Here is a 272,076-nt window from a genome sequence, read left to right on the forward strand (position 1 = left end):
TTAATTTGATATTTCATTCTTAATATTTCCAAACCCTTTCACTACAAAACTTTTGTTAAAAATTATTTTTATATGAAAAACATTAACATCTCTTCTTGATGCATAGACCTTGGCTAAAGAGGTCTACACAACTGAAAAAACTGAAAAGGATGATAAGGGGGAGGGTGAGCTCAAATTTTATTGATCAAGGTCGGCAGGGGAGGGTGCTTCCCATCGTTTTAATGTGTTGCCAGTGGCTGATTGGTAGGAGTTGTTTCCTGCCAATTTTATTTCACACAAGAACATGTGACCACACTCAAGTTACATCATGACCTTGAACACAATGAGCCCACTTGTCCCAGGTGAGTAGGTAATGCAAGGTTCTCCTGGCTGACCTTTAATCTACCACATACAAGTGCCAGTGATTCCCTTGGGGGAGAGGAGTATGGGGTGACATTGAATATAAATAACCCAGGTGTGTAACGTGACATCAGAAGTTCTTATCAGTCACCTTGAGATAAGGTTCTTATCATAGCTTGTAACAGCCCTTGATAACTTCTGATGTCCTCTGTGACAACTAGTAATGTTGACGCTGTTTGAAAGAAATATTTCTCTTCTAAATTGCCCATGATGAAACAGTGTTTAGTCAGAAAACTTCCTGGAAGATTAAAACTCTCTGTCACACTGGGACCATTGGCTCACAGCTTCATTTCCACCAGTTGCTGTCTCCTACCCTCTGAATTTTACAGAGGTTCTCGTACACAACTTCCTGTTTAAACCAGTGCAACCTCATTCAGTGGTGACCGACTTCTTTACTTAACCATCTTCATCTCCCTCCATTCAACTATGATTAACAAAATTGTTTAATGTCATGTTGAATTTTGAACTCCAGCATTTTTAAGTAGCACAAGATAACTATCTCTAAAATAGTACTACATATCTAACACCAATTGAAATTCCTGCCCTTATGGACTTCTTCGATGTTTTTACACCAGTTTTAACTTTATTTTAATTGGCCTTTCTCACCATCTAGGACTTTCCCACGAGAAATGTGGTAATGCTGCATAGGGAGATAGAAGGGCTGAGTTTGATGGGGGTGGTGAGGGGGTGAAACGAGAGGTGAGAAGGAAGGGGTGATACTGAGTGGCGACCTTTAGTGGGGAGAGTGTGTGAGCTCTAGGGCTGCCCTTGGGAAGGAGAGAGAGGGCTGACGTTGCGGCAGAAAGGGGGGGGGGGGAGGGGTAGAGTTGAGCTGCCCTAGGAATCGTTGTATCCCACTACTTGCTCCCAGCATGTATAGCCACTAGGGACTGCTTGGGATGAGGTGGAAACCAAGTGTTGACTGGTAACTGCCACCAAAAAGCCCTTATTACTGGCGCTGTTGTATACGAATGTGTCATAGCGTTCATCGACTCTGTCTTTTTTCACTCAAATGATAAGCTGCGGTTTTCACGCAGTTCTTGCACGAAACCTGACTGACAGGCTATATACACAGTACTTTAGGGGGTAACAAGAAACTCCGTCTTTATGGCAGCTGCGAATTTCTCTATAGTATTAATTATTAATGCCATTTCCTCTACACGTTTACTTGAGGTAAACGTGTTCATTTTGCGACTTCCTTTTCCTTATAATTTCCCGAATCTGTTTAACCTGGTCGAAAAAGTCTGGAAATCAGTAATGTTCATCTCACTTGGAATTCAAAGCGACCAGTGTCCTAGGTCTCACACGATAACGGCGCATTGGCTCTCGCGAGTTTTTTTTCACCCTTTTGCGAGTTTCATTTTGGAGCATATTCCGTGCTTCTTGTAAATCTTTTTTTTTCAGTTTATATAGTTCATGTTCAGATTTTACGAAACGAAACCGGCTTTGCACACTGCTTATACAGGGTGAATCGCCTGAAACTTACACCGCAAATATGTATCAGTGGCTTACTGATTCCACAGCCTTATATCTTTCTTCAGGGACCCCAGTGCAAATTAGGACCAAAAATTTAAAAAAAATGGCTTTTAGTTGCAAAAACGTTGCAATCGTCGTAGCAAAATCTGGAAAAATGGGAGAGAGCAACTTTCAATATTACATCCGATACGTCTTCTTACCACATTGCAGAAAATAATTCATTGTTTTTATTAGACTCTTGTCGTGGATATACCAATACCTCTGTCTTTAGGAGGACGACGAAAAGACTATGAATATAATTTATATTCCACCTGGAACTAATAGTGTGATTTAGCCTAGCGATAAAGAAATTTTTATACAGTGTGACATATTTTTAGAAAATAGTCAGAAAATATAATTTGGGATAGCTGTTTGACATTTCAGGTTTATCAGCGGACCGGTGCTTTTAATCTTCAGACATTTGTCCATTGTCAGTTTATGTCAGCACGTTTTATGAATTTTATCAAGCATGCCTGAAATGCAGCATAACATGCAGAACAAATGCGACGAACATTTCTCCCTTAGTCCCAATTTTGTCTAAATAAAACTAGTAATTACTGCGAAGTGCCTGAATGTATTGATTTTTCTTTTATGAGTTGTGTTTGGTGTAAGGAAAATGTTTGTTTTGCCATACGGAAGACACTGCACATTTTTGTGACGACTGCAAGTAATAAAGAAGGGACTGTTTCATTAATAGTAAAATATACATTATTTAAAAATTATCTTGAGAATTGTGCTAAGGGAATTTATTCCATATTGCATGTCTACAAATTAAAGTACCGATTGATGGAAGTCCTCTGTAATGATACATCATACATTGCCTTCATTTTCTTTCCTCTACTAGTCACTTGCGTAACAAGTATATCTACAACCGTTTAGCTGTTGATATGATCTGCAAGTTATTCAAACAATTAATGATTTGACGCATTTTTGGTGTGGCTTACAGTGCTTAAAATTCGCTTGTGAGCACTTTCAATTTCGCGCCACGCGGCGCTGTGTTCTCTTGTCACGGCTGCGTTTAATTATTCGCAGATTCACGCGCACAACAAGAAGGGTTGTACAAACCGCTTTTATAAGAGGCTCTTCGTGTTGCAAATATGCGTAATTTTACTATTTTTTAAGCACTTGCAGTGTGCCTCAGCAGCTAAAATTTTGACAGTACATTTCTTTCGGTTGTTACAGTAGATACACCAAATATCTGCTTATAATAAGTAACCTTTATTTTCATTTACGTCAGTCTGTTTCTGCTTAATCGCCATTTTCAAGTACGTCTACATTGATATGTCGTCCATATTGCGTCGTTAGTTGACTGTTGTGTAACTGTCACTGTTTTAACAAGATCGTAAATGTTGTTAAGATGTTGAAATTAAATATTTATTACCATGTGACAGCAGTTTGACAGTTTCACTATTACGACGCTATGTGTTTAGGCAAACATATAGCGTCGTAATAGTGGAACTGTCAAACTACTTAGTAGTAATTAACATTTACTTTCAGCATCTTAACAACATTTACGATCTTGTTAAAGCAGTGACAATTGCACAACGGTCTACTAACGACGCAATATGGACGTCACATCAATGTAGACGTGCTTGAAAATGGCGATTAAGCCGAAACAGACTGTCGTAAATGAAAATTAAGATTACTTATTATAAGCAGCTATTTGTGTATCTACTGTAACAATCATGTCGTTATCAGACACATTACGCTGCTGGCCCTAAAGAAGAAAAATTTCTTTCGGTGTATTCTTCCCATGCGAAGGATTTAGATGTCAGATGGGACCATTCCCTTGTCAATATCCATTTACATGCCAGGCTGGAAGCGAGCACTTCACATATTTAAGCTGTATTTGTATCAAAATTTAAGAATATATCTTCGCGCCGTCATCTCTTTTCACAGAAGCACGCACATCTTGCCCACCTCTCCCTCTCCTCCCATCCCTACACTTCGTCGTATGATCATAGCTGGATAACATTAATCAAAAAGTTAACTTCGCTAATTCTTAATCTGTTACTAGAAAAGTTAACTTCGTTAAACGTTAAAGAGTTTCCTTACAGGAGATTTATCGGGAGTTAACCGTTAATTGTTAGCTCGTAATAGTAAAATTTATGTTGTGGTTGTAGTGAAATGACAAGTGAATCAAACGCATTACGTTGGTTAAATAAAAATGTTTTGGTTGGGGATGTTTGGGTAGGAGATCGAAGATAAATAAAAAAACGGTTTAATCATTTAATTGTTTAGTTTCATAATCATTTAGTTACCAGTGTTAAATCACGACAGAATCAAAATACAGGTGAATCACATAGTATCTGACATAAGATGCATATTTCCCTTCGTACACATTAATATGTTAAAGGATTTTCACACGAGAGTGAGGCTCGTTTAGGAGACTAAGTGTTTTGGCCCACAGAAAATCCGATTTCATGATTTAGTTTCCACAACCAATCCAGTAACAAAAAGTAATATTTAACGTGAACTCAGTAAACAAATAAACAGCCGACACCTTGTTGTTCTCTCTCGCACTCGATTGTTTAGATCGATCGAGCGCACCCCCGCGTAGCCACATACCTACAAGAACCGAACTTTTCAGGAAATGACTTCCGTGGGCGGCTCGTGTTCATTTTTGTCATTAATAGTAGGTATCAAATCAACGACCAACGGAGTGAGAGAAGTTGACGGTAGTTAAAGAGTCCATCAAACTTTCCTAGCCGGCCGTGGTGGCCGTGCGGTTCTAGGCGCCGCAGTCCGGAACCGCGGGACTGTTACGGTCGCAGGTTCCAGTCCTGCCTCGGGCATGGATGTGTGTGATGTCCTTAGGTTAGTTAGGTTTAAGTAGTTCTAAGTTCTAGGGGACTGATGACCTAAGATGTTAAGTCCCATAGTGCTCAGAGCCATTTTGAACCAATCTTTCCTAAAATTAATTTGAAAGTTAATCCGTTGCTCGAAAAGTTAATTACGTTAATTAACGATTTATGATTAACGTTCTGGTGCCCTGCTATGCGTATTATCATGCAGTAGACTGGTGCAACTATGACTCTAACAACGTGTGTGTATTATACTGAGAAATAAGAACTGCTCTAACCTCATTCTGAGACACCGACTTGTACAGAGAGAATTGTCACAATGGTCAATATATTGCATTCGTAAACCGGAGAAGAATATTTCAAACCAGTATGCACCTGCGCCGTGTTTAGTTTTCTATAGTTCCTTTAATTTACCTCAGGCTACTGTCAGAATGGTTTATTCAACAAGGGATCGCATAATTCTTGCTAAGTCCTTGTCTTGCTGAGCTAGCGTTCCGACATCTAGTTGCATGGACAGAGATATTTAACCTACCCTTCATACGCTATCGGAAATTTCTGCAACTATTCTCATCACACTAAAAGTAGTAGAAGAGTTTTCTAATTTGGACAGCGAAGCAACTGACGACGAACGAAGTAGAGAAGGAAGAGTTTGAATGTGGTGCTACAAGAGAATGCTGAAGATTACGTGGTTAGAACAAATAACTAAGGAGGATGCGGCTTGTAGTAGTTATATAGCTATGAAGAAGCTTTCGAGAGCTGCAGCAAAACAGTCTACGCACAGAAGACCACAACATCATTCTGGTCACACCGCAAGCAATGGTCTGTGAACAATGAGGATTAACACTGCTTCTCCCGGTATCGGAGGGACTGGAAAAAGAGCAAGAGAATGGGCAATTCACCGTATTTGTTTAACTGACTTCAACTACAGACGTATAGAGTGGGGATACGTCTGGCAGTGAAGATAGGGGCTCTGCTCGTTTTTAGTGTGTATGCTGCCCCGGTGATTGGTAAAACTGCCAGCCAAACTCAGATACCATTGTCATTTCAAACGATGATGTGGATATCTACAGCACTGTGTGAAAAATGTCGTAGCTGATGTCAGGAAGATATACGCTGTGGTGACGAAAGTCATGGGATACCTCGTAATAATGTGTCGGACCTTCTTTTGCAGTAGCTCGACATGGCATAGCCGGCCGGTGTGGCCGAGCGGTTCTCGGCGCTGCAGTCTGGAACCGCGTGACCGTTACTGTCGCAGGTTCGAATCCTGTCTCGGGCATGGATGTGTGTGATGTCCTTAGGTTAGTTAGGTTTAAGTAGTCGTAAGTTCTAGGGGACTGATGACCTCAGATGTTAAGTCCTATAGTGCTCAGAGCCATTTGAACCATTTTTCGACATGGCATGAACTCAACAAGTCTCCGGTGGAAATATTCAGCCATCCTGTCTCTAGAGCCATCCACAATTGTGAAAGTGTTGCCGCTGCTGGATTTTGTGCTCAAAATGACTTCTCGATTATGTCCCACAGATGTTCGGCGGGATTGATGTCAGGCGATATGGGTAGCCAAATCATTCGCTCGATTGCCCAGAATGTTCTGACATGGCGCATTTTCATCCGTAAAAATTCCATCGTTTAATAGTGAATCATTCGTGGCAAATGGTCTCCAAGTAGCCGAACGTAACCATTTCAAGTGAATGATCAGTTCAGTTGAACCAGAGAACTCAGTCCATTCCGTGTAAACTCAGCCCATATCATTATGGAGCCACCACTAGCTTGCACAGTGCCTTGTTAACAAATTTGGCCCAAGGCTTCGTGGGGTCTGCACCACACTCTAACCCTACCATCAGCTCTTACAAACTGAAATGGGACTGATCTCACTAAGCCACTGTTTTCTGACGTCTAGGGTCCAAACTATATGTTCACAAGCCCAGGAGAGGTACTGCAGTCAATATCATACGGTTAGCAAAGGCACTCGCGTCGGTCGTCTGCTGCTATAGCCCATTAACTCCAAATTTTGCCTCATTGTCCCTTCGGGTACGTTCGTCGTACGTTCCACATTGATTCCTGCTGTTATTTCAGGCCGTGTTGCTTGTCCTTTGACTGCCTGGTGGCCTACATTCAGCGGCAGGAGCAAACACATGACGTCATCAAGCCCCACCGCACCGTGCTCCACCACTCCACGCTTCTACCGTCCCCCCTTCCCTGCCTCTATAACCACTCCCTTTCTCAGTCATGTCACTTCCCGTCGCCCTCCCCTTCCTAATCGATGCCCCTTGCTTGAAAATAGACTACACTACTGGCCATAAAAATTGCTACACCACGAAAATGACGTGCTACAGACGCGAAATTTAACCGACAGGAAGAAGATGCTGTGATATGCAAATGATTAGTTTTTACGAGCATTCATACAAGGTTGGCGCCGGTGGCGACACCTACAACATGCTGACATGAGGAAAGTTTCTAACCGATTTCTCATACACAAACAGCAGTTGACCAGCGTTGCCTGGTGAAACGTTGTTGTGATGCCTCGTGTAAGGAGGAGAAACGCGTACCATCACTTTTCCGACTTTGATAAAGGTCGGATTGTAGCCTATCGCGATTGCGGTTTATCGTATCGCAACATTGCTGCTCGCGTTGGTAGAGTTCCAATGACTGTTGGCAGAATATGGAATCGGTGGGCTCAGGAGAGTAATGCGGAACGCCGTGCTGGATCCCAACGGCCTCGTATCACTAGCAGCCAAGATGGCAGGCATCTTATCCGTATGGCTGTAACGGATCGTGCAGCCACGTCTCGATCCCTGAGTCAACAGATGGGGACGTTTGCAAGACAACAACCATCTGCACGAACAGTTCGATGCCGTTTGCAGCAGCATGGACTATCAGCTCGGAGATCATGGCTGCGATTACCCTTGGCTGTGCATCACAGACAGTAGCGCCTGCGATGGTGTTACTCAACGACGAACCTGGGTGCACGAATGGCAAAACGTCATTTTTTCGGATGAATCCAGGTTCTGTTTACAGCATCATGTTGGTCGCATCCGTATTTGGCGACATCGCGGTGAACGCACATTGGAAGCGTGTATTTGTCATCGTCATACTGGCGTATAACCTGCCGTGATTGTATGGGGTGCCATTGGTTACACGTCTCGGTCACCTCTTGTTCACACTGACGGCACTTTGAACAATGGACGTTACATTTCAGATGTGTTGCGATCTGTGGCTCTACCCTTCATACGATCCCTGCAAAACCCTACATTTCAGCAGGATAATGCACGACCGCACATTTCAGGTCCTGTAAAGGCCTTTCTGGATACATAAAATGTTGGAGTGCTGCCCTGGCCAGCACATTCTCCAGATCTCTCACCAATTGAAAACATCTGGTCAATGGTGGCCGAGCAACTGGCTAGTCACAATATGCCAGTCACTACTCTTGATGAACTGTGGTATCGTGTTGAAGCTGCAGGGGCAGCTGTACGTGTACACGCCATCCAAGCTCTGTTTGACTCAATGCCCAGGCGTATCAAGGCCGTTATTACGGCCAGAGGTGGTTGTTCTGGGTACTGATTTCTCAGGATCTATGCACCCATATTGCGTGAAAATGTAATCACATGTCAGTTCTAGTATAATATATTTGTCCAATGAATATCCGTTTACCATCTGCATTTCTTCTTGGTGTAGCAATTTTAATGTCCAGTAGTGTAATCAGAGACTTTCTAAGCCAGTAGTGCTATACATTTCTTAGCTCTCACAGTAAGAATTCAGTAGTTAACTGCCATATCAGCTCGTCCAATCACATTTTTCAACTCCTTCATAAGCCACAAGTCTTGTATGTAAAGACCAGTCAGAGATCATCTGAACTAACACACACATTTAGCCCAGCCACAACTCAGTATTTTACTACCAAATCAGCTCATCCAATCATGTTTCTCAACTCCTTCTTAAGTCTCACTCGTTTCTTGGAAATAAGCCAATCAGATACCTTCCTCCAATAAGGCTGGCAAAGCATAAGCCAATTCTCATCCAGTAGAATAGAAAATCGCATAACGTATGCATGGTGTTGGAGATTTTCGCGTCACAGCCAATGTTAGTTCGTTTTCCGTACCCCGTGGGCCTAAAATGGTGAAACAGTACACTATGAGTAATTTTAAAGGATATTATGGGGTTTTTTGCTAGATTTTCTATTTTAGATGTACGTATTGGAAGCAGCATGTTGTTAAACACATGCGTGATGACGTGGGTATCGCAAATAGATGCAAACATAATGGACTAATTGGCTTCATTTGGTGGTTTTACGTTTTTGAGAAAAGAAGATTTGACATTATGATTATCTCCATAACCAAATCAACAATTTTTTAATTAATTGTATTTGGAAGTGTGTCTCAGATATTTGTAAGCCAAATGTGAGACAGTTTTTTACAGCCTATATACTATCATTTTTAAGTATTAAGTCACTGTATTACAAGTAAAACTCCCCCAATTTTGATGGTACTGTTGTTTGCAATGTGAGAGCGGTGTCAGTTATTGCAAATGATGTTCAAGAAACGGTGAGTGCTAAAATTGAACTTTAATCACCTAACGTTTTAGAAGTACTTCTGTAATGGTTCATTTCATCAGTCACAATTTCAGAGGAGAAGAAGCTAACACATCACGTTCTAGAAAAACATAACAGACATTGTTGACTGATTAATATAGCTTTTTATTAGTTTCGATTTTTGGTCTAGTTTAAGTCATGGTCCACTCACAGTTCAGAAACGAACATTCATCACCTGACTTTTTTAGAAGCTTTTTCAATAACTATTCACTTCACATACCATCTTTTCAGAGGAGAAAATGATAATACTTCACGCTCTACAAAAGAAAAATTTTAATTGGCGTTGTTTTCTGATAAGCGTGGGATGTTATTCCTCTTTTCTCGGTTTCTATTTTGGGGCCCTAAAAATGTGTTGGCAATTGCAATTGCATAATGTATACACGAAGTAGGAAACATTTGCATCGTTGGAAATTACAGTTCTTTTTCGGTACCCTGGGGGCTTAAGTCAGTGAAAAATTATACTACGAATATTTCCTTTGTATGCTGTTCTGCAGCTTCAAAAAATTATATGAAACACATACAGTCGTAATAACAATCTACCAGCTTTGGTGTAATGGTGACGTATGAAACGCAGACGGTGGTGGACTATTATTACTTCAGTATGCATGCCATATAATTATACTATGATAAGTCTGAGAGGATATTGGCTTATTTTGCTAGATATTCAGTCTTCAATATAGCTTTTGTGAGCATTATGTACCCAAACAAATGCGTCTTAAATTTGTAGGCGTCTCAAAGGTGTCGTAATTTTATTTCGTATTTCAACACTTCGAGAGAAAAAATATATGAAGTTACAGCTATTTCCACAGCTAAACTAATAACCCACCTCCGTTTAGCTGTATTTCAAAGTGAGTCTTAGGTATTCGTGAGTAAAATATGAAACGGTTCGCTTATTAACTATGTACTACAGTTTTGCGCTGTTAATATTCCAAGTAAAATGTGCTGAATTTTAGTGACAGTGTTGTCTGTGATGTGGGGCCAGCATCTGTTATTGCAAGTGATGTTCAAGGAACGGATGGTACAACAAAACGAACTTTACTCAGCTGTACCGAAAATGCGGAGGCGAATGTCACGCCTCGTCGGTGATAATTGTTTTCATACCACACAAGGATTGCTGCTGTCAATGAATGCAGATCCATCTCAACCAGTTCCCGAGCGAAAATCTGGAAGGGAGCTGCACACAGTTTTTGTTTCCAGTCAAATACCTCACAAAATACAATTGCTCACAGAGGCACTTGAAGCTGGACTTGTCCAATGGGCCAAAGAACACAGTAACTGTTTGCCAGGAGCTGACTGGATGCATGTATAGTTCGTCCGACGATTTGCGATGTTCCCGCTTCTCAAATAATGCAAGACGGCTGTCCAATGAGGCGCTAAGCGCGCAGCGTCTGGAGGATATACATCAGACCGGTTGTGCTTTAGCGATGTTTGGCGTGTATTTTTCGTATCATGACTTGAGCGCACCCACTCAGGTTACCAAGAATATGGACGAGGATGTTCATTTTACTATTCTTGGTAGCCAAAAGTTAATCTTTCTTCTACATCTTCATACTGAGTATGCTGTGGACACTTCCATCATCTAAGATGGCAACAGCCGTGTTCACAGGACTGCACGTATACGTTTCTAGTTTGACGAATACTCAGCCACCTTGTTCACCTCAGATGGCCCGCTAAATCACTCAGTCTTAATCACATACAAAATATCTGGAACTACACTTTCCGGTCACATTAATGTGAGCACCTGTCAAAAGCCTGAATAACCAACTTCTGTAGCGTGGACCACTGCGCGACGTGCAGGAAGAGTCATCGAGGTTCTGGAGGTACCGACAGGGATGTGGAGCCGTGCTGACTCCAGTGCTGTGGACAACTGCTCCAGTTTTCTCTGTTGAGGGTCCATGGCGCGTACAGTCTGATCGAGGTGATCCCACAGTTTCTCGACTGGGTTTTAATCCGGGGAGTTTGGCGGACACGGGAGTACAGTGACTCATCCTGATACGCTTCGAACCACGCGTGTACACTGCAAGCCGTATGACACATTGGAATGACCTGCTGGTTGATAACGTCAAGCTGAGGGAAAAGGAAACTGCATGTGGGGAGTGGAAATGGTGTTATCCATTGTGCCTTCCAGAATGACAAGATCACCCATGGAATGCGACGAAAACTATCCACAGATCATAACGCTACCTCCTCCAGCCTGGACTCTACCCAGGAGTGTTGAAAATTGTTTGCTTTCAGGCTCAAAATGGTTCAAATGGCTCTGAGCACTATGGGACTTAACATCTTAGGTCATCAGTCCCCTAGAACTTAGAACTACTTAAACCTAACTAACCTAAGGACATCACACACATCCATGCCCGAGGCAGGATTCGAACCTGCGACCGTGCTTTCAGGCGTTTCACGCAGTACATGCCAAGAGCCACCTGTCAGATGGATCATAAAACATTATTCAGCTGAAAAGGCCACCTCCTGACACTCAGTGGACGCCCACTTGTGGTATTGGCGTGCTAATTCCAGCCTTCGTCGCCGATGAGCAGCAATCAGCATGGTAACATGAACCAGGCACCTGCTGTGAAGGCACATTCGCAGCAACGTTCGCTGAATAGTTGTTGAGGAGACACTGCTGGCAATATCTTTGTTGATCTGGCTGGTCAGTTGCTCAACAGTTGCACGTCTACTGGTGCCGATTTTGTACAGCACCATTTTGCCACACGCAGTGTACTTTATCCAAGGTCGCATGCGAACAGTTTACAACCTTAGCCGTTTCGGATATGCTTCCATCTTTGTCCGAAATTGGATGATCGTCCCCTTTGGGCAGCAAATAAATCACTCCATTTCCATATTAAGAGAACGACGGCACTGTTTTTCGCGTCTTCCTGACACGCGTTATTTACCCATCACGTGCTAATGCTGCCACCTACCTTCTGTGAGCGGTTATTGCACGTTGACGTCGAACATAGGCAGTTATATTAATGTTACTGGACCACGTATTAGGAACGGAGGGTAAAACATAGCAGTTAAAATTCATTAATTTGGTAACTCTAATCAGCTGGATGTCGCAAACTTGAAGAAATCGGAATTCTCTTCCACGTCGCACTGAGGGCATTATCGAGTCTAAAGACGGTGTTACACGGTATTAGCGTCATGTTCCTATCTTTCCTAGCTTCACAAATGAGAGTGGGGGAAAATACGCTGACAGATAAAAATCGCCACACCAGGACGGATTTGTGCGATATAAACGAAAGGTGGTAGGCGTGTTTCTAACTCTGGTAGATGGTGTCTATTCAAATTTCGCGCCAGTCGCATAAGAGTGGCGCTAGTAGCGCCATTATGAGGATGCAAACCAGGTTTATTTCCAATACACTTTGTTACGGTAGTGAGCGTTAATTACTTTGGAAATTGGGCGTGTGAGTTGATGTTAGTCAAGGATGCATTTAAGGCGGCAAAGACGTCAGTATCAACACCTCACTGAGTTCGAACGAGGTCGTGTAATAGCGTTGCGAGAAGCTGGTTGTTCCTTCTGCGATACTGCAGAAAGACTTGGCAGGATTGTAGCCAGTGTACATGATTGCTGGCAACGGTGGTCACGAGAACGTAAGGTCGCAACAAGACCGGCTCCGGACGGCCAAGTGGCACTACCGAGAGCGAAAGCAGTCTAGTTCAGCTTATGACTCTGTTGCAATGTACTGCGTCTGCCGCAGCAGTTTGAGGAGCAGCTGTCACCGCAGTGACACAACTAACTGCTACCGATCGGTTACTTAAAGGACAGCTCCGAGACAGACGCCCTGTAGCGTGCATTCCAATGATCCCAAAACACCTCCATTTGCAGCTTTAGTGGTGTCAAACGAGGGCTCATTGGAGGGCAGGGTGGAGGTTTGTTATGTTTCCTGGTAAAACCTGGTTCTGCCTCGGCGCCAGTGATGGGCGTGTGTTGGTTAGGAGGCCAGTTGAGGGCCTGCAACCCAACTGTCTGCGTGTTAGACACACTGGACCCACACCTGGAGTTATGGTCTGGGGTGCGATTTCGTATGTCAACAGGAGCACTCTCGTAGTTACCGCAATGATCACCACGAATGCAAATTTGTACGTCAATCTGGTGATTCGACCTGTTGTGCTGCCATTCATGAATAGCATTCCAAGGGCTGTTTTCCAACACAATTTCTCTTGCCCACATACTGCCGTTGTAACCCAACATGCTCCACAAAGCGTCGACATGTTGCCTTGGCATTCTCGATCAACAGATGTGTCTCCAGTCGATCACATATTGGACATCTTCGAACGACAACTGCTGCGTCATCCACAAACAGCATTAATCGTCCCTGTATTGACTGACAAACTGCAAAAGGCATGGAACTCCACAATAAAAACTGACATCGGGCATGTGGACAACACAATACATGCACGTTTGCATGCTTGCATTCAACATTCTGAAGGTTTCTCCGGTTATTAATGTACCAGTCTTCCACATTTGCAATGGTTCACATCGCACTTAACATTAATCTGTGACCTTACAGTGTTAATCATTTAAATATGTCACGTAGCAAATGTATTCCAGAAATTTCGTTACTGTACATTAATTATTTTTTCGTGTTGTGATTCTTTTCCGACAGTTTATTTGCTACCTGTATCAACAAAGTGAAATAATCTGCCGACAGTGTTTGGATATTTTTTGGTGAATTGCAGCCCAAGAAATGCTGAATTACATGTTTTGTTTCACGTATGATGGAAACGTTTTCTCTTAGACAGAAACAAAAGCAAACATAATTAAAAAATTTAAACTCTCCTAGTACCACTATTGATTGAATTGTGAAGTGTAATTGTTACTGCTTTTAAAATCATCAGTTTACTGTGTGTTTAGTGTCTCCTTGGTAAGTCTCTATTTTAGGTGCGTTGCGTGATTAAGCCCCGCAAGACCTGCAACATATCACCTTACCAGTTCCACCAGGTGCGAGAACATTCTACCTACTACAGACAAATATATTGCTAACATGGGCCGCGACCCCAGGCCTGTACTAACACAGACCTAACAATTAGCATAACACATTCGCAAAATCTCAGAAGTTGCTGGCTTAAAGTCGTTTCCGATCGAGACTTCTGTGGTATGAATAAATGTCTTGTGTAATGATTATTGATTTTGAATACATAATTAAATTGGCCCTGCGGGATTAGCCGAGCGGTCTAACGCGCTGCAGTCATGGACTGTACGGCTGGTCCCGGTGGAGGTTCGAGTCCTCCCTCGGGCATGGGTGTGTGTGTTTGTCCTTAGGGTAATTTTGGTTAAGTATTGTGTAAGCTTAGGGACTGACGACCTTAGCAGTTAAGTCCCATAAGATTTCACACACATTTGAACACAGTTATATTAACTAGACGTGATTTATTCCTGATCAGAAATCCTTTCAGGGCATGTCATGCCTTTCCCTCCTGGGTTTGCGAAATTTAATCAACAATGTATAATACGGGTAATTAAAGCATAGGAAGCCTTCAAGACATGAAATGACGTAAATACTTTAATTTAATTTCTATTGCTTGAGTTTTGTTATTAGTTGTTTGCGTGAGGCCGTATTTTCCCTTAAATGTGAGCCCTTGTAGAAACTCGAACTATGCGTCGCGCACGGGTGTACGAGAGAAACGGTTTCAAGCGTTGGGAAACCTCAGTGTCTGGCAGTTTTATGCGTCCTAGCACCCTGCATAAGTTCTGAAAATGAACACGGTTAGTGTGGCCGTAGAATGTAACACCTCTCGGCAGTGTCGACTGTTTTCTTTCGGGTCCGAGGTTATAAACAGCGCCCAAGCCTAGCAGCCAGTCTCTCTTGCTTTTACAGGCCAGATGCGTCTTTCGCATGTAGTACTGTTCGGCGTTCACACTGCATGGACCTACAGTTTGTCACCATATTGCAGTAGTTTACATGAGCGCCTAAGGCCTCAGAAGATCAGTAAAGGGTGCCAGTTCTGTCGACCAAAACAGTTTACAATTTGATTCCTCGCTATTAGATACGAGGGCCTGCGAGTTTTATGGGAAATTCTTAAAGATTTAAAAAAAATAAAACCAACGTTATTAATATTCTACATCTTTATCCTTCATCTTTACGTATTTGCAGCCCTCTGCCGCTAGAGGACTCCAATTCTAGCATGTAATATGATGTTGTGTAACGTAGCTATGTCAGTGCGTGAGAAACAGCGTGCTGTAATGGAGTTTCGAATTCGAAGGGTTTGTCCACACATAAAACACGCTCTCCTCCTGCATGACAATACCGCACCACACCCGAACGCTCTGACATCTGCAACCATCCGACGTCTTGGGTTTACTGTCATGAATCATCCTTCATCCTCCATAAGTCCCCACTTTGCCCCATCCGATTTTCATGTTTCCAAAACTTAAATAACACCTTCTAGGTCTTCCCTTTCATAGTGATGAAGCAACGCAAGCAGCGATGAGGTTGTGGCTCCGTCAATAAAGTCAAACATTCCACAGTGACAGTGTCAACAAATTGGTCTCTCGCTGCAAAGAATGTGTTCGTCGTCGGGGTGACTATGCTGAGAAATAAATATGTAGACATGAGGAAGATGTAGAATGTTAACAACGTTTGTTTTATTTAAAAAGTTTTATGAGTTTTCACATAAAAAGTTCGATGGCATTTCTGTTCAGCATGCCCTCATACATCGGAATTAAGATGGTAGCTCACAGTTACGAGGTGCATTCAAGTTCTAATGCCTCCGATTTTTTTTCTCCGGACTGGAAAGAGATAGAAACACGCGCATTGTTTTAAAATGAGGCCGCGTTCATTGTCAATACGTCCCAGAGATGGCAGCACCGTACGGCAGATGGAATTTTACCGACAGCGGCGAGATTGAGAACTGTTTTAAATACTTAAAATGGCGACGTTTTCCTTACTTGAACAGCGTGCAATCATTCGTTTTCTGAATTTGCGTGGTGTGAAACCAATTGAAATTGATCGACAGTTGAAGGAGCCATGTGGTGATGGAGTTATGGATGTGTCGAAGGTGCGTTCGTGGGTGCGACAGTTTAATGAAGGCAGAACATCGTGTGACAACAAACCGAAACAACCTCAGGCTCGCACAAGCCGGTCTGACGACATGATCGAGAAAGTGGAGTGAATTGTTTTGGGGGATCGCCGAATGATTGTTGAACAGATCGCCTCCAGAGTTGGCATTTCTGTGGGTTCTGTGCACACAATCCTGCATGACAACCTGAAAATGCGAAAAGTGTCATCCAGGTGGGTGCGACGAATGCAGACGGACGACCACATGGCTGCCCGTGTGGCATGTTGCCAAGCTATGTTGACGCGCAACGACAGCATGAATGGGACTTTCTTTTCGTCGGTTGTGATAATGGATAAGACGTGGATGCCATTTTTCAATCCAGAAACAAAGCGCCAATCAGCTCAATGGAAGCACACAGATTCACCGCCACCAAAAAAATTTCGGGTAACCGCCAGTGCTGAAAAAATGATGGTGTCCATGTTCTGGGACAGCGAGGGCGTAATCCTTACCCATTGCGTTCCAAAGGGCACTACGGTAACAGGTGCATCCTACGAAAATTCCTTCCTGCACTGCAACAAAAACGTCTGGGAAGGGCTGCGCGTGTGCTGTTTCACCAAGACAACGCACCCGCACATAGAGCTAACGTTTCGCAACAGTTTCTTCGTGATAACAACTTTGAAGTGATTCCTCATGTTTCCTACTCACCTGACCTGGCTCCTAGTCACTTTTGGCTATTTCCAACAATGACAGACACTCTCCGTGGCCGCACATTCACCAGCCGTGCTGCTATTGCCTCAGTGATTTTCCAGTGGTCAAAACAGACTCCTAAAGAAGCCTTCGCCGCTGCCATGGAATCATGGCGTCAGTGTTGTGAAAAATGTGTACGTCTTCAGGGCGATTACGTCGAGATGTAACGCCAGTTTCATCGATTTCGGGCGAGTAGTTAATTAGAAAACAAATCGGAGGCGTTAGAACTTGAATGCACCTCGTATTACGGCATCTAAACACAGACGCCTCTAAGCCGCCGCTACGACAATCTTCACGAGACAGACTCTCATTCGCTCATCCATTAATTTGTCGTCTTTGATTTCTATATTTCTGTGACTTCCAAGACACCTTGTACGTGGTTTTCCCTTATTGACTTAGAGCTGTCTGCCGGTCTTTTCATCAATGATTATTTATATTAAAAGCACTTTTCCACTCATTTCAGTACTTTCTAATTTATTAAATGTGGAAGCCTTTTTGTATGTGTATGTATGGGTCTCTACGAGACAGTATACCTATTTACTTGAGTCTGTAGTCGACAGTAGTATAGCTACAAGTTTTCTGGCACACTTCTCACGTGACTAGTGCTGAGAGGAGTCATGCCCGCTCTGACATCATAATCAAGATGGCAAAATCCAAGTTGTTGGTGGTGGGAAATTAAAAAACGCAAGACGGCAGAACTACCTCACTAGCGCAAGCAGCCATTATGGCGCCATGTTTAAAATTATCCAAACGATCTGAATCATTTGTGAATAATTTGTAAAGCTATTGATAACACTGGTGTCGCTTACTTCCACGTACTTCCACACCTAAGAATCTTTATTATTTATCAAAATACATAACCTTTACCTAAATTCCGTAAATTGATGCATGTTCAAAGGTATTCAAACAATATTGCTACCATGCTCAAAAGTGTCTGAATTTTTAATCGAAAATATGAAAAGTGTATAACTTAAAGTGTTTATATGTCTGTATTATTTATCAAAAATACGTATGTACAGAAAAAAAATTGTCGAGCACAAATGTGTCTTGTAACATGTAAACCTGTTTTATACCCGTACATTAAACAATTACTGCTAAAATAACTTACAGGTTAAGCTGCAGTTAGCAACGAGCGGAGTTGGATGTTTGTACCACACTTGGTGCAAGACACAGTGATCGCCAGAATTAAATATTTACATTATTAAAATGTCATGTATTATGTATATTAAAAGACACGTACACTACTGCTTGTCTAACTTACAGGTTAAGGAGTACATGGCAATGAGCAAACTACGATCACTCTACCACACTTGGTGCAAGGTAAAGTCGAGTCCCAAATTAAACATTTCCACATCTAAATTGTTTGCATTATTGTTCCACAAAACACATGTGAGGTAAAATAATATGTCAGCTACTGGAAGAGTGTAGTTATTGTGTAACTTACATTTTAAGGCACATTTGTTGCCTAAAACATGAATGGGGACTCTCAAATTAAGCGCAACAATGCTATTTTAACGACTATATTGTTCTATGACAACACAAAACACATGTGGCTAAAATAATATGCTAAGCGGGTAATACACTAATAGTTGATACTTCCTCTTAGACCCAAATGAGGCTATGTACAAAAGCGAACCTCACAAAGCACCATTTTACAGGGGAAGGGGAAAGATGATGCAACAAGAAAAATATAACTAACGTTATTAATTGGCTAATATAACTTTTGATCTTCGGCATACCTGTTTTTATGTTCTAGTAGCATGTTTATTCACCAGCGTCACATTTTCCGGCACTTCAGCTCAACAAAATATGCTGATAATTGTATGTTTTGGCGAGATCTTTGACGTGTCTCATCACTTAAACTGCATATTTTCGTAATACGCAAGCACAACTTCAGAATATGCCAAATACGAAATATAAATACCAGCACTGTATTATTTATCCGCTACGGTCGCAGCTTCGAATCCTGCCTCGGGCATGGATGTGTGTAAAGTCCTTAGGTTTAAGTAGTTCTAAGTTCTAGCGGACTGATGACCTCAGAAGTTAAGTCCCATAGTGCTCAGAGCCATTTATTATTTATCAAAATAAATGATGGCTGCATTAGTTGTTATGTCAACCATATCACTGATCAGACGTTGTTCGAGAAGGGTTGACGCTTCTTACGTACCTCAAATGTTCTTATATACTTCAAGTACTGTCATTACTACTTTATATCTCGGCATTGGCTCTTATCATCTGGGTAGGGTTTAGTCCGTTATTCATTGTGGATTTCCTTATAGCTGTTCGTTGAGCTTAAAACAAACAAAAAGTTAAGTAAATCATGAATGTTCTACCTTTTTTTTTTAAAACCAGTATCCTCTGCGTGAGTTCTTCTGATGGTAGGGGTTTACATTTCTCCTTAACTGTACTTTCTGGATTGCCACGGATCCCTTGTCTTCTTGCACTGGTTGTGGGATCTCTTCATAATATCCTCACTCATGATCGCTTCATCCAGCTTCTCTGAAAAACCATGAATATTAGCCGCAAGCTCTGAAATTGCTCCATTTCTATGACTTAATCATATATCTGCTCTGGCAGGCAATTATACCTGCCCCACAATTAGCACAGTGCTTCATTTGCGACTGGCACTTAAAACACCTCAAGACTCGTTAACTCATAAGCAGGGTTAGGATTTTAACGTATGGATCTTTTTTCTTAGGCTAAATTAAAGCTGTTTGTAAAGATATCACACAGTGAAAATTTGTTTCTAGTTGTGAAAAGAAGCATTTTTTCATGCACTTTTTTCCTTTTTGTTTTTGGAATCTTTATTCCTTTTCCCCCAACCATACCCATAATCCTCCATTCCCCCTTTTTTTCTTTGAAGTTTCATTCCAATCTATTCTATAAAATTTCTAATCGGTATAAAATATTTAACTTTCAATTAATGTCTCCTCAGCTTGCTGTGTAAGTGCGAATACTAAGCCTACCTCTTTCAGTGAATGCGACGCGGCAGTTGAAAGCACACCTGCAACAATGGAAAATAATGGTGTGTTCGACAAAACCTCTTTCTCTCGCTTTATCGCTACAAAGTAGCTCGCAGTAATGGAGCTGACACTGAGTATTCTACCCCACCAGAATCAGTAGCCTGCTGTTCATGAATGCGAGTTTGTTACTGTGAGAAACGCCATCTGTTCACGTGTAGGCGGAGGTTGGTTACGCAGAGACGGCACGAACCACAGCTACGTAGTTCCGAGAACTGAGACTGGGTTCTACTCGAAGCTACTAGAAACCGCTGAGACTGCAGTTGCAGCATTAATGAGAACATCCTAGTAATTGTAGCGGTGTTATAAAAGAGAGTGTGGACAGCAAGTGATCGAATGGGCGCAAGAGTGTTGTGTGACAGTAAGACTGAGTTAGCAAGTTAACTGCTGTTAACTACACTCCTGGAAATGGAAAAAAGAACGCATTGACACCGGTGTGTCAGACCCACCATACTTGCTCCGGACACTGCGAGAGGGCTGTACAAGCAATGATCACACGCACGGCACAGCGGACACACCAGGAACCGCGGTGTTGGCCGTCGAATGGCGCTAGCTGCGCAGCATTTGTGCACCGCCGCCGTCAGTGTCAGCCAGTTTGCCGTGGCATACGGAGCTCCATCGCAGTCTTTAACACTGGTAGCATGCCGCGACAGCGTGGACGTGAACCGTATGTGCAGTTGACGGACTTTGAGCGAGGGCGTATAGTGGGCATGCGGGAGGCCGGGTGGACGTACCCCCGAATTGCTCAACACGTGGGGCGTGAGGTCTCCACAGTACATCGATGTTGTCGCCAGTGGTCGGCGGAAGGTGCACGTGCCCGTCGACCTGGGACCGGACCGCAGCGACGCACGGATGCACGCCAAGACCGTAGGATCCTACGCAGTGCCGTAGGGGACCGCACCGCCACTTCCCAGCAAATTAGGGACACTGTTGCTCCTGGGGTATCGGCGAGGACCATTCGCAACCGTCTCCATGAAGCTGGGCTACGGTCCCGCACACCGTTAGGCCGTCTTCCGCTCATGCCCCAACATCGTGCAGCCCGCCTCCAGTGGTGTCGCGACAGGCGTGAATGGAGGGACGAATGGAGACGTGTCGTCTTCAGCGATGAGAATCGCTTCTGCCTTGGTGCCAATGATGGTCGTATGCGTGTTTGGCGCCGTGCAGGTGAGCGCCACAATCAGGACTGCATACGACCGAGGCACACAGGGCCAACACCCGGCATCATGGTGTGGGGAGCGATCTCCTACACTGGCCGTACACCACTGGTGATCGTCGAGGGGACACTGAATAGCGCACGGTACATCCAAACCGTCATCGAACCCATCGTTCTACCATTCCTAGACCGGCAAGGGAACTTGCTGTTCCAACAGGACAATGCACGTCCGCATGTATCCCGTGCCACCCAACGTGCTCTAGAAGGTGTAAGTCAACTACCCTGGCCAGCAAGATCTCCGGATCTGTCCCCATTGAGCATGTTTGGGACTGGATGAAGCGTCGTCTCACGCGGTCTGCACGTCCAGCACGAACGCTGGTCCAACTGAGGCGCCAGGTGGAAATGGCATGGAAAGCCGTTCCACAGGACTACATCCAGCATCTCTACGATCGTCTCCATGGGAGAATAGCAGCCTGCATTGCTGCGAAAGGTGGATATACACTGTACTAGTGCCGACATTGTGCATGCTCTGTTGCCTGTGTCTATGTGCCTGTGGTTCTGTCACTGTGATCATGTGATGTATCTGACCCCAGGAATGTGTCAATAAATTTTCCCCTTCCTGGGACAATGAATTCACGGTGTTCTTATTTCAATTTCCAGGAGTGTATTTGTTACATGACTAAACGAGTGTACTAATACATTTTACCGCGCCAAAGGTGTCCAGCTTCAGTTTTATTGTTCTGGTTCAGGAATTCAAAAAAGATTTCATAGACACTGATGGAACTGTCATGCGATTTACTATTGGCGATTCAAGAATTATGTTAGATGAAAAACACCAGCGGGATCGCATCAGGCAACACATTTCCACCTCTAAGAATCAAATAAATAAGACTCTTCAAGCAAACAAATCGTAGCAACTCCTATTACGAAATGCGTTTCATCAGAGTTCTTCAAAAAGCCAAAATTTGAAGGAATGAAACATTGATTTGTGTGCAACTTTTACACAAGAAGGAATTCCACTCGATAAGGTGAACCATCCAGTCTTCAAGGATTTTCTTGATAAATACTCAAAGACGTGAATACGCGATGAGAGTACTTTAAGAAAAACTTCATGGATCCTGCTTACCAAGAAACCACACAAAGAATCAAGGAGAAAGTGTCTGATTGCAATGTGGTAATCATTGGGCATGAAACCATAGACTCAATGGAACAATATAGTTTGAACATTTTATGTTCAAAAATGGTTCAAATGGCTCTGAGCAATATGGGACTTAACTTCTGAGGTCATCAGTCACCTAGAACCTAGAACTACTTAAACCTAACTAACCTAAGGACATCACACACGTCCATGCCCAAGGCAGGATTCAAACCTGCGACCGTAGCGGTCGCTCGGTTCCAGACTTTAGTGCCTAGAACCGCTCGGTCACCCCGGCCGGCGAACATTTTATGTTTTCTCTTAGATAGGGAGAAAGTTAGGCCCATGTTGTTGAAAATGTATGAGCTGCAGAAAGCCTGTGCCAGTACAGTAATTAATCAATTATGGACCTCTGCCAAAAACTCTGGCCTACTGGTACTGGGTTCGAAAAACTGCCCCTTGTCGCTACGCACAAGGTTCCATACATGGTTTCAGCTGTCAACCAATCGAAACCTTTATTTTCTAAGCTGAAGCATGTGACACGCTTGGTTCATGCCTTTCACAGGGTTTCTGAATCCATAAGGAACGAATGCCACATCGCAAATCAGTTGATCTCTGCCCTGAAGAAGATTCTACTGAAAGCTCCGAGTCGTGTTGTTGCCTACAGAGAAACCACTGGCCTGCGAGTTCCAGATTTTTCAGTCATTACTTGTTGGAGATCTTGGATTTGCTGTGCTCCTGAGGATTTTGACAAAATTAGAGATTTTGTGCTTTCCTTGGGTCCAGCCGACGCAGGTGCAATTTACAAGGAACAGAAATTTCTGTTACCGGAGAAAATACGTAATTTGCAGAGAGAAATATATTGTGTCCATAGTGACGATTAGAAGAACAAAGTCTGGTAAAGGATGAACAATGGGGTTTTTTTCCTTCCCTGAGGGAGCCATTAGACAAACTTGAGTCTAGCCTTCAGAGGAATCCAGACGTTGAGGAACTCGCCACATCTGTAGAAGTGTCATTCCGAGTGAATACAAGGTTTGCCCCACAGGTTCCTGTGGATGTTGAAAGAAGCTTTGGCACCTGCAATGACATTTTATCTCCTAATAGAAACTGAGGTACTTTTAAAAATGTAGGGGTGCTAAATGTTTTGAAGTACAACAGCTTCATGGTTTTTACTTCTTTTAATGAGTGATAATTTGATGTAGCCTACCTGCCTGCAATTCATTTAAATGAATAGCGGAAAGAGAAGCCGTTGAATTAGTTGAATAAACGAGCACGTTTTGTCCCTTATTTGTCTTATTTGAGCACTTTTTCTCTTCCTTTTTTATCTGAAATTTGCACATAACAGTCTTAACCCTGCTCATGAGAAACTCATTATAAAAATCTTACTTCGCATCCATAATCCTATTTCATATTTGTGGCTCAGTAATCCTTCTCTTGACTTCAGCAAAACCTTCTCTTTTTGGCTTGATCATTCTATTTCGAACGATGAAAACAGAGGGAAGCTCCCACCCTCCACAACTCTTCTCAAATACTAGGACTAGAAATACCCAGATTATTACTTCACATAATTAAAAAACGTCATGAATACAGACTTACTGAATCAATTAAAGACAAACAATGAATAGAAATTAATCATTGATATGCTGTGGATGTTACAGCTAGACTGGGCACCAATCGTCCAGATTCTTGTTCAAAAATTTACTGCCTGGCCCTTGTAAGGTTTGATATGTGATGCACACCATGAGATCTGCTCGTGTGCAATGTTTCCATCTCGACCACATTTGGGTGGATAGCTCTGATTACTCGAAATGGCCCCTATTATATATTTAAAAATTTATTGCAGGAGAACTTGTGTTATCTCAACATACGATATGACTTGCCTAAAACTTTCTTTCCGACTTCCAAGAGCGTGACACGGAGTGTGCCTTTTTGACTGTCCTTACACTTCTGTGCCAATCGCTGTATTAGTTCAGTTGCAAGGCGGAAAATTTCTGATTACCTGTTCCTTTCAATGGTTAGAAAACAAATTACCTGATAAAGCAATGTATTTCTTTACCATTCATCATAATCCTAAGAATTTGGTAAGCAGCAATTACATTACCTTCTTCTTCTCCTAATATCATATCCCCAGTTTCTACAACGCTTATAAATAAAGACATGAGCACCCTTTTACTACCTACATCATTGTCTGGTCTCCTTATTTCCACTCATGTTTGTGAATGACTTTTCCCTCCTTCACTCAGGGTATTTTACATGGATTCACAGTCCACACCTCCACAGTTCCTTACAGTGAGTCATGATTTGAAACTCTGTCACTTCTACCAAAATCGCGCATATCACTGAATTGATTCCGAGAAGATTAGTGGCCTCTCTGGGAATTATGACCCCACCTGTTATTGTTCTGACCCGAGTGGTGTCTAGATTGCCACTCTGGCTGCTCTTCAGTGTAGTGATTCCAAGGTGGATCATTCCTCACTTGTTGTGCAGGTTCCCACACTTCTGTATTGTGGTCATACTCCAGCTCTTGTGACGAACAAAATGTTCAAATGTATGTGAATTCCTAGCCGACCAACTTCTGAGGTCATCGGTCCCTAGACCTACACATTACTTAAACTAACTTATGCTAAGAACAACACACACACCCATGCCCGAGGGAGGACTCGAACTTCCGGCGGGAGTGGCCACTCAATCCTTGACATGGCGCCACTAACCACACGGCCATTCCACGCAGCTGTAACCAACATTGTAAAGCATTCATGTCATTCATATTTCTCCCGACTACGATGATTTCTCGCTATAGTTGGTGTGGAAGCTTGGTTAGACATATTGTTCTTAATTTCACCTTGCCAGATGGTGTATCAGGGTATGGTTTCATCCGATCATCTCTTTAAAAAACAAAATTGGGTTCCTGTAGTTCGAGTCATTGTAAGTCTCCATCATTAAAATACATGCACAGATCAGCCGAAACCTTATGACCACTGCCCACCGTGAGGTTGGATGTTGCCTGATGACGCTGTGGGCACGTGACGCGCTATGAAAAGTATATATGTGCAGCAGAGACGCATGGGGTCTGCCTAGCGAAGATATGGGTTGCAAATGGGAAAATCCACTCAGATAAGCGACTTTGTCAAAGGAGAGATTATTATTACACAAAGCCTGTTAACAAGTGTCTTGGAAACGGTGAAGCTGATCGAATGTTCACGTGCTACTATCGTGGACATCTACAGAAACAGATAGAAGGACAGTGAAACTATTACTTGGCGCTAAATGGTTGGACGTCCACGATTCTTCACAGGATTGTCTCCTCTGTAAAGTAGGGTAGATGGTGAACTGTGGCAACTCTGCCGAAAGAGCAAAATGGCGGTGCATGCACAAGTATTTCGGAGCAAACCGTTCATCGTACATTGTTGAACATGGAGCTCCGCAGCCGACCACTGCTACGTGTTCACATCTTGACCCAGCGACATCGTCAATTACGATTGCAGTGGGCACAGGACCATCGGAATTCGACCGTAAATCAATGGAAACGTATCGGCGCTTTGGGTGAATCATATTTTTGCTACACTAGGTCGATGGTTGTCTCCCCAAACGTCCTTCGAGGTGAAACTTGCAGCGCGCCACGGATACAGGCTGGGGCCCTATTCTGTGTCTTTCCGCCATTTTGCCGATCTGTTCGGTACGCTTTCGAAAGAGAGCCTCAGCATTATCCTGTAAACATTTCTGAAGTGATGCCGAACGGTCTTAACGAACTGAAACGCTGTTGTCAGTTCTCCTCGCGCCAACCAATCAAAATCACTTTGCCTCAGATCTTCGCATGCACACTGCAGTGCCACAGCGGCACGAACTCGAAGCCGCTAGCAGCCGATACAGGTATGTCGTTCTTCACAGTACCTAAAAGTGTGCCTAGAGTACATAACACTGTTCAAATTTCGCCGACCATGTGCTTCCATGAATGCATGATAACGATAGAATATTGACTCTCTTCTGGAAACTGTCGTAAATGTCACATTATGGCCATTTTATACTCATTCACTTCGACGCCTTGTTTTGGATTTTACGTTTCGGAATATGAGTCAGCAATCAAGTGTAGTACCACACTGTACAAACACATCTATAGCGACACACCAAAATTACGTCATTTTTTCTGTTTTCCGTCGTTTCTTAGTTGCTTCAAAATTCAAGGAGGTACATTCCGTCTATGCAACTAATTGAAGGCAATTTGTTTATTGCTATATGCGTTTCCCTTCCTTTATTTTTGACGATGCTTCACAAATAAAAGAAGCGAAACGTGTATGGGAATAAACTGCCTTCAATTAGTTGCCTAGACAGAACACACCTCCACAAATCAGAAAAATTGCTTAAGAGAGTGTCAAAGAATTAGAAGATGCCTGGAATGTGGTTGTAACTCGCTCCTAGAGATCAAAATGATGAAGTAGCCTACTTCACTAAATGACACAACGATTTGGTTCATAAAAACAAAATTTAAAAAATCGCCTTTTCAAGAGTATGTGGCGAGTGCAGCTATAGAAGTACGTTACAGTTTATAACAGTATTGGTACAAAGCTATATCTGGCACAAAGTACCGTTATCCTAGATGGCGGTGATGACTTCATCCAAGATGGCGACTGTGACGTTTTCTGATGACGTCATCCAAGATGGTGGATTTTGGCAGGAAGTTTGAATTTTGGCGGAAAGATAGATCAATTGGGCTACCTCCACTAACCGAACCCCCTCCCCCAGAAAATGGTGGGAAGTTCAAATTCCATCAGGACAACGCAACACACCTAAGAAAATGGCGGGAAGATAGGTCACATGGGCTATCTCTACTAACCTAAGAAAATGGTGGGAAAGAAAGGGCAGTTGGGCTACCTCCACTAATCTAAGCCATCCAACCGCCACCTCTTCCTAGGGATTGGATGTGAGAGGGCTCGACCTGTGCTGGACATAAGTCTTAATTTTGCATGACTGTTTATTTAAACAATATGATGCAGTACAGCCATCCACTGTGTTCACCACGAGGTCCAAAGTCCAACTGACCTAGTACACAGTACGGCCACCAGAGGGCACTGTCGTCTGCTTCGTGATGTCAGCTGATGACACAAGTACTGTTATCCAAGATGTTGGGAAACAGTGTGTTTGCCATGAGGTGAGGGCCTAGTACACAGTACCACCACCAGAGTGCACTGACATCCCTCACATCTGTTTGACCGCTTTCTCTCTCAAGCGATTCTAACAGAACACGTCTGACATGTATAGCCCACATGCACGCACATACTGACATCACAGCGTCTAGCCTGCATGTGCATACTGACACCACAAATTGTGTTGTAGAAATCTGCTCATGATTCTAATGGAACAGGTGCGACATGTAGCTGATGCATCGCACACATAACAAAGTTCTCAAGTCACATCACTATGTAAAAATAAGATCCAAGTCGAACTCTCAGAAATTCTATAGTGTCCCACAAGTATTTAACATTCGCTTTCTTGATGTTTCCATCCAAAAATTCCTGCCCTAGCATAACCTATTTACCAAAATAGCCCAGAATTTCATCTTTTCTGCTGTACACCATTCCTAAATACTAAAAAAAAAATCAGCATTTTATCGTCTCAAGACTTTCTAAATGATTTGCTTCAGCGTTTACGAAGCTAAGCTAAATCTAACAAACACTAGTCTTAATACCAGCAACCTAGAATTACACGTATATAGCATTGACGTTCGAAAACCACTAAGCTCAGAGACTTTGAGAGAGATGCAATAACTCCTTGATGAAGAATATATCTAATTGCAGTTTCCTCAGCTGAGTTTGTAATATACACATAATGACTTCAGATTTAAAGGCTAAATTCAATATCACCCAGTGTGAATTCCAAATAGCATCTTCACTCATATTATGAATTCTTCCATCAATGTATTCAAATTTGTATTGCAAATACAACGAGAACAAAACTACATCTATTTATCATGATGGGAAATGCTTACTGCATTCACTCTCGAGTACATAGCTTGTAAGTGCCCTCAAAGACAGTAGTTATTCGACTCCGATATTCTGATATATTCCAGAACACACAGTTTCTAAGAATATTTGCCCACTCTTAACGCCTGGGGTGAATAAGGGAGAGACACCGGCATTCCCAGTATATTAATAGATTGCAGGGAAAGCCACATGCCATGAAAGTAGTTCACATTCCTTATCTCGCATCTGACAGTTCGTAAACCACCATATTCTGTAAGAAAGAAAATGACTATAACACTCGGAGATTCAGTGTTAACTACGAACTCGGATGAAATATTATTCAATTAAGGAAATTCTGTATGAATTAACCAAGTACTTAATTCTAATCCGGTTTTAATGATATGCGGTAACTGAATGTATCATTTAGAGATTCAGTAATCAAATGAGAAGTTCGAGGTTTTCCCTCTGGGATCACGGTCGTCATTCATTCATGACGTAGCACCTCCCACCCCCAACCATAGAATGCAGTGATCCTATTAGCTACTGCATCAGTGACGTTATTCGACGTCATAGAAGCTATACAAGTCCAGCCACAACCGAACTCACCATCGTTCTGTTCCTGTGCTTCTCTGAGTTTCTCCGAGTTCCACAGCTTGTTCCTCCGAGTTCTAGAGCTTGTTCCTCCGAGTTCCATGGCTTGTACTTCTCTCAAGATGGAGTGTACCAGCAGCAGTAGCGACAGCAGCAGCAGCAGCGGCAAGCGCCTCCAAGGAGATGAAGATCAATTACCCGGTAAGTAATTTTTTCTGCGTTCAAATATCCATTTGGGTCACAGTCCACGGACTGTTGTGTCGTTTAATGGATTGTGTCTGTGTTGTTTACAATGTCCTTGTGCCAAATGTTATCTGTGTTCAAATATGTGTTTGCTATAGAAATTTTGTTCCATATAGGATATTATAGTCACTCTTTTCCATCTTTGTAGAATTCATCCCTCTCATGCTGGTGGAGCTGGTCCATCAGCTAGAAGTTGAGAAGGTTGAAACACAGTGCGAATGTCAGTAAATTTCTAAAATGTAGTTGTCAGATAAAATAATTTCGTGTAATATATAATGGTGTTCTAAGTGCCTACATTCAGTTGTCTGAGACACTTTATTTTTTCTTTTCTTTCTAGGTGATTCTATGGATAGGGAGGAAGCTGCTGAGGGTGTGAAGCATTCAGACGAAGGTGGGGGTGAAATCCCTGATTGGGTTCATCAGATGGCAGCCACCATGGAGGAAGAACCTGAAAGCCGCAGCCGTTTGCCCTTTTAGATGAAGCGGATGAGATACCGGAGTGGGTGGGAGACCTGAGTTCCTCAAGGTATGGAGCCAGAGTGGAGAAGGTAAATATTTTGGAACATTATCATTACAACAAATAATTACCATCATTTATTGTTATTATTTGTTTTTTTTAAATCTAGAACATTAAAATTTTTTTTGTATGTTACAGGGGCATCACAGAAAGTACAGCGGATATCTAGAATTATATTTGCGGGGCCGGGAATTGGTCACACTATGCAGACACACACAGTGAGAGGTGGCAGCTGTGGTTCTAGCACCTGCCAGCGTACCGCCACAAACCCTCTGGTGTCCAAGGACAACTCAGCTGACAGAAGAAGAAGGCCATCTGTCTGCCACCTCTCAGGTCGGCAATGGGAACACCAGACCCCAGGAACCATAACCACAGCCTGGTTGTTCCCACTGACCATCACCACCTCTGCCTCCTCAGACAGTTCATCCCCCCCCCCCCCCCCCGTCCACAAAAGGTATATGTACCTTGGCGCATATCCTTCCCTGCAGCAGATGCACCCTCACCAGCTGCATCATCAATGGGGTGGACTCCTAGCTGTAGCAGTAGTTGTAGTAATATTGATTATTCTATGGCTAGCAGTAGTGCTCTCCCCCATCCTAATGATAGTGAAGAATATCGGAATAATGGTACAATGACCACTCTAGAATACTCAGCAGTTACTAGGGCTTTTGAGAGACGTATCTCATTCACAAGGATTGAGAATCCAGGAGGGAGGTATCGCGACCCTGTCAGGTAGTGTTTAAGCTTCACCTACCACTAGCCTTCCAGTAAAAGTAGTTTGAATTCCATGAGATCTTTTTTTTAGTATGGCTGTTTGGGTTGGGCGCTTTGGAGCCACCCAACTGATTGTTATTATTATTATTAAAGTATTTCAGCTCTCTGTGGTGGAAAATGTCTAGAGCCACCAATTTTAAAAATATTTAGAGCTGCTCAGTCAAGCTGGAACCATCCAATTAAATGTTGTTATTAAAGTATTTGATGGGAAATGTCTAGTTCAAACATACAGGGCTATTACAAATGATTGAAGCGATTTCATAAATTCACTGTAGCTCCATTCATTGACATATGGTCACGACACACTACTGATACGTAGAAAAACTCATTAAGTTTTGTTCGGCTGAAGCCGCACTTCAGGTTTCTGCCGCCAGAGCGCTCGAGAGAGCAGTGAGACAAAATGGTGACAGGAGCCGAGAAAGCGTATGTCGTGGTTGAAATGCACTCACATCAGTCAGTCATAACAGTGCAACGACACTTCAGGACGAAGTTCAACAAAGATCCACCAACTGCTAACTCCATTCGGCGATGGTATGCGCAGTTTAAAGCTTCTGGATGCCTCTATAAGGGGAAATCAACGGGTCGGCCTGCAGTGAGCGAAGAAACGGTTGAACGCGTGCGGGCAAGTTTCACGCGTAGCCCGCGGAAGTCGACGAATAAAGCAAGCAGGGAGCTAAACGTACCACAGCCGACGGTTTGGAAAATCTTACGGAAAAGGCTAAAGCAGAAGCCTTACCGTTTACAAATGCTACAAGTCCTGACACCCGATGACAAAGTCAAACGCTTTGAATTTTCGGCGCGGTTGCAACAGCTCATGGAAGAGGATGCGTTCAGTGCGAAACTTATTTTCAGTGATGAAGCAACATTTTTTCTTAATGGTGAAGTGAACAGACACAATGTGCGAATCTGGGCGGTAGTGAATTCTCACGCATTCTTGCAGCAAATTCGCAATTCACCAAAAGTTAACGTGTTTTGTGCAATCTCACGGTTTAAAGCATCAACGATGCTTTCGAACTCATTGATGGGGACATGCTGCGCCGAGTGTGGGAGGAACTTGATCATCGGCTTGATGTCTGCCGAATCACTAAAGGGGCACATATTGAACATTTGTGAAGGCCTAAAAATACTTTTTGAGTTTTTGTATGTGTGTGCAAAGCATTATGAAAATATCTCAAATAATAAAGTTATTGCAGAGCTGTGAAATCGCTTCAATCATTTGTAATAACCCTGTATATATATATATATATATATATATATATATATATATATATATATATATATATATATATATAGAACTTGTCTCGTTAAGTTGGAGCCACCCAACTAATTAAATATTTCACAGAAAACGTCTAGTTCAAAAAAAATATTTAGAGCTATCTAGTTAACCTACCCCCATGAACCATGGACCTTGCCGTTGGTGGAGAGGCTTGCGTGCATCAGTGATACAGATGGACGTACTGTAGGTGCAACTACAATGGAGGGGTATCTGTTGAGAGGCCAGACAAATGAGTGGTTCCCGAAGAGGGGCAGCAGCCTTTTCAGTAGTTGCAGGGGCAACAGTCTGGATGATTGACTGATCTCGCCTTGCAACACTAACCAAAACGGCCTTGCTGTGCTGGTACTGCAAACGGCTGAAAGCAAGGGGAAACTACAGCTGTAATTTTTCCCGAGGGCATGCAGCTTTACTGTATGGTTAAATGATGATGGCGTCCTCTTGGGTAAAATACTCCGGAGGTAAAATAGTCCCCCATTTGGATCTCCGGGCGGGGACTACTCAGGAGGACGTCGTTATCAGGAGAAAGAAAACTGGCGTTCTACGGATCGGAGCGTGGAATGTCCGATCCCTTAATCGGGCAGGTAGGTTAGAAAATTTAAAAAGGGAAATGGATAGGTTGAAGTTAGATATAGTGGGAGTTAGTGAAGTTCGGTGGCAGGAGGAACAAGACTTTTGGTCAGGTGAATACAGGGTTATAAATACAAAATCAAATAGGGGTAATGCAGGAGTAGGTTTAATAATGAATAAAAAAATAGGAGTATGGGTAAGCTACTACCAACAGCATAGTGAATGCATTATTGTGGCCAAGATAGACACGAAGCCCATGCCTACTACAGTAGTACAAGTTTGTATGCCAACTAACTCTGCAGATGATGAAGAAATTGATGAAATGTATGATGAGATAAAAGAAATTATTCAGGTAGTGAAGGGAGACGAAAATTTAACAGCCATGTGTGACTGGAATTCGAGAGTAGGAAAAGGGATAGAAGGAAACATAGTGGGTGAATATGGATTGGGGGAGAGAAATGAAAGAGGAAGCCGTCTGGTAGAATTTTGCACAGAGCATAACTTAATCATAGCTAACACTTGGTTCAAGAATCATAAAAGAAGGTTGTATACATGGAAGAATCCTGGAGATACTAGAAGGTATCAGATAGATTATATAATGGTAAGACAGAGATTTAGGAACCAGGTTTTAAATTGTAAGACATTTCCAGGGGCAGATGTGGACTCTGACCACAATCTGTTGGTTATGAACTATAGATTAAAACTGAAGAAACTGCAAAAAGGTGGGAATTTAAGGAGATGGGACCTGGATAAACTGACTAAACCAGAGGTTTTACAGTATTTCAGGGAGAGCATAAGGGAACAATTGACAGGAATGGGGGAAACAAATACAGTAGAAGAAGAATGGGTGGCTCTGAGGGATGAAGTAGTGAAGACAGCAGAGGTTCAAGTAGGTAAAAAGACGAGGGCTAGTAGAAATCCTTGGGTAACAGAAGAAATATTGGATTTAATTGATGAAAGGAGAAAATATAAAAATGCAGTAAATGAAGCAGGCAAAAAGGAATACAAACGTCTCAAAAATGAGATCGACAGGAAGTGCAAAATGGCTAAGCAGTGATGGCTAGAGGACAAGTGTAAGGATGCAGAGGCTTATCTCATTAGGGGTAAGATAGATACTGCCTACAGGAAAATTAAAGAGACCTTTGGAGATAAGAGAACCACTTGTATGAACATCAGGAGCTCAGATGGAAACCCAGTTCTAAGCAAAGAAGGGAAAGCAGAAAGGTGGAAGGAGTATATAGAGGGTCTATACAAGGGCGATGTACTTGAGGGCAATGTTATGGAAATGGACGAGGATGTAGATGAAGATGAAATGGGAGATACGACACTGCGTGAAGAGCCTGACAGAGCACTGAAAGACCTGAGTCGAAACAAGGCCCCGGGAGTAGACAACATTCCATTGGAACTACTGATGGCCTTGGGAGAGCCAGTCCTGACAAAACTCTACCATCTGGTGAGCAAGATGTATGAGACAAACGAAATACCCTCAGACTTCAAGAAGAATATAATAATTCCAATCCCAAAGGAAGCAGGTGTTGACAGATGTGAAAATTACCGAATTATCAGTTTAATAAGTCACGGCTGCAAAATACTAACGCGAATTCTTTACAGACGAATGGAAAAACTGGTAGAAGCCGACCTCGGCGAAGATCAGTTTGGATTCCGCAGAAGTGTTTGAACACGCGAGGCAATACTGACCCTACGACTTATTTTAGAAAATAGAATAAGGAAAGGCAAACCTCAATTTCTAGCATTTGTAGACTTAGAGAAAGCTTTTGACAGTGTTGACTGGAATACTCTCTTTCAAATTCTAAAGGTGGCAGGGGTAAAATACCGGGAGCGAAAGGCTATTTACAATTTGTACAGAAACCAGATGGCAGTTATAAGAGTCGAGGGGCATGAAAGGGAAGCAGATGTTGGGAAGGGAGTGAGACAGGGTTGTAGCCTGTCCCTGATGTTATTTAATCTGTATATTGAACAAGCAGTAAAGGAAACAAAAGAAAATTTCGGTGTAGGTATTAAAGTCCATGGAGAAGAAATAAAAACTTTGAGGTTCGCCGATGACATTGTAATTCTGTCAGAGACAGCAAAGGAGTTGGAAGTGCAGTTGAACGGAATGGACAGTGTCTTGAAAGGAGGATATAAGATGAACGTCAACAAAAGCAGAATGAGGATAATGGAATGTAGTCGAATGAAGTCGGATGACGCGGCGGGAATTAGATTAGGAAATGAGACACTTAAAGTAGTAAAGGAGTTTTGCTATTTGGGGAGCAAAGTAACTAATGATGGTCGAAGTAGAGAGGATATAAAATGTAGACTGGCAATGGCAAGGAAAGCGTTTCTGAAGATGAGAAATTTGTTAACATCGAGTATAGATTTAAGTGTCAGGAAGTCGTTTCTGAAAGTATTTGTGTGGAGTGTAGCCATGTGTGGAAGTGAAACATGGACGATAAATAGTTTGGACAAGAAGAGAATAGAAGCTTTCGAAATGTGGTGCTACAGAAGAATGCTGAAGATTAGATGGGTGGATCACATAACTAATGAGGAGGTATTGAACAGAATTGGGGAGAAGTTTGTGGCACAACTTGACAAGAAGAAGGGACCGACCGGTTGGTAGGACATGTTCTGAGGCATCAAGGGATCACAAATTTAGCATTGGAGGGCAGTGTGGAGGGTAAAAAGCGTAGAGGGAGACCAAGAGATGAATACACTAAGCAGATTCAGAAGGATGTAGGTTGCAGTAAGTATTGGGAGATGAAGAAGCTTGCACAGGATAGAGTAGCATGGAGAGCTGCATCAAACCAGTCTCAGGACTGAAGACAACAACAACAACAACAACATCTAGTTAAGAAGGATAACGTCAATTCACAGAGCAGCTCGTTTCAATATAGTCTGTTTGCGTGGAATTTTATTGCTAATAGTATTTGCGTGTAAGTTAGTCTATACCTCTGCTTTAGTTTTAAGTATGGCTCTATAAGGAAAAAAACAGTCCCTTGGAGGAATCTCCAACATGTGTTGGATTCTAATAATAAGTTAAAAGTATCTCTGTGTTGAACCACATCAAGAGCTGAAATGTATCTCAAGAACTGCACATCACAAACTAAATTGTAATCTCAAGAACTGAATCGAATTGAATAAACGAAAAAGAAAATTGTTATTGTAAATTCACTGCTGTTATTTATCATAATATTTATTTATTTATTTTTCTAAAACATATCTGTGAACATTCTGCAGTCGCATCTGCATTGTACGTGCATGTGTACAAGACGTAGCGCCGTTAACACACAATTTCAGAGAATTCACTGCAGGCAAGGGCACAGGAATGCGGAAGCCTACCTACTAATAGCACAGGTGCTGCTAGTCCCTTGTTGGGTGTGATAAGTAGGTCACACACTTCCAGTGGACTGCAGGTATAGATGGAAACAGGTATAGTATCATGGTTAAACTTACATGCTAAGGACGTAGGTGTCAAAAAAACTATACACGGATTGTTAGGAATAAATTATTTATTTTCATTAATCCAACTTAAAAGTAATTTTACATTTTCATAAGCAGATACAGCAAAACTTTTTTGATACATGTTCTTGAGTCGATGGAGAGAAGGACACCCATAAAATTCCAGGTCTTGAATAGCAGCAAATTTAAAGATTCTACACATCCATGAGATCTCCTTCCCCTTCACGTAGATGATGGTATCCGTCTGATCGAATAATTTATTCACAGTCACCATATCTTTATAACATATGACAGGATCATCCCAGTGATTTCCATGGTAGAAATGTGTTAACCACTTCGCAGTCTTCCATGTCTTAGCACACCTCACATACTTGAAAGACCTTGGTGATGCAATATTTGCTGAGAATGTTTCTATTATTCCAGCATCTTGTGTGTACGCTACAAATGCAACATCTTTAAATTCGAACTGTCTACTCTAACCATAATAGAAACCCTGAGATCTGCAATGATGTTCACACCTTGAGACACCATTGTGAATTGCTCTAGGTATGGTGCAGTACCTATTCATTTATACAGCTCGTTACACAACACTGGTGAGCAGGCAGTAGTTGATCAAATGGTCATGTAGAACTAGAGCATACGTGGCAGTGTGTTCTAGGAAATTTGTCGATGATTCAAATTCAATTCGCATATCTATAGGTCCAGACTTAATTATCTCGTTCCGTTTCGAGCAGTCTATTACGATGATCTGTGAAAGCTCCTTGAACTTACGCGGACTGAGGAGACACCCTCCTCCCTCTCCTTCGGCAATTGCATAGTAAGAAGCACGCAACCTTGCATACCTGTCATACGCTACACTGTATACATTTTGATTCCACTGCAGCTGTAAATTGTCATATGGGTAGAATTCCGAACTGAGGTAGACTTTGGCATTAGTTAACTTGCAGTTGTCGAACACGGTGGAATCGTTTGCTATATTACCTCTTGTATTAGTCTGAAACGCAAGTATGATGAATCTAGGTGTCTCTAGGTGGGAGGAGGTTTTAATAGCCCATGTTTGTCTACTCGCAGTCGGTAACACTGGGTACTCGAAAACCTCCCACGAGCGAAATGTCAGAGACAGAAATGTACCTGAATGCAGGACTTTTAAAAGCTTCAAACGCTCCTCGTCTTATACACAGATGTGAGGCATTTTCCATATTATCTTGCTGATTGTGATCATATTCTCCTCTTGAGCTCTTTGAATGTATGAGTTACTGTCCGTTGCACGCCGCACCAGAATGAATTCCTGTTTAGCGTTCATAATAATCTGTCTCATGTCCTCAAAGTATCCCATAAGCATTTTTAGAGGTATGCATGCAGTAAATCGCTTTTACTCAGCAAGCGTTCTATCCTCTGGATCGTCTATGAACCATCCCACATTTTCTAAACTATTCAAATCTGCAGCTGATGCAGAGACGTATATTTTAAGGGTTGATGTTTTCCTTTTTTTTAACAGAGTGCAGTAAAGAATTGTTCACATTAAGTAAAAGTGCTTTCCATCGTAGAATGAATGGCCTATTGGAGGCGTTGGGGGCCTAGTCTGTCTCAGGTCGCCGTTGCATTTGCGCCCCCTAACCATTAGGGGTGGCTGTGTCACAATACTTTAGAGGAACAAGTTGACTATACACGCTATTGTGTTGGAGTAGGAGTCTCAAGAGTGTAGTGGCCAGATTGTGCAACGCCGAGTGCTGTGGACTATCTGGACTGTTCTCCAAGTGGGAGGGGTTTTGCTGGTAAATTTCCCATTTTTGTTGTCTAGGACCGTCGCCCCAAGGCATGCCGTGTATCACGAGTAACCGCCAAGGGCTGAGTGCGACAATCGGCGCAAAGGGTGTCGCAGCGGTGTTGCGTCTGCCGTGGGTGGTCGTTGTTATACTGGCATATTTCCCTTCAGTGCTAAGCGACCCGCCTCAAGGCAGGCCATGCATCGTGAGCGACTGGGGAGGGTAGTGCAACGCCTGATACTTCCAGCGGCCTTAGAGGGGTGGTAGCGTGGCCGCGAGACACTCTGTGAAGCATCTGGCCATTTGAAGAAGCATGTGTCCTCCCTATAGGTGGATGGAGGGAAACAGGGGAGAGGGGTGGAGGGAGGGGCGAGGGCCTCGGTTTTCGGCAGTTTGTGATTGTACATCAAGGAGAACTAATGTTCAGATACCACCGCCTTTTCACTTTTTTAGGACGACGATTTTCCCCAGTACATGTGATGACCTGTTCATTACAAGTGCTGGTTTATTCACGACAATTTCGAAGTGTAATGAGAATTGTGACGCATTTTTCTCCATCCGTTGTAACAGCGTGTACGTGCTTCGATTACCTGGCCTGTAGAATTGTTTTTGATTATGTGTCTGTAGCGAACAGTGATAGATACTGTGTGCTTACAGGTAATACACTTTTTCAACTCCTCTCTGTCCAACACCAGCACCTTGTCAGATGAATGTATTTCCTGCCAAAGAGAATAAAGATGGTATCTTACACCATTGCCTTTTTCCTGCCAGATTGTAGGTGTAGAGTAGACTTTTGAGTAATACTGCGAAACTTTTACCCAGTGGGATAGCACCAGTTGTATGGCATCATCAGTTTTTGAGTTGTATTGCGATTTCATGCCATCCTTGTGTAGCGCTGTGCATATAGTTGTGTAATAAGGCCAGATAATTGTGATTAATTACGTAATTAGGACCGATCTTTGCGTAGTTTCTCGACCAAAATCAATAAAGTACGCTAACCTAACCATCCTGTGCCGCATCTGGACAGTTTCCATGTGTTGAGGGGTGCGCTTGGGCTTTCCATCCAGTAGAATCAGGGCTCGAGTCCCGGAAGGGACACCGCCATTTTTAATTTCCCGTCAGTTCCAAGATCCATCCTATGGTGATATAATTGTGTTAGGGGGGGGGGGTGCACTTGAGCTTTCTGTCCAGCAGGACCAATGTTCGAGCCCCAGAAAGGGAACTGCTAATTTTATTTTCCCGCCAATTCCCTGTTTGGGGGTGGAGTGGGATGTCAGCACAGCCCTGGGACAAAGAAATTCGAAATACCCACCCATAGGTTAGGACGGTGGGGGGGGGGGGGGGGGGGCAGGCTGAGAAAAACACGTATTGTCCTCTGGGGATGGGTTTGGTCGGGGGCGGTGGTGGTCGTGTGCAGGGGTCATTAATTGATCATTGTAATTAATTTACATATTAAAAGTGCCCTCAAAAGCCCATCTCATTACTACTTATATTGTGTTCGAACATTATGAATCACCTCAAAGAGAACGGTATACTGAAGCGCAGCCAACACGGATTTAGAAAACATCGTTGTTGTGAAATACAGCTAGCGCTTTACTCACACGAGGTGTTGAGTGCTATTGACAAGGTTCAAAATGGCTCTGAGCACTATGGGACTTAACTTAGGAGGTCATCAGTCCCCTAGAACTTAGAACTACTTAAACCTAACTAACCTAAGGACATCACACACATCCATGCCCGAGGCAGGATTCGAACCTGCGATCGTAGCGGTCGCGCGATTCCAGTCTGTAGCGCCTAGAACCGCTCGGCCTCCCCGGCCGGCAATAACAGACGCTTTTTCACAAGTCAACACGTCACCGCAGAGCTAGCGAACAGGGATATATTGACAAGGATTTTCAAATTGATCCCGTATTTCTAGATTTCCAAAAGGCATTTGGCACTGTACCACACAAACGGCTTGTAACGAAATTGCTTGCTTATGGCATATCGTCTCAGTTATGTGACTGGATATATGATTTCCTGTAAGAGAAGTCATAGAGCAGAAGTGATTTCTGGCGCTCCACAAGGTAGTGTTATAGGCGCTCTGCTGTTCCTCATCTTTATGAACAATTTAGGAGGCAATTGAGTAGCCATCGTTGGTTGTTTGCAGCTGATGCTGTCATTTATAGTCTAGTAAACTCATCAGAACGATAGCGAAACGATTTAGAAAAGATATCTAAGTGATACGAAAACTGTAAATTGACCTTAAATAATGAAAAGTGTGAGGTCACCCACATGAGTGCTATAAGGAATCCATTAAACTTCGGTTGCACGATAAATCAGTCTAATCTAAAGGCTGTAAATTCAACTAAATACCTAGGAATCACAATTACGAATAATTTAAACTGGAAAGAATACACAGAAAATGTTGTGGTGAAGGCAAACCAAAGACTGCATTTTATTGACAGAACACTTAGAAAATGTAACATATCTACTAAAGAGGCAGTCCGTCCTCTTTTGGAGTACTGCTGCGCGATCTGGTATCCTTACGAGATAGGATTTACGGAGTACATCGAGAAAGTTCAAAGAAGAGCAGCACGTTTTGTATTATCGCGAAATAGATGAGAGAGCGTCACGGACATGATACACGATTTGGGATGGACACCATTAAAACAAAGGCGTTCTTCGTTGCGCCGGAATCCTCTCACGAAATTTCAGTCACCAACTTTCTCCTTCGAATGCTAAAACATTTTATTGACGCCGAGCCACATAGGGAGAAACGATCATCAAAATAAAAAAGGGAAATCAGAGCTCGCACGGGAAGATATAGGCGTCGGTTTTCTCTGGGTGCTGGTCAAGAGAGGAGTAATAGAGAATTATTGTAAAGGTGGGTCGATTAACCCTCTGCCAGGCACTTAAGTGGGATTTGCAGAGTATCCATGTAGATGTCGATGTAGATGTAGATGTTGGAGGTCGTCCGCGAATCTGGTGGAGAGACAGGACCTTAGTGACTCTGGAAGGTGCAGATCCAACAACCAGCACTGAAGATGCCAGAGACAGAAGTGAAAGAGGACTCGTGGACTTGGTGTGTTAACCATTTCATTATGATTTATGTATGTCTTGTATTTGTATATTTTTATCTTCTGCCATGGGCCTTAATGGCCTGTGTATATGCAATAAATGATGATGATGATTATTTAGGCATTGTTATTGTTTACAAAGCACCATAGAGGTGTAGAGGAAGCTGAGAGGAACCATTTGATACAGGACACTTGTTGTCTATGAAGTCGGGACGCTACCTCAAACTGGCCGACAAAAACTGCTCCAGTTATAGTTCTTTGCGCGTCGCGTGAGATTTCCGATACTCTCGCTCTCTCTGCAAGCAAACTATTAGTCCTAGAGAAAAAATGGATAGGACTTTTTATATTAAATACAATGTAGTTTGATTCTGTACTGCGACCCGTTTCCGTCGGAGGGTGCGGTTTTAGAGTTATTCGAGAAATGTTATGTGAAATGTGATGTATTTCGGAAACCGTTCGGAACAGCGCGTATGTTCATACTAATTTTTTTTGGTTCAGAATCACTAATACTGTCAGCCCTTAAAGCAGGTAACTTTCCTCCTGTAGAACATGTGAGGTAAGTGGTTCACCTAGTGACCGCCGAGCTCACGAGGTTGGAGGCGCTTCTGTGTTCCGGTTTACGACGCCGGAGACCGAGAGGAAATACAGAAGAGACGCGCCCACCTCAGGGGGCCGGACAGTCAGCGTCGAAATTGAGTGAGGCCCGGAAAAGGAAGAAGTTAGAGGGGGCGGGGGGCGCGCAGCGGTCGTAAACGTGGTTACTGCTTGGAGTAGCCGGGCTCAGCCCCAAATGAAATGAGTCGCCCACAGGAGCCCGTCTCTTACCACAGGCTGTCATCTGGAAATTCGGGTCACATCGAACGGATACTAGCTGCTCCAGTAAATACTTCAGAAGGCGGTCGCTCACATAATTCCGAGTCTAAAGTCAGATTAACGAGTGTGTGACATTAAAAGGACTTTTAGATACTGGTGTCTCTAGTTAACATAATTCTCTTCGTTTGTTTATGATGTTGGCTAGTTGCTTTCCGAATGTGTTTATATCTCCTTTAATTTTTTTTCTTTTTCTTCGTTATTTACCCTCTGAAGAATTGTAAGGTTAGCTCACTCCTGGCTATTAAAATTACGACCGCAGGAAGAAAAGCAAATACCGCAGTTTTAGTTATTCTGCGTATTCAGTGTGGGAGGATGAAGGTATGACTAATTTTGAAGGTGTTTGGGCGTATACTGGATGAGAAAATTAAGTATACACAGCTGCCACCACCGGCAAAAAATTTGGAAATTTGTGGTACGTTCCTATAGGACCAAACTGCTGAGGTCATTGGTCCCTAGGCTTACACACTACTTAACCTAACTTCAACTGACTTACGCAAAGGACAACACACACACCCATGCCCGAGGGAGGACTCGAACCGCCGACGGGGGGAGCCACACGAACCGTGGCAAGACGCCGCTGACCACGCGGCTACACCACACAACCCACTGGCAGAAATAACGGTCCTAGTCCAGATGGTCAATGAGTCGTGCTGAGTTTGGATGATCGATAAGGGTACGTCATTCCATGCTTCTTCTACTGTGCGCCAGGATGCCAGTTTCTCAGACATTAATGACAACATGTACTCTGTGTGTGAGAGTCTTGGAGAACGAGATCGATCTTTGGAAAAAACATTTGACAGTCGTCAACAGAAACCAAAACATTGCTTTAAAACAAGCGTTCTGTGCATAGTGTTGTGGGATGGCGAAAAAAACCGCAAATTGGCGTTCATAAGAAGAAGAACAACACCAAAAATGCAACAGGAGCGTAATATGTAGGAAATTGTCCACGCAACCTGTAAGTACAGTCCAAAACATTACTACTTAATAGGAAATACCAACCACCAGAACTGTTTATAACCTATAGGCACAATGACAAAAATGTAAATAAAATAGCTAACATATGTACATATTCCAGGCCACTGATGATGCCTTGCAGAAAATAAAGGCGAAACGCGTATGGCACTAAAATTGTGTTTTATTCAGTTGCTGTCAGACGGTCCATAAGTAAAAATTATTAATATACCGTAATATTGTGCGCAACTGAGGAGGACAGGACTATAAAACTTGAAACCCTTACCAATAATCACCAATCAACCCAAGATTCTGAACATAACATTACTAATTCTACGCTGGAACATCGGCCAATTGAAGATGTTACACAACCTGAATTTGACGACGGATGGGAGGTTTCGTTGTCACGCATGCCAGCGTACCTACTCGGAACTACAGGGGCAGTCTCGAAATAAGTGCTTCGTCTCCAATACTAAATTCATTCGATACAAATATAACCAAGCCACGGTGTGTAATAACCATACCAGGTTTATTCTTAACATTAATGGTCACTGGTCGCTAACGTATGTCGCTTACGTATGTGTCCCCTGTCGGAGCCTCCACCACCTTGAACAGCCCCCTGTTGACATGTAAGGTCCATGGATTCCATATCCGTACACGTACATCCGCTCGATACAATTTGAAACAAGACTCGTCCGACAAGACAACATGCTGTAGAACTGGACCGCGACCAGTCGGTCGCGGAGCGTGTGTTCTCTTCGCGCAGGGGCCACTGCTGTCGCTTGTCGTCCTGGAGAGGGGTCGGTCAACGTGCGATTGGCTGACGTCTTCTCACAGCCATTTCTTCTCTATCGTTCCCGACTGGTGCGCCGGCGCTTGACTTTACGCCGTAATACAAGGTGCCACATTGGCAATAGTTGTTCAAAATGGCATGACATCGTCGAACGAAGTCCTGCCGTACCCATTCGAACAACCTCACTGGTTTTCGAACGAAGGCAGAGGCAGTGACAGTTTTCGCCAGGTGATGCTCTTCAGTATAGACAAGTGTGGACTACACAAGACTGTTTACATGACACCATAAGAAGAAAGTAAATGGGCTCAGATCAGGGGAACGATCTGACCACTAAACGGTACCGCCCACTCCCCCTTTTCCTCCCCCTTCTTTCTAGGGAACGTCCATAGTAGGTGTCGATGAGCAAAGTACGCTAAATGAGCTGGGGCGCCATCATGTTGGAACTATACTTGTGCAAGAGCATGGAGTGCCATAACTTCCAACAACGTGGGGAATATGTCTCTCTGAACCATAGTGAACATTCTGCAGCTAAGTGGAGAGAAAGTCGATACAAGCCCTAAACCAAGTCACGTCAGCATACAAATTTACTGTAGATACGTTTCAACTGATACTCACTGCTGTTACGTGGTGAATCTCAACTTGTGGGACGTAAGCATTTCGACGATTGAGCATTCTGTCTCTGGCGAAACAGACTTCATCCGAGAAAAGTACGTCTGCATGGAAGTGAGGACCGAACGTACAATGCTCTAAAACCCATTGGCTTATACAAAGAACAAGATAAACTGTCAGCAGAAAATAAAACTTGTAATTTCGGTGAATGGTAGTGGTGTAGCTACAGTTCTAGATTTACTTTCCGGAAGTTACTGCGCACAACACCCACTTGACGTACAACTGTTCGAATGTTGATGAAAAGCTCCTCACCTCCGCGGCCAAGTACTGTCTCTTCTGAGTAGGGAGTCCATACATTTCGCTGCTTTCCTAGGTCATTGGAATGTGGTGCCACTTGCTCTGACTCCATAAACCGTTGGAACAGACTCGGAAACATGTGACTCAGAGTTCTCCAACTCTGGTGCATGATATAATGCAACTGTTCAACTTCCCTAGAGTTTCCATTAGCTTGTCTGTACCCGATAATCGAGTCTGCTAACTCCTTAATTTGGTAAAACTACATTCTACTAAGGTTGGTAAAGTTTACACTTCATCTTGTTAATACAAATTGCATGCTTACAGATCTATACACGAAAAACATAACTTATCACTGTACATATCCCATCACATGTAACACATTAGTGGAGTTCCCACACCCTGCTCTTTATTAGGGTGACTCTTATACTTTTTCTAATTTTGGTAATATCTTTTGGAATACTCCACACTTTGGTTCGACTACACGTAAAAATGAGCTATGTGAAATATGGGCTCAGCAGGACAAATAGAAAACATGCCCCTGGGCAGTGTAAATTGGAAAAATCACGGAAATAAGAAAACCATCTTCTTTTTCTTTCTTCTTCTGCTTTAGCGTTTGTACCGCAATGCAGCGGTGTCCACCCTTATGGTTTTCTGTCTCTACTTGGGATGATCTTGTCCTTGGTCAGCATGGATACGCACTATCATGACGTCTAAATGGAGGGTATCTGTCCAACGCTGTGTCGCTCTCCCAATAGGTCATGTACCACTGACTTTAAACAAAACCCACCTTTTTGCTGTTGTTTCTAAATCTGGCTGAAGCACGTGTCCATACCATTGTAGACGGCTTTTCCCCAACTTCCTAACCATACGACCATTCCAGATCGCCTGCACATTTCATTATTGCTCACTTAATCACGAAATATGAAGCCAGAAGTCCACCGATGCATTTTGGTTTCCATACACAAGTCATTTCTCTGCTTCTTTCGTTGTGGACCAACATTCTGTACCGTTAAAGGCAACTGGGTGAATTTCAGAACGGTTCATTTTCGACTTAAAACAATCCAGGCCGGCCGCGGTGGTCTAGCGGTTCTGGCGCTGCAGCCCGGAACCGCGGGACTGCTACGGTCGCAGGTTCGAATCCTGCCTCGGGCTTGGGTGTGTGTGATGTCCTTAGGTTAGTTAGGTTTAAGTAGTTCTAAGTTCTAGGGGATTTATGACCTAAGATGTTGAGTCCCATAGTACTCAGAGCCAAAACAATCCAGGATCTTCTTTCACAAAGCACACCACTTATTGTGCGCCATTGAAGGGATGCACTGCTAACGCGATTTGTGATTTAGGGAAGTAGTGAGCAGTTCGCAGTGATCTTTGAGCCAAGGTATTTAAAAATGTTTGTCTATGGGCAGATCTATACCGTCGATATTGATGGTGTCTGTATTACTTGCATCTCTTGATAGGTATTCAGTCTTCTTTGTACTGAGACGTAGTCTGGACTGCTCAAGACGGTTCTTCCATGACTGGACTTACCACTTAAGGTCGCTGATGACTTCAGCAGCCAACAGATCATCAGCAGAATACAGCAGTGTCCAAGGAGATAATTTCAGAAGATCTCTGGTGGCCGTGTCTGTCATTATGATTAAGAGAGGAGGAGAAAAAGCAGATACATTACATACGCCTACAGAAATACGAAAGTCGTCTGATACCCCAGCCACAGGAAGTGCTTGTCTTTTAGGATTGTTGTGGAGCAACCGGACTCATTCAATTAGTTCTTCAGGTACTTCTCAGTGGAAAGCGAAATGAAGACGCTTAGACTCTCATTGTGTTTCTCAATAACAAAACGAGTTACATGGTTTACATCAGTGGTGCCATAGCCTTTCACAAAACTACACTGATTGCTGATAATGTTGACGACATTGTGTGTTCTACTGTCTGTGATGTGCTCTAACATCTTCATTGTATGTGATACGAGGCATACAGGATGATATTTGGAATCTTCAGTCAGTCTCCCGTTCTGCATACAAATTGGGACAGTAGTGTTCAACGTCTGCTCAGGAGGTATCTTCTTCTCTTTAATGATCTTATTGAGAAAACCTGTCAGCCATTCAGCAGTCCCATTGCCTTGATTTCCACAGTTTAGCTTGGCAAACTCTCTCATTACCTAATGTGGACAGGAGTTTCCTTGAGTCTCCTTAACTGCATGCATTCTCATTTCACAGATCACTCTGTTCGACTGAAGCGACAGGTCAGAGAGTTAGAGAGAGGGCGGGCCGAACAGAGCGGAGCCATACCTTTCTACTGTACGACCCAACCGGTACCAACGCACTCGTCTTTCACTTTCGATGGAAAGCAGCATTTGCAGCAAGTACAACTAATTCGTCTTCAGTTCATTTACAGGAAAAAATTAATTTCCTCGGGTGCGGCTCGCATGAAATTATTAGATGCAAACAGTCACGTGTCAAATAAACGTTAATGATTTTCTTTCACAATTTGTGGATATTAAAATTAACTGTGGCTCATGCTGCCACTCAGTATGTCCGAGAATGGATGATTTATTGGTACAAAAAATCATATTTAGTCACAGGAGCTTAGAAATTGCGTATCAGAGTTACAAGCTATGCACAAACAATAAAAGCGGCTTCATAAACGTACTGGAATGGCATAGGAGGTTCGTGCTTCATGAGCGAAGAGAAAAATGCTTTGTTGCTTTTGATTTAACCCATGCTAATGATTTCAATATTATTACTATTGAAGAAGATAAGCAATTTTTGATAGAGCAACACGTGGCTTTGCAAGAACTTAAAACTCATATTTGGTACCTGTCTCCTTAATCTATCACCTTGTCTACTAATTTGCCTTCTGAATCAAAAATAAAAACTATCTATGCACTGACTAGTGGACAGACGAACACATTAAATCAGTTCATGCAGGAGTCTATCAAATCTTAGAAACGCTCAGTAAGGGTGCTAAATAGTTTGTTTCTCATAAAACAACGCTATTTTTCTACCAGTTTTGAAAAGTGACGAATTCCTGAAGCAGATCCTTCATTTTGGCATGAAATGAAGAGTTCATAAGCGTTCTAGGCAACTGATAACTATTAATGATTCGACTGAAAGTGTTGTCAACTCATGGGGTATTAAAATAAGTTATCTGCAAAGAACGAGAAACAGAAGCAATATTTGGTTCAGCTTTTATCTGAATACTTTCATAAGTTTCCAGGTTACGAAGATAAAGACTTTATCAAGTAATAGATATTCAAACAGTATGGCGTGATTTTCACATCAAAAATGGTTGAAATGGCTCTGAGGTCATCAGTCCCCTAGAACTTAGAACAACTTAAACCTAACTAACCTGAGGACATCACACACACCCATGCCCGAAGCAGGATTCGAACCTGCGACCGTAGCAGTCTCGCGGTTCCGGTCTGAAGCGCCTAGAACCGCTCGGCCACCGCGGCCGGCCTTTTCACATCATATTAGGTGTTTATAATTAAAGTGTAGTTACTCACGGAAGTCCAAGCTGGGCTGTAAGTATCGTATGACAGCTTAACATAGTAGATATGCTAATGCGTTTATGCGGAAACTATTTACACTGGGGAAAAAATTGGTACTAATTTTGGCCACCAGCTGCAAACCTGGGACTGTACATCTCCTCATCGTCTCCAGTGCTCATATTGAACAAACAGTGTAAGTGGCGGTTAATAATAAAATCAGCATTATGCCTTTCTCACTCGTTATTTATTATTTACAACTGCTTTTCTACAATAAACTTTTAGATAAGAAATTATTGAGATATTTTAAAGTAAGGGGCGAGAGGCACTCTATCCTCTTGTCTATTAAACTCAGATTTGACGCAAATCATTTTTCGGTCAATAGAACTGTGGTCGGGGTTGGGTGTTACTACAGAGAAAAATAAGAGCCAGCGTAGTCTATATGTTGGTCGGTTGTCCTACTGTGCAATGTCAGCAACAACGTACACAATAAAGCAATTTATTACACCGCGCGAACAACGATGTGGGCATGAAGGTGAAGAGGGTACAGTACAACACTCCGGCTTTGGAGGTTCCAGGTTCAGTCCCAGAGAGGAGTGGGAATTTTTCCTCTTTCCAGCCCTTCACTCATCCTCCTATCAAACGAGTAGCGGGCATCTTCCCCGAAGGTAAGAGGCTGATGGGGCGACGGACCCGCCACTCTCGCCCACGAAGTGCCGTACCGAAGGTAGTTTGCGCTCTGCCTGCAGTCATCCTAGTTGCCTCCTCGCGGATTTTAGCCACGGACTTTACCTTTGCATTTTACAAACAACGACTGTTCGTAAGCGCAGGCCTACGCAGCTATTGTCACATTCAATAAAATTCTTCTGGGTATGTGACCACATTGTCAATGTGTAAAATTCTCCTAGGCTTAGTTCACTGCTGCAAATGGGATCTTTCAGGATTTTTTTGGAAAAAAGTGAACGGCTTTTACAACAGTGGTCATAACGTCGGAGAATTTCATACATTGACAACGCGCTCACATACCCAAAAGAATTTTACTGACTGCAACGGCGCTTTGGTTGACGTAATCCACTGGCAGAGTTATTCCACAACACATTTGGCTTCATACGAGGGCTATCCACAAAGTACATTACGTTTTCGTTTGTGTCCGTTAGGGGCGGGGCTACAGCAGCCATTTTGGTGTCATGGTATTCCGCCGCTCAGTCGGCATCCTGCCGTGCTAGTGAGAGGTTCGTTCTGTACTCCGTTGAGTTACTGTGACAGTTTGAAATGTCAGCGTTAATTGAATCTGCCGTGAAGTATGAAGTGCGTGCTGTAATAAGGTTTCTGACTGCAAAAAACTGTACACCGACAGAAATCTATCGGCAGCTTTGTGAAGTGTATGGGGACAACATAATCACTGAAGGTGGAGTGCGCCAATGGGTCATAAAATTTAAAAATGGCCGAACTAACGTTCACGACGAAGAGCGAAGTGGAAGACCCAGCATAGTGACTGCCGAACTTGTCGAAAAAGTCGATGCCGCGGTCCGTGAAAACAGTAATTTCACAATAACGGAACTCTCTATGAGTTTTCCACAAATTTCACGAAGTTTGTTGCACGAAATCATTACCGAAAAGCTTGGTTACCACAAGTTTTGTGCAAGATGGATACCAAAAATCTTGACAGAGATTCACAAAAATCAGCGAGTGGCTGAAGCGTTAACGTTTTTGGACGCTTACGAGAAAGATGGCGACTCATTTGACGATCGCATCGTTACTGGTGACGAAACATGGGTTAAGCATGTGAACTGCGAGACAAAATTGCAGTCAATGCAGTGGGGGCACACAAATTCCCCACAAAAACCCAAGAAATGCATGCAGACAATGTCGGCAAAGAAGGTGATGGCGACTGTCTTTGGGACAGAACAGGGGCGATTTTTGTGGATTTCCTGGAAAGAGGCACTACTATAAAATATCAAAGGTATTGCCAAACTCTGCACAACCTCAGAAGAGCAATACAAAACAAGCACAGTGGAAAGTTGGGCTCAAAGATCTTGCTGGTTCACGACAACGCCCGGGCCCACACGGCAAATGCCACTCGCGAAGTTCTCGAATCTTTTAAGTGGGAGTTGTTTCCTCATCCGCCGTACAGTCCCGACCTGGCACCGAGCGACTTCCACTTATTCCCAGCAATGAAGAAGTGGTTGGCTATGCAGCGTTTTGATGACGACGCACAGCTTCAAGAAGAGGTAACCACGTGGTTTTAGGCGCAGGCGGCCGAATTTTACGACGAAGGAATTTCCAAGCTCGTCCATCGCTACGATAAGTGCCTTAATTTAAATGGTAACTATGTAGAAAAGTAGTATTTAAGTGTGGCTTTCATCTGCATATAATAAAAAAATTTCCAATACTTTATTTATTTTTAATTCCAAAACGTAATGTACTTTGTGGATAGCCCTCGTAACTTTCAACTCCCTCGTTTTCCGAGCAGCCTTTCTTACCTCAAGTTACCAAATTTGACCGTCTCTATCATCACATAAATTCTATTTTCTTATCACCAAAATGGCCTGTATACCTTAAAAGAAACATATGAGTCTACCGCTTCCGAAGCGGCTTACTACAGGGTGCGGCATTTAAATCCGGACAAATTTCAATCTGAATTTCCCGCCGTATCGTATTCCGCCGGGGGTCGTTCTTAAAAGTCATAGGCATCTAGTAAACATTCAGAACCTCAAAATGGCCGAGATGTTACGGACCAGTGCGGAGTACAATCGAAGAGCAGCGATTATCGAAAGTCTTCGCGCTAGTCGTTCTTACACTGAAATAGTTCATTTCTTCGAGTACCCGAGATCAACTTTTTACGATATTATGGCCAAAATAATGCTTAGGAGAAATCTGGGGGAGGTTCTGCTAACCCGGCGAGGAAACTTCATTCAAAGGAACACGTGTCAAGAACTGTGGCAGTCATCGAAAAGGCGTAGGCGCTGATTTCGGAGGGCCCGGGGCAATTACTGAGGAAATCGACTTTAGTATTGAAAGTCAGCAAGCAAACAATGCGGGAGATGGCAGAGGAGGACCTCATACTAGCCATTTAGCCCAAAAGTGGCTCTCGGATAACATTGATATGTTCTAGTCAAAGGAGTTCTGGTCCCCAAATAGCCCGGATTAAAATGCCCTTGATGTCTGGAGCATAGTCGAAAGAGTTATCAATAAGACGAGGCACCCTAATGTCGCAGCTCTATGCATCGCTATCGAAGCAGCATTCGCGAATATGGACAGCGCAGTTTTAAAGAGTGCGTGCGATTGTTAGAGGACAAGATTGGAGACGGTTGTTGCGGCTGAAGGGGGTTACATCCTAGTAATGTTGCTCTTGAAAGATACCACTACTTATATGTGAAAGGATTTCCGTTTTCATTTGTTTTTTGTTTTAATAAATTTGCTTTTTTTTTTAAAAAAAAAGTTTCGTTTCTCCGGATTTAAGCGCCGCACCCTGCATACTATTAGTGGTTAGTTCTTCATTCAACTGGGCTTCTCGTCGGTTTAGTTTGACCGCAGTTTGACGTAACTATTCTAGAGCTAGTTCTATATTAACAAGAAGAACACGCCAAGGGCCACACGCAGATTTTCCAGAAACTTCCCTTAGTGGAAGAGGGCTCAAAATAAGCGAACACGTGTCTCGGCGAATCCATAGGTACTCGACGGTTTCTGAGAAAACGATGTTCAGTTTTCGAGATACTTTTCCAGGTATTTTATGTGCCTTTCACAGGTGACATCCTCAGACGAAATGGTGGCGCAGTTGTTAGCGTCGCAGTTTCTTAATTTTGCGTCCCATGCTCGCAACCAGATTATTACTTCTGTTTTTGTTTTACATTTATGTACCCATGTCTATAGAAGATTACTACAAGAATGTTTTCTCGTTTATATTGCTATAATGTTGACCTTATTCGTCTATTAATTGTATGCCATATGAATGAATTTAAAAAAAGAGTGAGAAAAGTATTTGACATTGTTTTCGTTGAAATTCCTGTAGTGTATCTTGATTTATAATAAACAGCAACCGCCAGTTTTCGGAAAAGTGAGCCATTATGCATGGTTCACGGCGCAACTATTGTTAACGCACGAAATATTCACCAGTGTTAACGACGTTTTTTTCCCGTGTGCGATTCATACGAAGGAATGTCACTGTGACAAATAGCCTTCGTACGATGCTCATGGTGTTCGGAATATCTGTGTTTCACATGTTTCTACGGTCGGTATCATTCAAGGGAATGCACCAAATCTTCCTGAAAAATAAAGTACGAATAAAATACAAGAATTAATATGAGAATTAAATATCAGTATATAATAATGTAAACAGATTGTAAGCCCTGAAAATACCATACACACATATATATTATGTAATAAACGTCTAACACTTATTGAGAAATACAGTTGTAATTTTACGATTAATATATCGCCGCTGCCATCCCTTAATTCGAAAAGAAACGTTCGTGTAGGAGCTTTCTATGGGCATTGGTAGAGAAATGAAAACAATAAAACTAAAATAAAAATAATAATCGAGTTTCGAACACGAGGTGCAAAATTAGAAAGTCGCGGCGCTAACCACTGAGCCCCTATTTCCTCTGATCAGAGCGAGCGTTAAATGTCAGATAAATTACACCGAAAATTCTTCGAAAACTTTGACTGTCGTTTTCTCAGAGACGGTTGAGTATCTACGGATAAGCCGAGACACGTTTTCACTTATTTTGACACCTCTTACACTGAGTGAAACCAGGCGATGACACTTGCAGTGTTCTCCTCGTAAGCCACCAATTACGTTTACGCCTTGTACAGGCAGCTGCGATGGGAGCGTCATCTCCCACGCAAGAGAAAAATGAATCCAGGGACAGTTCTGTACATTTGATGCTCCTTTGATGGTGTCGTGGCGGTGCGCATAACGCTAGGCGTCGACGCAAATGCTGATCAGCTATGCACTGAAGGCTGTGTTCTCCATATCGCTGACAGCGCTCAGCACCCTTGGCAAGTGGTTCTGTGGTTGGACAGACTAGCAGTTAGCGAGCAGATAGAGAAGGGTTTGGACACGATTTTCTAAGTGGAGACTCAGTGTTGGTAGGAAGTGCATTGTAAAGTGAGGATGGATATAGTTGGTAATGTTTAGGTAGTGGAATTATGACAAATATATAATTGAAACTTCCTGGCAGATTAAAACTGTGTGCCCGACCGAGACTCGAACTCGGGACCTTTGCTTTTTGCGGGCAAGTGCTGCTTTTCAAAATACGAATATTGCAGGTGCAAACGCACTGACGAAAAACAGAATGGAACATGTTTCAGTCACTATTCCATTGTTATTGCAATTAATTCAAAAATTTTATCAAACAGAGAAAGGCAAAGGTCCCGAGTTCGAGTCTCAGTCGGGCACACAGTTTTAATCTGCCAGGAAGTTTCACATCAGTGCACACTCCGCTGCAGAGTGAAAATCTCATTCTGGAACTATATAATTTCTGGAACTAGATGTCACATGAATAAGGTAAAATCCTCCAAATACATTGTTCACTCTTCAACAAAATCTTTCTTTTGCTAGCCGTATGCCTCCTAGTAGTTAGGGTCTATAGTACTTAGAATCTTATATTTAGCTGGCTGTAGTAGCTGCTTGCTGTAATTGCTGTAGTATGTGTTATGAAGATTTTCTATAATGTAAGTGACATATGAAAAAGTATGGGTTGTTGTTAGGATTTCCTGAAATTCGGTGCAATTCTTCTCTATTAATTATTTGAAGCCATGTTGTCACTGTATAGCAGTCAGATTGCATTGAGCTTGTATATTGTGGGTAATAAATAAATAGGTTATGTCTGAGTTGTCTTCGACAGGCAAAATCCTGTAAGTCAGTGTTTTAAATAATAAAAATAAGTAAAGACTCAGTAGTTTCACCTAGTAAAGAGACCAGGAGTTTCACTCAGTAGTTTCACTTGGCGACCCTGCCAGGATACTTCACTTGAATCTTCTGATTTTCTTGTATTTTGAATAATTAGCACATGATTAGAAACTACTTATTGTCTACTGATAGTGTGTAATGGTATGTATGGAATTTCCTTTGTAGTTGTAGTTTTTTATTTTTGTACTGTATTGCCATGAGCAAAGTAGTTGTCACATGCATGTGGATTTACACTAAGTATCTCACAGTCACTTTTGTGACTAATTAGATATTGATTATTTTCAGTGCTATTTAAGTGGTTCTTCCCATTTTTGCTTTTCAAAACTTTTTGTGTTATTGTGTAAAATAAAGTGATAATCATGGTGGGTGAAAAGCATAAAACTAGGCTGCAAAGCAAATTGAGAAATGACAGAGACGACAAGTGTTGCTTGTTAGCACCACCTAGTAATGAGTCGACAAATTTGCAATAGAATAATTTGGTAGTAGTGCATAGGGACATGGGCCAGAGAGTACATAACGTGGTAGAAACTGAAATAATCAGTGAACAGGGAACTATAGTCGATCGATCCGTCTGTAACAGTTCGCCTCAGGAATGTGAAATAACAGAACAAAGTCTTGCAAATACCGTAGATTCAGGTTTTGCATCAATACACTTTTTCAATTAAGTCAGGACACACACTCTGCTTTTCAAAATACGAATATTGCAGGTGCAAACGCACTGACGAAATACACAATGGAACATGTTTCAGTCACTAATCCATTGTTATTGCAATTAATTCAAAAATTTTATCAAACAGAGAAACAAACACAGCAACAAATGGGGCAAAACCAGAAACAAAAACAGCGACAGCTTCAAAAGTTAGACACAATTGAACAAACACGTAAAGATTTCCAGAATGAGATTTTCACTCTGTAGTGGAGTGTGCGCTGATATGAAACTTCCTGGCAGATTAAAACTGTGTGCCGGGCCGAGAGTCGAACTCGGGACCTTTGCCTTTCGCGGCCAAGTGCGGTAAAGATTTAACCGCTGAGATACGCAAAATCGAATCGAAATATCAAAAAATTCCTGAAGACGTAAAAACCCAACTTGGTGAACATTTTCAGTCTATGTTTTCGCGGCATGGAGACACATTACACAACCATGAAGCAGCAATAAAAGAACTGCAGATCATTGTACACGAAAATCACGACACCTTGCAGGCTAAAATTGACACTGTTGCATCTACCGATATGGTCATGCATCTTGAAAAAAATCAGGAAAACTTAAAGGACACAGTAGATACACAAATGGACAATCTAAAACTTGGTTCAGCAAAACACACTGAGGAAATCAGCACATTGTCGGAAAAAGTAGCCGAACTTTCGCATCAGTTAACAAATTTATCTACGAAGGTAACTGATGATTTGAATGATAAAAGACCGGTAGCCTTTACTGACACAGAGGAGTACTAGGAAATAAGGAAATTTAAACAGAGTCAGAAACAAATTAATACGTAACACAAAAGAGGAATACAGGAAGTACAAGATCAGTTGGCACAGGCGATACAAGAACTACATATTGCAGAGGATACTCGCACCCGACAGGGGAAGAGGGATTTTGAAATACGGAAAAGTCACACAGTAATAACACATGGTATTCCGGAGATTTTGAAAGGAGTCGACAGGGTCCACCGAACCTTGAGATGGAACCGCCGACACGACGTAACAGTGACCGATTTGCGACTCAGTGACACATTGACTTTGACTATGAGCTCTTCATCACAAGGCGTAAATTTAAATCATTCTAAAATTCTAGTAATTAAATACATCCACAAGCTTGGCTTCATCAATTTTCTCATTGTTTTCCTCCTAATTGGTCATTAGAGTACAGATTAGAATTTGTGTGTGGCTATATAGAAAATGAACCAGATGTAAGAATGCGATCGGGTATTCGTGATTGTAACAATTAAGTAGATTTTTAACATGCCCTCCTTTCTGCATATTGATCTCAGGCTACTCAAGATCGAGTAAAACACCGTATTACAATGATGAAGCATTTCGAACAGTCTGAATTTTCCAGCCCTGTAAAATATTTTGAAGATATGTTACACAAGAATCACTATTTGTCAAACCTGTGCAAACCCTCGGAACTTAGTCGCATTTGCTTAGTTAAATTGCCTGAACACTTAAGACATTATTTTGGCTGGACGTTGTAAAGATGATATCGATGCTTTTCAGGGAGTTTTGTAAGAATTGGAAATCGACACGGACAATCGCATGATGCGAAAACTGGAAAACAACAACAATTACAGGCCACATACATCACAATTTCGTGATAACAGATATAATAACCATACACGACAAGTCTACTATTATAACTCAAATCGTGACCAAAATAGACACCACCCGTATGACAACCATTGGCAGAGTAACAATAATTACAGAGAAAGATCACATATCCGTGGTAATGAGTATGACAGAGACAACCGTAGCAATAGACAATATGGGAACCAGAATAATTATAATCAAGGGAGACAAAATGACTTCGGATGCAACATTCCACCACGTAATTACGATTCTGGGTGAAATTCTCCATCACTTATTCGACAAGAAAGAGATTACAGAAATTACCAACAAGACGACAGACGTTATAGTCATGGCAACAGACCTGAATTTAATCAGAACTGGCGTGATTCAAATAGGGCAGGACCCTCTCGACAAGCTGAAATTATAGAAATTAGACCTCCAAATCCCAGCAAAGATGCGCGATAGCAGAGAGATAATAGACAGTGACTCCCACCACAGGCAAAAAAATAGCTCTGAGCACTATGCGACTTAACTTCTGAGGTCATCAGTCGCCCAGAACTTAGAACTATTTAAACCTAACTAACCTAAGGACATCACACACATCCATGCCCGAGGCAGGATTCGAACCTGCGACCGTAGTGGGCGCTCCGTTCGTTGTATCTGCTCTGGGCGGACGTCAAAAGACACCCGTTTTAGTTCGTTGTTGATCCATTAACTCAGTTTTTTTTATCACAGAGGACAGCTAGCCCTCTGTCCAGAACCGCACGGCCACTCCGGCCGGCTCATCACAGGCAGCCACGAAACGTACTTATGAAGCTAACGACGTAGCTGCCATGACTATCAGTTACCTGGAAATAGATGATATTAGGGACATTTTACTCCAGGAACATGACATGAAACAGAACAATGCTGCATATCCTGTAATTCACATCACAACAAATGACAAAATTTACGGCAGTACTTGACTCCGTCAGTCCTGTTTCGGTAATTAGTGAAACAGCTTTCAGTAAATGCAACAAATCGAACGATTGCCCCACACTTCCTTTACGTAACATTAAATTACAAGGTGCAATTTTTGGAAAAAGTGTAGATGTACGCCAACAAACTAACTTCCATTTCTTTTGTCAAAGTCACAGATTTATTATGAACTTTCTTATTGTTCCATTATTGTCGACAAAGATTATATTAGGTGTAGATTTTTTGAATGAGTATAAAGCAATTTTAAACTTTCATGACGCTGAAATAAGTTTAGAAAAAGAAGGTAGGTCAATAGCTTTGAAATTTGAAGATTGGCTTTCAAACAATGACCAGGAAATCAATCGGGTATACCTTTTGTCAGATCATAGTTTGGAACTTTCAACGGAATATGACACTAATAATCACTTTGCAAGTACTGACAGGGATGATATTGATGACGTATTGGATACTAACGTTTTAATTCAGAAAAAATTCAAACAATTGAGAAATGTAATGACACTGATAGGCAGGACCATTTTGACATTTTACAAGCACATTTCACAGTTTTTACTCACAAAACAGGAACAATTAAAGGATTTCAATACAAATTTCGTGTTCGTGATCATACAAAATTTTGCCTCAGATCATACGTAATTCTGGCACATTATAGGGACCGTGTTAGAACGGAAATACAATCTATGCTTCATGAGGGCGTTATTGAACCAGCGGTCAGCTCATACAATAATCCATTACATGTTGTTGAGAACAAAAACGGATCGAACAGAATTGTCTTAGATTCCAGACAAATAAATACCATAATCATTCCTAAAACAGACAGGCTGCAAACGTTGGAAGAACTTCTTCAAAATTTCAATGGCGTAAAAGTGTTGTCTTCTATTGATCTCAGATCTAGCTTGTATCAAATTCTACTTCATCCAGAATTCTTTGTTTCGGCGTTTGTTATCAATTTCGGTAACTTCCTTTTGGTTTGAACATTTCTTCGGCAGCATTCATTCGTGGGATAAATTCCATATTACCTGAGTTCTTAAAACGACACATCACTTCGTACGTGGACGATATTTTAATAGCAGAAGCCTCTTGGGATAAACATAATCTTATCCTCAACAGTTTGTTACGTATTTTTGCCGAATCTGGAATTACAGTTAACTTGGAAAAATCTGAATTCGGTAGGACAAAGGTGAAGTTTCTGGGTCACATTATTTCTTCTGAGGGCATTCAGCCGGATCCTGAAAAGTTGGAAGTAATCAGAGCCATTCCTGTTCCAACCACAAAAAGACAAGGTCGCAGTTTTCTATGTCTCGTGAATTTCAGCCGTCGTTTCCTGAAGATGCATGTTCTGGGAACTCCAAATCTTTGTTCTCTCACTGGGCTAAAAGACTATTTGGAACTGGGACGAACAGGCACAGTTGGAATTTGATTGTTTGAAGGAAGCGCTACTTAACGCGCCAATCTTAGCTCACCCAGATCTGTCACAAGATTTCTGTCTTAGTACGGATTCTTCTAAAGTTGGTCTTGCTTCCCATTTATTTCAAGAAGCAATAGAAAATGACATTACTGTTCAGAAAACCATCGCTTTTGCTAGCCGCGTGCTGACAAAATCTGAGAAAAATTATTGAACTGGAAGCTGTAGCTAGCGTTTCGGCATTTGACAATTTTCCTTTCTTTCTTTCTGGCAAACGTGTAAAGCTTTATAGTGACCATCGAGCATGGCAATTTCTTATGTCTTCAGAATTAAATCATGACAGATTGAAACGTTGGACATTGTTTCAGCAAGAATTCAACTTCACAATAATCTACATTCCTGGCACAGAAAACATAGTTGCGGACGCACTGTCACGTGCACCGGTTGGCCTTGAGAAAAAGCAACACAGAAGCTAACCTTTAGAAAAATTTCAATATTCTTTACATTCAAAAAGCAGCCTTTGAAAACTTCGTCACTATATCTTTAAAGGACATTGCTCATGAGGATGACAAGGATCCGATTTGGAAAGATATTTGAAGTAAATGGCATGAAAAGACACACACGCAGATTCGTCGTTATTATCTGGTTAGAAATAATATACTCTTTGAACGTTGCACTGTTGATGACAAGCTGTACGTACTTTGTATTCCTGACGATTTTGTTAATAAGTTCATCTGGTACAATCATTTCAGCTACGCACATTTTGGTCCACGAAAATGTTATCATGTTCTTCGGACAACTTGTTATTTTAACAACATGGAAAAGAGAATTAGGAGAGTTTTTCTATTTGCAACGTTTGTCAAAAAGCTAAACCGTCTACCATCTCACATAATGCTCCATTGTTTACTATTATTCCTACTAGATTAAAAGAATGAGCTGCTGTTGATCTCCTGGGAACCCTTGGATGGATTTTCGTACTTTCTGGTCGCTGTTGAACTTACTTCAAAATTTGTTTCTTTCACACCGTTACGCAAAGCCTCTGGACGTTCTGTGTTCAACGGGTTTGTTAAAAATTTCTTACGTGAAGTTGGACACTTTGATAAGGTCATTTCAGATAGCGGACCACAGAGTCACATCTACTATTTGGTCACGCATGCTTCGGAATCGTAAAATCAAACCGGTTTTTATTTCATTGTACTCTCCACATTGTAACCCATCTGAACGCATTATGAAAGAAATTAATAAGCTTTGCAAACTTATTGTCACAGGAAGCTATTGATACTGGGACAGATACTTACACTTTTTTCAAAACGTTCTGAATGAAATGCCTCATGACTCCACTGCTTTACCACCTGTTCTTGTACTGAAGAATGAGGAACCAACGAACAGAATCAGAAAGTTTACCTTTTCCGAGTACACGTCAACTTCGACATAAAGACGTAATTGATTCGGCTATTAAAAATATAAATTCTGCTGCAGACAAAAGGAGAAAACTACACGGTAAGACAAATGCAAAGAAAGTACACAGTGGTCACAAACTTCTCATTAAAGCCCATTCATTTTCAGATAAGAAGAAACATTTGAGTCACAAATTCTGTGATTTACATTGAACCTTACAGGATTTGACGTATACCGCATGACAATTGCGTTGAAATTGAAACTCTGCGTACTAAGAAAAGTAAACGATTGCACCACGTTTCTCATGTACAACCGTTTACTGAGAAATAATTTGCTTTCTGACTTAGTCTTTGCTGTAAAATTTTTTTCTCTTCGAGTTACTCTTACACACTGTCACATTTAGAAACTGTTAGCATGCAGTGATGTTTTGATGTTAACTATCTAGTCATGAGCCTATGGAACATACAGGGTGTTTCAAAAATGACCGGTATATTTGAAACGGCAATAAAAACTAAACGAGCAGCGATAGAAATACACCGTTTGTTGCAATATGCTTGGGACAACAGTACATTTTCAGGCGGACAAACTTTCGAAATTACTGTAGTTACAATTTTCAACAACAGATGACGCTGTAAGTGATGTGAACGATATAGAACATAACGCAGTCTGTGGGTGCGCCATTCTGTACGTCGTCTTTCTGCTGTAAGCGTGTGCTGTTCACAACGTGCAAGTGTGCTGTAGACAACATGGTTTATTCCTTAGAACAGAGGATTTTTCTGGTGTTGGAATTCCACCGCCTAGAACACAGTGTTGTTGCAACAAGACGAAGTTTTCAACGGAGGTTTAATGCAACCAAAGGACCGAAAAGCGATACAATAAAGGATCTGTTTGAAAAATTTCAACGGACTGGGAACGTGACGGATGAACGTGCTGGAAAGGTAGGGCGACCGCGTACGGCAACCACAGAGGGCAACGCGCAGCTAGTGCAGCAGGTGATCCAACAGCGGCCTCGGGTTTCCGTTCGCCATGTTGCAGCTGCGGTCCAAATGACGCCAACGTCCACGTATCGTCTCATGCGCCAGAGTTTACACCTCTATCCATACAAAATTCAAACGCGGCAACCCCTCAGCGCCGCTACCATTGCTGCACGAGAGACATTCGCTAACGATATAGTGCACAGGATTGATGACGGCGATATGCATGTGGGAAGCATTTGGTTTACTGACGAAGCTTATTTTTACCTGGACGGCTTCGTCAATAAACAGAACTGGCGCATATGGGGAACCGAAAAGCCCCATGTTGCAGTCCCATCGTCCCTGCATCCTCAAAAAGTACTGGTCTGGGCCGTCATTTCTTCCAAAGGAATCATTGGCCCATTTTTCAGATCCGAAACGATTACTGCATCACGCTATTTGGACATTCTTCGTGAATTTGTGGCGGTACAAACTGCCTTAGACGACACTGCGAACACCTCGTGGTTTATGCAAAATGGTGCCCGGCCACATCGCACGGCCGACGTCTTTAATTTCCTGAATGAATATTTCGATGATCGTGTGATTGCTTTGGGCTATCCGAAACATACAGGAGGCGGCGTGGATTGGCCTCCCTATTAGCCAGACATGAACCCCTGTGACTTCTTTCTGTGGGGACACTTGAAAGACCAGGTGTACCGCCAGAATCCAGAAACAATTGAACAGCTGAAGCTGTACATCTCATCTGCATGTGAAGCCATTCCGCCAGACACGTTGTCAAAGGTTTTAGGTAATTTCATTCAGAGACTACGCCATATTATTGCTACGCATGGCGGATATGTGGAAAATATCGTACTATAGAGTTTCCCAGACCGCAGCGCCATCTGTTGTTGAAAATTGTAACTACTGTAATTTCGAAAGTTTGTCTGCCTGAAAATGTACTGTTGTCCCAAGCATATTGCAACAAACGGTGTATTTCTATCGCTGCTCGTTTAGTTTTTATTGCCGTTTCAAATATACCGGTCATTTTTGAAACACCCTGTATTAAGACAGTAATTTTTCGAGTTCACTTTTGTAGGGAACAGACGACAAAGCCTTATTGTGTGTATATTTTCGCCTGTTAATTGCACGAATATGTCACGACTATAAGGCTCACATTCTTGGAATGTGGTTTTACTGCAACATTCTGGTTTACTTGAAAAATATTTTTTATTTAAAGTGCTTTCTGAGAGGTTACAGATGAAACAGTATTTGGTTTGTTAGACAGATACACGATTATATTATGACGCTACTTATGAGTGACACAATGTTTTTATTGCTTTTACGACATATCTGTTTTATGTCTGCACAGTCGCACATCAATACGTTGCAGTACAGTACTTTCAAGGTCACGACAATGAACATAATAACTACAACATTTACAGCCATAGCACTTTACATTTGTACATGACAAGGTAAGTACATTTACTTTTGGAGAACTTTGCTTATGAACGACGATAACTACGACACTTGGCACATTTTTACTGTTAAGCAATGACAGAAATTTTCTTACAGTAAGAAGTACAGTTTGACGCTATATGACATGCATTTGAGAGATTACTTTTTGTACTAGAAACATTATTAGAAATATTTTTGAACTTCTGTGATATAGAGAAGGCTTTCTGTGATACATTTCATTCTGCAGTTCTAATCTGTAAGATCTGAGGTATAATTACAATATCCCTCATGGGGGTAAGCCTATTCTGTGCACCATGCTTGTGGCAAGCGCAAGGAGCTCTAGCTAATATGGTATTTGCTTATACTGTTTTATATATCGGTACCATATTTCTCGAACACAGAATTACTCAGCTATCTGGTCATTTTACAGAGAGAAATAAACATTTTTTACTACGTCTCCGACATATGTCTAGATAGTTACACAGTAGAATTATTTTGCATTTGTGAAATTGTACTTTGTATTTTGTGAACTGTTCACATATACTTTAGGAACCATTGTGATACTGTGAGAGCTTTGAGTGATGTATGTTGTATGTGACCTTGACGTAATGCTCTGCTCTGCTGGGCTGCGCGCTAGCTTCCTTGGCATATACCTATTGTTGTGTTACCTGTTAACTTTACTGGTACCGCTCCAGCCGTTTTTAAGCTCGCCGCACTCTGCAAGCACTCGCATAAATGTAGAAAAGAGAGGCTGTTTACCTCGCTCTTAATATTTCTTTGCAGAACACACCACAAACACGACATACACTATTACTTGTAATTATATGATTACACTTTGGAGTTTGTACTTTGTGCTACTTACTGAAATGCTCATGAATTCATGAGAAATATTCTTACATTTACGCACCTAATTAAGACAGGTGTCTCTCTATGAGGGTTTAGAGAATTTCTACTGACTTTTGAAATGCCACATGGCTGTTGAATGATATTTTTATGTTTCGCTTTGTACATATTTGCTCATTTTATTTGATATCCGGTTTCTAACCGTGCGGCAGCATTGGTTTTATAAAATAAAATTCAATACACTTTCTGTCAACATATCCATTAAATAATAATTTTATATTCACGTCTTTAAAAAAACACTTGGAAAGGAAAGAACAACAACAAGGAGAAGGGACTATAATCCGTTCATCATAAGAATAAACCTGATGTAAACATTGCACTATCTACCCTTCTTCATTTGCTGGAACCTCGTTGGATTTCCGTTTCATTTGGGACTGAAGCCAAGATGTCTCGAGTAATGTCAAAGACGATAATAAGGGTACGTTTTGTGCTGTGTGTTACGCGCACATCGACTTGGCGATAATAAGGGACAACAGCTTTACCGCTGCATTTAACTTAGACGGCACTGGCCGGTCAGCTGGTACAGCTGCCTGCAGTGATGTGGCCAGCTGCAGTTCACACGTAAAAAGAGACGAGCAGAGGAGCAATGCGGCTTGGAATATCATTTAATTTTTAAGCAGAATTAAATAATATACTGCAGATCTCCCACAATACGCTCCTTAGATGACTAGGTGAAAACCGCAACACGTTATCGTTTTTAGCTAACATACTGTTGTAATTAAAAACAAATGAAAATTCCTGACTTAACCACAGAGTAATTTTTCTGCATAAGCTATGTGTAACGTAAGAGAGTATTGAAGGATTTCACCGTATATTTAAACACTGAAGCCACTAATGGTATTAATTACACCGAGCGAGGTGGCGCAGTGGTTAGCACACTGGACTCGCATTCGGGAGGACGACGGTTCAATCCCGTCTCCGGCCATCCTGATTTAGGTTTTCCGTGATTTCCCTAAATCGCTTCAGTCAAATGCCGGGATGGTTCCTTTGAAAGGGCACGGCCGATTTCCTTCCCCATCCTTCCCTCACCCGAGCTTGTGCTCCGTCTCTAATGACCTACCGAGCGAGGTGGCGCAGTGGTTAGCACACTGGACTCGCGTTCGGGAGGACGACGGTTCAATCCCGTCTCCGGCCATCCTGATTTAGGTTTTCCGTAAATTTCCCTAAATCGCTTCAGGCAAATGCCGGGATGGTTCCTTTGAAAGGGCACGGCCGATTTCCTTCCCCATCCCTCCCTCACCCGAGCTTGCGCTCCGTCTCTAATGACCTCGTTGTCGACGGGACGTTAAACACTAATCTCCTCCTCCTCCTCTAATGACCTCGTTGTCGACGGGACGTTAAACACTAATCTCCTCCTCCTCCTATTACTTACAGTCAGTCGTCTGGTAATCTCTTAGCTCCTTCCTTATCCGAATCTGAGAAATACATTTCAATTCTGGAAGTGTCACATGCTACGTTGGTAACGAGCCTAACCACAACTGAATCCACAAAGCCAACCAGGTGCACCATCTCCTCTTCTTCTTTTATGACGAGCCGTCCTATATCCCTCCAGCGTTCGGCAGTGACATGTGAGAAAGCTGCGTGCGTTAGTTCCAGTACGTCTGGCAGCTTCAGTCTTGTTACTTCTCTTGCCAAATCCCGCAGCTTGGATCCAGATCAGTTTTGTTGGTTTCATATTGTAATGGTACAGTGCCAAATGTAAAAATGTGGAATTATTGTGAGGTGCTTGATGCTGTAAAAATGATTTTTTTCGTGTTTCTACGATACTTATCTACCTCTGTGGTATAAAACGCTGAACATAGTCCAAATAAAGAGGATTTGGTGTTTCAGTTTTTCCTTTAAACATTAAATTGTTATATTTTTCTTAATTTAAACAACTTTTGTGAACAGTATTGCACAAAACATAGATAATTAAGAATTTGTATTTGGAATGGAAACAGGAATTTCACGTCCAATATGTTATTAGAAACAAGAAGACATGCATTATTTATAAAAAATGATGATGAGTTTCATAATTACGAGATGTAGGTATCTCAAAGTGAACGAGAAAAAAAATGATACTGTAGAGATTTGGACCAACACACGAAACATTAAGAACAGCCTATTTCTCTGCACTTTTTTTACCGTGTTCCACGTGTGTGTTTCACTACGGAACAGAAAGCAGACTCAGCCATTTTTGTACTGTGCATTAACAGTGCAACAATCAGGCCACAACGCTGCAGAGGCTGTGACTGTACACGATTTTTGAAATAAAAGCTACGTATAGCTGAAGCGTGATTAAGAAAGACGTTGTAGCTGTTAATACACTTGAATATCTTAAAAGTTTCATTTAACATAACTTATTAATAATATATCTAATACATAAGTAGGACCTCTTTCAAGAACGTAACAACACCAGTGTACGTGAGCTACAATCATCGCGTTTGTGTTAGTTTACATCAGGTTTATTCTTATGCTGAACGGATTATAGTAACAGGACCTGCATACATAATTTTCTTTTCAAGAACATGGTAATTTTTTGGTAGAATAAGTTGTTGTGGTGCACCACTTTAGTGTTAAGATGTGGCATAAAATCATCGCATTTCACATGGAAGATAGTAAAGATCTTGTTCGTTATGCTGGCGCTTTGGATAGTTTTGATGATCACAGATGCACACATGCTATTGTAAGCTTACGCCTATATTTCCCTTATCTGCACTGCTGTCTTCACTGTAACATTTTTTCAGCTTGTGCTTCGTCATGTTTAGGTATAAGTTATTGCATTTGCTGCTGCTATTTGTCAGGCAATGTCCTACTGAACTTTACTTTGTATTACTGTGATAAGCCAGTTTTACCATTGATTTATTTTTCTTGTTTGCTGCATATTGCCTTATATTAGTTGTCATGTTGCATTTGCTTTGCTAATTTAGATATATTGCTACTTGATTTGCCAATTTGCATTTTTGTCATTGTTGTTGGTGTTAATTTTTTTTGTGCTGCTGCATTGCCTCGTTCTCTATTTATGAATCTGAGCTCAGCAGATTTAAGTTAACTTAAGGGGGGGGGGGGGGTTATTCTATATAAGAAAATGAGTTATGATGAATTGGGAAGAAATGCATTGAGAAGCTATAACGAAAAGGACTGGCCAAAAAGTATTGTATAATGAGGAACAATTATTTTGAAAGATGAAATGAATAGATATAACTAGGGTATAGTGACAACAGGTTTAGGTGGCATTATCTTGAAAACGAATGATGATGTAAGAAAAATATGGAAGTATAAGCCCTAGTTGAAGGTATAAATACAGACAGATAGGATTTTTTGTGGAAACAAATGTTGAGGTAAGAGAGGTCTGCGAGAATTAATTGAAGTTTTAGTTGAAAATGAAGTAGTTTTGGTTGAAAGTAAAGCAGGTATTAGCTTGAAGTATATTAGAAAAAAAATTGAAAAATGAAACAGAGGTATAAAATGTTCACCACAAGTACTGCAGTATCAAATGTTACACTTACACTTTGACACATTAACACTTGAAAACAGATCCGGTCCTTTCCTTTGTGTTATCCCGCTATGTTTATGTGCGCCCTTGTGTCTCTGTGTTCCTCCTATCTCTTTGTGTTTACCTGATAAGATAAATTTGGTAGAATTTTTTTTCCTTCTAATACTAGGCTGCATTCGTTATGATGAGGAATACTGTTATCCTAAATCTAATCTCTGTTTTTGTACCCTGTTCTTTACGTTAGGAAGATGTTCACACATTATATATTCTGTTAAGCTTCTACTGATATTCTCATTTTTCATTTATTTACTTATGTCATAATTCCTGTAATACTCGTATATATGTTTTTATTGTTTTTGTAAATCCTGTATTACTACAAATGTTATTTGTATTATCATGTTCATTACTATAATGATGTTTTCTTTATATTTTTAGTTGTATTCCCATGCTGTTAAATTGTAATTGTATAGACGCCAGTTCTTTAAGTTAGATAAATAGTAAGGATTCATTTTGTTGCATACATTTGTCTGTTGGTCGTGCTATATGGATCAAAACTCAGAGATTTTGCGACTGTGTTAGTGCATGGATGTGTGTTGATGATTCAGCAAGGGACTGGTTAAAAGCACTGCTGATTGTAAAGACATTGCAAAAAAACGTTACTTGTGAGTGCACAAGTAGTGGCTCAGGGCTCCCACACAGTCGCAATGGATGGCTGCTGGCCGTCTCTACAAGGACTACAGTGGGTCTGCACCTTTGGTGGCCCACTACTATCATACTTTCTACAAGGACTACAATGGGTCTACTCTGTGGTGACCCATAAATTCTACCAATATTCTTCAAGCAAAATGAGATTTTCACTCTGCAGCGGAGAGTGCGCTGATATGAAACTTCCTGGCAGATTAAAACTGTGTGCCCGACCGAGACTCGAACTCGGGACCTTTGCCTTTCGCGGGCAAGTGCTCTACCATCTGAGCTACCGAAGCACGACTCACGCCCGGTCCTCACAGCTTTACTTCTGCCAGTATCTCGTCTCCTACCTTCCAAACTTTACAGAAGCTCTCGCAGGAGAGCTTCTGTAAAGTTTGAAAGGTAGGAGACGAGATACTGGCAGAAGTAAAGCTGTGAGGACCGGGCGTGAGTCGTGCTTCGGTAGCTCAGATGGTAGAGCACTTGCCCGCGAAAGGCAAAGGTCCCGAGTTCGAGTCTCGGTCGGGCACACAGTTTAATCTTCCAGGAAGTTTCAATATTCTTCAAGACTTACGAGGGGATCTTCTGGGAGGTGCAACGAGTTATGAGCTCCCACTTCGACTTCTTATAGTGTGGGTAGGCAACTATCACACCCTAAAATTGTAGGTGCCAATACGGCCTCGTTTTTGAAATATTGCCTGTTAAAGCTTGGGCAGCTCTTTATATACAGAGAAGTTTCACTGTTGTGGCAAGTGAGCGAATAGCCGAGGGAAAGTCCGCAGCCCGTGCCGGCGCGGTAGCACAGCGTGTTCGGTCAGTGGGCTGCTCGCCCTCTGTAATAAAAACAAAACTGATTGAAGGAATCAACGATCAACTTAAACGGATGTCTTGTGACGTCCGCCCAGGCCAAATGCAACAATCAATACTAAACGAAATGAAAAAAAAGTGGCAAGCGAGCGAGGCTCCCGTCCAGGTGACGCTTGTTCGAGACCCGTCTATGGTGCTTTTGTTTCTTGTTTTTGTTTTTTCAAATTCTTGTTTTAATTTATAATTACTCATGAAAATTTTACAAGGAACTGATTAAAAAGTATTACAAGTCTCTATAAATCAAAATTACAAATTGAATGTCAAATTTTGTTTCAATCTTTTGCGTTTTTTTTTATTTTACCAGGAAAACAGTAATTAAAACGTTGGCATACATAAACTTGCCTATGTACCTGAAAACTGAGACAAGTTGTTAAAATATTTCTTCGAAAATTGTCATAAGCCCGTCATACAAATGTTGGGACAGGATCCTAGAAAATTTTATACCTGTAAGATCGTTGACGCTTCGTCGCGCCTAATCCTGTTGATGGTCTGCGACCGTTGGCGTTCCCCTATTTGTTCCTGCCGTTCCACGAATAAAGGGACTCTACTGCCTGTGTGCGTGAGTAGCGTATAAACGTTTCTCGTCGGTTTAAAGCTTGGCTTTGAAGTGTGCAGACGTTTATCCTTTAAAATGGAGCAAAGTGCAAGTTGTTCACGAGTTGTCAGTGGGTGCAATTTTGACAGTATTGAACATTTGGTGGAAGACCAAGGAGGTCTTTTGTGGGCTCCACCTAAAAATGAAGAACTGCAGGAGTTAACAGACGCACTGCATTGTTTACGGCAGTTACTAATCAAAAACAAATGTATACTGGAATCAGTGAGCTCCAACATCAGCGAACGATCTTCATTAATCGGCAGAGAAATGTTCAAAAGATTTTTAGACATGTACGGGACTATGACAGTCACGGACCAAGAAGTGTTATTTTCTGACAATGAAGAGGTTGCGAGTCCTTCCGAAGCAGGCCACGACGAAAGTGACGCATGGAAAATACGATAAATAGAAATAACACCTATTTCTTCGGATTATAATGAAGAAGATGATGGAGATGAGCGAACCCGAATCCCATATGCAGTGAAAGTCAAGGCCGTGGAGATGGCACAACTTCATCCAATGTGGTCATTGAAAACGTTACAAAAACATTCAACGAGATTATGGAAAAGCAAAACCCAGTTGTCAAAGTGGAGATTCCTAATCGCAGTAGGAGGGACGCGAAATGATAAACTGGAACTAATCAATTCGTATGTTTACCACCGGTTTATCGAGGCGAGAGACCAGAGGGCAGGCCTCGTAACAACACGGATGCTACCTCCAACAGTGGACAATGGCTGCTGCTTTTCAATTTCTGGATGGAAATGCTGACTTCAGAACTTCGGAATCTTGGGTTCGTCGCTTCAAATCGATGCATCGGATATCTCAACGTCATGTAACAAAATATGTCAGCGAGAAAGGCAAGACAACTTTGGACGAGTTTCTGGAAATAGCTACGAAATATCAGCAGCAAGCAAGCAATATAATCATAATTGAACCCTGATTTTATCATAAATACAGATCAAACAGGATATGAATATAAAATAAGCAGCAGGCGCACTTTGTCCCACAAAGGTGAAAAAGTCACAGAAATTGACGCACTCATATACTGCGCAATATGCAATCATATTGTCTGGAAAACTGCTGCCCAAAGTATTTGTCTGCCCACAAGAAGGGACTGGAACGTTCGGCCTCCGAGTCCGAGAAGACGTCGACGGATATATGGAGAAACACCAGAATGTTCACATCACATCGGCAAAGTCCGGAAAACTGCATAAACAAACGTACGAAGAGTTTTTGAATAAAGTAATTCAACCATACGTGGAAAATAATCATTTCCCCTACATCGTTGACTCGTGAGGTGGGCAAACCTCCACGTACATGCATCAAATGAAATTCAACGATGAAGATGGCCTACCAACTTGTACTCTGTCAGTGATACCACCGCGACGTACACCGTTTTGTCAGCCATGCAATGTATATTTTTATCGCCAAGTAAAGAATTACATTCACCACTTCCAAAACGCTCCGTCCCTATTGCAACACAACGTAGAAATCACATCCAGGGAGGACATGGTAAAAATCCATTCGCTGGTACATGACCAACTGCAGGCTCCGATATATAAAAATATGATAAGGTACGTGAATAAAGCATTATTTTCAATTTTCTGATAGCTTGCTTGAATTTTCAGATATACTACAAGTTCATCGTTAATATTGTTACAGATATACCTGGCGTGCCGCGAAGCTAGATCCATCGCAAAAAGAAGCATTCCATAATGTCAATGCAGTGGCGTTTCCTTCGGACTTGAGAAAATACAGATGCGATTGCGACGAATATGAATGTGCATTCGTACTATGTTCGTGGTGTTCAAAGTACAAATGTTTTTATTGTTTTTATAACAAGTATCATCCGTCGGAATGTACTCGTCAAAATATAGGAAATATCGATTAACTTTCCATTAAATGAAACATATTTTTAATCCCTCAGTCGTTGGTATATTTTTTAATATTCCGTATCCCAACGGAACAAAATTAAAAATACAACCAAAAAAATTGAACAATAATAAAATATTTCAAGACATTACATTACAGTTAATTTCCTGTTAAAATAAAAAAAGCGCAAAAGATTGAAACAAAATGTGATATAGAATTTGTAATTTTGATTTATAGAGGCTTGTAATTCTTTTTAATCAATTCCTTGCGGAATTTTCATGATTAATTATAAATTAAACCAGGCATTTGAAAAAAAGGAAACAAAAGTAGCATAGACGAGTTTCGAACCAGGATCACCTGGACAGGAGCCTCGCTCGCTTGCCACTCGGCTACTAGCTGACTTGCCACAATAATGAAACATTTCTGTATATAAAGAGCTGCCCAAACTTTAAAAGGCAATATTTCAAAAACTTGGCCGCATTGGCACCTACAATGTTAGGGTGTGATAGTTGCCTACCCACACTATAAGCAGGCGAAGAGGGAGCTCATAACTCGATGCACCTCCCAGAAGGTCCCCTCGTTAGACTGATACTGCTGTGGGTCTGCTCTGTTGTGGCCCATTACAATACCAACTGAAATCTTCATGTCAAGAGTCAGCACTGTGTTTCCGTGGGGAGGGCAACACTACTTCTTCAAGACTGCACCGTTGTCCACTACTTACTTGTGCATTTCCATATACTGCTCAGCCTTTGTGCGTAAAACTGGCATAGACTTCTCTTATGATGAATTATTAGGACTATCTTTAGGGACTGTGAGGAGAATTTTTACTTTATTGGCCAACAGCATATTACGTAACATTTGTGTGCATCTGATCTATTTGATACTGTTAACACAAAAAACTTTAACAACTTAGTCTTGGCCGCTGCCCAAAACATTTTGTAAAATTTTTGGAGGATAGCAGTAGGGTTATGTAAGTAGCCTGTTTGTATGTTGGCAGCTCTGTAGACTGTATTAATATCGCTGGTCAAAGCTCTGCGCCCTCAGCAACAGATTCTGTGGTTAAACGGACTAGTAGTTAGTGAGCGGATAGAGAAGGGTTTGGACATGATTTTCTTACTGGAGTCTCAGTGTTGGTAGGACATACATTGTAAAATGAGGGTGGATGTAGTTGGTAATGTTTGGGTAGTGGAATTATTGACAACTATTTAATTTTTGGAACTGGATGTCACGTGAATAAGGTAAAATGTTCTAAATACATTGTTTGCTCTTCAACAAAATCTTTCTTTTGCTAACCATATGCCTCCTAGTAGTTGGAGTCTGCAGTAGTTAGAATCCTTTATTTAGCAGTCTGTAGTTGCTGCTTGCTGTAATTGCTGTAGATTGTGTTATGAAGATTTTCTATGAGGTAAGTGACTTATGAAAAAATATGGGTTATTGTTAGGATTTCTTGAAATTCTGTACTATTCTTTTGTGTTAATTATTTGAAGCCATGTTGTCACTATATAGCAGTCAGATTGCGTTCGGCTTGTTAATTGTGGGTAATAAATAAATAGGTTATGTTTGAGTTGCCTTCGACAGGCAAATTCTTGTAGGTCAGTGTTTTAAATGATAAAAATAAGTAAAGACTCAGTAATTTCACCTAGTAAAGAGACCAGTAGTTTCACTCAGTCAGTACTTTCACGCTCTAATTTCACGCATTACCGTCACTTGCCACTGCTCCAAATATCTCAGAGCGAGGTTATTCACTGCATAAATTTTGTAGAAGATCGTATCGGATTATTTGCCTATCGTATTCCATAATTCTATACTCTTTACCACATCTTGTACTGAGCGGTCCAGGATGACGTTCACATCTACATTATGATACACTTTGGACCATTGTCCACCGCGACGTTGCATGCCGCCTGGTGGCGTTGCAGCAAGTCACGCGGTAACAAAAGGATGGAAGCAAAGCAGTCACGGACAGGGGATGAGATAAGCGACTTTAAGAAAGGGCAGACTATTACTATGCAGAGCCTGTGAACGACTACCCCAAAAACGGAGAAGCCGGTCCAAAGTTCACATGCTACTGTCGTGAGCGTCTACAGAAACAGGTAGAAGGACGGAGAAAATATCACTAGACGCTAAATGGTTGGACGTCGACGACTCTTCAGAGAACGTGGTTCGGAGGGTTTTCTGCTCGGTAAAGTAGGATAGATAGTGGTCTGTGGCATCTCTGCCGAAAGAGCATGCACAAGTGTTTCGGAGCACACTGTTCATCCCACATTATTGAACTTGGAGCTCCGCAGCAGACCGCCCCTACGTGCTCACATCTTGACCCAACGATATCGTCAGTTACGATTGAAGTGAGCACAGAACCATCTGGATTCGACCGCCGATCAATGGAAACGTATCGGCTCTTCGGGTGGATCACATTTTTGCTACAGTAAATCGATGGTCGTCTCCACAAAAAGCGTCATCGAGGTGAAGGGCGGTTGAAACGTGCAGCGCGCCACGGACGCAGGCTGGTGGGGGCAGTGTTATGCTATGGGAAACATTCTCCTGGGACCTGTGGTAGTTATCAAAGACCCGCTCACAGCTGCGACCCTCCTGCTTCCGTCCACGCTTGATGTCTTTCCAGACGGCGATGTGTCTTTTCAGCAGTATAATTGCTCGTGTCTCGGAGTGAGAATTGCGCTACAGTGGTTCGAGGAACGTAGTAGGGAACACACGTTGAGGCCTCAGCGACGAGATTCGCTTGATCTAAATCGTGTCTACCCATCTTAGTCGCTATCGGACGCCACCACCGCGTACGCAAATCAGCGGTAATGCCACATGCCTCCACAAACCTAGCAACAAAATGGCTCCCGGGTTCGATTCCCGGCGGGGTCAGGGATTTTCTCTGCCTCGTGATGACTGGGTGTTGTGTGCTGTCCTTAGGTTAGTTAGGTTTAAGTAGTTCTAAGTTCTAGGGGACTGATGACCATATATGTTAAGTCCCACAGTGCTCAGAGCCATTTGAACCATTTTTGAACAAAATGTCGGATCCTTGAAATGCAGAATTAGTCGTATATTTCGCTCCAAAGACAGACAAAGAAGCTATTAAGCAGGTGACTAATCAGTGTATATTAATGAGTGCCACGGCCTGCACCTTTCCAAATGCCTCTTTCTTTGCGCTGCAACTGCTGTAAGTGAATTGAGTACAGGCAGTGCTCAGTTAGAAAGTAAACTATGAGTTGAGAAAACACATTCCTAACTACTCCCTAATATTAGGGGAGACGGTGTGTATCTTGTAGTCCTTTTCTATAGTGTCTCATGCATGTTGCGAGATTTCCATCTTCCAGAGACGTCATTATTTGTAACTGACTCTTCTTTACTGTATCTCCTGTGATCGGCTAGTAACCAACAACTAGATCCTTGAAAGTGATTTCACATTAGTGAATATTCGAGAGAAACAAAACGGCGTAAAACGGTTCTAACAGCTCCAGTAAGCCTTACAGACTTGGCCCTCTACTCACCCTATCCCGCATACCACATTATGAGCACCCGGATACTGAATGCACGGCTTGTATACGCTGTGAAAATATCTCTGTGCCATAATCGCATAGAGCATTTACTTGCAGTCTGTCGCCAATGGAAGTATCTCTTAATTTTATCGTTGGATTCTGGGTTAGTGAAGCAAAGACCACCGCTAGCACATCGACGCTCATTTTCTTTTGAACTTGACATGTTGTTCTCTTCCATCTGCAGAAGGGAGATTTTATTTGGCTGTCAAAGAACGACAAAATTATCCTACAGATACTCAGTTATGTTGAAATAAGATTTCATTAAACCTCTCGATTAGCCTTTGTTTTATGAACAGGTGCTCCCTCATTTTTAGAACGAAAAGAGCCAATCTGAAACTGTTTTATCAAAGTCCATGACGTGACTGTCCTAAACAGCTTTAGGATTTCAAGTGATACAAAGCTAGTAAGAAACTCAGCAGTCAGGAAGGTAAAACTGTAGATAGTGATAATATATTTTGCAGCAGAAAGTCATCAAATAACACATTATACATCATGTTCAGCATACGTTATGTAGGCTAATAAGTTATGTAGGCTAATAAGTTATGTAGGCTAATTTTGCGACTGCAATAAAAGTCTTATTATGATCAAGCGCGTTTCGTTTAATTTCGAAGCATTTTCAGCGGTCGCTGTAATGGTATGGTTTTTCTTACAATTTTGTGTGTTAGATCATGAACAATTCTCATGCTTTAACTTTCTATAATATACAGTATTAATTTATTATCATTACTCACGGTTTCTTTGTCTCTTACATCATTCTTAACGTTCTTCTACACATACGTGTTAGACTTTTGGACACAGCACGTTCACTGACACGAAATATATTTACATTTCTATGTTCTGCAGGTTCACTGCCGTCTCACCAATTCGTGTACTTTGTTTTGATATTCCTGGAGGCGCTCGTCTTTTGTTTTGTTTTCGTGGTAGTTAAAATGGTTCTAATGGCTCTGAGCACTATGGGACTCAGCATCTTAGGTCATAAGTCCCCTAGAACCTAGAACTACTTAAACCTAACTAACCTAAGGACATCACACACACCCATGCCCGAGGCAGGATTCGAACCTGCGACCGTAGCAGTCCCGCGGTTCCGGACTGCAGCGCCAGAACCGCTAGACCACCGCGGCCGGCTTTGGTGGTAGTGAAAGCGACTGTTATTGCTCTGCTTATGGGTTTATATTTTTGGACTGGTGTGTGTGTGTGTGTGTGTGTGTGTGTGTGTGTGTGTGTGTACGTACTTCTAATGGTCTTAAGTAGACATTTGTTACAGTCACAGAAGGTGGTATCAACCTATACAAGATGGTTAGAAACAGTCTGAAAAGCTTGCAGGGATGTTGCAGGGTAGAGTGTGCTGAGAAATAAATTTGATACGATACGCCGTTTTCGACTTCATTACCAATGAAGATATCCAATTCGGCCTTTGCGTGGAAATTCAAGTGGCCCGACAGATGCAAATAGTGTCAGATGTTCTCACAGAGTAGGTGATAGCGCACGATTCTCCTGAGCCTTTGGCTCAGATACGATCCTTATTACCGTCCCACGTCCAATTTTGTATCGCTATGTTCTTCTGTTTTAGGGAACCAAACGAAGTACACTTTTGGCGACGTCGTCTCTCGCAGGCCGCTTGAATTTTTGGTTGCAATGGCCTGATTGGCTAACTTCAATGCTAATTAACTCGGAAAAGGCTCAATGTATTCAATTTTTTCTTAACAGATATTTTCCAGCATAACCTACCTTGCAACCTGTCTCCACGTACACGTACACCGTAATTACTCTACCACGCAAACATAAGGGGTTACACTCGTCTGGTATCAGACGTTCCCGGGGGGTGTCCACTGGGGACCGAACTGCACAATAACCCTGGGTTCGGTGTGGGGCGGCAGCGGGGTAGGTGGACTGCTGTGGCCTGTTGTGGGGTTGTGTACCACTGAGGGCTACGGCGGGACGAAGCATCTCCATCGTTTCTAGGTCCCCGGTTTAAATGCACAATACAATACACAATATCCTACAACACCCTTACAAGCTGTTTCTGACTACCCTGTATATACACTCCTGGAAATTGAAATAAGAACACCGTGAATTCATTGTCCCAGGAAGGGGAAAGTTTATTGACACATTCCTGGGGTCAGATACATCACATGATCACACTGACAGAACCACAGGCACATAGACACAGGCAACAGAGCATGCACAATGTCGGCACTAGTACAGTGTATATCCACCTTTCGCAGCAATGCAGGCTGCTGTTCTCCCATGGAGACGATCGTAGAGATGCTGGATGTAGTCCTGTGGAACGGCTTGCCATGCCATTTCCACCTGGCGCCTCAGTTGGACCAGCGTTCGTGCTGGACATGCAGACCGCGTGAGACGACGCTTCATCCAGTCCCAAACATGCTCAATGGGGGACAGATCCGGAGATCTTGCTGGCCAGGGTAGTTGACTTACACCTTCTAGTGCACGTTGGGTGGCACGGGATACATGCGGACGTGCAGTGTCCTGTTGGAACAGCAAGTTCCCTTGCCGGTCTAGGAATGGTAGAACGATGGGTTCGATGACGGTTTGGATGTACCGTGCACTATTCAGTGTCCCCTCGACGATCACCAGTGGTGTACGGCCAGTGTAGGAGATCGCTCCCCACACCATGATGCCGGGTGTTGGCCCTGTGTGCCTCGGTCGTATGCAGTCCTGATTGTGGCGCTCACCTGCACGGCGCCAAACACGCATACGACCATCATTGGCACCAAGGCAGAAGCGACTCTCATCGCTGAAGACGACACGTCTCCATTCGTCCCTCCATTCACGCCTGTCGCGACACCACTGGAGGCGGGCTGCACGATGTTGGGGCGTGAGCGGAAGACGGCCTAACGGTGTGCGGGACCGTAGCCCAGCTTCATGGAGACGGTTGCGAATGGTCCTCGCCGATACCCCAGGAGCAACAGTGTCCCTAATTTGCTGGGAAGTGGCGGTGCGGTCCCCTACGGCACTGCGTAGGATCCTACGGTCTTGGCGTGCATCCGTGCGTCGCTGCGATCCGGTCCCAGGTCGACGGGCACGTGCACCTTCCGCCGACCACTGGCGACAACATCGATGTACTGTGGAGACCTCACGCCCCACGTGTTGAGCAATTCGGCGGTACGTCCACCCGGCCTCCCGCATGCCCACTAGACGCCCTCGCTCAAAGTCCGTCAACTGCACATACGGTTCACGTCCACGCTGTCGCGGCATGCTACCAGTGTTAAAGACTGCGATGGAGCTCCGTATGCCACGGCAAACTGGCTGACACTGACGGCGGTGGTGCACAAATGCTGCGCAGCTAGCGCCATTCGACGGCCAACACCGCGGTTCCTGGTGTGTCCGCTGTGCCGTGCGTGTGATCATTGCTTGTACAGCCCTCTCGCAGTGTCCGGAGCAAGTATGGTGGGTCTGACACACCGGTGTCATTGTGTTCTTTTTTCCATTTCCAGGAGTGTATATTGTATAACTGCAGCTGGGGGAAAAGAGGCGTAAAACAAAGAAGACAATATACATAAGATCAGAATCTCATAAAATAAAGATTGTATCTACAGAGACGAAAAGGGTAACTATTTAACTAGGGCACTTAGGCAAACAGCAAAAGATGTTACAGACGTGAAACAGGTAGATGAAGGAAACATGCCGGCTGGGGTGACTGAGCGGTCCTAGGCGCTACAGTCTGGAACCGCCCGACCGCTACGGTTGCAGGTTCGAATCCTGCCTCGGGCATGGGTGTGTGTGATGTCCTTAGGTTAGTTAGGTTTAAGTAGTTCTAAGTTCTAGGGGACTGATGACCACAGAAGTTAAGTCCCATAGTGCTCAGAACCATTTGAACCATTTTTTTGAAGGAAACATCTGAAACATAACAACCAAACTATCAAAGAGAAGGCGAAAGTCTGAAGCAAACTATAATAGGAACTTGACAGAGTATGCTGAACTAAACAGTATCTGGGAAGGTCTCCTAGATGATGTGAGAAGGTATAATGAAAATTTGGTACGGGAAACATTCGAAAACTACAGGAGAATGAAAAAATAATAATACAGAAATGTCAGATGGCCTGGAATACTTCCAGTGTCACCATCTGTGTAACAGTAGACACTGAAGCTGCAGTCTCCCTATCAAGGTTCCAAACACAAGCCAATGATTTACTGGAGCAATATCACTACATTAGTTTAGTTATTAGATTCTATCCGGGTATAATACGATTGCTCTCTTCCTCCACGAATAGTCGTATTGTTCTGCCCTTGGCACACATTAGCTATTTGCTGCGACGGTAAGGGTTATATGGAGATGTGCATGTGGTGTGGATGACGAAATAAAATACAATCTCTCCCATCAACTCGCCGAAAATCAAACTGTTCATAAGCTCTATACCAGCCAGGAGCTCCTATGTGCTACTGCACGAAAAGATTTACAAACACATTACACAGCACAAACACTTCGTAAATGTAGTGGACTTGCAGGTTTGGCTGCGTTTCGTCTATGGTGCGCCAACTTACATTCGTCGCAATGTACCCCATGTTCCACAAAAGACAGGATTTATTACGCAAAACCCACGTATCCACAACAGTATTTTTAAAGTTTCACAAATCCGAGTTCATTTCCAATGAGAACATATAAAAATCGAAAGTTACAGTTCACAGTAAATTAATTTCAGAGCCTGACCGTGTGTCTTAATATCTTGGAGGCGGCTGACTAGACCACGACTAATTGCATGAGTTATCTTTAGAAAACCATTAAAGTTCCACACTATTTAAAACTATAAATTCCACAATGGCTACACACTGAAATCTTAAGTGCGGCTTGTATCACACGCACCCTGAAAAATAACGAGTCCATCAGATACCGAAAAATTTGTTTGTCCCAATGTAGGAATTCTAAATAAATGGCACATGCAAACTATCTGCTATTTCACTTTTCGTCACATGAAACTTTCTCCTAATACGGAATAATACAGCCTGACCGCCTCCAACGGCGTCCCATCCTCGTAGACCCCCACCAAAATGCCGTTGTTCACCCAAGAAACCTCATTAAAGTACCACTGAGGTCAGTGCAATCACTGAACATGAATAATTGCTGGTATTCTTAATTTTAACATTTTATTCACTTATGATACATCAAGTCACACAGAAATTTTCCAAGATATATTATACTGTTATCATTTTCTTTTATCTGCTATAATTTATTGATAAGTAATAATTTCTACGGTTTTCCTCCATTTTCGGATTTGTAAGTGTAAATATTAACACTCAACTTGAATTATAGGTTAAATAATATACATCGAACGTTTATATTTATGCTGCTACTACTTTTAATGTTTCTTTATATATTTGGTAAGAAAATCTGATTTTAATTGTGCGAAATCCACTTTTCGGCGTCTCATTCGAATAATTTCAGTAAATTTACTATCACAGTCCGATAGAGTTCTACGGGATGTATCCGTAGACACTTTGTTTGTTACAATTGTATATATTGTTGCCGCGATTTTCATTTTTCAGTACGGGAACCATTTACAACATTTACCTTACAATAACTTATAAACTAATGCGGATATCGAAGGCGCGTCTTCACACGCGTAATAGCCCATTGTTTCCGCTTCGGTGACACACATAGTTCAATGTCAATTAATTTGGGGTAAGCTTTCATTTTGCACTGGAAGCGAAAAGTGGCCATAGAAACAAGCAGCGATGTGCTGCCTAATGGACGGGTTTTCTCGGTCACACGGTCGCCTTAGCAGCCGATGGAAGTCCAGAGATAACCCCATCTGTGAAGAATAGAGTGAAACTGGCCCTCCACGTGCTCCTGTCAAGCTGATTTTAGCTGTCACCACGAATATGAACCGACCTTAGCAGCCGCCTGTGCGCCCGCGGTCGCGTGTTTGTACATCAATAAAGTCTCTCTTCTCTTTACAATAGCCTGTCTGTCGTGTTACAATTGCACATTGTATTCTGGACGCCACCCAAAAAAGAAAAGAACGACTATTGTGTTCAGGAACCTAAATTTTGCTCCATCCCTCAGTGCCTCGTACACAGGTGCCCTCTCTGCTAATGGCGTTTCATGAATTTTACAAAAATTGTTAAAATGACTCTGAGCACTATGGGACGTTACATCTGAGGTCAACAGTTCCCTAGAACTTAGAACTGCTTTAACCTAACTAACCTAAGGACATCACACACATCCATGCCCGAGGCAGGATTCGAACCTGCGACCGTAGCGGTCGCGCGGTTCCAGACTGAAGCGCCTTTAACAGCTTGGCCACTGCGGCCGGCCGTGAATTTTACACTCCAGATGAATGTGATCAGGTCGTTCCATAGGCTGCGCCAATATTCTGGCTGTAGAACGTAACACAGCAAATAGTCGTGAAGCTCAGTAGGTAATTACTACCATTTGTAATGTCTCCCTGACGTCTGAAGACAAAGAATATGTTTGGAATCCAGTGGCTGAGTAGTCATATCACTGTCGCCAAGATCCGAAGGCCACTCAGTAAATAATGCGCCACAATTTTTTTTCTCAGAACAAGTTCATTATTAACAGTTAGAATTTGATACCAATATCAGTCAATATTTCTTTTATATACAGGGTGAGTCACCTAACATTACCGCTGGATATATTTCGTAAACCACATCAAATGCTGACGAATCGATTCCACAGACCGAACGTGAGGAGAGGGGCTAGTGTAATTGTTTAATACAAACCATAAAAAAATGCACGGAAGTATGTTTTTTAACACAAATCTACGTTTTTTTAAATGGAACCCCGTTAGTTTTGTTAGCACATCTGAACATATAAACAAATACGTAATCAGTGCCGTTTGTTGCATTGTAAAGTGTTAATTACATCCGGAGATATTGTAACCTAAAGTTGACGCTTGAGTACCATTCCTCCGCTGTTCGATCGTGTGTATCGGAGAGCACCGAATTACGTAGGGATCCAAAGCGAACGGTGATGGACCTTAGGTACAGAAGAGACTGGAACAGCACATTACGTCCACATGCTACCATATTTTTCTTGGTCTTTTTTAGTGCCGCACATGTACATTACCATGAGGGGTGAGGTACACGTACACACGTGGTTTCCGTTTTCAATTACGGAGTGGAATAGAGTGTGTCCCGACATGTCAGGTCAATAGATGTTCAATGTGGTGGTCATCATTTGCTGCACACAACTGCAATCTCTGGCGTAATGAATGTCGTACACGCCGCAGTACATCTGGTGTAATGTCGCCGCAGGCTGCCACTATACGTTGTTTCATATCCTCTGGGGTTGTAGGCACATCACCGTACACATTCTCCTTCAACGTACCCTACAGAAAGAAGTCCAGAGGTGTAAGATCAGGAGAACGGGCTGGCCAATTTCTGCGTCCTCCACGTCCTATGAAACGCCCGTCGAACATCCTGTCAAGGGTCAGCCTAGTGTTATTTGCGGAATGTGCAGGTGCAGCATCATGCTGATACCATATACGTCGACGCGTTTCCAATGGGACATTTTCGAGCACCGTTGGCAGATCATTCTGTAGAAACGCGATGTATGTTGCAGCTGTTTGGGCCCCTGCAATGAAGTGAGGACCAATGAGGTGGTCGCCAATGATTCCGCACCATACATTTACAGTCCACGGTCGCTGTCGCTCTACCTGTCTGAGCCAGCGAGGATTGTCCACGGACCAGTAATGCATGTTCCGTAGATTCACTGTCCCGTGGTTTGTGAAACCCGCTTCATCGGTAAACGGGTAGAACTGCAACGCATTCTCTGTTAATGCCCATTGACAGAATTGCACTCGATGATTAAAGTCATCACCATGTAATTGCTGATGTAGCGACACATGAAACGGGTGAAAGCGGTGACGATGCAGTATGCGCATGACACTACTTTGACTCAGTCCACCGGCTCTCGCAATGTCCCGTGTACTCATGTGTGGGTTCATGGCAACAGCAGCTAACACACCAACTGCACCCGCTTCTCCTGTGACCGGTCTGTTACGGACCCGTTTGCGTGCTACGACCATACCTGTTGCATACAGTTGGCGGTAGATGTTTTGCAGTGTGCGTCACGTTGGATGCTCTCTGTCCGGGTACCGTTCTGCATACACCCTGCAGGCTTCAGCTGCATTTCGTCGACACTCGCCATAGATGAGTATCATCTCCGCCTTTTCAGAGTTTGAATACACCATGGTCACAGTTCCTACAACACTACACTATCACAGACGTCTGGTAACACGGTGTACTACAGTTGGTCTGCGTGCAGAGACGAATGCAGAATAACAATAGCAGCAAGCGCTACAAGCGGACACTGCGACAGCTAGACCAACCACAACAGTGCACCACAGCCACACTCGCAAACACGGTCGTCATCGTAAACATGTCCCTGCAGATGCTGCTCGCCGACCGTGGCCCGTGTTTGTTACAACACGCAACTGAACGTCGGAGGTTTCAAGCGTCAGTATCTCCGGATGTAATTAACATTTTACAATGCAACAAACGGCACTGATTACGTATTTGTTTATATGTTCAGATGTGCTAACAAAACTAACGGGGTTCCATTTAAAAAAACGTAGGTTTGTGTTAAAAAACAACTTCCGTGCATTTTTGTATGGTTTTTATTAAACAATTACACTAGCCCCTATCCTCACATTCGGTCTGTGGAATCGGTTCGACAGCATTTGATGTGGTTCACGAAATATATCCAGCGGTAACGTTAGGTGACTCACCCTATATACTATTTTTACACGTTTTTTTTTTTTTGAGCTTTTCCTCATTACAGAGGCTTATCTCCAACATAATAATTTACTTGGAAAATACAATACAAACAATAAACGTTCTTAAACTATACTCTCAAAATATTTCTCCAGGTGTTTCGATCTTGCGTGTCCTCTTCCTCTGCGCCCATTCTCCTCATTGTGTGCTGTACATTTTGGAGCCAGGTGGTCACAGGTCGTCCTCTTCTTCTTCTCCCCTCCGGTTCCCACTCCAGTATCAGTTTTGGTATTCTGGCTTCCTCCATTCGTCGTACATGCCCGTACCACTGTAATTTCTTCCTATCCATTACGTCATATATTCTTTCTTTTATTTCCATTCTCCTTATTACTTCGGTGTTCCTTATCTTTTCTTTCCTGGAGATTCTTGCCGATCTTCTCCAAAAGTCCAACTCTAGAGCTTGTAATTTTTTAATGTGCTTCATGTTAATTGTCCAGGTCTCCGTTCCATACAGAACTACACTCTCTAATATGGATTTGTATATTAATTTTTTAGTTCTGCTCATTTTTACACGTACTCGTTCAAATTCCACAGCATCATGCCAGCGGTGCATAAGAGTATGTATGTACAAACTTTTGTCCTGTATTCATGTACATCCTTTCACTGCATGAATATGCTCTCATCCTCTTCAAGGTGTATCCCATGTCTAAAATCATTAAGTGACCCAAACAGATGGAGGTCCGAAAGTGCCAAGTGTGGGCTGCAGGTTGGATGGGGGAATGTTATCCAACCCAATTTGACAATGTGTTCCTGGATTCTAAGATTTGTGTGCAGGCATGCATTGTCATGTTGTGGCAAGATTTCTTTTGTATTCTTGTGAGATCGAAAGCGTCACAAACAGTCTTGAGTTTGTTCAGTCTTCACATACAAGGTGTGATTGGAAAGTTTTAAGAATAGTTCCGCTACTGCTTACTGGTTTGGCGGGCATGTACGCAGAGGGTGGGGAGTGAGTCATTGCCTTGTCCTTGAATGCCCTTTCACAGGAAACTGTGTTTCCTTCATTCAGTTCGTTGTGGTAGATGGTTGAGTGCGGACCCGTTAGGGCTTCCTGCTGGATTCTGTGTGAGTGAAAATAGACGTAAAAACGGAGCAACGAGTTTGTGTGAAATTTTGTTATAAAACCAGGAAATCAACTCCTAAGACTTAAGATCTATTAAAAGCAGATTTTGGAGATAATTGTATGAGCCAGTCAAATGTTTTTGTCTGGTTCAACAGATTTAAAAATGGCTGCGAATCATTTGTAGATGAAGCACGGTCTGGCCGTTCTTCTACCTCAAAAACGAATGAAAATGTTGTGAAAGTTAACAACTTAATGCGCTCTGATTGTAGACTTACAATTAGGGAGATGGCTCATGAACTTAATTTAAGTTTCTATGCAGTTCAGTCAATTTTAACTGAAGATCTGAGGATGCGTCGAATGTCCGCTAAATTCATTCCAAAAGTGTTGTCATGTGACCAGAGACAATACTGAGGACTAAAAATGATCCAGATTTTTTAAACAGGATAATTATAGATGTCGAATCGTGGGTATATGGATACGATCCCGAAACCAAAGTGTAGTCTTCACAGTGGAAGACTCCAGGTTCACCACGACCGAAAAAAGCACGGCAAAGTCGGTCGAAGGTAAAAACAATGTTGGTGACTTTTTTCGATTCTGCCAGTATTGTGCATCATGAATTTACCCCTGGAGGACAAACAACTAATCAGGAATACTGCAAATGTGCCCTTGAACGTTTGTGCGAAAAGGTGCAGAAGAAAAGGCCTGCATTGTGGAAAGACAGGAGTTGGATGCTACACCATTACAGTGCTCCAGCTCATCGTGCCTTCTCCATCGTTGAATTTTTGACCAAATTCAAAATTCCTGTACTTCCACAACCACCATATTCCCCTGATTTGGCCCCTGTGGACTTCTGCTTGTTTCCTAATTCGAAATTTTCAGTGAAAGAGAAGCGATTTGACTCGGTCGGAGACATGTAGGCAAATACAGAGAGCACCCTTACACACTTCAGGAAAAAAAAATTTCAGGAATGTTTCCCAAAGTGGAAACACCGTTGGCGTCGGTGCGTTTAGCCAGAGGGGGATTATTTTGAAGGAGATGCATCACAGTAGCATGTAAGTACCACCACTGTACAATTACAGGCCCATTCTTAAAACTTTCCAATCACACCTCGTATGCTTCTGAACTGGTGGTTGATCTTTTTGACAAGACATCCACAAGAATGACACCATCACTGTCCCAAAATACTATCCTCCTGACTTTGCCAGCAAAAGCGAGCTGCATTGAATTTCTTCTTTTTTGGTGATTGGGGATGCTGGCAGTCCTGTAACTGCCTTTTTGTTTCAGGGTGAAAACGATGCAGCCAAATTCTGTCACATTTGATGATCTGTGACAGAAAAGTCTCTTCATTGGTTTCAAACTGCTCCAACAGTTCAGATGAAATGTCTTTTCCTTGACTCTTGCAGCCTGTTGTGAGAATTGATGGGGCCCATCTTGTGTACACTTTGAATATCTAAGAGTCTCGATGAACTATGTAGGAAAAGATATATTGATACTTACTGTAAAGATACCGTGCCAAGTTGAAGACAGGCACAATTAAAAGACACTTACATGTAAGCCTTCACCCTCAGCCTTCATCAGAAAAAGAGACACACACACCATTCATTCATACAAGCAAGCACACCTCACACACACATAACTGCCAGCTCTGGCAGCTCGGGCCAGAATGCAACTGTCACATGGGATGGAAGGGGGGAGGGGGGTTGTCAGTGTATGTGCTGGGGAAAGGAATGTTTCCCAAAGTGGAAACACCGTTGGCGTCAGTGCGTTTAGCCAGAGTGGGATTATTTTGAAGGAGATGCATCACAGTAGCATGTAAGTACCACCACTGTACAATTACAGGCCCATTCTTAAAACTTTCCAATCACACCTCGTATGCTTCTGAACTGGTGGTTGATCCACAAGAATGACACCATCACTGTCCCAAAATACTATCCTCCTGACTTTGCCAGCAAAAGCACTGCAGGCACTAGAATGCCAACAGCCACAGCGTCAGGAGGTTATAGAGCGGGGAGGTGGAGAAAACAGAGCAAAAAAGAAGAGAAGTGGGGAAAGATGGGCTGGTGCATTGGCAGAAGGTGGTAAAGAAACAGTGTGGCAGATGAGAAGGGGGAGAAGATGATAGGACAGAAGGTGAGAAACTGTTGGGTGGAGAGTGTAGGGACAGTATGTTACCTTAGGTTGAGGCTGTGATAGTTGCATTTTGGCCACGCTGCTAGAACGAAGGCCACAGCCGAAAGCTTATGTGTAAATGTCTTTTAATTCTGCCTGTCTGCAACTTAGCGTATTATCTTTACAGTAAGTAGCAGTCTATCTTTTCCTATGTTGTTCATATTCTTACCTGGATTTCCATTGTTTAAGAGTCTCAGTCATCAGACATGTACTTCTAATGCTGGCTGATAGCTGTAGAGACAATTGTCGACTTGTGATGCGCTAGTCTGCATGAATAATGGCATCCGCACAATTCACCATGTCAGAAGCAGTGGCTGTGACACGGTGTCCTGAACGTGGCTGACCTTGGATCTCAGTTTCTCTAATTCTTGATGCTTTAATGTTCTTTACCCATCGCCCAACCAAACTATCAAATCCATCAATACTATAAACAGCATACCAACGGTTTATAGATGTTCACTCTGCTACCGCGCGCCTCGGAATTTGAATCCCCGCCAGACGTCATGGACGTCGAAGGCCCCTAAAGGTCTCTGCACAATCGCACTCGTGAGCTGTGGTGGCGCGCGCCTCCTGGCCCGCACTTAGCGTGAGGGCGCCACAGTAGAACACGTGGTTCCAGCGGCCAATAGCGGCGTCCCCGATAGAGTACTTAAGCACCTGCCTCTCGCTCAGCCAGCATTCGAGCGTTGGATTCCCCCACTTGACCTTGGATCATCGAGGACTCGCACTGCCTGGGCTACTCTCGGGGTGTATCTTCGACGTGGAAGAGCCCCAACCGTGCCTGTCGCGTTGTTGCCCGTCTGCAGGCCGTCACTGCTGCCCGCCGCCGCCGCCGCCGCCGCCGCCGTCCTCTGGTCGCCGTCGCCCGGTGCTTGCCGCCGCCGCCGCCTGGTCGCCGTCTCTCAGTGCTCGCCGCTCCTTCTGCCGCCGCTGCCGCCTGGTCGCCGCTTCTTCTGCCGCCGCCGCCGCTGTCGCCGTCTTTTGGTGCTCGCCGCTTCTTCTGCCGCCGTCTCTCGGTGCTCGCCGCTTCTGCCGCCGCCGCTGCCGGCGTCTCTCGGTGTTCGCTTCCACCTGCAATCATGGACGCCCCAACTACCACCATAATCTACACCTCCCCTTCACCTGCCCCCACTGTACCGTCATGGAGTGCTTCCTCTGCGATTAACCCATCTCATCCACCTCCCCTACTCACAGTCTCCTCCCCATCTATCTCCTCTCCATCGCTATATCCCCACCTGTTCGTCACTCCTGCTCCTACCCCTGCTACTGCACCTGCTGCTGCTCCTGCCTCTGTCCCTGCTCCCAGCACCCTCCCGCTCCTGTCGCCCGCCGAGACGACTTTCCCCCTCTCCCTCCTGCGACTACCGCTGCTTCCTCTGCCAGAGTCTCCGCCCGCCGCGCCACAGTCGCCGCCACAGAGCGCCCTACCCTCTCATCCGGTGCTATTGCCTCACAGGAGGGCCCGGCCTCCCACCACCTCCCCATCCATCCAGTCCCTCATCCCTCCTCCCAGGCAACACCCGCCAAAAAATCTTCCAAATGGCCCAGTGGCGACCTCTCCTCTACTCCCTCATCCAAAAAGCCACTGCCCACCCCACATCCCGCTGAGCCCACTATGGATACCACCCCACCTCCCTCCTCTCCAGCCCCCTCCCTGTATACCTTTGTCCTAGCCAACCCTGATCCCAAATTCCTGGATGCCCGCACCGTCACCTTTGAAATCCGGAAGTACATTCCCAGTGCACCCATCACCCAACTTATCCCTCGCGGAGACTCTGTTCTCATCAAGTCTCCCTCTCCATCCTTCAATACTGATCTCCTCCGGTGCCTTCCCCACATCACCTTTTGGCCCCACGCATCCCTCACCCTATTCCTTACATCCTCCTCTCCTCGTCAGCCCCAACCGCCTCGTCGGCCGCCAACCCTCACTGTCGTCATCACAAAACTCAGCTTTGTGGTCACGGAGGCTGAGGTGTTGGCGGAACTGAATGCCCACCCCGCCCTGGAAGTCCGCTCTGCCCGCTGTATTTACAACTCCTCTGGCCCTACTTTCCTCATGCGTATATTTACAGCGTCCGCCTCCTCCATCGACCACCTCCTCACGCAGGGAGCCCTGATTTTCAACCGCCGCCACCCTGCTGACCCATCCCGTTTCCCTCCTCAATCCTACCGCTGCCAGCGTTGTCTTCTGTACAATGACCACCTCACCCAAAACTGCAAGAACCCACCCACCTGCCCCCATTGTAAAGCCTCCCACTTCCTCAAACAGTGTCCCAACCTCGCCTCCCCCCCGTCCTGCAACACCTGCAATGAACCTCACCCCACCTATTCCTCCAAATGTAAAGCCAAGCCCCCTACCACCAACCCTGAACTCACTGTCCTCATTCGCCCCATTGACCCACCCACCCACCCTTACAATTCCCTCTGCCCTCCCCCTACAGCAGAAGACATCATCCGGTTCCTCACCGTCGTCCTGCAGAACATCCACCCCTTCCAGCGCCCCCACACACTCCAGAAGATTTCCCTTGCCGCCCGCTCAGTTTTCCACTTAAACACCAACGCCACATACTCCCACAACCAGGCCCACTCTACTTTCACCCGCCTAGACACCCTCGTTTAAGCCCCTCTCTCCTCTTCCCGCACCCTTTCCACCCCCAACCTCATGGTGCGTCAACAGTATCGTCTCCTCTACCTCAACATTTGCTCCCTCCCTGCAAACAAATACCTCTTCATGCATACCCTCTCCCAGCACCAGGTTGGCTCCTTCATCCTTAATGAAACCTTCCTCCAACTCCACCAAGTTGTTCGCATCTCCCCTTATCTCCTTCACTGCACTGACAATCCCCTTCCCCTAGCCCGAGGCGAGGTCGCTATAGGCCACCTCAGGCATCTCCCTGTCTGGCCACAACCCCTCCTCAATGACCTGACCGAACACCTTCTCCTCAGCCTATTTTTTCCGACCCTCACCGTCACCTGTGCCACTATCTATATCCGCCCCGCAGCTCCTCTCCCCTTTGACTTCATCGCCGCTGATCTCAACATCCACAGCCGTGACCCTGCCACCCTTCGGCAGTGGCATCAGTTCCTTGCCACCATCCATGGTGACCTTGTTCCTCTCCCACAGCACACCCATCCTGAAAGTAACTCCACCCCCGACGTTATCCTCACTTCCCCCAACCTTGGTCGCATTGCCGTTGATGTCCTCGATCCCGTTGGTAGTGACCATCTCCCTGTCCTTCTCACCATCTCCTCTACCCGTCCTGCCACTGCAGCCACCCACCCAGCTGCCCCTCCAAAGTCTGTCCATGACTACCAGCATGCCAACTGGGATGCCTACCGGGAATCCATTGCCTTACAGGTCGAAAGCCACCCTCTCACCTTTCACCACCCTGATGACATCACCCCTGCCTCTTCCTTCCTTCAGAAGACCATCACTGACACTGTGGAGCCTCATGTCCCTACCAAACTCATCCACCCTCATCGCCCTATGCTTCCTCCACAGGCCGTCCTTCTTCTGCATGAATCCCGGAGGCTCTACCGCTACTTCCTCCGCACTCGTGACCGGGATACTCTCGCCCGCCACCGGCAATTACAGCGACATATCCGGAACTTCCTTACAGCAAAGAAATGCCGGGACTGGCGCCAGACATGCACATGCCTCAACTCCACCCTCCCTGTCAACTCCTCCAAGTACTGGTCAGCCTTCGACCGCCTTACTGGTAGCCATCCCACCCCGCATTACCGCATCCTCCATGACGATAGACCCTTTCCTGACAACCTCAGTAAGGCTAACCATTTTGCTTCCCACCTATCCGAGGACTTCTCCATTCCTGACAATCCCCATTTTGATTACTCCCTCTTCCCCACCGTCCTTGACCGCACTGACACCTCTGTCCCCCTGCTCGCCCCTAGCTTCCAGTACTTGGATCGGTTACCCCCTCAACACTCCCATCACCACGCAAGACGTCACACTCGTCCTCCACTCCAAACGCAACACCGCCCTTGGTCATGATGACGTCACCTACCGTCACCGCAAGGAATCCCCTCCATCCTTCCTGTCTGTCCTTGCTACCCTGTACAATGTCCTCCTCTCCACTGGATTTTACCCTGACCTGTGGAAGACTTCCCATGTCCCGCTGTTCCCTAAACCTAACAAACCCCCCCCCCCTCTGCTACCTCTTCCTATCGTCCAATCTACTTCACCTCTGTGTTCAGTAAGGTCTTTGAGGCCATCCTCTCTCGCCGTATTCACCGCCACCTTAACCACCACTGCCTCCTTCCTCTTACCCAATGTGGCTTCCAGCCTTCCTTCTCTGCCGACAACCAGCTCCTTAACCTTACCAATCTTCTTTCCCTCCAACTTAACTCCCGTCGCTCTGCTATCTTTGTTTCCCTTGATCTCTAGAACGCCTATGACCATGTCTGGCATCCCGGGCTCCTCTTCAAACTCCAGACCTATGCTCTCCCCATCAACTTCGTCCGTCTCGTTGCTTCCTTCCTCTCCCATCGTCCCTCCTATGTGACTATCCACAATTCCAACTCCCGTAATTTCTACCCCTCTGCCGGCGTGCCCCAAGGTTCTGTCCTTTCCCCTCTCCTCTATCTCCTGTACACTGCTGATATGCCCAAACCTCCCCCTCCTGTTCATCTTCTCCAGGTCGCTGATGACACCGCCTTCCTAGCCCTTTATCCTACCCTTCAACGGTCCCAACGTACCCTCCAAACCCACCTTGACCAATTCACCGCTTGGTGCAACCAGTGGTTCCTCCGTGTTAATCCCTTCAAGACCCAGGCGATCATCATAGGCCGCACCACCTGCTCCTTCCACCTCCGTGATTTCTACTTCACCATTTATGGCTGTCCAATCCACATCACTCCTACACTCAAATACCTTGGCCTCACACTCGACCGCCACCTCACCTGGACTCCCCATCTCCTTACCAGTCCAAAACAAAGCTCACAACCGCCTCCGCCTCCTGAAACTCCTGTCCGGCCGGACATGTGGTCTTCATCCTTCCACCATCCTTCACACCTACAAATCCATGATCTTCCCCATCCTTTGTTATGCCAGCGTCACTTGGATTTCCGCCCCTCCCCAGTTCTATAAAGCCCTCCAAATCCTCAAATGCCATGCACTCCGCCTCGCCTTCCGCATCTGCCTTCCGTCCCCCATGCGCATCCTCTACGACCTCATCCCCTTCCCCCACCTTCTCCTTTTCCTTGAACACATCCGCACACTGTATATTGTCTGCCACCTTGATCCCCCTCACCCCCTGGTGTCTCCCTTCATCACCACCCCTAACCAGTTGCCGCGCCTTTACCGTTGTGTCCCTCCCTCTCTCCATCTCCACACCCTCCCTCTCCTTTCCCAACACAACTTCCACTGTCTACCCCTCCTGGATGATGAGCTTCGCCCTGACATCTACCCTTCCTACCAACTCTAACCCCCTCTTCCTGCCTCCTCCTCAGGGCTCCCTCTCCTCCCCCTCCCTCCTTCTGAGCGGCTTTCCCCTCCTACTCCCCCTCCATCTCTTGTGCCTCCTTTCAGTGTCTCTGCGCTCCCTCCTGCCCTGTCTTCCCTTTTCTTCTCCCACCCCACGTGTCTCCTGCCTCTTTGTGAACCCACGGTTGCCCTTCCTCTCTTCATCCCGCCGCTTCCCCAGCTGCCCCATGCTCTCCCCTCCTTATCCATCCTCTTTGACCTTTCCCTCGGCAGGTCCCATCTCATAGTTTTATTCTTCGTCATGTGTGCTCCAAGTGGGTTTTACGTGTGTTGTTTTGGAGTGTTTTTAATACTGTGGCCAACTTTTAACCTGTGCATGTGCATTCAGTGTCTTCGCTGTGTTTTAAGAATCGCCAACTGTTTTTTTTAACCTTCTGGTGACTTTTTTTAACTGTCCCCCATGAACGTCTACATGTCAGTGTATTTTTACCTCCATTTTCTCCCCTTACTCTGTTTTATGTTCCCTTTTTGTATCTCCTTATGTATGTATCATTTTATACTTGTTTTCGTTGTCATGTCACTCAGCTGAAGAGCGGCGGATTGTGCCGCTGACAGCCCTCCCCTGCCCATATGGGGCAGTGGAATGAAATTACAATAAAGAAAAACAAAAAAGCTCAGCCAGCCAGTCTAACCTTGCATACGTCATTGGACACATAGTCTCGCATTAGACAGCTTATTTACTTCCTTGTTCTGTGGACGTGGTTGTAAGGTTTTCTTGTTACTCTGTCGTTTCGATCCTGTTCTTGTTCGTTCTGTCCTTCGTTGGTCGTGTCCGTCCTCTCCCATTGTGTTGTTGTTCGGGGCCTGCTCCGCGGGTCCCGCCGCGTTTTCCATCACTTCAACCCCGCGACCATTCCGGTCGCCGTTACAACATTACAACATTCACCGCAATCGGGAATTAAATTACAGCACGTTGTCTGTGATGAGTGTCTTGCTTAGACACCATTTTGATGATTAACGACATCCCTACTACATGTCAGAATTGTTTGAAACTTCGCACATGTGGAGATAAAACATCAAATTTGCAGTACCTGTATATTTATAAGCTACCTGAAAAATAAAGTGAAGCACCCAGTAAAGATGGTCAGAAGTCTAAATGGCTTTGCACATCTACACACAATTGAAGGGGAGGTAAATTATTAGAGTTGCAATTCCCTATCACATGTAGAAAGGCCAACAGAGGGCATTAGTGTTGTTCATGTTTAATATTGTTACCAGGCTTGGTACTGTACATAAGTGGCTTGAACAGCATTAGATGTCCACTGTTCACTCTGTAAGACATAGAGATGCTGCATACTTGGGTGGGCCAGGGTTATCAGCACCTGACAGATTCTGAAAGGGGACTCATTGTGGGTATCTATTTGGGGTCAGGTCTTGTAGTATCCAGATTTGTTGGGCATTCAGATGTGACACTTGCTCGATACTGGACTATATGGGAACGTGATGGTGGGCATACTTGTCATCAGGGTTCAGAAGACCACTTCGACTACTGCAAAGGAAACATCAGAACCCCTCCACATCTGCGCTTGGCATCTGAGAACAAGTGACTGATTCCCTGCATCATTCTGTGTCATCCGGAGCCATTGATCGTAGACTAGCAGAAGCCTGATTAGGGAATTACAATCCCACGCGTAGGCTGCCATTCACACTACAACACAAACAGCTGCGTTTGCATTGGTGTCTTTACCAGGAAGCATGGACTACTGATGAGTGGCATAACATTGTATTCAGCGATGTATCGCGTCTCTGTACTAACCTCGATGACCATCGTTGGCGGGCGTGTAGACTGTGTGGAGAGAGGTCCTACTCTTCAAAAGTTTTGGAGAGCTGCAGCGGAGTTACTCCTGGCTTCATGGTATGAGAAGCCATCAGATATGGTTGCAGGTCATGGCTGGTAGTAGCTGAGGGAACTCTGAAGGCACGTCGCCACACTGCCGCCATCCTCATGCGTTTTGTAAACCTTTATCGCCAGTTTCGTAGAGATCTCGTCGCTACAGCTGTGAAGGCTGAGTTACCACTGTTGTTACGGAAGGCCGAGTTTGTGAGTTCTTGAAACGGCTTTCGATGCAGTACACCAATAAGACAAGTTTTCCCTGCCACTATCACACAACTATGCCCCAGGGTCATGTAACAGGACAGGAGAACGAAGGTTCTACAACACTCAATAAATTGGTAACAAAGTCACACAAATGAGTTAAAAGGTTTACTTATCTTAGCGACTATAATCCGTTCATCATAAGAATAAACCTGATCTAAACAAACACAAACGTGATGTTTGGTCCGAAGCCGTAGCACACATACACTGGTGTTGTTAAGCTCTTTGAAGTAGGTCCTACTTCTACATTAGGTATTTTATTACTAAGTCAAGTTACATGAAATTTTAAGATATTCAAATGTATTAACAGCCATTAACGCTTTTCTTAATCACGCTTTAGCTACGTAGTTTTTATTTCAAAAATCGTGTACAGTCACAGCTTCTGCAGTGTTGTACTCTGTCACGCTGTTACTGCGCAGTATGAAAATTGCTGAAGATGCTCCCTGTTTCGTAGTGAAACACGCGCATGAAACATAGTTAAAAAGTGCGGAGAAACAGGCTGTTCTTGACGTTTTTCATAAATTTATGGAGATAATTGGCTTTGAAGTTTTCCCAGCGGTGTATATACTACAATCGACAACAAAAACCACGTTGAACATGGAGCGCAGTTGGCAGCGTAATGGTCTGTAACTGACATGTGCGTGTTTGTGCGTTGGTTCAAATCTTCCCAGTATCATTCTTTTATCCAACAATTTGAAATACCTACATCTCGCAATTATAAAACTCATCATTATTTTTTATGAATAATGCATGTTTTCTTGTTTCTAGTTACATATTGGATGCGAAATTCCTGTTTCCATTTCAAACACAAATTCTTAATTACCGATATTTTAAGAAAGACTGTTCCAGTTCATAAAAGTTGTTTAAATTAAGCAAACATAATTTAATTTTAAGGCAAATATGAAAAACCAAATCCTCTTTATCTGGACTATGTCCATCGTCTTATACCACAGAGGTAGATAAGTATCGTAGAAACATGAAAAACAATCATTTTCACGGCATCGAGCACATCATACAAATGCTGCATTTTTACGTTTGCTACTGCACCATTACAATATAAACCCGGCAGAACTGATCTGAGCCAGCCCAGTGGCCGAGCGGTTCTAGGCGCTTCAGTCTGAAACCGCGCGACCGCTGCGGTCGCAGATTCGAATCCTGCCTCCGGCATGGATGTGTGTGATGTCCTTAGGTTAGTTAGGTATAAGTAGTTCTAAGTTCTAGGGGACTGGTGACCTCAGATATTAAGTGCGATAGTGCTCAGAGCCAGTTGACTTTTTTTTTTTGTGATCTGGAGCCAAGCTGCGGGATTTGTCCCGAGAATTAAAGACTGCTAAGCTGCCGGACGTACTGGAACCAACGCACGCAGCTTTTTCACACGTCAGTGCCGAACGCTGGAGGGATGTAGAACGGCTCGTCATAAAAGAAGAATAGAAAATTCTGCACCTGGTTGGCTTCGTGGATTCTGTTGTTGATAGTCTCGTTACCAACGTAGCAGGTGACACTTCCAGAATTGAAATGTATTTCTCGGATTCGGATAAGGAAGGAGCTAAGGGATTACCAGACGACTGACTGTAAGTAATACCTTCAGTGGCTTCAATATTTAACTGTACCATGAAATCCTTCACTACTCTCTTACGTTACACACAGCTTATGCAAAAAAATTACCCTTTGATTAAGTCGGGAATTTTCGTCATTCTTGTTTTTAATTACAATAGTACGTTAGCTAAAAACGATAACGTGTTGCGGTTTTAATCTAGTCGTCTAAGGAGCGTATTGTAGGGGATTTGCAGTGTATTATTTCATTCTGCTTAAAAATTAAATGACATTCGTAGCCGCACTGCTCCTCTGCTCGTCTCTTTTTACGTGTGGTCTGCAGCTGGCCACGTCTCTGCAGGCTAACTGGCTGTACCAGCTGACCGGCCAGTGAAGTCTAAGTTAAATGCAGCGGTAAAGCTGTTGTCCGATATAATCGCTAAGTCGATGTGCACGTAACGCACAGCACAATACGTACCCTTTTTATCGTAGCTACTTGACTGTACTCCAGACAGCTTGGCTGCAATTCCAAGTGAAACGGAAATCCAATGAGATTTCAGCAAACGCGGAAGAATACATAGTGCAAATTTTACATAAGGTTTATTCTTATGACGAACAGATTATAGTTGAATTATGAAGCCTGCAACACTGCTTGTAATAAAACACAAAAAAGGCCCCCAATGGCTAAGTGCAAATAATCGTAGGTAAGCTGCAAAGTACATAGCAAATGCAATCTATAACAACTGTCTGTGTACTTCTAAGAGTTCACTTAACGATGTTCCCTGTCTAAGTCAGCCCTGGACGATGATCTATAACCATGTAGGCGAGAGCTGCTGTCCTGTCTTCCGAGTAGGCTTCTGTCCGTTGTCGTCCGGTCATTGGCGGATTGTAGTCGGCCGGCAGTTGGCCGAGGCGAAGTCGGTAGCTGCATCCTCAGCGCCACTCGTGGCGCTGCTGGAACTCGCACAAGTGGCAAGTGTATGGCACTGGCACCAGTTCGCATCGTTGCACCTTTGGTGCTTTTGTCCTGGCTGTCTTGTTTGGACGACACAGAACTCCTTACTCCCCAAATCGCCACACCGTCGTTACGTACAGACGAGCACTTTGCCGATGGTAAGTGGGTTTGGAACCACTGTTGGAGAGGCAACTGTTGCTGTAGTCAATGACGAGTCCCTGCTCGCACCTCGATATCCGTCTTGAGACTGCGAGGGAACACTGGCCGAAAAACGACACACACGGTGCATCCCAGCACCCATCGACAGGGCATCTTCTTGATGGTGTGAATTCGCAATGGCATCTTCCTAACTGGAGGCTCCTTGGTAGGTCTCGGCGCTGGGTTGACTCAGTGGTGATGGGGTGCCGGGCACCGCCTTAATACCAGCCTTCCCGACTGTGTCAGTGCAGGCATCCAGGCCGTAAGGGGTGGAACTCATAGTGACAAATGGACTCATAATAGCTCAATAATAGCTCAAGAGACTGAACCGCAAAGACAATTTGCAGTGCATCACTTAATATACTAAAGACATCTGAGGAGAACTTCAAGCGGCAGTCACAACACAGACCGTATGTCATCCACCAGCTTAGTCTGTGTGCCCATACATTCGCTTCGTACCACAAAATTGTGTGTGTCTAGAAGTTTACTCTCTCGTCCAGGTTATTGGCTAAGTACCACAGAAATTTAAGGTTTTGTGTAACTTGTCTTTACCATTACAATAGGGATGAGTTGTCGGAGGAGAGATTATTCAACCCGTAATTTTATGTACTTTAATTGCGATGCGGCAGTTGTCAAGTCTGAGGGACGACTCAATACGATTTTCGGAAGACGTTCCGGATTACTCATACTATACCTTCATTTAGTAAGTTTATTTCATGGAGCTGCCGGGTGATCAAAAAGTCAGCATAAATTTGAAAACTGAATAAATCATGGAATAGTGTAGATAGAAAGGTTGACACACATGCTTGGAATGACATGTGGTTTTATTAGAACCAAAAAATACAAAAGTTCAAAAAAATGTCCGACCGATGGCGCTTCATCTGATCAGAATAGCAATAATTAGCATAACAAACTAAGACAAAGCAGAGATGGTGTTCTTTACAGGAAATGCTCAATATGTCCACCATCATTCCTCAACAATAGCTGTAGTCGAGGAATAATGTTGTGAACAGCACTGTAAAGAATGTCCGGAGTTATGATGAGGTATTGGCGTCGGATGTTGTCTTTCAGCATCCCTAAGGATGTCGGTCGATCACGATACACTTGCGACTTCAGGTAACCCCAAAGCCAATAATCGCACGGACTGAGGTCTGGGGACCTGGGAGGCCAAGCATGACGAAAGTGGCGGCTGAGCACACGATCATCACCAAACGACGCGCGCAAGAGATCTTTCGTGCGTTTAGCAATATGGGGTGGAGCGCCATCCTGCATAAACATCGTACGTTCCAGCAGGTGTTTATCAGCCAGGCTGGGGATGATGCGATTCTGTAACATATCAGCGTACCTCTCACCCGTCACGGTAGCAGTTTTTGCTATCCAGCGTCATCTGTCGCACATTTTGTGAACTTTTTTTTTGTTCTAATAAAACCCCATGCCATTCCAAGCATGTGTGTCAATTTTTACCTCTCTATCTACATTATTCCATGGTTTATTAAGTTTTCAAATTTATACTGACTTTTTGATCACCCGGTGTTTCTTGTATTTTCTCCTCAATCTGATTCAGTACTTCTTCATCAGTTGTCTGATCTATCCATCTAATCTTTAATGTTTTTCAGCAGCACTTCATTTCTAAACAACATGAAATGTATTCGCAGTTGCGATTATGGACATCCATCAGCTGTATAATGGAATAACGAGGATGAGAACCTGTGCCGATCGGGGTCTCGAACCCCGATTTATCGCTTATTGCGAGCGGGAGGCTTACCTTAGCCTATGTGAGCACGACTGACGGTCAGACGCAAATTTCCATATGTCGTCAACCATGTGTCTACAACCTGCACTAGTACATCCACAATGTATATTCCCTTACAGGTGAGACGTTCTAATTAAAAGTCGCTTGTCCGATGTCGGCAGATACGATACTGCGGTGCGTATGGTGTATGTCTGAAGGAAAATTGTATCATACTTCTGAACAACACAGGCACTACAGTATCATATTTATCAGCTGACATCGGTCAAACGACTTTCAATTAAAATGTCTCCCCTGTACAGGAATGTACATAGTGGGTGTACGAGTACTGGTTGCAGACACATAGTTGACGACATAACAGAAGTTTTGGTCTGGCCGTGAGTCGTGCTCGGCTAGCCTAATAGTAAGGCGACCACTCGCTATAAGGCGGAAATCTCGATTCGAGTTCCGGTTCGGCACAAATTTTCGTTGTCGTCGTTCCATTATACAGTGGATGGTTCTCCGTACTCGCAACTGCGAATAAATTTCGTGTGTATCATAATGGGTGTAGTCGTCGCCTTCGGACATGCTTTCATGTCCGAAGGAACATAGTATTCTGAACAACACAGGCACTGCAAAAGCGTCGTATCGTATCGTAACGTCGTCGTTTCTAAAGCTTGTATTCTCTTATTGTCTGTATTGTTTCATCATCCACGTTCCATTTCCATGTAGGGCTATACTCCAAATAAATTCTTTTAAAATACGTATATTTGATGTTAACGTATTTGTCGTTTTCCAGAAAGCTTTTCCTGATAACGCCATTCTACATTTAAATCGTCTTTACTTATGGCATCTTCAGCTTGTCTACTAACTTCAAAGTCTCATTTCGTAATTTTAATTTCTCAAGTAATAGCTAAGTAATTGAACTAGACTCCATTACTTTTACCGTTGTTCTTCTTACAACACGTTTTCAAGACGCTATCCACAGCATTCTTCTGATATTTTTAGTCCTTTGCCGTCTATTATAATGTCATTAGCCAGAGTTGGACAAAATTTATTCGAATGATGAATAACGAATACAGCTAAAAATTATTATTCGTTACTCGTGAATAACAAATAAAAATACTTATTCAAAATATCATTAATTTACATGAATAAAAACATTTATTCGTCATCTGTGAATAAAAACTGTTACGAATTATAGATAAATTTGAAATACAATAACATTTATTACTCCATTTTTTTGGTCATTTATTAAACAAATGTCCATTTTGTTGCATTGAAATTAGTTTCCAGAGCAAATATCTCGCCAGAAAGATTTTTTTTTCGAAATTTTCCATTGTGGCACACTAAAAGTAGATTCTGCATGTGCAAAGATGATGGTGGTATGTTATATCTCCTGAAATCACTTTTATTTCAGGATCACGATATAGGACATTCAAATCATGGTCTTCTTCAGAAAAAAATTGAGCGGCATGTAAAAGCTATTTCATCTTCTAGCACAAAGCTTACTCAGAGTTAGTTCTAAAACACTTTCGAATGACTTTGGACGTCTCTTTTTCATTAGCAGTCACTGAAATTTTGCTTTGTTCACTAATTTTGCCGTGGTACAAAATAAGAACTGTCAACTCAAATGATTGTTGGAGAGACAACTTCACAGTTAAAGAAAGTCTGAGTAAACCAGTTGGCCGCTAATGCATCGCATTTATGGATCGTGATAACCCTTTCAGCGTCAACTATGCCCTGAATATGGCGCATTGAAGCGCCGAAACTGGTAGCTGCACAATAGATGACGTCATATGGACCGCTATAGTTGTTTCTTTTTCTTACAAGTAAACAAATAATGCCCATATCCGTCATCTACAAACCTTAAAGCTTTTATTTCTTCTTCCTGAACTTCTCACATAGTGAGGAGAGGGGGGGTGTGGGGGGGGGGGAGGGGGGCACTTGTCAGACAATCGACTCGTTTTTGGGAGGACAGCGCTTCAAATCTGCTTCTGGCGTTCCGGTTGTACCAAGCGAGGTGACGCAGTGGTAAGACACAGGATTCACTTTAGTAAGACGTTATTTCAAATATCCGTCCAGTGTTCCAGATGTAGGCTTCTCGTTGTTTTCCTAAGTCACTAAAGGCAAATGCTGTAATCGTTCTTTTGGAGGAGGAAAAAGAACACGACCAATTTGAAGTCCTTCTTCAGTCCCCGTTATTAATGACATTGTCGTCGACTGGACGTTAAAACTGAACCTTTCTTTCTATCCCTGAACGTCGGTTCATTTTCCAAATTTTTCTTTGCTCCCCCTAACTGCTTACTCTAGGCACAGACTGAATAATTTATGCTCTGATGTTTCTAGCTGAAGGGACGCTGAACCGATGAGAAAGACAGAAATTATCCCAGTATTCTGCAGTTACAGCTTTGGCATTACGAAATGATCATATGGCATAATTGGCTGGATGAACCAATCTGGGGTTGTTCGGTGGCATAGTACAAGTCTTTCTATTTGACACCACTTCGGCGACTTGCGCGTCGATGAAGATGAAATGAAAAGTGACGACTACACAAACACCCAATCCCCGAACGAATAAAATCCCCGATCCGAACCCGGGACCTCAATATCTAAAGGCAGCGATGCTAAGCACTAGACAACGACGTGCGGGTTCGTAGACTGACTTGGATGCTACCTTCAGTAATCCTAATGCATGTTTAACAGCTTCCTCAGGGGTTTTACCTTTTGAAACCATACATCACAACAGTTTCGCTGCTGCGAAATTCAGTCCTGTTGTTTAGGTCTTCTTGAAACGGTATACCAAGAATATTTAGCCACCAAGTGAGTCTACAGGTTATGTTCCTATTTTCAAGATTATTACCTCTTTAGATATCGAGATAGTTGCAAATTTTCCATTTCATGTCTCTCATTGAACAGTCAGCATAGTGCGGGAGCAGTGAGTGATCCGAAGTACTTCAATTCTCGACAATAATGCCACATGGTCGTAATCTCCTGTTGTTGTTCCATGTGTTTAAAAATGGTTCAAATGGCTCTGAGCACTATGGGACTTAACTGCTGAGGTCATCAGTCCCCTAGAACTTAGAACTACTTACACCTAACTAACCTAAGGACATCACACACATCCATACCCGAGGCAGGATTCGAACCTGCGACCGTAGCGGTCGCGCGATTCCAGCTGTAGTGCCTAGAACCACTCGGCCACTTCGGCCGGCCCATGTGTTAAGGATCTCTAGAGTTAGAGAGTCCGGTTACTTTCGTACTCCTCCCCACACCCAATCAACTGCTCTCTCAGCATATCATAATAATCACTATCTTCTTCACACCATTCATCTGGCAAAAGTGGCTTCAAGAGCAGGTCAGTCAATTTCTGCAAACTAGTAGCCAGCTGGCTTTCATCCATCAATGCGCTGTAGCTGGAACTGTTGCAAATGAGAAACTTTATTTTTCCAGAATTTCAATTATCGTAAGTAGCGATTGAGTGAAATTAAGAGTTGTCCGTCTTTTTACTTCGTTTATTTATTTACTCTTGAATTTGGCATAATTTCGCTGTTGCCTGATGGTACAGTGGTGAAGACACTCGCCTCGTACTCAGAAGGACGCACTCTAGCTGCCTCGGTTTAGGATTTCGTGGTTTCCCCATTCCGCCTTATACGACGCCGCCTGAATCTGGTCAGTGGCCTATTCTTGTTCCTTTCTTGTACGTTGCGAGTTTGTGCTCTGTATCTAATGATCTCGACGTCAAGGGAACATTAATAATCCTTCTTTACTTCAGAAAGGCGTATCTGTATCACCAGCGGCGTAAAACAGTAGCACTTGGTCCATCCTCTTATGCATGCATTCCTCGGACACTTTCTCTTGCGCTTTAGGTACATCATTTATTAAAAGATGTTACGTTTTCGCATCTAACGAAATATTTGTGCTCTTCAGCAATTATCACTGAAAATATTTTCGTTGTGAGGGATAACGAATATCTCATATAAATATTTCTTAAGCTGCGTTTCCACATGTGCGCCTAGCGCCTAGTCGCCGTGCGACTTGGGGTTGCCCCACACGGACCGGCCGCTGTGACAGAGTGGTTCTAGGCGTTCAGTGCGGTACCACGCAGCTGCTACGGTCGCAGGTTCGAATCCTGCCTCGGGCATGGGTGTGTGTGATGTCCTTAGGTTAGTTAGGTTTAAGTAGTTCTAAGTCTATGGGACTGATGACCTCAGATATTAAGTCCCATAGTGCTTAGAGCCATTTGAACCATTTTTTTGCCCCACATGCAAGTAGAGGCACGCGTGTAGGTTACTTGCGTGTTCATCAACATGTGCATGCGACTAATTCCATTCACACCTGTATTCACATTGGGCGCCTCTACTTTCGAGTGGGGCAAGCTATAGCCGCACGGCGCACAGATGTAAAAGCACCTTTACGCTGTACCTTATGAAATGAAGCATTCGCTGACTGAATTACACAACCCGTGTCACTCTTATTTTCCACTTTTTGTTGACATCTTATTCCAGAGAATTAATAAAAATAGTCTCAGATACATTTCGATAAATTAGCAAATGTGTTTTTGAAATTATACATGAAAACGTTTTACAGCTATGAACCTCTGTGACAGCTATACGGCATGTGAAACATCTGCGTTTATGGAGAGCTTTGACCTGCCTCACGACCTTTTCCGGCTTAAGGGACAGTTGTTTGTTTGTAACTGGCGGGAGCAGGCATAATAGTGCAGTCGCTATTCAGCATTATGGAATCGGATCGGTCAGGAAATGAAGACTTTGATCAAGACAGCGAGCATTCAGACGAAGAGGGAGCAATGAGGCTTGGTGATGTTTACATTCCACCGCCTCCAAAACCAGCTTGTTCCCATGACAGCCTGGGTCCAAGATTAATCATCTCACATATTGTTTGCGAGAATTTCAAGAGCTTTGCCGGCAAGAAATACATTGGCCCTTTTTCTGACGTAAGTAGCTTTCTTTTATTATTTAAAAATTTGAGAAAGTAATTCTTGTTTCAATGGGGCTAGCTGCGTCTCCCTAGTTCTCACTTCAGCGTCATATGAAGGATAAGCCTGTGTAGGTGTGTTTAGCATTTCGGATGTTAAATGTTTACTGTCTAAATTTCACGCTATGTGAGATAGTTCGTTCCATATTAACCATATGTGTTTCAGAACTGTAGCTGATATCGTCTCTAGGAAACAAATTCGTTAACCTACCAACTGTGGCAACAGCTTGACGTTTTGCAACTTTCATTACTGACCTATATCGTGCTTCCGGCGCTTTGTGCGTATTTATGTGCTTTTGTTGAAACTTAATGATATAATGTACAAATATTTCACAAATTCAAACTGGTTACTTATGGTGTGGCGTATTACAGGAAATTTTCTTCTAAATGTGGTGCATTAAAAATGAGTTGCGTATAATTACAGACACAAGTGCAGGTTTTCAGAAACAAGACTCATATTCTGAGTGGAATTAAAATTCTTGTCCATTAATCCTGAGAGTTCGTTTCCTTAAATCCATACGAACACTTTAACAGTTAATTTATTCATCCACGGATCGTCACAATGGTATAGGATTTGTCACCACAATTCAATGAAAATATCTAATTTATACATAGAATATATAAGGCTGTTTTTACGAGGGTAGGGCACACGGTAGGCCGCGGCTTTGCTGAAGAACCTTCCTGGCATTTGTCTCCAATACTTTAGGAAAACCATGGAAAATGTAAATCAGGTGGTAGGACAGAGCAGACTTAATCTTTACCGATACGAGGTTAGAGGCTTAACAACTGCGCTGCCTGATTCGGTTGATCCATCTTGTACAACGTTCTTTTACTTAGTTTTCTCCAGACAACTTATAACAGGAAACAGTTTTGCTCCTCATCGTTGCACACACTAAGGACATCTACTGGCGACTCCTGCACAATGAATATTCTGCTATGCCAACTGCACTGTCTCCAGTGTTCCGGAGAACTGACCCCAGGTGTAAACACGGTCTAAGAGTCATTCACGTCTTCCCGTTCTCATCTGTCCGCCTGAAAAACTGAGTCAGTATCCCACCACGATAGATACTGAGTTCAGGAGAAAGACATTACTACCATACCTACAGACGTTGGCACTTCTTGTAGAAGCATTAGTTTGTGGTTATGTATTGTAATGTGACAGGCTGTTGTAATTACCTCCTTCCATTAACAACTACTGAGTCGTCTACATAATTTTTGACTGTGTAGTATGCATTACTTACGAAAACTGTTCTGCCTTTTTAAACGGATGTATTTGGATAACCTTCTGCATTTCCTCGGACAATTCATTATACAATTTGAGAAAGAGCCGAGAGACTGGAATACGCGAAATTAAGATAGTATTTAATAATGTACTGTATTGTGAGGAGTATTTAGTTGAAACAGTAATGTCGAATTTTCCGTGGCTATTTCAGAGTGAATCATTCTTGGAATCTGTCAGTTTCATCAAGGTGAATGTGTGTGTGTGTGATGCGGGTAGGTGTGTTTCTACTTTTGGAAATTAGTTTATGTTAGAGAACGTAATCTTTTATTCCAGAAGAACCTTCCAATCTTTTATGGCTACTTTTGCAGTAAATAAGACATATCGAGCACAGTTACGCTGCAGTTTACTGTTGTAAACCATCGGGGTTGCTGGAAGCCTCCCTCTCAAAGGTCCGATAACAAAATCGTTGTTACGCGGCCAGTTCACTTAAAATTACGGGGGAATAGCTTGTTACAATCATCTACTCGCAATTATTTCAGTATACTTTGTGTTGATGCTTTTCTATTTGCAATATGCCCACACGCCGTCTGACCGACCAGTATGGCGACCTACCTACACAAGTCCCGACCGATTGCACTCGCCGATTACAGCGCCATCCTCTTATCATTTGTTGGAAATACGGAAGTGTCCGATCCCGCCCGTCTGCTTTGACCCATGACGTCACAAATATGGCGGAAACAAAACACACACACACTTTCCACCAGAAGCCTAATGACACTAACGGGACAAGCGCGGGAAATGGGGTGTTTTGGGCGGGGGAGGGGGGCGGGGCAAGCTAAATATAAACAAATTTAGACGCCTTGCGTAGCTACAACGTGTAAGTGAAGACAGCCATGCATGAATACCCACCCACCTCCCCAGGGGTCGTAACCCCTGCAACCCATAGAAGATAAAGATGCTTCAGTAGCTGATTAGTGTTTTTTGTCTTTTTTTAAAAAAATCTCACGGGATAGAACGAACAGATCAGAAAGATAAATATAATAAACTAAAACAGAAATTGGAGGAAACAGATAATTAAGATAAGTAATAAGCGTTTTTAAATTTAAAAAAATCTCACGAGATAAAACGAACAGATCAGAAAAGTAAATAAAATAAAACAGAACTGGAGACAGCCACACTGAAACCAAACTCCGCGCCGACATGACGTCACACACAACACCCTTACGTCACGGGTCAAAGCCGACGCGTGGGATCGGACGCTTCTGTCGACCCCATTTGTTTACCTTACGTTGACTCAGGTTATATACCTCGAGGTATAGCAAACTAGACAAAACAAAAGATGTTAGTCTTCACTTTATCAATTTATTCATGTGCATATGAGATGTCCTTGTAAGTTTAAGAAACTCATTTTAGATTGGAAGGATATATATTGGAAATGAAATCTAGGGTCTAATCTATGGTATTTTGGTTTTTAGATTTCATTTCCCATAAGTATCGGAAGTAAAACCTAAACCCCAAAATGCAGAAGGGTGACGGACTATATTATTCATAAAATGTCTTTTACTTTGTGACATATGAAATCATTATGCATTCGTTAAAAAATGAGACGTGCTTCATTTCCTGCATCTCTATTGCTATATTCCTCGCACGATGTATCAAAGACATGCAGTTTTTCTTATTTTGACTCTGGGAAGGTCGTTCCACGTGGAAGTTTGACAATTCTCATTTAGTTTACCAATTCCACGCACGTAGAAACCCACACGCTCGGAGATAGATATCGTCAAGCCAGGTTTGAAGTGTATTTTCCCCTAGAAAGTGATTTTCTTGACGTAAGATATTTAGTGGGAAAGGTGAAAATTTTAGGGCACAAGATAAGTGCATGAGCGATGACATCCCAAATTAGCAACTGGACATACTTTTGTGAAATCAGTGGATGCATTATCACGTAGTAACACCACTAGAAGTTTTGATCGTTTTTGTCATACTGCGGTTGAAACGTGTCCCAGCTGTTTATAACAAATGGCAGCTGCAATTAGTATACTCGTGCGGAGGAGTTCGTGGTGCAGAGCACCCTTTTCGTCACACCAGATGTCAAGTATTTCCTGTCACACTACCCTTTGCTCGAGGAGATGTCTTTCATGAGTACTCAGCCATTCATTTATAGATACAGAGGAATTAAAGATGTCAAATGCCAGTGGACATTGATTTAAATCAGTGGGAAAAGTTGAAAATTTTGCCGTAATATATGACTCGAACCCAGGTCTTCTGCTTACTAGGAAGCCTAGTAAACACGGTACACGGGTTCAAATCTTGGTCTGGCACAAATTTTTAACTTCTCCCATTGATTTAAGTTCATGTCCACTGGCAGTTCATGTCTTTAATTCCGTTGTGTCTTGATTCATAGAGGCTGGAGGATGAAAATGGTGTCTGGCCTTTCGAAACAGACGCTACTTACAAAAATGCAGTAATAGTCATCCCTTTGATTTTTGTTGCATTGAATTGGATCATACAGTTCTCATACACCGAACTTCTGAACCTTGCCAGCTGAATGGAAATGTCACGCGAAGAATAAAATGTCGCAGTTGATGATTGAAAACTATCGAGACTAACTTAATGTGGTAAAACATTACTGCCAGAACATTCCTTCTTGAAAGAAGAAACTCCTTTGCTGACGTTATTTGCCCGTAAACGACAGTAATGTTTCTAGCTGCCTCCGCTGACTTCTACCGTCCACTAAACCCAAAGCGAACAATATGTCCCAAATGTTAAACATTTAGACACTATTTTATAACGTTTAAACAACGTTCATGAGATTAAAATAAGCAAAATCAAGTTCGTAATTGCAAGACAAATACTAAAACTAGAAATAAGAAACTGAAATTGATAAATACTAATAGTAGTCAAAACATGTTGCGTAACTAACTCACTTGGTTTATCGAAGTCGTTTCGCGCGAAAATTCAAACGACTACTCGGTCCAGTCACATTGTGATCATCACCAGTGTTCGACGTCAACGTACAATAACTTTCAGACGGTATGTGGCAGCACTAGCTGTGGAGGGTATATAAAGCGTGTCGGGGGAACGCGGAAATCAGTGCAGTCGTTCTCATGATGCGGAAACGGAGACATTTATCTGACGTCCAATAGGACATGATCATTGGCTTTCGGGCCAAGGGTGAAAGCATGTACTAAACGGGCAAGTTTTGAAACCGTTCGGTCGCTGCTGTGGTTTAAAGTGCACCGTGCATGGCAACATGACGCTATCCACCGGCGCCGAGGCAAATGTGATGTACCTCAGGCCATAGGTGTGAACGACGGCTGCCGAGATTTGTACGGGCAGAGAGATGTGCAACTACTGAGCAACTTACGGCTCCCAACAGGGGCTACCAACAGTGTCTCCTCAACGACTGATCACCGAACGTTGCTGCGTATGAGCCCCCATAGCAGGCACCCGTGCTGACTGCGGTTCAGTAGCGGCGAAGGTTGGAATTCGCATGCCAGTGCCGCAACTAGACGCCCACTAAATGGTGACAGGTGGCCTTTCCATATGAATAACGTATTATGCTCCATCAGAGATGGCCATTGGCCAGTACTGCATGAAACGTCTGAAAGCAGTGTGTCCAGATCGGATGAGGGAGGGTTATGGTCTGCAGAATGTTTTCGTGGCATTCTCTGGCTGATCTCGTCTTTCAGGAAGATGCTGTAGATAAACACAAGTATGTATTTATCCTTGGGGACCATGTCCACCCCTTCATGCAGTTTATCCTCGGCATTATGGCATCAACCAGCAGGACAATACAACTTGTGACATAGCTCGCAGAGTAGGTGCGTGGTTCGAAGAGCACCAGGATGAGTTTACCGTACTCTTGGCTACCAAACTCCCCGGATTTAAACCCAATCTAGAATCTGAGAGACCATATTGATTGGGCTGTTCGGGACATGGACTCTCAATCTAGGGCACCTGGCGACGACACTGGAATCGTCGTGGTTCTGCATCACTTTCAGTACTTCTCAGATACTCATTGACACTCTCCATGCACGTCTACTACTGGAAAATGTGGTTATTCAGGCTTTTGACAGGTGGTCACTTTAATTTGACTGGACTGAGTATAAGAAACAATGTTTTCCTTACCATTGTGATACAGAAACGTGTCAGAAATGAGCAGCACAGCTTTCACCCCGTCGGACGGCAACCAGCGCCATGCGGGTGGTGGCCCTTGTAGGACAATGAAACTCTCGAGTTTAAGCAGTTCTGACCGTGATACAGCCACAGGCTCTTTCTCGGAAGGATTGGGAGAGAAAGTGAAGCAAATCATCTTTGAGGCTCCATCAGACTGATACCATTAGCAGCCAGTTGAAATGCTGTTAAAACGTAAAGTGATGAGTGGGCTCACTCACGCCTTTGCATCTACATTGCACGACATTTACCACAGACCACAAGCAGATAACAGTACTGGAACAGCTCTAGTGGAGAGGATAACGCTTCCTCCAGATGTTTCCTCATCCTACAGAGGTGCCAGATCGTGTAGATGGGCGGACTTAGAATTCTGAGGGGAAACCAGTTTTATTGGCCACTTATGTGAACAGCTCACTTAAAATGGGAACGCCTCAGAAATGGCAAACAGATTTGGATCATATTTGGCAGGTCGCTTGTGCATAACTTAAAATGAAAGACTAAGTTATTTTGGCCGTCCCGTTTTTGAGGAAACCACCCCTAAAGTTTGACATGTAATCTACTCAAAATTGATGGGATTGGTAGATTTTTTTCTGCTTGATATATGGAGTTCGCTAACACAATTTTCTTAAAAGTCGAGGAGAGAAATTCTTTCTGATACGGCTTATTTACCGACAATGCAATGAAAGCCCTGCTGGCGTAGCAACCAGCGTGCACGTCTGGGGAGCAGAGAACTTGTGTTCAGTTCTCAAGTCCAATCCCCCCAGGGGCTCTCAACTCTTTGGTGAGTTCGTGCTTGGCTACCGTAGGCCCCAGCCTTTGAAGCATTTTTCCCCTTCTGCGCTGCATGTCTATCCTGTTTCTATTCTTTTTCCCCTCACTTGGGGAACTGTCTGGGATGTTATTGGGAATGTTCTGCACTGTCTGCCACTGGTGTAAGAACACTCTCCTTTGTTTTTCGCTCCCTTTTCCTTTCTTTCCCTTCTCTCGTTCCTTTGCTTCCGCTTTTGAGGTTCCCCTTTTTCTTCTTCCTCCTGGTGCGCTCCTGAAGGCCAGCCCACACGTCTGATACATAACAGGTGACTGGGTAACGCGAAATTCACAGCCCAGGGTCAGTGGGTTGGTCCCTCTGTCAGGTGTTCAGGAGGTGTGACCTGAGGTGTGAACAATCACCTACAGCAGGTGCGCCCCCTTGTGAAGGGGGCTCCCAGTTGGAAAGAGAGTGCCATCAGAGATGCTGGGAATCATGGGGGATATCCTTGCGATGAGTCAATTATCTTCAAAATCGACGTCTACGAAACGTAAACATGATGCAGTTAATGATTCCAAGACCCTTCCCGCTGAACCATGGTCAGTCCGTCGCCACGGTAAATCGGTTTTTTATTCAGAAAGGTGTTGATGCAATTGCCAGACCTGTGAAATCCTGCTCTTATTTACGAAATGGCTCTTTGCTTTTGGAGACTACTTCTGATTCTCAAGCACAAGTGCTTACTGCCTCGCTTCTCCACGGCTATCCTGTTTGTGTCAAGGCCCATAGAACTTTGAATTCTTCCTGTGGTGTAATTTACACCAGGCCGCTTGACGATCTAACTGAGGCCAAAGTCCAATCTTACCTCTCTGACCATTGTGTCATCGTTGTCCATCATGTAATGAAAAAGGTTGATTCCTCCTTAGTGCCCACCAGCACTCTTTTCCCCACCTTTGGTAGAGTGGTGGTGTTGTCCAAGATCAAAGCAGGCCATGAAATTATCACAGTACAGCCGTACATTCCGAACCCGACGCGCTGCCACCAGTGTCATCATTTCACCCACACTAGAACCTCTTGCCAACATGCAGCCAAATGTGTAACCTGTAGTTGGGGTGCACAGGAGGGCGATTGCCCGCTCCTTCTCCCCGCTGTATCAACTGCAATGGCGGCCATGCTCTTCCTCTCGGGATGGTCCCGTTTATCTTGATGAGTGGGCTGTCCAAGTGATCTGGGTAAAAGAAGTGCCTTACAAAGTCACTCGGAAGTTACTGGCTAGTCGCAAACCCTGTATTCTCCCGTCTGGCACCTATAGGTCTGTTCTTGTTACCCCTCGCTCCATGAAGGACATCGCCATGCAGACATGTGACCTCCAATTCAGCTCTGAGATTCTGAAATCACCCAGTGTGAAGGTAGCATCGCCATCCCTCTGTCCAGCTGTGCAACAAGCCGTCAAACTCTCACCTCAAGAGGCGAGGCCACCAGCTACACAACCGGTAGGCCAGAAAGGGCAGAACGAGTACTCTCATGAAGACTTCCTATGTCCCTCCAGCCAAAGAACACAAGAGTCTTCCTCTAACCAGAAAGGCTCAAAGAAGTCCACCAAAGGCAAATGGGCTTCTCCTTCACCAACTCGAAGATCCTCTTCAACAGCGTCACCACATGGTACCTTAGCCCGGCCGGCTTCTGTATTGCCAGTGTGCTCCACCAACCGTTTATCCGAGTTGGACTCCATAGACCGACCACACAAGCAAGCTGATGATTCTGTGAACCTCATGGAGCAGGATCCTCCTCCTTATTTGCTCTGTAGTAGCGACTCTACACCAGCTGTAACTCGGCGGCCACTGAGTTGACACCTCTACATCTCCGCCTCCTCATGGCAGTCCTCCAATGGAATGTTCGCGGCCTTGGGTCTCACAAAGAGGATTTACGGCTGCTTTTAGCATTGCAGCATCCCCTTGTACTCTACATTCAGGAAACGAAATTGCGCCCTCACGACTGCTCTGAGCTTTCACATTACTTACCGACTTATTTTGCCTTCCCCCTGAGGTCGGCATCCATATCATGGGGGTGTCATGTTGCTCATACAGGATGACACTCAAAGTCAGCCCATCTCCCTGACTACCAGTCTTAAAGATGTTGTAGTTCGGCTTTTCCTTGCCCACCTCACTTATTCCCTCTGTACCAATTATGTCCCTCCGTCATTTGATGTCCCCAGGGCAGACATCCTTCAGTTTATTGGGCAGCTACAACCCCCATTTTGGCTACTCAGTGACTTTAATGCACATAATCTCCTTTGGGGTTCCCACAGGACCTGTCAGAGGGGTGCCCTCGTGACTGACTTTCTTAACTAACTTAACCTCTTCTGCCTAAACATTGGAGCTCCCACTTTTCTTTCAAATTCCTCGCACACCTATTCCCATTTGGACCTATCCTTTTGCACTGCCCAGCTTGCCCATCGTCTTGAGTCGTTTGTTCTTCCTGATACCCACTCGAGTGACCATTTCCCATGTCCTATCTGCTGACTCCTACCCCATCTGCGTGCACGTCCAAATGGCAGCTTACTATGGCTGACTGGCGGCTTTATTCTTCCCTGGCGACCTTCAAAGAACAAAATTTCGCCAGTTGGGATGATCAGGTGGAATATCTCACAAACGTTATCCTTACTGCTGCAGAATGTTCCATAGCTAGAAACTTAACCCGTCTGCTAAGATATTTACGTGAAAACTCGAAAAAAATAGAGAAAACTGATGTTCCACTCGCAAATACCGATGTCGGTGATACACCAGATTCCGAATCACCCCAATAATTTACAGTCAACTAAGGTGCTTCTCATGTCTAGAAAAAGGCAAATGTGTCTTCCACTTGCTAGATGCACACACCACAATCAATGTTCGCTCAACCAAATATAGGCAGTAAATGTGGAGAAGCAGCCAGCTTGACAATTTATATGGGAGGGAATAATGGTCCATTGCAAACACACGTCCACATTGATTCTTCTCAAATTTCGACAGTGAATACACGCGATCACGAAGGCTTTCCATCAAATAGTGGGTATTAGTTTACTATTCAGCCATCTAGAGGGCGATACACCTAAGTCAGCTACATTCTTGTACCCCAAACGGTCTTTCCATTATGACATCTCCTGCCATAAGCCGGAAACGTGAATCATTCCCGCCATTGGCCATCGCCGCCGCACGCCACGCACCGCCACACAGAATCGTCCTAGGAAATCGGCTACATACACATTTTATCACTGTATTTACAACTAAATATTACAATCGCAGTCTCAATTGGACGAAATTCGACAACAAGCGAAGTATCGGAAATACCCCTCCTGACGACTCTGGCTCTGGAAATAGAAATATATCACACATCCCCTACTACTAAGTATAGTACTTCGCCACTAGCTGATTTCTGGCGATATGAAACAAGACTGACCAAAAATTAGCGGTGGGTGGACATGTCCCATATGTTTTTCTTGCGAGTGGTACCACAGTGTCTTAGAAACAGAAACGTAACCGTCTTTCAAGCCACCAAATGTTCAAAACAAGATCGCAATGACTATGTTACTGTCACAAGAGTCCGCAGCTCGTGGTCGTGCGGTAGCGTTCTCGCTTCTCGCGCCCGGGTTCCCGGGTTCGATTCCCGGCGGGGTCAGAGATTTTCTCTGCCTCGTGATGACTGGGTGTTGTGTGATGTCCTTAGGTTAGTTAGGTTTAAGTAGTTCTAAGTTCTAGGGGACTGATGACCATAGATGTTAAGTCCCATAGTGCTCAGAGCCATTTGAACTGTCACAAGCGGTCTTGGTTCTCCAGGTGCTCGCAAGTATCGCTAACGACATGCATGACAAAAACTACAAAAGCCTTATAAATCGAGGTACAGCATTGTCTACGAATGAATTGCGTTTTCCATACAAATACCTTGACAGTGAATATAGACGGTGATTGCTGGAGTGTATATTAACAGACCAACAGTGCGATTACACGTCGCCGACGGTGTAAGCTCGTAATAAAATTACCGAATTTAGAAAGTGATTAGGCTAAGAAATGCATATGAAGCCGGTATTTGCAGCTCCATCATGACACTGCTAAATATTTCTCCAATATTTGTAACGCATTCTCTCTCGATGCCACGTCAAAGGTTCCACTGGTTTATAGCTGATGGTTGGTTGAGAATGATCACGCAGTAGACAGTATGCTGATTGAGGTTGTAAAAAATGTACACTAGCTTGTCAGATCTCAAGTGCCATGCTTTCCGATAGAAATGCTGTCTGTGATTTGGAATCAAGCCTTTCCATTCAACCACACACCTGCGTTGGTTCCTATGGAGAAGTCTTTTAATGATTACAGCCACTAGTGAACCATGTTCCTGACACTCTCATAAATAGAAACGAGTCATCTTTTTCGAACATATCTGCTTCAGTAAAATTTTAGATAGTTCTTATGTATCTTGCAACTGCCTCTCAAATTCTGCACTGCCATCCCTGCATCTTTGCTCATGTGATCGTTCCAGTTTGTCAGAACTGAGTAGAAGTCAGAGAAAGCTATATCTACCACATTCTGCAGTCCGCGTAGAAATGGGCTAAGCTGAGTTAGTGCAACAGGACCGTGTTTCGACCATTCGATGGAATTGGCAACATGTTGTCGTAGCACCGCCAACCATGTACATAGTACAATTTGTACGGTCGGTGCCAAACGAAACCCGCTCCTGCAGTACGAGGTAGTATAAAGAAAGTACGAATAGTTACGGGGGTGTTCCTTATTGCGATAATTACGAAGGCTAAACATCATACCAGTACTCCAGTCCAAAGCAGATTTGCGTCCCTAAGGGTCGATTCATGTTTATCACCCCAACATTCTATCATCTTTATTCTGTACCATTCAACAGAGAAAACCTTCGAACTATAAAAGCTCCGCTAACTTCATCCGATAGAGAACTTCGTAAGATTTTTACAGTATCTGCCTCTTCCCATATATCGAAAACAAATAACTTCTGCATGCCGGCAAGGAGCACATGCGGCGATCCTATTAAACACGCAGGTATTGAGCCACTGCATAGACCAGTGTAAGGTATCATTGCCTGTACCGTAGGAGGATGACCGTATCCCACAGACTATCCTAAGTCGCAAGAGAAGCTTCCTGTGACCCTGTGTCATTGTTTGAAGTACTGTTATTTTTTTCTGCTGTAACAAGCTTTGTACACTGCCATACGTACTGTTTTTTCTGCCACGATTTTGAGGACTGTCAGGTTCTAAACTGATACGAACACGCTATGATCCATTGCCACTCACAGAAAGCTAGACATCGCATGGTAAATCATGTTGTTGCTGCTGCAAGCATAACACACAACACACACTGGTTGATTTTAAATAAGACAGTCACAACATAAAGAAACCGGAAAAGTTTTGCGACGTTGCGGAGCTTTCCCAAACTGCTCTCCATAGGTGATCGATACTGAAACTACACTTAAACTCATATGTCACAGTGACAGAATAGCTGATACGGCTCAGCGTTCCATTTAGATTGATTCGTCATATTGCAGTATGTACGAGTTTGACCCCCAGGCGCAATGCTGCTGTGGACCCAGGGGTTAGAATAGGCCTGAGGTGTTCCTACCTGTCGTAAGAGGCGACTGAAAGGAGTCTTCAAAGCTTTTGGCCTTTATGTGATGGTCTGCTGTAGGGTTTTACCTCCATCTTTCTAAATTTTCCCGAAGAGTGAGTCAATTGAGCAATGGCACCTTACGTGGTGCATCGTGTCCATTGTGCATAGAGATCTTTAGCCCACTTTCTCGTCGTGGCATTGCAGTCCCGCTCATCCTCCATCTCTTGGGCGAGGACACCTTCCTGGGTGCGTTTTCCTCCAACCACTATGCAGTGTCGTTTTCTGTGCTGATGATGACCATGGAATTATTGGTACCTCATGTCCAGCATTGTAGACAGTCCACTGTGGTGGGGCCGCCATGTACCTTGGTGGTAGTAGCCCCTTGACCGCACAGGGATCTCACTGCTGATGCCTGCGTCGTTAATTCCCCACGTATGCCATGGAGTAGATTTCCATGTCCCTGGGGAATCGGGACTCTGGGCAATGGCCATTCTGCCAGGTGGCCCTTACTGAGGCTGGGCAGCGCCTGTAGGGAGGCCCCCTGGTTGGAGTGGGTGGCATCAGGGCGCATGACATGCCATGAAGCGTAGTACGTCATCTCTTGTTGGTGGTCTGCCGCCAGCAGTCTCTAAGTGGACAAATTCTAACTTCAGAACTAAGAAATATGACCTCAAATCGTTGCCCTCCCTGGAAACACCATGGTAGGAACGCCAAGCCAAGGATGGCAGTGAAGTTTATTCACCCCGGTACCTCGTGTGTACCAGAGTTGATGGGGAATCTGTCATGTCCATGAATCCTGAGTCTTTTGTGGAGCATTTGGAGGACATGTTTGGGGAGGTGAAGGGCTTGTACAACATGCGGTCTGGGTCAGTATTGCTAAAAACAGTACCCTCTGCCCAGTCATGGGTATTACTCACTTGTGACAAGCTGGGGGATGTTTCTGGTACCATCACGCCCCGTAAGAGCTTAATTATGGTGCAGGGTGTTATATTCCACTGGAACCTTCTTCTGTAGACTGAAGAAGAGCTGTGCGCCAATTTAGAAAAGCGAGGTGTTAATTTAATCTGGAGTGTCCATGGGGGTCGGAGGGATAACAAGTTGCCACCGGTGCCTTTATCTTGGCCTTCGAGGGTGACACATTGCCCGAGAAAGACAAGGTGATGTTCTAGTGCTGAGACTTTAAGCCATATATCCTGCCCCCATGTGGTGCTTTAAAAACTGGGAGTTTGGCCATCAGTCTGCCCACTGTACTTTCAGTGTCACATGTCGAATTAATGGACATCTATCACATATCAATACTCCATCTGTCCCGCCTCCCATCTCTGTCAACTGTGGAGACCATCATTCACCTTGCTCGCCAAACTGAAGGATTTTACAGAAAGAGAGGAAAATCATGGACTATAAGACTTTGGACCCACTGACCTGCACTGTAAATTTGAGTTCCTACATCTTGTGGCTATGTCCTCGTCTTACACCACTGCTATGAGAACACTACACTCGCCCTCTTGATGGGGTGGGGGGGGGGGGCCTTCTGTCCCTGTTGGTCTTGCACCACCTACTTCGGGAGCAACACCCCCCTCCAACCATCGGGGATATCCCCACTTCTGAGCAGGAGAAGCACGTCTTTGGCTCTTCTTGCTAGGAAGGGGTCCCTTGAGTCACTCCTTCCCAGGTTTCTGCTAGTGGGAAAGATCACGCCTGCCAATGGCTGATGAGCCCCAAAGCAGATTGTCATAGGGATTCACGCTCATCGTCAGTCCCAAAGACTGAATCAGTGAAGTCCTCCCAGCCAGGGAAACTCAAGGAGCAGCAAGAGAAAACCAACAAGAAGGTCCTCAAGGCAAAGGGAATTGCAGTGGCACCCGAACCACCGCTACCTTCAAGTTCTGTGTCGGTGGATAAGGTGGAGATTCTGATGTCTGCCGAGGACCTAGATCTCGCCAGACCCTCAGACACAATGGATACAGACTGCTCAGGCAAAGCGTTGGTGGCAGCAGGTGACCCTGAGGCGTAAACTGTCTCATTGAATGTTCCATGCCTTCCCTGTCTCACGATGACGCCATCTTCCAGTGGAATTTCAACGGTTTTTTTCCACTGCCTGGCTGAGCTACGGCAACTGTTAAGACTTACACCTGCTATCTACATTGCCCTCCAGTAAACCTGGTTCCTGTCAGTGTGGACCCCTGCCCTCCACGGATATAAGGGATATTGCAGGAACCGTAGTGACTATAATCGAGTGTCAGGTGGAGTTCGCATTTATGTCTTACAATCAGTCTGTAGTGAAACTGTGTCCCCTTCAAACCCCTCTTGAAGCCGTGGCTGTCAGAATAAGGATAACACAGGAAATAACTGTCTGCAATGTATATCTTCCTCCAGATGGTGCAGTATATCTGAACGTTTTAACAGCACTGATTGATCAACTCCCTACACCTTTCCTACTTTCTTGAGATTTTAACGCCCTTAATCCCTTGTGGGATGGAACTGTGCTTACTGGCTGAGGCAGAGATGTCGAAACTTTACTGTCTCAGTTCGACCCCTGCCTCTTACATCCTGGGACCGCCACACATTTCACTATGGCTCATGGTAGTTACTCGGCCATTGATTTATAAATTTGCAGCCCAGGACTTCTCCCATCTATCCACTGGAGACCACATGACGACCTATGTGGTAGCGACCACTTCCCCATCTTCCTGTCACTTCACTGCCCCGGCGTCAGGCCCATGAATGCCTGCCCAGATGGACTTTAACCTAGGTGGACTGGGAAACTTTCACCTCTGCTGTCACCATTGAATCTCTCCCCACGCTAACATTGATGTGATGGTTGAGCAGGTGACCGCAACAATCGTTTCTGTGACAGAAAACACGATCCTTCGCTTTTTAGGGTGCCCCCAGAGAAAGGCAATCCGTTGGTGGTCTCTGGAAGTCGCTGAAACAATTACGGGGCGTGGGCGAGCTCTACAGTGGCATAAGCGGCTTCCTTTCCTGGAGCACCTCATAGCTTTTAAACGGCTCTGTGCATGCATTCGCTAACATATCAAACGACAGAAGCAGGAGTGTTGGGAGAGAAAAGCAAAGGTGAAACGTGTTCTCGGGTACCAGACCCCAACAGGTGTTCCCAGTGTTAACATAAATGTCGTGTTATATACCGACGCAAACGCGATTGCCAAACATTTTGCTGAGCACTAAGTTCGAGCCTCTGCGTCAGTGAATTACCCCAAAGCCTTTTGCACTCTCAATGTGCGGCTGGAAGGGAAAGTATTCTCGTTCACTACACGCCACAGTGAATCCTATAACGCTCCATTTACAGACAGGGAGCTCCTCAGTGACCTTGCACATTGTACCGACTCAACTCTTGGGCCAGATCGGATCCACAGTCACATAACTAAACATCTCACATCTGAAAACATCTTATCTTCAACGGGATCTGGTGCGATGGCGTCTTTCCATCGCAGTGGCAGGAAAGCAGCATCATTCAGGTGCTCAAACGCGGTAAAAGCCCGCTTGATGTGGATAGATATCGGCCCATCAGCCTCTCCAACGTTCTTTGTAAGCTGCTGGAACATATGGTGTGTCTGTGGTTGGGTTGGGTCCTAGAGTCACGTGGCCTACTGGCTCCATGTCAGGATGGCTTCCACTAGGGTCGCTCTACCACTGATAATCTAGTGCCCCTCGAGTCTGCTTCTCGAACAGCCTTTTCCAGACGCCAACACCTGGTTGCCTCCTTTTTTGATTCACGAAAAGCGTATCACACCATCTGGTGACATCATATCCTTGCCACATTATAGGAGTGCGGTCTCAGAGGCCCGCTGCCGTTCTTTATCCAAAATTTCCTGTCGCTTCGTACTTCCCGTGTCAAAGTTGGTGCCACCCATAGTTCCCCTGATATCGAGGAGAATGGGGTTCTGCAGGGCTCTGTATTGAGTGTGCCTCTATTTTTAGTGATCGTTAATGATCCAGCAGCAGCTTTAGGGCCATCTGTCTCAACTTCTCTGTATGCAGACGACTTCTACATTTTGTACTGCTCCACCAGTACTGGTGTTGCTGAGAGGCGCCTACAGGGAGCCATCCACAAGGTGCAATCATTGGCTCTATCCCACGTTTTCCAGTTTTCGGCCGCAAAGTCGTGTGTTATGCACTTCTGTCGGCGTTGTACCATTCATTCTTGTGGAGGGGAGGGAAGGGGGCAAGGGGATAGGTTAGTGGAGGTAGCCCAATCGACCTATTTTCCAATTAAAAGTTCAGCTTCTCGCTATGAGTCATTGCGATATTGCCAGAGCAAAGTGGGGTTATTTATGCTTCCCTTTTCCCACTACTATTAAGCTCTCTATATATATTATTTTTAAAATTCTTTCTTTCAAGCATTTCTGCTATAATGTTTCAAATGGGCACACTTACTGTCTGTGTCCGATAGGCGACGCAACTCGTATTCTTTTCCTGGCAGCAATGTAAGCCGTTGGGCTTGCTCACTCTTCTGATGATACCAGCTGGGCGCATGTGGCAAAGGCTACGACATTGTTTTACTTTTGACAGGAGCATAACTGCTCCAAATTCTATTGCTTTTTAGCAATGTAATTTTATGCAAGTAACCGTTGTGCATCATGAAAAATCTTCATTGCCGGCCATTGTGGCCAAGTGGTTCTAGGTGCTTCAGTCTGGAACCGCGCGACCACTACAGTCGCAGGTTCGAATCCTGCCTCGGGCATGTATGTGTGTGATGTCCTTAGGTTAGTTAGGTTTAAGTAGTTCTAAGTCTGGGGGACGAATGACCTCAGATGTTAAGTCCCATAGTGCTCAGAGCCATTTGAACCATTTTTTTTAAAATCTTCATTATGTGTTTTTGGTCATACCCCATTTCCTCTGTATTGCCATTCAGCAACATTTATTCTGATGAAGGCACCCCCCCCCCCCCCCGTATGTGTCGAAACCTAGGTCCACATACCTACCATTTATGTGAAACCAGTTGGCTTTTTAATCCTATGTTGAAACCAGTATAGGGTTTATGAATAAGAGCCGTGTTCAAAACTCTAAGACTGCACTGCCTTTCAGAGAGAGACAAAAATACAGGAGTATAAGACTCTGGAGAAACTAACGTATCAAGAGGCCAAGCAAGTCTGTGTGTCTACATCCTGCACATGTCATAATGATGTACGCTACAGCTATGACAACATTGCCCTGTCTGACGAGAGTACTCTTGCCCTTACACCTCCTACCGTGTGCCCTCGGGGTGCTCAACTATGTCTACCTTCCCGATGGTTGGGGCTCTCTTCTTGCTTCTTCCCTCACTCCCAGTTTGGGAGCAATAGCTCCCCAACTGCTGGTGACGTCTACCCCCATCCACCAGCCAGAGCTGCATCACATTCATGCAACTTCCCACACCATAGAGGGGTTCCTCGGGACACTTCCTTCCTAGGTTTCTCATGGTATGCATCTACCAGCCAGTAGCTGAAGGAGTTACAGGCTGCAGGTTGTAGGGGTTCATAATCCTCCTCAGTCCCTGAAACTAATTCAGAGAATTTCTCCCACTCATCTAAACCACCCAAGGAGAACGAGGATAAAAATAAGTCTTCAAAGACAGAGATTCTGGTGACCCCCATGCAACTGGATCTCATATTCTCCTCTACTGTGCCTGAGGTGGAGATCCTGGTAGGACTTGAGGCCGCTGACAGCACCACACAACGAGTCTCATGACCTGTGTGTGCTGATACAGTAACCTCTCACTCGGTGGCAGCAGGTGACCCTGGGACATAAGCTACCTCCTTTGCCCCTGCACGCTCTCACAATACACCCAATACACCGACAGCATGATTTTCCAGTGGAATTGTTGCATTTTTCCACTACTTGTCTGAGCGACATCTCTTAAGCTCTTCTGCTTTTGTGCATTGCGCTTTGTGGCTGCCCGGAATATTTTAAGAATATCACAGACTATGATAGGGTGTTCAATGGAGTTTGCACAAATGTTGTGGACTTCGTATATAGCGAACTTGTGCCTCTTGATAGAGCTTTGGAGGCTGCAGCTGTTTGGATAAAGGGCATAGCAGGATTGTACCATCTGTAACGTTTATCTCCCTACTAATGGTGAAGTGTCTCAGAACGTAGTGCCTACATTGGTTTCTTAGCTTTCTCCACCTTTCGTTATTTTGCTTGACTTCAGTGCCTATAATCCTTTGTGGTGTGGAACCATGATCACTGGCTCTGGTAAAGGCATTGCAAAGTTACTGCCAGATTTTGGAGGTACTGACACAGCTGTCCAGAATGTAACAACAGCCATTCTGTAGGAAACTGATTAGCTATCCCCTATTCTTCGGCATCCTCCCTCACAAGACAGTACCTTGGTGGATCTCCGAAGTCGCCAAGGCTGTTAGTGATCGCAGGTGGTCTCTCCAACGTCATAAGCAGCATTCATCGATGGAGCAACTGATTTCCTTTAAGCAGATCCATGCCTGGGTCAACTACCTAACAAAATGAAGAGACAATAATGCTGGGAATGGTACATTTCAACCATTGGACCACATGCCACTCCTTGGTAAGTTTGGGCAAAGATCACAGGTGTACCTGGTATTTCCTTGAACAGTGCTGTCTTCATTGATCCAGATGCTATATTCATTCAGTGAGTGGGAATTCTTCATTGCCCTAGCCCCTAGCCCTTTACCCTGTTACAGGTGTAGGGCCAGATCACATCCACAGCCAAATGCTCGAACACCTATTGGTTTGTCAGCTTAGTTTCCTTACCATCTACGACTGTATCTGGAATAAGTGTGAGTTTGCATGTCAGTGGCGAGAAAGCATCATTGTCCCTGTCTTGAAATTGGGTAAGCACCCCGTAGAGTGTGTGTGAGCTGATGGCTGTGTGGCTCCTTGAGACTTGCAGCTTTCTGGCTGCCCCAGGACGGTTTTCGCCACGTCCATTCCAGTGCTGATAATCTCGTTTGGCTGGAGTCTGCCATCCAGACAGCTTTTGACTGGCGTCAACATCTTATTGCTGTCTTCCACAACCTACAAAGGCTTAGACACCACATCCTCACTGTCTTACATGAGTGGGGTCTTCAGGGCCCACTGCAGACTTTCATCCAGAACGTCTTGTCACTCTGTACTGTCTAGGCTCAATTTGGTATTTCCCACTGTATCCCCCATATTAAAGAGAATGGGGTTCCACAGGGCTCTGTACTAAGTGTTCCTTTCTTTTCTATCGCCCATAAATGGTCTATCAGCAGCTGTGGGATCCTCAGTACCACCCTCCTATTATCCTGACAAATTTTTCTTTTACTACTGTTCCTCTAATAAGTGTTGCTGAACACTGTCTGCAGGAAGCCATTCGAATGGTGAAGCCAGTCCCTCACCCACAGCTTTCAGATTTTAGCTGCCAAGACTCGCGTCATGCACATTTGTCGACATTGTACTGTTCATCCACAACCAGAACTTTTCCTCAACGACCAATTACTTACTGGAGTGGAGACTTATCGCTTTTTAGGACTGGTCTTCGATGCCGGTTTTATGAGGCTTCCCCATCTTCGCTAAATTAAGCAAAAGTGCTGACTACCCCTTAGTATTCGTCACTGTCTCAGTAACACCAGCTGAGGTGCTGACTGCATGACCCTTCTGCAGCTTTACAGACCCCTAATCCTGTACCATCTTGGTTATGGCAGATTGCAATATGGTTCAACGTTGCGCTCAGCATTGTGGTCACTGGATCAAATACACCACTGTGGGGGCCGACTTTCAACAGGAGCCTTTCGAATTAGCACTGTTATCAGTCTACCTATGGAGATTGGGGTCCCTTTACTGTGGCTCAGGCGCCAACAACAGCTACTCAGCTATGCTAGACACATTCAAAGCTCCCCTAAGGATCCTAACTACGATGTCCTTTTTCCTACTTGGGAGATCCACCTCCCACAACAGAGGCCCAGTGTTGGGGTCACAATTGCAGTTCAACTACAGTGTCTCTGCTCTGAACACCAACTTCTCCCACTGTCACCTCTTGTCATGGAGCAATCTTGTCTGCCCCAATGCTGTGTACCCCGACCTCGGATCTGATCAATTTAACTTTTGGACGAAAGATTCAGTTAATCCCCATATTTTTCGCTGCCTTTCACTAGTTGTTCTCGATGCATTTGTTGTTTTGGAAGTGCTACACAGTGATGGCTCAACAGTTGATGGACGAACTAGTTTCTCATACACACATGCAAGGTGCTGTGAACTATGCTCCCTGCCAAATGGATGCAGCGTCTTAACTGCTGTGGTGGTCATGAAATGAGCGCTTAGACATGCTTGTTCTTACCAGCAGGATGCTTGTAATACGCAGTGAGTTCTTGAGCAGCCTTTAGTCTATAGATCAGTGCTACCCTCGACATCCATTAGTCATGGCTATCCAGGATCTTCCCCCCTGCTGGTCCAGGGTAAGAATAGGCCCGAGCTATTCCTGCCTGTCGTACGAGGCGACTCAAAGGAGTTTCAACCGTTTCGGCCTTCCATGTGATGGTCCCCCTTGGGGTTTGACCTCCATTTTTCTAAATTCTACAGAAGTACGAGCCTTTTGGGGAAGGACACCTTACGTGGTGTACCACTGGTCCTAAGTGCACTCAGACCTTCGCACTCAGCATTGCACCGGCGTTGTAACCATACCCACTATTCCTCAAATTGGGCCTAAACGCCTTATGGGTTGTCCAAGTTACGCCCATAGTGCATCTCCATCTGCACCAGCGATCATGATGGACTTTCCATGGCACCAGAAATCCAGCGTGGTAGCCAGCCCGTTGTGGTGGGGTCGTCATGTACCCTCTAGGTTGTAGCCCCCTGACAACACAGGGAGCGTACTGCCGATACCGGAGCTGCACCCTCCCCACGTCGGCCAAGGAGTAGATGCCCGTCTCCTTGGGGCATCAGGACGCCCGGCAATGGTCATCCTGCCAGGTGGCCCTTGCTGCTGCTGGGTGGCGCCCGTGGGGAGATCCCCTGGTCAGAGTGGGTGGTATCGGGGCGGACGTTTCGCAGATGAAACGTCACCACGTATCAGGTCGCTCTGCGGCCGAGTCTTTCAAAAGAAAAGGTACCGTTTCTAGTTCTGGTTCTCCTGCCCTTTCCCCCTTGGCCACTCCATGGGAGGAGGGACAGGCCCGCCGGCTTGGAGCGAAGTACTTCCCCCGCTATTTGGTCTGTTCTCGAACCGATGGGGGGACATTCGCCATTTCCAAGCCCATGTTCTTTGTTCAGCACATTGAGGACATCTTCGGGGAAATCAAGGCTCTCAGCAAGATGCGTTCAGGGTCCGTTCTTATCAAGACCACCTCCGCCACACAGTCGGCGGCGCTCCAGGCGTGCGACCGCCTAGGGGACATCCCAGTCTCCATTGTCCCACATCTGGCACTAAATAGGACGCAGGGGGTTATTTTTCATCGTGATCTCCTGCTACAATCTGATGAGGAGCTCAGGGCCAACCAACCTGGAGCGCCGAGGCGTGCATTTCGTCCGGCGAGTCTAGCGCGGCCCCAAAGACCGTCGCATGGACACCAGGGCCTTTATCCTCGCCTTCGAGGGGGACGTTCTCCCGGAGAAGGTAAAGGTGATGTGCTACCGGTGTGACGTGCGACCCTACGTCCCGCCTCCTATGCGCTGTTTTAGGTGTTTGCGCTTTGGGCACATGTCGTCACGGTGTGAGGCTGAGCCCCTTTGTGGCGATTGTGGACGTCCTCTTCGTGAGGAACATACATGCACCCCACCACCTCGGTGCGTTAATTGTCCTGGCGTCCACTCGCCTAGATCCTCAGACTGCCCCGCATATCAGAAGGAGAAGAAGATACAAGAAATCAAAACTTTGGATCGGCTGTCTTATTCTGAGGCCAGGAAGAGGTATGACCGCCTCCATCCCGTGCCATTGACCACTTCGTTTGCGTCAGTTGTGTCCACTCCTTCCGCGGTATCCTCACCCCTATCCTGTCCCCCCTCCACTTCCTCCACCCATCAGGGGGCTCTGCCTCCGCCTCCCAAATCCCTCCCTTCCAAATCTTCCTCCCCTGTGGCCCCCACACCCTCTGCCCCAGGGGCCACCCTTCCTCCTTCTTCTCCCCCCACGCCACCTGAGAAGCGATCCTCTTCTCAGCCATCCATCGGGGAAACGTTCCGGACCCCAGCTTCCGAGATCCGGCGTTCCAAGACGGACCCCGCGCGTGAGGACCTTCTTCGGGTCCAGCCCACCATCCCTGCGCCTCCTCGGCCTTCCAAGAAGGCCTCCAAGAAGAAGTCTCTATCCCCCTCTCCCCCCCGGCGCGTTTCGTCTGACGCTCCATCCGTGAGTCGCTGCTTCCGGCCGTCCTCAGTTTCGCCGGGATGCTCTGCTGCCAGGCGCTCCGCTGGCCTTTCGTCGGCAAATGATGCTGCCTCTCCTACACAACCAGGGACAGCGGCCGCAGCTGGCGACGAGTCGATGGAACCGGATCCGCCTCCCGTCGGTTGTAGCGTTGTTCCCTCGCAACCTGGCCCTCCGCGGCCGTCGAGGTGACCAGCTCTTCCCCCGTCTCGTTCCCCCAACTTTTTGACTAGCGATGGCGTTGTTTCATTGGAACATAAGAGGTATTCGATCTCATCGGGAGGAATTAAAACTGCTCCTCCGCCTGCACTGTCCGCTCGTCCTTGGACTCCAGGAAATCAAGTTGCGCCCGACTGACCGTATTGCCTTTACCCACTATACCTCGGAGCGGTATGACCTCACCCCTGTGGACGGTGTCCCAGCTCATGGTGGGGTCATGTTGCTCATTCGGGACGACGTCTATTACCATCCCATCCCATTGACCACCCCACTCCATGCAATCGCTGTCCGCATTACTCTTTCTGCTTTTACTTTTTCAGTTTGTACCATCTACACTCCACCGTCGTCTGCTGTTAGTCGGGCTGACATGATGCACCTGATCGTTCAGCTTCCCCCGCCGTTTTTATTGTTTGGCGACTTTAATGCCCATCATCCCCTTTGGGGCTCTCCTGCATCCTGTCCAAGAGGCTCACTCTTGGCAGATGTCTTCAACCATCTCAATCTTGTCTGCCTCAATACCGGCGCCCCGACTTTCCTCTCGGACTCCACTCATACCTACTCCCACTTGGACCTCTTGATATGTTCTACCACTCTTGCCCGTCGGTTCGAGTGGTATGTCCTTTCTGACACCTGTTCGAGCGACCACTTCCCCTGTGTCGTTCGTCTCCTTAACCACACCCCATCTCCACGTCCTTCGAGCATACTGAAAGCTGACTGGGGACTTTACTCATCCCTGGCGACCTTTCCGGACCACGATTTTCCCAGTTGTGACAGACAGGTCGAATACCTCACGGCTGTTATCATCAATGCTGCCGAACGTTCCATTCCTCGTACTACTTCCTCTTCACGTCGCGTTTCCGTCCCCTGGTGGAACGAGGCTTATAGGGACGCTATCCGTGCTCGACGACGTGCTTTACGCACCTTTCGCCGCCATCCTACGTTGGCGAATTGTATTGAATACAAACGACTCCGAGCGCAATGCCGTAGAGTCATCAAAGACAGCAAAAAAGCTTGTTGGGCCTCTTTCACCAGCTCCTTTAACAGTTTTACTCCCTCTTCCGTCGTTTGGGGTAGCCTGCGCCGGCTGTCGGGCATTAAGGCCCACTCCTCGGTACCTGGCCTGACCTCAGGTAATGCGGTCCTTGTTGATCCTGTGGCTGTCTCCAACGCCTTTGGCCGCTTTTTCGAGGAGGTTTCAAGCTCCGCCCATTACCATCCTGCCTTCCTTCCCAGGAAAGAGGCAGAAGAGGCTCGGCGACCTTCCTTCCACTCGCTGAATCTGGAAACCTATAATGCCCCCTTTACTATGCGGGAACTCGAACTTGCGCTTGCACTGTCCCGGTCCTCTGCTCCGGGGCCAGATGCCATTCACGTTCAGATGCTGGCACACCTTTCTCCGGCGGGCAAAAGCTTCCTTCTTCGTACCTACAATCGCGTCTGGACCGAAGGTCAAGTCCCCATGCGTTGGCGTGACGCCGTTGTTGTTCCTATACCCATACCCGGGAAGGATAGACACCTTCCTTCTAGTTACCGCCCCATTTCTCTTACAAGCTGTGTCTGTAAGGTGATGGAGCGCATGGTTAATGCTCGGTTAGTCTGGATTCTTGAATCTCGACGGCTACTTACTAATGTCCAATGCGGCTTTCGTCGCCGCCGCTCCGCTGTTGACCACCTTGTGACCTTGTCGACATTCATCATGAACAACTTTTTGCGAAGGCGCCAAACGGTAACCATGTTCTTCGACTTGGAGAAGGCTTATGATACCTGTTGGAGAGGAGGTATCCTCCGCACTATGCACAGGTGGGGCCTACGCGGTCGCCTGCCCCTTTTTATTGATTCCTTTTTAACGGATCGAAAGTTTAGGGTACGTGTGGGTTCCGTATTGTCCGACGTCTTCCTCCAGGAGAACGGAGTGCCTCAGGGCTCCGTCTTGAGCGTAGCCCTTTTTGCGATCGCGATCAATCCAATTATGGATTGCATTCCACCTAATGTCTCAGGCTCTCTCTTTGTCGATGACTTTGCGATCTACTGCAGTGCCCAGAGAACATGCCTCCTGGAGCGCTGCCTTCAGCGTTGTCTAGACAGCCTCTACTCATGGAGCGTGGCAAATGGCTTCCGGTTCTCTGAAGAAAAGACGGTTTGTATCAACTTTTGGCGATATAAAGCGTTCCTTCCGCCATCCTTACATCTCGGTCCCGTTGTTCTCCCATTCGTGGACACCACTAAGTTTCTAGGGCTCACGTTGGACAGGAAACTGTGTTGGTCTCCACATGTCTCTTATTTGGTGGCTCGTTGTACACGTTCCCTTAATGTCCTCAGAGTTCTTAGCGGTTCATCTTGGGGAGCGGATCGCACTGTCCTGCTTCGCTTGTATCGGTCCATAGTCCGATCAAAGCTGGATTATGGGAGCTTCGTCTACTCGTCCGCTCGGCCATCCCTCTTACGCCGGCTCAACTCCATCCACCATCGGGGGATACGTCTTACGACCGGAGCCTTCTACACTAGTCCTGTCGAGAGTCTTTATGCTGAAGCTGCCGAGTTACCGTTGACCTACCGGCGCGACGTACTGCTGTGTCGGTATGCCTGCCGGCTGTCGTCTATGCCCGACCACCCCTCTTACAAGTCCTTCTTCGCCGAATCTCTCGACCGTCAGTACGGGTTGTATGTCTCTGCCCTGCTGCCCCCCGGAGTCCGCTTCCGTCGCCTGCTTCGACAATTGGATTTTGCCCTCCCTACCACCTTCAGAGAGGGTGAGAGCTCGACACCACCTTGGCTCCAGGCTCCGGTTCATATATATCTCGACCTCAGCTCACTCCCGAAGGATGGTACTCCGGCTGCAGTGTATTGCTCACGGTTTGTCGAACTTCTTGCTCGACTTGCTGGTCACATCTTTATTTACACCGATGGCTCCAAAACTGACGATGGTGTCGGCTGTGCCTTTGTCGTCGGGGCCGCCACCTTTAAATACCGGCTCCTCGACCAATGTTCCAGCTTTACGGCCGAGCTTTTTGCTCTCCATCAGGCCGTTCAGTATGCCCGCCGCCATCGCCATTTATCATATGTACTCTGCTCTGACTCACTCTGTGCTCTTCAGAGCCTTGGAGCTCCCTATCCGGTCCATCCCTTGATTCAACGGATACAGCAGTCCCTCCATTCTTTCGCTGATAATGGTGGTTCTGTCAGCTTTCTGTGGGTTCCCGGACATGTAGGAGTGCCTGGGAATGAGGCTGCGGATGCTGCAGCCAAGGCTGCAGTCCTCCTGCCTCGGCCAGCCTCCCATTGTGTCCGGTCATCAGACGTTCGTGGGTATGTATGTAAGAGGCTTGTGTCGTTGTGGTGGGATGCTTGGTCATCCCTCCAAGGAAACAAGCTCCGGGCAGTAAAACCGCTCCCAACTGCTTGGACAACATCCTCCCGACCATCTCGGCGCGAGGAGGTCCTTCTGACCAGGTTGCGGATTGGGCATTGCCGGTTTAGCCACCGCTACCTGCTCTCCGGTGACCCATCCCCGCAGTGCCCTTGTGGTCAGGCATTAACAGTGCGCCATGTTTTATTGTCGTGTCCCCGTTTTAGTCAATTTCGTGTTGTCATGTCCCTGCCATCTACTTTACCGGATGTTTTAGCTGATGACGCTCGAGCAGCTGCTCGTATTCTGCGTTTTATAACTTTAACTGGCTTGTCCAAAGACATTTAATCTTTTTACTTATTTTGTCTGCATCTTTGTCAGGTCCTTCTGGTGTCCCCTCCATCCCCTTGAGTTTTACCAGATTCCATGTGCTCTAACAACAGTGACTGGGCGCTAATGACCTCAGCAGTTGAGCGCCCTTAAACCCAACCAAAAAAAAAATATCCAGGATCTTCTTTCTGACCTCCATCAATCTGGACAGCCAGTCGTCTTTGTTTGGATCTCTGAATGTGTTGGGATGTCAGGGAATGAGCATGCCAACTGAATTTCAAAGTATACTAGCAGGATGCCGATTTTGGAAATGAGGGTCCCAGAACTCGACACTGTCGACTTTTCACTAAGCGTTGGTCTGGCACTCGATAAGGTCTGTCCTGGACATCCCAAACTAACTGAACCAATAAAGGAGACCACGACCATGTGGCAGTCTTCCTGTCGTGCTTCCTACAGAGAATCCACTGTAGTTTGTTGGCTACACATTGGGCACACTTGGCTGACCCATGGCCACATTCTCCAGTGTGAGGTCCCATCTTACTGCTGCTGTGATGTTCACCTGATACTGACCCACATCCTACTACACTTCCAAAATTTGGCTCCTTTGCGGCGATATCTTAAACTTCCTGACACACAACCTCTGTTGCTAGTGGATGACGGCAAAGCAGCTGACCTGATTTCTACTCGACTCTGCATTGACCACCTGAGAAACTAGGACACACCACGCCTGCTCTGGCCCAGCAGACCCACTGCGGCGCTGGCTTTGTAGTCCAACCTGGCTTCTCCCCTTACCACCTTTTTATAAATAAATCCGTAAGATTATGAGGGGGTGCAGATCTCTTCTGAACAGCACATTGCAAGGCATCGCAGATATGCTCAATAATGTTGATGTCTGGAGAGTTTGGTGGCCAGCGGAAGTGTTTAAACTCAGAAGAGCCTCACTGTGGCAATTCAGGAAGTGTGGGATGTTGCTTTGTCCTGCTGTAATTTCACAAGTTTGTCGGAATGCACAATGGACATAAATGGATGCAAGTGATCAGACAGGAAGCTTACGTACGTGTCACCTTTCAGAGTCGTATCTGTATCAGGGGTCCCATATCACTCCAACTGCACACGCGCTACACCATTAGAGCCTCCACCATCTTCAAAAGTTCCCTGCTGACATGCAGGGTCCATGGCTTCATGAGGTTGCCTCCATACCCACACAGGTCCATCTGCTAAACACAATTTGAAACGACTCGCCCAACCAGGCAACATGTTTCCAGTCATCAATAGTCCAATGTCAGTGTTGACGACCCACGCGAGGCGCAAAGCTTTGTGTCGTGCAGTCATCAAGGGTGCACGAGTGGGCCTTCTACTTTGAGAGCCCATATCAGCTACGTTCCGTTGAATGGTTAGCACACTGACACTTGGTGATGGCCTAGCACTGAATTTTGCAGCAGTTTGCGAAAGGGTGGCACTTCTGTCACGCTGAACGATTCTCTTCAGTCGTCGTTGGTTCCGTTCTTGCAGGATCTTTTTCCGGCCAGAGCTATGTCGGAGATTTGATGATGTACCGGAGTCCTGATATTCACGGTACACTCGTGAAATGATCCTTCGGAAAAATCCACACTTCATGCTGTGTCCTATCGTTCGTGCGCCGCCCATAACACCACATTCAAAGTCACTTAAATCTTGATAACGTGCCATTGCGGCAGGAGTAACCTATCTAATAACTGCGCCAGACACTTGTCTTATATAGGATTTGCCGGCCGCAGCGCCGTATTTGCCTGTTTTATGTATATTGCACTAGACCTATAGCCAATCGAAAACTTATAGGCAGAGACGAAACGGAGCATGCGACAAAACTGGTCTGACCACTGTCAAGAACCCGTGAAGACATTTGGAAAGTGGTTGTAGCTGTCTGGGAGGAGGTGGTAGAAAATTAAAATTTGATATCTATCTCATAGATTCCCTTTCTCGCAGACTGCTGTAATTAATTGAAATTGAAGGGCTCTGAACGGGATATTAAGTGGTGAAGAAGCCCTTTTGAGGGCCGAAAATATGTTATTAAGAACAGCGAAGTATTCTTTCTGTTTGTCACGATTTCAACTGATTACACAAACTGAGGGAATAACACAAAAAATTACACCAAGCGAGATTTTAACCAAACCTTGTCGCCAGGCAGCTGCCTACTAGACACCGACAATGCCACTGAACGAATGCTTTACGCTACAGATGCCGTAGTTGGGGCCACTCCAGTTCCTTATTTATATAAATGATATGCCCTCTAGTATTACGGATAACTCTAAAATACTTCTGTTTGCTGATGACATTAGCATGGTAGTAAAGGATGTTGCGTGCAACATTGGCTCGGTTTCAAACAGTGCAGTTCATGACATAAGTTCATGGCTTGTAGAAAATAAACTAACGCTAAATCACAGTAAGACTCAGTTTTTAAGTGTCTAACACATAACTCAACAAAACCGGACGTTTTAATTTCACGGAATGGGCATATGATTAGTGAAACTGAACAGTTCAAATTTCTAGGTGTTCAGATAGTAAACTGTCGTGGAAAGCCCACGTTCAGGATCTTGTTCAAAGACTTACTGCTGCGATCTTTGCTATTCGAACAGTATCTGAACTAAGTGATCGCTTGATACGAAAATCAGTCTACTTTGCTTATTTCCATTCGATTATGTCGTATGACATATTTTGGGGTAACTCTTCCCATTCTGAAAGGATATTTTTGGTTCAGAAACGGGCAGTTCGGGCAATAAGTGGTGTACGTTGGCGAACCTCTTGTCGACCCAGTATTTTGACATCCCCCCCCCCCCATCACACACACACACACACACACACACACACACACACACACACACACACATATATATATATATATATATGATAGTGACAGGGCCAAATATCTCACGAAATAAGCATCAAACGAAAAAACTACAAAGAACGAAACTTGTATGGCTTGAAGGGGGAAACCAGGTGGCGCTATGGTTGGCCCGCTAGATGGCGCTGCCATACGTCAAACGGATATCAACTGCGTTTTTTAAAATAGGAGGTGGTTAGTGTTTAACGTCCCGTCGACAACGTGGTCATTAGAGACGGAGCGCAAGCTCGGGTTAGGGAAGGATGGGGAAGGAAATCGGCCGTGCCCTTTCAAAGGAACCATCCCGGCATTTGCCTGGAGCGATTTAGAGATACCACGGAAAACCTAAATTAGGATGGCCGGACGCGGGATTGAACCGTCGTCCTCCCGAATGCGAGTCTAGTGTTTAACCACTGCGCCACCTCGCTCGGTGACGCTGTAATAGTCACAAACGTATAAGTGCGTGGTATCACGTAACATTCCGCCAGTGCGGATGGTATTTGCTTCGTGATACATTACCCGTGTTAAAATGGACCGTTTACCAATTGCGGAAAAGGTCGATATCGTGTTGATGTATGGCTATTGTGGTCGAAATGCCCAACGGGCGTGTTCTATGTCTGCTGCTCGGTGTCCTGGACGACATCATCCAAGTGTCCAGGCCGTTCGCGCTGCAGTCATGGACTGTGCGGCTGGTCACGTGTGTGTTTGTGTGTTTGTGTGTGTGTGTGTGTGTGTGTGTGTGTGTGTGTGTGTGTGTGTGTGTGTTTGTGTTTGTCCTTAGGAGCCGGCCGGAGTGGCCGAGCGGTTCTAGGCGCTAGAGTCTAGAACCGCGCAACCGCTACGGTCACAGGTTCGAATCCTGCCGTGGGCATGGATGTGTGTGATGTCCTTAGGTTAGTTAGGTTTAAGTAGTTCTAAGTTCTAGGGGACTGATGACCTGAGAAGTGAAGTTCCATAGTGCTCAGAGCCATTTGAACCATTTGTCCTTAGCATAATTTAGGTTAAGTAGTGTGTAAGCTTAGGGACTGATGACCTTCGCAGTTCAGTCCCACATGATTTGACACATTTGAAACAGGGTGTGTTCAGCTACATGTGAAACATCAACCACGACCTGCAACAAATGATGATGCCCACGTAGGTGTTTTAGCTGCTGTCGCGGCTAATCTGCACATCAGTAGCAGACAAATTGCGCGAGAATCGGAAATCTCAGAAACGTCGGTGTTGAGAATGCTACATCAACATCGATTGCACCCGTGCCATATTTCTATGCACCAGGAATTGCATGGGGACGACTATGAACGTCGTGTGCAGTTCTACCATTGGGCACAAGAGAAATTACGGGACGATGACAGATTTTTTGCACGCGTTCTATTTAGCGACGAACGTAAACCGACATAATATGCACTATTGGGCAACTTAAAATCCACGATGGCTGCGACAAGTGGAACAGCAGCGACCTTGGCGGATTAATGTATGGTGCGGCATTATGGGAGGAAGGATAATTGGCCCCCATTTTATCGAGGATAATCTAATTGGTGCAATGTATACTGATTCCCTACGTAATGTTCTACCGATGTTACTACAAGATGTTTCACTGCATGACAGAATTGTGATGTACTTCTACACCTACATGACTACTCTGCAATTCACATTTAAGTGCTTGGCAGAGGGTTCATCGAACCACAATCATACTATCTCTCTACCATTCCACTCCCGAACAGCGCGCGGGAAAAACGAACACCTAAACCTTTCTGTTCGAGCTCTTGATTTCTCTTATTTCATTTTGATGATCATTTCTAGGTTGGGCTCAACAAAATATTTTCGCATTCAGAAGAGAAAGTTGGTGACTGAAATTTCGTGAATAGATCTCGCCGCGACGAAAACCGTCTTTGCCTTAATGACTTCCATCCCAACTCGCGTATCATATCTGCCACACTCTCTCCCGTATTACGTGATAATACGAAACGAGCTGCCCTTTTTTGCACCCTTTCGATGTCCTCCGTCAATCCTACCTGGTAAGGATCCCACACCGCGCAGCAATATTCTAACAGAGGACGAACAAGTGTAGTGTAAGCTGTCTCTTTAGTGGACTTGTTACATCTTCTAAGTGTCCTGCCAATGAAACGCAACCTTCGGCTCGCCTTCCCCACAACATTATCTGTGTGGTCTTTCCAACTGAAGTTGTTCGTAATTTTAACACCAAGGTACTTAGTTGAATTGACAGCCTTGAGAATTGTACTATTTGTCGAGTAATCGAATTCCAACGGATTTCTTTTGGAACTCATGTGGAGCAGCTCACACTTTTCGTTATTTAGCGTCAACTGCACGAATCCAGTCGCACAACTAAGACGATACCCCATAGGCCCGCAGCTTGATTAGAAGTCGCTTGTGAGGAGCGGTGTCAAAAGCTTTCCGGAAATCCAGAAGTACGGAATCAACCTGAGATCCCCTGTCGATAGCGGCCATTACTTCGTGCGAATAAAGATCTAGGTACGTTGCACAAGAACGATGTTTTCTGAAACCATGCTGATTACGTATCAATAGATCGTTCCCTTTGAGGTGATTCATAATGTTTGAATACAGTATATGCTCCAAAACCCTACTGCAAACCGACGTCAATGATATTGGTGTGTAGTTCGATGGATTACTCCTACTACCCTTCTTAAACACTGGTGCAACCTGCGCAATTGTCCAATCTGTAGGTGCAGATCTATCGATGAGCGAGCGGTTGTATATTATTGCTAAGTAGGGAGCTATTGTATCAGCGTAATCTGAAAGGAACCTAATCGGTATAAAATCTGGACCTGAAGACTTGCCCGTATCAAGCGATTTGAGTTGCTTCGCAACCCCTAAGGTATCTACTTCTAAGAAACTCACGCTAGCAGCTGTTCGTGTTTCAAATTCTGGAATATTCCATTCGTTTTCCCTGGTGAAGGAATTTCGGAAAACTGCGTCCAATAACTCCGCTTTAGCGGCACAGTCGTCGGTAACAGTACCATCGGCACCGCGCAGTGAAGGTATTGACTGCGTCTTGCCGCTTGTGTACTTTACATACGACAAGAATTTCTTCGGATTTTCTACCAAATTTCGAGACAATGTTTCGTTGTGGAACCTATTAAAGGTATCTCGCATTGAAGTCCGTGCCAAATTTCGCGCGTCTGTAAATTTTAGCCAATCTTAGGGATTTCGCGTTCTTCTGAAATTCGCATGTTTTTTGAGTTGCCTCTGCAACAGCGTTCGGACCTGATTTGTGTACCATGGGGGATCAGTTCCATATCTTACCAATTTATGAGGTATGAATCTCTCAATTGCTGTTGCTACTATATCTTTGAATTTGAGCCACATATTGTCTACATTTGCATAGTCAGTCCGGAAGGAATGGAGATTGTCTTTTAGTAAGGCTTCTAGTGACGCTTCATCCGCTTTTTTAAATAAAATTATTTTGCGTTTGTTTCTGGTGGATTTGGAAGAAACGGTATTGAGCCTAGCTACAACGACCTTGCGATCACTAATCCCTTTATCTACCCCTGCGGGTTCGGGGGTTAGAATAGGCCCGCGGTATTCCTGCCTGTCGTACGAGGCGACTAAAAGGAGTCTCACATGTTTCGGCCTTATGTGATGGTCCCCTCTCGGGTTTGACCTCCATCTTTCTAAATTATTCCGAAGAGCGAGCCAATTGGGGAAGGGCGCCTTACGTGGTGCACTGTATCCGTCGTGCATTGAGACCTTTAGCCGGCTTTTTCGTCGTTGCAATGGTGTTCCGCTCGTTTTCCATCTCTTGGGCGAGGATACGTCCCTGGATGCGATTCCCACGCTGCACTCTGCAGTGTTTCTTTTAACTGCGACGACGACCTTGGACAGTTTTGCACCTAAGATCCAGCACGGTAGCCAGTCCGTTGTGGTGGGGCCGCCATGTACCCTCTTGGTTGTAGCCCCCTGACAACACAGGGATCGCTCTACTGATGCCTGCGCCGTTAACTCCCCACGTATGCCAAGGAGTAGATGCCCGTCTCCCAGGGGCATCAGGACTCCCGGCAATGGACATCCTGCCAGGTGGCTATTGCTGCGGCTGGGTGGCGCCCGTGGGGAGGGCCCTTGGTCGGAGTAGGTGGCATCAGGGCGGATGACCCGCAATGAAGCGTGGTACATCATCTCTCGCTGGCGGCCAGCCGCCAGCAGTCTCTAAGCGTTCTCGGGCTCAATTTAATGCTGAAAAGTACAATCCGAAAACGTTCCCCTCTCTGGCCACGCCGTGGGAGGAGCGTAAGTCTCAGGATGGAGGTAATAGTTATTCGCCCCGATTCTTGGTTTGTACGAGAGCTGATGGGGAGTCTTTTCTCTCCACAAAGCCTCAGTTCTTCGTCGAGCATTTAGAGGACAAGTTTGGGGAGGTGGAGGGCTTGTCTAAAATGCGCTCTGGCTCAGTACTGATACAAACGGCATCCTCCGCCCAGTCACGCAGGTTACTTGCTTGTGACAAGTTGGGGGATGTTGCTGTTACGATCACGCCGCATAAGAGTTTAAATATGGTCCAGGGTGTTATTTTCCATAGGGACCTCCTTTTGCAGTCTGATGACGAGCTGCGCGCCAACTTAGAACGTAGAGGTGTTCATTTCGTCCGGCGCGTTCATCGGGGTCCGAGGGACAATCAGGTTGCTACCGGTGCCTTCATCTTGGCCTTCGAGGGTGATACGTTACCGGAAAAGGTCAAGGTGATGGTCTACCAATGTGACGTCAAGCCCTATATCCCTCCCCCGATGCGGTGCTTCAAGTGCTGGAAGTTCGGCCATATGTCTTCCCGCTGCACTTCCAGCCTCACATGTCGAGATTGCGGACGCCCATCTCATCCCGATACTCCATGTGCCCCGCCTCCCATCTGTGTCAACTGCGGGGAGCACCATTCACCTTGCTCGCCTGACTGCAAAGTCTTTCAGAAAGAGCGCAAAATTATGGAATATAAGACCCTGGACCGGCTGAGCTATACTGAGGCCAAAAGGAAATATGACAGACTCCATCCTGTGAGAATGACATCTTCTTATGCAGCTGCTACGACAACTGTGCTAGCCCCATCAGTTTCGAGACTTCCAGCCAGCTCGATAAGCAGTACGACTCCTCCTGCCCCCTTGCCTGTGGGGGGCTCTACCCAACCGGTTGCTCCTGCACCACCTACCTCAGGAGCAACCTCCTCCCACCCGTCGGGGACGTCCGTCCCCGCTTCTCAGCCGGAGAAGCGTCTAACTTCTTCGGCTACTCTCGCCCGTAAGAGTTCCCTTGGGACCCTCCCTTCCCAGGGTTCCACCAGCGGGAAGGATGACGGCCGCCAGTGGCATAAGTCCTCACCAGCGGCCGGGCGTAGGGCTTCACGATCCTCCTCTGTCCCGGAGACTGAATCGGTGAAGCCTTCCCAGCCGGTGCAACCCAAGGTTCAGCGAGAGAAGTCCAAGAGAAAGACCTCTAAGGCCAAAGAACTTGCGGTGGCGCCAACCCCACCGCACCTTTCGCGCTCTGCGTCTGAGGATGCAGTCGAGATTCTAGCGTCCGCTGAGGACCTTGATCTCGCTGGTCCCTCAGACGCCATGGATGCCTCTCGTACGGGTACTGAATCGGTGGCAGTGAGTGAACAAGCGGCGTAAATTGCCTTCCCAGTCCTTTCACGCCTTTCTCAGCCATGGACAATATCATCCTCCAGTGGAACTGCGGCGGTTTTTTCCACCATCTAGCTGAGCTCCAACAACTTATCAGCCGTCACCCTTTCTTCTGCATAGCTCTTCAGGAAACTTGGTTTCCAGCAATGCGAACCCCCGCCCTCCGTGGCTATCGGGGTTATTATAAGAACAGGGCAGCGTATGAAAGGGTGTCGGGTGGCGTCTGCCTCTATGTCCTTCACACTCTGCACAGCGAGTCTGTCCCTCTCCACACACCTTTAGAGGCTGTCGCTGTTCGGGTGTGGACGCCACAGGCTGTTACCGTCTGCAGTCTTTACCTTCCACCGGATGGTGATGTCTCGCAGCATGTCCTGGCTGCGCTGATAGCCCAATTGCCGCCACCTTTCTTGCTATTGGGCGACTTCAACGCCCATAACCCTCTGTGGGGTGGGTCAGTGGCAACAGGTCGAGGCGCCATCGTTGAGCATTTATTGTCGCAGCTCGATCTCTCGATTTTAAATGATGGTGCCTTCACACACTCCAGTGTGGCGCATGGCACATACTCCGCCATTGACCTTTCAATATGTAGCCCTAGCCTCTTACCGTCTCTCCAATGGAGTGTGCATGACGACCTGTGTGGTAGTGACCACTTTCCGATCTTTCTGTCACTACCACAGCGTCACTCTTCTGGGCGCCCTAGCAGATGGGCTATGAATAAGGCTGACTGGGACTTGTTCTCCTCCACTGCCGCTATTGAGCCTCTCTCTAGTGATGACATTGATGCGGTGGTTCAATCGGTCACCACCGGCATCGTTACTGCCACCGAATCTGCCATTCCCCGTTCTTCTGGGTCCCCTCGGCGGAAGGCTGTGCCTTGGTGGTCGCCTGAAATCGCTGAAGCGATTAAAGATCGCCGGCGGGCGCTCCAGCGTCACAAGCGACATCCCTCCTTAGACCACCTTATCGCCTTCAAACGGCTGCGTGCGCGGGCCCGCCTCCTTATCCGCCAAGGCAAGAAGGAGTGCTGGGAGCGGTATGTGTCCACCATTGGCCTCCATGTCACTCCTTCGCAGGTCTGGGCCAAGATTCGACGCGTCTACGGCTATCGGACCCCTGCCAGCGTCCCTGCGCTCTCACTGAATGGAGCAGTTTGTACTGACTCCGACGTCGTTGCAAACCGCTTAGCAGAGCATTTTGCTATGAGTTCCGCTTCTGCGAATTACCCCCAGGCCTTCCGCTCCATTAAAGAGCGGATGGAACGTCGGAGCCTTTCTTTTCGCACCGACGCTTCTGAACCCTACAACGCTCCATTCAGTGAGTGGGAATTTCAGAGTGCCCTTGCCGCTTGCCCTGATACCACTCCCGGGCCAGATCGCATCCACTGTCAGATGCTGAAACACCTTTCAGTGGACTGCAAGCGACGCCTCCTCGACCTTTACAACCGTCTCTGGGTCGAGGGCGAGTTTCCGTCGCAATGGCGGGAAAGTATTGTCATCCCCATTTTGAAACCTGGAAAGAACCCTCTGGAGGTGGACAGCTACCGTCCCATTAGTCTCACCAACGTTCTTTGCAAGTTGCTTGAACGGATGGTGAGCCGGCGCTTGAATTGGGTACTGGAGTCTCGGGGCCTTCTGGCTCCGTCTCAGGGTGGGTTCCGGAAAGGCCGCTCCGCCGCCGACAATCTGGTGAGCCTGGAGTCGGCCATCCGTACTGCCTTTGCCCGCCGTCAGCACCTGGTCGCTGTCTTTTTCGACATGCGGAAGGCGTACGATACGACATGGCGTCATCACATCCTTTCTACGCTTCATGGATGGGGTCTTCGGGGCCCTCTGCCGATCTTTATCCGCAATTTCCTGTCGTATCGTACCTTCCGCGTGCAAGTCGCAGCCTCCTATAGTTCCACCCACGTCCAGGAGAACGGTGTGCCACAGGGTTCTGTTTTAAGTGTCTGCCTGTTTTTAATAGCCATTAACGGGCTCGCTGCGGCCGTGGGAAATTCTGTCTCTGCTTCCCTGTATGCTGACGACTTCTGCCTTTATTACAGCTCTACTGGCATTGCAGCTGTTGAACGTCAGCTACAGGGCGCTATCCGTAAGGCGCAGTCTTGGGCTGTAGAGCATGGGTTTCAGTTTTCGGCAGCCAAGACCCGCGTTATGCATTTCTGCCGGCGCCGAACAGTCCATCCTGGGCCGCGGCTTTATCTTGGCGACGAACTCCTTGCTGTGGTGGAAACCCACAGGTTTTTGGGGGTGGTTTTCGATGCCCGGTTGACTTGGCTGCCTCATATCCGGCAGCTTAAACAGACGTGTTGGCGGCATCTAAACGCTCTGAGATGCTTGAGCCACACCCACTGGGGCGCCGACCGCTCTACCCTGTTGCGGCTCTACCAGGCGTTAATCCAGTCTCGCCTGGATTATGGGTGCCTAGCTTATGGCTCAGCATCCCCATCTGCGTTGCGGGTGCTGGACCCAATTCTCCACAGCGGGATACGCCTTGCCACTGGTGCTTTCCGCACCAGCCCTGTGGACAGTGTACTAGTGGAGGCAGGTGTACCTCCACTGCGGTTCCGGCGCCAACGTTTGCTGGCCGCTTATGCGGCCCATGTTCTAAGCTTGCCCGGGCATCCAAATTATCGTGTCCTGTTCCCGCAGTCAGTCGTCCATCTGCCAGACCGTCGGCCCCGGTCGGGTTGTCCGATCGCCGTACGCGTCAAGGAGCTTCTCTGTGGGCTTGGGTTTTTCCCTGTTCCACCTCCTTTCCGGGCGCCTCTGCGTACACCCCCGTGGTGTGTTCCTCGCCCTTGCCTTCGGCTCGACTTGACACAGGGCTCGAAGGACTCGGTCCCTCCAGAGGCCTTCCGCTGCCGCTTTTATTCCATCCTGGCCACGTATCAGGGCTCTGGAATTGTTTACACCGACGGTTCGATGGTTGCTGGTCGTGTCGGGTATGCGCTAACTCTAGGGGACCATTCCGAACAACGGTCCTTGGCGGCTGGCTGCAGCGTTTACACTGCTGAGCTAGTCGCCATCTTTAGAGCCCTAGAGTATATCCGCTCCTGCTCAGGTGAGTCCTTCGTTATCTGTAGCGATTCCCTGAGCGGTTTACGAGCTCTCGACCAGTGTTTTCCTCGTTCTCGTCTGGTGATGGCTATCCATGAGTCCCTGCATACTCTTGCGCGTTGCGGCCGCTCTGTGGTCTTTGTGTGGACCCCCGGTCATGTCGGTATCCCGGGCAATGAACATGTTGACCGCCTGGCGAAAGAGGCCACGAGTAAACCATCTCTGGATGTTGGCCTCCCAGAGGCTGATTTGCGGGCGGTCCTCCGCCGAAAAGTTTTTGCGCTTTGGGACGCTGAATGGCGCGATCGGATTACACCCAATAAACTCCGTGCCATTAAGGAGACGACGACTGTGTGGCGGTCCTCCATGCGAGCCAACCGCAGGGACTCAGTCGTCCTTTGTCGGCTCCGCATTGGCCACTCCCGGCTAACACACAGTTATTTACTGCGCCGGGAGGACCCTCCTGTATGTCGCTGCGGGGCGGCTTTGACGGTGGCCCACATTCTGTTGGCCTGCCCCCTTTTAGCTGTGGTCAGGCAGACATTTGCGCTGCCTGATACGCTCCCTGCCGTTTTATCCGATGACCCTGTTATGGCTGCCTTAGTTTTACGTTTTATTAGGGCAGGGAGTTTTTATTCTTTCATCTGAGTGTTTATGTTTTATTTTTTGTTTTGATTCTGGCCTTTGGCCTATGATTTTAAACTGATCTTTTAATGTGTTTCTAAGTGGTTGGCTTTTCCTTTTTTATCTCTATGGTCGGCCAACCACTGTCACACTCTGTGTGGTTTTAGTTCGTTTTGTCTTGTCCTTGTCTCCGTTTCTCTTGTTCTGTATCGTCTGTGATCTATTCTGTTCCTCGTTTTTATTCTCTGTGGATGTTCTTTGTCTTTGGAAAAAGGGACCGATGACCGTAGCAGTCTGGTCCCTTTCATCCCCCAAACCAACCAACCAACTAATCCCTTTATCAGTCATGATGCTCTCTTTTAGCTCTGGATTGTTTGTGGCTAAGAGGTCAAGTGTGTTTTCGCAACCATTTACAATTCGCGTGTGTTCGTGGACTAACTGCTCGAAATAATTTTCGGAGAAAGCATTTAGGACAATCTCGGAAGATGTTTTCTGCCTACCACCGGTTTTGAACAAGTATTTTTGCCAACATATCGAGGGAAGGTTGAAGTCTCCACCAACTATAACCGTATGAGTGGGGTATTTATTTGTTACGAGACTCAAATGTTCTCTGAACTGTTCAGCAACTATATCATCGGAGTCTGGGGGTCGGTAGAAGGAACCAATTATTAACTTAGTTCGGTTGTTAAGTATAACCTCCACCCATACCAATTCGCACGGAGTATCTACTTCGACTTCACTAAAAGATAAACCACTAGTGACACACACACATTCCACCACCAATTCTGCCTAATCTATCTTTCCTGAACACCATCTGAGACTTCGTAAAAATTGCTGCAGAACTTATTTCAGGCTTTAGCCAGCTTTCTGTACCATAACGATTTCAGCTTCTGTGCTTTCTATTAGCGCTTGTAGCTCAGGGGCTTTCCCAGCACAACTACAACAATTTACAACTTCCAACATGATGGATGTCCGGCACATAGCTCGCCTGCGGTTGAAGCGGTATTGAATAGCATATTTCATGACTGGTGGATTGGTCGTCGAAGCAACATTCCATGGCCCGGGGGAAAGTTGAAACATATTTGCTATCGTGATCCACCGACAACGCCTGACAACATGCGTCAGCGCATTGTCAATTCATGCGCGAACATTTCGGAAGGCGAACTACTCGCTGTTGAGAAGAATGTCGTTACACGTATTGCCAAATGCATTGAGGTTGACGGACATCATTTTGAGCATTTATTGCATTAATGTGGTATTTACAGGTAATCACGCTGTGACAGCATGTGTTCTCAGAAATGATAAGTTCACAAAGGTACATGTATCACATTGGAACAACCGAAATAAAATGTTCAAACGTACCTACGTTCTGTATTTTAATTTAAAAAACCCTACCTGTTACCAGCTGTTCGTATAAAATTGAGCCATATGTTTGTGACTAGTACAGCGCCATCTATCATAAAGCGAAAAAAGTGGTCCAACTATAACATTCATATTTCTTTACGTACTACACGAATATATAATAAAAAATAGGGGTTCTTATTTGTTGTGGTTGGCAGGAGAGCCAACACCGTGTTACTAGAGGCGGCCGAGATGCACGCGTTTTAGCTCACGCAGGCTGGCGTAAAGTCTCGAACATGACAAGGAAATTAGAATTTACAAAAACGGACGTCGCTGGTGGAATACTTAACTGTAATCCATTAATGATGAACGTCGGTTTTGACGGTACATGATTCACAATATCAATAGTAACTGATAATGGCGCCTTGCTAGGTAGTAGCAAATGACGTAGCTGAAGGCTATGCTAAACTATCGTCTCGGCAAATGAGAACGTAAGTAGGCAGTGAACCATCGCTAGCAAAGTCGGCTGTACAACTGGGGCGAGTGCTAGGAAGTCTCTCTAGACCTGCCGTGTGGCGGAGCTCGGTCTTCCATCTCTGATAGTGGCGACACGCGGGTCCGACGTATACTAACGGACCGCGGCCGATTTAAAGGCTACCACGTAGCAAGTGTGGTGTCTGGCGGTGACACCACATTATTTTTAAAAAATGCAGTTGATATCCATATGACATATGGCAGTGCCATCTAGCGGGCCAATCATTGCGCAATCTGGTTTCCCCCTTCAAGCTAGACAAGTTTCGTTCTTCGTAGTTTTTTCGATTGACGCTTATTTCGTGACATATTTGGCCCTGTCACGATCAATGGACCACCATATATATCCTTTACTGTCGTTTCTTGTTTACAATACCAGATTGTTCCCAAGCATAAGCAGCTTTCACTCAGTTAATACCCGGCAGACATTCAACCTGAATTTGGATCGGACTTCCTTAACTCTTGTGCAGAAAGGTGTGCAGTATACTGCTGCATCCATTCTCAATAACCTACCACAATAATTTATAAACCTTAGCAGTAATCACGCGCTTTCAAACTGGAACCTAAGTGTTTCCAAATGGATCGCTCCGCCTATTCTGTTGAGTTCATTGAAAAATTAAGCTGATTCTTATGTTATATTGTTGACTACGTTTACTGAAACTTACGGCTTGACTTTTTTTTCCTCATAAACATTTTATTTTTATCTGTTATTACTTACATGTTGTAATTTCATGTACTGTCCCGTTCCATGACCTTGGAGATTTGCTCCTCAATTTGGCACTACGAAACTTGACGTGTAAATAAATAAATAAATAAATAAGCATCCTTATGCTAATGTGCCAAAAATGTTTTAATCTTTGTACTACACTCACAATTACATATGTTCATGGTTATGAGCAGATCTATACACCCATAATGTGAATGGCTCCTGCATAACATAGAAGGTAATTCAAATTTCAGCGACGGTCATTTTTTGTGCTGTCATGTGCACATAAGAGTGCTTATTTCATTCTGCTAAACCAGTACTGAATTCCGAGAATGACAGATTAATCTATCGAAACATGTTAAGTGAAATAAACATTCAAATTGTGCCGCTGACGATCAAGTTTTATTTTGAGATAATTATATATAAAACACAGTTGCTGAAAAAAAGACAGCTATGAACGAAATCATGGCTGTACGCGGTTTTCTGCTCATGCAATACCTTAGGCTTTGATTATTAAAGGAAGAAGGGACAGATGACCTCGCTGTTTGGGCTCTCTTAACTCCACTGGTCAATCAATTTATTGCAGTAAAGTCTGGCTGGCGATCCTGCCCACAGTTTTAACAATTTTTTTTAAAGTTACGTAATAATAGAGACCCACCCCGACTTCCGCTGGGTGGAATTAGCTATCTACAGCCGTACGACTTGTCTGGCGTAGACTTTCCTCGTAAATTGGTCTGTTTATTAGTGAAAACTGTGTCAATTTCACTATAATAGTTCCTAAGTTTAGCTTTCACATACAGGCAGAAAAAGCATCGAAGACTTAAAATTATATGTAAGCAAAGTTGCAGCTCATTACTCTCCTTTTGTTTATGCACTAACATTGCTGGAAACTATTAACTCCTTTTATAAAATTTTCCATTCAGCAGCAGTTCTCCTTGACCCTGTCCATCATTTGCGGTGCGTCTGGCTATTGGTGCCTTTCGCACTAGTCCTGTTGATAGTCGCAGCGCGGGATTAGCCGACGAGCGGTCTAGGGCGCTGCAGTCATGGACTCTGCGGCTGGTCCCGGCGGAGGTTAGTCCTCCCTTGTGTGTGTGTGTGTGTGTGTGTGTGTGTGTGTGTGTGTGTGTGTGTGTGTGTGTGTGTCCTTAGGATAATTTAGGTTAAGTAGGGACTGATGACCTTAGCAGTTAAGTCCCTAGGATTTCACACTCATTTTTGTTGATAGTCTCTTCACAGAAGCGAGGATTCCCCCTCTACACATCCGACGGAGCCAACTCCTTGTTTCTTACGCAATCGCCATTCGCCAATTCCCTGGCCATCCTGCGTACCCTGTACTCTTCGCCAACGAGGGATGTCTCCCTCCTAACACCCACCCACGGGTGGGTTTGTCGGTTGCCATGCGTCTCACTTCCCCCTTTCGGGATCTCCATCTCCACTCAGTCGACTGCAGCCGGTGGCTTTGCTCCAACCTCCTCCCCCCCCCCCCCCCCCACACTTGGATGGTGGCCAGACCACGGATTAGGACCGATCTATTCCAAGGTCCCAAGGTATCTGTCACTCTTATGGTTTTCCAGTGTGGTGGGTTACCCTTTCACGTCTCCTACTGGCTTCAAACACCATTTATTGTCGAGGTCATGTAGTGTGTTCACAGCGGAGCTTCTAGCCATTCACAGGGCCCTCCTTTTTGTTTCTCAGGCCACCCTCCACAGTGTTTTAATTTGTTCAGACTCCATGAGCGGCCTTCAGGCTATCGACCGATGCTACACTCGTCACCCTTTGGTCTCTGCTATCCATAACCTTCTCTCTGCCCTTGAGCGTGCCGCCTGCTCTGTCGTCTTTCTCTGTGTCCCAAGTCATGTGAGCATCCCAGGGGATGAACTGGCTGTTTGGCTAGACAAGCAGATACCTACCCCCACCCCCCACCCCGCCATTTCCTTTCATGATACCAGCTACGGATATGCGGATCTACGTCAAATCTCTCTTTGGCCAAAAGTGGAATGCCATCTGGAGCGCTCTGCTCATAGTAATAAACTCCGCACAATCAACGCGTCTACTGCAGTTTGGCGCTCTTCCTTTTGCTCCTCTCGGAAGGAGTCCTCTGTTTTACGTGCGGCTCACCCATTGTTTCCTCCTACATAACGTAACGGCTCACCCCCACAATATGGTTGTGGAGCCAGACTGACGATATCTCACATATTGGTGAAATATCCCCTTCTTTCGGCGCTTCGTGTTAAGTGTACTCTTCCCAGTCCCTTAAATTTAATATTAGCAGACGATCCATGGATGGCTGAACTGGTCCTCGGTTTCCTCCGTCAAAGTGGTTTTTATTTCCAGGATCTACTTTAGTCTTGGAGCAGGGGCAGGTTGGTGGTGGTTGGGACTTATTTTAGTTTTCTCGGCCTGTGACCCGATGACCGCCCCCCCCCCCCTCACCCCTTTTTCCGGGTTTTATATTTGGTCTAACCTTTAATGTTTTTACTGTATGTGCTAAATGTTCATTATTTTATAAGTTGACTCCTCTAACTGGATCTGTCCACTTTTAGCAGACCCTCTTTCTTCTGTGACTTACTTCGGAATCGCGGAACTGATGACCTCGCAGTTTGCTCCCATAAACCCTCTCAATCAATCAGTCAATCAGCGGCAGTTCAAAAGTAGCATCCTTAGCAAACTCTCCAGAGTTGTAAACACATCAGCACACTTGTTTTGTCTCCTCCTGTGTGTGCCAGCCAAGTGGCTTTTATCGAGCTCAAGCTCTACGTAGTCCTACACATTGCCGTCCAATACGTCAATGATGCTTTTCCTTACCGCGCGCCCTTATGCAAAGATCTTAATACTTCGTCTACGCACAGCCATTTCACTTACGTATTTTACAAGCAGTGCTAATGTGGTACAGCACTGTTACAACTACATGAAGCCGTTTGCTATTTTACTCCCATTGAGTTAGACGAAACAGTGGCTGAGACGTTGGACTCCGGATGATCTTCTTTGTTATTTTGAAATCCAGAAGCTTATTTAGGAAAAAAATTAATTTCCAAAATTAAAAATCGGGATTAAATAAGGTTTCTTGACAAGTAAAATGTTTAAATGAGCGTAAATTTTCTTACAAAGTTAAAATATTTTTGGAGCTAAAACCTTGTTTAAACATTTAAATTTTTTTGTAATACTTTGCTGTTCTCCCTTAGAATAATCTTCTGTCTGAATCAATTCTTCTCTGCTAAACTAAATGTTTCTTTTACAAGACAGACATTTCAGAAATAATAGGAATAATCCTCGATCATTCTTCCGTCACTCACGTGGAGAGGGTCAAATGTCTTCAGTATTTCTCTCTCTCTCTCTCTCTCTCTCTCTCTCTCTCTCTCTCTCTCTCTCTCTCTCTCTCGTAAACAGCATCTGCAGTCCCTGGCATCTTCATTACAGCTTCATTCTCTTCTGCTCTTGTTCTACTTTGTGAGTTTTCATGTGCATGCCATGAAAAAATCGGGCTGTTATTTTGTTCCATAGGATCAGAACAGTTTAACGTAGTTTCGTTTTTGTTTTAGTGAGAGCACATTTAAATTTCCTAGTAATTCACTGGACCAAGCGTAACCTAATGGATTTTAATGTGTCATATACTACATTATTGGTTAAGCACCTAGCTATTTCCGCTTACTTATTTACCCCAATGTTGTCTTAGACAGTGAAAGGAATCGAATCTTTCTGTAGTCTAGACTGAGATTAATTTTACGTTCACATATTTGAGAGGATAAATACAAATTATATAGTATAATCTTTTAACAGTTCACTGATGTTAATTTAATACACTGCATTTAAGTTTACGTTCCTGGGTGAACTGATCCTTCAGGAAACTACAGACAGATGCTAATGAACAAAGTGATCCCTACGTACGTTCGTTGGACCACTTATGTTTAAATGACCACATTAGTCTAATAACCTCCACCTCTGCCCCCCCCCCCCCTTTCTCCTGCATGGGGCTTCAACGCATACCACCCCCGATGGGGAGCATTATTTCGTCTTGTAAGGACCTTGTAATTGATCAGATTCACACAGACCATGATTTGTGTCTCCTAAATGATGGTTCACCTACCCACTTCAGTGCCACCCATGGCATCTTTTCACCTATAGGTATAACGAAATCTTTCCCTAATTTTGTAACATGGCTACACTGGTCACCACACGACGACCTTTGTGACAGTGACCAGTTTCCGGTGATCCCACTGTTTTCTTGCCACTGCTAGACAGACCAACTACCACACTTGGAACTTCAGAGCCAATTGGCCTTTGCATGCCTCTGCTGTTACATCAGCGCCCCTCTGTCGGATTGTACTGATGAGGTTGTGCAAGACGTCCGAGACGCTATTATCCTCGCCGCTGAAACTATTCATTCCCCTTTCTATGCGCCTCTCTCATGGTCGACCAATGCTGCGATGGACCAAAGATATTGCAAAAGCTATTGAGGGTCGCCCATGAGCCCTGCAACGATTCAAACGACATCCTTCGCAGACCAGCCTTGTTTTAAGTAACTCCATGCTAAGGCTCGCTGCTTAATCAAATACAGTAAGAAGGAATTCTAGTAGATCTGTGTGTCTCCTCTCTGGGGATGTATGCCTCATCATCTCAGGAGTGTACAGAGTTCCATGGTCTTAAGGCCTTCTAACATTCAACAGGTTCTCCTGGTCTTGTCCTACACAGCGAGCTTTGTAACATTACATTGGTTCTTGCAGAACACCTTGTGACCCACTTCGTGATAGGATCGGTGTACTCTTCTTATCCGGTCACCTTTCTACTGCAGAGGCGACATGTTATACATCCACTTATGCTTCACTCTCCACCAAGCTGCATTCTGTAATGACCCCTACACTGACTGGGAATTACTTCAGGTTCTTGCCTGGGCCACGACATAGCCCCAGGCCTTAATTGAACTGACAATCAGATGATCAAACACCTGAATGTTCCCCAAAGGCAACATCGCCTCAGCGTCTTCAACTGTCTTTGGGCCGCGCGGGGTTAGCCGAGCGGTCTAGGGCGCTGCAGTCATGGACTGTGCCGCTGGTCCCAGCGGAGGTTAGAGTCCTCCCTTGGGCATGGGTGTGTGTGTTTGTCCTTAGGATAATTTAGGTTAAGTAGTGTGTAAGCTTAGGGACTGATGACCTTAGCAGTTAAGTCCCATAAAGGTTCACACACATTTCAACATTTGAACTGTCTTTGGCTTCAAGGTGCCTTCCCCTCGCATTGGCGAGATAGCATAGTTGTCCCAGTCCTTAAGTCAGGCAAGAACCTAATGTGTTTCGTCAGTTACCGACTGATAGTCTGACCAACGTGCTCTGTAAGCTGCTTGAAAGAAACTTGCCTGCAGATTATGCTGGGCTCTCGAATCTCAGGTCCTTCTTTCCCCCCTATCAGTGTGGTTTCCGGGAGGAGCAATCCACAACCGACCATCTGCTTACATTAGAAACAGAATTCGAACGTGCTTTTTCTAAGCGCCATCGCCTTGTTGCAGTCTTTTTTTGACCTACAGAAGGAATATGATACTGCTTGGCATCATCACATATTACTCATCCTCGATGACTGGGGCTTTTGAGGCCCTCCCCCCCAGCAGATTTTCGTCAGTTTTTATCCCACTGATTGTTGCAGATTAATCTGTATGTCACTCAGCTCCCCACAGGTTTAAGAGAATGGCGTCCCACAGGACTCTGTTGAGCATCACTCTTTTCCTCATCGCTATTAGTGGGCTAGTGACCTCTATTGGGCCACTGGTAACCCCTGTGTTGTATATCGACGAATTTTGCATTTGGTGCAGCTCCCACTCAGTAGCCTCTGCTGAACACCACCTCCAAGGTTCCATCTAATAGGCCTGTACATGGGCTGATCCTGTGGTTCCCATTTTTCTCCTACAAAAAACATGGGCCATTCATTTCTGCTGTCATGCCATGGTCTATCCTGACCCAGAACTCCACTTAGGTACCCAGCACCTGGGAATTGTAGCATAGTCTCGGTTCTTGGGCATTCTTTTTGATAAAAAGCTGACGTGGCTTACCCACATTCGTCACCTGAAGACCAGCTGCATGCAGAAGCTTAATGCTATCTGCTTCTTCACTCTCACTTCTTGCAGTGTGGATCGTGCTATTCTTATGCGTACCTGCTGGGCCCTGGTTTCGTCTTGAGTGGATTGCAGTTGCCAAATCTATGGTTTGGTGGCTCCTTCTGTCTTGAAACTATTAAACCCAGCCCACCATCATGGCGTGCATCTGGCCACCAGCGCCTTTCAGACTAGCCCCATAGCTATTGCCTCGCTGAAGTGGACATCTTCCCACATTAGATACGATAGTACCAGATCTTGCTCTCCTATGCAATCGCCATTCGACAATTCCCCCGTCATCCCACCTATTCCACTCACTTTACATACAAGGGCGTGTCGTCCTGCTGGTACCGACCCATAGGTGGGACTACCATTTGGAATGCACCTCTCTTCCCTCTGCCAGGCTCTCCATATTTCTTCTCCCCCATGGAGTGTGCTTTCAGAGTTTTATCGCTCACTTCTACTTGGATTGTGGCCAGGGCACAGCTTAGGACCGATCTCTTCCAAGGTACTAAAGTCTCAGTCGCGCCCATGACCTTTTGGCGACTGTTATGTCCAGTTCTTCAAGAGTTACAGAACGCTGCCATCTGTTATGCCTACAGCTCGGAAGCTGTCCCGGAGGCAATACACAGTTCTACGTATGTTGACTCTGCATTTGTCATACGAGCTTAAGCATAGTATTCTTTCATGTAACGAGACACCCCAAGTTGTGGTTGTAGAGACTTACAATCAATAGCTCATATCTTGGTGGAATGCCCCCTCCTTTTGGCCCTACATGATAAGTATGGACTTCCATGCTCATTGCCTCTAATATTCGTGGACGATTTATGGATGAGTGAACTGGTTCTCCGTTTCCTCCATGAAAGAGGTTTTTATTCTTAGTTTAGTCTACTACCGAAGCAGGGCCAGGGTGGTTGGGGATGGGGCATCTCCTGCTATACACTAGGTCTGAGAATACCTGATCCTCTGTCCTTGACAGAGGCTACTTTTTCATCCCTCTCTTACTCTTTTTTAGTCGCTTTTAGATCGGTTTGCCTCCTTTCTGCCGCATCTAAATTTTTTTTTCTGGGTGTTGCACTTGGTTGAACAGTAGGCGCTGTTGATTTTAATGGGTCAATAATGGGACAAATGTGGGTGGAATGTTTAGTGTCACATGCACAGCCTCAGAGATGTCCACCTGCTGACTTCCCTATCTCCTTCATTTTGCTTTTATTAATGATGGTGCAAAACATGTCCATTATGTTTTTAACCTTCACACTTTCACTGTTATGAATCCCCCAACTAGATCAGAAAATGTCCTTGGTTGATGTCTCTCTTTCTGGATGCACCAGTCTTGGGTCAAGGGATTGATGACCTTTTTATGTGCTCCCTTACCATTCGAACCCCCCGCCCCAACCAAGCAGTCGACCCACCTAAATCCTAGGATCCAAAAAATTAGGTGACTATCCTATAGTAAGAGAAATGCATGATTTCCTTATTTTCAATAAAAGGGTAATGACCTGTCCTGAAGTACTGGAAATATTGGAAATTGACCCCAATGAATTCGAGGATGAATGGCAGTCACAGAGGTAAGCATTTTAAAGACTGTAAGTGACTCAGTAGGAAAAATACTGAAATATGTATTAACATTTAAGCACCACGTACTACCAGCATAATCACGGCCCGTATAATTAATGAATAGGCCGTTCCAGCTGCTCTGTAGAACTTTGAGTGTCTTATAGTCTGTACATAAACATATGTAAGTTTTGTTTTATTTTTTTGTTCTTATTAATCTTCAGTCGTGTGGGTGTATACATCTATTATATGTATGGCAGTTTCAGATCCACTTGAGGATGGCTTAACAAAAACGCCGAAACTGGTAGTTGACTCAATAAAGTTCCACAGAGTAACTGGAGCGGCCTTCCCATTAATTAAACACACAGTTGTAGTGCACATGGAGAAACTAAAACAGCTGCGTTTATCCACCTCAGTGGTAAATCTATGCATCGCACCCTACAAGATTTTAAATACCAGAATTTGGACATGCAGCTATTGCTTACAAAGGCGAAACCGTGTGTGGCAGATGAAGATAGTCAAACTAGTCGTGTACATCTCCACCAAAGTGTTGAAGTTTGTTCTGGTGATAATATCGAATTGAGCACATGGGTTGCCGTGTTTATGCCAAATGAAAGAAAACTCCAGGGACTAAATGTGACGATGAGAGTCCCGTATGGTGAGGCTAAGAAAGGCTTCATGGTAATGCAATCTCCAGTATTCTCTACAGCCTTTGCAACAGCTCTTAAAACAGTGTTGGTGAATCTACTTCAACACAAACACGAATGCAGCAAATTAAGGCTGGTGAAGCCTGAAATTCTGCCATTACGAATGTATCTCCAGTCTTGCAGATGGAAAGAAGTGGGCTTCAACAAGAAATTAGGATGCACTGTCTTATCTCACACACACACACACACACACACACACACACACACACACACACACACACACCACCTGTGGTGAGGGAGCCGACAGTGGGTGGCGCTTGTACCATCGCCGATGCCCCACATTTCACTTGATTCCATTTTATATTCTAGCAATAGACCAGCAATTTTCCTTGATAAAGATTTGTCCACAGCTTTAAATGAGACGAATGTGGAAAAGGTTTTAAGGTTTTTATGTTATCAAGATTCCTTTCCAAATAACATGGGAAGTTATTTTAATATATCTAAGAGCGGATGGATTATCTTTATGTAGTCAGTGATACAGCTAACCACGATTATCTAAAACAGTCTCCAATTTTAGGGCACATTAATTGAACTGTTACCGAATATTTACTTGTTGTTCTCACAGTGGCTGGCTCTTGACCTGTTTTTATTAGTGGTCAGCTAGCCATCAGTACCATGGAATAGCTTTTGATATTTTTCAGCTAATTGTCCACCTATTTAGTATTTTGGCATGACTATTTTACAGTTCATTTATGGACGAGGAAGGGGCATGTACGTGCGAATATTATCCATTGTAATGCATTCATGAGCAGTCACTGTATGTATCGTCATTCTCAGTCTGTCTTCCAAGTTTGTAATGTGTATTCATGGGGCCATTTCCCCAAGAAGACGGCTTTCGAGGAAAGAATTCCTCAAGCATTTAGTTCATATTCCGCAAGGGTGTTGATAACCATACTGCTGAGCGCCACGAAAATATCATCCTGATTAAAACCATCGGATTTCCGAACATTCATTTTCTGATGGCGAAGGCAATGTTGCGTACATCGTTATCGCCGTAGAACAAGAAATCAGACGACTTTTACACCTGCAATCTGATGCACATCAACACTGTAAAATGAAGTGAAAAGAGAACCCTCACTGACCAATGGCTCCCATTACTCAATGGAACCGCAATTAATTCAGAGTTCGTACAAAGGAGCTAGAACTCCTAGCATAGAAGCAGTCACTGTACGTGTGTCTGCAGGACACACACTTGAAAACCACTAATGCCCCAATGCTAGGAACCTACATTCTCAACAGAGAAAGATGACTTGATTGGCACGAGGGCTAAGGATGTGGTTGTGTTGTCACCTGACCCACTCTCCACCAGCTTGTGGGTAGTAGCTGCTGTCATCTATGCTTTTCTGAAAATCACAATAAGCACAGCATACTTCCAACTACATGAACCACTTGATAGAGGAGCTCGTAGACCTCCTTGGACATTTTATTGACGCAAAAACTGCAGTGTTCCCCAGAAGACAACTGTCTTCTGAAAAGGTCAAGCAACGCATTTTGCTCAGCCACATTGTTGTTCTCGGCCATAGACCTTTTTGCCTGTTCACCTCATGACCTCACAGACTGCCTGTTCACCTCATGACCTCACAGATAGTGCATACTGGACGCAGATCTGCACTTAAGATCACCTTCCTATCTGAATAAAAGTCCCAGAGGAAATCCTAAAGATTGGTGACAAATAGTGTGAAATACAAACTGTATGGCCAGTTAGGTAGGTGCAAATGTGAAGACATCGCTGAGTACTGGGTGGGTCATGCTATAAGTGTGGTCCACCCTGCAGCTGAGATGCCCATACCGAAGACCTCTGAATACTCTGAGGCAATCAGTTCATTGGCACTGTTGCACTGCAATCAGGAAAAGGTCGGCGGTACAGAGATGGTTCAGACGCATACCTGCAGGTGTCAATGTAAGAGCCTTCCAACTCACAAAGTCAAAAGCACAGCAGACAATTAAAGAGAGCAGAAAGAGGTCGTGGCAAGAGTGTCTGTATTCGATTTATTTATCCACACCAGCCCCAAAAACATGGGAGTCTATCTGAATGGTCTTTAGCAAAGGCAGATCCCCTTCCCCCCCTCCCTCCCCCTCCCTCCCCCTCCCTCCCCCTCCCTCCCCCTCCCTCCCCCTCCCTCCCCCTCCCTCCCCCTCCCTCCCCCTCCCTCCCCCTCCCTCCCCCTCCCTCCCCCTCCCTCCCCCTCCCTCCCCCTCCCTCCCCCTCCCTCCCCCCTCCCTCCCCCTCCCTCCCCCTCCCTCCCCCCCTCCCTCTCCCTCCCTCCCCCTCCCTCCCCCTCCCTCCCCCTCCCTCCCCCTCCCTCCCCCTCCCTCCCCCTCCCTCCCGCTCCCTCCCCCTCCCTCCCCCTCCCTCCCCCTCCCTCCCCCTCCCTCCCCCTCCCTCCCCCTCCCTCCCCCTCCCTCCCCCTCCCTCCCCCTCCCTCCCCCTCCCTCCCCCTCCCTCCCCCTCCCTCCCCCTCCCTCCCCCTCCCTCCCCCTCCCTCCCCCTCCCTCCCCCTCCCTCCCCCTCCCTCCCCCTCCCTCCCCCTCCCTCCCCCTCCCTCCCCCTCCCTCCCCCTCCCTCCCCCTCCCTCCCCCTCACTCCCCCTCACTCCCCCTCACTCCCCCTCACTCACCCTCACTCACCCTCACTCACCCTCACTCACCCTCACTCCCCCTCACTCCCCCTCCCTCACCCTCCCTCACCATCCCTCACCATCCCACCCTCACCCTCCCTCACCATCCCTCACCATCCCACCCCCTCCCTCCCCCTCCCTCCTCTCCCTCCCCCTCCCTCCCCTCCCTCCCCTCCCTCCCCTCCCTCCCCCTCCCTGCCCCTCCCTGCCCCTCCCTGCCCCTCCCTGCCCCTCCCTGCCCCTCCCTGCCCCTCCCTGCCCCTCCCTGCCCCTCCCTGCCCCTCCCTGCCCGTCCCTGCCCGTCCCTGCCCGTCCCTGCCCGTCCCTCCCCGTCCCTCCCCGTCCCTCCCCCTCCCTCCCCCTCCCTCCCCCTCCCTCCCGCTCGCTCCCGCTCGCTCGCCACCTCCATTTTGACCCAGACATCCTCCTGCTGTGATTGGAAGTCAGTTCAGATTGGTTTCCACTGGTAATCAGATCCTTTTAATGGGATCTAGATAGACAATTTGATATTCCTTTTAACAGGTCAAGGAACAATCAAGTCAGATCTTATTGAAATAACAGTTTTACGTTTGTATGAGATAACGTTAAGGTGGCAGTTTCTTGCGGCCAATTTAGAGTCCTTTTATAGCCATAGTCATGATTTATAACTTTTCCTTTCAGTTCTTTCGAGTTTTAGCATGCAGCGTTTGTTACAGTGAATCTTGACGTACCTCTGACTTGCTCCTTAATTCGCCTAGAGCACACATTAATTCTGGTCCATGTCTAACCTCTTCTTAATACCATGGGTAATGCAGTTATTTCTGCCACGATTCGAATTGTGTGCAGTCGTGATCTCTTGAAGTAACACCCCTTTTACGCTGTTTTTCCCAGGACCTTGTAGAGTCACATGCGCCTTACTTGCAACTAAGATAGTTTAAAACTTCATGTATTTCTAGTTATGTTGAACGATGACATTTGCTGTGTTTAGCTTTTGCTGTGTTTGTGTGTGTGTGTGTGTGTGTGTGTGTGTGTGTGTGTGTGTGTGTGTGTGTGTGTGCAGATCTTTCTAAAATAAATGTATAGTAATCGAATTCTTGATATTTCGGTAGTTAACTGATCCAATTTTATTTAAATGTGAGTTAACAAAGGCTGTCACTCATACTACATGTGGGGGCATTGTTTCCTATACAGTTCTACCTATAGCGCAAATCGTCTTTTAAATAACAGACAGCTTCCAATCAGCCTACAGGCCATACGATATAGTCCATTAGTTTGTGTTAATCACTGATACTCAGGCACCTGACGACCCTTGTATTAACTCAATAGCAGAATGTAACAATTCTTCCTACTTTCCCACATATAGGATAGTAGTATACATCTTTCATATAGCTCACCCTTCCAGGTATGTTGTCCCCACATATTTTTTTTAGCTCGCCTTTCCAGGATATCCCCATAAATCCCACCATAGTAGATGTCTTTCACTCTTCTTTGTGCATTATGTATCAATGTAAAGCGAAAACCAACCGCCCAACTGAGCTCCCTTCTCACTTTTTACCTGTTGACTGGGTCAACCTTAGGAATAAGAATTAGTTAAGTAACATGGTGGATCAACTGAAACAGAATGAGGAAAATCTAAATGTGTTGTTCATACGTGTAAGGGGTAGCAGATGTGCCTAGACTTTCTTAAGAGGATGGACAGTCTGCATCTAACAAAGAGGCAGATATGTTACACCACGGCCCTGCTAGCCTAGCAGAAGAGACATGTCACTGACTCAGCTGACAGACGTCATTGCAAGGTAGCGCAAGAAACCTCAATAACAATGTTCCTGGGCAAGAACTGTCATATTATGCTGACACTGCAGAAGTCATCTGGGTCTCCTGAAAATCAAAGCACCCTCATAGCACATGAGTAGTGGAGCAACAAAGACGTAACCAAACACTGCATTGTTGCGAAACTTATTTAAGATGCCGATTCCAAGATGGCGGCGGTAGATATGGCAACATCGCAGTGACGTCATGGTCAGAAGTTTAAATTTTGGTAGGAAAATAGGTCAATTGGGTTGCCTCTTCCCTCGCGCCTGCCTGCCCCCGTCGCGCCTCGCCGCCCCCCCTTCCCCTCTTACTAAGATGTAATCCAAGATGGCGGTCTGGGCAAAAAATGGCGGGAAAAGGACTTAGACTTTTTCTAGCTGCTGGACTAGGAGGACAGACGTAATTGTTTAGTGTGTTCAATGGATGAGATGTCTGTGCTGGAGGAGTACTAGTAGTAGTAGTACTGGTGGTGGTGGTGGTGGTGGTGGTGGTGGTGGTGGTGGTGGTGGTGGTGGTGGTGGTGGTGGTGGTGGTAGTGTATTAGCTGTAGCCATGCATCTGAGGGCCATGTTGATAGCAATGATATTTGTTGAAGACAAATATGCCTCAAGAAATAATGACCATGCAGCACAATGGGGCTAAGTTATGCTTCACAACTCATACTGATAAATGCATGTACTGCAACCATAGACCATTCGATAAAAGTCCAATCAGTATTCCAATGGGCAAGAGGTAAGACGTTCATTCCACTCCTGTACCTGTGAGTGTGCAGACTCGGGCAGGGAGCATGCTGGCTTACAGTATCACCACACAGTAGCCACTGGGCCACGCGCTAAGCAATTCCTGCCGCATTGGAAATACCCATGGCCCTCCTCACCCTCCCCTCCCTCTCCCACTCTGCCCCCCACCCCCACCTGTCCCCTCCGCCACATGTCACCTCCATCTGATATTCCCCTCTCCCTCCCATCCATCCTCCTGCCCCCACCCCCTTCCTCCATGCCCGATCAACTCTCCCTCCCCTCACCCCTCCCACTCATCATCACTTCCCCTCCCTTCACCCATCCCACTCATCCCTCCACCTCCCACTCCCCACTCCCACTCATCATCCCTCCCCCTCCTACTCCCCTCCCCACCCTCTATCCTCACCCTTGTCCCCCTTCCCACCAACATACCCTTCTCCTCCCCCTACTACCACTACCAATCCCCCTAACCTCTCCCTCTAGCTCCTCCTCCCCCTCGGGATACCCCTCCCCCTCGGGATACCCCTCCCCCTCGGGATACCCCTCCCCCTCGGGATACCCCTCCCCCTCGGGATACCCCTCCCCCTCGGGATACCCCTCCCCCTCGGGATACCCCTCCCCCTCGGGATACCCCTCCCCCTCGGGATACCCCTCCCCCTCGGGATACCCCTCCCCCTCGGGATACCCCTCCCCCTCGGGATACCCCTCCCCCTCGGGATACCCCTCCCCCTCGGGATACCCCTCCCCCTCGGGGTACCCCTCCCCCTCGGGGTACCCCTCCCCCTCGGGGTACCCCTCCCCCACGGGGTACCCCTCCCCCACGGGGTACCCCTCCCCCACGGGGTACCCCTCCCCCACGGGGTACCCCTCCCCCACGGGGTACCCCTCCCCCACGGGGTACCCCTCCCCCACGGGATACGCCTCCCCACTGAGCGAGGTGGCGCAGTGGTTAGCACACAGGACTGCATTCGGGAGGATGACAGTTCAATCCTGTGTCCGGCCATCCTGATTTAGGTTTTCCGGGATTTCCCTAAATCGCTCCAGGCAAATGCCGGGGTGGTTCCTTTGAAAGGGCATGGCCGACTTCCTTCCCCGTCCTTCCCAAATCCGATGATACCGATGACCTCGCTGTCTGGTCTCCTTCCCCAAAACAACCAACGAACCAACCAACCAACCAACCAACCAACCTCCCCTCCCCTCCCCTTTCTGGTCCTGTCCCCTCCCCTCCCCGGTCCTGTCCCCTCCCCTCCCGTTACCTTCCTTTCCTGGTCCCCTCCCCTCCCGTTACCTTCCTTTCCTGGTCCCCTCCCCCCTCCCCTCTTCTCCCCTCTCCTTTGTGTTCCCTTTCCCCTCCCCTCAGTTGTCCCTCTCCCCTCCCCTCCCCTCCTCTTCCTGCTGCCCCTGGTGGAGCATTTGGAGGAAAAGTTTAGCAAGGGATTGTCCAAAATGTGCTCTGGGTCAAGTTTGATAAAAACAGCATATTCTTCCCACTCACAGGCATTACTTGCATGTGGCAAGTTGGGGGATGTTACCGATACCATCATGCCTCATAAGAGCTTAAGTGTGGTCCAGGGTATTATATTCCACAGGGATCTTGTTTTGCAGTCTGATGTCAAGCTGCGCGCCAATCTAGAGCGGCGAGGTGTTCATTTCGTCCAGGGTGTCCATCACAGTCCGAGGGATAACCAGGTTGCCACCAGTGCCTTCATCTTCACCTTCGAGGATGACACATTGTCCGAGAAGGTCAAGGTGATGGTCTACCGTTGTGATGTCAAGCCATATATCCCTCCTCCTATGCGGTGCTTTAAGCGCTGGAAGTTCAGCCATATATGTTCGTGCTATACTTCCAGTGTCACATGTTGATACTGTGGACGTTCATCACATCCCAATAATCCATGTGTCCCACCTCACATCTGTGTCAACTGCAGAGAGCATCACTCACCTTGCTCGCCAAACTGCAGGATTTTACAGAAAGAGAGGACAATCATGGAATATAAGACACTCGACTGACTGACCTACACTGAGACTAAGAGGAAATTTGAGTGCCAACATCCTGTGTCTATGACCACCTCATATGCCGCCACTATGAGAACAGTTGTAGCCCCATTAGTTCCTCGAATTCCTGTCACATCTCAGAACTGGGAGACTACACCTGCCCCCTTGATGGTAGGGAGGCATTTTCCTCCCCATTGTTCCCACAACACCTACTTCGGGAGCAAAACCCCCCAACCATCAAGGATTTCACTCCCCACTCCTGAGCCAGAGAAGCTTAAGGCTTCTTCAGCTCCTTGTTAGGAAGGGCTCCTTGTGTCACTACCTTCCCAGGTTTCTGCTAGTGGAAAAGATGACACCTGCCAGCGGCTGAAGAGTGAAAAAGCAGCTGGTCGTAGGGCTTCACTCTCACCCTTAGTCCTGGAGACTGATTCAGTAAAGTCCTCCCAGCCAGGGAAACCCAAGGAACAGCACAAGAAATCGAAAACGAAGATCACTAAAAACAAGGAACTTGCGGTGGAACCCACACCACCGCTACCTACAAGTTCTGCATCTGAGGATGGGGTGCTGGCCATTGTGGTCGAGCTGTTCTAGGTGCTTCATTCTGGTATGGCACGTCCGCTATGGTCGAAGGTTCGAATCCTGCCTTGGGCATGGATGTCCGTGGTGACAGCTTGGTTAGGTTTAAGTAGTTCTAAGTTCTAGGGGACTGATGACCTCAGATGTTACGTCCCATAGTGCTCAGAGCCATTTGAACAGTTTTATTGAGGATGGTGTCGAGATTCTGGTGTCCCCTGAGGACCTAGGTCTCATCGGACTCTCAGACACAATAGATGTACGCTGCTGAGCCAAAAATTCAGTGGCAGCAGGTGACCTTGACATGTAAATTGCCTCATTGAATGTTCCATGTCTTCCCAGACTCACGATGACGTCATTCTCCAGTGGAATTGCAGCAGCTTTTTCCACCACCTCGCTGAGCTGCGGCAGCTGTTAAACTTAATATCCGCTTTCTGCATTGCCCTCCAGAAAATGTGATTCCCAGCAAGGCGGACCCCTGCCCTCTGCAACTATAAACGAGTGTCAGTTGTAGTTGGCGTTTATGCCCTAAACTCATTCTGTAGTGAACCTGTGCCCCTTCAAACCCCTCTTGAAGCTGTGGCTGTCAGAATATGGACGACACAGGAAATAACTGTCTGCAATGTATATCTTCATCCAGATGGTGCAGTACCCCTGAATGTATTAGCCCCCCTGCGGGTCCGGGGTAAGAATAGGCCCGAGGTATTCCTGCCTGTCGTACGAGGCGACTAAAAGGAGTTCAACCGTTTCGGCCTTCCATGTGATGGTCCCCCTTGGGGTTTGACCTCCATTTTTCTAAATTTCTACAGAAGTACGAGCCTTTTGGGGAAGGACACCTTACGTGGTGTACCACTGGTCCTAAGTGCACTCAGACCTTGGCACTCAGCATTGCACCGGCGTTGTAACCATACCCACTATTGCTCAAATTGGGCCTAAACGCCTTTTGGGTTGTCCCAGTTACGCCCATAGTGCGTCTCCATCTGCACCAGCGATCATGATGGACTTTCCATGGCACCAGAAATCCAGCACGGTAGCCAGCCCGTTGTGGTGGGGTCGTCATGTACCCTCTAGGTTGTAGCCCCCTGACAACACAGGGATCGTACTGCCGATACCTGAGCTGCACCCTCCCCACGTCGGCCAAGGAGTAGATGCCCGTCTCCTTGGGGCATCAGGACTCCCGGCAATGGTCATCCTGCCAGGTGGCCCTTGCTGCGGCTGGGTGGCGCCCGTGGGGAGAGCCCCTGGTCGGAGTGGGTGGTATCGGGGCGGACGTTTCGCAGATGAAACGTCACCACGTATCGGGTCGCTCTGCGGCCGAGTCTTTTAAAAGAAAAAGTACCGTTTCTGGTTCTGGTTCTGGTTCTCCTGCCCCTTCCCCCTTGGCCACTCCATGGGAGGAGGGACAGGCCCGCCGGCTTGGAGCGAAGTACTTCCCCCGCTATTTAGTCTGTTCTCGGACCGATGGGGGGACATTCGCCACCTCCAAGCCCATGTTGTTTGTTCAGCACATTGAGGACATCTTCGGGGAAATCGAGGCTCTCAGCAAGATGCGTTCAGGGTCCGTACTTATCAAGACCACGTCCGCCACACAGTCGGCGGCGCTCCAGGCGTGCGACCGCCTAGGGGACATCCCAGTCTCCATTGTCCCACATCTGGCACTCAATAGGACGCAGGGGGTTATTTTTCATCGTGACCTCCTGCTACAATCTGATGAGGAGCTCAGGGCCAACCTGGAGCGCCGAGGTGTGCATTTCGTCCGGCGAGTCCAGCGCGGCCCCAGACCGTCGCATCGACACTGGGGCCTTTATCCTCGCCTTCGAGGGGGACGTTCTCCCAGAGAAGGTAAAGGTAATGTGCTACCGGTGTGACGTGCGACCCTACGTTCCGCCTCCTATGCGCTGTTTTCGGTGTTTGCGCTTTGGGCACATGTCGTCACGGTGTGAGGCTGAGCCCCTCTGTGGCGATTGTGGCCGTCCTCTTCGTGAGGAACATACATGCACCCCACCACCTCGGTGCGTTAATTGTCCTGGCGTCCACTCGCCTAGATCCTCAGACTGCCCCGCATATCAGAAGGAGAAGAAGATACAAGAAATCAAAACTTTGGATCGGCTGTCTTATTCTGAGGCCAGGAAGAAGTACGACCGCCTCCATCCCGTGCCATTGACCACTTCATTTGCCTCAGTTGTGTCCACTCCTTCGGCGGTACCCTCACCCCTCTCCTATCCCCCCTCCGCCTCCTCCGCCCATCAGGGGGCTCTGCCTCCGCCTCCCAAATCCCTCCCTTCCAAATCCTCCTCCCCCGTGGCCCCCACCCCCTCTGCCCCAGGGGCCATCCTTCCTCCTCCTTCCCCCCACACGCCACCTGAGAAGCGATCCTCTTCTCAGGCGTCCATCGGGGAAACGTTCCGGACCCCGGCTTCCGAGGTCCGGCGTTCCAAAACGGACCCCGCGCGTGAGGACCTTCTTCGGGTCCAGCCCACCGTCCCTGTGCCTCCTCGGCCTTCCAAGAAGGCCTCCAAGAAGAAATCTTTATCCCCCTCTCCACCCCGGCGCGTTTCGACTGACGCTCCATCCGTGAGTCGCCGCTCCCGGCCGTCCTCAGTTTCGCCGGGACGCTCTGCTGCCAGGCGCTCAGCTGGCCTTTTGTCGGCAAATGATGCTGCCCCTCCTACACAACCAGGGACAGCGGCCGCAGCTGGCGACCAGTCGATGGAACCGGATCCGCCTCCCGTCGGTTGTAGCGTTGTTCCCTCGCAACCTGGCCCTCCGCGGCCGTCGAGGTGACCAGCTCTTCCCCCGTCTCGTTCCCACAACTTTTTGACTAGCGATGGCGTTGTTTCATTGGAACATAAGAGGTATTCGATCTCATCGGGAGGAATTACAACTGCTCCTCCGCCTGCACTGTCCGCTCGTCCTTGGACTCCAGGAAACCAAGTTGCGCCCGACTGACCGTATTGCCTTTACCCACTATACCTCGGAGCGGTATGACCTTACCCCTGTGGACGGTGTCCCAGCTCATGGTGGGGTCATGTTGCTCATTCGGGACGACGTCTATTACCATCCCATCCCATTGACCACCCCACTCCAAGCAATAGCTGTCCGCATTACTCTTTCTGCTTTTACTTTTTCAGTTTGTACCATCTACACTCCACCGTCGTCTGCCGTTAGTCGGGCTGACATGATGCACCTGATCGTTCAGCTTCCCCCGCCGTTTTTATTGTTTGGCGACTTCAATGCCCATCATCCCCTTTGGGGCTCTCCTGCATCCTGTCCAAGAGGCTCACTCTTGGCAGATGTCTTCAACCATCTCAATCTTGTCTGCCTCAATACCGGCGCCCCGACTTTCCTCTCGGACTCCACTCATACCTTCTCCCACTTGGACCTCTCAATATGTTCTACCACTCTTGCCCGTCGGTTCGAGTGGTATGTCCTTTCTGACACCTATTCGAGCGACCACTTCCCCTGTGTCGTTCGTCTCCTGCACCACACCCCATCCCCACGTCCTTCGAGCTGGAACATACTGAAAGCTGACTGGGGACTTTACTCATCCCTGGCAACCTTTCCGGACCACGATTTTCCCAGTTGTGACAGTCAGGTCGAATACCTCTCGGCTGTTATCATCCATGCTGCCGAACGTTCCATTCCTCGTACTACTTCTTCACGTCGCGTTTCCGTCCCCTGGTGGAACGAGGCTTGTAGGGACGCTATCCGTGCTCGACGACGTGCTTTACGCACCTTTCGCCGCCATCCTACGTTGGCGAATTGTATTGAATACAAACGACTCCGAGCGCAATGCCGTAGAGTCATCAAAGACAGCAAAAAAGCTTGTTGGGCCTCTTTCACCGGCTCCTTTAACAGTTTTACTCCTTCTTCCGTCGTTTGGGGTAGCCTGCGCCGGCTGTCGGGCATTAAGGCCCACTCCTCGGTACCTGGCCTGACCTCAGGTAATGCGGTCCTTGTTGATCCGGTGGCTGTCGCCAACGCCTTTGGCCGCTTTTTCGAGGAGGTTTCAAGCTCCGCCCATTACCATCCTGCCTTCCTTCCCAGGAAAGAGGCAGAAGAGGCTCGGCGACCTTCCTTCCACTCGCTGAATCTGGAAACCTATAATGCCCCCTTTACTATGCGGGAACTCGAACGTGCGCTTGCACTGTCCTGGTCCTCTGCTCCGGGGCCGGATGCCATTCACGTTCAGATGCTGGCACACCTTTCTCCGGCGGGCAAAAGCTTCCTTCTCCGTACCTACAATCGCGTCTGGACCGAAGGTAAAGTCCCCATGCGTTGGCGTGACGCCGTTGTTGTTCCTATACCCAAACCCGGGAAGGATAGACACCTTCCTTCTAGTTACCGCCCCATTTCTCTTACAAGCTGTGTCTGTAAGGTGATGGAGCGCATGGTTAATGCTCGGTTAGTCTGGATTCTTGAATCTCGACGGCTCCTTACTAATGTCCAATGTGGCTTTCGTCGCCGCCGCTCCGCTGTTGACCACCTCGTGACCTTGTCGACATTCATCATGAACAACTTTTTGCGAAGGCGCCAAACGGTAGCCGTGTTCTTCGACTTGGAGAAGGCTTATGACACCTGTTGGAGAGGAGGTATCCTCCGCACTATGCACAGGTGGGGCCTACGCGGTCGCCTGCCCCTTTTTATTGATTCCTTTTTAACGGAACGAAAGTTTAGGGTACGTGTGGGCTCCGTATTGTCCGACGTCTTCCTCCAGGAGAACGGAGTGCCTCAGGGCTCCGTCTTGAGCGTAGTCCTTTTTGCCATCGCGATCAATCCCATTATGGATTGCATTCCACCTAATGTCTCAGGCTCTCTCTTTGTCGATGACTTTGCGATCTACTGCAGTGCCCAGAGAACATGCCTCCTGGAGCGCTGCCTTCAGCGTTGTCTAGACAGCCTCTACTCATGGAGCGTGGCAAATGGCTTCCGGTTCTCTGAAGAAAAGACGGTTTGTATCAACTTTTGGCGATATAAAGCGTTCCTTCCGCCATCCTTACATCTCGGTCCCGTTGTTCTCCGATTCGTGGACACAACTAAGTTTCTAGGGCTCACGTTGGACAGGAAACTGTGTTGGTCTCCACACGTCTCTTATTTGGCGGCCCGTTGTACACGTTCCCTTAATGTCCTCAGAGTTCTTAGCGGTTCATCTTGGGGAGCGGATCGCACTGTCCTGCTTCGCTTGTATCGGTCCATAGTCCGATCGAAGCTGGATTATGGGAGCTTCGTCTACTCGTCCGCTCGGCCGTCCCTCTTACGCCGGCTCAACTCCATCCACCATCAGGGGATACGTCTTGCGACCGGAGCCTTCTATACTAGTCCTGTCGAGAGTCTTTATGCTGAAGCTGCCGAGTTACCGTTGACCTACCGGCGCGACGTACTGCTGTGTCGGTATGCCTGCCGGCTGTCGTCTATGCCCGACCACCCCACTTACAAGTCCTTCTTCGCCGATTCTCTCGACCGTCAGTACGGGTTGTATGTGTCTGCCCTGCTGCCCCCCGGAGTCCGCTTCCGTCGCCTGCTTCGACAATTGGATTTTGCCCTCCCTACCACCTTCAGAGAGGGTGAGAGCCCGACACCACCTTGGCTCCAGGCTCCGGTTCATATTTATCTCGACCTCAGCTCACTCCCGAAGGATGGTACTCCGGCTGCAATGTATTGCTCACGGTTTGCCGAACTTCGTGCTCGACTTGCCGGTCACACCTTTATTTACACCGATGGCTCCAAAACTGACGATGGTGTCGGCTGTGCCTTTGTCGTCGGGGCCGCCACATTTAAATACAGGCTCCTCGACCAGTGTTCCAGCTTTACGGCCGAGCTTTTTGCTCTCCATCAGGCCGTTCAGTATGCCCGTCGCCACCACCATTCATCATATGTACTGTGCTCTGACTCACTCAGTGCTCTTCAGAGCCTTGGAGCTCCCTATCCGGTCCATCCCTTGATACAACGGATACAGCAGTCCCTCCATTCTTTGGCTGATAATGGTGGTTCTGTCAGCTTTCTGTGGGTTCCCGGACATGTGGGAGTGCCTGGGAATGAGGCTGCGGATGCTGCAGCCAGGGCTGCAGTCCTCCTGCCTCGGCCAGCCTCCCATTGTGTCCCGTCATCCGACGTTCGTGGGGATGTCTGTAAGAGGCTTGTGTCGTTGTGGTGGGATGCTTGGTCATCCCTCCAAGGAAACAAGCTCCGGGCAGTAAAACCGCTACCAACTGCTTGGACAACATCCTCCCGACCATCTCGGCGCGAGGAGGTCCTTCTGACCAGGTTGCGGATTGGGCATTGCCGGTTTAGCCACCGCTACCTGCTCTCCGGTGACCCAGCCCCGCAGTGCCCTTGTGGTCAGGCATTAACAGTGCGCCATGTTTTATTGTCGTGTCCCCGTTTTAGTCAATTTCGTGTTGTCCTGTCCCTGCCATCTACTTTACCGGATGTTTTAGCTGATGACGCTCGAGCAGCTGCTCGTATTCTGCGTTTTATAACTTTAACTGGCTTGTCCAAGGACATTTAATCTTTTTACTTATTTTGTCTGCATCTTTGTCGGGTCCTTCTGGTGTCCCCTCCATCCCCTTGAGTTTTACCAGATTCCATGTGCTCAAACAACAATGACTGGGCGCTGATGACCTCAGCAGTTGAGCGCCCTTAAACCCAACCAAAAAAAAAAAAAAAAAATGAATGTATTAGCTGCACTGATTGATCAGCTCCCTACACCTTTCCTACTTTTGGGAGATTTTAACGCACATAACCCCTTGTGGGGTGGTACCATGCTTACTGGCAGAGGCAGAGATGTCGAAACTTTACTGTCTAAGTTCGACATCTGCCTCTTAAATATTAGGTCTGCCACACATTCCAGCATGCCTCGAGGTAGTTCCTCAGCCATTGATTTATCAATTTCCAGCCCAGGACTTCTCCCATCTATCCACTGGAGAGCACATGGCTACCTATGTGGTAGTGACCACTTCCCCATCTTCCTGTCACTCCCCCGGCGTCATCCCGACAGACTCGTGCCCGGATGGGCTTTAAACAAGATGGACTATGAATCTTTCACCACTGCTGTCACCATTGACTGTGCCCCACATGGTATCATCGATGTGATGGTTGAGTAGGTGACTACAACGATCCCTCGTACTTCAGGGTGCCCCCAGCGAAAGACAGTCCCTTGGTGGTCCCCGGAAGTGGCTTGGGCAATTACAGAGCGTCAGCAAGCTCTACAGCGACATAAGCGACGCTCTACCCTACAGCAGCTGATAGCATGTGCCCGTGTATGCCAGCTTATAAAACGACGGAGGGAGGAGTGATGGAAGAGGTTTGTCTCGACCATTGGTTGCCATACGTCACCTTGCCAAGTGTGGATGGAGATCAGATGTCTTTTTGGTTACCAGACACCAAAAGGGTGTCCCTGGCGTTACCACCAATGGTGTGCTATGTACTGACGCAAATGCGATTGCCGAGCACTTCACTGAGCACTATGATCGAGCCTCTGCGTCCGACAACTATCCCCCAGCCTTTCGAACCCATAAATGGCAGATGGAAAGTCCTCTCGTTCACGACACACCACAGTGAACCCTATAACGCTTCATTTATAGAGTGGGAGCTCCTCAGCGCACTTGCACGTTGCACTGACACAGATCCTGGGCCGGATCGGATCCACAGTCAGATGATTAAATATCTCTCTTCTAGCTGCAAGCTCAATCTTCTCGTCATCTTCAACCAGATCTGGTTCGATAGCGACTTTCCATCGCAATGGCGGGAGAACACCATCGTTCTGGTTCTCAAACCCGGCAGAAACCGGCTTGATGTGGATAGTTGTCGGCCCATTAGCCTCAACAACGTTGTTTGTAAGCTGCTGGAATGTATGGTGTGTCGGCAGTTAGCTTTGGTCCTGGAGTCATGTGGCCTTCTGGCTCCATGTCAGGGCAGCTTCCACCAGGGTCGCTCTATCAATGATAATCTAGTGTCCCTCGAGTCTGCCATCTGAACAACCTCTTAGATGCCAAAACCTTGTTGCCTCCTTTTTTGATATGCGCAATGTGTATGACACCACCTGGTGACATATCCTTGCCACATTACACAGGTGGGGTTCTCAGAGGTCCGCTCCCGATTTTTATCCAGAATTTCCTGTCGCTCTGTAATTTCTGTGTCCAAGTTGGTGCCTCCCATAGTTCTCCCCATATCCAGGAGAATGGGTTCCTGCAGGGCTCTGTATGAGCGTATTACAATTTTTAGTGGCCATTAACGGTTTAGCAGTAGCTGTAGAGCCATCTGTCTCTCCCTCTCTGTATGCAGATGACTTCTGCATTTAGTTCTGCTGCTCCAGTACTGTTGTTGCTGAGCGGCGCCTCCAGGGAGCCATCGACAAGGCGCTGTCATGGGCTCTCATCCATGGCTTCCAGTTTTTGGCCACAAAGTCGTGTGTCATGCACTTCTGTCGGCGTCGTACCATTCGTCCGGATCCAGAATTTTATCTTCATGACGATCCACTCAATGTAGTGGAGACATATCGATTCTTAGAGCTGAATTTCGATGCCCGATTGACTTGGCTACCTCACTTTCGTCAGCTTAGGAGAAAGTGCTGGCAGCACCTCAATGTCTTCTGCTGCCTGAGCAACACCAACTGGGCTGCAGATCGCTCTACTCATCTGCAGCTCTACAAAGCCCTTGTTCAATCCCGCCATGACTATGGGACTCTCATTTATGGTTCGGCATCACCCTCAGTACTGCGTGTACTCGACCCAGTGCACCACTGTGGCGTTCGCCTAGCGATGGGAGCTTTAAGGACTAGTCTGGTGGCCAGCGTCCTTGTGGAGGCTGGAGTCCCTCCATCGCAGATCCGACGTGTACAGCTGCTCGGCAGTTACATTGCACACATTCATAGTTCTCCTGTGCATCTAAAGTTCTGTCTGCTTTTCCCTCTTGCGGCAGTTCGTCTCCCGCATCGGCGGCCCAGGTCAGGGCTAATGATTGTAGTTCGCATGCGATCCCTTCTGTCTGAAATGGAGTCCTTCCCTTTACAACCTCCCATCCAAGTCCATCTGCATACACCTCCATGATGTACAACTAGGCCACACATTTGTCTGGACCTTCCGCATCGCCCTAAGGAGTCAGTTACTCCTGCCGCTCTCTGCTGTCACTTCCCCTCGATTCTGGACGTGTTCTGGGGGCTCTGAAGTGGTTTACACTGACATCTCGATGGCTTATGGTCATTTTGGCTTCACCTACGTCCACATAGGCCATTTTGAACACCGTTTATTACCCAATGGTTGCAGTGTATTCACTGCAGAGCTGGTGGCCATCTCTCGTGCACTTCAGTATGTCTAAACATGGCCTGGGGAATCGTTTCTTTTGTGTAGTGACTCCTTGAGCAGCCTACAAGCTATCGACCAGTGTTACCCTCTCCATCCTTTGGTAGCATCCGTCCAGGAGTCCATCTATGTCCTGGACAAGTCCCGTCATTCAGCAGTGTTTGTGTGGATCCCAAGATACATCGTCATCCCAGGCAACAAACTTTCCGACAGGCTGGCCAAGCAGGCCCAGCAGAAATCGCTTCTGGAGATGGGCATATATTAACCTGACCTGTGTTCTGCCTTACGCTGTAGGGTTTTTCGGCTTTGGAAGATGGCATGGCATTACAGTACACACAACAAACTGCGTGTCATTAACGAGACTACGAATTTATGGAAGTCTTCCATGCAGCCCACTTGCAGGGCAACAGTTGTCCTCTGCTGGCTCGACATTGGCCACGCTTTGGCTACCCACAGTTACCCCTTGCACCATGAAGACCCGTTTCAGTGTTGGTGTGGTGCCCGGTTGACAGTGGCCCATATTCTGGTACATTGTCCCACTTTGACTGCCCAGTGACGAAATCTTGGGTCACTGGACTGGTTGCCGCTAATTTTATCTGACATCGCCTCATCAGCTGATACAGTTTCGTTTTTTTCCTGAGGGTGGGTTTCATCATTTGATCTGTTTTAGCTAATGTCCTTTGTTCCTCTGTGTCCTTCACCCTATGCTTCTAGGGTGGAGGTTTTAAGTTTGTTGCCGAGAGGCTGGGTTCTTTTTTCTCATGGTCAGCCAGCCATGGTAATCTGCTTTGTTGTTTTAATCTCTTCATCCTGTTTCTTGCATTTCTGTGGTTTTCTTGTCCCCTTTTGTCCATTTACATGTTTGTTGCCCTTCATCGTTCTTGTGATTTTTCCTTTCATTCAGTTTTGAGTTGTCAGTCTCGTCTGTTTTGTTCTCACACTTGTGGCATTGTTTTATTCAGAATAAGGGACTGATGACCTCGTAGTGTGGTCCCTTTCCCCTCTTTTAATCAATCCAACCAACCAACCAACCAACCATGTGTGAGCATGCAAACCATAATTGATATGGGCTCTCAGAGCCAAAGACACACTCGTACACCCTTGATGACTGCACAACACACAGTTTTATGCCTCGCCTGGGCCCATCAGTATCGGCATTGAAGTGTTGATGATTGTAAACATGCTGTTTGGTCGGACAAGTCTCACTTCAAATTGTATCGAGCGGATGGATATGTCTCTTACGGTGACAACCTCATGAATCCATGTATCCTTCATGTTAGCAGGGCACTGTTTAAGCTGGTGGAGGCTCTGTAATGGTGTGGGGCGTGTGCAGTTGGAGTGATATGGGACTCCTGATACGTCTCGGTACGATTATGACAGATGACACGTACGTCAGCATCCTGTTTGGTCACATTCATCCATTCATGTCCATTGTGCATTTCGATGCACTTTAGCAATTATAGCAGGACAATGCGATACCCCAGACGTCCAGAATTGGTAGAAAGTTGCTCCAGGTACACCCTTCTGAGTTTAAACTCATGCGCTGGCCACCGAACTCCGCAGACATGTACATTATTGATGATATCTGGAGTGCCTTCCAACATGCTGTTCAGAAGAGATCTCCACTCCATTCTAATCTTTCAGATTTATGGACAGTCTTGCAGTATTCATGGTGTCAATTCCCTCCAGAACCAATTGAGACATTGGTCGAGTGCGCCAATTCTACATGGCCGCTTGGACCCTGCACGATATCTGCAGGCGTGCCAGTTTCTTTCGCGCTTTAGTGTATTTCCTCAATAACTGAATGCTGGTGACAATATCGAGTGAAAATCCGCGATGGATGTATATCTCTCATTGATTTTTTTTTTTTTCGAATGGTACCAGTATGTCTTAGGAACAGACGTAATCGTCTTATAAACGACCAGCTATTAAAAAAATAAGATTGCAGCGACTATGTTACTGTCACAATCTGTCTTGGTTCTACTGGCACACTCAAATGTCGTTAACTATATCCATGTTTAAAAGTACAGAAGCTTTAGCACACGAGATATGGTATTGCTTCTGAATGAAATGTTTTTCCTCGCAAATACCTCTACATTGAACACAGACAGTGATTGCTAGGGTGTGTATTAACGGACCTAAAGTGTCGGTGCACGTCGCTGGTGGTGTAACCTCATAATAAAATCACTGAACTTATAACGTTATTCGGCTGAGGAACATTGTATGAAGCCGCTATTTGCAACTCACTGCTGTGTATTACTCCAGTATTTGTAATACATTCTATCCTGATGCCATTTCAGAGGTCCTGTGATATATCCACTGGATTATGAGTGATAGTTGATTGAGAATGATCGCATACAGTAGTTGGTGTGCTATAAGATGAATCACTTTAAAAAAAATGTAATGCTAGATTGAGGTTATATGAAATATACACCAGCTTTTCAGATCTATAGTGTTACACTTTATTCTAGAAATGCTGTCTGTGATTAGGAGTCAAGTCTTTCTATTCTACCATATGCATACATTGGATTCTATAGTGATGTCTTTCAATGATTACAGCCACTTGTGAATCATCTCACATCTCGAAAAGATTCACCCCGTTCGAATCTGTCTGCTATAGTAAAATTCCAATTTGGTTTTAGACAGTCCCTATACGTCTTGAACAGTTCCTCAGACTCTGCCCCACCATCCCTGCAGCTTTGTGCACGTGATCGTTTCAATTGGAACTGAACAGAAGTTGGAGAGCGCTATATCTCTCATCTTGTGCAACCCGTGTAGAAACAGGGTAATCAGAGTTAATGCAACAGGACTGTTTTTTGACCACTCGATGGAAATGGGAACATGTCATAGATCTGCCAACCATGTACAATGTGTAAGGCCAGCGCCAACGAAGCTTTCTCCTCCAATACGAGATCATAGTATAAAAAGACAGTACAGGAACTGGAGGAGGACAAAGATTTAGCTTCTGCAATTGTGGTACATCTTCAAACTACATCAAGGTACTGCAGTCCAAAGCAGATCTGCTTCTGTCAGGGTCCATTAATGTCTGTCACTCAAACATACTATCATCGTTGTTTTGTACCATCCAACAGAGAATAAAAAACTACAAAATACAGAAAACTCATCAGATTCATCTGATGGAGAACTCGGTAAGATATTACTGCATTCTTGTCTTCAGATACTTGTATATCGAATAACGTCTGTGTGCTGGCATCGAGCATATGCGCTGACTCTATTAAACATACAGGTATTGATCCACTCAGCGACCGTTCTCGCTTCCACAGACCGGTGTAAAGTGTCATCGCCTGTACTCTAGGAGGACCATATCTCACAGTTCATCAGTCTCAAGAGGCTCCCTGTGTTGTTGTTTGATACATAGGTTTTTCTGCTGTAGCACATCAAAGCAACGCAGGAGTGCACCTTTGATCACCGCCATACGTTTTGCTTTTTTCCGTTATGACTTCAAGGTCAGTGTCAGGTTCTAAACTGATATTAACACATTTCGATCCAGTGGCTCTTACTGAAAGCCTTAAATCATGCAGTGTAAATTATATATTGTGCATATATCACAAAGAATCCATGCTTTGAGGAAGTAGTTTATTCATTTTACAGTTTGCCACCGTAGTTTATCGTAGAGAAACCTGCAAGGAGAATGTATGTCATGTCTGGAAATATATTTTTTACATTGGAATATTAATGGTGTTGCACTCCATATGACTATTAGGTCGGAAACAGCAACAATCTAACATTATAGCGTGTTTTAAGTGCAGAACCGTGTAGCACCACGAGTGCATGTGCTTATGTTCTCTCTGACCAATATCTCTTAGGTAATGATCCCAGACACTAGAACAATACTTTAGAATTGATAGCGCAGCTGTTTTATGTAAAATGCTTCAAACACCTTCCGTCTGGAGCTCCATCATGCATAAAAATCACCCGTTTCCTCTCTTAACTATCTGTTATATCATAACAACACTTCTGTATCTATTCTACACCAATAAGGCGTACTAAACTTCTCGACACACACGCATCTGGAGAAATCTTGTTCACTTGGATAGGTATGGTAAGATTGGTGTGGAACAGCAGTTACGGACTCGGCTCGCTCTGTTCCTTGACGAGATGTGGAATGTAGCCGTCTACTTCTAGTCAGCTGCAAATTTAATCAGTGACAGTGTTGCAGGGAAGGTCGGTCAAAGACAATGCAAGGAGATTTTTCAATCTCTAACTTTATCCTATCTAATGCTCTGTAACCTCCATCCATGTAGAGGAAGATCGAAAATTACATCTAATAATCGAAGCACTAGAAATATGTAGGACACTGTCCGGTATACATTGGTGTACATTTTCGAGAATTAACAATGGAGGGATGTAGTGTACAGTCATCTATGAACATTCGCAATCTAGTATATGGCACTCACAAAGCAGAGCAGGTTACAGAGCATTCTCGCATTCTTAGGATAAAGTTAGAGATTGAAAAATCTCCTTGCATTGTCTTTGACCGACCTTCCCTGCAACACTGTCACTGATGAAATTTGCAGCTGACTAGAAGTAGACGGCTACATTCCACATCTCGTCAAGGAACAGTGTGTCAGTTTAGCGATAATATAGAAACTGGTAAGCATACTGTCATGTCATTGGTCAGTGTTGAAATTACAGTAAAATTGCTGAAATTGATTGCACTATCAAATGGGATGCCAATTATTACAGTATATCGATGGTGTCTCTTCCATGCCGTATGTCCATTGGTACGCTATTGATTACCATGTATTTACTGACATCACTTGTTAGAGATGGAGAGAGAGTCTTGGTGGAGGAGCAACACCTTCTGAGGATGGCTAGCACCAAAACAATGAGCACTGCAATATAAGCAAATGTATCAAACAACACAGGGAGCCTGGGAGCCCCTCTTGCCACTGATAGTCACTAGGATATGGTCCTCCTACAGTACAGGCAGTGACACTTTACACCAGTCCATGGAAGTGACTGCAGTCACTGAGTGAATTAATACCTGTATGTTTAATGGGGTCATTGCTAATGATCGTTGCCTTCATGGAGATTGCATTCGATATATACACACATCAAAAAAGTTTTGCATCACCTCTGTTCTGAGAGTTCCGAAACCTGTATATAAAGTTGGAATAGCAATCAACATAAACATAATTTCCTCCCTTTTTATTGCTTATGAAAATTACACATCGCATGTTGTACCACGCTACAGTGGGACCTTCAGAGGTGGTGGTCCAGATTGCTGTACACACTGGTACCTCTTAACTCAAATGACTAGTAGCACGTCGTCCTGCATTGATGCACACCTGTATTCATCGTGGCATACTATCCACGAGTTCATCAAGGCATTGTTCGTCCAGATTGTCCCACTCCTCAACGCCGATTCGGCATAGGTCTCTGAGTGGTTGGTGTGTCGTGTAGTCCATAAACAGCCCTTTTCAATCTCCCAGGTTCAAAATAATGGCTCTGAGCACTATGGGAATTAACTTCTGAGGTCATCAGTCCCCTAGAACTTAGAACTACTTAAACCTAACCAACCTAAGGCCATCACACATCCATGCCCGAGGCAGGATTCGAACCTGCGACCATAGCGGTCGCGCGGTCCCAGACAGAAGCGCCTAGAACTGTTTGGCCACTCTGGCCACCAATCTATCCCAGGTATGTTCCATAGGGTTCACGTCTGGAGAACATGCTGGCCACTCTAGTCGAGCGATGTTGTTATCCTGAAGGAAGTCATTCACAAGATGTGCGCGATGGGGGCGAGAATTGTCGTCCTTGAAGACGAATGCCTCGCCAGTATGTTGCCGATATGGTTGCACTATCGGTTGGAGGATGGCATTCACGTATCGTACAGTCGTAACAGCGCCTTACATGACTACCAGCGGCGTACGTCGGCCCCACATAATGCCACCCCAAAACAGCAGGGAACCTGCTCCTTGCTGCACTCGCTGGACAATGTATCTAAGGCGTTCAGCCTGACCGGGTTGCTTTAAAACACGTCTCTGATGATTTTCTGGTTGAAGGCATATGGGACACTCATCGGTGAAGAGAACGTGATGCTAGTCCTGGGCGGTCTATTGGGCATGTTGTTGGGCCCATCTGTACCACGCTGCATGGTGTCGTGGTTGCAAAGATGGAACTCGCCATGGAGTGATGTTGGGCATAAAGCACCCTATTGCACACAGTTTGAATCATAACACGATTTCCTGTGACTGCACAAAAAGATACACCATCGTGGCGTTGCTGTCAGGGTTCCTCTGAGACATAATCTATAGGTAGTGGTCATCCACTACAGTAGTAGTCCTTGGACGGGATGAGCGAGGCATGTCATCGACAGTTCCTGTCTCTGTATCTCCTCCATATCTGAACAACATCGCTTTGGTTCACTGTGAGATGTCTGGACACATCCGTTGTTGAGTGTCCTTCCTGGCACAAAGCAACAATGCGGACGCAATCGAACCGCGGTATTGACCATCTAGGCATGGTTGAACTACAGACAACACGAGCCATGTACTTCCTTCCTGGTGGAATGACTGGAACTGATCGGCTGTCGGACCCCTCCAGCTAATAGGCGCTGCTCATTTGTGGTTGTTTACATCTTTAGGCGGGTTTAGCGACATCTCTGAACAGTCAAAGAGACTGTGTCTGTGATACAATATCCACAGTCAGCGTCTATCTTCAGGAGTTCTGTGAACTGGGATGATGCAAAACTCTTTTTGATGTGTATATATCAGAAGACGAGGACGTAGTAATATCTTATCGAGTTCTCTGTCGGATGAATTTAGCGGGGTTTTTATAGTTTGCAGTTTTTTATTCTCTGTTGGATGGTACAAAATAACTGATAGGGAGAAGTTTTGGGTGACAGATGTGAATTGACACTGAGGGAAGCAGATATGCTTTGGTCTGGAGTACCTGTATGTTGTTTGAAGATGTACCGCAATGCAGTATCAAAATCCTTGTCCTCCTTCCATTTCCCGTACTGTCTCTTTTTACTATGACCTTGTGTTTCAGAAGAAAGCTTAGTTTGGAGCTGGCGTAAAACACTGTCCACGGTTGGAAGAGCTACAACATGTTTCATTTTCACCAAGAGGTCAAAAGATGGTCCTGTCGCATTAATTCAGCTTACCCTGTTTCTACACAGGTTGCAGAATGTGATAGATACAGCACACTTGTACTTCTGCTGAGTTCTGACTTAAATTGGGCTGATCACTTGCAGAAAGCTGCAGGGATGGCGGGGCAGATCGTGGGGAACAGTTACAAGATGCATAGGGACTGTGTAAAACCACTTTGGAGTTTTACTATAGAAGATAGGTTCCAAAAAGGTGACAAGTTTGGAGATATGAGAGTGCCACGAATATGATTCACTGGTGGCTGTAATCATTAAAATCCATTTCCGTAGGATCCAATGCAGGTATGTGGTTGAATGGAAAGACTTGATTCCAAATCGCAGAGAGCATTTCTTGAAGAAAAAGAAACACCATAGCTCTTAAAAGCTGGTGTATATTTCTTGTGACCTCAATCAGGCATTGAATTTCTTTAAAGTGATTCATCGAATAGCACACAAACTACTGTCTGCGATCATTCTCAACCGACCATCACCCATAACCCAGTGAATTTATTGCAGAACCTCTGACATGGCACTGTGACAGGATGCATCGCAAATACTGGAGAAATATCTAGCAGAAGTATGAGGGAGCTGCAAATACTGACTTCATACCAATATTCCTTATCCAAATCACTTTCTAAGTTCGGTGATTTTATTCTGAGGTTACACCACTGGCGACCTGCACCCGCACTTTCGGTCTGTTAATACACACCCCAGCGGTCACCATCTGTATTCAATGACGATGTATTTGTGCGGAGAACCACTTCGTTCAGAAGCAATACCATATCTCGAGTTCTACAGCTTGTGTAGTTTTTAACATGGATATCGTTACCGATACTTAACGTGCGCCAGCAGAACCAGGACCGCTTGTGACAGTAGCATAGTCGTTGCGATCGTTTCTTATTAAGAGTTGGTCGCTTATAAGACGATTATATTTCTGTTCCTGAGACACACTGTTACCACTCGCAAGGAAAACAAATGAGACATATCCATCCATCGAGGATTTTCACTCAATATTGTTTGGTATCACCAGCATGTTGGCGAAGTAATATCCTTAAGCCGCCGGCACACGGACCGTGCTGTTGAACGTTAACGTGGAGCGTGGCAAGTTCAACGTGCTGCTCAACGCTCAGGAACGATGCGACTTGTGCATACGGTGCGTGGGTCCCAACGTGGTATACGCGATCACAACGCACTCCAGCGGCAGTTGAGGGATGCTTCTAGTTCGTAATCACACTGTTTACTCAACGGGAGCGCGTAAAATTCACACGCTAGCTCTATTAAAACACACATTTCCTCCATCGTCCACGAAAAGGAAAGTACCATGCCCAATTAATAAGGACACAGGGTTGTAAAAGTTCCATTACAAACAGTGCAATACAAATTTGGAATACTTCTCCGCATAAGATTTCATCATTCCCACATTTTAGTAAAAACCCCAAGGTCAGTCTTACTTGATCACTGTTCCTACGCAGTAGCAGAAACTTTGCAACATGTGAACTACGAGGCGTAAAAGAAAAAGGAACAAAATATCTTCATACAAGTAGCGCAAGTTGTCCTGAAGATTAAGCCAATTCAACAGTCACCCCTAAAAAAAAAGGTGAACTTATGTTTACATAACATCAAATATTATAATATATGCTTATATTAAACTAATAATAAAGTATCAGAACCTAATAAAAGCACGAATGTTAGGAAAAAAATTTCGGGAGAGTCAAGACGCGAACCACGGCATCGTTATAAAACTCTTCTCTGGTCAGTGACTCTACTCATTACGCTAAACCAACATCACACCTTCGTCAACTAATCAGGTTATCTTACCCCTTGCTGAAATCCTTAATCGTAGATATGTTACTAACTGAAATTTAATTATAACAAATTGTACCAAGGAAAATGTTTTGGGTCGATCTTCAGTGTGTCGCTGCCTTCAAATAGCCTACTCTCACAATACGCAAGTTACAATAATTCTTTTGTCACGAATATGATGTTTCTCATTATTTTATTGTAACGAATTACACAGTTAACAACGGGTTTTCCTGTGATTCTCAATTTGCTGGTGCTCAGAAACGGCATATATACATATAGGCTTGAAATGAATGCCAATATGGCGCCTCACAACTCTGTACTGAAGCGAGACGGAGTGCTTGTGGCGTAGGTGGCGTTGTGTCATCTCATTGGTCAACGCTCAGACGCACGCTCAGAATATCTGACATGCCAGATATTGCTCTGCACGTTCGGAAAGACTCCCGAGCGTGCTATTCCACGCTATGACGTCAGAAACTCGGCACGCTCAACGCTCAACGTTCGGATGCACGGTCCGTGTGCCGACGGCTTTAGTAGAGGATGTGTGATAGATTCGTCGAGATCAGCAGTCTTATAAAGTACGAGTGTATTCAGACATGTGCAAGAAAACTGTGTCCTGTCGTAAGGAACGTATGGATTTGATGTGGAAAACTAAGACAGCTGTAAGGGAATGAAAGATTTTCTCTACGCAGGAAGTTAAGTCCAGTCATAAGAATGGTACAGATATTTATATTTGCAGAGCCACAGCCGTCATGAGGAGATATTTCCAGTACTTCGCTTATTGTCGAATGTCATCAGATTGATACTGCAATTGTAATATTTAATTATAAAGACCGGTGCAGTGCTAAAACATATGTTGCTGGTTTCCTATGACAATTGTCTGGGGTACCGGAGCACACGATGCAGGGGTTGCCTGTCACCAGAACGATTGACATTTTCAGCCTACGGCGGGAGCCATCTGGACTGGAGAAGCCCTCTAGGCAGGTGAACAGCGAACTAACACTCAGTATGTGTTGGGCAGCCTTAGTGATCATGTGTGTTCTCAGTGGGAATTTGAGAAGATTCAATGTAGGAATGTGTTTGCGCGGGACCGTTATTCCCTCCCGTGTAAATTGTCCGGTTGACTGCTACTGCACATTTCCTGTCACCATTTTGTTGAGAGAACACCGATTGTGGTGTGTTGTGTGCATCTAGATGATGAAAGACCGCTGGAAGAGACATTTGCTGTTTCCCTAAACATCAGAAACACCTTAGTTGACTTTGGAAAGTAGGATGATTTGGAATCTGTGTTCATGAGTGGAACTACCAGTTTCCTCTAATTTTCCGAGTTTTCACGTAAAGATCTTCGCAGACGAGATAAGATTCTAGTTACTCCGTGGTTTGCAGCATGTTCCACATCGCTGCACCTTGCTAAAGTATCTGGCTTCTAGAGCTATAATGTCCACTCTTTATCTTCGGAATTATATTGTGCAAGCGATACTGCTATGTGCTTGATATCGAGAACTATCGCGTAAATGGTATTATATTGTGGCAAACCGAGTGAAAATACATGTGTTCTTGTAATCCCAGAGTATATAGATGGGTGTGGAAACCATGGCAGCAAGCAAGCAGGTCAGGGCAGCGTAGGAATGAGTAACGCCTTTGTGCCAAGGGAAACCAGCTCAGCCTTTGTACAACAGTTTGGAGAGTAACAGCATTTCGTGAAAGACATATCGCAATTCGGACCAGTGTGCTTGTAGGGGCATTGACTCATGGCCGTTGGCTGTGGTGCATGACCCACCGACCTCGCCGGAAATATCTAGTGCTGCGAAGATTATAAATGGTGGATATGCTTATGTTTGTTTTTTGAGATCTGTCTGTCTTTGCGGTATATTTACGAGTGTCTGGTGGTCGATAGCTATATGCGGGTTGCAGAAGTGATGATTTCGTATGGCGGAGGATATGAATTGTGTGTTTTCTACAGTGATATAGTGTGTGGTGATATAGGATGGTTGGAGATCAGTTTCACACTGAAATATTCAAGCTCTCCTCGGCAGTAGCAAAGCAGTATAATTGAGGAAGTATCTTTGGCAGTAGTCTCCGTATTTCATGATCTGTAGATCACTTTTGCAAGGTTTTACTGTCAGTGCAGTATGACTGCTGTATGTTTTTCCTTTTTGATCTGTACAAAATAGTTTTTCCACTGAAAGTCTCGTCTGCAGAAAATGGCGCTCAGTGCTCCTACACCGGCGGCGGCGGCAGCAGCAGCGGTAGTTTGGTGGGGAAATGCAGCAAGAACCAATTAAATCCTCCATTACAAGACATCCTTTGTGTGGGGCATAGGAAGCTCTACATAGTGGTTCAAACAAGACGGGGGCAAGGTATATATGGAAAGTTCTGTGACTTCTGAGAGTAACGTGATGTTTTCTTTGTTCGAGTGTTCAGATACACATCCAAGCAGACCATCCACCTCTGGCGTTATGCCACTTCTCGGTCATGTCACGCTTTGTCAGCGTTGGGAGATGTCACCCATACAAATATTGGAGGCAAGTGTGTGCCTCAACCACACTACCGCTGCTTGTAATGAATCACTGTGGAGTCCTATAATAAAGGAATTTGAAAGGCTCAAAACAAGTCTACTGACTACAGTCCTACTTCACAGCAGACACACAGCCAACATGCGGGGGTAGGGTATGCAGGCCGCTCCTCTTCCCTACTACCCCCGGGAGTCCGCTTCCGTCAACTGCTCCATTCTCTTTCCTTCCGCTTTCCTAAAACCTTCTGGACAACTTGGGGTACAGCACCGCCTTGGCTCCGTCCCCGGATCTGCCTGCTCCGTGACCTTTGTCAATTTCCCAAGGATGGTACCCCTACACTTGTTTATCGTCGGGCATTTGCTGCTCTATGTGCAGCAATGACGGAGGCCACATTTATTTACACCGACGGCTCAAAAACATCGTTAGGTGTAGGGAGTGCTTATATTGTTGGCGACACCCCAAATCAATTTCGGCTTCCCGACCAGTGTTCGGTTTATACTGCGGAGCTTTACGCTGTTCTCCAGGCTGTCCACTACATCCGCCGCCATCAGCGGATACAGTACGTAATCTGCTCAGATTCTCTCAGCTCTCTCCTCAGTCTCCGAGCTCTTTACCCTGTGCACCCTCTGGTCCACCGGATTCAGGACTGTCTGCGCTTGCTCCACCTGAGGGGCGTCTCGGTGGCGTTCCTCTGGCTCCCGGGACACGCTGGTATCTGTGGGAATGAGGCGGCTGATATAGCGGCCAAGGCCGCAGTCTCTCTTCCTCGGCCAGCTATTCGGTCGCTTCCCTTCACCGATCTACGGAGCGGTTTATGTCGCCAAGTTGCTCATTTATGGCATACGCATTGGTCGGCACTTCCCTGTAATAAATTGCGGGAAGTGAAAGCCCTTCCTTGCGCTTGGACCTCTTCCTCCCGAACGCGTCGTCAGGAGGAGGTAATTTTAGCTAGACTCCAGATAGGGCACTGTCGTTTTAGCCATCGACATCTTTTAAGCGGCGATCCTCCCCCACTCTGTCCCCACTGCCCTCAGCTGTGGACGGTAAGACACCTTTTAATTGAATGTCCCTATTTTAATCCGTTACGCTCCCGTCTACAGCTATCGCCTGATCTATCGTCGATTTTAGCAGATGACACGCGCTCCGCCGACCGCGTTCTCCAGTTTATTAGTGACAGTGGAATGGCGTCAGTCATTTGAACCTTTTTTTGGGGACAATCACCCCCTTTCTGTAGTGGATTTTTAAGCATTCTTCTATTTTTAGTTTCTCAAATTTTCTGACTTTGTTCCCATTGCTGCTGGTTTTAAAATTCGGTTTTTTACTGTCTTAAGTCACGGGCTGGGCGCTAATGACCTTAGCAGTTTTGCGCCCTAAAACCACAAAAAAAAAAATACAGCCAACATGCATTCCTATTAGCCAACTGGCGATGCCAGTGGGAGAGGGAAGGAGCAAGTTTAATGCCCTGCATCGGCTCCTAGGCAATCAGTTAATCAGCGCACCTGAAGACTGCAATGTTGTTGGTTGTCAAAATAATGTTCCCGTTAGACACTAACATCATGCCGTCCACCAGTGAACTACACTCCTGGAAATTGAAATAAGAACACCATGAATTCATTGTCCCAGGAAGGGGAAACTTTATTGACACATTCCTGGGGTCAGATACATCACATGATCACACTGACAGAACCGCAGGCACATAGACACAGGCAACAGAGCATGCACAATGTCGGCACTAGTACAGTGTATATCCACCTTTCGCAGCAATGCAGGCTGCTATTCTCCCATGGAGACGATCGTAGAGATGCTGGATGTAGTCCTGTGGAACGGCTTGCCATGCCATTTCCACCTGGCGCCTCAGTTGGACCAGCGTTCGTGCTGGACGTGCAGACCGCGTGAGACGACGCTTCATCCAGTCCCAAACATGCTCAATGGGGGACAGATCCGGAGATCTTGCTGGCCAGGGTAGTTGACTTACACCTACTAGAGCACGTTGGGTGGCACGGGATACATGCGGACGTGCATTGTCCTGTTGGAACAGCAAGTTCCCTTGCCGGTCTAGGAATGGTAGAACGATGAGTTCGATGACGGTTTGGATGTACCGTGCACTATTCAGTGTCCCCTCGACAATCACCAGTGGTGTATGGCCAGTGTAGGAGATCGCTCCCCACACCATGATCTACATCTACATTTATACTCCGCAAGCCACCCAACGGTGTGTGGCGGAGGGCACTTTACGTGCCACTGTCATTATCTCCCTTTCCTGTTCCAGTCGCGTATGGTTCGCGGGAAGAACGACTGTCTGAAAGCCTCTGTGCGCGCTCTAATCTCTCTAATTTTACATTCGTGATCTCCTCGGGAGGTATAAGTAGGGGGAAGCAATATATTCGATACCTCATCCAGAAACGCACCCTCTCGAAACCTGGCGAGCAAGCTACACCGCGATGCAGAGCGCCTCTCTTGCAGAGTCTGCCACTTGAGTTTGTTAAACATCTCCGTAACGCTATCACGGTTACCAAATAACCCTGTGACGAAACGCGCCGCTCTTCTTTGGATCTTCTCTATCTCCTCCGTCAACCCGATCTGGTACGGATCCCACACTGATGAGCAATACTCAAGTATAGGTCGAACGAGTGTTTTGTAAGCCACCTCCTTTGTTGATGGACTACATTTTCTAAGGACTCTCCCAATGAATCTCAACCTGGTACCCGCCTTACCAACAATTAATTTTATATGATCATTCCACTTCAAATCGTTCCGCACGCATACTCCCAGATATTTTACAGAAGTAACTGCTACCAGTGTTTGTTCCGCTATCATATAATCATACAATAAAGGATCCTTCTTTCTATGTATTCGCAATACATTACATTTGTCTATGTTAAGGGTCAGTTGCCACTCCCTGCACCAAGTGCCTATCCGCTGCAGATCTTCCTGCATTTCGCTACAATTTTCTAATGCTGCAACTTCTCTGTATACTACAGCATCATCCGCGAAAAGCCGCATGGAACTTCCGACACTATCTACTAGGTCATTTATATATATTGTGAAAAGCAATGGTCCCATAACACTCCCCTGTGGCACGCCAGAGGTTACTTTAACGTCTGTAGATGTCTCTCCATTGAGAACAACATGCTGTGTTCTGTTTGCTAAAAACTCTTCAATCCAGCCACACAGCTGGTCTGATATTCCGTAGGCTCTTACTTTGTTTATCAGACGACAGTGCGGAACTGTATCGAACGCCCTCCGGAAGTCAAGGAAAATGGCATCTACCTGGGAGCCTGTATCTAATATTTTCTGGGTTTCATGAACAAATAATGCGAGTTGGGTTTCACACGATCGCTGTTTCCGGAATCCATGTTGATTCCTACATAGTAGATTCTGAGTTTCCAAAAACGACATGATACTCGAGCAAAAGACATGTTCTAAAATTCTACAACAGATCGACGTCAGAGAGATAGGTCTATAGTTTTGCGCATCTGCTCGACGACCCTTCTTGAAGACTGGGACTACCTGTGCTCTTTTCCAATCATTTGGAACCTTCTGTTCCTCTAGAGACTTGCGGTACACGGCTGTTAGAAGGGGGGCAAGTTCTTTCGCGTACTCTGTGTAGAATCGAATTGGCATCCCGTCAGGTCCAGTGGACTTTCCTCTGTTGAGTGATTCCAGTTGCTTTTCTATTCCTTGGACACTTATTTCAATGTCAGCCATTTTTTCGTTGGTGCGAGGATTTAGAGAAGGAACTGCAGTGCGGTCTTCCTCTGTGAAACAGCTTTGGAAAAAGGTGTTTAGTATTTCAGCTTTACGCTTGTCATCCTCTGTTTCAATGCCATCATCATCCCAGAGTGTCTGGACATGATGTTTCGAGCCACTTACTGATTTAACGTAAGACCAGAACTTCCTAGGATTTTCTGTCAAGTCGGTACCTAGTATTTTACTTTCGAATTCACTGAACGCTTCACGCATAGCCCTCCTTACGCTAACTTTGACATCGTTTAGCTTCTGTTTGTCTGAGAGGTTTTGGCTGCGTTTAAACTTGGAGTGAAGCTCTCTTTGCTTTCGCAGTAGTTTCCTAACTTTGTTGTTGTACCACGGTGGGTTTTTCCCGTCCCTCACAGTTTTGCTCGGCACGTACCTGTCTAAAACGCATTTAACGGTTGCCTTGAACTTTTTCCATAAACACTCAACATTGTCAGTGTCGGAACAGAAATTTTCGTTTTGATCTGTTAGGTAGTCTGAAATCTGCCTTCTATTACTCTTGCTAAACAGATAAACCTTCCTCCCTTTTTTTATATTCCTATTAACTTCCATATTCAGGGATGCTGCAACGGCCTTATGATCACTGATTCCCTGTTCTGCACTTACAGAGTCGAATAGTTCGGGTCTGTTTGTTATCAGTAGGTCCAAGATGTTATCTCCACGAGTCGGTTCTCTGTTTAATTGCTCGAGGTAATTTTCGGATAGTGCACTCAGTATAATGTCACTCGATGCTCTGTCCCTACCACCCGTCCTAAACATCTGAGTGTCCCAGTCTATATCTGGTAAATTGAAATCTCCACCTAAGACCATAACATGCTGAGAAAATTTATGTGAAATGTATTCCAAATTTTCTCTCAGTTGTTCTGCCACTAATGCTGCTGAGTCGGGGGGTCGGTAAAAGGAGCCAATTATTAACCTTGCTCGGTTGTTGAGTGTAACCTCCACCCATAATAATTCACAGGAACTATCCACTTCTACTTCACTACAGGATAAACTACTACTAACAGCGACGAACACTCCGCCACCGGTTGCATGCAATCTATCCTTTCTAAACACCGTCTGTGCCTTTGTAAAAATTTCGGCAGAATTTATCTCTGGCTTCAGCCAGCTTTCTGTACCTATAACGATTTCAGCTTCGGTGCTTTCTATCAGCGCTTGAAGTTCCGGTACTTTACCAACGCAGCTTCGACAGTTTACAATTACAATACCGATTGCTGCTTGGTCCCCGCATGTCCTGACTTTGCCCCGCACCCGTTGAGGCTGTTGCCCTTTCTGCACTTTCCCGAGGCCATCTAACCTAAAAAACCGCCCAGCCCACGCCACACAACCCCTGCTACCCGTGTAGCCGCTTGTTGCGTGTAGTGGACTCCTGACCTATCCAGCGGAACCCGAAACCCCACCACCCTATGGCGCAAGTCGAGGAATCTGCAGCCCACATGGTCGCAGAACCGTCTCAACCTCTGATTCAGACCCTCCACTCGGCTCTGTACCAAAGGTCCGCAGTCAGTCCTGTCGACGATGCTGCAGATGGTGAGCTCTGCTTTCATCCCGCTAGCGAGACTGGCAGTCTTCACCAAATCAGATAGCCGCCGGAAGCCAGAGAGGATTTCCTCCGATCCATAGCGACACACATCATTGGTGCCGACATGAGCGACCACCTGCAGATGGGTGCACCCTGTACCCTTCATGGCATCCGGAAGGACCCTTTCCACATCTGGAATGACTCCCCCCGGTATGCACACGGAGTGCACTTTGGTTTTCTTCCCCTCCCTTGCTGCCATATCCCTAAGGGGCCCCATTACGCGCCTGACGTTGGAGCTCCCAACTACCAGTAAGCCCACCCTCTGCGACTGCCCGGATCTTGCAGACTGAGGGGCAACCTCTGGAACAGGACAAGCAGCCATGTCAGGCTGAAGATCAGTATCAGCCTGAGACAGAGCCTGAAACCGGTTCGTCAGACAAACTGGAGAGGCCTTCCGTTCAGCCCTCCGGAATGTCTTTCGCCCCCTGCCACACCTTGAGACGACCTCCCACTCTACCACAGGTGAGGGATCAGCCTCAATGCGGGCAGTATCCCGGGCAACCACAGTCGTAGTCCGATCGGGGGATGCGTGGGACGAGCTGGCCGTCCCCGACAAACCCCCATCCGGACCCCCACAGTGATGCCCATTGGCAACAGCCTCAAGCTGTGTGACCGAAGCCAACACTGCCTGAAGCTGGGAGCGAAGGGATGCCAACTCAGCCTGCATCCGAACACAGCAGTTGCAGTCCCTATCCATGCTAAAAACTGTGCAAAGAACGTCTGAACTAATCTACAGAGAGCGCAAACAAAACGACACAAAATTGAAGCGGTTATTAAAATACAAGATTGCCTAGTAAATGCAGTAATGCTGCCACTTGTGCACTGCTGACACACTGCTCGGCGGCGGAAGGAGACTACGCGATTTAACACTATTCGAGTACTAAAACGTGATGCTACAACTCTCAAATACTATAATACGCCCGAAATTTATGAATTAAACAATGCAAGTACCAAAAACACGCAAAGAAATTAAGAATTAAACTATGTAACAAATGAGTGAGCTAGGAGTATACGACTTGCTGCTGCAGCTGCTTATCCAACGGCGGCAGGGAGCACACTGACTGTGACCAACCGACACTGGCCGTTCAAAACAAAAACAGTTGACAGACGACTACGCGAATTTACACTATTCAGGTACTAAAACGCGATGCTACAACTCTCAAATACTATAATACGCCCGAAATTTATGAATTAAACAATGCAAGTACCAAAAACACGCAAAGAAATTAAGAATTAAACTATGTAACAAATGAGTGAGCTAGGAGTATACGACTTGCTGCTGCTGCAGCTGCTTATCCAACGGCGGCAGGGAGCACACTGACTGTGACCAACCGACACTGGCCGTTCAAAACAAAAACAGTTGACAGACGACTACGCGAATTTACACTATTCAGGTACTAAAACGCGATGCTACAACTCTCAAATACTATAATACGCCCGAAATTTATGAATTAAACAATGCAAGTACCAAAAACACGCAAAGAAATTAAGAATTAAACTATGTAACAAATGAGTGAGCTAGGAGTATACGACTTGCTGCTGCAGCTGCTTATCCAACGGCGGCAGGGAGCACACTGCTGGGTGTTGGCCCTGTGTGCCTCGGTCGTATGCAGTCCTGATTGTGGCGCTCACCTGCACGGCGCCAAACACGCATACGACCATCATTGGCACCAAGGCAGAAGCGACTCTCATCGCTGAAGACGACACGTCTCCATTCGTCCCTCCATTCACGCCTGTCGCGACACCACTGGAGGCGGGCTGCACGATGTTGGGGCGTGAGCGGAAGACGGCCTAACGGTGTGCAGGACCGTAGCCCAGCTTCATGGAGACGGTTGCGAATGGTCCTCGCCGATACCCCAGGAGCAACAGTGTCCCTAATTTGCTGGGAAGTGGCGGTGCGGTCCCCTACGGCACTGCGTAGGATCCTACGGTCTTGGCGTGCATCCGTGCGTCGCTGCGGTCCGGTCCCAGGTCGACGGGCACGTGCACCTTCCGCCGACCACTGGCGACAACATCGATGTACTGTGGAGACCTCACGCCCCACGTGTTGAGCAATTTGGCGGTACGTCCACCCGGCCTCCCGCATGCCCACTATACGCCCTCGCTCAAAGTCCGTCAACTGCACATACGGTTCACGTCCACGCTGTCGCGGCATGCTACCAGTGTTAAAGACTGCGATGGAGCTCCGTATGCCACGGCAAACTGGCTGACACTGACGGCGGCGGTGCACAAATGCTGCGCAGCTAGCGCCATTCTACGGCCAACACCGCGGTTCCTGGTGTGTCCGCTGTGCCGTGCGTGTGATCATTGCTTGTACAGCCCTCTCGCAGTGTCCGGAGCAAGTATGGTGGGTCTGACACACCGGTGTCAATGTGTTCTTTTTTCCATTTCCAGGAGTGTATATACCCACTAGTATTGGCCAGGCCCAGGGAGGGGTGATTGCCTGATCCGTTACCTTCTCAATAGCCAGTTGGTCCTGCTGTCTGAACTTTGGGATTGGGATGTGTTATCTGAGGTGGGTGAGCCAGACCCCCCTTCCCCACTATCCCTTGAGTCGCTACCCCATCAGGAGGAGTGGGCCATTGGAGGTACTGGCAATCGTGGCGCGTTTTGTTTGCAGTGACCCAATCCTCTTCATCTCAGTCTATGTCTACTAAATAAATGTTAACGAAATAAGGCTAAAGATTTATCGACTCTCCCAGCTGCACATTGGTCCCTGCACTTTGCTTCTGGAGACCAATTGTAATTTTTGAGCCCAGCAACTGCCAACAACTTCACTCTTCGACAGCTATCCTGTTCATACCGAGGCCCAACGTATGCTGAAATCTTTGCATAGTGTTATTTACTCTCAGCTGCTTGATGGTCTGAATAAGGGGAAAATCGAACATTTTCTCTGTGATCACGGCATCACTGTGGTCCATTGGGTGATGAAAACGTTGACGCAAACTTAATGACTACAAGCAATCTCTTTCTCACATTTGATTGAGTAGTGCTTCAGTCGAAGATAAAGTTCAAAATGTTCAAATTTGTGTGAAATCTTATGGGACTTAACTGCTAAGGTCATCAGTCCCTAAGCTTACACACTACTTAACCTAAATTATCCTAAGGACAAACACACACACCGATGCCCGAGGGAGGACTCGAACCTCTGCTGGGACCAGCCGAAGATTAAGGCAGCCTGTGAAGTCATCGTGGTGTGACTGCAAATTCCAAAACCAATTGGTTGCTGCCAGAGTCAACGTTATAACCACAGTCGTGTGTCCTGTCAAAACATGGACAGATGCGTTACTTGTGGTAGATATGCTCATGAGGGCAATTGCCTGTATCCTTCTCCACGCTGTATCAGTTGCAATGACGTCCATGCTGCCTCATTCCGTGAGTGTCCAGTGTATCTCGATGAGTGGGCCATCCAGGAGATCTAGGTGAAGGAGAAAGTTCTGTACCCAGTCTCTCGCAAGCTGCTGACTAGTCGAAAGCCCTGCTTTTACCATCTTGCATTTACAGTACTGTTCTTGCTATTCCTCACTCCACAAAGGACATGGCCACGCAGTCTTGCTACCTTCAAATCGGGTACTGCAGCTGTGATATCGTCCAGTAGCATGGTGGCATCTCTTTCTCCTTCACCTACAACTGTGCAACAAGCAACCAAATCTTTGCCCCAGCAGCGAAATCACCTGCTACACAGGCCAGAAAGGACAAAAAGAGCACTCTCGTGAAGATTTTTTAAGGCCTTTGGGCCAATAAACGACTGAGTCTTCGTCTGCCAACAGCAAAGACTCTAATAAATCGAACAAAAGCAAATGTTCTCCTCCTTCCATGACTTGGAGATCCTCTTAAATGATGTCGCCGCATGATACCCTCACCTGGCCGACCTTCATTTCCCCAATGTGCACTGCCTACCATTTTGCACTGAAGTCTGCAGGCTGACCCAGGGAGAATGCAGACATCTCTGTAGATCTCGTGGAACAGGGTTCTGCAACCTCTGCGCCCTGTAGCAGTAAGTTTTTGATGGAAGGCACTAGACAGCCGCCAAGGTGACTACCCTATGTTTGTTCCTCCTCCCCATTCGCAATTATAGCTTTTCTCCAGCGGAACATTCATGGAATTATTCCAACCAGGAGGAATTGTTGACACTTGGAATTGCAGCATCGAGTTGTTTTCTGCCTCCAAGTAATCGTTACATCCTCGTGACAGCTTTGATCTCTCGCATTTTCTTCTTGTCTGCTTTAACCTTCCTCTTGATGATGGCATTCCATCTCATGAGGGAGTGATGCTACTGATTTGGAATGATGTCCATAGCCAAACAATCACTGAACACCCAGCTGCAAGCTGTTGCAGTCTGCATTTTCCTTTCTCATCTCACCTTTTCTCTTTATAATATCTACATCCCTTCGTCATTTGCTATCACAAGGACAGACTAGCTCCAGCTTTCTGGTCAACTTCCTCATCCCTTTTTATTGCTTGGTAACTGAAACACCCACCATCCCCTTTGGGGCTCTTTGATAGCCTGTCAGAAAAGTTCGCTCTTGGCTAGGCTGACCACCTCAGTCAACTCAATCTTATGTGTCTTAACACTGGGTCACCCATGTTCCATTCAGACTCCATGCACACATATTCCCATTTGGAGCTCTTACTCTTCATTGCCCAACTTGTTCATTATTTCGAGTGGTCCATTCTCTGACATGTACCGAAGTGACCATTTCCCATGCACTTTCCATTTGCTGGCTCGTACCCTACCTTTGTCTAAACCCAGCTAGTAGCTTTCTAAGGCCAACTGGAGGGGTCACTCCTCCCTGGCGACACTCGAAGAAAACATTTGTGCAGTTGTGATTTGTCCAGTTTCTCCAGTTGTGGTGATCCTTACTGCCACAGAATGTTCCATACCTTGCACTTCCTCTTTACCGCATCAGGTCCCGGTCCACTGGTCATACCTGTACCTAAGCCTGATAAGGATAAACACCTTTCTTCTAACTACCACCCTATTTCTCTCACGACTTGTGTTTGTAACGTGATGGAACATATGATTCATTGTTTCCTGGTATAGTGGCTTGAGTCGCAATATACTAACCACTGCACAATGTGCGTCCGCCGCTCGTGGTCTCGCGGTAGCGTTCTCGCTTCCCGAGCACGGGGTCCCGGGTTCGATTCCCGGCGGGGTCAGGGATTTTCACCTGCCTCGAGATGACTGGGTGTTTGTGTTGTCCTCATCATTTCATCATCATCCAGGAAAGTGACGAAATTGGACTGAGCAAAGATTGGATAATTGTACGGGCGCTGATAACCACGCAGTTGAGCGCCCCACAAACCAAACATCATCATCATCACTGCACAATGTGGGTTTTGTGTGCGCTGTTCTGCAGTTGACCATCTCGTCACTTTGTCAACTCGTGTTGTGAACGGTTTTCTGCGGAAATACCAGACTCTGGTCTTTTTTTTACCTCAGAAAGCTTATGAAACCTGCTGGAGGACCAATATCCTCCATAGTCTGTACACGTGGGGCTTCTAAGGCCTCCTGCCAAATTTCTTTCAGAAATTTTTTAAAGACCAGGTTTTCAGGGTATGTGTGGGTTTGGCCTTGTCAGACACCTTTATCCAGGGGAACAGGGTGCCTCAATGGTGTGTCCTGAGCATCGTCCTCTTTGTTATAGCCATTAACCTTATTATTGACTGTCCCCCACCAGGAATCTTTCTCTTTTCGTCGACGGCTTTTCTATCGTTTGCGCTTCTCCCTGGACTTGTCTCCTTGAGCGGCGTCTTCAGCGATGTCTCCATCGTCTTTACTCGTGGAGCATCAACAACGGCTTTAACTTTTCCACTGATAAAACCGTTTGTATGAATTTCTGGCGGTGCAATGGATTTCTTCCTTCGTCTTTACCTCTTGGACCGATTGCTCATCTGATCGCTGAAACTACGAAATTTCGTGCTTGATAGGAAACTTTCTTGGTCCACCCACGTGTCATACCTGTCTGCACACTGTACCCAATTCCCTTCATGTCCTACATGTCTTAAGTGGTCCTTCCTAGGAAGTGTATCGGACCACCCTCCTCCATTTATACCGATCACTCGTCCGTTTGAAACTAGACTATGGGTGTTTCGTTTATTCATTTGCACTTTCATCCATATTACACTGTCTTAACAGAATCCACTGGCATGAAATACGTTTGGCCACCGGCGCCTTTTACACTAGCCCAGTTGGAAGTCTGAGAGCAAATTCTGCTGAACTGCTCTCTGTCATACTGGTGTGATGTCCTCCTTCGTATTATTTAAAAAAATTAAAGCTAGCATATCTGATCATGCATGAAATTGTAAAAAAAAAAAAGCATGGCCTAGTTTAAACTTAAGATGCACACTCATATGTGGAGTGCACATGTGGGTTTTTTAGGTAGGTCATGGTTAAAGCAGGTTCAGACACGGTAATTGGATGTCTCTATAGGCCCCCTGGCTCAGCAGCTGTTGTGGTTGAGCACCTGAAGGATAATTTGATAAATATTTTGAGTAGATTTCCCCACCATGTTACAGTTCTGAGTGTAGATTTTAATTTGACGGATATAGACTGGGAGACTCAAACGTTCATAACGGGGGGCAGGGACAAAGTACGGTATCCAGTGAAATTTTTTAAGTGCTTTATCTGAAAACTACTTTGAGCAGTTAAACAGAGAACTGACTCGTGGCGATAACATAATAGACCTTCTGGTGACAAACAGACCCGAACTATTTGAAACAGTTAAAGCAGAACAGGGAATCGGCGATCATAAAGCGGTTACTGCATCGATGATTTCAGCCGTAAATAGAAATATTAAAAAAGGTAGGAAGATTTTTCTGTTTAGCAAAAGTGACAAAAAGCGGATTTCAGAGTACCTGATGGCTCAATGCAAAAGTTTTGTCTCAAGTACAGATAGTGTTGAGGATCAGTGGACAAAGTTCAAAACCATCGTACAATATGTGTTAGATGAGTATGTGCCAGGCAAGATCATAAGAGATGGAAAAGAGCCACCGTGGTACAACAACCAAGTTATGAAACTGCTGCGGAAGAAAAGGGAACTTCACAGCAAACCTAAACATAGCCAAAGCCTTGCAGACAAACAAAAATTACGCGAAGCGAAATGTAGTGTGAGGAGGGCTATGCGAGAGGCGTTCAATGAATTCGAAAGTAAAGTTCTATGTACTGACTTGGCAGAAAATCGTAAGAAATTTTGGTCTTGTGTCAAAGCGGTAGGTGGATCAAAACAAAATGTCCAGACACTCTGTGACCAAAATGATACTGAAACAGAGGATTACAGACTAAAGGCTGAAATACTAAATGTTTTTTTTTCCAAAGCTGTTTCACAGAGAAGACGGCACTGTAGTGCCTTCTCTAGATTGTTGCACAGATGACAAAATGGTAGATATCGAAATAGATGACAGAGGGATAGAGAAACAATTAAGATCACTCAAAAGAGGAAAGGCCGCTGGACCTGATGGGATACCAGTTCGATTTTACACAGAGTACGCGAAGGAACTTGCCCCCTTCTTGCAGCAGTGTACCGTGGGTCTCTAGAAGAGTGTAGCATTCCAAAGGATTGGAAAAGGGCACAGGTCATCACTGTTTTCAAGAAGGGACGTCGAACAGATGTGCAGAACTATAGACCTATATCTCTAACATTGAGCAGTTGTAGAATTTTGGAACACGTATTATGTTCGAGTAAAATGAATTTTCTGGAGACTAGAAATCTACTCTGTAGGAATCAGCATGGGTTTCGAAAAAGACAATCGTGTGAAACCCAGCTCGCGCTATTCGTCCACGAGACTCAGAGGGCCATGGACATGGGTTCCCAGGTAGATGCCGTGTTTCTTGACTTCCACAAGGCATTTGATACAGTTCCCCACAGTCGTTTAATGAACAAAGTAAGAGCATATGGATTATCAGACCAATTGTGTGATTGGATTGAAGAGTTCCTGGATAGCAGAACACAGCATGTCATTCTCAATGGAGAGAAGTCTTCCGAAGTAAGAGTGATTTCAGGTGTGCCACAGGGGAGTGTCTATTCACAACATACATAAATGACCTTGTGGATGACATCGGAAGTTCACTGAGGCCTTTTGCGGATGATGCTGTGGTATATCGAGAGGTTGTAACAATGGAAAATTGTACTGAAATGCAGGAGGAACTGCAGCAAATTGACGCATGGTGCAGGGAATGGCAATCGAATCTCAATGTAGACAAGTGTAATGTGCTACGAATACATAGAAAGAAAGATCCCGTATCATTTAGCTACAATATAGCAGGTCAGCAACTGGAAACAGTTAATTCCATAAATTATCTGGGAGTACGCATTAGGAGTGATTTAAAATGGAATGATCATATAAAGTTGATCGTCGGTAAAGCAGATGCCAGACTGAGATTCATTGGAAGAATCCTAAGGAAATACAATCCAAAAACAAAGGAAGTAGGTTACAGTACGCTTGTTCGCCCACTGCTTGAATACTGCTCAGCAGTGCGGGATCCGTACCAGATAGGGTTGATAGAAGGGATAGAGAAGATCCAACGGAGAGCAGCACGCTTCATTACAGGATCATTTAGTAATCGCGAAAGCGTTACGGAGATGATAGATAAACTCCAGTGGAAGACTTTGCAAGCTCTGTATGGGCTTTTGTTGAAGCTTCTAGAACATACCTTCACCGAGGAGTCAAGCAGTATATTGCTCCCTCCTACGTATATCTCGCGAAGAGACCATGATGATAAAATCAGAGAGATTAGAGCCCACATAGAGGCATACCGACAATCCTTTCCACAAACAATACAAGACTGGAATAGAAGGGAGAACCGATAGAGGTACTCTAGGTACCCTCCGCATCACACCGTCAGGTGGCTTGCGGTGTATGGATTTAGATGTAGATGTAGATGTCTGAGGAAGGCATTATTATTAGCAAATGAAAGCTCCAACTACCACTTATAAAATTGCTTTATCACACTAATAAACTTACATTTTTACACATTTGAGCATTACAGAAAACAGTTAGTGTATATGAAACTCTGAGGACGAATTTAGCATTTCAGTGATACCTTCTTGCTATGTTTGATAACAGGTTTTTTCCCACCTGCTTTGGAGAGTTTCTGGTAACAACTACTACAACGTTGTCTCAATGCAGTTTGAATCACTTTGTGATTACTATTCACTGTTATCTCCAGGACATAATCAATCTCAAGTAATTCATCTGCAGTATCCTTATTGAAAGCAATGATACCCATTTTCTGTTTCGTATATTGAACATACGATGTATGAGCATTTACAAGAGTGGTACCACTTCACTGACTGCTTCAAGCATGAGCCATAGATTTTCTTTTGATCTGAAATGCCAATGAAGAGTTTGGCTACATTGTCATCCATAACTGTATTTGGTTTTTTCACTTTACCTCTCCTTGTTCTCATTGCCGCAAGCTCAGGTTTGTGTTTTGTTGTCAAAAAACATAATGTCCCTGTTGTCATATCACTTTCTGAAACCACCTTTGTGTTGCTTTCCACAACCACCATTTCCCTTGTCTTCAACATTTCTGTGATACAGCACTTTGGATTTCCTCTTCTTTTTTTATGGAGTTTTCCCACCAGATGAGGTTCTTTCCCTAGAAAAATGTGCCACAAGTTCATATAAATGTAGAGGTTATCTACAAAGTGTTTCCTCCCAGAATTCCAAAGTAATTCCATTAACTCCAAAACAGTTGTTTTTGTTGCATCTATGGCATTAACTTCCTTTCAGCGACACACTTTAACATTCCAAGTATATCCACCAACAGCATGCTCTTTGCATAATTTCATTCTGTATTTAAAATGTTTCCCAGGAATGTACTAATGAAAGCATAACCTTCCATAAAATGGAACCATTGTTTCATCAATACAAACAGCCTCATCTAGTGTGAAAGCTTCCTGGAATTTGGTGTTCAGATGATTCACAAGCTTCCTAATTTTGAACACCTTGTCATATTCATCCATGTTTTCATTGTCACAAAAATGTATGCAGCAGAGAAACAAATGGGACAAATTTCAGGACATAGTAGAAAACATCTGGTGTCTGTAAAGTGGATTTCAGCTCCAGCCATCCTCCATTCTTGGCTTATAATCAAGCCATATATAAGTCCCACAAATTTCTTCAAATTATCAGTGCTGATATCATTCCATAAAGTCAGTATTGGTAACGGTAATAATGTCTCTGCAGTTATTCCACTAACAATATTCTGTTCATCATAATGATTTGTTTCCTTTGCTATGAAAGGGAACATTTCTTCATCAAAGAAAAAAAAATTGTAAACATCAATGGGATCAATATTTGCAGGTAGACTGTCCAAAAGTTCAATGCCTGCTCCACAGTTACCAAAAAATAACAAAATTGCATACATTTCCCTTCACATCAGACCACTTTACTCTTGAAGTAGGGAGCCTATCAGAACAGTGCCTTTGTCAGTGGAAGATGAAACTTCATTTGCCCCACTTGTGGACGTATAAGTCATAACTTGACTGTGTACCTTTTCTCTTCAATGCAATTACTTCATCTTCATTGGTACTCTTGTTCGAGTAAGGAGCATGATAGTCTGGGCCAGAATTACTGAGAGTACTGAACAGTGATTCATCAGATATACTCAATTCCTCCAACCATTTGCAGATTCTCTCCTCTTGTGAAACCATTTTTCATCTCAAAGAGCCATAAATTCCTATAGAAAACAAGCACTACACAATGCCACAAATGTAAGCAAAATGCCAGTACCAGCAAGGAACACACATGAACGCTACCCTGTAATTAGATAACAGTTGCCAGTCATCCAGTGCTGCCACTACAAACCCAGCATCATAGCACTTTTGCCACTGGCCAGTAGAATGTGGTGCCCATTTGTTTTCAGCACATCTGTGATTGTATGTGCACCACAGGTGTGATTTGAATATGATGCACATGGCAAAAATGGAAAAAACTGATGTGAATCGTATACAAAGCACCTCACAGTAAAAGTGTTAAGTAAATACAGCAAAATGCCAATAGATTATTTTTTTCCTTTCATTAATAAATTTCAGTCTGTCAGTTGTATGGTTTAGATAATACACAAATAGGAATAAATTTAGGTTTTCCATGGTTTTCCTACATTACTTCTGGCAAATGCCAGAGTGGCTCATACTATAAGGCCACAGATTACTATCTGTCCTATCCTTGTCTTACTAGATCTGTAAGTATGTTAATGTGTCTATATGAGAATTACTTTGTTTGTTATTCTTAAATTACAATACAAAGACATGTCCAATACCCTTGTAAAAGAGATGTTACTACTGCTACAGCCACAGGGTTTCTAACACTGTAGTTAACTTTTTTACCTTGTATGTAGGTATATGTTACTCAAAAATATGGTTGCAACTAAAGTCCAGTGAAAGAAGACAACTTTACAAACAATTTTGTTTTGAAGATGCTTCATATCCACTACAGATGGCCTTCTCAAAGTACTGAACCGTAGAGCTACAGTAATTAGTCTTTGTTACTGAAAACTAATAACACTGAGAAACATTAGACTGGTAATGTGTTCCTTAGATGCAAGCTCTTGGAGCGCTGATAACGGAGAAAATTTCATGTAAAAGTGAAATTTAACCCAAGCATGATGACTGTCACAAACCTTGACTACAACAGTGGACTTGGAAATTGAAACTGTGATGTTAGAAGAGAATTGAAAGCTTTCAGAAAGGGTTATTCCATTTTAAAGGAAAGAGTGTGCATGGTGAGACAGAAAATGCATTCAAAACAAGTCATGTTTAAAATATTTATTATCGGTCATTCAATAATTTTGGTACAATTGGTGCTTTGGTGTTCAGGGGCACTAGCCACAACTCATGACAACTGTAATGCATGAGTCACAGAAAGCAATATGCACACAATCCATAGTAGCCATGTGGAATTTTCAAATATGACCCCAGACTGCCAGGTGGCACACAAAAAGCTGCTGACCACCAGGTACCTCACCATGCAACAGCAAGAGGTGGCTGGCAGCACTGCAAGATCATGCCTACATCCAGTCACTAGTTACTAGGGGGCAGTACATCTCTTCCCATTGAACTTTAAGGAAACTTGGTGATCACTGTGGACAATTCCAGTTGATGAAAGCTAGCCAACTCATGCCGACTGATTGCAGTCTTCTCAATTAAGTTCTTGTCAACATGCCATTGGAGCCGAAAGCAGAGTGCCAAAAATTAGGCTTCTTCATTGGAAAAGAGAATTCTTAAAGTGTTTCAGTGTTAAAGTGTTTTGTTCTAGCTCCAGGGAGTTATGTCGAGCCTAACCCACATAATTATTTTTTGTTTGAAACTGCAGAACAGATGGAGTTAACTTGTAATTATAAATTGAGATTAATAGATTTCTGGTTTTTGGAAGGACAATAAAGAAGCTACAGGGTCTGTCTTTCCATTAGCAAAAATGAACATATTTTGCAATTGGCCTCGTCAGCATGTAAAGAATAGTTAATATGATTAATAAATCAGCTTTATGAGTAAATAAAAGTACAATGTCAGATGCGAATACATTTTTTAACATCAGAATATAGTTACTGAAATAAGTTTCTAAAACTTTCTTGTACTTATGTAATTGTGTCAAGATATTTTGTCTTAATTTATGTAACAAAAATAAAACTCTTGCCAGTTTGCTGCTTAAGTAATTTGTGTGTCCATCCCACAATAGTCTTTTTATCAATCATGAGTTCAAGTAATTTCAAATTCTTATCCTCAGATCTCATTGCTCCGAGACTGAAATAAAGTTCTTCTGGTTTTCTTTTGTTAATGGACTCATGGTTGAATAGACACCAGTGATTACTCATCTCGATAATTTCTCTATCATAATTTTCAACATTCAATATATTTTCACCTGCTGTTAACAGTGTGATATCATCAGCATACAGCACATTCTCATGTGGTGTCACTTGCGAAATCACTTACATACCCAATGAAGGGAAAAGGTCCAAGAACTGATCCCTATGGTATTTCATGTACTACATCATGGGCTGTATTGCCTTGAGGTGCTTTATTTATAATGGTGAGATCCAATGCCATCAGCCTTCCACTCCTAAGTGTAGCCAAGCTTAAAACCCCTGCACGACAGACAGATCACTGTCAACAGTGTAACTACTTCACACTCCAGGGAACTCTGAAGTGAATGATCTACGATAGAGCATTTTTGTAGCACCTGATGAGCAGAAACTCAGTGCAGAGACTGTTCTTTTTTCCCACTTATATTATGTAAAGGAAAATTTCATCCCTCATCAGGATCACAATCAGCTATCTCCCATGGCAAGTAGCATAACACAGGTGTATTTTAGTAAGTCAAGCTGCAGGCACATGGATGATGATTGAACCTTACTTAACACACAATCCATAATACAGAGAAAACTTTTCTTGCTCCATCCTTTGACTGTGAAGAATCTTTCAACAAGTTACAAAAATTAGAATTATACTAGAATTCTGACAAACCTTGTCTGCTTGTATCTCATTGAACAATATAGCTACAAAACATATTGATGGTGGGATGAAATAACTTATTACAGAGAGGATAAATTTGATTTTTATCTTGATTCACATGTCTGAGGAGCACAGGTAACATGATTACTTAAGTGGGTGTCACTGCTAGGGAAAAGGGGACAGGGACGACGACGGGGGAATGCCCCCCCCCCCCCTCCCCGCCCACAATATTTTTTGAAAAGCTATTTGTTTTTTGAGTTTTATTTTATAAAAATGATACTGTTGAAGGAATGTATTCAAGCTTCTGTAATTACACGTATGAAAAGCTCTTGCACAGTAAGAATAAAATTGATTTATATTATTAATTAAAAAGACAATATTCCAAGTTTTAATGTACTGTGTTGGTAGGACTATGGGTGATGGAGTAGTGAGGTAGATAAGTCAGTTTTCCTATAAGTTTGTAGGAAGGATTGCCATGAGGCAGACAGCTAACAATAAATCACCATGGGGCTGTCACTTACAGTCCAGTGTTTGTCTAATAATAAAGTTATAGTCAATGCACACATCAAGAGGAATATCTGTGATGACAGTTAAAGGCAATTCTTCAATGTTGTCTTTTTTAAAAATACAGAGGAATAATCAGGAGTAAATATTTATTAAAAAATGTATTTTACCACTGCAGTGTAGTATCAGTCAAATCATGCAGAGTTAAGTTAAAAAAATACTCAGTTTGAAATAGTTTCCACAGTTGTTTAGGACATAATATATAACAATCATACATATAATTTTGATAAATTTAAATGTTAATATGATATAACTTTAATATACTCAGTTATCACAAAATGCGTTCTAGTCCAGGCTTAAGTTAGCAAGCTTCAGGAGTTTTAAGTGACATTGGAATGTGATGCCCCAAAATACAGTTTTAGGTAGTAATGTTTTCAACTTTTTTTTCAAGGGGACTGCCAATTAAGACCCCCTTGGGAACTATATGCTATCTATTGAGTCATCCCCCCCCCCCCCTCTCAAATAAGTTGGTGCTGGTGGTGATGGAGTGATTAAGGTCAATCACAGAAAACCTAAATCTGGATGGCCAGACATGGCTTTGAACTATTATTATTCCAAATGTGAGTGCAGTGTGTAAATTATAAGAACAGAGGTTGCGTGTGAGTAATGTCCAACAGATTCTTTTGTCTGGAACACCAGTAAATGTAGAAATTATGGCTGTGTTTGTTGAACTATGTTCTACCAATAATGTCTGCTACTTCATACACACACTATCCATTTGTAGATTTAGATGAGGTAAGGCTGTTTGGAATTGCACGAGTCTCATGAAAATTTGAGTAAATACTTTTTAGTCTGGTATTCTGCAGTTAGTAAATCATCTTCTGTATTCTCTACAAGCAGCAGCATTTCCATTACAAAAACAGACACAAATACCATATTGGCATACTCAGCATTTGTAAATATGTGCAAATGCTTAAACAATACAGTAGAATTGGCCAACAAATTACAATCACAGTCGAAAAATTCACATTTTTAAATTCCAGCTTAGCTTGACAATTTGAGAAAAAGAAAATAGCAATTGGCAAATAAACCTATACCAACTGGTTTATAAACATGCAAAGCCGGGCGTTGTGGCCAAGCGTTTGTAGGCTCTTCAGTCCAAAACCGCGCTGCTGCTACTGTCACACGTTTGAATCCTCCCTCGGGTGTGGATGTGTGTGCTGTTGTTAAGTTCGTTAGATTCTCTATCTCTAAGTATAGAGGACTGATGACCTCAGATGATAAGTCCCATAGTGCTCAGTCATTTGAACCATAAACATGCAAAATGAAAAAATCTCTGTAACCAGCTGACTACTCAGCTACTGGGGGTGGACAAGTGAAGGTGTTACATGGAATATTGGATGTTTTATAATAATAATAATAATAATAATAATAATAATAATAATAATAATAATAATAATAATAATAATAATAATAAGTCCTTTCTGGTTCTGTCTTGCTCTGAACCCACTATCCAACATGCTAAATAATACAAATTATGGATACAATATTACTGGAACATATCCACACAAAATCACACATTTGCTATACATGGATGATCTAAAACTACTGGCAGCAACAAATCAACAACTCAACCAATTACTAAAGATAACAGAAGTATTCAGCAATGATATAAATATGGCTTTTGGAACAGACAAATGTAAGAAAAATAGCATAGTCAAGGGCAAACACACTAAACAAGAAGATTACATATTGGATAACCACAGCGACTGCATAGAAGTGATGGAAAAAACAGATGCCTATAAATATCTTGGAAACAGACAAAAAATAGGAATACATAATACAAATATTAAAGAAGAACTAAAAGAAAAATATAGACAAGGACTAACAAAAACACAGAAAACAGAATTGACAGCAAGAAACAAGACAAAAGCTATAGATACTTATGCTATACCAATATTGACCTACTCATTTGTAGCAGTGAAATGGAGTAACACAGACCTAGAAGCACTTGATACACTTACACGATCATAATGCCACAAATATAGAATACATCACATACATTCAGCAACAGAAAGATTCACATTAAGCAGAAAGGAAAGAGGAAGGGGATTTATCGACATAAAAAAACCTACATTATGGACAGGTAGACAAGTTAAGAAAAATCTTTATAGAACGAGCAGAAACTAGCCAAATACACAAAGCAATCACTCATATAAATACATCAGCTACACCATTGCAATTTCATAACCACTTCTACAACCTTTTAGATCACATAACATCAACAGATATGAAGAAAGTAAATTGGAAAAACAAAACACTACATGGCAAGCACCCGTATCATCTAACGCAGCCCCACATTGATCAAGACGCATCCAACACATGGCTAAGGAAAGGCAATATATACAGTGAGATGGAATGATTCGTGATTGCAATACAGGATCAAACAATAAACACCAGATATTACAGCAAGCATATTATTAAAGAACCCAATACCACAACAGATAAATGCAGACTTTGCAAACAACAAATAGAAACAGTAGATCACATCACAAGCGGATGTACAATACTAGCAAATACAGAATACCCCAGAAGATATGACAATGTAGCAAAAATAATACATCAACAGCTTGCCATACAACATAAACTAATAAAACAACACATTCCCACATACAAGTATGCACCACAAAATGTACTGGAGAATGATGAATACAAATTATACTGGAACAGAACCATTATAACTGATAAAACAGCAGCACATAACAAACCTGACATCATACTCACCAATAAAAAGAAGAAATTAACACAACTAATTGAAATATCCATACCCAACACAACAAATATACAGAAGAAAACAGGGGAAAAAATTGAAAAATACATCCAACTGGCTGAGGAAGTCAAGGACATGTGGCATCAGGATAAAGTCGACATTATCCCAATTATACTATCAACTACAGGAGTCATACCTCACAATATTCACCAGTACATCAATGCAATACAGCTACATCCAAACATATATATACAATTACAAAAATCTGTAATTATTGATACTTGTTCAATTACCCGAAAGTTCCTAAATGCAATATAACATATACCATACAGTTACAAGGAAGTCACGCTTGACCGAGGTCCGCGTCACGTTCCATTTTTAACCAGACTTAAGTCTGAGGAAAAAAAGTCAATAATAATAATAATAATAATAATAATAATAATAATAATAATAATAATAAGGAAGTCACGCTTGACCGAGGTCCGCATCACGTTCCATTTTTAACCAGACTTAAGTCTGAGAAAAAAAAGTCGAAGATAATAATAATAATAATACATCATCATCATCATCTTCTTTCCTTTCTCAGGCATTATGTCTGGTTAAAAATGGAAATTGACGCGGACCTTGATCAAGCATGACTTCCTTTTAACTGTACGGTATATGTTACATTGCATTTAGGAACTTTCGGGTAATTGATCATGTATCAATAATTACAGATTTATGTAGTTGTATATATACATTTGGATATAGCTGTATTGTGTTGATGTACTGGTGGATATTGTGTGGTATGACTCCTGTAGTTGATAGTATAATTGGTATAATGTCAACTTTATCCTGATGCCACATTTCCTTGACTTCCTCAGCCAGTTGGATGTATTTTCAATTTTTTCTCCTGTTATCTTCTGTGTATTTGTTGTATTGGGTATGGATATTTCGATTAGTCGTGTTAATTTCTTCTTTTTATTGGTGAGTATGATGTCAGGTTTGTTATGTGCTGCTGTTTTATCAGTTATAATGGTTCTGTTCCAGTATAATTTGTATTCATCATTCTCCAGTACATTTTGTGGTGCATACTTGTATGTGGGAATGTGTTGTTTTATTAGTTTATGTTGTATGGCAAGCTGTTGATGTATTATTTTTGCTACATTGTCATATCTTCTGGGGTATTCTGTATTTGCTAGTATTGTACATCCGCTTGTGATGTGATCTACTGTTTCTATTTGTTGTTTGCAAAGTCTGCATTTATCTGTTGTGGTATTGGGTTCTTTAATAATATGCTTGCTGTAATATCTGGTGTTTATTGTTTGATCCTGTATTGCAATCACGAATCATTCCATCTCACTGTATATATTGCCTTTCCTTAGCCATGTGTTGGATGCGTCTTGATCAATGTGGGGCTGCGTTAGATGATACGGGTGCTTGCCATGTAGTGTTTTGTTTTTCCAATTTACTTTCTTCATATCTGTTGATGTTATGTGATCTAAAAGGTTGTAGAAGTGGTTATGAAATTGCAATGGTGTAGCTGATGTATTTATATGAGTGATTGCTTTGTGTATTTGGCTAGTTTCTGCTCGTTCTATAAAGATTTTTCTTAACTTGTCTACCTGTCCATAATGTAGGTTTTTTTATGTCGATAAATCCCCTTCCTCTTTCCTTTCTGCTTAATGTGAATCTTTCTGTTGCTGAATGTATGTGATGTATTCTATATTTGTGGCATTATGATCGTGTAAGTGTATCAAGTGCTTCTAGGTCTGTGTTACTCCATTTCACTGCTACAAATGAGTAGGTCAATATTGGTATAGCATAAGTATCTATAGCTTTTGTCTTGTTTCTTGCTGTCAATTCTGTTTTCTGTGTTTTTGTTAGTCCTTGTCTATATTTTTCTTTTAGTTCTTCTTTAATATTTGTATTATGTATTCCTATTTTTTGTCTGTTTCCAAGATATTTATAGGCATCTGTTTTTTCCATCACTTCTATGCAGTCACTGTGGTTATCCAATATGTAATCTTCTTGTTTTGTGTGTTTTCCCCTTGACTATGCTATTTTTCTTACATTTGTCTGTTCCAAAAGCCATATTTATATCATTACTGAATACTTCTGTTATCGTTAGTAATTGGTTGAGTTGTTGATTTGTTGCTGCCAGTAGTTTCAGATCATCCATGTATAGCAAATGTGTGATTTTGTGTTGGTATGTTCCAGTAACATTATATCCATAATTTGTATTATTTAGCATTTGGATAGTGGGTTCAAAGCAAGGCAGAACCAGAAAGGACTTAATGAGTCCCCTTGGTATATTCCACACTTAATCTGTATTGGCTGTGATGTGATATTATTTGAATTTGTTTGGATATTAAGTGTGGTTTCCAATTTTTCATGACTATGTTTAGAAACTGTATCAATTTAGGGTCTGCTTTGTATATTTCCAATATTTGTAGTAACCATGAGTGGGGTACACTATCAAAAGCTTTTCGGTAATCAATGTATGCGTAGTGTAGCGACCTTTGTTTAGTTTTAGCTTGACATGTCACCTCTGCATCTATTATCAGTTGCTCTTTACATCCTCGTGCTCCTTGGCAACAGCCTTTTTGTTCTTCATTTATAATTTTGTTCTGTGTTGTATGTGTCATTAATTTCTGTGTAATGACTGAAGTTAATATTTTGAATATTGTTGGTAGGCATGTTAGGGGTTGATATTTTGCTGTGTTTGATGTGTCTGCTTGATCTTTAGGTTTCAGATAAGTTATTCCTTGTGTAAGTGTATCAGGGAATGTGTATGGGTCTGCAATGTAACTGTTAAGTAATTTAGTTAGATGTGAATGTGTTGAGGTAAACTCTTTAGCCAGAAATTTACTATTTTATCATTTCCAGGGGCTTTCCAATTGTGCGTAGAATTAATTGCTCGGGTGACTTCATGTTGCAAAATTATCACTTAAGGCATTTGTATCCACCATGCATGCCTGGTATGTTGTACCAGGTTTCACCATATGTTGCTCCAGAAGTTTTCCATGTCTGTTATGTTCTCTGGATTGTCTGTTTTAATGTGTGTGTTATCTATTGTCTGGTAAAATTTCTTTTGGTTTGTGTTGAATGTTTGGTTTTGTTTCCTTCTATTTTCACTTTTTTTGTATCTTCTAAGTCGTTTGGCCAATGCTTGCAATTTCTGCTTCTTTTCATCTAATTGCTCTATCACTTCTTGTTGTGAGATTTTACCTAACCTTTTTCGTTTCTTGTCTGATAATTCATTTCTTATAAATTGTGTTAACTGTCCGATGTCTCTTCTCAGTTTTTCTATTCTGATCTGTGGCCTGTGTTGCCATGCTGGTTTTGTGGGTTTCTTCTGTGTGTTGGTTGGTTCTGATCTCTGCCTAGTGTGTATATTTAGTGTAGTGAATGCTCCTGTATAAACAAGTAGTTGTAACTCTTCCATAGTTGTATTTTCATTTATTTTGTTGTTTGATTGTGTTGGTAGTTGTTATTGTTGTTTCAACTTGTGGGTTATTTGGTGGTTGATGCAAGAATGGTCTAATGTCTGTATTTGTGTCGTTGTATTCTATATATGTCAACTGAAATTTTTCTTCTATATCTAACATGTGTGTCACTTCATGTTCTATTTGTTCTTGTTCTGGTGGCTGTCTTAAGATTTTGTTTTCCTCTGATTGTTTAATTGACGCATTTTGTTCTTTGTTTGTTTTCTCTGGGATGTTTGAGTCCATTACTGTATTTTCTTCTTCTTCTTCTTCTTCTTCTTCTTCTTCTTCTTCTGATTGCACATTATTTTGCTCCAGTATTTGTTGTACTTGTTGTTTGATGTTTTCCAATTCTGACTGGGGTATCCTGTTATTTTTTATTATTACATTGATCTGATCAGCTGGTCATTGTTCTGTTAAAAATTTTAATTCTGGGTATCTGGTAATAAATGTTGTGTATACTTGTGATCTGTATCCAGTTGTGTTCGTTCCTTAGTTTGTTGCTTGGTAATAACAGAACGATGTGTTGGTTAACTTCATCTGACCATCTCATCCTCTGTCTTTGTTTTCCTTCTAGAGTGGTTGCAGGAAGCATATCCTGCAAAACACCTCTATTTGGATTTAAATCAATTTCCATGTGGCTAGCAGTGTTGTTACCATTGTGGATGGGCATAGGGTTCAAGCGTTGTCCCCAACCATGACAGCGCTTGTCCAAGGCTTGATTAGTTCTGTCCTGAACCAAAGCTGACTTACAAAATCAATAATCAGATCATTAATTTCCAGTCCAAATATGAGACAGTCACACAAGGTGTACCCCCGGGCTTAATTTTGGGCCCTTTCCTATTCCTAGTGTACATAAATGATATAGAGCAACCTTTAAATGATTAATGGAAAATCTCATATAGAGATGTGAAACAAATACTAACAAAGAGATAGAGGGGCTGGCCAGTACTTACCTCAGCTCAGTACAGCCGATAGATACACACAAAACAAAACCGAAAATTTATGTTCCTAGCTTTCGGAACAAATGTTCCTTCATCAGGGAGGAGAGAGGGGAAAGAAAGGGAAGAAGGGAAAGGAGATTCAGTTACTCACAACCCAGGTTATGAAGCAACAGGGAAAGGAAAATAGGGAGGGTAGCAAGGATGGAGGCATGGTTGTCAGAGGGAAGCCAAAGATATTCTACTGTAAGTACTGTGCCAGCTTCAAACCAAAGAGGATGCATACAGAAGTAAAGAGGTATATAGTATAAAGATAAACACAACTATGCAGGATGAAAAGATGCGTGAATGGCTAAGAGGAAAGGGAAAGAGGAGAAGACTGAAGAGTAAATGGGAGTGAGGTGGTTTAACGTAGGTTCAGTCCAGGGGGATGGCGGGATGAAAGGATGTGTTGGAGTGCAAGTTCCCATCTCCGCAGTTCAGAGGGACTAGTGTTGGGTGGGAGAAGCCAAATGGCACATACGGTGTAGCAGGTTCCTAGGTCCCTAGAATTATGCTGCAGGGCATGCTCCGCTACTGGGTATTGGGCATCTCCTAGGCGGACAGTTCGTCTGTGTCCGTTCATGCGCTCAGCCAGTTTAGTTGTTGTCATGCCGATGTAAAAGGCTGTGCAGTGCAGGCATGTCAGTTCATAAATGACATGTGTAGTTTCACATGTGGCCCTGCCTTGAATTGTGTACGTTTTACCAGTAGCGGGGCTGGAGTAAGTGGTTGTGGGGGGGATGCATGGGGCAGGTTTTGCAGCGGGGTCGGTTACAGGGGTAGGAACCGCTGGGTAGAGAAGGTAGTCTGGGAATATTGTAGGGTTTAACAAGGATGTTATGGAGGTTAGGGGGCCGACGAAAGGAAACTCTGGGTGGTGTGGGGAGAATTTTGTCAAGGGATGATCTCATTTCAGGGGTTGACTTGAGAAAATCATATCCCTGGCGGAGTAATTTGTTGATGTTTTCGAGGCCAGGATAATATTGGGTGACAAGGGGGACGCTTCTGTGTGGTCTGGGGGTAGGAACATTGTTGTTGGACGGGGAGGAATGTATTGCTCGAGAGATCTGTTTGTGGACAAGGTCTGCAGGATAGTTGCGGGAGAGGAAAGCACTGGTCAGGTTATTGGTGTAATTGTTGAGGGATTCGTCACTGGAGCAGATACGTTTGCCACGAATACCTAGGCTGTAGGGAAGGGAGCGTTTGATGTGGAATGGATGGCAGCTATCAAAGTGAAGGTACTGTTGTTTGTTTGTGGGTTTGATATGGACAGAGGTGTGGATGTGAGCTTCAACAAGATGAAGGTCAACATCCAGGAAGGTGGCTTGGGTTTTGGAGAAGGACCAGGTGAAATTCAGATTCGAAAAGGAGTTGAGGTTATGGAGGAAATTAAGGAGTGTTTCTTCACCATGAGTCCAGACCACAAAGATGTCATCTATAAACCTATACCAGGCCAGGGGAAGCAGCTGTTGGGTCTTCAGGAAAGCCTCCTCCATGCGGCCCATGAAGAGGTTGGCATAGGACGGAGCCATCCTGGTTCCCATGGCCGTTCCCCTGATTTGTTTGTAGGTCTGGTCTTCAAAAGTGAAGTAATTATGGGTGAGGATGAAGTTGGTAAGTGTGATGAGGAACGAGGTTTTTGGAAGATCTTCGGGTGGGCGTTGGGGGAGGTAGTGCTCAAGGGCAGAGAGACCATGGGTATGTGGGATGTTTGTGTAAAGGGATGTAGCATCTATGGTGACAAGAAAGGTTTCAGGTGGGAGAGGAGTGGGAATGGATTTGAGGCGTTCTAGGAAATGGTTTGTGTCTTTGATGTAGGATGGGAGTCTGCGGGTGATAGGTTGTAGGTGCTGGTCTACCAGAGCTGAGGTACGTTCGGTTGGGGCTTTGAAGCCTGCTGCAATGGGACGGCCAGGATGGTTCTCTTTGTGGATTTTGGGTAATAGGTAGAAGGTAGGGGTACGTGGCTCAGGTGGAGTGAGTAATTCTATGGAAGCCGTTGTGAGGCCTTGTGAGGGAGCTTGGATTCTTAGGATTTTTTGCAGCTCAGTCTGGATGGAGGGAATGGGATCCTGGGTAACAGCTTTGTAGGTTGAGGTGTCGGAGAGTTGACACAGTCCTCCTGCCACATACTCCACACGGTCAAGTACGACAGTTGTGGAGCCTTTATCCGCCGGGAGGATGACAATAGAGCGGTCTATTTTCAGCTCCTTAATGGCACGGGATTCAGCTGGGGTGATGTTGGGGGTTGTTGGGATGTTCTTCAAGAAGGACTGGGAGGCAACACTGGATGTGAGGAATTCCTGAAATGTCTGCAAGGGATGGTTTTGGGGGAGGGGAGGAGGATCCCTTTGAGAAGGCAGTCTGAACTGTTCTAGACAGGGTTCAACACTGGGTCTAGTATTTGGGGGCTGTGTTTGGGTAGTGAAGTGGTATTTCCAGTTGAGGTTCCGGGTGAATGAGAGGAGATCTTTAACCAGGGCAGTGTGGTTGAATTTAGGCGTGGGGCTAAAGGTTAAGCCTTTTGACAGAACAGATGTCTCTGGAGGAGAGAGGGATCTGGATGAGAGGTTTAGGACTGAATTGGGACTGGCGATATGTGGCATTTGACTGTGGTTATAGTTGAGATTTGGTCTGTGTGGGGTATGTGCTGGGATGGGGAGATTGAGTAGGGTGGCTAGGCTAGGTTTGTTGGCTATGAGGGGGGTTTGTTGAAGGTTCTGTTGTGGTTGGTGTTTGTGAGGGATAGGGAGAGGGACCCCACTTCTTAGGTGTTGCACTAGCACTGTGGATAGTTTTTTCAGGTGTTGTGTGGCATGGAACTCAAGTTTGCAGCTGGCTTCTAAGATGATGTTCTTGAGTGTGTTCTCCAAGCAAGGGTTTGAAAGGTGGAGGACTTTGAAGAGAGATAGGAGCTGTTGGGAGTGGTGGTTACATGAAGTAGTGTAGAGATTCAGGACAAGTTGGGTAAGGGCTAAGGATTGAAGGTTCTGGAAGTCCAGGAGAGACTGGTGGAAGGAGGAATTGCACCCGGAGATGGGAACTTTTAAGGTAAGCCCTTTAGGGGTAATTCCAAAGGTTAAGCAGGACCGGAGGAAAAGTATGTGGGATTGCAATTTGGCTACGGTGAATGCATGTTTCCGGAATGAATGTAAATAATGTGGTATAGGATTAGGGTACATAATGGGTAACTGGTGGGTAGGGAAATTAAATAACTAAAATTGAAATAGTAATCATAAGAAGGAATAAAATGCGGAGGGAAGGACGAGAAAGAAAGAAATTGTGTTGGTAATGTTCAATACCAAAGGAAGACCACTAAATAATAAAAATACGGAAAAAGTTGACCAGACCAAGCAAGTATGTCCAGATCAGGGGAAAAGAACACACGTTGCTCAAAAACAGAGATAGCGAGTGGCGAAAAAAGGATCGCGCGTGCTGCAAAAGATATCGCGCGTACCGCAAAAGCGATCGCGCGTGCCGCAAAAGCGATCGCGCGTGCCGCAAAAGCGATCGCGCGTGCCGCAAAAGCGATCGCGCGTGCCGCAAAAGCGATCGCGCGTGCCGCAAAAGCGATCGCGCGTGCCGCAAAAGCGATCGCGCGTGCCGCAAAAATGTCCCAAAAAAATTTTCCACACCTACCAGTATCATCCATTTCCGTCGATTTCTTGTTGCTGGCGATATTTTTGTGCCATTGGCTATCTTTCTCTGCCACAAGAAAATTTTTTTGGGACATTTTTGCGGCACGCGCGATCGCTTTTGCGGCACGCGCGATCGCTTTTGCGGCACGCGCGATCGCTTTTGCGGCACGCGCGATCGCTTTTGCGGCACGCGCGATCGCTTTTGCGGCACGCGCGATCGCTTTTGCGGCACGCGCGATCGCTTTTGCGGCACGCGCGATCGCTTTTGCGGCACGCGCGATCGCTTTTGCGGCACGCGCGATCGCTTTTGCGGCACGCGCGATCGCTTTTGCGGCACGCGCGATCGCTTTTGCGGCACGCGCGATCGCTTTTGCGGCACGCGCGATCGCTTTTGCGGCACGCGCGATATCTTTTGCGGCACGCGCGATCCATTTTTCGCCACTTGCTATCTCTGTTTTTGAGCAACGTGTGTTCTTTTCCCCTGATCTGGACATACTTGCTTGGTCTGGTCAACTTTTTCCGTATTTTTATTATTTAGTGGTCTTCCTTTGGTATTGAACATTACCAACACAATTTCTTTCTTTCTCGTCCTTCCCTCCGCATTTTATTCCTTCTTATGATTACTATTTCAATTTTAGTTATTTAATTTCCCTACCCACCAGTTACCCACTATGTACCCTAATCCTATACCACATTATTTACATTCATTCCGGAAACATGCATTCACCGTAGCCAAATTGCAATCCCACATACTTTTCCTCCGGTCCTGCTTAACCTTTGGAATTACCCCTAAAGGGCTTACCTTAAAAGTTCCCATCTCCGGGTGCAATTCCTCCTTCCACCAGTCTCTCCTGGACTTCCAGAACCTTCAATCCTTAGCCCTTACCCAACTTGTCCTGAATCTCTACACTACTTCATGTAACCACCACTCCCAACAGCTCCTATCTCTCTTCAAAGTCCTCCACCTCTCAAACCCTTGCTTGGAGAACACACTCAAGAACATCATCTTAGAAGCCAGCTGCAAACTTGAGTTCCATGCCACACAACACCTGAAAAAACTATCCACAGTGCTAGTGCAACACCTAAGAAGTGGGGTCCCTCTCCCTATCCCTCACAAACACCAACCACAACAGAACCTTCAACAAACCCCCCTCATAGCCAACAAACCTAGCCTAGCCACCCTACTCAATCTCCCCATCCCAGCACATACCCCACACAGACCAAATCTCAACTATAACCACAGTCAAATGCCACATATCGCCAGTCCCAATTCAGTCCTAAACCTCTCATCCAGATCCCTCTCTCCTCCAGAGATATCTGTTCTGTCAAAAGGCTTAACCTTTAGCCCCACGCCTAAATTCAACCACACTGCCCTGGTTAAAGATCTCCTCTCATTCACCCGGAACCTCAACTGGAAATACCACTTCACTACCCAAACACAGCCCCCAAATACTAGACCCAGTGTTGAACCCTGTCTAGAACAGTTCAGACTGCCTTCTCAAAGGGATCCTCCTCCCCTCCCCCAAAACCATCCCTTGCAGACATTTCAGGAATTCCTCACATCCAGTGTTGCCTCCCAGTCCTTCTTGAAGAACATCCCAACAACCCCCAACATCACCCCAGCTGAATCCCGTGCCATTAAGGAGCTGAAAATAGACCGCTCTATTGTCATCCTCCCGGCGGATAAAGGCTCCACAACTGTCGTACTTGACCGTGTGGAGTATGTGGCAGGAGGACTGTGTCAACTCTCCGACACCTCAACCTACAAAGCTGTTACCCAGGATCCCATTCCCTCCATCCAGACTGAGCTGCAAAAAATCCTAAGAATCCAAGCTCCCTCACAAGGCCTCACAACGGCTTCCATAGAATTACTCACTCCACCTGAGCCACGTACCCCTACCTTCTACCTATTACCCGAAATCCACAAAGAGAACCATCCTGGCCGTCCCATTGTAGCAGGCTTCAAAGCCCCAACCGAACGTACCTCAGCTCTGGTAGACCAGCACCTACAACCTATCACCTGCAGACTCCCATCCTACATCAAAGACACAAACCATTTCCTAGAACGCCTCAAATCCATTCCCACTCCTCTCCCACCTGAAACCTTTCTTGTCACCATAGATGCTACATCCCTTTACACAAACATCCCACATACCCATGGTCTCTCTGCCCTTGAGCACTACCTCTCCCAACGCCCACCCGAAGATCTTCCAAAAACCTCGTTCCTCATCACACTTACCAACTTCATCCTCACCCATAATTACTTCACTTTTGAAGACCAGACCTACAAACAAATCAGGGGAACGGCCATGGGAACCAGGATGGCTCCGTCCTATGCCAACCTCTTCATGGGCCGCATGGAGGAGGCTTTCCTGAAGACCCAACAGCTGCTTCCCCTGGCCTGGTATAGGTTTATAGATGACATCTTTGTGGTCTGGACTCATGGTGAAGAAACACTCCTTAATTTCCTCCATAACCTCAACTCCTTTTCGAATCTGAATTTCACCTGGTCCTTCTCCAAAACCCAAGCCACCTTCCTGGATGTTGACCTTCATCTTGTTGAAGCTCACATCCACACCTCTGTCCATATCAAACCCACAAACAAACAACAGTACCTTCACTTTGATAGCTGCCATCCATTCCACATCAAACGCTCCCTTCCCTACAGCCTAGGTATTCGTGGCAAACGTATCTGCTCCAGTGACGAATCCCTCAACAATTACACCAATAACCTGACCAGTGCTTTCCTCTCCCGCAACTATCCTGCAGACCTTGTCCACAAACAGATCTCTCGAGCAATACATTCCTCCCCGTCCAACAACAATGTTCCTACCCCCAGACCACACAGAAGCGTCCCCCTTGTCACCCAATATTATCCTGGCCTCGAAAACATCAACAAATTACTCCGCCAGGGATATGATTTTCTCAAGTCAACCCCTGAAATGAGATCATCCCTTGACAAAATTCTCCCCACACCACCCAGAGTTTCCTTTCGTCGGCCCCCTAACCTCCATAACATCCTTGTTAAACCCTACAATATTCCCAGACTACCTTCTCTACCCAGCGGTTCCTACCCCTGTAACCGACCCCGCTGCAAAACCTGCCCCATGCATCCCCCCACAACCACTTACTCCAGCCCCGCTACTGGTAAAACGTACACAATTCAAGGCAGGGCCACATGTGAAACTACACATGTCATTTATGAACTGACATGCCTGCACTGCACAGCCTTTTACATCGGCATGACAACAACTAAACTGGCTGAGCGCATGAACGGACACAGACGAACTGTCCGCCTAGGAGATGCCCAATACCCAGTAGCGGAGCATGCCCTGCAGCATAATTCTAGGGACCTAGGAACCTGCTACACCGTATGTGCCATTTGGCTTCTCCCACCCAACACTAGTCCCTCTGAACTGCGGAGATGGGAACTTGCACTCCAACACATCCTTTCATCCCGCCATCCCCCTGGACTGAACCTACGTTAAACCACCTCACTCCCATTTACTCTTCAGTCTTCTCCTCTTTCCCTTTCCTCTTAGCCATTCACGCATCTTTTCATCCTGCATAGTTGTGTTTATCTTTATACTATATACCTCTTTACTTCTGTATGCATCCTCTTTGGTTTGAAGCTGGCACAGTACTTACAGTAGAATATCTTTGGCTTCCCTCTGACAACCATGCCTCCATCCTTGCTACCCTCCCTATTTTCCTTTCCCTGTTGCTTCATAACCTGGGTTGTGAGTAACTGAATCTCCTTTCCCTTCTTCCCTTTCTTTCCCCTCTCTCCTCCCTGATGAAGGAACATTTGTTCCGAAAGCTAGGAACATAAATTTTCGGTTTTGTTTTGTGTGTATCTATCGGATGTACTGAGCTGAGGTAAGTACTGGCCAGCCCCTCTATCTCTTTGTTAGTATAGAGCAACCTTTCAACTTCCAATTGGTAACCTATGCAGATGATACCTCACTGTTATTTCTTGGTAAACAAAATGATGAGTTAACATTGGTAGCAACTACTTATTTCCAAGATCAAGGTCTGAAAGTTAATATCAGTAAATCTCAGTTATTTCCATTTAAACTTACAAACTCACACCAAACCTCTATCACTAACATAGGTGGAATTGAAGTAGTGGACACAGAAGGCTGCAGATTTCTAGGTATTTACCTAGATGAAAATCTAAGATGGGTAAACCACATCAAATTTTTATGCAATGAAATCAGCAGTTAATTACATCTAATCAGCCAGTTATCAAAAGTAGTCCCACATCATACATTAAAAACAGTTTATTATGGAACCATTTTTGCACAGATTAATTACGGGATAGAGATATGGGGTTGTGCTGCCGACATATATATGAATAGAGTATTAACCCTACAGAAAAGAGCAATCAGAATTATCCATAGACTATGGTATAGAGATTCATGCAGGGAAATCTTTGTTCATCATAAATACCTCACAGTCTACTCACTGTATCTTTACAAATTAATTATATTTTTTGTGACAAATCAAAACAAAACAACAAAGTGCTCTGATATGCATGCTTATAATACAAGAAATAAAGACTGCTACTACAGACAAAGAACAAAATTAAGAACAACAGACCATAGTCCATGCATTAGTGGTCAAATATGGTACAACAGATTACCGAGCTCTATAAGCTGCCACAAAGGGAACTTATTCAAAGTGAAACTGAAATATTTCTTGATTGATATATATATATATATATATATATATATATATATATATATATATATATATATATATATATATATATATATAATAGAGGGAAACATTCCACATGGGAAAAATATATCTAAAAATCAAGATGATATGACTTACCAAACGAAAGCGCTGGCACGTCGATAGACACACAAACATACACACAAAATTCTAGCTTTCGCAAACAACGGTTGCCTCGTCAGGAAAGAGGGAAAGAGAGGGAAAGACGAAAGGATTTGGGTTTTAAGGGAGAGGGTAAGGAGTCATTCCAATCCTGGGAGTGGAAAGACTGAGAGAGAGAGAGAGAGAGAGAGAGAGAGAGAGAGAGAGAGAGAGAGAGGTGTAAAAATCTGAATATTTGTAATAGGTACAATGGTACATTTGTATCATTTATATGTAATCACATATGTATATATGACTGTACTAAACTTGTAAAAAATGCTATGATGTCTGCAAAAGACACCAGTTGGTGTCTCCATGCAAAAAAAATTCAATAAATAAATAAATAATCACACAAAAAGGGGGGTTAGCCCTATTAGTGGTTTGTTCTTTTCATTGCCTTTTACGACTGGCCGAACATACTGGATGCCTATTCTTTTCCCGGGCCTCCACGGGAATAATAATAATAATTATTATTATTATTTATTTATTTATTTATTTATTTGTATAACTTTTTTTTATCAGATACCTACTCAGATTCATCTAAGTATAAATTGTAATGCATAACAGGTACTTTTTAGCTGCCTTTTTAAATAAGTGTTTTTTTGCCATTTCTTTAATCTCTTTTGTTAATTTATTGTACAGTTTTATTCCTTGGTAGAAAATGCTGTTTTGAGTTTTATTTTTACTTGGTATATGTTACTTGAGTCTGTCTCTCTTGTTGCATGGTCATGGAGAGAACTGTTTGTGCAGTAATTACCAATGTTGTTTTTGATGTGTACAACTGACTGGTGTATTTATTCAAATGGAGCAATTAAAATCCTCAGTGTTTTGAACAGATCTTTACAATGAGCTTGACTAGTATTTTGGGTTATTATTCTTACTGCTCTTTTCTGGAGTTTGAAAATTGTTCAAATTTTGTGCGTTTGTTCCCCAAAAAGGAATGCCATAGCTAAGAACTGAGTCTACATATGAATAGAATGTAACTAAAAGACACTGCATGTTACACACTGATGATAGGATTCTTAGGTCATAACGTGTTGATGAGATTCTTTTAGCAAGTACCTTTGTGTGTTCACACCATTTCAACTGAGAATCAATATTTATTCCTAAAAATTTAGCATTTGTTACCCAGTCTATAGAGGTGCATTCTACATTTAATTTAAAATTGTCATTTCTCCTCTTCAAACTGAAATTGATGGCACTAGTTTTCTGTATGTTCAATGTCACTTTATTGCTTATTGACCAATCATAAACTACCTTGAGAGTTTCATTTGTTTCTTGGCAAGGAATTCTCTCATTTTCTGAAAGTGTGGTATGTGTTCTCTACTCCTGGTACCCTATCTGCTAGGTATGATCGAAACCAGTCATTAGCTACCCCTCTTATTCCTAATTTTTCTAATTCATTTAATAGAATCTTGTGGTCGACTGTATCAGATGCCTTAGAAAGATCCAAAAATATGCCTGTGACATACTCATCTTTGTCAAGAGCATCAAGTAAAACTTCTGTGAATTCTACTATGGCTGACTTCATATTTTTGCCACTTTGGAAATCAAACTGTGATTCGTTTAAAATATTGTATTTATTCAGGTAATTCGTTAATCTGTCTTTCATAATTGCTTCTATTATTTTTGAGAATGCTGACAGCAGGGAAAAGGGCTGGTAACTTTCTATGTCTCCTGCATTACCTTTCTTAAGCAAAGGTACAATTTTTGCCAGTCTTAACTGCTCTGGAAATGTCCCTGATGTGAAAGATTCATTTATTATATTTGTTAAGTGGCCTTGAATAATCCCCATGCATTGTTTCAGTACACACATTGGTACTTCATCTAAGCCTGACTTTTTATTTTTTAGCTTTTAACAGTTTTATTGGCTTCCTTCTCTGTGATTGGAAGTAACATCATTGTATTTAGTGCAACATTATTTACAGGTGTTATATTTGTTTTGGGGAATTTGTGCTGTAACTTCTCTGCAATACTTGAAACGTGCTCGTTTACATTGTTTGCTAAGTGTTGTGGATCGTTTATTACCTTCTCCCCCTCCCATAGCAGTATGTTATTATGTGTTTGTTTGCTTCTCCCCAGTTCCTTTTTTAAAACACCCCAGACTGCTTTTATTTTATTCTCAGCATTATGTATTATTTTGTCATTCAATGACACTTTCCAGCAATCAGCACCTTCCTATAGATCTTTTTGTATCTATGATATAAATTTAAGAATTCTGGATCATTGTGAATTTTTTGCATGGAACTGAAGTATTTAAGTGTTCGGAAGGACTTCTTAATACCTGCTGTTATCCATCAGTTTCTGTGAGATGTTGATACAGACATGCATACTTTTGGTAATGCCTTTTCAAAGTTCAATTTAAACAATGTGTAGAATTTAGAGAATTTCATATCCACATTGGTATCCTTATACACTTCATCCCAGCTTTGTTTTTGTAGATCTTCTGAAAAATCTTTTATTTTGATTTCTGATAGATGCCATTTGTAGGCTTTTAGTTTAGGGAATGATTAGATGCCTGATTTTACTGTTGTTATTTGACAGAGATGGTCTGATAGTCCGAGATCTTTTATAGCTACATCACATTTTTCCCTGTCCATATTCATGGCCACATGGTCAGTTACAGCCAACAGAGGCACATGCCTTGAATTTCTTATTTTTTTTTTGGTGATTTATGGTAGTGCCACTCCAGTTACAGCATTTTCATTTCCAGCTCAAAGTAAACCAACCAGTTTTCAAGACTTGTAACGATCTGTGACAGAAAAGCCTCTCCATTGGCCTCAAACTGCTACAACAATTCAGAAAAAGAATAGCTCTTTCTTGAAACTAGGGGTTTCTTGTGAGCATTTGTCAAACACATCTTGAACACACCTCTGAATATCCAAGATTCATACTCCCTGCCCGTGCACTTCCAATGCTCACTGATATCTCTACAGCCAGCTTTCAAGTTGTGATGCACTAGTCTGCATTCTGCATGGAAAAATAACACCCAAGTGATTCATCATGTCAAGAGCAGTGGTTGTGACAGGATGTTCTGAATGTAGCTGATCATGATGCTCAGTTCCTGCAATTAGTGATGCTTTCTCCCAGCAGTCATTACCGAACAGTACTCCTATCAACTGTGTCATGACCATACTCTGCACACAAATGTTTATGGATGTTCACAACTGCTTGCTTTTCCACAAATAAGAATACAGTTACAGCATGTTGCTTCTAAAGAGTGTCTTCCAGAGATGCCATTTGGATGGTTCACTATGGTTCTGCCATCAGTCAGAATGATTCAAAACTTTGCACATATGCAGAAGATACATCAAATTTGAAGCACCTTAAAGGATGTTGTGCCATATGGCGTCAAAAAATATTAACTATTATTTATTGAAAAAAACCTCATTTTCTTAATACATCCTGAAACACACTGTATATTACATCTACCTTCTGATTATACAAGCGTGTCTATTTTATTATTAATCTCCTGCCTTTTACATGGCATAGCCTTCATTCACCTATATTTTCTTTTTTTTTTTAATTTGCAGTTTTTCCCCTATTATTGTTTGTGTTCTCACTATTTCTTGTTTTTGTGTCCTTGTTATCATGTATGCATTTGTTCTGTATACTACAAATTGTTCATTTGTTTTACACTTTTAATGCAAGTAATAATGTTTTTCAGTTCTGCTGCACTGTAGGCTGGTTACAGCTATGTTTATCAATGGCAGCTATGTTATTCATGGCAACAATAACAACTAAAGAAAAAATGACAGCTAAACCAATTAGAAAGATATGTATGTTCAGTAAACTAGATGAAATGCCAGTAATGTCTTATCTCAAAGAGGAATTTGAAACTTTCAGTACAGAGCAGGAGCATATAGAGGAACTATGACTCAAGTTTAAAAGCATAGTTGACTATGCACTTGATAGATATGCGCCCAGTAGAACAGTTAATAGTGGGAGGAGCCCTCCATTATATATATATAGCCACTGTAAAGAAACTTCTAAAGAAACAGAGACTACTGCATAACAGGTGTAAAATGAAGCAGAGGACTATCGATAGAGAGATACTGAATGAAACTCTTTTGGCTGTCAAGTAAGCAATGTGTGAAGCCTTCAATGTCTACCATAGCAGAATATTGTCAAATGACGGTTTCACAAAATCCAAAGAAATTCTAGTCATGTGTAAAGGCTGTTAGAGGCACCAAAGTTAGTGTCCAGTGAGACAGGATCTGAAATTGAAGGTAGCAGAGCAAAATGTGAAATGCTTAACTGTGTTTTCAAGTTTTCCTTTACAAAGGAAAACCCAGGAGAAATGCCCCAATTAACCCTTGTACCACTGAAAATGTGAAGTGAAATAAATGTTAGTGTCATTGGTGTTGAGGAACACTTCACATCGATAAAGTTGAGAAAAGCTTCAGGGCCCAATGGAATCCCTATCAGGTTCTGTACTGAATTTGTGGCAGATTTAGTCCCTCTGTTAATTATAATCTGTCATAGATTCTTCAAGCAAACGACAATGCCCAGTAGTTGGAAGAAAGCACAGATCACACCCATCTGCAAGAAGGGTAGTAGAAGTGATCCATAAAACTACCATCCAGTACCCTTCATTGATTTCTTGTAGAATCTTAGAACATATTCTGAGCTCAAATATAACAAGGTACTCAAACAGAATGACTTAATCCATGCCAACTAGCATCGATTCCAAAAAATCGATCATTTGAAACACAAGTTTCACTTTTCTCACATGATGTACTGAAAGCTTTGGATCAAGGCAGTCAGGTAGATGCAGTATTTCTTGATTTCCAAAAAGCAGTTTACTCAGTACCACACCTATGCATATTGTCTAAAGTGTGATTGTATGGTGTTTCAAGTGAAATTTGTGACTGGATTGACAACTTTTTGGTATGGAGGACACAGCATGTTATCTTGGATGGAGAGTCATCATCAGATGTAGAGGTAACTTGGTGTGCCCAGGGAAGTGTGTTGGGACCCTTTTTGTTCAAGTTGTATATAAATGACATTGTCAGCAATATTAATAGTAACCTCTAACTTTTTGCAGATGATACAGTTATCTATAATTAATTACTGTTTAAAATAAACTATAAAAATATTGTTAGATCTCAATAAGATTTCAAAGTGGTGGAAATATTGGCAACTTCCTTTAAATGTTATGAAATGTCAGACTCTGCACTTCACAAAATGGAAAAAAAGATAGTATCCTATGACTATAATATCAATGAATCTGAGTTGGAATTGGCCAACTCATACAAATACCTGGGTGTAGCACTTTGTACAGATATGAAATGAAATGATCATGTAGGCTCAGTTATGTGTAAAACAGGTGGTGGTCTCGAGTTTGTTGGTAGAATATTTCTGAAGTGCAAACAGTGTGCAAAAGAAACTGCTAACACATTGCTCATATGACCCATTCTAGAATATTGCTTCAGTGTGTGGGTCCTGTTCCTAATAGGATTAACAGGAATATTGAATGTATACATAGAAGGGCAGTACAAATGGTCACAGGTTTGTTTGATCTGAGGTAGAGAGTAATAGAGATATTGAAAAAACTGAATGGCAGACATTTGAGGATAGGTGTGAACTATCCCAAAGAAGTCTGCTAACAAAGTTTCAAGAACTGGCTTTAAATGATGACTCAAAGAATATACACAGAGGTATTTAAAGAAACATTCTTCCCATGCTCCACACATGAATGGATCAGGAAGAAACCCAAATAACTGATACAGTGGTACTTACCCTCTGCCATGCACTTCGTGGTAGTTTGCAGACTATAGTTTGACGTAAACACTGATCAGTAATTTATTTTGATATTTAGAATTTTACACAATACCTGAAATTATATAAAAACCTTATCTAGGAGGCAGTAGAGTAAATTAACACTGTAATAATAGTAAAGTTAAGGCTAGTAAGACAGTATTATGCATGTTTGTTTCATAATAGTTTTAGCTTTTATGTGGAAGTGGTAGAAATTTTTTCATAGATTGAAATCTTCAACTATCTTTACTGCATCAAAATATTCAAGGGCTTAGAAGTAAAATTAATGAACTACTTATGTGCATTGATGAATTAGGGTCATCGAACCCAGTTGATATAATCTGCCTCTTTGCACATCATGTGACCACTGGTATAGATATGTTAAACCTTACAGAATTTAAGTTAGCCTCTTACTCCTGTAGACAAAATATGGAGAAAGGAGGAGTTTCCACACTTGTTAAAAACAGTTTTAAATTTAAGAATATTGACATTAATAAATTTTGCTTAAAGCAGCACTTAAAAGCATGTGCAAGAGAGATAGAATTTCATAATAGGTCCTTTATAATAGTAGCCATATACATTGCACATTCAGGAAATTTCAACCTGTTTATAAACGGTCTTGAAGGTTTATTATCTCATCTAAAATTAAAAAAAAAAAAAAAAAATAACTAGTGGTTGCTGGTGATTTTAAAATAGATGTCCTGTAAAACACTGTCAGTGAACAGTTACTGAAATCAGTTACATTGTCATTCAATTTAATTTCTACTGTAAATTTCTCAACTAGCATATACACATGTTCTAAGACTGCCATTGGTAATATCTTTATAGACAATTCTAGGCAACTAAGCCACATTACAAAACCAGTAGTAACTGACCATGACATGCAACACCTAACATTAAATTTTGAACTGTCAGGGTAAAACATCTATCAGAACTGAGTACAGAAGGCCAAAAAAACAGTCAAAAACTGAGAAATTTAGGAGACTGCCCAAAGAAATTAATTTGATGGATGATTACAGCATCCAAGACACAAATGGAAAATACAAAATATTTATTAATAAAATTAGCACCTTATTGGAAAATTGTTTTCCCCTGAAGGGAACTCAAATTAAACAGAAGTCTAATAAGAAACCATGGCTCACACAAGGGATAAAGATATCATCTGAGACAAAAAGGAAACTTTATCTGATATGTAGGGACACATTTGATACTAGCATTATAGCTCATTACAAAAATTGCTGCAAAATATTGAAGGTTATCCAGAAATCTAAATGCCTGCATTATGATAAGAAGATAAGTACATCCAGCAATAAAATAAGAACTATATGGGATATAGTTAAGTCAGACAGGCAGGGCCAGAAATGAGGAGGAACAAATTAGCTCTAAAAATATATGAAACCCTGGTAACAAATGCATGTTGTGTTGCAAACCCTTTAAATAAGTATTATGCCTATGTTACTGATAGCATGGGGTTGTCAGGTTCAATAAATAATGCAATCTCATTAAAATGAAACTGACACTTACTACGCCCAAAAAAATATAATCCATCATAAAGTCCTTGAAATCAAAGCACCCTAGTGGTTTTAATAACATATCAACAAAGTTAATAAAAGAGTGTTCATGTGAGCTTAGTAATATCTTAAGTTATTTGTGTAATCAATCACTTATCACAGGAACATCACTAGACTGCCTTAAATATGCTGAAGTTATACCTCTCCACAAGAAAGGGGACAAAGAAATGCTATCAAATTACCAACTGATCTCACTCTTGCCAGCTTTCTCAAAAATCTTTGAAAAGGTTATGTTCATGTGTCTACTAAAGTACCGTAGTGAAAATAGCATACTGTCAGTCACAGTTTCTGTTTCATAAGGGTTCTGATATTGAGAAGGCTATTTACACTTACACTGAAAATGTCCTTAATACATTATGTGGGGCAGTGGGTGGAAAATTTTTCCGTTGCTGACGTTCTCAACGCAGGCTCTCTAGCAACAATGTCGGCAACCAGAAAATGATTAACAAAAAGTGATGCCTGTAATTAAAGTTCACTGCACCCACTCTGATTGAAAAATAATGTTATTGATCATTGAAGTTCATTACGCTGAGGATTTAGGATGATGCTTGGGCTTCATAGAAAATGCAGTTTTCTATAACAATTTTCACTATTTTCTCGAAATGATAAAGCATAAAGTTTGAGACAAATCTTTACCCAAGCACTGCTACTGTCAGCTATTGTATTACCAGAGCTGTTCAGAGTCTATCATGGATCCTATTATCCCTAGATAACAAAACTCTTCAATAATCATTATTGATGTAAATGTTCAAAGTGAATGCTCACCAAAATTTGATGTTAATACTCATCAAATTCCACGCTAATAATGGTAGAAGGTCTGTCCTACAGCTACATGTGAAAATACAACACACACAAACTGAGAATAAATCACTGAAGTCATTCCGCAATTAACGCTTTACCACAATGTGAACTCATTGTTATGTGCATACTGAGTTACATAATACAGCATCCAAGGCTGTTCCTTGCAACTGCACAAATGCGACGCAGCTTCTGACACAGAGTGCGCACTGATACAAATCTAGAAGAGAACTGGGGCCTGATGCTAGCTTGCAGTGCTCTTATTTATAAAGCCACGGTGCGGACCGCCAAAGGCACAGCTGACAACATTTGCCTTGATTGGCGACTCCGTGGAGTGTTCTATGCACCACGACCAAATAGTGGATAGAATTGGAAGGAAAATCAGCATTGGCCGTAATTTGTAGTTTTATTGTCCACAAAATCGATTTTCAGTCATTTAGTGACCACCCTCAGTGCTGTAATATACAATTAAAATTGGTAGGCACTGGTATCAAGCTATAACCACAAGGTTAGTGATTGCTCTCAAGTTTTTCTAATTACATTTTTGTAATGTGTTTATCTGACATGTTCACACCCCGGAGGATCCCCTCTTTTGTGGGTCTATGGAATGAATAATTATCAAATCTAATTGTAAATGACAATAGAGAGTAATTATGTGCTAACAAGATAGAATAAATTATGCTATCACCTGTCAGGTGGGCATCTGTGACATTTCTTGAGCACTGAGCTTCCTAGCTCTGATAGGTTAACAGCCTGAAGATTAGGGCCCACTAATGTCTTGTGACATATTTTTTGAGAACGAGAAGACACTACAAAAAATTCTGACTTGCAAATATTGTCTGTACAGAAGTGGAAGAATAGGTGTTGGCGATGTTACAGACAGTGACAGTCTAAATGAACATCACTGTTCACGAATGTATAATGTGTGTGAAATTGTTTACACATGAATGTTGAAACAGTTGCCATCACAGAACTAGACACGGGTTTAAGTTAGTTCATGATATGGACCAGAAATGCTGGCCTGCAATGAACCCGACCAGTATTTCAAAGCATATTAATCACACTATGATTTTGACAATTTGCATAGCAGATAAATTCACTAATCAGTATTGATTGGGGCACTTTAGATTTTGTTTTACAGAGAATATATCTAATATTTGTTTTATTAAATTTTTCAGGGGTTTAACTCCGTAATAGGTCCAAATGGAAGTGGAAAAAGCAATGTGATTGATTCACTGCTCTTTGTCTTTGGGTATCGAGCAACAAAAATAAGATCAAAAAATGTCTCATTTCTCATCCATAAATCGAGGGCTGATGAAAATATAGAGAGCTGCTCTGTGTTGGTCCATTTTGCCAAAGTGATTGCAGTATGTATGTTTGTAAAACCTTCAGTATTTGTATACATAAAAATATTTACTATGGAACATTTAAGCATATATTAAGGTACTTTAAGTTACATTTCTGAAAGAAATGTCTTTAATTACAGTGTACTTGTGAGTCATACACTATCTGCTAAATAGATCATCCACAATATACCATATATCCACTAATAACTTGTCATGATATTTCATGTTATTTGACACTAATTATTAAAGAAATTTTGTCATCTTGGATACACAAGCAGAAGTGGTAGCTGTTTCTATCTCTCTGTGTGGAAAAGCAACAAAGTGCCATTTTTTCCATTGCCTGTCTGCCACTCTGTAGTAGACAATGAAAAATTTCAATGCAGGATCCCTTCTGGCTTTGTAAGTGCATGTCTTGAATCATCAGCAAAGCAAAAATGAAATGACTTCATATGAAAGTTTTTTCTTATATTCAGCATATATAAAATTGGATTAGTGATGGGGGAGGGGGTGGGGGGGGGGGGGGGTAGAGAGATTGGAAAGATGAAGTGAAGACAGAGAAATAAGTATAACTTTCAGAAAATGTCTCTCTCTGATGTTTAACTTGGTTGTTTGCATCTCAGTGTGTGCTAAGTGTGCATTCAGTAGTAATTTTTATGTTAGTGTACTTCCCATAAAACCTACAGTACTTTACAAAGGTAACAGACATTTTGGCCTCTTCACAAGAATTGCATTTTTTTGCCCAAAACTCACTTCTTTCACATAGTTTGCTTTTAAAAAGTTTAGATTATTGGCCCTATCCATGTGATGCCACACCACCATATTTTTTTCATTGGTGTCTGTACTCTCATCCTCTCTCTGACCTCTTCTCGTTCCCACACACACTCATTGTCTCCTCACAGCCCTCCTTGTTCTTGGAGGCCCATTCCAGTCCTCCCCTCCCCTCCCCCCCTCTCCTCCCCTTCCCCCCTCACCTCCCACTTAGTCTAGGATGCCTGTCCCAGTCCCCCTACTCATTCTATGAGGCATATCCTGCTCTTGGAGGTGTAATGTGGCGAATGGCGGAACTCAAGATCTAACTCAAAACAACAAGGATCATACTGTACCAACATTGTGATGCTGATGTATGGCTTCCTGCTGTGCAAAATTGCTTAAGCAAACCAGTCAACCATTCAGCAAGAATTAGGTACAGTTTTTGTATTGACAGTTGATGTTATGACTGTGGATCACTATCCGATCACAGAAGATTCCAGTAGTAGCCGAGCGCCTGGCAAACACTTGAAGCCTAGCTTGTACAGTAGTTGCACTCTTAGACAACAAATTGAGGACAGATCAACCGTTTGGTGATCAGCAACTGGAATGATAATAAACACTGGTGGGACAGCAGACTAAAATGCTAGATAATAAGTGTTTTCACTATACACAAAATCTGAGGCCGTACAGCAATGCTACTACACCACAAATAGATACACAGAAATATCCAAATCACACTTACAATCGCTATCTACCAGCAATGATGAGACTAGCAGAATACAGCCACAACAACATTTATTATCTCGCTATTGTCCAAAGCAAGATACCTACATTATTCAGATATGATACCTGTTTATATTATGTCAAGCTAAATTGTAAGTCCACCTTGCAATTGCACTCCCAAGCAATGACTTCAGGTTTTAACATTCATCTCAGATGTGAAGTGAGCGCAAAGACCAATTCATATTAAACTCATATTTGGACAATGTTTATACGAAAATAGAGATAACTGAAGCGATAATTTTATTTCTTTCTGTGTAGTGTAATGTTGCTACATAAATAGGGGAATGGTGGGTAGTATGCGCCAGTTGGTATATCAGCTATTCACTACTACGTAGCAGCATGGTACACAGTGTAATCTTTGCTGCCAGCGCCATTTTTTCCATCTGTAGAGAGTTTGATTCCCCGTGTCGTATCATCTGAGAGTGATTATTGTTTGTTTGTGCTCCTACAAGTTGTTGTCTCAAATACTTTTTAACTTCACACTGAATCATTGCAGGTGAGAATATACTTACGAAACTAGAGCTGTTTTTTAGATTGCTCTATTAATATAAGACACTGACAATTGCATTTCATTTGCTCTAAAAATGTTGCTTACTACCATGTTTTCATCTCACTGTGAGTCAAGTAGTATGGCAGGGCGCTAATGACCATTGAAGTTGTGCGCCCTAAAACCACAAAAAAAAAGGTAGTATGAGCCATATGACATTTGCAAGGTATGGGCTACAGAACTTTTCTAAGATACTATGCCAACATCTAAGAAAAAACCAGGTGAAAGTTGGGGAGAATGGTCAGAGAACGATATGAAAAATGCTGTTGGAAACATACTGGAAAATAAACTTTCTGAAAGAGCCACATCTGACTGATATGTACTGAGATGCACTCTCCAAAGGAAGTTAAAAGCTATAGCAAATAATGAGTCAACTGATATGAAACCACAAATGGGGTCTTTTAAGGCAACCTTTGATGAAAGAAGTGAAAAACTGTTAGTAGCTCATTTGATTGATTTAGATTAGAGACTGATGTCCCTGTCCAAAACAGGGTTTTAGAAACGGGCCTATGACCTGCCAGAAAAATTAAATTTGAGTCACAGATTCAATAAAAGGACAAAAATAGCAGCAAAAGATTTTTATGTCAGTTTTATGAAGAAGCACCCAAATCTGACCTACAGAAAACCACAATCAGCTAGTCTGATGTGTGTAGAGTTTAATAAACCACAGGGCTAAATTTTCTTCAGTCAGTTTGAAACTCCCTTAAAAAAGCATTCTTTTCATCCATCCCGAATTTTTAATGCAGATGAGACTGGTGTATCATGTGTGCATGAAAATGAGAAAGTTATTACAGTGAAATGCAAATGTTCAGTGGGGAAAATTACTTTTGGAGAGAGGAGGTGTAATTTTAAACTTATATTTTGCATGTGTGCAACTTGACAATTTATTCCTCCACTTTTTATTTGTCCAAGAAAATGAATGAATGACCACCTCATGATTGGTGCTCCAACCGAAAGCATTAGTTTTTGCAACTTCTAGTGGCAGGATGGCAGCTGAGGCTTTCTTTAAGTGGCTTAAACACTTTGTTTCCTTCACAATGCCCTCAGCAGGAGATCCTGTTTTGCTGATTGTAGATGGTCATGCCAGTCACAAGGACTTGGACGTCATGTTTGCTCAGGAAAACCATATCCACATGTTAAATTTTCCCCAACGCACTTCTCGTAAGTTGCAGCCTCTAGATAAGATGTTAATGAAACCTTTCAAAAACTGCTACACCACTGCTTGCAGTTTGTGGATGAGGGCTAATCCAGGGTGAAGAATTAATGACTTTGATGTTGCAAAATTGGTAGCTGATGCCTACAAGCAAGTGTGTGTACTAGATACTGCTGAAAATGCATTTAAATGCACTGGCATTTACCCAACAAATTCAGAGAAATTAACTGATATGGACTTTCCCTGAGATGACGTATGATGTCTGATGGGACCACTGTTGCTACATCTAGGACACCCACATCGATCTAACCAACAGCTGTGATACCCACCCCCCCTCCCACTCCTCAGCTTGCTTCCCAGACAGACTCTACAATCACTTTTGGAGACACCACCACTTTCTCCAATGCACTACACTCAAGTGTGGACATTCTGATTTTGCAAGTGTTTCAAAGAAGTGTTGCATTTGCCCTCCAAGAGTGAAAAGAGGTTGACATGTTGGAAAAGAAAGGCAAAGAGAAGTGAAATATTGACACCAGCTCTAATAAAAAATATGCTGACAGACAAAATAGATCCAGAAGAGCAAAATGAAAAAGCACAACAGAAAAAGAGACAAATGAAAGTTCCAAAACAAGAACGAATGATGATCAATAAGAAGAAGAAACATGAATAAATCAAAATTTTTCATAATGACAGTCCAACACCAAGCACTTCTCAAGACATTGTAAATGTAAATTGTATTGTGTGTGGAGAAAGCTATGAGGAAAATTGGACTCAGTGCAACAAGTGTGAAGGCTGGGCACAAGAACTCCGTGCGGAAATCGATGACCTACATTTTTACTTTTGTGATCACTGTAAGCTAAATAAATCATAGGGTAAATGAGCTATAATATGTTATCCTTTTTCTATAGTATTAAACAATAAAACATTTTATTCAAAACAATGTTTTCAAATTCTAAACATTATGATATTGGTGTGGTTCTTCACTGACTTAAGCAATAAATATATTTTGTAATTTACATTTCTCCTTAAATGGCCCATAAAGCCCGTTGTTCCCCTAATGATACGTAATGTAGTCCACAGATTAACCACCACGCCTTTGTGAGCATGATCACTGACTGTTTGCAACAACTTCAAATTTGATTTTCACTCACTTAGAAAATTTCCTTACATAAATGGAATGTCGTTAGCTTTTATTAGTATTGGAATGTTGTGTAGTTTGTCTGTACCAATGCAATTAGCTTTTATTAGTATTGGACTCCTCCCCATGAACCATGGACCTTGCCATTGGTGGTGAGGCTTGTGTGCCTCAGCGATACAGATGGCCATACCATAGGTGCAACCACAATGCAGGGGTATCTGTTGAGAGGCCAGATAAATGTGTGGTTCCTGAAGAGGGGCAGCAGCCTTTTCAGTAGTTGCAGGGGCAACAGTCTGGATGATTGACTGGTCTGGCCTTGTAACACTAACCAAAACGGCCTTGCTGTGCTGGTACTGTGAACGGCTGAAAGCAAGGGGAAACTACAGCCGTAATTTTTCCCGAGGCCATGCAGCTTTACTGTATGGTTAAATGACGATGGCGTCCTCTTGGGTAAAAGATTCTGGAGGTAAAATAGTCCGCCATTCGGATCTCCGGGGAGGACTCAAGAAGATGTCATTATCAGGAGAAAGAAAACAGGGGAGGGCCACCATGCTTACTGGTTGAAGCAGAGATATCAAAACATTACTGTCTTGGTTTGACCTCTGCCCACTAAATACTGGTGCCACCAAACATTTCAGTGTGGCTCACGGTAGTTACTCAGCCATTGAAACTTCTTGGCAGATTAAAACTGTGTGCCCGACCGAGACTCGAACTCGGGACCTTTGCCTTTCGCGGGCAAGTGCTCTACCAACTGAGCTACCGAAGCACGACTCACGTCCGGTACTCACAGCTTTACTTCTGCCAGTACCTCGTCTCCTACCTTCCAAACTTTACAGAAGCTCTCCTGCGAACCTTGCAGAACTAGCACTCCTGAAAGAAAGGATATTGCGGAGACATGGCTTAGCCACAGCCTGGGGGATGTTTCCAGAATGAGATTTTCACTCTGCAGCGGAGTGTGCGCTGATAGGAGACGAGGTACTGGCAGAAGTAAAGCTGTGAGTACCGGACGTGAGTCGTGCTTCGGTAGCTCAGTTGGTAGAGCACTTGCCCGCGAAAGGCAAAGGTCCCGAGTTCGAGTCTTGGTCGGGCACACAGTTTTAATCTGCCAGGAAGTTTCATATCAGCGCACACTCTGCTGCAGAGTGAAAATCTCATTCTGGAAACATCCCCCAGGCTGTGGCTAAGCCATGTCTCCGCAATATCCTTTCTTTCAGGAGTGCTAGTTCTGCAAGGTTCGCAGGAGAGCTTCTGTAAAGTTTGGAAGGTAGGAGACGAGGTACTGGCAGAAGTAAAGCTGTGAGTACCGGACGTGAGTCGTGCTTCGGTAGCTCAGTTGGTAGAGCACTTGCCCGTGAAAGGCAAAGGTCCCGAGTTCGAGTCTCGGTCGGGCACACAGTTTTAATCTGCCAGGAAGTTTCATATCAGCGCACACTCCGCTGCAGAGTGAAAATCTCATTCTACTCAGCCATTGATTTATCAATTTGCAGCCCAGGACTTTGCCAATCTATCTACTGGAGAGCACATGACGACCTTTGTGGTAGTGACCACTTCCCCATCACCCTGTCACTGCCCCAGCATCAGGCATATGCCACCTACCCAGATGGCCTTTAAACAAGGTGGACTCAAGAATTTTTACCTCTGCTGTCACATTTGAATCTCCCCCACATGGGAACATTGAAGTGATGGTTGAGCAAGTGAGTACAATAATACTTTCTGCGGCAGAAAACATGATCCCTCACTCTTCAGGGTGCCCCGGCGAAAGGCAGTCCCTTGGTGGTCGCTGGAAGTCGCTAAAGCAATTAAGGATTGTCAGCGAGCTCTACAGAGGCATAACGAGAACCCTTTCCTGGAGCACCTTATAGCCTTTAAACAGCTCTGTTCCCGCATTCGGCAACTTATCAAATGACGGAAGCATGAGTGTTGGGAGAGAGAAGTCTTGACCGTTGGGTGCCATACATTACCTTCCTACATCTGGGGAAGGATCAAACATGTTTTTGGGTATGAGCCCCCAACCGGTGTTCTCAGTGTTAACATAAAAGGCGTGTTATATACCGGTGCAATCGCGATTACTGAGCACTTTGCTGAGCACTATGTTCGAGCTTCTGCATCAGAGAACTACCCCCCAGCCAATCCCACTCTAAAACAGTGGATGGAAGGGAAAGTCCTCTCGTTCACTACACACCACAGTGAATCCTACAACACCCCATTTACATTGTGGGAGCTCCTCAGTGCCCTAGCACATTTCCCCAACACAACTCCTGGGCCAGATCGGATCCACAGTCAGACGATTAAATCTCTCTCATCTGACTACAAGCGACGTGTCTTTGTCAACTTCAACCGGATATGGTGCGATGGCATCCCACTGGTGGGAGAGCATCATCATACTAGTGTCAAACCAGGCAAAACCCCACTTAATGTGGATAGCTATTGGCAAATCAGCCTCACCAACGTTCTTTGTGAGCTGCTAGAGCGTATGGTACGCCGGTGATTGGGTTGAGTCCTGGAGTCACATGGCCCACAGGCTCCATGTCAGGGTGGCTCCCGCCAGGGTCACTCTATCACTGATAACCAAGTGTGTCTTCAGTCTGCCATCCAAACAGCATTTTCCAGATGCCAATACCTGGTTACCATCTTTTTTTATTTATAAAACGCATATGACACCACCTGGTGACATCATATCCTTGCCACGTTATGCGAGTAGGATCTCAGAGGCCCCTTCCCGATCTTTATCCTAAATTTCCTGTTGCCTCGTACTTTCCGTGTCCAAGTTGGTGCCTCCCATAGTTCCCCCCATATCCAGGAGAATGGGCTCCTCCAGGGCTCTGTATTGAGTGTATCTCTATTTATAGTCGACATTAATGGTCTAGCAGCAGCAGCTGTTGCACCATCCGTCTCGCCTTCTCTGTATGCAGACGACTTCCACATTCCGTACTGCTCCACAAGTACTGTTGTTGCTGAGCGGCACCTACAGGGAGCCATCCACAAGGCACATCATTGGCTGTAGCTCACGGTTTTCAGTTTTTGGCCCGAAAGTCGAGTGTTATTCACTTTCTGTCGGCATTGTACCACTCATCTGGAATGGGAACTTTACCTTAATGATGATCCACTCACTGTAATGGAAATATATCGATCCTTATGACTGGTTTTCAATCCCCAATGGACTTTGCTACCTCAACTTCGTCAGCTTAAGCAGAAGTGCTGACACCACCTCAATTTGGCCCTTCGCTGCCTGAGAAACACCAACTGGTTTGCAGATAGCTCTACACTGCTGCAGCTGTACAAAGCCCTTGTTCAATCACGCCTTGGCTATGGGCTTGTTGTTTATGGTTCGGCGGCGCCCTCAGCATTGTGATTACTCGACCCGCTGCACAAATGTGATGTTCACATAGTGACAGGAGCTTTTAGCACGAGTCCGGTGACCAGCGTTCTGGTGGAGGCTGGAGTCCCTCCTTTGCAGGGTAGAGTGTAAAACTTCTGCCTAGTTACATAGCACACATTCGTAGTTCTCCTGCACATCTGAATTAGTCTCCTCTTCCCTCCCATGGAGGTTCATCTCTCGCATCAGTGGCCCAGGTCAGGCTTCCAATTACAGTTTGTGGCCGATCCCTTCTTTCTGAAGTAGAGTCCTTGCCGTTACCACCTGTAATCGAAGTCCATTCACGTACACATCCATGGTGTACACCTAGGCCACAGCTTTGCATGGACCTTTCACATGGACCTCTCACATGGACCTTTCACATGGACCTATGGACGCAGTTAACCCAACGGCTCTATGCTGCCACTTCCTCTCGATTCTTGACATGTACCGAGGCCATGAAGTGGTTTACACCGGCAGCTCGATGGCTGATGACCACGTCAGCATTGCGTATGTCCATGGATGACATATTGAACAACATTCCTAGCCCAATGGCTGCAGTGTTTTCACTACCGAGATGGTGGCTATCCCTCGTGCTCATGAGCACATCCGTTCATGCCTGGGTGAGTCGTTTCTACTGTGTACTGACTCCTTGAGCACATGCTATTGACAAGTTCTACCCTCGTCATCATTTGCTAGCGACCATTCAGGAGTCCATCTGTGCCCTGGAACAGTTCAGTCATTCAGTGGTGTTTGTCTGGATTCCAGGTCACATCGGAATCCCAGGCAACGAACTTGCCGACAGGTTGGCCAAACAGGCTATGTGGAAACCGTTTATGGAGATCAGAGTCTCTGCAACTGACATGTGTTGAGCACTAGGCCACAAGGTTTTGCAAATTTGGGAGATGGAATGGCATAACCTCAGCATGCACAACAAACTGCATACCATTAAGGAGACTACAAATGTGTGGAAGACCTCCATGGGGGCCTCTCGCAGAGACTCTGTCGGCTCCTCTGTCGGCTCCTCTGTCGGCTCCTCTGTCGGCTCCTCTGTCGGCTCCTCTGTCGGCTCCTCTGTCGGCTCCTCTGTCGGCTCCTCTGTCGGCTCCTCTGTCGGCTCCTCTGTCGGCTCCTCTGTCGGCTCCTCTGTCGGCTCCTCTGTCGGCTCCTCTGTCGGCTCCTCTGTCGGCTCCTCTGTCGGCTCCTCTGTCGGCTCCTCTGTCGGCTCCTCTGTCGGCTCCTCTGTCGGCTCCTCTGTCGGCTCCTCTGTCGGCTCCTCTGTCGGCTCCTCTGTCGGCTCCTCTGTCGGCTCCTCTGTCGGCTCCTCTGTCGGCTCCTCTGTCGGCTCCTCTGTCGGCTCCTCTGTCGGCTCCTCTGTCGGCTCCTCTGTCGGCTCCTCTGTCGGCTCCTCTGTCGGCTCCTCTGTCGGCTCCTCTGTCGGCTCCTCTGTCGGCTCCTCTGTCGGCTCCTCTGTCGGCTCCTCTGTCGGCTCCTCTGTCGGCTCCTCTGTCGGCTCCTCTGTCGGCTCCTCTGTCGGCTCCTCTGTCGGCTCCTCTGTCGGCTCCTCTGTCGGCTCCTCTGTCGGCTCCTCTGTCGGCTCCTCTGTCGGCTCCTCTGTCGGCTCCTCTGTCGGCTCCTCTGTCGGCTCCTCTGTCGGCTCCTCTGTCGGCTCCTCTGTCGGCTCCTCTGTCGGCTCCTCTGTCGGCTCCTCTGTCGGCTCCTCTGTCGGCTCCTCTGTCGGCTCCTCTGTCGGCTCCTCTGTCGGCTCCTCTGTCGGCTCCTCTGTCGGCTCCTCTGTCGGCTCCTCTGTCGGCTCCTCTGTCGGCTCCTCTGTCGGCTCCTCTGTCGGCTCCTCTGTCGGCTCCTCTGTCGGCTCCTCTGTCGGCTCCTCTGTCGGCTCCTCTGTCGGCTCCTCTGTCGGCTCCTCTGTCGGCTCCTCTGTCGGCTCCTCTGTCGGCTCCTCTGTCGGCTCCTCTGTCGGCTCCTCTGTCGGCTCCTCTGTCGGCTCCTCTGTCGGCTCCTCTGTCGGCTCCTCTGTCGGCTCCTCTGTCGGCTCCTCTGTCGGCTCCTCTGTCGGCTCCTCTGTCGGCTCCTCTGTCGGCTCCTCTGTCGGCTCCTCTGTCGGCTCCTCTGTCGGCTCCTCTGTCGGCTCCTCTGTCGGCTCCTCTGTCGGCTCCTCTGTCGGCTCCTCTGTCGGCTCCTCTGTCGGCTCCTCTGTCGGCTCCTCTGTCGGCTCCTCTGTCGGCTCCTCTGTCGGCTCCTCTGTCGGCTCCTCTGTCGGCTCCTCTGTCGGCTCCTCTGTCGGCTCCTCTGTCGGCTCCTCTGTCGGCTCCTCTGTCGGCTCCTCTGTCGGCTCCTCTGTCGGCTCCTCTGTCGGCTCCTCTGTCGGCTCCTCTGTCGGCTCCTCTGTCGGCTCCTCTGTCGGCTCCTCTGTCGGCTCCTCTGTCGGCTCCTCTGTCGGCTCCTCTGTCGGCTCCTCTGTCGGCTCCTCTGTCGGCTCCTCTGTCGGCTCCTCTGTCGGCTCCTCTGTCGGCTCCTCTGTCGGCTCCTCTGTCGGCTCCTCTGTCGGCTCCTCTGTCGGCTCCTCTGTCGGCTCCTCTGTCGGCTCCTCTGTCGGCTCCTCTGTCGGCTCCTCTGTCGGCTCCTCTGTCGGCTCCTCTGTCGGCTCCTCTGTCGGCTCCTCTGTCGGCTCCTCTGTCGGCTCCTCTGTCGGCTCCTCTGTCGGCTCCTCTGTCGGCTCCTCTGTCGGCTCCTCTGTCGGCTCCTCTGTCGGCTCCTCTGTCGGCTCCTCTGTCGGCTCCTCTGTCGGCTCCTCTGTCGGCTCCTCTGTCGGCTCCTCTGTCGGCTCCTCTGTCGGCTCCTCTGTCGGCTCCTCTGTCGGCTCCTCTGTCGGCTCCTCTGTCGGCTCCTCTGTCGGCTCCTCTGTCGGCTCCTCTGTCGGCTCCTCTGTCGGCTCCTCTGTCGGCTCCTCTGTCGGCTCCTCTGTCGGCTCCTCTGTCGGCTCCTCTGTCGGCTCCTCTGTCGGCTCCTCTGTCGGCTCCTCTGTCGGCTCCTCTGTCGGCTCCTCTGTCGGCTCCTCTGTCGGCTCCTCTGTCGGCTCCTCTGTCGGCTCCTCTGTCGGCTCCTCTGTCGGCTCCTCTGTCGGCTCCTCTGTCGGCTCCTCTGTCGGCTCCTCTGTCGGCTCCTCTGTCGGCTCCTCTGTCGGCTCCTCTGTCGGCTCCTCTGTCGGCTCCTCTGTCGGCTCCTCTGTCGGCTCCTCTGTCGGCTCCTCTGTCGGCTCCTCTGTCGGCTCCTCTGTCGGCTCCTCTGTCGGCTCCTCTGTCGGCTCCTCTGTCGGCTCCTCTGTCGGCTCCTCTGTCGGCTCCTCTGTCGGCTCCTCTGTCGGCTCCTCTGTCGGCTCCTCTGTCGGCTCCTCTGTCGGCTCCTCTGTCGGCTCCTCTGTCGGCTCCTCTGTCGGCTCCTCTGTCGGCTCCTCTGTCGGCTCCTCTGTCGGCTCCTCTGTCGGCTCCTCTGTCGGCTCCTCTGTCGGCTCCTCTGTCGGCTCCTCTGTCGGCTCCTCTGTCGGCTCCTCTGTCGGCTCCTCTGTCGGCTCCTCTGTCGGCTCCTCTGTCGGCTCCTCTGTCGGCTCCTCTGTCGGCTCCTCTGTCGGCTCCTCTGTCGGCTCCTCTGTCGGCTCCTCTGTCGGCTCCTCTGTCGGCTCCTCTGTCGGCTCCTCTGTCGGCTCCTCTGTCGGCTCCTCTGTCGGCTCCTCTGTCGGCTCCTCTGTCGGCTCCTCTGTCGGCTCCTCTGTCGGCTCCTCTGTCGGCTCCTCTGTCGGCTCCTCTGTCGGCTCCTCTGTCGGCTCCTCTGTCGGCTCCTCTGTCGGCTCCTCTGTCGGCTCCTCTGTCGGCTCCTCTGTCGGCTCCTCTGTCGGCTCCTCTGTCGGCTCCTCTGTCGGCTCCTCTGTCGGCTCCTCTGTCGGCTCCTCTGTCGGCTCCTCTGTCGGCTCCTCTGTCGGCTCCTCTGTCGGCTCCTCTGTCGGCTCCTCTGTCGGCTCCTCTGTCGGCTCCTCTGTCGGCTCCTCTGTCGGCTCCTCTGTCGGCTCCTCTGTCGGCTCCTCTGTCGGCTCCTCTGTCGGCTCCTCTGTCGGCTCCTCTGTCGGCTCCTCTGTCGGCTCCTCTGTCGGCTCCTCTGTCGGCTCCTCTGTCGGCTCCTCTGTCGGCTCCTCTGTCGGCTCCTCTGTCGGCTCCTCTGTCGGCTCCTCTGTCGGCTCCTCTGTCGGCTCCTCTGTCGGCTCCTCTGTCGGCTCCTCTGTCGGCTCCTCTGTCGGCTCCTCTGTCGGCTCCTCTGTCGGCTCCTCTGTCGGCTCCTCTGTCGGCTCCTCTGTCGGCTCCTCTGTCGGCTCCTCTGTCGGCTCCTCTGTCGGCTCCTCTGTCGGCTCCTCTGTCGGCTCCTCTGTCGGCTCCTCTGTCGGCTCCTCTGTCGGCTCCTCTGTCGGCTCCTCTGTCGGCTCCTCTGTCGGCTCCTCTGTCGGCTCCTCTGTCGGCTCCTCTGTCATGATGACCCACTGCAGTGTCAGTGCGGCACCCAGCTAACAGTGGCATATATCTTGGTGAGTTGTCCTTATTTGGCTGCCCTTGGACAGAATCTTCAGTTACCAGACTTGTTGCCATTAATTTTAGCTCACAATGCCTCATCAGCTAATTTCATTTTACATTTTATACATGATAGTAGGTTTTATGATTCTATATAGCTTTTAATGCATGTCCATTGTCCCTTTGTGTTCTCCACTCTAATGCTTTTGGGCCGGATGTTTTAATGTCACACAGTAGCTGGATTTTCCTTTTTATTCTCATAGTCAGCCAGTCACGGTCATCTGCTCTCTTGTTTTTATCCCTTCTACCTGTTTCTTGCTTCTCTCCTGTTTTGTCCATAGTAGTGTCCTTCTGTCATTCTTCTGGTTCTTCCATTCTCTTGTTATTGTGCTTAATGTCTCCTTTCTTTCCTTCTTTCCCTTGTTAATTATCTTGCTGGGAACAAGGGACCAATGACCTTAGAGTTTGATCCCTTCCTCCCCTCCTTTAAACCAACAAACCAACCCTTCCCCCCTCCCCCCCTCTTTTAAACTAACAAACAAACCAACCAACCAACTGGTGTTGTTGAGCAGTGTCTACAGGGAGCCATTCACAAGGCACGGTCATGGGCTCTAGCCCACAGCTCCCAGTTTTCAGCTGCAAAGTTGTGTGTCATCCATTTGTCAGCATCGTGCCATTCATCCGGAACCAGAACTTGATCTTAATGATGATCCACTCACTGTAGTGTAGACGTATCAATTCTTAGGACTGGTTTTCGATACCCAATTCACTTGGCTACCTCACCTTTGTCAGCTTAAGCGGAAGTGCTGGCAGCACCGCAATGCACACTGCTGCCTGAGTAACACCAACTGGGGTGCAGATTGCAATACGCTGTTGCAGCTCTACAGAGCCCTTTTTTAATCCCGCCTTGACTATTTGAGGCTCGTTTACAGCTTGGTGGCTCCCTCAACATTGTGTTTACTCAACACAATGCACCACTGTGGTGTTTGCCTAGTGACAGGAGTTTCTAGAAAGAGTCTGGTGACCAGTGTCCTGATGGAGGCCGAAGTCCATCCAGTGACGTGCACAACTGCTCACCAGTTATGTTGCACACATTCGTAGTTCTACTGAGCATCTGAATTATCGTCTCCTTTTCCCACCTGCGGCAGTTAATCTCTCACATCAGCGGCCCAGGTCAGGGCTTACGATTGCGATCCCTTCTCTCCGAACTGGAGTCCTTGCCTTTACCACCTCTACTTGAGGTCCATTCACATACACTTAATCCATAGCTTGGTCTGGACCTTTTGCATGGCGCTAAGGACTTCATTAACCCTGGCGCTCTCTGCTGACACTTCCTCTCAATTCTTGACATGTTCCTGGGCTCTGAAGTTGTTTACAATGACGGCTCAATTGCTGATGGTACTCTTGGCTTCGCCTATGTCCACAAAGGGCATATTGAACAGCATTCTTTGCCCGCTTGCTGCAGTGTATTCACTGCAGACCTTGTGTCCATGTCTCATGCACCTCAGACCATCCGTTCCTGTTCTGGTGAGTCGTTTCTTCTCTGTTCTGACTCACTGAGCAGCATATAAGCTATCGACCATTGCTACTGCCACCATCCTCTGGTAGCAAACATCCAGGAGTCCGTCTATGCCCTGGAATGGTCCAGTTGTTCAGTGGTGTTTGTGTGGTCATGCTAACATTGGGTAATCGCAAAAACCAGCGGCAAAAATAACACTATACTGTATCAAAGGATGAGAAAGTATCCCACCTATGTGACACCAGATTGTACAGGATGGCAGGATTGGGTTCTGTTGTAGACGTCTGGACCGCAGTGGTTAACTGAAATGGTAGAATGACAAATTCCAAGAAAGAACCCTGGAGGGTTCATTCTTGAAAAGGGGTGTACTTCTGAGACACCGAGGGAAGCAACCAACTGCTGGGAAAGGTGGCCACTACAATCAAAGACCCAACAATGTTGTGGAAGAGTCGAAGGAGGAGGACATGTTAGCTGGTCAGGTGCCAGCATACAAGAGCATGAAGCGACTGTACTCCATCCTGTATTTGCCTGAATTCAGAGCATCGTGTAATCCTCTCTTATATCCAAATTGGCCAGGGATTGTGAATAAAGTCCATTAAATGTGTCCCTCATTCAGCAATTCCTGCCATTTGAATGGTAACAGGTCTGCAGTGTGTGCTGAAACTGTGATACGGTATGAGGAGTTGGTACACAATGTCTGCTCATAGCAAACAAATGCGAATGCTCAATAAAATTCTTAAAATTTACTTCCCCTACCCCCCTGAAGCTCCTCTACACAACTTAAAAACACTGCCTCCAAAAGACAACACAGAAATTGCTATACACCAAAGGTATGGATAGGCCTACTAGAATACATACACCTGACACATAATGCATAAGAGCCTGTGACCCCTTGGCTACTGATAAAGTCTCATGGTGAGCAGCATCAACTGGATACCAAGTGTTAACTAGATGTATCACTGGAGAATCCCTACTATCGAAGTTATTTGGCTAAATGATGTGTTCAGATATCCTAATCTGGCATCACAGTGCTATTTTGTTATTCCAGGTAGAATCATAATTACAAAAGAGGTGTGATCAAAACATACAGTGAATTAAACTAGTTTTAGCAGCAAAAAAAGTGCCAAAGAAGCTCGTGAAATGTTTAAACTGCTGTATGGTGATAATGCTGTAACTCTGAAGACTGTTGACAAGTGGCATGAGGAATGTTTAGGACAGCCATTAACCTGAAAAACAGAAGAAAAAGAGCAAAAGGTAGTAAAAATAATTTGTTCAAAGGGGCAAATAATCATTAGAGAGCTTACAAAAGAACTGATCTTCTCAATGGGTCTGTGAAAAAGTATTTTAACCAATATTTTGCAAATGAGATGAGTGATTGCAAAACTTGATTACATACTTTTAACTACTAAATGGAAAAAATGTGTGGATTTGTGTAGAGTTGAAGCATTGTCTTCATTCAGATCGGGACTTCATGTCCAAAATTGTAACTGGAGATGGAACATGGGTATATGGGTATGACCTTGAGACAAAAATTTAGAATTCTTAATGAAAAACCAGAGAAACTCTTTGCCCTAAAACAGGCACATCAGTCAAAATCAAAGATCAAATTGTCTCCTCCTCCTCTTCCTCCCCCCCCCCCCCCCCCCCTGTTCCCTCCAGTATTGAGGGCACAGTGCAATTAGTTTGTTACAAGAGGAACAACCCTAAATGCTAAATTTTATGAGGACATACTGCAGTGATTGCAAAATTATGTAGAAAAAGAGACACCAGAAAAAATGGGCCAATGGGTCCCTCCTTCATCATAATGTGCCATGACACACCTGAGTTTTGATTTGTGAGTTTTTTTGCTGGAGAAAGAGTTCCTGTCTGTCCCCATCCACCTTACACACCAGATTTAGCATCATACAATGTCTAGCTCCTTCTAAAACTTAAATTGTGCTTGAAGGAGGACATTTTGACGCCATCCATAACACTAAGGAGGCCACAGAAAAGCAGCTGAATGCTCTTCCAAAAGAATCCTTCTAGAAATGCTTCCAGTCATGAATTCAACATTGGGGTAACTGCATCATTAGCTGAAGACATGGTACTTTGAAGGAGATTAAATCAAATTCCATGTAAGCTTATTACTTTATTTTTACTAAAATTATTCAACACATTTTTTGAACACATCTCATAACATAAATTCGTACAAACTCAGTGATCCACAGGTCACATTTGTAGTTCATTGAAGGAAGTAGTAAATTGTTGATGTCTGGATACATCCAACTTCAGAACAATGAGGAGGGTGTCTGTAACTAAGGCAGACTGTAAAAAATTGTGACCCATTTCTTCAGTGAAGGTAAAATATTCTAGATTGTTTTGCGGCTTTGTGTTTTATCTAAACAATAGCTGTTTTGACCCCTCTTCTGGGATCTTCATGATCTTCCAGTAGTTACAGTTAGCAGAACACTGTCAAGACCAGTGCCACATTCTCTTATAAAAGGAAGTTTCTGTGCACTTATACTAAAGAAATGGGGTTATTGGGTAAAATTCCTGAGGCTATCACTGGTGGGCCATCATCACTGGATAGAGAGGAAATTTATTCAGGCTTATGCTGAAGAAGAGTTATTGGTTAAAATTCTTCCTGCTACTAATCAGTGGGCCATCTACATGGCTGGTTTAAGGCCCAAGTGATATAAATGGTCACTTAAGGTGCCCTGTGGAGAGGGGTCCCAGATGCACCCCTATAAAAAATTTCTGCACAGTCTATCATACTCAGTAGAAGAAAAGAAAAACTATTTCCAAGCTCACTAGATTTCTTTTTAAAGGTCTTGTGAATATCCCAAAGAATAGCAAGTTATGTCTGAGGCTGGGAGGGAAGGGGTTGGTGTGCCAAATGATAAATTGCTTGTGTGTAAAAATGTAGGGGGTGCCAGATGATATGTTGCTTGTACAGGCAAGTGTTCTCAAACTTACCATGGCCAATGAGGTATATTAAATATAACAGAGAATTTTATGAACAATCTGATGCTGTTGCCATGGGCTCACCCTTGTCACCAGCAGTTGATATTTTTATGTAACATTCTGTACAACAGGCATTAATTAATGTGCCACTAAAGTCTTCTTGTTGGCTCTGCTATGTGAATGATACATTTGTTATATGTCCCCAAAGCAAAGAAGGGCTTCACAGATTCCACAATTTCTGAAATAAGATTAACCCCAAAAGAAACTTTGCCCTTAAAGGTAAAGTGTGAGTTTAGTCCCTCATTCCTAGGTGTGTTGGTGTGTAGAATATCTGACAACACTCTAAGACGAAGACTGTATAGAAAGCTTACGAACAAAAATATGTATCTGAATGTCACTTGGCACTACGAACCAGTCCAGAAGCAATTATTGCTGGACACACTGTCTTCAGATACATACTGTATCAGTGGCAGTTAAAATGAAGTCCCATCCTTCTTGACAGAGCATATGGGAACGATGCGTGAGACTCGTACTGCTGTACTAGGCAAGGTCCTAATGGAGGTGGTTTGCCGTTGCCTTCCTCCAACTATAATGGGGATGGATGGATGGATGGATGATGATGATGATGATGATGATGATGATGTGTTAGTTATGCTAACAGGGAGGATGTGGAACTGCCTACTAACTATGTTAGGTTGCCATTCATTTCAGGTTTCACTGATCACATCTACATCCACATCCATACTCCGCAAGCCACCTGACTATGTGTAGCAGAGGGTACCTCCCTTCTATTCCAGTCTCGTACTATTTGTAGAAAGAAAGATTGTCAGTATGCCTCTGTGTAGGCTCTAATCTCTATGATTTTATCCTCATGGTCTCTTCACAAGATTACATAGGAGGGAGCAATATACTGCTCGACTCCTCGGTGAAGGTATGTTCTCGAAACTTCAACAAAAGCCCGTACCGAGCTACTGAGCATCTCTCTTGCAGAGTCTTCCACTGGAGTTCATCTATCATCTCCATAATGCTTTCGTGATTACTAAATGATCCTGTATCAAAGCACACTGCTCTCCGTTAGATCTTCTCTATCTCGTATATCAACCCTATCTGGTACGGATCCCACACCGGTGAGCAGTATTCAAGCAGTGGGCGAACAAGTGTACTGTAACCTACTTCCTTTGTTTTTGGACTGCATTTCCTTAGGACTCTTCCAATGAATCTGTCTGGCATCTGCTTTACCGACGATTAATTTTATATGGTCATTTCATTTTAAATCACTCCTGATGCCTACTACCAGGTAATTTATGGAATTAACTGCTTCCAGTTGTTGACCTGCTATATTGTAGCTAAATGATAAAGGATCTTTCTGTGTATTTGCAGCACATTACACTTGTCTACATTGAGATTCAATTCCCATTCCCTGCACCATGCATCAATTCGTTGCAGATCATCCTGCATTTCAGTACAATTTTCCATTGATACAACCTCTTGATATACTACAGCATCATCTGAAAAAAGCCTCAGTGAACTTCTGATGTTGTCCACAAGGTCATATATATATATATATAATTTTTTTTTTTTTTAATAGCCTATGACACTCCCCTGCGGCACACCTGAAATCACTCTTACTTCGGAAGACTTCTCTCCATTGAGAATGACATGCTGCATTCTGTTATCTAGGAACTGTTCAATTAAATCACACAATAGGTCTGATAGTCCATATGCTCTTACTTTCTTCATTAAACGACTTTGGGGAACTGTATCAAATTCCTTGCGGAAGTCAAGAAACATGGCATCTACCTGGGAACTCATGTCTGTGGCCCTCTGAGTCTCGTGGACGAATAGTGCAAGCTGGGTTTCACACAATTGTCTTTTTGAAACCCATGCTGATTCCTACAGAGTAAATTTGTAGTCTCCAGAACAGTCATTATACTCAAACATAATACATGTTCCAAAATTCTACAACTGCTCAATGTTAGATATATAGGCCTATAGTTCTGCACATCTTTTCGACTTCCCTTCTTGAAAATGGGGATGACCTGTGCCCTTTTCCAATCTTCTGGAATGCTACGCTCTTCTAGAGACCTACAGTACACCACTGTTAGAAGGGGGGCAAGTTCCTTCGCGTACTCTGTGATAAATCGAACTGGTATCCCATCAGGTCCAGTGGCCTTTCCCCTTTTGAGCATTTTTAATTGTTTTTCTATCCATCCATCATCTGTTTCGATATCTACCATTTTGTCATCTGTGCAACAATGTAGAGAAGGAATTACAGTCCAGTCTTCCTCTGTGAAACAGCTTAGGAAAAAGACATTTAGTATTTCGACCTTTAGTCTGTCATCCTCTGTTTCAGTACAATTTCCTATGGAAAAATGGCATACAGGTGTGGTGTTGTCCAAAGAACAGGATGCCAAAGCAAGATTAGCACCTTGCAACAAAATTACAGAAAACGAGTCGCAGCATACTGCACTGATGAATGAGAAATGCTGATGTAGCCACACCTCATAGGGCAGTTATATTTCAGGTGAAGAGTCTTGTAAATTTGTCTGTATAAGTGCTATTTAATATGCATGATAGGTTGTAAATACTCAGAACATTCCTATGGAAGTGGATTGTCCCAAGTTAAGTAAACCTTTGTATCTGTATTATAATAAAATGAACTTTCATGTGTTACAATTCCAGTCAGTCTCATCCCACATCAAACCAAAGAACACACTGTTGTACCATTGACTGTATTTTTGTTCAGTTCCCCACAGACGACATGCTTCAGTCAGAACAAAATTCACTGCATGGCAGTGTGTGTATAGGTGAAACAGTGTGGATTGTGAAAGTATGTATTAATGAACATGAGTGCCACATTTGATTAACCCAGTGTGAATGAGGTGAGATATTGTTACACCAGCTATGAGATGGGTATTAGATATCCGAAACTTTGATGATGAATTTTTGATAGTATAATCGTGCATTAAGTACTTTTTACTTGGAATATTAATGATGGTGTCTATGAAACAAGATGAGTAAGTAAAATACTGTATTTAAGATATAAAAACTGTTCTTTTGCGTGAAATAATGAAGAGCGAATATTTTCTCAGAAAAAGTAAAAGTTTCATAAGTTTAACATTTTTCATACAAAATTACAGTTTCTTTGCTCAATTAACAAAATATTATCATCTAATTATAAAACAGAAAAAGGAAATAAAAGGTCTTATGAGATTACTTAGCTAAGCACCATTATTACACCTACAGATCAGCACATTCTCCACACATAAAAATTGCTTGCTGCACCCATATTGGCTTCTCACACTCTGAACAACAATAATGTGAAGACTGTCATTTATCAGATTCAAACCTAAATTACAAATGAAATCTCAGCACTTCATACATTTTTTGTCACCTTTGTTATTTCCTCTGTAGATTGTGATGGCATTTGTGGCAGCCATATTGAGTATACCATAAACAATTGTCAGACGCAAATGTTTGCTGTTGCGGGCAACATCATAGTGGCACTCAGTTCATCTGTGACATCAAAACTGGCTTTAGTTGCAATGTAATAAGTAATCATTTCTGTTTTTTTTTTTTTTTTTATCACCTGTCAGTTGGTCCATGTTTTTATCATGGTTTAAAGTGGATATAACCAGCACAACTTTATTTATTTATTTATTTACTTTTTTTAGGTATGTAGGACACCTATATAACATCATTCTGGAACCCAATTTGAGATCTATAGACTTCTGTCCCTTTTTGGAAATATCAGGTACACTGACAGAAGTCAATGAATGTTCTTTCAAGAGATGGATCGTAAGAGGGTAACTAGTACACCAGTTATCGAATGTAAAATTCCTGTTTCTTTTTGTTATTGGTTCCACTAAATGGTCTACAATGTGATATGCTTCATTACTAAACTGGTAAGGTCCTGGTGGTTGTTTTCCCAAGTAAACTTCTGGTTTGAGGATATAGAACGTCTTTGCTTCTACAAGAGCATATATTTTTATGCTGTATTTGCCTGATTTGTTTGGCACGTATACAAGGAAAGGTCATCTCCCTTAGAAAGATAACACCATCTCATCAGTGTTCTCAGATGGCTTATAGTGTTCTTGAATATTTTCAACAAAATTATTAGAAATATCTCTTTTTAGTTTTCCTTTTGTCCCAGGTGTTATCATTGAATCTCAAACAATTTTGGAGAAAGTAAAACCTCTGCAATGACATTATAGTCTGAAAGATTGTACCATCTGTACACCACACATCATTCACATTTTGTCTATTTGAGTGGTTTTGGACCACTATATACAAATGTCTCATAAATGTCTTCAAATCCTCCAAAGTTCTACCATTGGTGTGGTACTGCTCTTTATTTTCTGGGTACTTTCCCCTGATAGTCCTTATTTGATTATTTGTGTGTGTAAATATAGTATTCAACATGCTGTTTGTTATAAAAAGACTCCAATTTTCAGTCTCTGTTTTAGCATGTTTTGCAGCACCTTTTACACCTTGAGAATTGGTAATAATATTCTCTGAATGAAAATAAACACTTTGCCTAGGAAAATCCTTCACCCATTTTGTACCATTTTTGGACCTCTAAAAAATCCCACATACCTCAGGTGACTGACTAGGAGCTGCTAATGCAGATTTTGGCCCTTCCAAATCATCCAAAATACCCTCTTGCTCCGAATCACTTTTTCACTTCTTTGAGAAGCTTTGTCAATATCTTCAGTGCTCTGAGTCACAGGAACTAGCATTTGAACAGTTTTTTAGAACTTGTTCTAGTAGTTCTTGTACCTGACTTTTATTTTCTTCATAAGTCACCTTGAGAAATATAAAATCTAAAAATAAATTACGGAATGCTATAAATAACTGTATATCTCGTAAACTTGCTGACAGTTCAAAACTGTAACACCAACTATGAGGTCAGCTGTAACATACTCAAGCCACCTTTGCACACATGTATCTCCCTCTGATGCTGGCACAACAATAAACTCAACAGTGCATCTTGCCCCCCCCCCCCCTCTCCCTTACCTCCCGCTACTGTGACAGCCAGATTTGTGTGGCAACTATGATGTTCAATAGTCAGCACTACAAAACACCTTGGGTATGACATACACGACCTCACCCACGCCAGGTTAAAACAAAATATGAAGTCTGTGGTAGTGGAGCAGCAAGACAACTGTGGCCAAGACATTGATTTCAACAACATGCATGTGCTGGCCATGGAAACCAACATCCATGGAAGAAAACTGATTGAAATTTCCCAAAATGACTGTTTTATTTAATTGTATGGTGATTTTATACAATATTCTTATGATATAAGACAAGATTAAACCTTCAAGTCTAAGTTTTTCAACCCATTAATTAAGCTGGATGTGAGAGTCGTCGGGAATTCCAGTGTACGAATGAAGCAGACAGCGTTGGACTAGATGTTCAATTGTCTGCTCTTCTTGATTACATTCACACATTAGTGAACTGATCCAGCCCCATTAGTACCTGAAGCAGCTACAACAACCATGTCTAGTTGTTAACCTATTCAGGCGGCACCAGAGGTTCCTCAGTAGGTCAAAACCTTTTGGCTTCTGTGTGGGATCAAGGTGATGGGCTCTTGTTCCCAATGTTTTTGTTGACCAGTCATGCTTCCAGCTTTCATTTAGATCAAAACCATTTGCAATGAGTTGTTCTGCATTGCTGGTCTTCTTGATTGCAATCATTGCTGTGGCGGATGACAGAATTCCTGGTGCAGTGCTAGAGCTTCTTTCCACCTTAAGTGAGGTGGAGGGATGTGACTCAATACAGGTAACCAGTGGCATGGGGTTGATTTGATGGTACCAGTAATGCAGCGCATTGTGTCATTCAGTTTTGTGTCTACCTTGTTCACATGTACACTTTCCAACCAGACAGGTGCACAGAACTTGGCAGCAGAGTACACAAGACTGATGCCAGTTACACGCAGACAGTCAGCAGAGGTTCCCCAGGTGGTACCACTGAGCTTATGTAGTATGTTGTTCCTTGCAGAAACTTTATGAGAAAGCTTGGTGATGTGCTCTTTGTAGCTCAAGGTTCTATCTAGAGTGATTCTGAGATACTTAACTTAAATAGAGAAGACAGCTATAGACTTCCAGCTTTGTGGATTGCTGCCATCAGGGAGAGGAAAACAAACATTATACACGAAGCCACCTCACTGTCTTCCTTACTCTTTCCCTTGACTACTCATTGCCTTCTTCTCCTTGCCTTCTCATTGCCTTCTTCTCCTTGCCTTCTCATTGCCTTCTTCTCCTTGCCTTCTCATTGCCTTCTTCTCATTGCCTTCTCATTGCCTTCTTCTCATTGCCTTCTCATTGCCTTCTTCTCCTTGCCTTCTCTGGTCTCCGCCTCGGCGTTTGAGACAGTCTGTCCTCTTTCTCCCTCTCTCTTCTTTTTCCTCTTCTTCCTTCCTCCCTGTGCATGCCTGAAGGCTGACCCACGCGTTCGCACGCGTAGCCGGTGACGGGGTAACGCGTAAGTCCCCGCCCTGGGTAGACATGTAAGGCACGCGCGTACCCCCTGGTAAAGGCCAGGCCCGGGGAGGGGTGATTGCCTGAGCTGATACCTTCTGACTATGCCGATTGGTCCCTCCGTCTGTTTCTCGGGAGGTGTGACCTGAGGTGTAAACATTCACCTAAGGCGGGAGTGCCCTCTGAGAGGGTCCCCACAAGGAAGGAGCGGGCCATCGGAGACGCTGGTAATCATGGGGGATTCCTCCGCAATGGATCCTACTCCATCTCTCTCGACTTCGACCCAAAAATGGAAACGTGACCAGCCAACAGTGACAAAAGTACTACCGCCTGCCTCACAGTTCCTCGTAGTTTCTCGATCTGAGGACGGAAAGGATTTTTCCTCTGTCAACCCTTTCGTTATTCAGAAGGGCGTAGATGCCATAGCCGGATCTGTCAAATCTTGTACCAGGTTGCGTAACGGTACCTTATTACTAGAAACTGAGAGTGCCTTTCAGGCATAAAAACTGCTTTGGGCCACACTCCTGTACACGTTCCCTGTCTGGGTGGAGGCCCACCGAACTTTGAATTCGTCTCGTGGTGTAGTCTATACTAGCTCCCTCGACGGATTGACTGACGAGGAGCTTCAATCTTTCCTCGCTGAGCAGGGCGTGACGGCTGTCCATAGGGTCATGAAAAAGGTCAACAATGACCTTGTACCGACCCGGACACTTTTCTTGACCTTCGATAGTGTTAAGCTGCCATCGCGCATCAAGGCGGGCTACGAGGTTATTTCTGTTCGCCCCTATGTCCCGACACCTACGCCCTGCTACCAGTGTCAGCGTTTCAATCACACTCGACAGTCTTGTTCCAATGCGGCTAAATGTGTCACTTGCGGCAGGGATGCCCATGAGGGTGACTGTCCACCTCCGTCTCCTCGTTGTGTGAACTGTCAGGGTGACCATGCCGCATCCTCCCGCGACTGTCCTGTCTATAAGGAAGAAAGCTGTATCCAAGAAATTCGGCTCAAAGAGAAAGTGTCCACCTCGGCTGCTCACAAGCTATTGGCTAGTAGGAAGCCCACGCTGCTCCCAGCGGGAAAATACAGTACTGTCCTTGCCTCTCCTCGGACTACCAGGGAGGTAGCAACCCAGACATGCGATCTGACCTTCAGCACCACGGTCGTCCGTTCGGCCAGTGCTAAGATCGCGCGGTCGACGTCTCCTCTTCCTCCCATCACCCCACAGACACCAGCCCCTTCCTCAGCTTCTGCTAAGACGAAGACCCCGAAGTCAGATGCACGGGCCTTCACGAAGGAACCATCCCGTGCAGACTTCCTCCGTACCTCGACCTCCCAGCCTTCGACCGGTACTTCCACCAAACATCCTTCCAAAAAGGCGCATAGGAAGCACAGTTCTCCTTCTCCGCCATGGCGCATTTCTTCTCCTGCGCCACCCAGCGGTTGCCGCCCCAGGCCGTCATCTGTTTCGCCTGGCCGCACCGCTGGTAGCCGTACATCTGGCCGTTCACTGGCGGAGGAAGCTCCCCCTCCCGGCCATCCTCCCGAGATGGCCGATGACCCTATAGACCCAATGGACGATGACTGTCCGCCTACTGATAGCGGCGGCGGTGCTCGCTCGAAGCCAGGCCCTAAGCGGCCTTCGAGGTGACCCCTTCTCTCATCTTCCTTTTCTTACGATGCACTTATTCACTGGAATATTCGCAGCATTCGCTCCAACCGAGAGGACTTGAAGTTGCTGCTCCACTTGCACCGTCCGCTCGTCGTAGCCCTCCACGAAATGAAGCTACGCCCATGCGATCAAATTGCCTTGGCACACTACACCTCTGTGCGTTTTGACCTACCCCCTGTGGTAGGTATCCCAGCTCATGGAGGGGTTATGTTGCTGGTCCGGGATGATATTTACTACGATCCCATCACGTTGCACACCGGCCTGCAGGCAGTTGCCATCCGCATTACTCTCCCCACTTTTACGTTTTCCTTTTGTACCGTTTACACTCCATCGTCATCTGCCGTTACCAGGGCAGACATGATGCAACTTATTGCTCAGCTACCTGCACCATTTTTGTTAACTGGAGACTTCAATGCCCACCATCCCCTTTGGGGCTCTCCAGCATCCTGCCCGAGGGGCTCCTTGTTAGCAGACCTTTTCGACCAGCTCAATCTTGTCTGCCTCAATACTGGCGCCCCTACTTTTCTTTCGGACACATCTCACACCTATTCCCATTTAGACCTCTCTATATGTACTCTCCAACTTGCACGCCGGTTTGAGTGGTATGCACTTGCTGATACATATTCGAGCGACCACTTCCCGTGTGTTATCCATCTCCTGCAGCATACCCCCTCTCCGTGCTTCTCTAATTGGACCATCTCCAAGGCAGACTGGGGGCTCTTCTCTTCCAGGGCAACCTTTCAGGATCAAACCTTCACAAGCTGCGATCGTCAGGTCGCACACCTCACGGAAGTCATTCTCGCTGCTGCTGAATATTCCATCCCTCACCCTACTTCTTCTCCACGTCGCGTACCGGTCTCCTGGTGGACCACAGCATGTGGAGACGCTTTACGTGCTCGTCGACGTGCTTTACGCACATTTAAAAGCCATCCTACAGTGGCGAATTGTATCAATTATAAACGATTACGTGCTCAGTGTCGTTGTATTATCAAAGAAAGCAAGAAAGCCAGCTGGGCTGCTTTCACAAGCACCTTCAACAGTTTTACTCCTTCTTCTGTTGTCTGGGGTAGCCTGCGCCGGCTATCTGGCACTAAGGTCCACTCCCCAGTTTCTGGCTTGAAGGTCGCGAATGACGTCCTTGTGGCCCCTGAGGCTGTCTCCAATGCCTTCGGCCGCTTTTTCACAGAGGTTTCGAGCTCCGCTCATTACCACCCTGCCTTCCTCCCCCGCAAACAGGCAGAGGAGGCTAGGCCACCTAACTTCCGCTCCTCGAATTGTGAAAGTTATAATGCCCCATTCACCATGCGGGAACTCGAAAACGCACTTGGCCGATCATGGTCCTCCGCTCCAGGGCCTGATTCTATTCATATTCAGATGCTGAAGAACCTTTCTCCTGCGGGTAAAGGTTTTCTTCTTCGTACATACAATCGCATCTGGATTGAGGGACATGTTCCCGCATGCTGGCGCGAGTCTATTGTTGTCCCGATTCCTAAGCTGGGGAAGGACAAGCACTTGCCTTCCAGTTATCGACCTATCTCGCTTACCAGCTGTGTCTGTAAAGTGATGGAGCGAATGGTTAACTCTAGATTGGTTTGGCTGCTCGAGTCTCGACGCCTACTTACCAATGTACAATGTGGATTTCGTAGGCGCCGCTCTGCTGTTGACCATCTGGTTACCTTGTCGACCTTCATTATGAATAACTTCTTGCGGAAGCGCCCGACCGCGGCTGTGTTCTTTGATTTGGAGAAGGCTTACGACACCTGTTGGAGGGCGGGCATTCTCCGCACCATGCATACATGGGGCCTTCGCGGTCGCCTCCCTCTTTTTATTCGTTCCTTTTTAATGGATCGACAGTTCAGGGTACGTGTGGGTTCTGTCCTGTCAGACACCTTTCGCCAGGAGAATGGGGTGCCACAGGGCTCAGTTTTGAGCGTCGCTCTCTTCGCCATCGCGATCAATCCAATAATGGATTGCCTCCCAGCTGATGTATCAGGCTCCCTTTTCGTGGACGATTTTACCATCTATTGCAGCGTGCAGTGTACACGTGTCCTGGAGCGCTGTCTTCACCGTTCTCTTGACCGTCTTTACTCCTGGAGTGTCGCCAATGGCTTCCGTTTTTCTGCCAAGAAGACGGTCTGTATTAACTTCTGGCGCTACAAAGAGTTTCTCCCACCGTCCTTACGACTCGGTCCCGTTGCTCTCCCAATCGTGGAGACAACCAAATTTTTAGGCCTTACCTTTGACAGGAAACTTAGCTGGTCTCCACATGTGTCATATTTGGCTGCCCGTTGTACCCGTTCTTTAAATGTCCTCCGTGTTCTCAGTGGTATGTCGTGGGGAGCGGACGAACCGTCCTACTTAGTCTATATCGGTCGATCGTCCGCTCCAAGCTGGATTATGGGAGCTTCGTATACTCCTCTGCACGGCCATCCATCTTACGCCGCCTCAACTCCATACAACATCGGGGTTTACGACTTGCGATTGGAGCATTTTATACCAGTCCCGTAGAGAGTCTTCATGCTGATGCTGGCGAATTGCCACTCACCTACCGGCGCGATATACTGCTTTGTCGGTATGCCTGTCAGCTACTGTCAATGCCCCACCATCCATCTTATCGTTCCTTTTTTGACGACTCTCTTGACCATCAATACGGGTTGTATGTCTCTGCCCTGCTACCCCCTGGCGTTCGCTTTCGTCGCCTCCTTCAACACCTTAATTTTTCACTCCCTGCAACCTTTCGAGTGGGCGAGAGCCACACGCCACCTTGGCTCCAGGCTCAGGTCCGCGTTCACCTTGACCTCAGCTCGCTCCCAAAAGAGGTCACCCCCGGTTCGGTCTACCACTCCCGTTTTTTGGAACTTCGTTCGAAGTTCATCAACATGACTTTCATTTATACAGATGGCTCTAAGACCAATGATGGGGTCGGGTGTTCCTTTATTGTCGGGGCACAAAGTTTCAAATACCGGCTCCATGGCCATTGTTCGGTCTTCACAGCTGAGCTCTTTGCCCTCTACCAGGCTGTTCTTTACATCTGCCGCCACCGACATTCTGCTTATGTCATCTGCTCCGATTCCCTGAGCGCCATCCAGAGCCTCAGTGATCCGTACCTGGTTCACCCTTTCGTACACCGGATCCAACGCTCTCTTCAGCAGCTGGTGGACGTCGGTTCTCCGGTTAGCTTTATGTGGGTTCCTGGCCATGTCGGTATCCCTGGGAACGAAGCTGCAGATGCCGCGGCCAAGGCTGCGGTCCTCCAGCCTCGGACAGCTTCTTGTTGTGTCCCTTCGTCCGATTTTAGCAGGGTCATTTGTCGGCGCATCTTATCGCTGTGGCATGCCGATTGGGCTGCACTTACCGACAACAAGCTTCGGGCCTTAAAACCTCTTCCCGTGGCTTGGACGTCCTCCTCACGCCCTTCTCGGCGGGAGGAGGTCGTTTTAGCCCGGTTAAGAATTGGACACTGCCGGTTCAGCCATCGCCATCTGCTGACGGCTGCGCCGGTGCCGTTCTGCCCATGTGGGCACTTGCTGACGGTTAGACACATTTTAATGTCCTGTCCAGATCTTAACACACTGCGCCTCGATCTTAACCTGCCAAATACTTTCGATGCCATTTTAGCAGATGACCCACAAGCAGCTGCTCGTGTTCTTCGTTTTATCAATTTGACAAACCTCGCTAAGGACATTTGATGATGCTGTTTTTTAATCCTATGCCTGTCAGTCTGTCTTTTATCGTGTTTTCCCTTTTAGTTGTTGTTGTTGTCAACTTGTGCCTCGCGGTGTATTCTTAGAGTAGTCAGGGCGCTAATGACCATTGAAGTTGTGCGCCCTAAAACCACAAAAAAAAAAAAAAAAAAAAAAAAAAAAAAAAAATACAGGAAGCCACCTCTACAGACAATAATATTTTTGATAACCAATCTCCCTCTCATGTTCTGCTCACTTTGCTTCTATCCAACAACAATGAGTCACTTATAGTAGTAGGAAAGATTTTAATCAGTAACTTTTCTTCACCACAAATGTGAAAAAGCTTCCCCTCTATCCAATAAATATGGCACAGCAGCGGTAGACACAGCAATTTTAACAATAATTCTTAAGAATACGTGCAGGAAAACTCCCTTTTATTAAACAATGTGACACTGGTCTTGACAGTGTTCAGTTGTCTGTGAACACCACAAGATCCCAGCAGAGGGGCTGAAATATTTATCCTCTAGAAGAAACATGTCATAATCAATCAAGATTTTACGTTTACTCACAATGGCCACAAAAGCCTGCAGACATACACTTTTCCAGTGCTGGGTTAGGTCAAAGGTATTGGGAAGGAGACTGGGTAATAGTGATTGAAAAAAAGCCATTGCTGAGGAAACCAACATCCTGTAATGGCATTCTTCTTCCTTTGACACGCAGCTTTTTACTCTGCTCACAGGACCCACCTGCCAGTGGTATTTGTGGCACATTCATTTCAGTACACCACATTTTAATGGCATGTGGTTCATTTTCTGATGGGGAATCTACAGTAACTTTAAGTATGAACATGCCATTCATTTTACGTAATGGTAAGACAAGGTGTTAAACACTAATCTTCCTTTTCATCTTTTTTTAATGTTGTTTTGGCACAGTTAATCTTAAGTGCAGAAGGGCAATAAAATAACAAGATTAAGAGCAGATGGTGGTGATTAAGAAATTATGTAAGGCATTTACAAGACATGAAAAAAAAAAAACAAATATAGTAAAGTTAGTGATTTTAATCTATGTAAATAGTGCTTGAAGAAATCAAGAATAATAGTGCAGAAACATTTTGCAGTTTGTCACTGAAAATGATGTAGCATTAGATTCCAAAAAAATTAAGCTCCAGTATGTTCTAGCACATCCACTGGAAACTAAAGGCAAGTGCAGATCTTGCTGGAACAACACAACAGTTCATCAGCATTTTGTCCACAGCCACATAGCAAGAGCTGAATACTCATCCATTGGTTTTGGATATTTACGTGTCTAAATAACATTAATTATTCACTCACTGTTGTCAGTTAATTACTAAAACTTTTCTTTTTCAGACTGGTAATGAAAATGATATAATTGAAGGTTCAGAGTTTAGCATTGGTCGAATAGCTTTTCAGAATAATACATCATTTTACATATTAAACAATCACAAAGTTAAATTCAAAGAAATTTCAGAATATCTGCATAAAAATGGAATTTATTTGACTCAACAACGCTTTCTCATACTTCAGGTATGTTTACTAGTTTGTAATATCAATCATCTGCACAGAAAACTAATATATTTACAATAGTGTTTCCACTAAATGGACCATAAGAGTTCTTGTTAAGTATTGTAATGGTTTCAGTTCTCTCTGACACCATTACCATAACTTCTGGTCCATGTCAGCAGTTAAACTTCACATGGTACATAAAATACAAAATCTAGTGACTGATCTTACAGACAACCTAAACTGATTATAATGAATAAGAGAACCTTAGTAATCCAGATAATGAAAAAAACTGTTGTAAATTAAAAGTACATTGGCCCTTAAGAGAGAGACACAGATAAAAATAAAATCAATGCAGGATTATTCATAGGAACCACTGGGGTTTCAGAAGTAGTCTGCATGAAAACAAGACGTACAGAAAAAACATAGATCAGTGGATAGAGCATCTATCAAAATTTTTAATTCATGTTGCAGATGCTCAATATGGGCACTGCTTGTGATAAGATTACCTTCAATATGAACAGAAGAGCATGTGCATCCAATTAACTGAAGAAGAAGAAGAAGAAGAAGAAGAAGAAGAAGAAGAAGAAGCAGCCTCTGCTGCCGCCACCTGGAAAGATGCAATGACAGCAGCCCACTTTGGAAACCTGTTCATTGGGTCACCTATCTGCAGGTGTAAACTAATTTAGTGTGATAATATGGATTGGGTGGTGTTTCTACATGTCCTGACATGCTTTTCCCCTCTAGTGGCACACCCTGGAACTATGGCACAGTGTATATTAAAACTGATACCTGGAGAGATGCTCTATCCTCTGATACATGTAATTGTTAATATATGTCTTGTAGTTGTTGTTAACTCATCTCCTAAAACATCAGAGGTACTTATCCATAACCCTGCATATATTGCTACACAATTATTCAGTGTAGATTGCATGTGTATATACAAAAATGAAAATTTTCTTTTGTGACTAGAAGCACAAATTAAAATAATGTAGGCTGATGCTCCTTCAGTGTTTATAACTATTTGATATTCAGATGAGGGAAATTGGTTCTGTGCAAAAAGTTTCCCTAATGAAAATAATCTGCATTAATAAGACCTTACATGTCTTGACAGCAACTTTGTATGGTGGCAGCTTAGTGGAAATTTTACATTACATAATGTGGTTTATGTTCTAATGTCTCTTTGCAAAACAGGGTGAAGTAGAATCCATAGCCTTAATGAAACCCAAAGGCAGAAATGAAAATGAGACAGGACTACTGGAATTTCTGGAAGATATCATAGGAACATCAAGATTTAAGGTATTTTTAACTTTCGAGAGCTTTTGCATTTAGTCTCAAAATCTTTGTACCCTTCCAGGCATGTTAGTGCTAAGTGAAACAGTTGTATATCTGGTTTGTAAATAAAACACATTTATTACATTATTTTTGTGACTATTGGGCTTTAAGTATGGCTGTTTGGAAGTGAACAGTATAAGAGATGAAAATGTTCTCAAAAAAATGGTAAATGCAAGAATGGAACAAGATGGTAACTAGCAAGTACAATACATTGCCCCCCCCCCCCCCCCCCTAGTGTTCCATCAATTGTGCATTGACCATATGAAACTTCTTAAATTGTCTCTGATTTTATAGTAGTATAGATGTTGGGGTATTTGTTTTACATTTTTCATCTGATCTTCAATATCTTAAAGCCTCAAGGCTAAAGTGGAAAAGACTACATTTACACTCTTGAAATTGTGCTTCAAAAAATTAGTATATCAGTAGTATCAAATAGAAGCTTGTTCGCTGCTAGACATAGGTACAGTTAGAGTTACAGTGTTAATTAATTACAAGTTCTTGCATGTAAAGGGATGCAGAGCATAATGCTACTTCCACACCATTGCCTTTGTCTTTAATTTTTAGTATGATAAAATATTATTTGCCAGATGACTGCTACAGCTTTCATGTCTTGCTCTTGCAAACACTATTATGGTATATAGAGAGAACTATATACTCAGGAGCATTTGAACTACATACATGTATCTAGTAGCAGATAGCATTTCAGTTTTCACCAATTATGGCACCAGGTTGTGGAATGGACTGCATGAGTCACCAGCATTGAACAGTCATGATTCATGACCCATCAAGCCACAATCAATTCACAATCATTGGTTGGGTGTAGGTGCAAGATCCACCCAACACTCTGGATGGAATTCCAGATATGTTCAGCATTAATGTGGTCAGGCACTGGAAAGAAGGGACTTGGATAGTGATGGCACATTTTTACATTGATCTGTGGAATTTTCCTCAAACCATTCAGACATTGTCTACAGCATACAGAACTGTGCACTGTTTTATAGAATGTTCATCAACCATTTCCACCATATAAGTTGATGGCAGGGATAACTATAATCTGTAACCATCCTGTTGTTAATATTGAAACAAAATTTTAATTATAATTTGCAATCTTCTTAATTAATGAAATGTGATTATTGCAATGTCTCAAGTTTTAGGGCACAAAACTAATTTTGTTTTTGTATGTTTAACTTGAACAATTGATGCGGATGAGGATTGATATTTATGACTGTTCATCATTTTTCTTTGCTGTGAAAATCTTGCATTTTCTTTTGGTTCCTCAGGGGCTCACATTTTTTTAGTACATTTTTAGCCACCACAGGACCCTAGCCCTTGTAGCATTACTTCCCTTTCCATGCTGTGCAAGTCTATCTTTCTCCTATTCGTTTTCTCCTCTCTGCCATTCCATTGTATGGTCTTCAATGTGCCAATTGTGCTTGGATCTGGTTTGTGCTTTGTATCTTTGTTTTCTTACCCTCTAACTTTATACAGATTTTCATTATTAATTATATGGCCCCCTTAATGGGTTTGATTTGCTAATTTTGTTCTAAACTTTACGGAAGTGCAGATCGTACAGGAAAGGTCACCCAGCATGGCATATATACCACCTTTCCTGCCTTTGCAGCCTTCTTTATTGTAATTGTACTACACCCAAAATCCAGTACAGTAGCCATTAAATTGTCGAGAGGGGGGTCGTCAAGTATCTGTATTATTATTTATATGGCCCCCTTAATGGGTTTGATTTGCTAATTTTGTTCTAAACTTTACGGAAGTGCAGATCGTACAGGAAAGGTCACCCAGCATGGCATATATACCACCTTTCCTGCCTTTGCAGCCTTCTTTATTGTAATTGTACTACACCCAAAATCCAGTACAGTAGCCATTAAATTGTCGAGAGGGGGGTCGTCAAGTATCTGCAGGGTGGTAGCCCCCCTTCCTTGACCACACAGGGGTCACACTGTTGGTGCCTCACCTGGAAACTTACTGTGCAAACTAAGAAGTATGTGCCCATTATGGCCAGGTCACAGGGACTCTGGACAATGTTTTCTGGCCAGATAACCATTACTGTGGCTGGGTGTCACCCATAAGGAGAGCCCCATTGGCAGTGGGTGGCACCACGGCAGAAGATTCATTCTTAAGGCAAACTAAACTTTCTTCTACTGTTGGCTGCATGGAAACAAGACATTATAATGCAGAGAGATATGACTAAATGTTCCCTTTCCTGGCTATGCTATAGGAAGAACGTAGCACTGGGTCAAGGTGAGAAATACTCATCCAAATACTTGGTCTGTTTTAGGATGGACTGGAATTTATTTTTAATTACAAAGACATTGTTATTCTTCACTGAAAAGTTTGAAGACAGGTTTCAGGAAGTGGCAGCAGTTTCAAAACGTGGCTATGTTGTGTTTAAAATTGTCACCTCCACTCAGTCACATGCACTGCTTGCCAGCAACAAACTGGGTGACATTTCTGTCACTATAACCCCCCATAAGAGTCCGAATATGGTACAGGGTATCATTTTCCCCTGAGATCTCCTTTTACAAACTGATGGCGAGGTGTGTCCTAATTTGGATTCATGACATGTGCATTTTGCCCATCATGTCCAGCAGGAACCAAACAACAACAGAGTGGATACTGGAGCTTTCATCCTAGCCTTTGAAGTTTACTCATTGTGTTAGGTGGTCAAGCTGATAGTGTATTGCTGTGATGTTAGGCTGTATATTCCATCTCCCATGCAGTGCTACAGATGTGTATGATTTGGATGTGCGTCTTTGTGCTGAAATGCCAGCCCCATCTGTAGGAGCTGTGGCCATCAGTTGCACACAAATGCTTCTTTTACCCATCCTCCATGTGCGTCAACTGTGGGGAGAACCATTCCCCCTGTTCACCAGACTGAACCACTTTCAAATGAGAAAGATCCCTGACTGTCTCACATGTCAACAGGCCAAGAAGAAATGAAGAAAAATGATTGCCTACATCCTATATGTATGATGATGGCTTATGCTACTGCTATAATGATGTTATGCTCTATAGTCGCTGTGCTATCACTCTCGGTATCTTCCGTCTTGCACTCATGGCTACTTGACCAAACCTGCTCTTCTGGTGGTTGTGGGTCTTCCTCCTACTGTTCCACAACATCCATTTTGGGAGCATCAATCCCCTATCCACCAGGGATGTCAATCCTCAACTGACAGCCGAAGAAGCAATGCCAGATATCCCTTTCCAAGATGATGTCTCTTGGTATGCTCCCTTCTTAGGACTCTGCTGACCTACAACCGGATGCCAGCTGATGGCTGAAGGAGCCAAAGATTGCCTGTTATAAGACTTCAGATTCCTCCTCCTTCCCCAGCATCTGGGGCAGACAAGCCGTTTCCAGATATTTAAATTATCTAAGGAGAAGGAGAACAAAAAGTAGTCCTCCAAAAAGATGGTGATTATGGTGACGCTTGTGCCACCAGACTGATCATATTCTGCCTCCATATCCCAGGGAGCATTCCTGGTGGTCCCTATGGCCCCAGACTGCATCATGCCTGAGATGTGCTGAGGTGCTGAGATGTCTCCTTGGTCCCTTTATGTCTCCACAGTACTGATAGCATGATCCTCCAATAGAACTGCAGTGTTTTTCCCACCACTTGGCTGAGCTATGATGTCTTCTGTGTATTTCCCCTGTTTTTTTGCATCACTCCCCAGGCACCTTGTTTCCCAGCAATGAAGACCTCTACCTTCTGTGGCTGTCAGGGCTATTTTAAGCATCACATTGACTATGAAAAAGCATCGGATGGTATTTGCATGTATGTGCTGGGCTCTGTCTACAGCAAATATGTGCCACTCAATATGACTTTGGAGTCTGTGGATTTATGTATGAAGACATCTCTGGAATTTACTATCTCTAATGTGTATCTCACTCCCAATTATGAATGGTCCAGAATGCATCATCTACACTTTTTCCTCAGCTTCCCCAACCTTTCTAATACTGGGTGACTTCAATGCTTGCAACACTGTGTGGGGTGTAACTACAACCACTGGCCATGCTCAAGCTGTCAAAAACCTTCCTCACAAAACCTGATCCTTGCCTTTGTAATACTGGCATTCTCACAAACTTCAGTGAGGCATATTGGTCTTACTCAGCCATTGATCTCTCCATTTGCTACCCATGTCTTCTCCCATCCTTCCATTAGTGTGTCCATGATGACCTGTGTGACAGTGATCATTTCCCGATTGTTTTGACACACACCCCTTGGCATTAATCAATCAGGTGTCCACCCAAATGGCTCACTGCAAAGCTGACAGGGGTGCTTTCACCACTGTCATTGCTCTTCGCACCTTGCCACTTGGAGGTATTGATGCCATTATCCAGAGCACAACTGCAGCCATATTCTATTGGGAGCTGACTCAGTGATCCCACCCTCCATGGGATCCACCCATTGGAAGATGCCCCCCTGCGGGTTCGGGGGTTAGAATAGGCCCGCGGTATTCCTGCCTGTCGTAAGAGGCGACTAAAATGAGTCTCACATGTTTTGGCCTTATGTGATGGTCCCCTCTCGGGTTTGACCTCCATCTTTCTAAATTATTCCGAAGAGCGAGCCAATTGGGGAAGGGCGCCTTACATGGTGCACTGTATCAGTCGTGCAATTAGACCTTTAGCCGGCTTTCACGTCGTTGCAATGGTGTCCCGCTCGTTTTCGATCTTTAGGGCGGGGATACGTCCCTGGGTGCGATTACCACGCTGCCCTCTGCAGTGTTTCTTTTAACTGCGACGACGACCTTGGACAGTTTTGCACCTAAGATCCAGCACGGTAGCCAGTCCGTTGTGGTGGGGCCGCCATGTACCCTCTTGGTTGTAGCCCCCTGACAACACAGGGATCGCTCTACTGATGCCTGCGCCGTTAACTCCCCACGTATGCCAAGGAGTAGATGCCTATCCTCCTGGGGTATCAGGACTCCCGGCAACGGCCATCCTGCCAGGTGGCCTTTGCTGTGGCTGGGTGGCGCCCGTGGGGAGGGCCCTTGGTCGGAGTAGGTGGCATCAGGGCGGATGACCCGCAATGAAGCGTGGTACATCATCTCTCGCTGGCGGCCAGCCGCCAGCAGTCTCTAAGCGTTCTCGGGCTCAATTTAATGCTCAGAAGTACGATCCGAAAACGTTCCCCTCCCTGGCCACGCCGTGGGAAGAGCGTAAGTCCCAGGATGGAGGTAACAGTTATTCGGCCCGATTCTTAGTTTGCACGAGAGCTGATGGGGAGTCTTTTCTCTCCACAAAGCCTCAGTTCTTCGTCGAGCATTTAGAGGACAAGTTTGGGGAGGTGGAGGGCTTGTCTAAAATGCGCTCTGGCTCAGTACTGATACAAACGGCATCCTCCGCCCAGTCACGCAGGTTACTTGCTTGTGACAAGTTGGGGGGATGTTAACGTTACTATTACTCCACATAAGAGTTTAAATATGGTCCAGGGTGTTATTTTCCATAGGGACCTCCTTTTGCAGTCTGATGACGAGCTGCGTGCCAACTTAGAACGTAGAGGTGTTCATTTCGTCCGGCGCGTTCATCGGGGTCCGAGGGACAATCAGGTTGCTACCGGTGCCTTCATCTTGGCCTTCGAGGGTGATACGTTACCGGAAAAGGTCAAGGTGATGGTCTACCGATGTGACGTCAAGCCCTATATCCCTCCCCCGATGCGGTGCTTCAAGTGCTGGAAGTTCGGCCATATGTCTTCCCGCTGCACTTCCAGCCTCACATGTCGAGATTGCGGACACCCATCTCATCCCGATACTCCATGTGCCCCGCCTCCCATCTGCGTCAACTGCGGGGAGCACCATTCACCTTGCTCGCCAGACTGCAGAATATTCCAGAAAGAGCACAAAATCATGGAATATAAGACCCTGGACCGACTGACTTATACTGAGGCCAAACGGAAATACGACCGATTACATCCAGTGCGAATGACAACTTCCTACGCCGCTGCTACAACACCTGTGCTAGCCCCATCAGTTTCGCGCCTTCCGGCCGGATCGACGAGTGGTACAACTCCTCCTGTCCCCTTGCCAGTGGGGGGCTCTACCCACCGGGTTGCTCCTGTGCCACCTACCTCAGGAGCAACACCATCCCCCCCATCGGGGACGTCGGTCCCCGCTTCTAAGCCGGAGAAGTGTCCAACTTCTTCGGCTTCTCACGCTCGCAAGGGGTCCCTTGGGTCCCTCCCTTCCCAGGTTTCCACCGGCGGGAAGGCTGACGATCGACAGTGGCGTAAGTGCCCACAATCTGCAGGTCGAAGGGCTTCCCGATCCTCCTCAGTCCCGGAGACTGAATCGGTGAAGCCCTCCCAGCCAGTTAAACCCAAGGAGCAGCGTGAGAAATCAAAGAAGAGCAGCTCTAAGCCCAAGGAACGCGCGGTGGTAGCCACCCCATCGCTACCTTCTAGCTTTGCGTCTGAGGACAAGGTGGAGATTCTGGCGTCCGCTGAGGACCTCGATCTCGCCGGTCCCTCAGACGCCGTGAATAGCAATAGCACTAGCACGGGTGCTCAATCGGAGGCAGCAGGTGACCCAGCGGCGTAATCTGCCGTCCCAGTCCCGGCACGCCTTTCTCAGCCATGGACAAAACCATCCTCCAGTTGAACTGCAGCGGTTTCTTCCACCATCTAGCTGAGCTCCGCCAACTTATCAGCCTTCACCCTTTCCTCTGCATTGCTCTGCAGGAAACTTGGTTTCCAGCAATGCGCACCCCCGCCCTCCGTGGCTATCGGGGTTATTATAAGAACCGAGCAGCTTATGAAAGGGTGTCTGGTGGCGTCTGCATCTATGTCCTTAACTCTCTTCACAGCGAGTCTGTCCCTCTACAAACAGCTTTAGAGGCTGTCGCTGTTAGGGTGTGGACGCCACAGGCTCTTACCGTCTGCAGTCTTTACCTTCCACCGGAGGGTGATGTCGCGCAGCATGTCCTGGCTGCGCTGATAGCCCAATTGCCGCCACCTTTCTTATTACTGGGCGACTTTAACGCCCATAACCCTCTGTGGGGTGGGTCAGTGGCAACAGGTCGAGGCGCCACCGTTGAGCATTTATTGTCGCAGCTCGATCTCTCGATTTTGAATGATGGTGCCTCCACACACTTCAGTGTGGTGCATGGCACCTACTCCGCCATTGACCTTTCAATCTGTAGCCCTAGCCTCTTACCATCTGTCCACTGGAGTGTGCATGACGACCTGTGTGGTAGTGACCACTTTCCGATTTTTCTGTCACTACCACAGCGTCACTCTTCTGGGCGCCCTAGCAGATGGGCTATGAATAAGGCTGACTGGGACTTGTTCTCCTCCACTGCCGCTATTGAGCCTCTCTCAACTGATGCCATTGATGCGGTGGTGACATCGGTCACCGCCGGCATCGTCACTGCCGCCGAGTCTGCCATTCCCCGTTCTTCTGGGTCCCCTCGGCGGAGGGCTGTGCCTTGGTGGTCGCCTGAGATCGCTGAAGCGATTAAAGATCGCCGGCGGGCGCTCCAGCGTCACAAGCGACATCCCTCCATGGACCACCTAATCGCCTTCAAACGGCTGCGTGCGCGGGCCCGCCTCCTTATCCGCCAAGGCAAGAAGGAGTGCTGGGAGCGGTATGTGTCCACCATTGGACTCCATGTCACTCCATCGCAGGTCTGGGCCAAGATTCGACGGGTCTTCGGCTATCGGACCCCTGCCAGCGTCCCTGCGCTCTCACTGAATGGAGCAGTTTGTACTGACTCCGACGTCATTGCAAACCGCTTAGCAGAGCATTTTGCTATGAGTTCCGCTTCTGCGAATTACCCCCAGGCCTTCCGCTCCATTAAAGAGCGGATGGAACGTCGGAGCCTTTCTTTTCGCACCAACGCTTCTGAACCCTACAACGCTCCATTCAGTGAGTGGGAATTTCAGAGTGCCCTTGCCGCTTGCCCTGATACCACTCCCGGGCCAGATCGCATCCACTGTCAGATGCTGAAACACCTTTCAGTGGACTGCAAGCGACGCCTCCTCGACCTTTACAACCGTCTCTGGGTCGAGGGTGAGTTTCCGTCGCAATGGCGGGAAAGTATTGTCATCCCCATTTTGAAACCTGGAAAGAACCCTCTGGAGGTGGACAGCTACCGTCCCATTAGTCTCACCAACGTTCTTTGCAAGTTGCTTGAGCAGATGGTGAGCCGGCGCTTAAATTGGGTGCTGGAGTCTCGGGGCCTTCTGGCTCCGTCTCAGGGTGGGTTCCGTAAAGGCCGCTCCGCCACCGACAATCTGGTGAGCCTTGAGTCGGCTATCCGTACAGCCTTTGCCCGCCGTCAGCACCTGGTCGCTGTCTTTTTCGACATGCGGAAGGCGTACGATACGACATGGCGTCATCACATCCTTTCTACGCTTCATGGATGGGGTCTTCGGGGCCCTCTGCCAATCTTTATCAGAAATTTTCTGTCGTATCGTACCTTCCGCATGCAAGTAGCGGCCTCGTATAGTTCCTCCCTCGTCCAGGAGAACGGGGTACCCCAGGGCTCTGTCCTCAGTGTCTGCCTGTTTTTAATTGCAATAAACGGTCTCGCTGCGGCAGTAGGAAATTCTGTCTCCGCTTCCCTGTATGCTGACGACTTCTGTCTTTACTATAGTTCTATTAGCATTGCAGCAGCTGAACGTCAGCTACAGGGCGCAATCCCCAAGGCGCAGTCTTGGGCTGTAGCGCGTGGTTTTCAGTTTTCGGCTGCCAAGACCCGCGTTATGCATTTCTGCCGGCGCCGAACGGTCCATCCTGAGCCGCGGCTTTATCTTGCCGACGAACTTCTTGCTGTGGTGGAGACCCACAGGTTTTTGGGTGTCCTTTTTGATGCCCGGTTGACTTGGCTGCCTCATATCCGGCAGCTTAAACAAGCGTGTTGGCGGCATCTCAACGCCCTGCATTGTTTGAGCCACACCCGCAGGGGCGCCGACCGATCTACCCTGTTGCGGCTCTACCAGGCGTTAATCCAGTCTCGCCTGGATTATGGGTGCCTAGCTTATGGCTCAGCATCCCCATCTGCGTTGCGGGTGCTGGACCCAATCCTCCACAGCGGGATACGCCTTGCCACTGGTGCTTTCCGCACCAGCCCTGTGGACAGTGTCCTAGTGGAGGCAGGTGTACCTCCACTGCGGTTCTGACGCCAACGTTTGCTGGCCGCTTATGCTGCCCATGTTTTTAGCTTGCCCGGGCATCCAAATTATCGTGTCCTGTTCCCGCTGTCAGTCGTCCATCTGCCAGACCGTCGGCCCCGGTCGGGTTGTCCGATCGCCGTACGCATCAAGGAGCTTCTCTGCGGGCTTGGGTTTTTCCCAGTTCCACCTCCTTTCCGGGCGCCTCTGCGTACACCCCCGTGGTGTGTTCCTCGCCCTTGCCTTCGGCTCGACTTGGCACAGGGCTCGAAGAACTCGGTCCCTCCAGAGGCCTTCCGCCGCCGCTTTTATTCCATCCTGGCCACGTATCAGGGCTCTGGAACTGTTTACACCGACGGTTCGATGGTTGCTGGTCGTGTCGGGTATGCGCTAACTCTAGGGGACCATTCCAAACAACGGTCCTTGGCGGCTGGCTGCAGCGTTTACACTGCTGAGCTAGTCGCTATCTTTCGTGCCCTAGAGTATATCCGCTCCTGCTCAGGTGAGTCCTTCGTTATCTGTAGCGATTCCCTGAGCGGTTTACGAGCTCTCGACCAGTGTTTTCCTCGTTCTCGTCTGGTGATGGCTATCCATGAGTCCCTGCATACTCTTGCGCGTTGTGGCCGCTCTGTGGTCTTTGTGTGGACCCCCGGTCATGTCGGTATCCCGGGCAATGAACATGTTGACCGCCTGGCGAAAGAGGCCACGAGTAAACAGTTTCTGGACGTTGGCCTCCCAGAGACTGATTTGCAGGCAGTCCTCCGCCGAAAAGTTTTTGCGCTTTGGGACGCTGAATGGCGCAATCGGATCATGCCCAATAAACTCTGTGCCATCAAGGAGACGACGACTGTGTGGCGGTCATCCCTGCGAGCCAACCGCAGGGACTCTGTCGTCCTTTGTCGGCTCCGCATTGGCCACTCCCAGCTGACACACAGTTATTTACTACGCCGGGAGGACCCTCCTGCATGTCGCTGCAGGGCGGCTTTGACAGTGGCCCACATTTTGTTGGCCTGCCCCCTTTTAGCTGTGGTCAGGCAGACATTTGCGCTGCCTGATACGCTCCCTGCCCTCTTATGTGATGACCCTGGTATGGCTGACTTAGTTTTCAGTTTTATTCGGGCAGGGGGTTTTTATTATTTACTCTGAGTGTTTGTTCTGTTCTTTTGTGTTGATTCTGGCCATTGGCCTACGATTTTACGCTGAGTTTTTAATGTGTTCTCGGTGGTTGGCTTTTCCTTTTTATCTCTATGGTCGGCCAACCACTGTCACACTCTGTGTGATTTTAATTTGTTTTGTCTGATCTCTGTAGGAGTATTTCTTGTCCTGTGTCGTCTGACGTCTTTCCTGTTGTTCGTTTTTTATTCTCTTTGGGTGGTTTTACTTTTTTTGGAAAAAGGGACCGATGACCGTCGCAGTCTGGTCCCTTTAATCCCCCCCAAACCAACCAACCAACCATTGGAAGATGGTACCTTGGTGTATCCGTGAAATAGTTGTAACCATTAGTGATTGTAGGTGGGCTCTCCAACACCATACGCAACATCTGTTAATGGAGCATCTCATTGCCTTCAAATGACTCTGTGACCATATATGACAGAAAGGAGGATCCTGGGAGCAGTATGTTGCTACCATTGGACTACGTACCCCTTCTTCACAGGTCTGAGTGAAGATCTGAAGCTTCTATGGGAACCAGTATCTTGTGGGTGTATCTGATATCTCTGTGAATGGTGATATCTACAATGATTCAGATGCTGTTGCTGAACATTTTGCTTTTCATTATACTTGAGCCTCTGCATCTGAGAATCATTATCCAGCAATTCGTTTCCCCAAATAGCTTGTAGAATGACTTCTTTACTATGTACTGCATGTCCCCTGGAACCTGATGATGCTGCATTCAGTGAGTGGGTGCCCTAGACCCTAGCTCAAACACTTGTCAGTGGATTACCAGTATCACATCCATGCCATTTCCAATTATATCCAGAGCAAGGGAGAGTTCCCATCTCAGTGTACTGAAACCGTGTAAACACCCCCTTGAGATGGACAGCTATTACCTAATTAGCCTCACTAATGTTCCCTGCAAGTTGCTCAAATATACAGTGAGCTAATGGCTGTGTTGGTACCTTGAGTCTCAGGGTCTATTGGTTCTGTCCTGGGGCAGTACTTGGCAAGGCCATTCTACTGTTGACCATTTGGTCTGCATAGGATCCACTGTTCAGTCAGCTTGTGCCTGGTATCAACATCTTATTGCTGTGTTTTTTTGACTTGCATTCAGCTTATAACACCACATCCTGGTTACCCTCCATGAGTGGGATGTCTACGGCCAACTCCTGATTTTTGCCCAGAAATTCTTGTCTCGGCTATTTTCCAGGTTCAAGTCGGTGCTTCCCACAGTACTCTTCATATACAAGATAATGGGGTCCCACAGGGCTTTTTATTATGTGTGCTCCTTTTTCTAGTGGCTATCAATGGTCCAGCTGCAACTGTGGGGCTACAGTGTCACCTCCCCTGTGAGCTGACATTTTTTGCAGTTGCTACTGCTTCTCAACTGTGGGAATTTCTGAATGCTGGCTGCAGGTTGCCATACAAATGGCACAGTCTTGAAATCTCAGCCATTGCTTCTGGTCTTCCACTGCCAAGGCATCTGTCATGTGCTTCTGTCTCCAGTGTACTGTCTATTCCCAACCAGGACTCTACCTTAATGACAAAATGTTCAAGGGGGTGGATGCAAATCTGTTTTTGGGATATGTATTTAGTGCCCAGTTGACATGGCTTCCCCATCTTCACCAGCTTAAGCGAACATACTGGTCACACCTAGACACTCTCTGCTGTCTCAGTAACACCAGCTAGGGTGCAGACTGCTCTAGACTTTCATGGTTCTATAAAGCTCTAATTCTGTTGCACCTGTATGGCTCAGCATTGCCTTCAGCATTGTGGGTGCTGGACCTGATGCACCATCATAAGGTCTGACTTGAGATAGACAGCTTTTGGACCATCCCTATGAACATCCTACTCATAGTACCTGGCATTCCCTACAAATCATATGCCAACAACTGCTGCTCAACTATGCATCCCATGTTCACTGCTCCCCTTAATGTCATAACTACTGTGTCCTCCTTCCTGGTAAGAAGATGCACCTCCTACAACAGAGACAAAGATTTGGAGTCACAGCTGCAGTTTGCATATGGAGTCTCTACACTGAAATCCATCTTTCTCCACTGCCACCTCTTGTCACTTGTGTCCACATGGGCTGCACCCCATACTGAGATCTACCTCAACCTCCCCTTTGGACCCACAGAATCAATAGACCCTATGGTTTTTTGCTGCCTGTCCTTGGACGTCCTTGATGCATTTCTGGGCTCAGATGTGGTATACAATGATGGCTCTATGATTGACTGATGAACCATTTTTGCCTACATATATGCAAGGTGCCATTAAGTACACTTCCTGCTGAACAGATGAAGTGTATTTACTACAGAATTGAAAGCCATTGCTAGAGTCCTCAGTCATGTTCATTTTTTCACCAGTGAGATGTTTTCAGTCTACAGTGACTCTGAGTAGTCTTCAGGCTATTGACCAGCGCTACCCTTGACACCCCCTGATCATGACCATCCAGGGTCTCCTGTGTGACCTCCACTATGCTGCATGGTTGGTTCTCTTTGTATGGACCTCTGATCGTGTTGTCATCCCAGGGAACAGCCATGCTAACTGGTTGGCCAAGCTAGCTACCAAGGTACTGGCTTTATAGATTGGGGGGAGTGGGATGCGTGGGGGGGTTACCAGATCTGGACTCTGTCAACTCTACGCTGACAGTTGCTAGAAGTTCTGAGTGTGGATTGGTGTCCCCTGATTTCTTCAAATAAACTGCAAACCATAAAGGAGACTACAACCATGTGGCAGTCTTCCCTTCATGCTTCTCATGGTGCATTTACTGTCTTCTGTTGGCTTTGCATTGGCCACACTAGGCTAACCCATGCATCATCCAGTGTGAGGATCTATCCTATTGTCAGCGTGGTGCCCGTCTCATGATGGACTACATCCTACAGACTTGATAGCCATTTCATGTGTTTCAATATAAATAAAAAGCAGAGTTAATCTAATTTTAAACGCTTTTCTGGAAGTGGACTGAATATCCCGAATGCCCAATTAACTTTCAGGAACTGACTTTTAACTAGAGTTACGTGGCCTTTGTGTGGTAGGTATTAGGTAGTGGTTTCATCAATGCTGCTTTACACTGACTAACATGTAGCTGCTACCACAAACTGAAGGGACATTGGCAAGAATCATATCAAGGTAGGTGGACTGAATGATAGCATCAACAATAACATAAATGACCAACCCCACCCTGCCCCACTACACATTTAAAAATTACTATTTGTAAAATTTTGCCAGCTAAGATTGTAGTCAGCCATATGTTGGTGTCTAAAATTTGATTTGGCCTCAAAATGTTTGTGATCAGTCTTATGGGTATAGAACATAATAAGTTGTAATTAAATCTGGATTCTATAGATAATGGATTTAAGAAAATTAAGATTTAAAATGACAGAACCTTTCTTACCTGTTTACCAGAGAAAGGGCAGGATTTTTGGTTGGGAAAAAAAACCACAGAAGTCAGTAGCCAATTAACTTTATTTTGATGACTCTTCTGAATTTTCTTAATGTCAGTATACTCTCAAAGTGATAGTTTTACCATATTCCATAAAATACATGTACTCAATTTTTTTCGCATCCCACAAAGCTGTAGCCATTTCCTGTACAACAGATAAATCCTTGGTCATTGTTTGGTTTGTTTGATGGTGTGCTGTGACAACTAACCATTCATGTTTTGTCTCACCATTGGAAAAAGACACTAAAGTGTCATTACAATATTAGGGGGTTGAAAAACAAGATAGAATTGATATAGATTCTGCACCTATCTGAACACTATTAACAACAGGGATGAAGAAGTTAAATATCAGGGAGTATAGACTTGCATCATTTTTTGTATAAAGTTAATATGGAAAAAAGAGAAGTTGAAACATGTGTTAAAGTTGGACACAAAATCAAAAATATTGAAACGTATAGTTTTTTGCATTGATGCATGTGCTTGTGAGTTGTTACTGCAGAATACTAACTTGATAATTGTAACAGTGTCCAGATCCCTTCTAGGAAACTTTTCAGTTATTTATGAGAAATCTAGATGCACTACTGAGCTATTTGTCAGACAAGAAAAAAGTGTCAGTAGTTTGCAGAGATTTCATTGTAGATTTATTAAAATATACAGACAAGAAAAATTAACTAGAATTATTATTTGGATGTTTCAATCACATTTCAGTAGGCAGTTTTCCAGATTGTGCACAGCAAAGTAGTAGTAGTCCCCCCAGGGGGTCCACAACTCTTTTGTGGATACGTGCGTAGCGAGCACGGGACCCCGAGCTAATGTGGCCTTCCTTCCTTTCCGGGCTGCATACCTTCCCATTCCGCATCCTTCCCCATCCCTATCTTCGCCCCTCCTCCCCTCACCTCTGGCTCTTTCCTTCTCTTTCTCCCCATCTGGGAGTATGGTTTGTGCCTACGTCCGGAGACGGACGCTCGTAAATGTACTGCATTTCTTGCCTGCCTTCCTTGCTTTTATGTCTTCTTCATTCCTTTGTCCTTCTCTGTCTTTTTCCTTCCTTTGTCCTTCTCTTTTCCTTACCTCTTCTCTTTCTCTTTTCTCCGCTGCGGCGTTTGAGACTTCTCTTCCTTCCCTTCCCTTTCTCTTTCTTCCTCCCTGTGCGTGTCTGAAGGCCGACCCACGCCCTTCGTGCGTAGCCGGTGACGGGGTAACGCGTAATTCCCCGCCCCGGGTAGACAGGTAGGACACGTACGTACCCCCTGGTAACGGCCAGGCCCAGGGAGGGGTGATTACCCGAGCTGATACCTTCCGAAAATGCCGATTGGTCCCTCCGTCCGTTTGTCGGGAGGTGTGACCTGAGGTGTGAACAATCACCTAAGGCGGGAGTGCCCTCAGAGAGGGCCCCCACAAGGGAGGAGCGCGCCATCGGAGACGCCGGTAATCATGGGGGATTCTTCCGCAATGGTTTCCTCACCTTCCACTAAGTCTAGTCACAAACGTAAGCATACTGAGTCTCAGCCACAGACGATTCTTCCATCGTTGCCACAGTTCCTTGTTGTTTCTCGGTCTGATGAAGGTCACGACTTCTCCACGGTCAACCCTTTCATTATTCAGAAAGGAGTCGACGCAATAGCAGGTCCTGTAAAGTCTTGTTCCAGATTACGGAATGGCACCCTGTTGTTAGAAACACACAGTGCCCTCCAGTCACAAAAATTGCTGCGTACTTCTCTGCTCCACACCTTCCCTGTCCGGGTGGAACCGCACCGTACCTTGAATTCCTCGCGTGGAGTCGTTTATACACGCTCCCTCGATGGATTGTCTGACGAAGAAATTCAGCACTATCTGTCTGACCAGGGCGTAATGGCAGTTCATAGAGTAATGAAACGGGTTGACACGAACATCATTCCAACCCGTACTGTCTTCTTGACATTTGACACAGTTCAACTCCCATCGAAAATCAAAGCAGGCTATGAGATAATTTCCGTTCGCCCTTACGTCCCAAACCCTACGCGT

At 45.0% G+C, this 272,076-nt stretch overlaps 1 protein-coding gene and 1 non-coding gene across 2 annotated transcripts; one reads left to right on the forward strand and one right to left on the reverse strand.

The window, feature by feature from the left end:
• Positions 1–102,724: 102,724 nt before the first annotated feature.
• LOC126183363 (cell surface glycoprotein 1-like) lies at positions 102,725–237,131 on the reverse strand (the record flags this gene model as incomplete). The annotated part of the gene is made up of 2 exons (XM_049925282.1): positions 102,725–102,767; positions 233,626–237,131. Coding segments are annotated over 2 exons (3,549 nt in total), but the record flags the coding sequence as incomplete, so codon positions are not given.
• On the forward strand, positions 230,587–230,661 carry Trnas-uga (transfer RNA serine (anticodon UGA)). Its single transcript has one exon. It is a non-coding gene; the product is annotated as a tRNA-Ser (tRNA).
• Positions 237,132–272,076: the final 34,945 nt, after the last annotated feature.

Source organism: Schistocerca cancellata, chromosome 4, assembly GCF_023864275.1.
Source record: "Schistocerca cancellata isolate TAMUIC-IGC-003103 chromosome 4, iqSchCanc2.1, whole genome shotgun sequence".
NCBI lineage: Eukaryota > Metazoa > Arthropoda > Insecta > Orthoptera > Acrididae > Schistocerca > Schistocerca cancellata.